Source organism: Eumetopias jubatus, unplaced genomic scaffold, assembly GCF_037043125.1.
Source record: "Eumetopias jubatus isolate StellerSeaLion01/CBP00866 unplaced genomic scaffold, mEumJub1_p1.0 scaffold_10, whole genome shotgun sequence".
In the NCBI taxonomy this organism is placed as follows: domain Eukaryota; kingdom Metazoa; phylum Chordata; class Mammalia; order Carnivora; family Otariidae; genus Eumetopias; species Eumetopias jubatus.
The window spans coordinates 103,433,683-103,708,275 of record NW_028274816.1 but is presented as its reverse complement, the minus strand read 5'-3'; the positions used below and the strand labels follow the sequence as shown (position 1 = coordinate 103,708,275).

Here is a 274,593-nt window from a genome sequence, read left to right as displayed (position 1 = left end):
GGCCTCCCAAAATCTCCTGGCTCTGCATACTGCTTGAATAGGGGGAGAAGTAAGGAGGAAAGTAGGGAGGAAACTGAGGTTAAGGTTATCAAAACTAAGGAGAGTCTAAGAAACTGTCATAGCCAAGAGGGCTGAAGGAGACATAATTATTAAATGTAACTTGGCATCCCGGATGTCATCCTGGAACCGAAGAAGAACATTGGGTGAAAACTAAGGAATATGAATAAAGCATAGACATTAGTCAATAATGACATATCAATATTCGTTCATTAGTTGTAAAAAATACCATACTAATGTAAGAGGCTAATAAAAGGAGAAATTGGCTATGGCATATGTGGGGACCCCCCACTATCTTCAAATCTTTTCCTGTAAATCTAAAACTGTTCTTTTTTTTTTTAAGTTTATTAAAAACAATATGATGTCTTGGGGCGCCTGGGTGGCTCAGTCGTTAAGCGTCTGCCTTCATGAAGCTCAGGTCATGATCCCAGGGTTCTGGGATCAAGCCCCACATCAGGCTCCCTGCTCCGTGGGAAGTCAGCTTCTCCCTCTCCCACTCTCCCTGCTTGTGTTCCCTCTCTCGCTGTGTCTCTCTCTGCCAAATAAATAAATAAAATCTTTAAAAACAAAACAAAACAAAAAAAACAATATGATGTCTTGCTTATCCTATGGAACCTAATCATGCATAATTATATTCAGGGCTTTAGACATTAGCTCTCTTTTCCCCCTTCAGTGAGAAGCTCAGGGGAAGCAAATGCTATTCACCTCTGGCTTCAATGTCTGAGCCTTCTCTACATACAGCCCTTATCCCTGCCCTGTCCTGGGGACAGATCGTCCCTAACATCTATAACCTAGGACAAGAGTAAACATGGAGGCCCCAGCCAGTGTTCTGCCACCCCCTACTTTCAGCTCCCCCATCCCATACCCTAAGTCTGATATCCCAGTCCATGAGGCCAAGTTCCATCCATATTCCCCAGCAACCATTATTTGGCCACCCTTTCACTGGCAAAATCAGTCATTAGGGGGATGAATCTGGGAGCGCAGTGCGCTCAGGCTCTGGAAGTAAACTTGTTGGCCCTTGGGGCAGAGAATAACAGGATCCTGGGTATGGGAGCAAAATCACAACAGGGAGACAAGGACCCCTGTTCTGAGGGGTAGAGTGCAGCTGAAGGAGGGCCAGATCACAATCCTCTAAGGTCATTACTGCCTCTGACCTTTCTCCCTGCCCGTGCACCCATACACACCGCCTCCATTCTGCTCCCCTTTGTGCCTACCCAAGTGACACCACTGGGAAATAGCATTTCTGCAAAACAGCTGCCAAATATGTGGAGCCAAAGCTTCCAAAGCAGGAAGGAGGGAGAACCCAGACTCCTCACGCTTAACTTCCAAACTGCCCCCGGCCCCACTTGAGGCTACCACAAACCCCACAGTCACTCACATTTGAGACGACCACAAACTCTGCTCCTCTGAAGCCTTACATGAACCTGGCCTCCCTTCTTCTCCCAGGCCCCAACTCCACCTTTGCCTGCTCCCTCCGCTCATTCCTTTCTGGTTACAGCAGCCCAGGGCCCCCCACCTTGAGCCACTCCTGGATTCTATAGCTCCTTTCCCATCCCTCAGAGCCCAGACTGCCCCTCTTAGAGAGAAGCTGTCAACTTTGTGACTGCTCCTGACTGAGTTAGTGGGTGTTGGGTACATTTGGGAGAATATCTGGGCCCTGAGGATAATGATATTCTGAGCTTAAACCATCCCTCTCTGGCAGGAAGCCTGGCAGATCTCTGGGGGATGGAGGGGTGCCTCCTTCCCACTTCACAGTGGCAGGGAGGCAGCTTTTGTAGTCAGGCCATCTGCCTTCCCTGTCCCCCCACCTCTCACCAGCAGCTCCTTTTCTAGGTTTGGCAGAGTTCCCCCAAGGACTGGACTCCTAAGGGACTGTGAGGACTCCCTTAGCTCTGGACATGGGCCATCTTCAATTTCTCTACTTTGACTGTCCTGCCTCTCTGGTCTGTCAACATCAGAGAGAGCCTTTCCATACACCACCTCTTCCCTCCACACCACATTAGCTTCCTAGGACCCACCTGCTTCCTGGCTGGATCCTCTCTCCCCAAGGATGGGACTCTCTGAAAAGCTTCCTGTGGGTAAGAGAAGAGATACCAACATCCCCTCTGGAAAGGAAACCCTCCCTCCACGCAGCCCCTCTCAAAAACCCTTCTTAGCCCCACTTTCTTTTGCTGTCAATTTCTTCCCCCTCAGCGCTGATAAAGGCTGAGCTCCCACCTCTGCTCCCTTAGTTCCAAGCCCCAACCTCTTCATCTTGTTGGCCAGTCTGGCGGGGGAGGGGTCCGCCTGGCAAAATGAGGCAGATGGAAGCCACCCAGGTGGAGTGACATGGCAACATTGGAGCCATGGCAGAGAGGGAGCTGGTAGGCCAGAGTGGGGGGCTTGGAGCTGGGTAAGAGGCCACAGGGGAATAGGGCTTTGTGGTACCCAAAGGGATGGGGACATTCCTTATCTAGGCTAGAAAGAAGTGTAAGGAAAAGTGGCAAGAGTCTAGACCCAGAAACATTGAAATACTTGGTAAGCGTACAAGGCACAAAGGGTTTCAGCATCCCTTCTCTCCACAGGGAAACTGAGTCATTCGCCTCCCCTAGCTGGAATATTTTCTTTAGAAGCTTGCCTGGGTCCCCCCACTCTGGGGAGTTAATTGGCAGCAGGTGCACGGAGAAAGAAAGACTTGTTCCCACACACTCATACACAGCTGGTTCCAAACCAGTTCCCTTCCCCGACCAGTCCCACATCCAAATCCCCACTTTCTATCTCTCTGGGGGAGAGAAGGAGGGGGGAGAAGCCTACAAGGTGGACCCACCTCAGGACAGTTCCTGGATCTCCCACAGTTCCCTGTGTCTGCCTTCCCACTGCCCCATGGAGGTCCAGAGAGAGACCAGCCGGGAAGATGAAAAGCAGAATTTGAACTAATCATTGGAGTTTTCCTCTCTGGACCCGAAGTTTCCTCTCCAACACCCTGAAGGATGCCTTCCCTCCCTACTCTGCCTACTCCCAGCTCACAGAAGAGACGTCCTGTGATCCTGAGGCCCGGGCAATAATGGGAAAGGAAGCCCGCCTGCCATTTCCTTTGCACCACCCCTCCCTCCAGGCCCTGAGAACCACTCTATACTCTTGGCCTCCACACCAGCTTGTCCCATCTCCTTTCACTGGAGGGGGGAGGGCTGCAGTACGGTAAGGTTCAAACTCTATGGTAAAGGACACCGTGCTCCTAGCTCTCCTCCCCTCTCTCCTGGCAAAGGCAGGATGAGGGGGCTCTATGCAAGAGTATGAAACCAAAAGCTGGAAAATTTAGGGGGTCCAATATCTGGCACATATTAAATGCTTTAAAAAAAAGTATCAAAAGAATGAATAAAAGTAGAAGAACCCCTAAAAGGCAACCCAGAGAAGGTGTCAGCTTCTTTTTCCACTTCTTCCCTCAGCTACCAAGAGCAAGGCTCAGCCAGGCCTGAGTCCCTTCCCAGGCCCTCTGCTTTGTGACCCATACCCAGGGCACCTGATGGGACAAAGATGATTGGGAGGTGGACATTAAGTGGACCCTTTACCCTTAGCAGGTCAATTGTTGGTGAATTTCCCGGTCTCTCATCTCTGCCAACCACCTGATCCCCAACTCCCATAAACTGCCCCCCCCTTTCTTTTCTCCATTTCCACTACCTTTTCTTGATTGAAAGATCACTAAGGGGGAGAAACACCTGAGGATTAGGTTCTCTTAGCTGCTTTCCCCTGCTGTCCTTCCAGAACTCCCCAATAAGTGGGGCTGTGTCTGCAGAGTCAAGGGGTATCTGCTGGACACCTCATCACTTGCTGACATCACCCAGAGCCCAGGAACTCCAGAGGGGGGAGGGGTGGGATTACTGAGGCCCAGGCCACGGAGGTGTTCCAGGGCAGGCTGGTAGAGGGCCCATCCCCTGTTTCCACTCTCACCGCGCCCCCCTCCCCGCCCCAACTGCTTGTGGCTTCTTGGCAGGGGTGGAGGATGCTGTGTGGGGTCTTGGCTTCCAGGCTTTTGGGGAAGCTCTTCAGAAAGATATCTGGATCCCCTGGTTTCTAGGGATGGGACCCTGAGAAATCTTGGGGTGCTTCCTAGCAACAGTCTGGGAAGGAAGGAAGGAGGAAGGGAGAGAGGGCGGGGCCCAGGCATAGCTGCTCCGATGGGAGCCCAGAGAACAGGCTGTTCCTGCTGCCTCCTTGGCAACCAAAATCTGAGAGGGAGGGGGCCATCAGGCAGATCCCCTTGGAGGGTCTCTATCCATCCTTACTTGTGCCCCACCACCCCCTGCTCTCCTCAGGGATTCAGCCTTGAAGCAGAGGTGGGGGGGATGGGAGGAAACAGCCTGAGTGGGGGTTTCCTGGCAAAGAGACGACAGAAGCTGGGGCTGAAATGACTCTGAGAGAAGCTAGAAGCTTCAAGAAATGGGGGTAGGCAGGATGAGTGGGGTGGAAAGGGGGCTGATGCAACACCAGGCAGGGGCTCTAAGCCCAGACCTAGGCTGGATCCCCACATCTGGCGGGATGCCTGCTTTGGAGGCCGTGTGCCCTTCACTTTGCCCTTGCCCACGTCTATTACCAGCCCATATTGGGAGCCACGGAAGAGAGGTAAGGAAAAGATGGGAATGGTAAACTCTTACCTTTGAGTTCAAGGTGCCCCACTCTGCCCCTGGTGGGGGGTTGGGGAGGTAGATCAGGAGGCACCTCATTTTCTATGGCTTTGGGTCTAGGATTTCAAAAAGTCTCCCTTACCAAATATCCTTAGGGCCTTTCGTCAGAGAAACGTGGAGGAAGCCAGAATGGAAGGGAGACAAAACCATAGCACTTTTGTGTTCCCGCTCTGGACTCTGTCACCCTGTCCAAATCCAGATTAGTGCTAGACTTCCCCATGGCCTCCTTGTTCTGCCTGATGGATGCAGAGTATAAATGTAGCTCATCTCATAAATGTATCCCATGCATAGGGCTTCTATCTCAACTCCTTGGGCAGCTCAATCCCAAGAGACTATGTCCATACAAGGTAGAGCATGCACTCTAAGCACTGCACATCACAGCCTTGCTCCCTTGGGTTTCAGCCAAACATGATCACCGAGGACGTGGCATTGACTGGCAGACAGCCAGCCTCAGTGCACATCGCACTGCACACTGCCCTGACTCTGCACGATGCAGCCTCCCACCCCACACTGCCACTGTTGCATGTCCACTGCAAGCCCAGGCTGAACCCACAGGTTCACTTACTGCATGCTGACTCTGCACACTGCAGCCTCAATTCTCCAGTGCAGCCGCCACTGTGCACTGCAGGCTTCCTTCTCCCCCTGCATACCCCTCATCACCACCCACTCTGCATCCCTCATGTTTCATCCCAGCTGCCCTTGTTATCCCCATGATTCCCAGGGGTCCCAAGAGAGGCACCCTCCCCTCCACTATGCATTGCAGACCCCAATAATGCTCCACCCCCCACCCCAAGAGAAGTGGCTCCAATAGAGCTGAGGATGCAAGAGCCTGAGACTGACATGAACAAGGGCAGCCCTACTCAGATAGACTTAGAACCCCACACATAGCCAAGTGATTCTGCCTAGTATAAACCGGGCAGTTGGTAGAGCAGTTCCCCTTAACACACACACACACACACACACACACACACACACACACACACACACACCCCTCCCCAAGAGCAGACTGTGGAGACAGGGCCCCGCCCTGGGAGCCAAGGAAAGGCTGTGGCCCCCGCTGGTAAAACTGGGCTAATGACAGTGGGGGAACCGGCGGGGCCGGGGCGGGGGGGGGGGGGTGCGGGAGCTGGGGTAATTAGGGCTCTGCCTGGCGCTGGGAGATCCCGAGATGAAAGGGGCTCTGGCGTCACTGAGATGGTTTTATGTCCATGAATGCAGGTGTGTGTGTGTGTACATGGGGGGGTGGGGCTGGCATGGCCTCTCCTTTGGGGAAGGAGATCCATTTTTATGCAGCCTGCCCTCCTCCTTAGATTGGCCCCGGTACCATTTGGATTTCGGTGGGGGCAAACCCAGGAGGAAATATCACCACTGTGGAGTGAGAGTTGAGGAGGTAGGGCAAGCCTTGCCCTCTCCCCAGCTCACCAAGGGGACCAGATTGTTGAGGAAATACCTGGTGACGGTGAATAGAAAGCCTATATTGGAAGAGGGTGACATTTGAAAGAGGAGGCAGCGGATCTGGTAATAACGTTAAAAACGAGAGGGAAAGGGAGGTAATAGCGAGTAAACCTTCCAAAAGGATTAAAAACGTGGGATGATTGAGGTAAAAAGGACCTCAGGGGTCACTTGCCCAACCCTCACATTTTAAGGTTGAGGAAGCTCTGTCCCCGAGAGCGGTGGTGATTTGCTCAAGGTCACACAGTGAGTTACTGGCAGAGAAGGGCCCCGAACCCAGATACAAATTCTAAAGCTCCTTAGGGTCTGGTATTTTGACTTTCTCGCCAACTTATTAGGTGCAGGCGGCCCATCGATACTCCCTTCTCCATCCCCCTGGTGCAAACCCCAAAACCTCAGATCCTTCCAGCAAGCCAAGGCTATTTTTTAAAATATGTCACCGAGCACCACTCCCGCCGGCGGCGCCTGGAGTGGGGCGGGCGAGCGCGAGCGGGGCGGGGGCAGAGGCGGCCGAGGGGCGGCCGGGCGGCTGGCCGGGGTCCCGGGGCGCGGCGGGGGGCGGGGGCCGGGGGCCGGGGGGCGGGGGCCGCCGGCGGCGGCGGCGGCGGCGGCGGCGAGGCGGCCTGCAGGGAGCAGCCGCGAGCCGGCCGGGCGCGCCGAGCCCGAGCCCCAGCCGGAGCGGGGCGGGGGAGGGAGGAGCCAAGAGCGGCCGCCGCCTCTGCCGGAGGAGCCGCGGGGCCGCCACACTCGCCCCCCGCCCCCCCCCCCGCGCTCGCTCGCACTCACACCCGGGCGCTGGAGGCGGGCGGCCCGGGCCCCACCGGCCCCCCATGGACGCCCCCGGCACGGGGCGCTGAGACCCCCGCGTCGCTGCCCAGCCCTGTCCAGCGCGCCACGCCGAGGTAAGGGGGAGGGAGCGAGGGGGCATTAATATGCAAATGCCTCGCGATTGATTATGCAAAGCCGTGGGGCTCTAGGGCCAGCTCCCTGGCGGGCTGGGGGCGCCCGGGGGTACCCGCTGCCAGCCTCAGCCTTCCCCGGCGCCCCGGTCACCCTGTCACAGTCCGGGAGCTCGCAACTTACGCCCTGGGGAAGGGAGGTGTTGCTGGGAGGTCGGTGGGCCCCGGGGTTCGCCGGCAGAGATGGCGTCCAGGCCTCCCCCTCGAGGGCCCGCCCGGCCTCTGTCCGGCCCGTCTGCTGCGCACTCCCGGGCCCGGCCCTGCTGCCGGCCGCCGGAGCTCCCCCGCCCGCCGCGGTTTGTTTACGGTGCGCCGGAGGCCTGCCCCCCCCGCACCCCCCCAGCCTCCGAGGCTGAGGCTGAGGCCGAAGCCGAGGCCCAGTGGCCTTTGCAAAGCCGCCTCCAGCTGCGGAGGGCTGTAAGAGTGGAGTGGGGGGTGGGCTTGCACAGGCCCCGGGAGCGGGAAGTCTCCCCCCCCACCACCATTCCACCCGCCTCCCCAATTGAGCATGGCTCTCTGGTTGCAACACTCCTAATTGCAAAAACGCAGCTTGGAGGAGAGGGAGTGTGTGTGTGTAGGGGGGAGTGTATGTGAGGGTCCCTAGATGATCTGGAGAGTTGCAAGCTAGTGCGGTTGGGGAAGAGAGAGAGGAAGGGACCTGTGTGGTGTGCCCCCCCCCACCCTTGTTTCCCTCCTCTTGCAACGTGTCTCTGTTGCCCCTTCTGTGCCTGGGGCCCTCCCTTGTCCGGTGTGAAAGAAAGGCCTGGGGCCGGGGGCAGGGATGATAGGGCCAATGGAGAGAGCCACACTTTACAGGGGTGGAGGTCGCAGAAGAAAAGCCAGTGGGATAGGAGCCTGCCCCTCAATGCTGGCTCTGGCCCCAGGAAGGGGAAGGGATGAAGGGGGCTGTTGTCCCCGACGAGGGACGGGAAGCAAATGTGACATGCAGACACAGAGATATGCCCACACAGACAGCCACATGCATGCACACCCAGGGACACCCAGGCAGACTCAAGGACAGGAGCTGCTGGACACACCCACATGGGGACAAGGGAAGAGGCAGGCTGCCGCTGCACCGGGGAGCTCAAAGAGGTGGGACACACCCACGGGAGACCAAGAGCAAGGAGACCGATCCATGCACATACCCACGCACAGGGTCACAGGGAGATGCTGTCACACACAGGGGCAAGGAGGAGTCGCTGTCACCCACACAGAAAAAGTCACTATCATCGAACGCATGCATGAACACAGAGCAATTGCACACAGCCGCACATTACAAAAGACCCTGTCACTCACAGGCACACACGTGCTAGCATGAGCCCAGTCACACAGGCATCATTCCCTGCCTTGACAGTGACTGTCACTCAGTCAAACGCAAACGCAGTTACACATCAACACATGTATACACAACTTAGCAACAAGTATTTTCCTGGACTCTTACTGAGGATCTCTAAGGTTCTGTGTACAACAAAACCTCTACTCCAAGGAAAAGCAAATTCGTCTCTGTGAAAAGACTTTCCTGCATAATGGTGCAAGACATGCATTCATGATAATATTCTCAGTCTCTGTCGCTTGTCATCTCCCCCCTCCCCCTGCCCCACTCAATGGTGAGCTCCTTGAGACCTGGGAGAATCACTCCCAAGAGCTCTGGATCCTACCCAGAGCCTAGCACAGGAAGTGCTCTGTAAATACTTGTTAATTGATTGCCTGGGAACTCCAGACACAGGTGTACTCATTTGCACACAGTCCCAGGGACTCAGGTGCAGAAGGCATTCACAAGGCTCGGGTCCACACAGTCACAGGTCCACGTGGACAGCTGTGTCCAGACACCCCCAGACATGCACACTGTAGCTGTGCAGTCAGGCGCACCCCTAGATGCACACACAGTTGTAGATTTTTTTCCCTCAAGCTTCCTCCTGTCTTCCTCTAGGCTCAGCTTTTTTTTTTTTTTGAGGGACAGAGAAACAAGAGCAAAGAGAGCAGGGGCAGGGGGGTTCCAGAGGGCCGAGCCATGGGGCTGAAACAATGTCCAATGACTTCCAGCAGCTGAGATTATCCTAGCTGCTGTGGGGGGGGGGGCGGGGAGGAGTTGGGGAGAGCCAGCTCCTAGGGAGCGGTCCCTCTCTCTACCTTGAAAGCAAACGCGGGATCTAGCTGCTCCTGCCAGGGTCGTTTGTCTGAGCCTTTCCTGGGGCCTTTGACTTGCCCCCGCCCCCTCCCAGAGGAGTTCCTGTCTCCCACCAAGAGTCTGGCCCCTTGTCCCACCTCTGCCCTCCTGTCTAAACTTGGAAGCCTTCCTTAGGAGGCCGTATGCTGGTGAGTGTCTGGGTGAGTGATGTGTATTTTTGACTTGGAATTTCTCTCTAACGCTGTCTCCCTTTTGCTCTGTCTTGCTGTGTCTGATTCTCCCTCTCCTCGTTTATCTGACAGTCTGGAACTCTCACCCGGGTCGCCGTCCCTGTCTACCCCTGCTCTTGTCTCTGCCACAGCCTCCTTTCTCAGAGCTGGGAACTGGCAGTGATGAGCTTCATACTTTTCCAGTTGTTAAGACTCAAACCCCGCCCCTTGCCCCGCCTGCCCTGCCTCTGGGGTCAGCAAGAGGTTGGGGTGGGGGGGGTTGGGGGGCTCAGCTGGCTGCTCAGGACATCCTGCGCTTCCTCAGCGTTGCAGCTGCAGCAGCAAGTTTTGGGGGCTGAGAGTCGGGGGAAGGGACGGGGGTCAGCTAGAGCTCACGCTGACCTCTTAGGCTGGCACGCTCAGCCAGGGCACACCAGCTGGGTGGAAGCCCCGGGTCTACAGGCTATAGCCCGCTAGCTGCTAAGTGAGCCAGCCAGGAGGCTCCCCACCACACTGACCCACTGGAAAATTGTCACCCCCCATGGGCAGTGGCAGGAGTTGGCAGGGCCCGACTGAGCAGGGTCAGTGGCACTGCTCACAATGCCTTTCTCCACACCCCTGGCAGCTGAGATCCACCTCGGAGATGCCCAACAGCTGTGCCCTCTGCCCAGCCTCAGAGCTTGGTTCTGAAGGTACAGCTGCCCAGATTAGGTGGGGGGCTGAGTGAGGCCCTGTCTCATGAACGTAGGCTCCAGCCTGGAGTGGGAATTTGAGCCAGGGGGTAGTGGGGCAGGGGCCCCAGAGCCCAGGGGGGCACCAAGCATTTCTGGCCATGCTCCCCTCCAGCCATGACCTATTTGAATGAGGAGACACTGGTAGTGATTCTACCCTAGAAAATCCATAGGCTGCTACAGAAGGGGAAATCGAGGCCCAGTCACAGGGGAGACATAGCTGGATCAAAGAACAAGGTATGGTTCCTTTAGCCGATAGTAGACTCTCATGGGTAAGAGGAGGGATTTTTTTTTCTTTCTTTTTTTGGAGCTGGAGTGTCTGGGTTTGAATCCCAGCTCTGCCACTTGCTGGTTGTATAACCTTGGGCAATCAATTTAACCTCTCCCATGCCTTGTCGGTAAATTGAGGATGAGAATACTTATCTCGTTCAGTTTTTTGAGGATTCGAGGAACTAGAATATATTAAATGCTTTTAAAAGTGCCTGGTGTGTAAGAAGCACCGTATGTGTTAGCTGTTACAATGAGGAAGCCTGTGGGTCTGGGGTCCCCTGGATTTCTTGGAGAAGCTGGGTGAAGAAGTGGATCTCCAGATGTCACAGGAATGGGCTGGGGGTTGGGGAGGACGGTGGGTCCCTAAGCTCCAGCCTCCTCACCCTTGCTGTCACATCTCTCTCCCCACGAGTTTTTGCAGTCTGAAGCCCCTCTGCCTCTTGCATGGAGAGTGTACGGCACCCTACCTGTCCACTAGGGATGCAGCATCCCAGCCACCTACCAGTCACCCAGGACCCAGTGCTGGCTGGTAGATACCCGATTCCCCATCCCTGCACCAAGGGGGCATTAGTGTGAAGAGTAAGGACCAGTGGGTGGGTGTGGCACCTTGAGGGCCAGAGCCTGTCCTGGGTTGCCTCTCTTCCCCTGTGAGTCCGGTGATAAGACTTCTCTCTCCCCCAAATCCCTTTTCATCAGCCCCTCCCCTTCAAAATGCAGCAAGGACAGTGGAGGATAGTGGTGGGCCACTGGGGAGCCTCTGGGGTGGGAAGCGAATCTTAACTCAAGTTCTCACGGTTGCAAAGGGGACTTGTGCCTCTTGGGGAGGAAGGCAAGTATGCCTATATTGGAAAGAGCGCTGGCTGGGAGCTGGAGGCTGGGTTTGTGCCATTCACTGGTTGCTGACTTTGGCCTGGATTTTCCTCATCTGGAGACAATGATGCCCACCTCACTCCCACTGGAGGGTAAATAACATAATGTGGCCTGACCCCTGTGTTCAATCTGGGTCGCATCCTCGCTTCATAAGCAATGCCTGTGGATTCTCCTGTTCTTCTGGGGCCTGGCATGCTCCAGGGTGGGGATCCACATGCCCCCCCCCCCCGGAACCAGAGACAGTTCCCAATCTCTCACAGAGGCATCTGGGGCTGGTGTGTGCTGATGCGGGGGGGGGGGGCGGGGGGGGCGGGGGGCGCGCGTCATATGGTTTTCAGGCATAGGGGGTGTTGTCTGCCCTCCTCCCTGGCAGGCCAAGGTCGGGGTAACAAAGGGGACCTCCTTCTAGTATGCCTATGTATGAGGTGGTCCAGAGGGAGGGGTCAGAAGTTCTCTGGGTACACAAGGAAAGCAAGGTGGAACTTACTGGTGCCCAGGAAATGCTAACCTTGCTCCCTTGCTCCCCTGCTCTGAGGATGAGCGCTTAGTCTGGGGACTAGGGACTGGGGTTAAAGGTTAGGGCCAAAGGCATAGCCTCGCCCCCCCACCCCCCAGCAGTGGCAAAGAGCAGCCCCAGCCCACCTCCCCTTCTTCCTCCTGTCTTCCTCTTGTAAGGAAGAGACGAGTTCTTGGCTCCGAGAGCCTGAGCTGTCTGTTTCATTTTCTCTTTTACCCGGGCGCGTGGGCGGGGGAAAGGGAGCGCGGAGCCGAGGCTATGGGCTATTGGTGGCTATCGGAGTTTTTGTACACATCAGTGAGTGGGTGTGTTGTGCGCGCATCCATGTGTGCGTGTTTTATGCATGTGTGGGCTGGGGAGGGCTCTGAATATCTGCTGGAACCGGGCACCCGGAGCCTGCGGCTCTGCGCATGCGCGCTGTGTGTGTCTGCACGTGTCCGTGTGTGTGCCGGAGACTCAGCTGCATTCACTTGCTCGCGCGCGCTCTCTCTCACTCTCTCCTGTGTCTTTCGCGCGCGCAAACACACGTACACACATGTACACACACACAATTTTCAATCTCTCTCTCCCCATTCCCTCCCTCCCCCCTCCTCCTTCTCTAGCACTCGCCACGCGCTGTCTCTCTCTCTCCCCCTCCCTGCCTCTTTCCCTCTCCCTCCCTCTTTCCCTCTCCCTCCCTCCCTCTCTCTCCTTCCTCCCCGCCCCCTCCCTCTGCCTCTGCCAGTTCTGCTTGGGTGGGGGCTAACTCCCGCGTCCCTGGGGTGCTTGGGAGAACATCCCTGCCTTTCTCTTTGCCTCCACCATTCCCTTCCCTCCTGGACTGTGCTCCCCAGGGCTTGCAGACAGCTCCTCTCTGTGGCCTCCTGGGTAGAAGGGAGTGGGGAAGGGAGGACCCCAAGCCCTGTGCCCATGGTGCCATCTGCAGCGAGTGCCTTGGCCCCGTGACATTCATGCCTCCAGCATTCAGCTGCCCTAGCTCCCAGCTCCGATTACCCTACCCGGCTGGCTGCTGGGGGGAGGGTGGGGAAAATGTGCCATGCCCAGCTTGGGGGTGCTCCTAGCTGCCTTCTTGGCTACTTGGATCTCTCGCTTCCATTCCTGAGGGGGAACTGGGGCAGAGGCAAGAAGTTCTGTGGGTTGGCAGGGAAGGGGCTGAGTTCTTGAACGTGGGTGTGAGCTTGGGGGAATGGAGTTGACCTCTGGACCTGGACACCCACCTTGATGCCTGACTGGAGCTGGCCTGGGGTGGGAAGAGGGAGAGGAGAGCAACAGGTGGTTAAGGTTATGGGGGGGGTGAGGGATGCATAGTCTTTCCAGTCTTTGATGTTAATACTGGGCATCTGGCCCAAGTCAAGGCTGCTGTTTATGTCTTTCTGTCTCTGATCTGCAGGGGGGAGTTTCCTGTTATATTCTTTGGGGGGAGAGGATCTTTTGTTTAAGTAACCATTCGCCCCCTGTCATATCCCCCACCCCCATCTTCCATTCTCTAGCCTCCAGGGCCCCTTGGTGAGCTAGGAGATCAGACTTAAGGCCCGATGCCCTTAAGCTCCAGAATCACATCTCACGGGGCCCCCGGTGAGAGCCCACCAAGGAGTACTGCCTCCCTCTTCACCTCCCTCCTGCTTGCCAAGCTGGTGCCTGCGTCTGTGTATTCCTCTGCCATCTCATACCTGCCAAATAGTACCTTCCTTCCCGCCTTCACTCCCTTCTTTCCTGGCACTAGAATAATAGTGAGTTGGGTGGGGCTGGCCTATTCAGTCCATACCTGAGAATAGAACAGGGTGACCTGGGAAAGGAGAAAGAGGTCCTGGCCCTGAGTGGAACCTACCCCTTCGCACAGGGGAGGGCGGGGGGCTGTGTTCTGCTGCAGCCTTCGCTCTCCCCAGACTCCCAGGGCCTGTTGGTGTTTGTGGCTGCCCGTGCGAGCCCACGTTGGCACCGGTGGTGGTTTGCACACAGATGCCTGTGTTTGCCTGTGCATGCCCCTGTGTATATTTGGGCTACAGTGGCCACCCAGGCCCCTTAGCATCACCCTTCTTGGCGCCCGTGGTGTGGAGTCAGGGCCTCAGTGCCAGGTTATTGGGGGGGGGAGTATCTCCCCCACCCCTAGCATCAGGCAAAGGGGAAGGGGAAAGGGAGGCGTGAACCTACCCACAGCACTATTAATAGCCCACATGCCAGGCCACCAAGAACCAGCTGTCACCGTGGAAACCATTTCTACTCCCCCCCTCCCCCAGCCTCCATGGGGTGGGACTTAGGCGGGGCAGGAAGCACCCCCCACCCATCTTTCTTTGTTACCTTGCTCTCTTTGTCTCCCCTCTCCTTCATTTGTCTCTCCTCCCTTCCTCACCCCTTCTGTCCCCCATCCCCCATCTCATCGCTGCCTTTCCCTCTACTTCGTTGTCATCCTAGCTCTACCCCCATCCCTGCCCATCTCTTTGTTCTTGCCCCTCCCCTTCCTCCATCATCCCTTTTGCCCCTCTCCTCCTCCTCCTCTTTCTCCACTTTTCTCAGCCCCCTCTATCCGTGTGTGTCTTTTCCTCTGTGGTTGGCAAGGAGGAGGGCTGGGCTTTCTTTAGAGCATTAAGGACAAAGTCCAGGGGCCCCAGACAGATGAGGCGAAAGCCCAGAGCAGACACTCGGAGGAGTAGTGTGTGTAGGATTTGGGGCTAGATTCTGGGGGCAGAGAGTCCCCTTGGGCCTGCAGGACTGCGGAATGGGGCAGTCCAGCAGTGGGAACCTGGCGTGGTGCCCGCGGATGCCGCATTGGCCTCCTGTCTCTGTCCCCCCATTGCAGAAGCACTTAAGCTTAATGAAATGCTTCCCCCTCCGTGGGCACCTTGCCCATACTGCCACCCAACAGCTCTTATCTGACAAAGAAGGAGTGGGTGGCCGGCCCACCCGACAGGTGGGTCTTGCCATCCGGCTGTCCAGTCTAGTCTCAGAACCCCCCAGCTCCACCTCCCCTTCTTCAGGCTGAGCCTCCACCTCTGCGGGGCAGGTGCCAGGAAGGAGCTTGGGGAATTAAGCTGGACTCCAGGAAGAGGGGAGAAATGCTGCCCTTCAGGGTGGACATCCCTACATCACCCCCCCCTTCCCCACTGCCCTTTTCCTGCCCACAGCTAACACAGGCTCACAGGGCCTATGCCTCCCTGCATGCTGGGCCTTCTGCTTGCTCTGGGTTGCCTCAGAGGCCCAGGTATGTCCCTAGAGACCAGGGGTCCCCAGGGGTTGGTTCTCCAGGCTCTTGCTTGGTGCCACGTGAGGGTGCCCTGAGCACGAGGGCAGCACCTTGCTCCTCTGCCCATTGCCAGGGGTCAGTGCGGCCTGGTTGCACCGATGGGCACCGGGGCGCCATTCAGCTCGGCACAGAGGTGGGGCAGAGAGGGAGCTCACCCCTCCCCATAGCAGGCACGTGCAAGCCCTTGGCAGTGCCCAGACACATTTGGAGTTAAGGCCGGGGAGGGGGAAGGGAAAATAAACATGGTGGCTTAGGTTGGCGCTCCCCCAGGTGTGCCCTGTAGCAACTGGCAGTGGCAGAGGTGCGGGAGGAGGGGGTCCTCCAGGGCGATGGCCCCGAGGCAGGAGCTGCCCAGGCCATGTGGCTGCCGCTGGTGTTCCCCGCCCGGCCTGGCCCCCACCGGTCAGTACCCATGCCCTACACCCTAGCCCTCTTTGCCTGCCCCCAGGGCCTGCTCCCCAGGGCTGCCCCTCTCTCAGCATGCCCACTCCTGTGCTTGCCTCCTCCCATCCCTGGGGGCGCTCGGGCCTCCGGCTGGCGAGTGGATTTTTCCAGCTTCTGTAAACAAGTGGTGGCAGCATGCCAGGTGGGCAGGAGACAGGCGGGGGCTGCACCGCAGCCAGGGTGTGCCAAGCACCGAGGCACAGCCTCAGGGGGGGAGACAGGGAGACACCGAGACCCAGAGAGAGCGAGGCATTCAGATGCAGACGGACAGACCAAAGGAAGCCTCGCTGGGCACAGATAGAAGTGGAAACAGAGGCAACAGAAAATGGCCCGCTATTGTCCAGCCCAGCCCCCACGACTTCCCTGGCCCCCTACCCCTCAGTGCTCTGGCTAAGAGCGGCAGGCCCCAGTGCCCAGTCCCTGGGCATCCCCACCCACTCCTTCTCCTCCCCTACCTCCACCCCTTAGGGCTGGCTACGCCATTATAAATTTATAACAGGAATTTCTTCACAAGCCAAGAAAAACTTGACCTACTTTCTTGACGGCTCCCTGGGCTAAGGCTCCCTGCTCATTGCCCCCCCACCAAACCCCAGTCTCCTGTCCAGCCCCCGGTGCCCAGTCCTAGTCTAAGGGGGTAGCAGAGGCACCAGGGGCCACCTTTCTGCGCTCCTGCCACGTTCCTCATGTGGGGGGCTCGCCTGGGCGCAGAGGCCCTGTCCTGTCGCCCTGCCCTGCCCAATGACCTGACTTATCTCTGTTTCCCCTCCCACCCTGGCTCCTTATCAGTTCCCGGGGGTGGGGCGGGGGGCCCAGGGGTGAGGTCTCTGGTATAGCAGCCACGTGACGGAGGCTGCGTGTGGGGAACTGCACCCTTTGTCCCCCTCTCCCAAGCTCACACCAGCCGGTGTGTGCAGACAGTACGCCTCTGGTCTGTAGCCTGTGGTCAGAGGGGCAGTATAGATGGGAGGGTAGGCCCAGGCTGGCCCTGCGCTGGACCCCAGCTAGTGGACGGATGCTAACATTTGAGGCAGGCTGTGAGGCGCCACTCCCTGAGCCACCTGCTTGCTAGCTGTGTGGATGGGAGTGAGTGAGCCAGCTGTCGGAGCATGCACCTTCATCTGTAGAGTTCTGGTGCCCACTTCAGAGGGGCACATATTATCCATTCAGATGGCCTGGTAGTTTCCTTTTCCATCTCCCTTGCTGTCCTTGTGGGTGGCAGCCCAGCTAAACCAACTGGGAAGTCTGGTCCTCAAGACTGGGAAGTGTGATTTGGGACCTTGTACAGGAAGTTCTGAAGTCCTGGGCGGGGGTGGGGGGGGTGGTCGTGGCTGGGATTGGGGAGTCATAATTCGGTCAGCAGCAGAGGGGAGGTCAGCTCCCCACTGTTTTCAGCACCTCTCTCCATGAAGGCACTTAGGTGGGCATTCCCGATCCCTGCGTGCTGCCTCCACGCCCCACCCTTCCTTCTCAGGTACCCCCCACGCCTGGGCTGAAAACTGCTCATCTTGGGTCCCCTCTTGCCCTATAATACCGATACGTCTTACAAAAACTCAGCTAGAGGGGTGGTAACAATAGCCAACGATTAATGGACGCTTATCAAGGGCCAGACCCTTAACTGAATGTCAGGCTTGAGACGTGGTATATGATTGCCTTCATTCTTTTCCTCCATACCTTTCCAAGTTAGGACGTGTATCTCCAGTGTTGCCTGCTGCACCTATTGATCTGACAGGTTGTCCTGGTCCCCTCTCTGTGCTTCCTCCCCATGCCCACCACCATCTTGTGATGAGCCCCTAAGAGCCCAAAATGTTGCCACCAAAGGAATCCTTCTACCCACTTCCACCATGGCGCTGCCTTATCCCTGCCTCTCTCCTCTCTTTGCAGGGACTTCTGGACGGGACAAGACTCTAAAGCTACTCCCCCAGTCCAAGACACCCCCCACCTCGGACCCAGCTTGCCCTCAGCCCTACCACCTGCCACTCCCTGGCCCCTCTCACCGCCCGCCCCCCTCTTGGGGCACAGGGCATGGTGTGACAGGCCAAGTGCTGAGGCAGGCACCATGGGTGCTGTGCCCTAGGGCCTGGGTGGCAGGGGGTGGGTGGCCTGTGGGTGTGCCGGGGGGGCCGTTGTGCCCACCCCAGTCTCTTGGCGTGCTGGAGGGCATCCTGGATGGAATTGAAGTGAATGGAACAGAAGCCAAGCAAGGTGGAGTGTGGGTCAGACCCAGAGGAGAACAGGTAATGGGTCTAGCAGCCAGGACGTTCCAGTTCCTGGGCAACAGGCATGTTTATCACCGGCCTGGGCAAACGAGAGCTGAGCTTGGGCCTTTTAAGCACCTCTGGAGGGATGGGCATGAGACCAGCAAGCCTGCTGTCTACCTTTGCCCAGGAGATGAGGTCATGGCCACATGTGGCAGGGAATTAGGCACCTGGTTTGAGAGGTGTCCATTTCTGAGCGGGAAGGTAATGCAGAGCAATGACAGGTGGCAGGCACGTGGCTCCTCGACAGTGCTGGGGAATCTCACATGCCCTCCCATTGTCCCTCCGCTGCCCTCACCTGAGCATGTGCAATGCAAACAGCCTTGCCGCTTTCCCGCTCTCCCTACCAGACTCGTGTGTGGTCCAGAAACCATGGTGCGTGGGACATGACATTTCAGGGCACATGCGCCAGTGACTGTTGGTCCCAGCCCATGCTTATATTTGGAACCTATTGGGAGCCCCACAAGCTCTTCCTTGTTCATGGGCAAGAGCGGGCACTGCCGTGGGGCTCCTCCCAGGAAGTGGAAGTGAATGCCAACTCTGAAGGGTTTACTCACACGTGAAGGAGGAATCAGCCCTGCACACACAACTAGGGATGCGTTACCTGTGATCTGCATGGCTCTTGAGGAGCCCAGAGGGTCTCCGCTTCTCCCATCGGCCCCAAGTGGCACAGAGCTCTGTCCCAGTTGGCATGAAGCCCCAAGAGCTGGGTACAGCCTGTGCCTATGGCCAGGGAGAGGGTGGGGGTGGGGGTGCTCTGGGGAGGAGTGTGGCCGTTGCCTTGGAGACCAGATCTTGAGCCAAGAGGCCAGAGGCTTGGCCAGGCAAAGCCTTGGGGCCCAAGTCTAGGTCCCCGGAGGGATGGAGGAGGTGGATGAAGCTGGCAATTCGGTGGGACACCCCAGGTATCCCTCCCCAAAGCCTCACCCCAGGGGAGCTCTGAAAAAGATCTGGCCTGTCACTGCAGGGCTCTCACTTGCAGCCTCTGTACCTCCCTGCTCAGACTTCTGTGAGTCTGGGCGAGTCTGCTCCTCTAATTCACAGAAAAACAGGAATGCAGGTTCCTGGTCCCCCAGCGCTGCATCCCCTCCCCCCATCCTTCTCCCCTCCCCCCATGTCCCTGCGCCACCTTGTGGCTGTCCCTGGGACTGCACTCAGAGGCTGTGAGGCGTCATCGTTGAAAACCGCCAGCTCAACTGGAGGGTTAGACTGGGCCTGGAGTTCTCCCATACCCACTCCTGCTGGGTGCAGGAGGGAACTCTGAGTCTCCAGTGGTTGTAGAAATCAGACAGGGGTAATCCCCAGGGGGCCCGGAACATAGACTCGTCTGTGTGACCCTGGCCAAGGTCACTGTGTCAGTGTGTTGGGCCCTGCATCAGGCTCCAGGGGGGCGGAGCCCTGCAACATGCCACTCGCAGGGTGGGTGTGGGAGGTTATACAATCCGTGCATGCATGTAGAGGCTTATGTAACCTGTGTGTGCTGAGGTTATGTAACATGTATGGGCAGAGACTGGTGACATATATGTGTAGTGGCTGAGGGTTGCTAATACCTTGCATGGAGGAGCTCAGCGTGCTTGTCCTGGCTCTGACTCCCCGGCGAGGCGTCGCCAGGCACAAGTGGACCTTCGGTTTGTTGCTCTGCTAAATGGAGGCCATGAACAGGGTGACGCTGGAAGTCTCTTCTTACTGTCATATTCCAGGTTCTAGGTTCTAGTCGCTCAGCACTGTGTGTTTTCAATCACTGTGGTTATTCACCATGTGAGCATGACCTGGAAATCAGGCAACACATTCACTGGGGGGAGGGGGTGGTATTATTAGGTATCTGTCCAGAGGGTTGTGTAACGCATGGGCATATCTAGAGGTCAGATAATGCATTTGAGAATGCCCTGAAAATTTCATGGGTATATAGATCCTGGTGCTTATTTACTATGCTTAGGTTTACACTGAAGGCTGCATAGTTGTTCAGATGCGCTGGTCTTATGTTATGTATATGTGTGTGTTCTAAAGGTTATATAGCTCTAAGCATGTCCTAAAAATTCTTTCTGCATAAGTGTCATGTTATTAAAGGCTTAACCATGTGGATATCTTATAGATTATTGGTGTTTAAGGTTCTATAATGTGCACGTGCGTGCATGTGTGTGTGTGTGTGTGTGTGTATGTGTGTGTTTGGGCTCTAGAACATGGCTGTGTCCCAGCCAAGCCCTGTATCTCTCTCCCCAAAGCTTGTAGATAGCTGGACCCATCTCAGTGTTGTCAGCTGACCTAGGCGTGGAGGTAGAATGAGGACACAAGATGGAGGGAGTCGGGCCCGGGGGATTATATAAACCTATTGGATGAGAAGGGGGCTGCCCAAAGACTGGTCTGTGATTCTGCCCACTTTGCCCCCATGCAGTGCCAGGTCACCAGATGGAAAGCGAAAAAGAAAGAACGGCCAATGTTCCCTGAAAACCAGCATGTCAGGTGAGCCTGGCTGTGTGTGCCCTGCTTCCCCACCCTCAACCCCGCCAAACCAGCCCAGGGCTCTTTCGGGGCCTGGGCATGGACCAGCAGCTCCTGTGTCCCTTGGGGAGAGCCTCCTAGAGGGCTTGGGACGGACTTGTCTGGAGGTGAGAGGGGTGATAAGGGCATGCCCCAGCCTTTGAGGATGGATTAGGTCAAGAAGGGCCTCTTCCCTTCTCCAATAACCCCCTTGCCTGAGCCCAACCCCCCTGTGCCCCTGGATCAGGGTCTGGGCTAAAGGGCCAGGGGACTGTATTCCCCTGAGACAAGCTGCTGACAGGTGCTTCTCCTCCTGCATCCCCCGCCCCTCAGATGCAGCAAGAGAAAATCCCCAAATGGGCAGTCGGAAGAACTGGGATTCTCCATATTCTTAGGGAAGGGGATGGACAAGGTGACCTCTGATGTGTCTCCAGGATTCTGCTTGGACACAAAACCCTGTCAAGGAGGCTGGGCTAGGGGATGGGCCAGGAAGGAAAAGTTGGGGGATGAAAAAGTGTAGGAGCCTCTCTGCTGGGGGCCCAAACCATGCCTGCCTGCCTGCCTCCCTTCCTCCCTCCCTCCCAGGGTATATCCCTAGTTACCTGGACAAAGACGAGCAGTGTGTCGTGTGTGGGGACAAGGCAACCGGTTATCACTACCGCTGCATCACTTGTGAGGGCTGCAAGGTATGGACCAGCCAGCTCCTGCCCCTCCCCCACCACCTGAGCCCCCATCTCACCCGCTTTAAGGCCCTCAGCACCTGGCAAGGACAGCCCTATAAACACGCCACCTAAAGCCCACCTGTTGCACCACCATTGCTCTCTCTCATCCATTTGTTCATTCACAGTCTCTGCTCTGCCACTCATACGTACGATGCCTAATTTCTCTGGGCCTCAGTTTCTTCATCTATAAAATGGGGATAATCCTGCTACCTACTTCAGAGAGCTGTTGGGAGAATTAAATGAGCTAATTCATACAGAGTATTTAAAACAGTGCCAGGCACGTCAGAAGCGCTCAGTAAACCCCAGCTTTTGTCCATCCATTTGGTGGATCAGGTATGAGGGATGTAGCACATGCCCTGCCCTCCAGCTACTCACAGCCTACCAGAGAGAGGCACACTAGAAACAAACACTGTGTTTCAAAATGTGGCCTGGGGGCCACCCTCAGTACGAGCTCAGTGCAGAGCCCCGGGCCCCATCCCACCCTACTCAATCAGAACTTTTCGTGGTGAAGCCTTTGTGGACTCTGCCTTGAAACAGGTACCCCAGTTGCTTCTCCTTGTACCTAGAAGGGAGAGAACCAGTGCTTGGGGGGGGGGGCATGGTAGGGCCCAGAGCGGGAGGATGCCGGGGTGCCCCTGGGCAGAAGGGACAAGGTCATAGGCTTGGGGGACCTTAGTTAGATCTCATTTGCTCATTTTAACCTGCAAGGGTTTTCCAGGGTCATCACCTCGTGAAAATGTAAGACTTGCCAAGAAACAAAAGTATTTAAAACTGTGTTAAGGCTTCAAGTTGCTCTCTCTCTTAGTATCAACCAAGCCAAGAGCCCCAGGGACTTAGGGTCCCATAGCAGGGTTCCTGGAGGCATTTGCAAGCAGTGTCCCTCCAGGACAGCCGAGTCCCAGAGAAGCATCCCAGAAAGCCAGAAATGCCTTGGTCCCCACCCTTCCAGAGTCTGATGTTGTAGGTCTAGAGTGAGACCCAGGAATTGGTATTTTTCCTAAGTGCATTCGATGATTTCCATGCACCGCAGGATCTGTGAACTCAGGCCTTGTGTCCCATAGCTCAGGTCCAGTTCTGGCTCTCCTGCCCATTTAGCTAAGATGACTGTGGGCAGATTGCTTAATCTCTCCAAACTTCAGATTCCTAGTCTCAAAATGGGTTCTTGCCTCTTGGGGTTGGCACAGCATCAAATTCGATGATGCACCCCCCCCCAAAATAAATAAGGCTTATAAGTGCCTCATAGTGAGCGTTCAGCACATATTAGCTCTTGGTATTGTTACTGCCATCTTGATTCTTGAGGTTTTACCTTTAAAGCAAAGACAAAACCCGATACATAGAAGTAAACAGTTTCTCTTAAAGCTACTAGAAGTGTCCATATACAATGCCTTTTCTTGATTTTTTTAACCCCCCCCCCCATTTCAAGAATTCCACCTGCATGAGCAGCAAGCAGCATGTATAAGGGTGGTTTGGGGGGCAGGGGTCAGTTTTATTTTCCGAGTTGTTTAGCAAGATGGAAAATGAGGTATCCGTTGGACTTCCAAAGCTGCTATTCCTTCAGGCGTCATAGCACCTGACATCATCCCAGGCTCATGTCTCTGTACTGTGGTCCCCATTCTCACCCCTGCCACCGCCACCACCCACATGCCCCTGCCCCTTCACAGCCTAGGAGCTGAGGACATGTATTTCTAAGGTCCTTTGGCCCAGCCAAGTGACCCTGGGCTTGCTGGTGTCAGGAGGATGCCAGGTCCCCTCACTAACCCCCCACGCCCCAGTGAACTGCATGGTCGCTTAGGGAAGGGGAGGTCATGATCCACTCCATGCTCCAATCTCCCTCCACCCCAGGGCTTCTTTCGCCGCACAATCCAGAAGAACCTCCATCCCACCTACTCCTGCAAATATGACAGCTGTTGTGTCATCGACAAGATCACCCGCAACCAGTGCCAGCTATGTCGCTTCAAGAAGTGCATCGCCGTGGGCATGGCCATGGACTGTAAGGGGATTGGGGGGTGGCGCCAAGCGGCCGTGGCTGGGCGGGGAGGAAGGGGGTTCAGGTATGACTGCTTCCTGCCAGGGGATCCTCAGGGCCCACAGCGCAGAGTGACAATCCAGGTCAGGCTGATGGTGTAGTGAGTGTTCAGGATCTTGGTCCCTGCTGCCCTTATCCCTGGGGAAAAGGAAGCAGGATCCCTCCATGATCCCTACTTCCTCCCGGTGCCTACCTGCCTTTCAGCAGGCCGGGGCCTTAGAGTTTCCAGGTAGAAAGAAGTCCTGAGGACCCCGGCCTAGCACAGTGTTCTTGACTACAAGAGAAGGCATACCACTTCTGGGGGAGAGAGGGCTTCTTGCATCGGCTAGGGACCAGGTAGCAGGGTCTTCTAGTAACCACTGCCATCGTCACCCTTTAGACCAGGACGTGATAATTGTCTGGATCAGCTCAAATTGGAGTTGATGTGGTCCCAGCTGATTATCATGATCCAGGTTGTGCCACCCAACTTCCAGGTGATTTGGGAAGTCACTTAACCTTTCCGGCCCTCAGTTTCCCAACCTGCACATTGGGAAGAGTAGTTTCTGAGCAGGTTGTGGAGAGTGGCAGGCAAAGGGCGTCATGTCTCTCTGCTGTTGACAGTGGTTCTAGATGACTCGAAGCGGGTGGCCAAGCGAAAGCTGATTGAGCAGAACCGGGAGCGGCGACGGAAGGAGGAAATGATCCGATCACTGCAGCAGCGACCAGAGCCTACTCCCGAAGAGTGGGACCTGATCCATGTTGCCACAGAGGCCCATCGCAGCACGAATGCCCAGGGCAGCCACTGGAAGCAGAGGCGGAAATTCCTGGTAAGGAGGGAGGGGGCTCGCGGAGGGCGACAGCCAAGTGCCCAGGAGGGAGAATGAGCTCAGAGCCTTGCCTCCTTCAGGAAGCCTTCTTAGTTTAATCTGATCCGAACCTAATGCTCTCTGCAACTTGGCGATCCTGAGTCATGCACGTGTGTGTGGGTTGCTGCTGTCAGAGCCCTGCCTGTTCCATCCGATTGGGGGCCCCAGGAGGACAGGGCCTGGCCTTCCTCATTGAATTTCCAGAGAGCAGGGGCAACCTCTCCCTTTTTTCCTGCCCACAGTGACTGGGAGGAGAAGGTGAGGACACAGTTATGTAACAGCATTTGGGGGTACCTGATGGGTGCCAGGCATTGTGTTAGGCCCTGGCAAAACTGAGTGCTAAGTGAACGGCCGGCTAGGGAAGAGATGGACAGTTGGTTGTATGTGGCGGGTGAAGGCAAGAGAACTGGCGTCTGGTTCCTGGGGGGAGTGTGCCAGTGGGTGGAACAGTATACTGCCAAGAGCACGGGCTCCAAGACCAAGCACATGTGGGTATTAATGGTCAGGAGTTAGACTGCCTGGGTTCTGATCCTGGTTCTACCACTTACGAGTCGTGTGACCTAGGGCTTATTACTTAGCTGCCCTATGCCTCAGTTTCCTCATCTGTCAAATGGTGGTAAGTAGAACATCCTCCTCATAAGGTTAAATGAGATATATAAAACCTGTTGCCTCGTGCCTAGCTGCATATTAAATATTCAATAAACCTAGCTTCTATTATTATGATATTACTTCTACTACTGTTATGATCATTGTTATTATTAGCCGACTTGTCACTCTGGCTCTGATCTATTCTCTGCCCCAAGGTGAATGAGAAGCCTTAGGCCCAGGGCACAGCAGTCCCCTGGAACTGGCGGCCCCTTCTCCCCATCCTGCCTTGGAGCTCCCCCTGGTGGGCAGGGAGCCTCAGTGAGAGGTGGAAAGGGGTCTGCAGCCCCAGCTGACCCCTGTCTCTTCCCTTAGCCGGATGACATCGGCCAGTCACCCATCGTCTCTATGCCGGATGGAGACAAGGTCGACCTAGAGGCCTTCAGCGAGTTTACCAAGATCATCACCCCGGCCATCACCCGTGTGGTGGACTTTGCCAAAAAACTGCCCATGTTCTCCGAGGTGAGTGGCAGATGGGAAGAGGCATGGCGTCACACTGGAGGGGAACTGGTCCTGCTCCCTGGGTCACCCAGTGTCAGCACATGCTCATCTGAGGTTCTCTGGACAGGCAGCAATCCCTGTAGATCAACACATAGCGAACACACACGCACACACAGCTAGCCAGTGCCTAAGGAACCAAGAGGCTCCAAGTGTCCAGCCTCCCCAACCCCCACCTGCCCCTTTCCCCCGACATCTACATAGCCATCCTGGCTCCAGCAACTTGAACGTTCTCATTTTCAAGAACACTAACTCTGGGCACAGGCTGTCTTACTAGCTGTGTGTCCTTGGCCATGTTACCCAACTGCGTACCTCACTTTCGCCCTCTGCAGTCGGGCTGGAGATAATGATGGGAGCTAACTCATAGGCATAATTGTGAGGTTTAATGACGAAGGGCATGCCCGCGGCCCAGAGCAAGGTTAGCTGTTCAGAGTACACCTTACTGGCTGAGGCCGGTGGGGACCTCACAGCTCCCAAAGCACAACCCCAGGAGACACTCGCGGGGAGGGAGGGACGTGCTGAATGTCCCTGTGGCCCTGCCACTCCGCAGCTGCCTTGCGAAGACCAGATCATCCTCCTGAAGGGGTGCTGCATGGAGATCATGTCCCTGCGGGCGGCTGTCCGCTATGACCCCGAGAGCGACACCCTGACGCTGAGCGGGGAGATGGCCGTCAAGCGGGAGCAGCTCAAGAATGGCGGCCTAGGCGTAGTCTCGGACGCCATCTTTGAACTGGGCAAGTCACTCTCTGCCTTTAACCTGGATGATACGGAAGTGGCTCTGCTGCAGGCTGTGCTGCTAATGTCAACAGGTACCTGCCTCCTGGCTGGGAGGGCTCAGTAGCTTCCAGGGCCCTGGAGCTCGGCTGGGCCCTGGGCCCGTCACTCTCCTCTTCCCTGAATGCTAAGGTCTGTCTCTGTCCCCCAAGCTTACTCTGTCACTGGGCCCATTCTCTGTCCCCTCCTTGACACCCATCCCCTCCTTGGTTCTGACGTCCGGGCCCATCTGTTGCCTCCCCATGCCGCCTCTGCTCCTTGTCCCATCTTCACCCCATTCTTTCTCTCGGCTCCCCCATCCGCTGTCCGTTGCCCACACTTGCCTTTGTTCCCCCACCCCCCAGGTACCTTCTGTCCCCCATCCCTCCTCTGTCCTCAGTCCCTTCTCCCTGCCCCTCATCCCCTCTGCTCCACTTCCCACCAACCCTCCTCTTTGCCCCTAGTCCTGCCCTGTCTCCAGGTTTCCCCTCTCTTCCCCCCTCTCCGTCCCTCTGTCTTCTTTCTTCGTTATCGCTCCAAACCCCCAGCGCCTCAGCCTCCTCCTGAGCCCTAGCTCTTGCTCGTGGACGAGCACTGCCCTGTGTTTCTCTCCCCCTCCCCACCTTAGTCTCTCTGCCTCCGTCTCCCTCCACTCGCTCACCCTCATGCCGCTTCTCCCCTGCAGACCGCTCGGGCCTGCTGTGTGTGGACAAGATCGAGAAGAGTCAGGAGGCGTACCTGCTGGCGTTCGAGCACTACGTCAACCACCGCAAACACAACATTCCGCACTTCTGGCCCAAGCTGCTGATGAAGGTGACTGACCTCCGCATGATCGGGGCCTGCCACGCCAGCCGCTTCCTCCACATGAAAGTCGAGTGCCCCACCGAACTGTTCCCCCCACTCTTCCTCGAGGTCTTTGAGGATCAGGAAGTCTAAAGCCTCAGGCGGCCAGAGGGTGTGCGGAGCTGGTGGGGAGGAGCCTGGAGAGAAGGGGCAGAGCTGGGGGCTGAGGGAGGCCCCCCACCCCTCTTCTCTCCTTCCTCTCGTCCTCGGATAGATTCAGCTCCCCCACACACCCCTGCACTGCCCGTCCCTCCTCAGAACCTCCAGCCCTGGGACAGGGCAAACACATGAACTTGCTATGAAAAGGACAGTGTGGGAGGCTGGGGGACCGTGTCCTGCAGTTCGCAGGACCCCATCCTCTACGAAGGTAGGGGAAGGGAGGGAGACCTAAGAGGGGACAAGCCATCTTGACCGTAGGGGATGGAGGAATGTGGGGTGGGGGGAAGATGCCCTCAACTCAGCCCCTACACACACACACACACACACACACACACACACGAGAGAGCCCCCCTGCCCAGTTCCTTGACCGAAGTTCCCCCTCCAGGCTAAGAGCCTCTCTGCTCCCCCAGATGCCTGGGTGCAAAGAAAGGCTTGGCTTGGCTCCTCCCCCCCTGGAGGTTAAAAATTAGTCATTCTAACTGCACTTTGGAAACCAGGCAAGGGGAGAAGATAAATGAAGAAAAACTAGACAGAGAGAAAAAGAAAAAAAAAGAGTGAGCGACTGAGAGAGAGAGAGAGATGATATTAAGTTATTAACCGAGGCTGGCCCCCTACCACCCCTAAGCACTTTGAGAGCTGCCCCTCCTCCCCCCAAATCAGAGAGAACTGCCCCCCATACCAGGTCCCCGAGGGTAGGGCTGCCGATCAGAGCTGTGAGTTAACACAACAGGGTCCTGGCCATCCCTCCTTGCCTTGCCCCTTCCTCTGTGCCCCTTCGGCACCCCCCCCCCCGCCCAGTGCTCCCTCTGCTCTCTGCCACTCGTGCCCGCTGAGTTCCATCTACCTCTCACGCTGGATGCCAGCTGGCCCCTCACCAGCCTGCCCCGCTGCCCACACAGCTCCCCTCTCAAGTGCCCAGCCCCAGGGGCCTCTCCCTGCCCCCCCACTCCTTCCACACCTTGGCACCCACACAGGAAAAACTGTGGCTCCAACTTCTGCCCTCCTCACATCTGCAGTATTAGCTACAATCCAGATGCTGCTGCGCTGGGGGAGGGGGCGGGGGGGCGGTATGCGTGAGCTTCTCCCAGAGCCTCCACCCCCTTAGGACCCTGTCCCCCTCTGTCTTCTGGGCTCTCTCTAACCTCTGCCCTCTTCCCCACTCCCACTCAATGCACTAACCCAGATTCGGGGCAGGCAGGCACCAGAATGGGGGTGCCTAGACAAATGGCACTTAGTTGGGGCCCCAGGGGCGGGGGCGGTTGGTGCTCCTTTTTTCTTTGAAGCTCTTTAGGCCAGCCGCCCCTCTGCCCCTAGGACCCCTTTCCCCTCTTCTTTTCTCTAATTCAGGGACTTTGGCTTGAGCCACCTCCCACCCTCCTGGTGAGGAGTGCTCTGTTGGTCTGCACTTGGGTGAGCTGCCCTCCTCCCCTTCCTACTGGCTACTGCCCGCTGCCCACTCCACAGGGGAGAGAGGGAGGGAGGAGGTAGCCCTCCCATGGGTGGGGGGAGGAGGGTGGGGAGGGACAGAGCAGACCAGAGGGCCCTGGGCTCAGGGCTGCTTGTCGGCAGGGATGGATGGGTGGACCTAGATGCCCCCGGAAGCCATGGGGAATGGGGCAGGGGCAGGGGGAGGGGTGCCAGGGCTTCCTGCGCTTTGCACTATAGGGGCAAAAATGTCTTAAGCTGTGGGGAACCTGCCATCCCACCCTGACCCTCAGCCTGCCACAGCCCCCTACACACACACACACACGCACGCACGCACGCACGCACGGGAAGGCAATGCTATGCTGCCCAATAGGGCATGTCCTTCCCCCACTGTCCAGGTGTTCTGACGGGGGTGGAGGGCCTGGAAGAACATCTGCGGTCTCCTGTGCATGTGCCTGCCCTGCCCCCCTTGGGCTCGTGGGCTGCCCTTGCTGTCTTTGTCTGTCTCTATCCTCTCTCTCTCCTGGGGTACTGATTCCTGTATTACTCCAGTCCCATGGGTAAGCCCTCTCGTACCCTCCTTTGGGGGTGCACCACCCCTGGGGGCCCAGTGGAATTCCTGACCTGTCTGCTGTCTCCCCCACCCTTCCATCCCCACCTCAGCTCCCCCCCGCCCCCCCGCCCCATCCCCATTCTCAGCCATGGACATGGTGGAGAAAAGGCCTTGAAGGGGCTTGGCCTCTTACAGGCACTTGGGAATCCCTCCCCCCTCCCCTCCCCCAATCATATGAGCTGTGATCCCCTACTCCTCCCCCCATCTCTGACCCCTCCCCCCCCACTTTAGGTGATGGGGGGTGTGTGTGTGCGTTTCTCTGCGTGAATGTGTGAGCAAGTACACGTGGTGGGGCAGGGGCCGGGGGACTCAGGAGCACCACGCACCTGCTCTAGAGAGGCAGCTGTCCCAGTCCCTGCTTTGGAAGTGGGGGACAGGGCCCTCTCCTGGGGGCCATTGGTGCTAATGTGGGGGATGGCCTTGACGTGGGTGCTTAGCATGCCTCTCCCAGTATTGGCCCGGGGCACTAGGGCAGGCGGGGCGGGGCAGCAGGTGCAGTATTGGTGGGAGGAGGGACTGCTGGGAAGGGGCCAGGCCAGGACAAGGGGGTGCCAGAGCCATGACCACTCCCCCGTGCCCGCCACCCCGCCTCTCCATCTCAGTGTCCCCCCCATCACTCAGAACACACATACCTCATCCAGCCTCCTCCCTGCTCAGCCTTGGGGAGGGTGGGGGTGGAGGAGCCCCTACCCCTTCCCCTGGTGGCGGGTCTACAGGGCTGGGAGAGGGCAGGGCGTGTGACACAGACACCGTCCATAAGGGGGACAGTAATTCCTGCCCCAGGAACTCCTGGGTGGGGGGAGGGGGCACTTCCCTGGAGGCGCTACTGAATGTATGAGAAGCTGGTGCTGGGGTGGGGGGAGGGGGGTCGTGGCCAGAAACAGGGAAGGAGGTAGGTCCCCTTTCCCCAGGGAGGGGGGAGGGGGGCCGGTAGGGGTGACTTGGGGGGCTCCTACTCCTGCCCCACGTTGACAATCAGTATGTCTGTTACGTGCGATTTTTCACCCCGTTGTGTTTTGGGTCAGGATTTTAAAGAAAGATATTTTTATGGTAATTGTTGCTCGTCTATTTTACTATATATTTATGTAATAAATATATGATGAAAATAACCCCCTTGGGCACCCCCCTTAGACTTGTGTGCTGTTTCCCTGTATCCTCCCATCTGCTGGCAGAGTACCCACCCCACCAACTGACCAGATGGAGAGGTGTGCCCCAGGCTTGGCAATATTTCCACCCAGCCCCCCAAACGAGCACACACCACAGAAGCCAGCTCAGCTGTGAACTATTGGATTTGAGACAGGAATAGAACAAATCGGGGGGCTAGAGAATAAGGTGGGGGGGAGGGAAGAGTGATTTAAATAGGGGAGGCCGGGAGGGAGGGTCAGTGATGGGGGGGAGGGAGGCAGTTATTTACAAGAAGGCTCGGGGGGACCAGAGGCTCATCTTGGAATATTTTATAACAATATAAATAAGATTCTGGTTTGCTTTTCCTTTTCGTCTCGTAAAGGAGAGAGAAGTGCAGAGTTCGATTCTGTACAAGGGGGCAGCGGCAGAAGGCCGGCCGGGCGGGTCACTGGGCGTCCACCCGGAAGGACAGCAGCTTCTCGGAATGCATGTTGTTCAGGGTCCGCAGGTCCGGCAGCTTGAGCAGCAGCTTGGTGAAGCGGGAAGTCTCCGAGGGCCGGTTCTTCAGCACCAGAGCCCGAAGAGCCCGCAGCAGCGTCTCCTGGAGCTGCTCCACCGAAGCGGAATTCTCCATGCCCGAGCGGTCTGTGGGGAAGACGACAGCAGTGAGGCAGGCTCCCTGAGCTCCTCTGAGGAGGAACCGGAGGAGGTCTCCGAGGAGGTCCCCGAGGAGGTCCCCGAGGAGGAGGAGGAGGACGCGGCCGCTGCCGGCACCGCTGCTGGTGCACCCTCTCCCTGACGCCCCTCAGAGGGCCCACGGAGGGGGGGGAGAAGGAGGAGGAAGGGAATGCAACTCCTCCCCCCAGGCCTCTGCCCCGAGAGCAGGAGGTGGCTGAAAGCTGGGAGCGCAGGCTCAGCGGGGCTGGTCACCTCCCAGCCCACGAGGCCACTCTCCTTCCCTGAACGGGCCAAACGCATCCAGGCTCCCTTGCTTTTTGCTCTGTAGTTCCCTCTGCCCGGGATGCCCTTCCCCCTCTCTGCCTGGCAATATCTTACTTGTCCTGTGAGGCCCCACTCAAGTGTCACCTCTTTCCCCAGCTCCCCCAGGCAGAAATAGTTGTCTGTGCTTCCAAAGCCCTTGGTTCATGCTTCTACTGTGACACTGATCTCACTGTTTTATAATTAGTCGGGCATGAGTCTGTCTCCCCAGCTAGACTGTGTCTGAATCATGTCTGTATCCCCAGTGCCCGGTGCAGGGCCTGGCATAGAGTAGGTACTCCATAAAAGGTGTGTTGAATTGAACTGCGTCCGCCTCCTCCCCCGGGGTCAGGCTCAAGCGAGAGCTTGACCTACCTGCAGAGACAAGCACCACCGCGGTGAAGAGGCCCAGCTCCTCCTCGGTAAGCGCCAGGGAGTTGAGCTTCTCGCTGAAGTCAAACATGGCATTGAGCAGGTCCCCCATGCCCATGGCTCCGAGTTCCTGCAGGCTGTAGGTGGTGCGGCTCAGGAACATCACTGTCTGGTCCTTCACGTTGAACAGCGATGCAAAGCGCACCATCAACACCTAAGCGGGGGGTGGGGGGGACAAGGACTGTCATCCTCGGGTGGGGTGGGGGGCGCACTTGCCCAATTGCCCCTGAAGTTTTCCAGAGGGTTTAACTGGTGCTGCCTTAGGTTTCTCAGGAAAGAGTGGGGGTAGTTTCTGAATGGGCAGTGGGGCGGGGAGTCTTAGCTTTGTCACTCCCCGTGACCTTGGGCAAGGTCACAAAAGTTCACCCAAGTGAATTTGCTCATGCCTGGAAGGGGGCAGCAATGTGCCCGAAGATGTTATTTTAAGGTAACGGGATGTGATTAGACCCCAGCTGAGATGACAGGAGACCCAGCCATCCCAAGACAGGATAGTGAGGGATTCTGCCCCCTCCTTCAGCAGTCAGAGTCTGCCAGGACAGAGATACCAGGGTTCCAAAGCCTTTCAGAGCCCCTGCCTATCCCAGACACCAAGTCTTTCCACCGGATCCTTCCCAAGGTCAAGAGCAGGGAGCACAAAGGGTCACTCACCTCAAAGGTGCCAGCCTTAAGCAACGTGACCTGGTCGTGCTGAGAAAGATCACAGAAGCCAGGGATGTGCTTGGCAAACTCTACCACCTCCCGCACAGCGGGTGTGAAGCTCATGGAGAAATCCTCCCAGATCTCTTGCACGGTTCTTCCACTGCGTCCGTGTGGGTACATGTTCATGGGACATGCCTGGAGAAGGAAGGGGTTTGGGGAAGGGAATATCAACCAGGGCTGGCTCAGATGGGTTCCCCCAGCAGGGCTGGACCCCAGCTTCTGCCTGGGTTAGGGGCTGTGGCCCCGGAGGATGGCTCTTTTAGGTAAAGTAGCAATCAGGTGCCAAGGTGGAGATCAGGGATTCGCAGGCAGAGCCCTTACTGCAGGGCTGAGCATCCTCCCCTAGCAAGAGGATATTCCTGCATTAGCATCCAGGCACACTCAGCTGCCTTCTGCTAAATCCAGTCTCCCAGGCCCCCTGCCCACCTCACCCCCAGTGCCCTCACCAGCAGAACGTTCTTGGAGTTGCCCTGCCGTGGACTGTTGGCAGGTGCTTCGCCTTCTGGGGCTGGGTACCCGTGGGTGGGGCAGAGACGGTGCCCGTTGCTGTTAGGTTGCTGGCAGCTGTGGTGGGCAGGGCCAGGGGGCCAGGCGGGAGGGTAGGAGGAGGAAGCCTGGCGTAAACCATTCAGGGCCTCGTTATGACGCTGGGCAGCCATGACGTTGTCGTTGGGGACAGGAGGGCAGCCCTGACTCTCCCAGCAGTGTGGCGTGGTGGCCGGAGGGCTGCCAGATGCATGGTTGGCATTGAAGTTGCCAGGTGAGGTGCCCAGCTTGTCATGGGCATAGGTGAAGATTTCTCGGTGGGCCCGGGCCACCTGGGATATCACATCCTCCACCGTGGGCTCAGGACTTGGGGATCGAGGAGGCGTCAGCTGTTGTGGGAATTGGGAGAAGCCCACCAAAGGTGAGGGGGCTGGAGCGGGAGGTGGTGAGGGGCCCATGGGGCCTGGGGCTGGGTGCTGGGCGGGCGAGGTTTCCAACGGGCACTGGCTGCTCAACTGGTTGTTGGCCAGGTTCATGGCGCTCTGCATCTCGGCAAGCATCCGCTGCTTCTCTCGTTTGGGGATGCGCCCAAAGCGCACAGCTGTGACAGGATGAGAGCAGCGTCAGGAAGTTCTCATACACACTCACGTGCTTCTCTTCCTTCCTCCTGAAAGGGCAAGGCCCTCAAGGCTTGGGGTTCCACATCAAAACCAGAACCAGGGCCACGCCCACTGAGGGGGGTTTTCCAAGTAGGGAAGGAGCTAATAGGAAAGAAGTGTGTTTACCCGAGAGGATGAAAGATGGGCATCCCCGACGCAAAGGAGCCTCAGGGTATGACGTGTCTTTGTTGGGACATTTTAAAGGGAGGGATTAACTCACGAACTTTGGGTCGGGGGGCGTGCTGGGGATGCTTGTGGGGCAACGGTGCCACCTTACCATCTCGAGACATGCCCACGGAGAGACACTTCTTGAAGCGACACTGCTGGCAGCGATTGCGATTGATGCGGACAATGGAGCAATTTTCGTTTTTCAGACACCTTTTGTACTGGATGTTCTGCTGGATGCTCCGACGGAAAAAGCCCTGGAAGGACAGGGGGCAGCTAGTGAGCATCTCTGTCCAGGCCAGGCCTGCGTGTCCGGAGGGGTGAGGTCCTGTGCCTCCGCCCTTACCCCCACCCTGCCTCACCTTGCAGCCTTCACAGGCATGCACACCATAGTGGAAGCCCGAGGCTACATCCCCGCACACTTTACACAGGAGCACCATGCCATTCAGCTCTGTGGGAAGAGAGAGGCAGCGGGTGAGCAGGAGGGCTGTCTGAGCAGCCAGAGATGGGCTGGACAGTGCTTGGTGCAACTCTAGGAGAAATCCCTGAGGCCGAGGAAGGCCCCACGAATAAGTGTCACGGGAACGCCAAGTCCCAACCTAGGCCTGGCCGCTTTTCCCCAGATCAGCTGGAAATTTACGCACTGGTGATGTTGCTGGTGCTCTTGCTGGGGGACACTCGGCTGCTATCTTCCAGGGCCACTTGTAGACCCCCTGGGGGGCTCCCATTATAGAAGGAGGAGGAGGACGATGATGAGGAAGATGAAGAAGGGGAGCCATCATCACTTAAGCTGGGTGGAATGCTCCCAAAGGAGCGAGCTGGGTCCTGGGTGAGGGAGCCCGTGGGTGACGGTGGGAAGTAGGCAGGGCAGCCTTGAGTCAGGGACTGGAAGCTGCCATTTGAGCTGTCGCTGTAGAGAGACTCAGGGCTGGTGCGGCTTGGGGAGGAGCCGCTGGAGCCAATGTAGGTGATGACACCACCTGGCAGGAGAACACAAGGGAAGGGGGTGTCAGCCGCCACATATCTTTGGTCCCAGGGCACCACTCTGCTCATCCCCCCCAAACACTGCTCGATGCTCAGAAGTTAACCATGTGGAACCCTGAATCTTGGGAGTCCCAGGAAGAGCAGCAGTGAGCAACTCCCCAACTCATACCAGACATGACATGGCCAACCAACACCCCAAGACCCTTTGCAGGGCACATTCAGCTTCTGCCTTGGGTGTGAGGTGCCTCCCTAAAGGCAGGATCTCTGCAGGCATCTCACATATGTACCCCCCACACCCCTGCCCCGGATGCCTTCCCTGGGAATACGGACTGCAGCTAATGATTGAGTTGTCAGTGGCAGACCTGAGGATGGGATGAGCCTTTGAGACCCATTCAGAATGCCCAGTTTCTCCTACCCCCCCCCCCAAAAATATCCAACTGCCAATGTTAACACTAAGACCATTCCAGGGATGAGACTATGGAGGGCCAGCTAGCCAACATTGAGGAGAGTAGAGGTCTTAACAAGAGTAAGCCAATCACATTCCCCCAAAACTGGAAGACATGTTCTCCCAAGATACTGAAGGTACTGAACCTGCCCAGGCTGGTTCCCCTGGCCTCCAAGAGCAAGAGTCAGAGCAGATTCTCCCTCCAAGTCCAGGAAAGACTTAGCAGTGCACATTGCAGGAGGTGAACACGAAAAAAAAAATTGTCCAGCCTAAGGCTTTGGAAATTCCCTTCTAGATCTCTCAGCCTGGTGACAACGACCTTGGCTCTCTAGCCATTCAGGGACTTCGGCCCTCTGGTTACATTTCCAACCACATGGCTGTGTTCCCATGGTATTAGGAGGAGAAAAGGTGACCTGCCTGCCACACCTTTGCCAAGCACCTAGCTTGGCCTGCCACAGGCGGGGTGGGAGAAGGGAGGATCCTAGGACACGTGTGAGCCGACACAAGCCATGTCACCGTGTATCCAGAGGCACCTGTCTTGCTCACCCACTGACACACACTGAGCTGGGCAGGGCAACCTTAAAATAGCTCAAGGTTGGTCAGGGTGAACCCAGTTCCCAGTAAAATAGTTGCACAACAGATCAGCTCCTACAGTTTTAGGGTTCAGGTGGAAGGGGAAATGGGATATTATTTGGTGGTAAATGAACCTGACCTAATTCCCCCCTCCCTCAAAAGGGAGTAAGACCTTCATCCAAAGATAATCAGAACCTGGAAGTGAAGGGCATGCCCAAAAGAGTCTAGTTCTAGATTTAGATCTATCACAACCAACTTGATTTGTGACCTAGAGGAAATTAACTCCCCTCCCTGGGTGTCAGTTTTCCTTTCTGTAAAGAGGAAATAAAAGGTGAAAGCTTATGAATCTGGGATGTAGCTGTTCTGGGGAAGTCCTTCGTGACAAACTGCTGCTTGCTTGGTGGGGGTGGGGAGTAAGACAGTGTTTGCAGGACTAAGGAAACAGATGCTCCAGGAACAGAAAGAATTTGGAATGCGGCGAAACTGAGTCTAAAGGCAGTAAAGTAAAGTGAATAAAAAAGAAAAGAACGAGGAGAAGGGTGGCTAGATGTGAGGTACCATTGAGGAGTGTAAACATGAGGCCACGAGAGGTCACGGATGGCTCTATCTTACTCTGCTTCAGTGACGGGGAGAAGGGGGGGCCCCAGGCAGGCGGACAGGAAAAGGAGGCAGGCGGGGGCGGTGAGTCAGCCCGGCTTCACCCAGATCTTGGCGGGGCGGGGCGGGAGCCGGGGCCCTCAGCCGGCCTCACGTCCCCACTCCACGTGTGCCTCCTGCACGTGGCTCCCCAACGAGGAACCCCGGAACTCGAGGCCCCGCCCTCTCCGCTTCCCGTCAATCGGGAGCAGCAGCCCCGCCCCCGTCCCGCCCCTCCCGAGCCTCCGGGTCCTGGGCTGGGCCCCAAACGCCAGCCGGGCCGGGGCAACTGAGGGGAGGAGAGAAGGGAACACGCGTTGCCGGGGCGACCCGGGGGGGCGGAGCTCATTATGTAACGGGGCCGGAAGGGAACGACCAATGGGGTGGCGGCCACGGCTTCTGCTGAATGAAAACAAACGCAGCACGTGGGCCCGACTCCGCAGCCATGTGAGCCCTCCGGGCCTCCCGGTCGCTCTGGGTGTCCTCCCTGGGGCAGGGCACCACTCTGCTGGCTCCTCAAGTGCCGCTCCCTGCTGTCACTGAGGATTCCCCAGTGAGATCCGACCCATTCCCCCCAGTCCCTCCCGCCTGGAGCCCCTATCGCCCCACTGCTTCTCAGGTTCCCTTGAGCTTGCAGGAACAAGGGGGAGGAGGAAGAGAGGAAGGAGAGGGGTCCTCTTTTCGAGAAAGCCAGGCATGCCACAGCTGCAGCGAGGGGGGAGGGGGAGGTAGGGGCGTTTGGGGCTCTGCTCCAAAGCTCCCAGTCCCTCAAAACTGCATCTTACCACCCGTACCCGCTCTCCATTACCTCTTGCCCGGAATCCGAGTCTTTCAGGCTAAAAGGAGCTTTGGGACTCTGAGAGGTGGTGGTGGGGCGCTTCCGGGCGCATTCCCAGGACGAACAACTCGCTCTTGAAATCCCAGCCTATGGTCCCCATTATGCTAGCAAATTCCCGGGCCGAGGGAGTCCCCAGTCCCTTACAAAGTTCCTCTTGTTCTAAGGCATATATGGAAGTGAGGAGACAGTGACAAATAACGCTGATAGTAAAGGAACCCCGGTACCTGTGTTATTGTTGGAGTCGAGGGTCGTCATGTCTTCACCGGCTGAGAGCGGTCATTCAAACTGGACCTTGACACAGACTGGAGGTTGCAATTGCCGCTGTCGCCCCCTGGGCAGTGACTGAGGGCGGGGAATGGACCCCGCGGATCACAACCAGGATCCGAGGCACCCTGCAGCAAGGTCTCGGGGTGGCCGGACTGCAGCCCTGCAGAAGGGTAGGACGCAGAGGCAACGGAGGTCTGCTTTGCATGGGAAGAGCAGAGTGTGGGGGAGGGGGGAATCAGCCTGCTGTAGTTCTGGCTGGAAGGTAGCAAGGAGAGTCGGGTCTCTGCAGTGCACGGGGTGCCACTGCCTGACGGCTTCACAACGCTGCCGGGTAGCGAATCTGGAGCTCCCGGTGCAAAGGTCCCAGAGGGAGCGAGGATGCAGTCAGGAATTAAGTAGGTGATGGGCAGAAAGGGGGCACCCAGGCGCAAAGAAGCGAGACGTGTGCCCTGCTACGCTCCCTCGGCAGCAATATTTCACTCTGCCAATCTCAGCCGCCTTTTGCCCCAGCCTTTTTCCCTGGGACAGAGGGCTCTGCGCAGGCGCCAGCAACCCAGGGTTCCCGGGCCGCACGCGGCACTGGAGCAGGTACCATGTGATCCCAGGGAGCGCCTCGTGCCCCAGTGACACACTTTTCCAGCAGCAGGCACGTTGAGCTCCGTGCGCCTGCGTAACGCTAAGCCTGTCGGGATTTGTAGTCCACTGGCAAAGTGGGCGGACTGCGTTTATTTCCCCCTTTCTGCCTTGCAAAAGCCTTGCTGGGGCCGGGGAGGAGCTAAGAGCCGAACGGGGTGGGGTGCACTGAAAAGTCAGGGTGGCGTGTTTGGAAAGCCTGTATGGCAGAGGCATGTGAATTCCTGGGGAGGGACTGGCCAGCTTGGCTGCTCCCTGGGAGATCAAAGCTAACAGACTCTTTCTGCAAACCTTGCAAACGTGAGGGCTTCACGTGATTGCAGCACTGACCTCGCCTTGAGGTTCCTGGTGACACAGGGAGAGATGACAAGTAGGGGAGGGAGATATCCCCAGAGTCAGGAACTTAAGCTGAGTTTCTGCTGCAGGGCCAAGTCCTGAGACCAAAAGGAAATGTGACCCCTTTTCCCTTCTAGTCTCCTTAGAGAGAACACCCCTAGGGAAAGGAGTTGTTGCCAGGGGGGGGTGAGGTTGTCCCTAGGGACTCCCTGTTTGCTTGTATGACACCACCCCACTCATTTGAGGTGACTTTGGGGTGAGTCATTTCCCTTTGTCTGGGAAATAAAAAAGACCAGGGAGGGGAACTTCATGGTGAAAGTGCTTTGAGGTCCTAAAGTAATGGGGCCGAAGGTAAGGCAGGGGTCTGGGGGCAGAGTGACACACCATCCGCCCACCACCAATGCTTGAGTGCAGCATGTAGATCCCACAGAATGGAACTCAGAAGATCACCCTAACCCTTGCCCCCTCAGTATCCTTTCCTTGGTAAGAAGAAAATGAGGCCTAGAAGAAGTGGGTGGCCCAAGGTCAGACATTCATTCCTAGTTCCCTCCGCCCACCCTAAACAGCAGGGAGATGGGCAGACATGCAAGGGAAACACTGACCAGGGGTTAGAAACAGCCAGCATCTCCCTTCAGAGCAGCAATTACCCCACTGGTGGAAATGGGTCTCTCCTGCTCGAGGACTTGGGACTGTGGGGAGAGATGGGGCCTCTTCTTCAAGCAGCCAGATGAGCCTGAGCCACCTGCTGCTTCCTGCTAATTCCTCCTTGTCCCAGCCCTTCTAGGGAGGTTTTTGTTTTCCTGCACAGGAAGCCCTTCCCCACTTGTTCACAGACAGCTCCTGGAGCAGCACTGAGGGATGCCTGGAAACATGACAGTCACCAGAGAGGTGGAAAAAAGGAGGAGTGTGAGCACCAAGGAAGGAGGAACCTGGGTAGTGAGGAAGCGCGCGAACCAAGAGAGGACAGTGAGGTTGACGAGAGGAGGTGACTGAGTTGCTGGCTTGACCACTGACCCTCTGACTCCCAGGAGATGTGCTCCCTCAAATGGGCTCCTTAGAATAGTCGGGACTTCAGCTTTATGCCCCCGCCCCCAAGGAAAAACGGGAGAGAGAAGACAGTGGGCTCTTCCCTGGCCTGTCCTGGGCCTCTGGCCCAGAGCTGGGAAGCTGTAGCCCAGCGAGCGTGGGAGGGCCTGGGAGGGGCTAGGGCAAACAAGGAAAGAGGCTTTTCAGGAAAACTTGGTTCTGACCTCAGCCTTCTCCCCTCCCCCTCCTGCTGGGCTCTGGAGGGAGTGCTGGGAGGTGAGCTGCTGGGTCCGGTACTGCATGCTCTCTGTGCTCTTCCTGGCTCTTCCTCATGGCCAGGGCCAGGGCTCAGGTATCTGCCAGGGCTGGATTCAAGATCAGGGCCCTTGGCGTGACCTCTAGTGCCCCACCTGCCCCAGCACCCGCACCAGCACACTCCCGTTAGCCGTCCTGGACCCTCCCTGAGGCCCACAGCTCTGTTCATTGCTCATGATTCTGTCCAGCCCCTGTTCTACTTGTTGCTCTTTTTCCCTATAGGGAAAGGGCCAAGGGTCAAGAATCTCTCCCTGAGTTTGCAGCTAGGGAGAGGGAAGAGGAAGCAAAGGCAGGGAGAGCTGAAATTCAGTCAGCCTAACTCTTGGCAAGGAGCTGGGTTGTTTTGCAGTCTGAGTGAGGTATGAAGGCGGAGGCTGGGAGGGAGGAAGCAAAGGGGAGGGGGTTACCTCTGCTCCCTCCTTCCCCTGTAGCACTTCTTATAGGGCCCCCCCTTTTTTTCCCTGACAAAGAAGTAACTTTGGGATCTTCCTTCTACAATTGGAGGGAAGGATACAGAAGAATGAAGAGGCAGGACTCTTTCTTGGCTCCAGAAGCTTCTAGTCTATCCACCCTATTCCTTATGCTACCAGCAGCTACTGGCAGAAGGACAGAGACCTATGGGACCCAGAGCCACCAAAGGGAGGGGGAAAAGGCTGAGTAGTCTGGCCTTTGGGGACCTGGACTGGAATCTAGCTTTGGCCTCTCTTTGACCTCAACCTTGACCTTAAGACAACAGGTGCAATTCAACACAGCCTCCCACCTCTCCTGACAGCTGGACATTCCAGTTCACTTCTACACACACACACACACACACACACACACACTCTGTTCCCCCTATAGCCAAATTCAGCCTAAGAAGGAACTGGATTCAGCTTAGAACTGTGTGGAATGGATGCATATCCAAGACCTGGCACAGCAAGACACAGCCCAGGCTCCATGTTGCACACACTTCTACTCAGATTCCTCAGAGTCTGAGGACTGACCTCACTATTGTGGGACAGGGTTGGATCGTGTGTGTGTGTGTGTGTGTGTGTGTGTGTGTTTGTGTGTGTGTGTTTCCAAATATGTCTTTAAATTCTCCTGGATTTCTTTGGACAGCACAGATAAAGCAGGGGAAGGAAAGGGATTAAGAGCTCTAAATTCTAGTCAGAGTATGCATATGATCGTAAGAGTGAGAGACTGCATGTGTGAGGGTGTGTAAAAGGTATGAGTGTGCACAGATGTGTGTGTTTGATCCAGGATCTAAGCTCCTTGCCAGTGTGTTGTTCTGGGTAACAGGGCAATGCCCTGGGCAAATCCTGGGTGGCCTAAATCTTGGGCTGACTGCTTGACTGACTGACTGACTGACTGAGGGTGGGTCCTTGCTGGAAACCAGGTCAGGCTTCAGTAGGTGCCTTCTCTTCCCCCTCCTTTCTCACCAAGCAAATCATTGCCCAGGGGAGTAACCTCCCTGCCCAGGTGATGCAAACCTGGGTCAGAAACCCTGGGGATGCTCCAGAATCAGGGAAGCAGCCCTGTGTCTGGGAGAGACTCATGCCTTGCCCTCTTAGATTCTTCTCCTGTTCTCTAAAGGGCCAGCTGGCTTTCCTTCACTCACCCAAAGTGTTGATGTCTTGGGGAGAATTTCAAGAACATACCACAGGAGGGCCCAAGTCTGAGCTGATTTGTTCTTTGGGGGAGCTGGAGAAAGAGACGGTGAAGCATAGTCTAGGGCTGAGTTCCACAGACGTGTTTTTTGCCTCAGATTCTATTCCTACTTCACTACTCCTTTCTCCAAGGAAAGGAAATAATAAGCATGTATTAAGTACCAACTGTATGCCAGGCTCTGGGCTAAGTGGTTTACATATATTATCTAATTTAATATCCATAACAATTCTATGCTGCAGGTCTCATTCTTCTTTTAGAGGTAGGGAACCTGAGACTTTGAGATGTTTGTTAGCTTGCCCAGGACGCAGCAGAGGCTGGGAGGTTTGTCTGGAAGCTGTCCTTGAAGCGAAGCACTGAAGATTGAGAAGACATCACATCAAAAAGCGGTGGAGTCAGTGGAGATTTTGGAGGGGCTAAAGCTCCCCCGGCTATCTCTTGGGACTACCGCTGTCAACATCACAGTGAAAACAGGAGTGTTGGGAATCCGACCCCAGGTCTGAGGGTACAGCTATTTCCACTAGCAAGACTGCCCATCTTGGGCGCCTGGGTGGCTCAGTTGTTGGGCGTCTACCTTCGGCTCAGGTCATGGTCCCAGGGTCCTGGGATCGAGCCCCGCATCGGGCTCCCTGCTCTGCGGGAACCCTGCTTCTCTCTCTCTCCCACTCCCCCTGCTTGTGTTCCCTCTCTTGCTGTGTCTCCCTCTGTCAAATAAATAAATAAAATCTTAAAAAAAAAAAAAAAGACTGCCCATCTTGGAGAAAATGATCACTTTGACTGAAACACCAAAACCTCTGAGCGACTAGCTCGTCCTGGTGTTTCCTAAACAATAATGCTGCTTGGAAGGGTGGCACATCAACAAGAAGAGAGAAATCTAAAGCACCCCTGCCCCTGTCCCCACAAGTACCTCACCTTCCCAGGCCCATGTTTCCTCTTCCTTACCCTCTGCTCCCTCCCTCCCACATTCCCCTTGTGCGGTCAGAAAGGGAGCCGGGGGCCAGGAGAGGGTGCAACAAACGCATAGCAAACTCATGTCCGCAGAGACCCCTCCAGAGGTGGCAGCAGGCATCTGAACACTCTTCTCCCCCTCTGACTTTGGGATCCACAGCTGGTGACAAGGGGAGGGGGCAGGTAGGTCAGGGACCTTTAAAGCACCATGGTGCTTCCTTGAGGGGATGTATTAACGGACTGGTTTCTATGACTTCACATGGTGACAGATGGTAGCTAGGCTTATTGTGGTGAGCGTTTTGTAAGGTATGTAAATGTTGAATCACTATGTTGTAAAAAATAATAATAAATGAAATAAAAATGTTTAATTAAAAAAATGAAAAAGAACGGATTCGTTCAATGAGAGTGGGGAAGGCCCCTAAAGTTGTGTATGAAGCCCTAAGGAAACAACATCCTACCTCCCCCATGTACCTGCGTGAGCAATGTGCACCTCTAAGTACAGCCCTTCTAAAGCCATCCATCATCCTAGGCCAACGCTTCTTCAGCAGATGCTTTGGGGAACCAGAAAGAGGGTCCCCCTTTTAGAGGCCAGGATCCCACTCATGTCACAGGATCCAGGAGGTGCATGGACTGTCCTTGGCAGTGGAAGACTAAGTCTCAGATCACCCTCTTTCTGGCGTGGGGTTCCCCCCCCCGGGTTGGGGGGTGGCTGGCATCCAGCACATGCTATGCTAAGGCCATTCTGTCCAACCTCTGCTATGCTGCTGCTGGAGCCTACTGGTGGTTTTGTCTTCCAGGCCTGGCAAAGGCCTGTTGTCTGTCCTTGAGCCTCTGTAGGACTGAGATGCAGGGGAGTGTGCGTGGGGAGTGAAGGGGTACCTGTGGTGCCTGCCTCTGTTTCCACCTCTTACCACAAGCTCTAGATCAAATCCTCTCCTTATCCCCATTCCTTGGGCCTCTGCAGATCTCCTTGTGGTTGCCTGGGGAGGCCAGAGGCTCATGACAGTCCTCGTGAGCAGGACGGACCTCGGAGGAACTATGGCCTGCGCAGACATTAGGGGCCGCGTGTGTCGCTTCTGGGAGGCTTACATAAACACTGGCTGGGATGGGGAGGGAAAGGAGGGGTGCAATGGGCTGCCCAGGAAAAAAAGCATCCCCCGCCCCTCCGAGCTCAGCCCGCATGGAAAGAAGGAAAGAAGCTCATTTCTCCCTCCTCCCATCCCTCTCCCCTGGTCTGCAGCTGTGAGTTGGGCCGGAAACACTGCAGTATCTTGGGGGAGGGGGGGCAGGAGAAGGAGAGAGAGAGAGGATGCGACTTCGACTTCGCAAATTTGGGATCCCCCCCTTCTTCTAAATTGGGGGGGTAAAGGGGGAGAAGCAATTTGCCAAAGAGATTTTCAATGCCACAGGAAGGAGCTTTGGCTCATTAGAATGCACAGTTTGCACCCTGAAAAAAAAATCTGTGCTGGTTGCAAAAATGCAGACGTGTGTAGGGGCCCAGCGGAGATTAAAAAAAAAAAAAAAAGCGCTAGCTCTGCAATGCAGGATCTGCGAAGTTTTGGTGCGATGAGGAAATGTGGGTCGTGCTCATTTCGTTTGCTTGTTCCTGCTAACCTACTGTCCGCCTGACTCCAGCACGGTCTCACATCCCAGCAAGAGGCACTGCTGCTCAGAAACGGGGTCAGGGGCGGGGTGGGGGGTGGGGGGGAGATGGCCTGAGCAGAGGGCTGCAGTGGGGGTCTGGGGTTCGAGTGCTGAGAGATGGACTCCATGGGTCCGGGAGGGCCAGGTGGATGGGAGGGGACACTTCCATGAGGCATGGAGGCTGAGCTTGCCTTTCACACTAACGTTTGTTCTCCAGCTGGATGGGGGTTAGTGTGAAGTTCCTCCAGATCCCCCCACCCCACCCTCAGCCCCTCCTTATCCCCAATTGGCAGATGGACTTTCCTTTTCCTGTCCCACAGACCACTGCTGCAGAAACAACCCTGGCTTCTTATCCCTGACCCCACAAATCCCTGAACTCTCCTTGTTCTAATCCCGGAATGGGCACTTGCTGCGTCTCTGTGCGGCATCCTCCTTTCTAGAAAGAGGGGACCAGGCAGCCTGATTTGGGGAGCTCCAGGCTGACGTTGACACATCAACTCCAGTCCAGCGCTAGGGGCAGCCACCCTGTGCTCTTGGCCTGGGGAGGCCCTTTGTTCATATGGGGCCTATAAACGCCCCTGGGTTGCCTGGGAGGAGACTATGCCTGGGAAAACCATGTTTCTTTCCTGCGTATTTGCTCCCCCAGTGGTTCAGGAAAGACAAAAGGAGACAGAAGCAGGATAAAGAGCCTGGGGATAAGGAGAAGGGAGCCTAGTGCCCTTTTGCTCCTTCCCCATCTTCCCTCCTGTTTCTCTGGCCCGGGGAGGCCGGGGCCGAGCGTGTTTGCGCCGGGCCGCGGCTCACGCGGGCTGCCCGGGGTCACATGGCCTGGGCATGTGCAGCCTGCTCCATTTCTACCACAACAACTCGCTCATAAACAGCCCGGCTGCTGCGGCGGTGGTGGCGGAGACATGTGCAAGCGAGGGGGTGGGGCACGTGGCCCTGCCCGAGCCAAGGGAAGGCTCTCCGCTCCGCACCGCCTCTCCCCTCCCCACGCTGCCGCTGCCTCGCCACAGGAAATTCCTAGTGCTCCTTTGCTGCTGCTGCAAAACATGTTTTTGGGAAGTGACTTTCAACAAGGATGGAGTCCGTGGGCTATTTTAAATGACATAGAAGAGATCATCAGTCCGTCCCCGACTTCTGCGGCCCTTGTCCTATCTTAGATCCCTATCCACGTTGGGGGTGGAGGGCTGAGCAGGGGTCGTGTTTCCAATTCTCACCTGTTTCTTCCTCTTAAAGTATGTAATATTGGAACCAATCAGGTTCCCATGGCGAGCATTAGGGTAAGGGGCTGTGCTTCCCTAACACCGTGGTTCTTGGGATGCACTGGTGGCCCCAGGATTAGAGGGGGGTCAACATCACCTGGGCACCTGTTAGACAAACTGTCAGGTCCCAGCCCAGGCCTGCTGAATCAGAAACTCTGGCAGTAGAGGCCAGCCCTGCAGGGGATTCAGATGCATGCTGAGGTGAGCATGCTGCTCTGAGGTGTTGTTCCCTAGCAATCAGTCCTGCAGGGGCCAACCCAAGATCTGGGGAATGCCCACTTTCCCCTTTTGTGCTTTTTCAGCTAGGTTTAGCCAGAGAGCACAACGAGATTCGGTTTGACTCCGTGTAAAAAGCATTTATCAAGTGCCTACTGTGTGCAAGGATTCTGGAAATGAGAGCAGACAAGTAGTGGGAGGATGAGTGAGATCAGAAAAGGGAGCGGAAGGTACTGGGGAAGAATAAAGGAAGTGAGGGCTAGGGTCGTAATTATTTATCCTTTCTCCATCTTACTTACTTTTCATCCTGTAACTGAGACTCCTATTAGAACAGTTGATTGTGGGGGCGCCTGAGTGGCTCAGTCAGTTAAGCATCTGCCTTCAGCTCAGGTCATGATCCCATGGTCCTGGGATGGAGCCCTGCATTGGGCTCCCTGCTCAGCGGGGAGCCTGCTTCTCCCTCTCCTCCTGGCTTGTGCTGTCTCTCGTTATCTCTGTCTCTCTCTCTCAAAAAAAAAAAAAAAAGAAAAAAAAATCTTAAAAAAAAAACACCCAACCAGTTAATTGTGGCTTAAATTGTTTGGAGGCTGGAGGTAGAAACTGCTCCCTTGTCTATTTTTGCTGACCATGGGAACCCCAAGCTAGTTAAAGCCATAGGTCCCTGACTCCCCATGCATAACTAAGAGAATATGAACACCACGCAGATAAGTGCACACACGCACACACCCTCCTTGGGATCTCAGAGACAGGGGTAGGGAGAGCCAAGAAAAGGAATGAGGTCCCAGAGGGTTGGAAGTACCCCAGGCAAAATGAGTTTAACAGATAACAAGCAGGAAAAGTCTTTCAATGGGGGAGGGTGGGGACAACTCTGGCCTACTCTAGCTTCCTGAGCCCCAGAAACTGTGACCAGAGGAAGCAGAGGGTCTCTAAGGCGAATCACAAAGGCTCCTGAGGATGAAACCTGAGCCTGGAAAGCAAAGCGACTGGGGGAATGGACATCAGATCAGAAGGGTTCTCTTCCACAGGCAAACAGAGCAAGCGTGAGGCATTGGGGGGGTGGGGGGGCAGAGATGAGACCCATGCTCAGCCTCTCTCCTCTGGCCTTTTCTCTTCCATCACACATAGCCTCTCAGGAGCAGAGATCCCATTACTGTCTCAAGCGTGACCAGTTGATTCCTGGCCTCTCCCTGCTTCATTTTTTTGAGGAATATGCTTTCTTCTGGTTCTCACAGAGCCCTTTCTCTCACTTCTCTCTGCAAGGGTTCCTCTCTGTGCCTGAAAGGCTCTGGACTCAAGGAGCAGACAGCCCTGCAGGCTCAGCTGCATTGACCTACATTGGCTCTCCCCTAGGCCCTGGGTGTGGGGGCTGAGGTTTCAAGATAGGAACTTGGGAATCTGGCACAGGTCTGCAGATGACGTCAGGGAGAGAGGCTGCAAAAGTGGCACGGAGGGACCACAGGCAGGGGGTACTGCAAGACTGAGTTCTCACTTTGTCATTTGTGGACAATATCAGAAGCTAGTCCAAACCTCAAATACACAAACATTTCTGAGCAGTGACCCCTTGGATGGGAGCCAGAAGTCTCTGTCAGGCCTGGTCTCTAGTCACTAGATTTGGAAGTGGTTTCTGCCTGCTCCCCATTCTTGCTGAACCCACCCCAGTCTGCAGGGACTGGAAAGATTTCCTTGGTTTGATGTGGGCCAGTGAGTTCAGATTTCGACTGATCTATTTCGGGGATATGAAGGCTGAATAGAGGTGGTCAGATATGCAGAAATCCGCTCCCAAGCTTTACTATATAGAGACCCAAGTACTTCCTTAGATCTGAGGCTTTGAGAAGGATCCAGAAGAAGCCCTACAACTGAATTACCATTTACAAACCCCTTACCTCAGGACCCTGGCAACTGAACCTCTCTTTCCAGCTACAGGCTTCTGCAACAGGAAGGCAGGCTCTGAAAGGGGTGTTTTCCCTCTCTCTCACTATAAGCCACAGTATTTAGGATGCCCACTGCCTCCAGATTGTGGATGTTTTGCCCTGGCAAGGAAATGCTATTGTGGGGGTAGGAAATTAGGTGGTGGTGACAGAGAATGATAGATGAGCCTTTTACTTAGGGGGGAGAGAGCGCGCGCCCGCGCGAGCTCATGAGGGGGACAGCATGCAGGCAGTGCAGGGATGGATGGCTCTCCTCTCCAAAGGCTTCCCCTCCGCCAAGCCCCACCCCCAAAGCCCAGGAAGTCCACAGCCTGGCACCCAGCCAGGGTGAGAACATTCCTCAGGACTCTGACAGGCTGGGGGTTGGAGGTGGGGGGGATGGTGGTGGTGCTCCCACCCTGAGTTTGGGGAGGGGGGAAGGAAACACGCGGGGGAGGAAATGACCACAGAGAAGAGGGTGAGGGTAAGCGATGGGAGCTAGTTCCCAGCGCCACAGGTTCCTTTTAGACAGAAGGGTTGAGGCTGGATGCCTTCCCAACGGCCACGTGAAGGGTCTGCAGCTTCAGAGCAAATGACCTCCAGGTCACCTCTCTGCTCAGGGTTGTCACTGACGTCTCACACTGCTGGGAGATTCTCTCTTCCTCCCTTACTCTAATGGAGCTGTGGTTGAGCTCGGGAGCCCCGGAGTGGCGAAACTCTGGTACTGCAGCTGGGCTGGGGGAGGAGCCCAACGGGTCTCCCACTGTCTCTCCACCAGGGCCCCTCCCTTTTCCTCCATAGGCCCGGGATTCTGGAAATAGCACCTGGTAATAGGAGCGCTGACAGATTCTGAGTTATAGGAGAGCAAGTGTCCCTAATCTTTGATGTTCTAGCTTACTCGCTTTTCGGATGTTTCCCTTGAAAATAGGGGCCCTTGGACTCCTCCCATTCCCTTCCACACATGCCCCTGGAGAGCAGCTACTTGGTTATAATAAGGCCCCCCTCTTTGGGCCCCAGGACCTGTAGCTCTTGGACTACTATTCATGACCTCTATGACTTTGAGGGACAAACGGCCCTGTGAGAATTCTGATTTTAAATTTACCCTTCCTTCTCTAAACACTGCATGATATAACTCTTTCTCCTAGTCAGCACCCAACCACATGCCTTCCATCACCCCAATTCCCTGTCCAATCTCTCAACATCACGTCTCATGTGGGGGAAAGGAGTGGGGAGGAATGGACAAAGCTAGGTCAGAATTTTTTCCAAGGAAAACCGGTTCCCTGTTTGGTTTCATTTGACCCATATTCTAGCTTTTCCTGGTTAGTCCTCTTGTTCCATGCATCAAGCCTTCCCACTGGACTAATTTTGCTGTCCTGCCCACCCCTCCCTCCAACATGATCCCCTGTGCTCTCCTCATCCAGGGCAGATGTTCTTAACATTGAGAGAAGAGACTCTGCTTTGGAAATAATTTATGTCAGCTCTCGAGGAATACCTGCCCATAGAGAGAGAACTGCTTCCAGTGTTGTTTGGGGAAGGGGATGTGGTGAAGGAGGCAAGAAGTGGAACACTCAGTCTAAGAGAGGCCATGTTCCCATTATCTAGACGGTAATTCAAGAACTTTTGGTGCTTGTCTGGTATCTAAGGACTTCAGAGAGCTCTGCCAACAACAATGAAGAACTCTAGGGGAAATGGGAGTTGGGGTAGAGGTAACCAACTGTGCAGTGAGGGATTAAACCTTCACCCAACTCCACCCCCAACGTCGTTTTCTTTGATGATATCCCTTCTCGTGAATTTGCCTCATCTTTTAAATTGTGTGATCCTTACTGTTACTAACCGGGGAGCTATAAGGCATGAAATCATTTTAAGTAGACACAGCCACGTTCCCACATTGCACTGCACACCTCAATCAACTTTCCTCTCCTCCCAGGCTGCTGCCCTACATTCACCCTGAAGGGGGCACTTTTGTTCAGTCGTTGGTGCCAGAGGAAAGGGAGCCCCAGGAAGGAAACATAACAATTGGTCACGTGTTGGGGGGGAGGTTCTCGCAGGGGGTGCTGGGACAGGGAAGGGAGGTCCACGTGGAGTGGGCGGAGTCGGCTGAAAGTTTTGGCGGGGCTGGCAATGGGAGAAAAATACCCAAATTTGAGTTGTGATTTTATTAAAAAAAAAAAAAAATGCAGCAGAGCGGGTGTGTCCCGCTCTTGGAGAGGCCCCTGCAGAGGGGAAAAAAGAAGCAGCACACGAACCTCCTGCTCGCGGAGGCCAGGAACGCAGGGCAGGGTTTCTGCCAGAAAGAGCTCTGAGCCGTATCGGGCTTCGGAGCCGGAGCCGGAAACCTCCGTGGCTCCATGCTTTTTCCCCATTCCCCATCCTCCCGGAGAAAGGAAAGGTGGCCTCTCCCCCTTGGTCTCATTTCAGGGCCATGTGGGGCTGGGCTAATGCCAGCCACGCAACCCCAGTCTTTATTTATCTTTACAAGAGCCTCAGGAAGCCGCCCAGATGAATCCTCTCTCCTTGGGGAGAAGCCAAAACAAGCCTCTTTTACTACCTCATTCTGCCCCACAGTTAGCAGGGAAAACACAGTTTCATACAGTCTTGAGATGGAAGGGGCCTTAAAGATGATCTTCAGTTTTCTTTTTGGTCTAGGAAAACCAAGACCCAGACAGGTAAAAGGGCTTACTCTTTGCACACCATAGGCACTCCCTTCAAAGAATGTAGGTCGTAGAAATGGAATTCGCCATCCTAGTCCTCCTAAATCATAAAGTAGTGGTAGTGTTGGCTTTAACTCCATCCATACCCTTAGCCAGAGGGCAAAGGGGAATGGTCATTATCCCATTAAGGATAAAATAGGCAGAGGACTATTTAGGGACTTGATTTATGGGTCCTAAGGTTTTCCTAGGTGCCCTCACAGGGAGCCCCTCCACTTTCTCCCTCTAGGTCTTTACTCTTTGTTATCCGGGGCCCTTATGTGTCTTAGTTCAGAGATTACCACAGTTTAAAAACCTAATGGTTTGGAATCAAGAATTCTCTTCCCTCCTTAGGAGAGCTTTTCCCAGGGCTTTTTCTGGTGGTTTATCTACCTCGTCCTGTGACTTGAGATCAAGATCAGACCTCCAAATCCAAAAATTCCAGCCTTTTGGCTTTGGGAGAGAAAAGCATGTTTACTTAGTCTGGAGTAGTGAAATCTTAGACTTTGGATTTCAGAGCTGTAAAGTTTCCAGAAAAAAAAAAATGTGGGGGACTGATGTAGAATTGCCAGCATTCTATTTTGCCAAGTAAGGACATTAAAAAACTACTACCACCGATTGCTATTTACTATCACCATCATTTTACAAAAGAAAGTAAATTTTAACACACACAAAATAGGAAGCATATAATCTCAGAATAAATAAATATTCTAAGCCACACCCTGTATTGATTTACATGGGTACCATATAGTGTTCTTTGTTGTTGTTGTAGATTGGTTCTAGTTTGATCTATTGGTCAGACCAGTGGGAGTAGCGAACTGCAGCCTGAGTGCCAAATCCAGCCCAATGCCTCTTTTTGTATTTGCCACAAGCTAAGAATAAGCTAAATTAAAAAAAAAAAAATTCTTTTTTTATCTTTTTAAGTAAGCTCTATGTCCAAGGCGGGGTTTGAACTCATGACCCCGAGATCAAGAGTCACACGCTCTACTGACTGAGCCGGCCAGGTGCCCCTAAACTAAGAATATTTAAATAGTTGAAAAATGTAGGGGTGCCTGGGTGGCTCAGCCATTGAGCGTCTGCCTTTGGCTCAGGTCATGGTCCCAGAGTCCCGGGATCAAGCCCCACATCGGGCTCCCTGCTCGGGAGGAAGCCTGCTTCTCCCTCTCCCACTCCCCCTGCTTGTGTTCCCTCTCTCGCTGTGTCTCTCTCTGTCAAATAAATAAATAAAATCTTAAAAAAATAGTTGAAAAATCTAAAACATATCATGACACATGAAAATTTTATGAAATTCAAATTTCAGTGTCTCTAAATAAAATTCTATGGAATGGTGGAACTATGATTGCTGCTTGCAATCTCATGCTAGAGCCCTTGTTTCGAACCATTGTGTCTCCGTCTTTCCCTCTAGATCTCCACAGCCCTGGCACCTTAGATTAACACTCATCAAGGAACACCTGGGTGGCTCAGTCAGTTAAGCGTCTCTTGCTCTCAGCTCAGGTCTTGATCTCAGAGTCGTGAGTTCAAGCCCCAAGTTGGGCTCCACGCTGGGTATGGAGCCTACTTAAAAAACAAAACAAAACACTCATCATAAGCCACTTTCATTTATATATTGTCTTTTTTTTACTTTTTTAAAAAAGATTTTATTTATTTGAGAGAGAGAGTGGGAGAGGGAGAGCACATGAGGGGGGGGAGGGTCAGAGGGAGAAGCAGACTCCCCGCCGAGCAGGGAGCCCGATGCGGGACTTGATCCTGGGACTCCAGGATCATGACCTGAGCCGAAGGCAGTCGCCTAACTGACTGAGCCACCCAGGCGCCCCTATTTATATATTGTCTTGCACTACAATAGCAGCGTTTAATAATGCAAGAGACACAATGGCTGTCAAAGCCTAAAATATTTACTGTCCGGCCCTTTAAGAATAGATTGGCCAAAGGGCACCTGGCTGGCCCAGGAGATGGAGCAAGGAACTCTGGACTTCTCAGGGTTGTGAGTTCAAGTCCCATGTTGGGTGTAGAGATTACTTAAAATAAAAATCAAGGGGCACTTGGATGGCACAGTTGGTTTGAGTGTCCCAACTCTTCGTTTTGGCTCATGTCGTGATCTTGCGGTTGTGAAATGGAGCCCCATGTTGGGCTCCATGCTCAGCATGGAAGTATGCTTGAGATTCTCTCTCCCTCTGCCCCCCCCCATAAATAAATGAATCTTTAAAAAAAAAAAGTCTAAAAAAATAGGTTGGCCAACTCTGGAAACTTTTCAAACTCAGCGGTATCAGAATCACCTGGAGGGCTTGTTAAAACACAGACTGCTGGGGCACCTGGGTGGCTCAGTCGGTTAAGTGTCTGCCTTTGGCTCAGGTCATGTTCCCGGGGTCCTGGGATCAAGCCCTGCATTAGGCTCCCTGCTGAGCAGGTGCACCAATAAATAAAAATCTTTAAAAAAAAAAAGATGATATTCAGTAAAGAACTGAATTATCAGGGGCACCTGGGTGGCTCAGTCATTAAGCGTCTGCCTTTGGCCCGGGTCATGATCTCAGAGTTCTGTGATGGAGCCCCGCATTGGGCTCCCCGCTCAGTGGGAAGCTTGCTTCTCCCTCTCCTACTCCGCCTGCTTGTGTTCCCTCTCTTGCTGTCTCTCTCTGTCAAATAAATAAAATCTTTAAAAGAAAGAACTGAATATCACTAGAGAGGAGGGCATGTGAATATTGCAAAGAGTGATCCAAGTAAAGGGAATAGCAAGTGAAAGGACCTGAGCAGACACACACCAGGTGTGTTTGAAGGACAGCAAAGAGGCAAGTGCGGCAGGAGGGTAGTGAATAAGGGGGAGAATAGCAAAGTCAGAGAGCAGTACCAGGGGGCCAGATCCTATAGGCTATAATGATGATTTTGTTTTTCCTCCAGGTAAGATGGGAAGCCAGGAGAGGGTTTTGAGCAGATAAAGAACATGATCTCACTCATATCTTATCAGTATCACCAAGGCTGCTATGTTGAGAACAGACTTAAGTGGGGGAAGGCAAAGGTTGAAACTGAGAGACTAATTACAAGGTTACAGCAATAAAAAAGTGCAATAGGACTATATGACTTAGACCAAGGTGGAAGTTGTGGAGGTGTGTGAAGGTGTGGGATTCTGGATATATAATTTGAAGGGCAATGGGATTGGAAATTGACTGGATATGGGGTGGGGGGGGGGAGGCTGTAGAAGTAGAATTTGGGTGAGGGAAATTCAGGAGTGCAATTTTAAAGATTTATTTATTTGAGAGAGCGAGAATGAGAGAGAGTACATGAGAGGGGGCAGGGTCAGCGGGAGAAGCAGGCTCCTTGCTGAGCAAGGAGCCCGATGTGGGACTCGATCCCGGGACTCCAGGATCATGACCTGAGCCGAAGGCAGTCGCTTAACCAACTGAGCCACCCAGGTGCCCCACAGGAGTGCAATTTTAGATCTAAGTTTGAAATACCGATTAGACATCCAGGTGGTATGTCTCCTAGGCAAGTGGCTATACAATTTTGGAATTAGGGGATGACTCCAGGAAGAAAATGTAAATTTGGAAGTTGTCAGTGTAGAGATGGTATTGAAAGTCTTGACACTGAAAGAGACCACCATATTCCATGTGCCTCCCACTGCCCCCTTTATTGGTATCCCTAACCCCAATACTTCCCTTGCAGATCTTAGGCCATACAGTCTGGTAGAAGAGGGCTGGGGTACTCTTGGCTTCTTAACACATTCACACCCACTAGTTTAAAATTTCCAGGGGGCTATGCTTTGGGCCCACAAGGCCAAGACACAGTTTTAGTCAGAGGTTTTCACATTAGGCCAAAGAATGTTAGTCATCTCCATCTTCATATGGATTGAAAAAAATACACTTCAACAGAAAAGAAAAACAATTAAAACTTTAAAAGTTTTTCCAGGAGGAACTGAGGACTTGTTGGCTGAAGTTGCATGGAAATCGAGACACACACACACATACAATGAACATTGAGAGATTGGAAGAAGTGCTCCGCATAAGAGAATACCCCAAAGTATTCCTATTCCCAATAAAGATAAAAATCTCTGGGGCGCCTGGCTGAATATGGCAGAGGCGCAGGTGACTCTTGATCTCGGGGTCGTGAGTTCGAGCCCCACGGTGGATGTAGATTATTAAAAACTAAATAAACTTTTTAAATAAATGATAAAAATCTCTTCCTAGGTTTTCTTTTTGCTGCGACCCTTCCTGAACCTCCAGGAGATGCTAGAAGTGACTTAAGAAGGCTGGGGAGATAGCCGTTGGGAAATAACTGTTGGTAGTTGGCAATACTTCATTCCAGGGAGGTTGTGGCAAGAACTCCCTAGGCAGCAGACATCATGGATTTTCCTCCCTCTGGGAACCAGAGGTCCCTCCGTTTCTGGTCTGGATCCCTCAGAGACAAAGAACTTCATTCTCTCCCAGACCAGAGTGGGGCTGCTGGGGAGGGGAGCGGGTGGAGGGGTTAGAATTCTACCCCCAGGAAACACCCACAGGCTCAGACAGGAGCCCGAATCCTGACTCTGGTCCAGGAGGCTTGCGGGGCTGCGGGGGCAGCGGGGCCCCTCCGGCGAGGGCCGGGCGGGCTGCCAAGGTGCCGGGGGAAGGGGCCGCCCAGCGCAGGCCGGGTACGTGGAGCGCTCGGTCCACTGCCCCGAAGGGAGCGTCTGCCTCCTGAAGCCCCCGGTCCTCCTCTCCGCTCCATTCTCTCGCGCTCCTTTTTCCCGGCGAGCCTCCGCATTCCCCATCTGCCCGTCGCCGCCCTCGCCCTTTCTTCCCTCCTCCTGACCCTCCCCCGGCTCGCCCCTCCCTCGGCAGCCCACCTTCGCCCCGCTCCTCCGCGGGCTTCTCGGTCCTTGCCCCTCATCCCCGGCCTCCCCTCGCCGGCCCCCAGTGCCCAGGGCCCCCGCGGCCCCCTCCCTGCCCCCCTCGAGGCGGCGGCGGCCCCTTTCACAATAGCGCGGCCCGCCTCCCTCCTCTCGGCTCCGGGTTCGCTCCCGCCCGCTCCCCGCCCGGCGCATGCGCCCTCCGGTCAGCGGCGGCTGCGGCGGTGGCGGCTGCGAGCGGCTCCGTTTTTTTAAAGGGAAACGCTGAGGCGCCGGGGGTGACTGTGGGGGAGGGGGACCCCGAGCCGCGGAGACCCCCAGGGGAGGCGACAGACCCCCTCCCGGAGTAGGAGGGCTTTGGGCGGACCCATCCCTCCCACCCCCTCCTGAGGAGGAGCGGGGGGAAAATGGAGGCTCGGGGCGGCTGAGGCGAGCTCCGGGGCGGGGGGCCGGGGCGGGGAAGGGGGGGTGTGGGGTGGGGAGACGAGGCGGGCCCGGCCGGGCCAGGGGGGGCCGAAGCGAGCTCCGGGGATGAGCTCGGGGGCGGCTGGGTGCGAGCTCCTGCCTCTGAGGCGAAGGCGGCGGCGGCGGCAGCAGAGGCGGCGGCGAGGCCCCCATGGGCCGGCGGCGGGCCTCAGCCGCGGCCTCCACTTCTCCGCACGCCGGCGGGATGGCGCCCGGGCCCCGGAGGAGCCGCGCTAGCCGAGGCCTGCTGCCGCGCTGCTGAGGCGAGCCCGCCAAACTCCCCTCCCCCTCCTCCGTCCTCGACCCCCCACACCTCGCCCCTTCCCCACCCCCTCCTCCGTCTCGGTCCCCGGCGCTGCTCCGGACCACTATGACCATGAGATCCGCAGTGTTCAAGGCGGCCGCGGCCCCTGCCGGCGGCAACCCTGAGCAGCGACTGGACTACGAGCGGGCTGCGGCGCTGGGCGGGCCCGAGGACGAGCCCGGGGCGGCCGAAGCCCACTTCCTCCCCCGGCACCGTAAGCTCAAGGAGCCGGGGCCCCCGCTGGCCTCCTCCCAGGGCGGGAGCCCCGCGCCCTCCCCGGCCGGCTGTGGCGGCAAGGGCCGGGGCTTGTTACTCCCGGCCGGGGCGGCCCCCGGGCAGCAGGAAGAGAGCTGGGGCGGCTCGGTGCCCTTGCCCTGTCCGCCCCCGGCCACCAAACAAGCCGGCATTGGGGGGGAGCCAGCGGCCGCGGGAGCCGGCTGCAGTCCCCGACCCAAGTATCAGGCGGTGCTGCCCATTCAGACGGGCTCTCTCGTGGCGGCGGCCAAAGAGCCTACGCCCTGGGCTGGGGACAAGGGTGGGGCGGCTCCCCCAGCTGCCACCGCCTCGGACCCGGCGGGACCCCCACCACTACCTCTGCCGGGGCCGCCACCCCTCGCGCCCACCGCCGCCGCCGGGACCCTGGCGGCCAGCGAGGGCAGATGGAAGAGTATGAGGAAGAGCCCTCTCGGGGGTGGCGGCGGCTCGGGAGCCTCCAGTCAGGCCGCCTGCCTCAAACAGATCCTTCTGCTGCAATTGGACCTCATCGAACAGCAGCAGCAGCAGCTGCAGGCCAAGGAAAAGGAGATCGAGGAGCTGAAGTCAGAGAGAGACACGGTACGGGAGGGGTTAATCTGCGTTCGGGACGACGAGCGAGTTGTGCGCATGCTCGGGGGAAGGGGGCTGTAGGAGGTTAAGGTATCCCTTGGTTAGGGGTAAGGAGGTTGGCCACCAGCGAAGGAGTATCTTAAGTGTCGGGTCCTTGGGAACCAGGCTCACAGACACGTTGGGTCGGAGGGAAGGGTTAAAGGGCAACCTCCCAGTGGGAGGGGGAGGGGAGGCTTCAGGTGCCAAAGGGTTAATTTAAAATGACAGCCTCAGACTTGTGGGAAAGACGTGGAGAGTGGGAAAAGACCTCATTTGTGAAGGGTTGAAAATGCAAAGGTGGGATGCATATGTGGTGGCTTTCTGGAAGGGGTTAAATGAAGGAGATTGTGCGTTAGAAATGCATTCTTAGAGGAGAGGGACAGAGCAGCTGTTGCACTGCTGTAGCATCTTTAGATGGGAGGGCAGTAGGCCTTTTAATTGGCAGAGAGGTAGAGGTGATTCACAGTGGGATCCTGTTTTAGTTTTCTTAAATGATATGAAGAGAATCACTGCCTTTGATTTCAGACAGTTTTGAATAAGAATCTTAGTTATAAAACATGACCCACTGACCAGCTCCCTTGCATAAACATAGTGTGGAGGGGCTGGTAGATTTTAAGGCGTCAGGGGAAAGGAAGTTTGTTAAATGTATTAAGTAGACCCCCTCCCCAGAAAATCCCAATTTTTAGAATCTTAAGATAGTAGGGCAGTAATTTATTATTTATTTTTACTCCTGAGGAGCGTGACTATATAGGCTTGTTTTCACTGCAGCAGTAGTCAAGAGCACCTTATGCGTTAAAACATATTCTTTCAGATATCAGGAAAGCTGTATGTGTGTGTGGTGGGGGGGGTATTACTGTGCTAGCATACCTTACAGCTGCCTAAAAATAAACATGGTTTCTACAATTGTGTTCAGGCTGCAGCAGTCTCTCTCTCTCTCTGGCGTTGTGTGCGCCAAGGGCTGAGCAAGGGAGCAGAGGGCTATTCATTTTGTTTGCTTTACAAATGAATCGCATCAGGCATCGGCTGTTTTATTGGAGAATGCATTCTGCAAGGTGGAATGGGAGCTGGGGCAGGTCTCATCAGAATATCTCATGGTGTTGATTTGTGGAAGTTACTCAACATGGAGGTGGCACTGCTCAGCTACTGTACTGCAGTCTAGGGGTGTGATGGTACTGTAATTACAACACATCATATCCTTACATGGCGGGAGGGCGGGAAGAGAAGGACCAGTGAAGGAGAAGAAATCAAGGAAATGTCACCCACAAACCATGGTTAAGTAATGTTAAGGCTGTGAATCAAAACAGAAGATGAGAGTATGGCTGACCGGGGGGCTCTCTGCTGATTTGGAGGTTTCTGCTCATTTCCTGAGGTAATGGCCCCTTTGCAGACTTTCCTAGGCAGGAAAAGTGGGGTGAGTTAAGGATAGAGTATCAGTCTGAACTTGGCATTCACTGTTTTTGTTGTGTATTGCAGTCTTAGCATTGCTTAAGCTTGTTTCTCTTATTCCAGTTGTTTGGCCTCTACTGAAATCTCTGCGGCTAAGTAGATAGACTAAAGACAACATTAATATTGCTGTCTACCCAAATAAAGTTCTTACTATAGTGTTTTAAGTAGCATAGTTGGCACCTTTTTTCAGACCATTCTAATGTGAAGTTTTCAATGATAATAGACGTCCATTTTTTGTTTGATTATGTAGTTCTCCTTTAATTAAAGTTAAAAGACTTTGGTTTAATTAATATTTAGATAAATGGGTAGATTTTTTTCCCTGTAATCTCAAATGCAAAGAAATGTGCATATTTCATGATCAGTGGGATTATGGGTACTGGTTACTATTAAAATTCTTCCAGATTGAGTGTTCATTGTTTAAATGCCCTGCACACCCCTTTCAAATAACACTGCAATCCCTCGTGGCACTGTGACTGTGAGCGTTTAATTCCTTCTCAATATACCGTTTGGACTTTGCCCTTGTGTATAGCATTTTGGAGTGAAAGTAGAGAGAACAGGATTTGGAGAAACTTAGGGCCTCCTAAAAGAACCTAAGGTTAATTCTGGAAACTCCCAAACTGACTTGGAGCCACATGGTTAGCAGTAGAGAGACCATGCCATTTGAAAGGCATGCTGTGGCCCCTCCCAGAGAAGAGGATCTTCTTTCAAAAGAATGGACTACAAATTCCCCCATACCCCTCCTCAACTAGGTTAGCCCTAAAATTAAGCAGAGTACCTTGTCTTCTCTATTGCATTTAAGGAAAACTATTCCAATTCATGCCTATCTATTAAAAATAAGTTGAATTGCTATGACCCATGGAAAGAGGCAGAAGACCATACTGATGCCTAAAGGGGGCTTAGTACCTGGGTGTAATTTTTTGTGTTTTAAGTCTGCATTTTGGCACTCTCTCTTTTAGCTCCTTGCTCGGATTGAACGTATGGAAAGGCGGATGCAGCTGGTAAAGAAGGATAACGAGAAAGAAAGGCACAAGCTGTTTCAGGGCTATGAAACTGAAGAGAGAGAGGAAACGGAGCTATCCGAGAAAATTAAACTGGAGTGCCAGCCGGAGCTTTCCGAGACATCCCAGACTCTGCCTCCCAAGCCTTTCTCTTGTGGGCGGAGTGGAAAGGGACACAAAAGGTGTGCTGATAACTTTGTTACACTGTCTGGACATGATGAGGATATGTGTTTCCAGTGACTGAGAGTAGGGGATTGGGATTTATGAATTGGTTTTAATACAACCATATCCTGAATTATAAGGTCTTCCATGCTGAGAAACTATCTTGAAACATTCTTGCAGGCTATAAAAATCTGTTAGGAACATTTTGGTCACAGTAGTAATTACAGAATGTGGAGTACATCATAAAGAGAATGGGCAACAAATGTGACAGCTGAGTTTCTTAAAACTATAGCAGTTCACTTCAAGTTAGGAAGTGTTAAATTCCTTCATTGCGTTAGGTAGTAGTGGACAAAGAAGTAAGGTCTGACTATCCTTGGACCCAAAGAGATGTCAGTCTAGCTGTGAAGGTGGCATACATTTTGCAAACTTGGAATTCAGTGGCAATAAAATATGAGAGTAGACAACAGTGATATAAACTAAATTTTGTAAGATTCAGAGACATTAAAGATTATTCTGAGGTAGAATAGTGAAACTTTAAGGAGGAGATGGATCTTGAAAAAGAAGTATAGAATTTAGGTTGGTAAAACGGAAGAGAAGTGGCATTCTAGGAATAGTGGTGGGGGGGGAGGAGATTGGTGGGAGAAAGCCAGCAGATAGCAAGAAAAAAGAAATAGAGATTGTAATTAACATGGTATAGTATTGGGGGAAGAAATAAGAGACTGGTCTCTGGTTGACAGGAATGAAATAGGCCACAGATTGGCACCTAATGTTGGCTAAAGGGTCTTGAATAAAATAGGAACCTTTTTAGATTTAGTGGGCAATAAGATGCAATTAGAGGTTCTTAAGCATGTAAACTCATTTGTTCAACAAACACTTACCTGAGGGCCTGTTCTAAATACTGGTAAGCATGAGGCTGTTCCTGCTCATGACTGCCAACTGAATCAGATGTTTAGATCTTTAGATCCCTGAACTTGTTTGTTCTCTTGCCCCCAAATGTAATCAAATCAGATTTTATTCAAGAGTCAATACATTTTATAATGTTTTCTTCCCTATCTAATAGGAAATCCCCATTTGGAAGTACAGAAAGAAAGATTCCTGTTAAAAAGCTGGCTCCTGAATTTTCAAAAGTCAAAACAAAAACTCCTAAGCACTCTCCCATTAAAGAGGAACCCTGTGGTTCCTTATCTGAAACTGTTTGTAAACGTGAATTGAGGAGCCAAGAAACTCCAGAAAAGCCCCGGTCTTCAGTGGACACCCCGCCAAGACTCTCCACTCCCCAGAAGGGACCCAGCACCCATCCCAAGGAGAAAGCCTTCTCAAGTGAGATAGAAGATTTGCCGTACCTTTCCACCACAGAAATGTATTTGTGTCGTTGGCACCAGCCTCCCCCATCACCGTTACCATTACGGGAATCCTCTCCAAAGAAGGAGGAGACTGTAGCAAGTAAGGCATAGAGAACACTTGCTCTTATACCCTAGTGGTGGCGGTCAAGCTAACAAGTGTGAAAATGCCTTTGGCATTTTTAAAAAAGTGCAATCAATAAAGCAGAGTTCTGTCAAGAATGAGTAAGTTAACAGCCAGAGACAGACACTGTGCAGGCATTGCAAATAGATGGAATTACAGCAAAATGTGCTCAATGTATTTGCCTGCTTACAACACTGGGAGATGTGTTTGCCAGTAAGTTGCTCATCACAAGAGCACCAGACTCGGGGGTGTAATCTCCGGCAACTTGCATGCCCTCTGAAAGAAGGGTTTTCTGTGCTGTGAAATGCATAGAACTTATACTTTGCCATGCACGACTGTTCCTGCAATTGATATTGTGTGAAACCTGGGAGGGTGGTCTTTGGGTGTTCTCAGGGGCCAATGGTAATTTTTGGGTTGGGGAGCCAGCTTGGGGTGGGGAATTTCACCTGGGCCTCCGCTCTTTAACTATATAAACATTTATCTGTATCTCTATGTCCCGGTCTGGGGGGCAGGAGGAATCTGCCAAAGACCAACAGTCTTACTTTATCTTACTATACTTCACAAAGGTTCTAAATGTGAAGAGTTTACTTGGATTGCAGTAGCCCATTGGTTGTTCATATATTTAAATAAAATGGTCTACAAACTATTTTTCAAACAATAAGGACTATCTTGGGATATCTGAGCTGCTTGGGGAGGGTGTGGGGTGCGGGACCTTGGTCTTCATTCCCTTTTTTTTCTTTATGGCTTCCACACAGAAATGCTACCCTATCTCCTACATCAACCAGTAACTGCAATGTGCCTTCAATTGTGTAATGTTAGTCTGTGACAGTCACTGCGGGCGCTCCGGGGTGATGGTGGGGGAAGTCTTCTTGAAGAGAGCCACAGCCCCAAGTTTCTACCACTGTGTCTTGCTGTAGCAGGGATGGGGATGGGAATCCATTCCAATAAGACAAGAGCATTCTCCAGGCTTTGTTTGGCTGTTCTGGTGACAAAATTAAGTGGGGAAGATAGATTACTCTTCTTAACTATCTAAAATTCATTAGGCCTCACACTTGAGTACATGAGCTAGACCAGGATCCTGATCTAGGTTCAGGTTTTTTTGTTGGTTCAGTCAGTTGAACAGGTTCATCCTTAATGGTTAACCTTCTTGCTGCCATGGCAATGCTGTGTAACAACTTAAGAGAAACTGTGAAGCAACTTCCCATCCGGGATTGGGAAATGGCTTGGTCCAGAGCTGTTCTGTTTGACTGGCTGTTTTGAAAACCCTCTCTACCCTAGTACAGAAAATTCCAAACACCTCTGAGATTGTGGGCATAGCAGTACAGAAAGAGTCCGACTGGGGGGAATCCCAGCCCTTTGAGGAGCCTGAGTTGTGAATAAACGTGTGAATCCTTATTCTTGATGCCCCTATCTCAAGAGGAAGCTCAATGGCTTGTTCTAAGGAAGCCAAAGTCTTTGTGCATGTTGTTCAGGCTGGACCAGCAAGGTAGTTTGTTTGGAGGGAGGAGGGAGCTGTTTTAAGAAGACTACATATGTAAGTTTTGAGAACACTGATCTTTTATTTGAAAAATAGGGTCAACTTTTACTCACCTGCCATGTTCTGAGTTTAAGGTTTGATATCCTTGGCCATCAACTGTTGCAGGGAAACCACCCTAAATAATGAAGAAAAGAAGTCGTCTCAGTGTAAAAAAAAAAGTGGTGGGCTTATTTTCTTTTCTTTTGTCTGTTGTTCCCTCTTCCCCTCCCCCAGAGAGAAATTCTCAAAAGAACAACTCAAAAAAACCAAAATGGCTTCCTAGTGAGAACTTCAGTGATGATCCTTTCCTCCATTTTGGGTATGGGCTTTTTTTCTTTTTACACTGAGATGATTCTTCTTTCCTGCATTATTTAGGGTGTCTGATGCCATCAAGTGTTGCAGGAGAAACTTCAGTCTTGGCTGGTGAGTAGAATAGGAATTGTGCTGGCTGGGCCTGGGGTGGGGGGTCGGTGGGATGGTGGATGGTTGGGGAGCTACATTCCCCATCAGCTGGATGTGGGAGAGTGAGATTCCTTGGTGTATGATTACACTATAGACTTCAAAATGACTACACATTTCAGTTGTTTTTCAGGAACTGCAATAGCATCAATTATATGAATTGTCAGGTATTGGCTTAGGGTTTTTTGTGATCCTGTGTTTGGCAGACTGCAATGGCATTTTAGGTTCTTTTATACCATAGCGAGGACACTGAATATGGCTTCAGGTGAGGCCATAGAATGGATTCCTATCACTTGGTAACTTTGTCCTATCTGGGGAGAGACCTCTTGTCCTAGTGAATAGTAGGAGGGTTGTGTGACTTTGGATTTAAGGGTGGTTCCACCCCTCCTCCCTTTCTTTTTCTTTCTTTTTTTTTTTTCAGTTCCTTCTTGGAGGGACCACTCAGTAGAGCCTCTAAGGGACCCAAATCCTTCAGACCTTTTGGAGGTAGGTACCCAAGACCTGTCAGCAGAGGGGAGTGGAGGTTTAACTTCAATGTGTCCTAGTAACAGGATGGATAGGTTAAGTAACCCTTAAAGCCAGAAGGAAACTTTTTTTTTTTTAAGATTTTATTTATTTATTTGAGAGAGAGAGAGAGAGAATGAGAGATAGAGAGCACGAGAGGGAAGAGGGAGAAGCAGACTCCCCGCTGAGCAGGGAGCCCGACGCGGGACTCGATCCCGGGACCCCAGGATCATGACCCGAGCCGAAGGCCGTCGCTTAACTGACTGAGCCACCCAGGCGCCCCAAGCCAGAAGGAAACTTGAGCAATTCTCTAGCCCAGCTCTTTTGTTTATATAGAAGAGAAGACTGAGGTTCAGAGTGACTAAATGGTTTATTAAAAAATAAATAGCTAGGGAGTGTTCGAAACAAAATGAAATTTCATGCTAAGTAGAAAAGTTAGAATGTGCCACTCAGCAACAAAATTACATATTCCAAACTTATTTGACTCTTAAAACTCAGACCCTTGCAAAGCATGGAGGGTAGTAGGGAGGGTTTATGGCGGTCTCAAGGGTTGTTTCAGTTTGACATGATTTTCATCTTGGAAAGTTGAGGAAATAATTTCAAAGTTTGTACAGTCTACAAGGGTGGGTGTGGGGAGAAGAATATGTGTTTTGTTGATTCTGTTACTGGGAGGTTCCCATGACATCCATAGAACTCACAGACTCAGGTGGGACCTGCAGGGAAAAGATTTCACATTCCTGGAAGCTGGAAATGAGTTCGCATATACATGTGTCACGTGGTGATAAATAGTTTATCAGCTGCTGTTCTTTACACAGAACCTGGATGACAGTGTGTTTTCAAAGCGGCATGCAAAACTGGAGCTCGATGAGAAGAGAAGGAAAAGGTGAGGCGAGAGATACACATCCTGGAACAGCTGAGCCCTAGGACCCTAACCTCTCTCATTCATGCTGTGAAAAGCTCTGGAGCCCTTAACACTCTTAAATTACTGCCATCCCAATTGGTTGAGTATCTTAGTTTGAAGTGGTAGTTGTTATAAGTAAAGATGTTTGGCTTCTTTTTCTTTGTGTATGCCTTTCCTCAGTTCCACTCTCTGTGGAACATCAACACGTGATTTGGACTGCTAGACCTAAAGAGCTCTTTCCTGACCAGGCAGACAGTTCACTTTACCACCCCCCACCCTCCCCACCCCATTAAGAAGAGTCAGCACAGGTCTCCCTAGTGTCTGGACTGTGTTAGCTGCTTTTATAGAGCAAGTTTTCAGTAATATTGGGTTTGTTTCTTTGTTTTGTTTTGTCTGGTTTGTTTTTCCCAGATGGGATATTCAGAGGATCAGGGAACAAAGAATTTTACAACGACTGCAGCTCAGAATGTATAAAAAGAAAGGAATTCAGGAATCTGAGCCTGAGGTTACCTCATTTTTCCCTGAGCCAGATGACGGTAAGTTTTGTCTATCTAAGAAAGTAGATTTTTCAAAGAAGGAAAAGGGTGCAAGGCTCCAGGGTACAACTTGCTCTGAATGAATGAACAGCATTTTGGAGCAGGTGTAGTTGCTAGACATTTCTCCTCTATGTCACTAACAAGGTCCCATTTGGCTTTCTCCCATAGTTGAAAGTTTGATGATTACCCCCTTCTTGCCTGTTGTAGCATTTGGACGACCATTACCCAAATTAACTCCACAGTAAGTATAAAGGTTCCCCCCGCCCCCTTCTCAGGTAGCCTGCACTTTACCTCCTTTTTAGACTTCATGAAGGCCTAGATAATAAGGTGGAACAGGTGGCTTAGGGATAGCCATGGCTTTTTGACAGAAGTGAGGCTATCTGGGCAACTAGCATTGGAGTGATAAAATAATTAGAAGGATTGCTTTTTGAGTTAGAAAGAGATTATTTAGTCACTTTAATAGCACACTGTTTCTCTGGCTTTGAGACAGGAAAGACATTCTAAATTTGGAACTTGAGAATCAGGGTTAGGAGTGGTGAGGGGCATAGTATCTCTTTTAGAGTTAATCTTTTGTCCACACTGAATCCCTTCTAGTCTTCCAAGTTGATTTCCTTACCTTTTTTTTGCCAGGAATTTTGAGCTGCCCTGGTTGGATGAGCGTAGCCGATGCAGGTTGGAGATCCAGAAGAAGCAAACACCTCACCGGACGTGTAGGAAATAGCTGAGCTGGCAAGAACCTTCTGTCTTCAGATAGTTGTAGCACGCCATTTTCCAGAGAATGGCAGAGACCTGTATGTGTGACCTATGTCCTCATGTATGTTATCATTCGCTGATAATGCCCTTCCATACTCCCTTGATCTTGTTTTGTTTTCATCACTCTGATTTCGCAAAAACTCTCATTGGCCTAATTGTGAATTATGGAGGGTGGCTGGGATTTCTTTTCCCTTTTTGGGGAAATGAGCTCTCAAGCTAAATCTATAGGATGGCAGATCCAGAAGCCTCAGGGGTCTGCTTCTCTACATTTGCCTACGTTAAAGGGGTAAAAGGGCTCTCTTCGTTAGACTTGTGGAAGATGAAGCAACCCCTGCCTGTAGAACCGTGCCTGCATGGCACGCTTCTCGCCCTGGTATACCCTTTCCTTAGAGTTTGAGTATAGTGGCGTTTACCCTAAAACAAAACAAACAAAAAAACCTCACCATGAGCTTAAGGACCAGATGAGGAATAAAAAGTGAAGTGATGAAGCAAGTCATCTTCACAGGGTAGAAAAGAGATTGAAAAGTTGGCAGATAAATGTCTGAAAAGACAGTTGTTCTCTTAAAACTGTGATACAGCCATGTGGGAAGGAATTTGTGCTGTGATTATTTTCTTAGTTAATGGATAACTGAATTTCTTCCTCCATTCCTCAAGAAATAAAATCCTTAGAAAAGAGAATGGGGATGGTTAGTTTTGGACGAGTTATGACTCTAAACAAAAGCAATTGACATTTGAGAATGGCATGCCAGAACCTGTATAGATGTCCTTGTGTCACATCACTTCTCAAGTATTCCTTAGTTGGGCTTTATTCTTTTAGCTGAGCTCTCGGTGGTGGGATAGGTTTAGGGAGGGTGGGGGGTATATGTGGAAATATGTGCTTCCTTTGGTTGGCAAATGTCTACATCTTGAAACAAACAGGTGTACCTAATGAGCTTCTCCATTCACTTTGTAAAAAATAGATTTGTATGTGTATCATCTTGGTCCCCCTTTCCCCCCATTTTGTTAAAAAATTTCAGGACAGCACTCCAGGCCACTTTGGTCTCAGTGTAAGATCCCTGTAACTATCTGGAAGGAAAATAGAGCCAAGACCTCTGGTCTTAAATATATAGGAATTGCCTTTCTTTAGTCTTCATGACTATTGTGTGAAAACAAGTAGGGGTCTAATCTCCTAGAAGGTAGGGGCTTTTATCCTTGAAGAGAATATGTCCCCAGATTATTAGCACTTTTAGAGGAGAAGCCAAGGTATGTAGGGTGTGTGGCCGGCCCATCAATGGAGCATGAGAGAATGGGGATACATCCATTGTGGGAAGAAAAGAAAAGTTCCTCAGGGGCCTCCCACTGCTAAAGATTTTTGTAACATGTTGATCTGTGCTCCCTGGGTTTGACTTTTAAAGGAATTATTCCGGCAGCACATGTAGTATTCTTGGATGATCTTGCTGCTTTTATTTCTCCGTGTGTGTGTGTGTGTGTGTGTGTGTGTGTGTGTGTGTGTGTGTGTGGCTATGGGTTTTCATTTGTAACTCCCATCTGCTTAGGAGAGTGGGCTCTCCACAAGGGAACCTGCTGTGAACTTCATTGCAGCAAGAGTGTAGAGAGAAATAGGACTTATTCCACTAGGGGCTCTCATCTCACACCTTAAGGGGAGGAAGGAGATTTCTAGAAAAACTGGGCCAGATTTTCTTTGTTCTCCATCATTTTAATATGACAAGCTGTTTGGCTTTCCTACTCTGACCTGTGTTATGTTCCTTTATAATGTGCCCAAGAAGAAAAAAGACCGATCAGTGTCTTTTTACGTTGTTCCTTGATTCCTCTGTTTCTTTTTGATTTTCAGCATTTGTCGGATTCCTAATTTGGATATGGGTTAGCAAATATAACCTCTGTGTTTGTGCCCTGCCCAGGGGACTCCCCAGATTCTGAACTTGAGCTAGACTAAGAGGAATCCATGAGGTGCTATCTGGCCAGACTTTAAGTGGATTCTATTTCCTTGGTTCTCCCTCTTACCTAGGACTGCTCATTTTATTGTCCCGTCTTCTAGATCAGTTCTCCTTTGATTTGGATGTGTTGAGGTTTGTTGAGGAGGTTGGAGAGTAGATTAGCAAAATTCCAAGAGCGAAATTACAGTGTGTTAGAGTGTGGGGGGAAAATTAAGTCTTATTTTTTCCCTACATGGGATACAACACTGTGAAATTCAATCTTCAACAAAGGCCCTGCAATTCTCCTAAAACATAGTTCTTTGTTTCTTTCTTTAACAAAGTTTAAGCTAGTGTTAATAAATTAAAAAGAGAAATTGCTTGTCTGTCCACTTCAGCTTTGTTTTATGCCCATTTCATATTGTTGTCTGTGTTGTAATTCATACTTTTGATACCATTTCTGATGTGTAAAATTGGTTGTCTTGTAAATATCTTATAAAGAGTTCAATTGTAAATAAACTATTGTGGCTGTTAATTTTTGAACTTCTGCTTCAATTTATTAGACTTATTGGGAAGCATGAAACAGTTCTGCTGTAGATGTTAAAAGATTAGAAAAAGAAATCCATTTTCACAAAATAGAGAAATATACCATTTTCTCAATTTTGTGTATGAGCACAACGTATGTTTTTCATCCCTCTTTGTTCTGTGTTCTCCCTTACACATGAGGTAAGTGGCAACTTTAAAAACAAAATCCTAGGATAGGATACTTGGTGCCTGCTGTCTAGATGAGTAAAACCTCATAGCTGAAAAGACCTTAGAGGTCATCTGGTCTGACCCCTAATACATGATTTCCCCTTGACAACATTCCAGACAAATGAAGTCCAGCTTCTGCTTCAACGCTTCATTTTTTTCTATGCATTTTCCCCTAAATGTTAGAAAATCCTTCTTCACTGATAAAATCTAACTTCTTGTAACTCCAACCCATTGGTTCTTGGTTTGCCTTCCAGGGTGATGAAAAAAGATCAAGTCTTCCTGTTTCTCACTGTCTCTTGAATAGTTAGATTGCTGTGGCTATCTCAAATCTTCTCTTCATGGTAAACATTCAGAGAGCTTACACTTGTTCCTCAAAAGCGAGGATTTTGAGTTTTTCAGTTCCTTCTGAGTGAACAAGTTGCTCACGTTCATTTAAAAATTGAACCCAGACCAAACAGCTGAAAGGTAGAGTGGCAGATTATCACTTTCCTTATTTAGACACTTAAGTTGGCAGCTTCATTTGCATCAATTTACCTTCTGATAGAAAAGATCCTCCAGATCTTTCTAACACTTATTAAATCATACATCCTCCATTTTGAACTCAGGCATCTGGATTTTGGAAATGGATTTACCAAAGTTGTCAAATTTGGCCACTTGTTTAACCAGGTGAGATCTTTTTGGATCCTGAATCTATCTATGAAGGCATTCAGAATGCCTTCTAGTTTCGTGTTGTCTATAAATTTGGTCAACATCAGATCTTTAGCCATATAACTTGTAAAAATACTACACAGGACAGAATCCTGTGCAATCCTGTCCTGTGCCATGCAATAGTGACCTTTCTCTGTTTGATATATATTATTAATGTGCACTCCTGTGGGTACACTAAAAGCTTATGCATTTTGAATGTACATATTATGGTCCAAAGAGAATATACTTTTTTTTTAATAGCTGACAAGGCTTTTGACAGTCTTGCCAAAATCAAAGCATTCCCCTAATCTACCTGTCTGGTAACCCTTAAGAAGGAAATCATGTCAGGCTATTGAACCGCTAGTTCCTATGATCATCTTTTTTAAAATCGGTTCCAAAATCTTGGTTAAGTCTATAGCTTCATACCACCCTGCGCTTTGGGAGAAGTGATAGCTGGAGTGGGAAGATACAAGAAGAGGACATGAGAAAACAGAAAACATGGTAGTGCTGCAACACTTAAGTCCTCGAGCTTCACTGCAGACAACTGATTGCTCCTTCATCTTTAGTTTCAAATGGGCTGCTGTGGCAAATCTGATGCAGCACAACAGCTTTAGAGGTTTACCTTGACTCGTGATTTTACCAAGCAAACGAACGCAGTAAAATGATCGGCTTCAAACGTAGGTAGAAACGGAAATAGAAAACTATGAAACAGCCCCAATGCCGCAGTGAAGCTGTGACAGGTGGGCGCCTTCCACTCGGAAGGCCCAAGATGGCTGGGCGAGGAACCGGAGGCGGCAGCCTGAGCTCAGCTCCCCTCGCCGGGGGCCCACCCCAGGGAAGACAGGGGTCGCGGCACGCCCCCCGCACGTCACCGATTACGTAATCCCGCTCGCCGGCAAACGTGCCGCAGGGCGGCCGCCCCACCCCTAACCCCTCCCCCTGAAAAGCGCGGCGGCCAGTGTCGCACGTGAAGCATGCTGGGACTAGCTCTCGAGACTCCCGGCAGCCCCTGCGACGGGCGCGGTACGTAAGGAGCTGGCCGTTGGCGGCCGTTCTCCGTAAGATGGCGGATCGGCGGCGGCAGCGCGCTTCGCAGGACACGGAGGACGAAGAGTCTGGTGCTTCGGGCTCAGACAGCGGCGGCTCCCCGGCGCGGGGCGGCGGGAGCTGCAGCGGTAGCGCTGGAGGCGGTGGCAGTGGCTCTCTGCCTTCCCAGCGCGGAGGCCGAGCTGGGGCCCTTCATCTGCGGCGGGTGGAGAGCGGGGGGGCTAAGAGCGCTGAGGAGTCGGAATGTGTGAGTGCGCGCGGGTGGGGCGGGCCCGGGGGCGGGGTGTAGGTGGTGAGGGGAGGCTGGGAGTTGATGGTAGCTGCTGGGGCATAGCGTGTTAGAGAAGAGAGCCATCACGGTGCAGTGTGCATCCGGAGCGCCAAGGGAGGAGGAGGTGTTAGGGGTTTCTGGGAGAAGGGCAGAGGCGCTGCACGTGAAAAGCGGATGTTTATTCAGAAATTGGGGCTGGAAGTGAAGAGACCGGACCTCCCTTGGTCACTACTTGTTAAAGATGTACCTTTCCTCATCTTCCTGTTCACCCATTTCGTGTTGAGTCTTTAACTCCCCGCCCTTTGGAAATCACGGAACTAACCCATGTCCTCTTTCCTTCAGGAGAGTGAAGATGGCATCGAGGGCGATGGTGAGTAGCATCGTGACAAGTTTTTTGACTGTAAACTCAGATCACCTATTTCCGCCAATTGACATTCTCTCAGACTGTTCAGGATTTGGGAGAGGGTGCCACAAAGTGGCTCTTTGTAGCAGAGTGCCTACAAGCTTACGTTTTAGCAGTATGATCTTGGGCAGATCACTCTTTGATCCTGTTTCTCATTTGTAAATACGGACTATAATTTTACCTCTCTGATAGGTTGATGTCAGAATTGAATGAGAGTCTTAGTTTGACTTAAAAAGCAATCAGGAAATATATTTATAATAATTTATGTTGATTTTTTTCTTTACATATTTCTGTTTTCTTTCAGCTGTTCTGTCGGATTATGAAAGTGCAGAAGACTCTGAAGTGAGTGTGATAGGTTCTTTTTTTCTATGGCTATAGGTTGGAAATTTTTAAATGTATTTTAAAAACATGGACACACCTGTGGTTCAAAAGTACTATGACCTCCTTGTTATTTCTCTTGTGCATTCTTCATTTATGCTTTTCAGAAACTGTTATAAAAGGTCTTGTTTACTTAGAGTGAGGGAAGTTTGGTGCATGCCTTTTCAGGTTTCATATGTTAACGCGGTTAGTAGTTGGCTTTTCACCCTGTCCGAAGAAAATAAGGTTCTAAATAGGAGAATGAGAACATCCTGAAGCCCTTCACAGGATGACAGTTCTTTTCATGCTGCCTAGGGAATGAAACCAGCTAGTTGGATATTTTTTTCAAGTGTATTTGAAAACCTTAAAAGGGCAGGATTTCGAGTGGTTTATATCAGAAACATCCCTCAGTTTATAGGAAGTTTTCTCCCTCTTAAATTCAGGAGAAAATTTGCATAAGCCAAGCTTTTGTGACCTTACTTGTTTTGATTGGATGAACTACTAGAGATGCTGTGTGAATGGCTGTTTGTTTCCTGGGGTTGTTGAATATTAAGTCCTGAGTTCTGGAATTTGGGTCATGGGGTTATGGACAGGAGGAATTGGATTATGGATCAAAGGTTCATTCTATAAATTTTATAGAACTGTTGCTACATAATTAGATTTCTATTAAGTCCTAGAGATGTAATAGCGAACACTACTAAAATTTCTGTTTTTAGGAATGATTTAGGAAGTCAGATAAACATGCAGACAGTCATAGGATATGGTGACAACTGCTAGGGATAGGGTTAAGTAGGATATTAATGGCTGAGTACTAAATCCATCCTAGGCAATCAGGAAAGAATAAGTTGGTGTTAGGCCATGTTTTAGGCAGAGGGAACAACTGCTGCGAAAGTCCAGACACAGGAGAGAAGACTGATTATTTGGAAACTTGCAAGTAGTTTGGTGTGGCTGGAACATTGTTGGGACAGGATGGGTATCAGAAATAAAGGCAAATCGGGGCGCCTGGGTGGCTCAATTGGTTAAGCAACTGCCTTCGGCTCAGGTCATGATCCTGGAGTCCCAGGATCGAGTCCCACATCGGGCTCCCTGCTCGGCAAGGAGTCTGCTTCTCCCTCTGACCCTCTTCCCTCTTGTGCTCTCTATCTCTCATTCTCTCTCTCTCAAATAAATAAATAAAATCTTTAAAAAAAAAAAAAAAAGAAAGAAAGAAAGGCAAATCAATGAACAGGGGCCAGATCATGAAGGGCTTTACTTGTTCCTTGTCTTCATTATGTACCTGCTGTGTGCCAGGAGTTGTACTAGGCACTGGAATAAAAGACAGACATGGTTCTGCCCTCCTGGAATTTACATTTTGGGGGAAAACAGACAAGTAATTACGGTAATGTTTGGTAAGTGTCACACTATCAGAAGCATAGGGTGTTTCGGGAGCACATGGCAGGGGCAGCCAACTAACTGTTTGGAAATGCTTAGAGGATGAGATGTTAAAATAGAGACTTCAAGGGTGAGTGGGAGTGAGCCAGGCAGAGTATTCTAAGCAGAGGAAACACTGTCTGGGAAGAAGGTCTTGAAGGGATGGACTGTATGACAGGTTGGAGGATATGAAAAGTTTAGTGTGACTCTTGCTAAGTGATGAGTCTGAGTCCAAATCTTAAAATACCTTGTGAACCCTATTAAAATGCATTTGGATTTTATTCTAAGAAAGTGAGAAAGCGTAACAGGGTTTTAAACAAGTGTATGATATGGATTAGACTTAAATTTTAAAGATTTGTCAGATCCAAAGAACACCTGCATCAGAAAATCCATTTGGCCAGTTCTGTTGAAATAAGATCTTGCAGAGGGAGGGAAGACTCAGACATTTATATGTTAACAAGATCCCAGATTGATGTTTATGCACAGTAAAATTTGAGAATTATTATTTTATAACAGTTACTTTGTCTGCAATGATAGTTGATCTGAGGGGAGCAAGACTGGAGGCAGGAAAGCTAGTTAAAGCTATTATGGAAGCCGAGGCAAGCAGTAAGTGTGGCCTGGAGTGGAGTAGTAGCAGTGAAAGTAGAAGTGGACAAAATTGAAAGTTATTTAGGTTATGGAATTCACAGAATGTGGTGATTAATGAGATGCCTTATTTTCTCTGAAGTCAGTGATGAACTTATCTACAAAAAGCAAAAGGGAGGTAAGTTGGGGGGTGAGGAATGTTTGCAGTCGTCACTAGAGAATGGAAACCCTGGAAAGACTGTCAGGCAGTATGGAGTGTTCAGTGAGGTTTGGTGATTGTGAATTTATACTAAGATGCTTCTGTATATAAATGAATTTGGATGTTATCCTAATAACGAAAGAAGGCTACTGAAGGCTTAAGTATGGAAGATGAAGCAAGACTTGGGACAGGGAGAGCTGTTAAGAGGTTGTTAGGATAAGCCAAGGAACATGATGGTGTCCTAAAGAAGAGACCCGGCAGTGGGACTCTGATTTGAGAGATGTTTAGGTGGTACTACCAGAACTTCTTGATTGATTGAATCTGGAATGTGAATTAAGGAGTCAAAAGGATGCCCAAGTTGATGAATGATGTTATTCACCAAGAACGGGACACAGGAGATTTCAGGAAGGACACTGGTGGGTTAAGTTTTGGTTGTTTTGAAATTGAGGGACTTGTGGGACTTTGAAATGGCAATATATAGTATATATTGTCTGAAAATTAAGAAGGTCTGGTTCTGCTCTGTCCAATACAGTGGTCATCAGCTAGATGTGGCTATTTAGTTAAACTTAAAACTTGAGTTCTTTCAATTGCAAAGCCACATTTTAAGTACTCAGTAGCCATGTTTGGCTAGTGGTTGCTGTATGGGACAGCAGTAGTCCAGATTAGAGAAAAAGGCCTGATGTCCTGACTTTCATAGTAATGCATTACTTGCTTGCATTTTTCTTGGTTACTAACTATATACCTATACACTACAGTTCAGTCTTGCCTGTTAAAATTTGATCTGTCTCTTAGTCTGCAGGTTAGTGTTTTATCCCTTTCTTTTCCATACAGTTTATCTTTTGAAAAGATTTTGATGATTGCTTGCTCACTCATGGTACAACTCATCCTGCTCCCTCTGTCCTTTGTATTTCCTGCAAATAATTGGTATTTCCAGATCCATGGAAAGACAACATGAACCAAAGATTTTACCTTGAACAAAACTGATAATCACTTAGTTTCTTTCCCTTTTGGTCACTTGCTGTTTTTGTCTAGATATTCCCAGTATATATTTTTTTAGGTCCAGGGGAGGAAACTGCTGTTCTCTTTTTCATTTTGTTTTCCTTATGAAATAGGAGGAAAGACACTGAGTAGGGAGGTTAGTGGAGGGAGGATCAGGGGAGGAATTGTCAGACTAAAGGAGGTTTAAGTAGTTGAGGTTGGAGGTGGCACCAATGCGTGAAGTTGTGTGATTTTTTTTTTTTTTAAACCCCTTCATTGATGATTAATAGTCTGGTTGTACACCTAGAAAAAGCAGACATTTGAGTTGATCTAGTCCTGGGCACAGGGGAGTGGCAAGGGACTTGGTGATTGGAATCTAGTAGTGATCGAAATAATGGGCCATGGAGGCTAAAGAGAGGAAAGTGTGGAAAAAGACTGATAGGGAGAAGGTGAAGGGTCAAAGCAGTGGATATCTTAAGTTGGAGATGAGAGGAGGAGAGGGTAAGTGAATAAGTAAGAATAGGAGTAAAAGGCAGGGGTTTTTTTGTTTTGTTTTTTTGTCTGTTTTAAAGTAAACTCTAGGGGCGCGCCTGGGTGGCTCAGGTCATGATCCCAGGGTCCTGGGATCGAGTTCTGCATCAGGCCCCCTGCTTCTTGGGAGGCTGCTTTTCCCTCTGCCTCTATCTCTGTCTCTCATGAATAAATAAATAAAGTCTTTAAAAAAAAAAAATACTTTAAAGTAAACTCTAGGGACACCTGGTGGTTCAGTTGGTTAAACGTCTGCCTGTGGCTCAGGTCATGATCTCTGGGCTCCTGAGTTGGTCCCTGCTCAGTAGGGAGCCTGCTTCTCCCTCTCCCTCTGCTCCTCCCCCTACTTGTGCTCTCTTGCTCTCTCTTTGTCAAATAAATAAATGAAATCTTTGAAAAATAATAAAAAAATAAATTCTACTCTCCCAATGTGGGCCTCAGACTCAGTGACCCCAAGATCAGTCAAGAGTCGCATGCTCTACGGGCTGAGGCAGCCAGGTGCCCCTAGGTAGGTTTTTTATTTTTTTTTTATTTTTATTTTTTTAATATTTTATTTATTTATTTGAGAGAGAGAATGAGATAGAGAGAGCACATGAGAGGGGGGAGGGTCAGAGGGAGAAGCAGACTCCCTGCCGAGCAGGGAGCCCGATGCGGGACTCGATCCCGGGACTCCAGGATCACGACCCGAGCCGAAGGCAGTCGCCCAACCAACTGAGCCACCCAGGCGCCCTAGGTAGGTTTTTTAGAAAACAGCTTTATTGAGGGGGCACCTGGGTGGCTCAGTCATTAAGCGTCTGCCTTCGGCTCAGGTCATGATCCCAGGGTCCTGGGATTGAGCCCCGCATTGGGCTCCCTGCTCAGCCGGGAGCCTGCTTCTCCCTCTCTCACTCCCCCTGCTTGTGCTCTCTCTCTCTCTCGCTGTGTCTCTCTTTGTCAAATAAATAAAAATCTTAAAAAAAAAACAAAAAACAGCTTTTTTGAGACATGATTTACAAACCATACAATTTATTTAAAATGTACAATTCTGTGGTTTTTGTGTATACACAGATATATGCAACTATTACCACGATTAGTTTCAGAACATTTTCATCACCTTGAAAAGAAACCTTGTACCCTTTAGCTGTTACTCCCCCTGCCCCCCAGTTCCTCCATTCTTATACCCTGGTCCCTAAGCAATCACACATCTACTTTTTGTGTCTAAGAATTTTCCTATCCTGGCCTTTCATATGAATGGAATCATATATGGACTTTTGTGACTGGCTTTTTTCACTTAGCATTACGTTTCCACAGTTTTTATCCCTGTTGTACCATGTATCAGTACTTGATTCCTTTTTATGGCTGAGTAACATTCCATTATATGGGTATACCACATTTTGTTTATCTGTTCATTCACTGATGGATATTTGGGTTTCTGTTTTTTGTATTATGAATAATGTTGCTATAAACATTAGTGTACAACTTTTTGTGTGGATATATGTTTTCGTTTCTCTTGGCTGTGTACCTAGGAATGGAGTTGCTAAGTCATATGGTAACTGTGTTTTTTTCTTCTTAATCTTTTTTTCCCCCCAAAGATTACTTTTTATTTATTTATTTGGGAGAGTGAGCGAGCAAGCATGAGCAGGGGAGGGGCAGAGGGAGAAGGACAAGCAGACTTCCCACCAAGCGGGGAGCCTGAAGTGGGACCTGATCCCAGGATCACTATCTGAGCTGAAGTGGGATGCCTAATCCACTGCACTACCCAGGTGCCCCATGGTAACTATGTTTAATCCTCTGAGGAACTGCCCAACTGTTTTCCAAAGCAGCTGCACCATTTTACATTCCCAACAGCAATATATGGAATTTCTTTATGTACTTGCCAGCATGTAATTGTCTTGCCTTGACTTTTTGATTCTAGCCATCCTAGTAGGTGTGAAATGGTGCCGCATTTTGAATTTGCATTTCCCTGACGGCTAATGATGTTGAGCATTTTTCCTTGTACTTTTTGGCCATTTGTGTATCTTCCTTGGAAAAAATGCCTAGTCAGATACTTTGTCCATTTTTTAATTGGGTTGTCTTTTTATTGAGTTGTAAGAATTCTTTATAAAATATTGAAGATACAAGTTCCTTATCGGATATGATTTGCAAATCTTTTTTTCCCCATTCTGTGGGTTTTCTTTTTACTTTCTTGATGGTGTCAGGTTTCAATTTTGATAAAGTCCAGTATATCTGGTTTTTCTTTTTGCTCCTGCTTTTGATATCCTATCTAAGAAGGCTTTGCTGAGTGTGTGCCAAAACCAGAGTCTTGAAGATTAACTCCTGTGTTTTCTTACAAGAGTTCTATAGTTTTCGGGTGCCTGGGTAGCTCAGTTGGTTAAGTGGTTAAGTGGCAGGGCCCTGGGATCGAGCCCCGTGTCGGGGAGCCTGCTTCTCCCTCTCCCTCCGCCTGCTGCTCCCCCTGCTTGTGCTCTCTGTCAGGTAAATAAATAAAGTCTTTAAAAAAGAGAGAGTCCTATAGTTTTAACTCTTGAATTTAGGTTTTTGATCCATTTTGAGTTAAAAAAATTTTTTAAGAATTTATTCATTTGAGGGGCGCCTGGGTGGCTCAGTCGTTAAGCATCTGCTTTCAGCTCAGGTCATGATCCCAGGGTCCTGGGATGGAGCCCTGCATCAGGCTCCCTGCTCAGTGGGAAGCCTACTTCTCCCCCTCCCTCTGCCCCTCATCCCTGCTTGTGTTCTCTCTCTTGCTCGCTCTCCTCTCTTTTAAATAAATAAATAAAATCTTAAAAAAAAAAAAAGGCTATGGGTAAAGGCTTAATCCTTACAGTGTGGATGTGGTCTCCCTCAAATTGAAAGTTTCACAACAGTATTGCCTCTCCGGGAATCCTCACCCAGAACACAGAGGCTGAAACACCTGGATGCTGAGCAGGGAAGAGGAGTTAATTGGCTTGTCTGGGCGGGTTGGGTAGACCTCACTCTGTTTGAAGAAAGGACAGAAACTTAGAGCTCAGGAGCTTCTTGTTGCATCAGGAATCTCACAGTGGGACTCTTTGATCACATTCCTGACATTAGCCTGGGGCTGGAGTTATAAGAGGTCAAGTGTCAGACTCAGTTAGGAGAATAAGACCAGTGTGCACAGTATCTACCAGGTGGCAGAGGGGTATCGGCACCCTGACCTGTTAACCCGACAATGGGAACTAACCCAACTTTCTTTGAACCCATTTCTTGGTCTTCAGGTGTCTGAACCTACTACCCTCCCCTAGCCTATAGCTCTGCCCCCTGAGGTCCAAATCCTGAGAGAATTGTGAGAGAATATTCTAAAGCCAGCCCAGCATGAGCTTTAGTTACTCCTTTTCCCTGCCTAGAACTAGCCACACTTCTGTTACCTGACCCTTTCTGGTGGCCCCTACTCAGAAGATAGCCTAAGGACGGTCCTCTGTAAGAATAGACCCAGCAGTTTGTCACAAGCAGGATTATCTAATCTTGATGCGGCCGAGAGGGAAGACATAGTAGAGAGGCAAGAGAGCACGTGGGCTTGGTTTTCATTTCTTTTTTTTTTGAAGATTTTATTTATTTGACAGAGACACAGCGAGAGCAGGAACACAAGCAGGGGGAGTGGGAGAGGGAGAAGCAGGCTTCCCGCGAAGCAGGGAGCCCGATGCGGGGCTCGATCCCAGGGCCCTGGGATCATGACCCGAGCTGAAGGCAGACGCCCAACGACTGAGCCACCCAGGTGCCCCTTGGTTTTCATTTCTAAATTATATAATTCTGGAAAGAGTTGTTGGCTAAGGGGATCTCATGCTACAGAAAATTGAGTATTTGTATCATAGATATAAAAGATGTAAGCCACTACTTCCCAGTTTGAGGGTTGAGAAATCATAGTGTTGGGGTGCCCGGGTGGCTCAGTCATTAAGCGTCTGCCTTCGGCTCAGGTCATGATCCCAGGGTCCTGGGATCGAGCCCCACATCGGGCTCTCTGCTCAGCCTGCTTCTCCCTCTCCCACTCCCCCTGCTTATGTTCCCTCTCTCTCTGTGTCTCTCTCTCTGTCAAATAAATAAATAAAATCTTAAAAAAAAAAAGTGTTATTACAAAGAGTTTGCAAGTTCGCTAGTTCAGCTCTTATTATTTATGAACTAAATCTACATCTCCCATCTTTATGCAGTACTGTTTTTGAAAATAAAAATTAATACAATGTAAATTCATTTTGAAGTATTATTGAACATATAGTAGTTGTTGGTCATACATTTTTTTTAAGATTTTATTTATTTGAGAGAGAGAGAATGAGAGATAGCACGAGAGGGAAGAGGGTCAGAGGGAGAAACAGACTCCCTGCTGAGCAGGGAGCCCGATGTGAGACTCGATCCCGGGACTCCAGGATCATGACCTGAGCCGAAGGCAGTCGCTTAACCAACTGAGCCACCCAGGCGCCCGGTCATACATTTTTTCAGTCAGTGGATATTATACTGAGCTGTTGTCTAATGGAGATCCATGAAAATTTTAGAGCCTAAAAGAGATCCACATAATTAATCTAAAAAGTTAAAAATCTGCTCTAAGCCATTTTGAGATGAGAGAATTCATAACTTGAGTTAGAGTGTAGTTTTTAGGCCCTGCATGTTTAGGAAACAATCCATGAAGATGGAGAGAAATTATCAACAAAGATTAGTCGTTTTCTGTATGCTAGGCAGTTTCAAGCCTCCCTTTCATATCTCCTGGGCTCCTTCCCTAGAGGCTACCACCGTTAACATTTCCTTGCATGTCTTCCTGGAAAACTTACATGGATCTATATAAATGTATGTATGTATATTTGTTTTATTATGGGTTTTTTTAAGTGCCCCATCCTCTAGAGATTTTAATAAGAGTATTGATATGTTTGCTTTTAATTCTTACATTATAGTAAAAGTTCATTAGAAAATGTTTACCTAAAGAATGGGAAAAAATGCACCATTTCCAACTGATAGAGTAACTTTTTTCAGGGTGAGGAAGGGGAATACAGTGAAGAGGAAAACTCCAAAGTAGAGCTGAAATCAGAAGCCAATGATGCTGCTAATTCTTCAGCAAAAGAAGAGAAGGGAGAAGAAAAGCCTGACACCAAAGGCACTGTGACTGGAGAGAGGCAGAGTGGAGATGGACAGGTCAGTGTCCACCAAAGGCCTCCATTTTGGGGGTCAGATTAAGGGCTCTTAACCTTGGAGAGAATAAGGAGCCTTTTATCTGTCCTCTAGGAGAGCACAGAACCTGTGGAGAACAAAGTGGGGAAAAAGGGCCCTAAGCATTTGGATGATGATGAAGATCGGAAGAACCCAGCCTACATACCCCGGAAAGGGCTCTTCTTTGAGCATGATCTTCGAGGGCAGACACAGGAGGAGGAAGTCAGGTAACAGCCTCTTGTTGCTGCTATTTAGAACGTATTTAGTGCTTACTAAAGGCTAGGTGCTTTGCTGATTTACTGCTCACAGTACTTTAAGGTTATTATGATTATCCCTTTTGTACAAATGAGGAAAGTGAAGCTTAGAATATTTGGTAACTCTTGGTGGAGGAGCTGGGATTCGGACGCATACTTCCATTGCCTTCCTTAGTCTGAGGCTCAAGCCTCTGGGACATGAAGTACTTGTGTAAACTGCCTTACAGGCGAGAGATGTTTCCAAGGTGCCGGGTAGTTTGAAGTAAAGTCTTTTCCTCATTTCTGTGCCCTTTCTGTTTGAGCCCAGCAGGCCCTGAGATGCTGTGATTCACTCTTGGTTTTGTATGATCTGTCTGGGAAGATGGGGAGACCAGTGAAGTTCCTACTGTTTCTCTGCCCATCCCTCTTTTTTTTTCGTGAACATCTTTACTTGGCAGAGTCTTCCAATCTAAGACACTTTTCCCTGGTTTTATCCAGACCCAAGGGGCGTCAGCGAAAGCTATGGAAGGATGAGGGTCGCTGGGAGCATGACAAGTTCCGGGAAGATGAACAAGCTCCAAAGTCCCGACAGGAGCTCATTGCTCTTTATGGCTATGACATCCGCTCAGCTCACAATCCTGATGACATCAAACCCCGAAGAATCCGGAAACCCAGGTGAGAAAATTTTGGAGTTGACACTGTTATATTTGTAGAAAGAACTCTGCTTTTTAAAAATGCCATTCCAGCCTGTAATTCAGTGGATGAGGTATATGGGAAGTCTCCCTGACCCTCAGTTTATATCTCTAGTGGTCTCCTTTGTTATTTCTTTTCTTAAGACTTTTGCCATTCCATTTATTCAGGTTTGGGAGTCCTCCACAAAGAGATCCAAACTGGATTATTGAGCGGCCAAACAAGTCCCATCGCCACCAGGGTCCTGGGGGCACCCTACCGCCACGGACATTTATCAACAGGAATGCTGCAGGGACTGGCCGAATGTCTGCTCCCAGGAATTATTCTCGATCTGGGGGCTTCAAGGAAGGTCGTGCTGGTTTTAGGCCTGTGGAGGCTGGTGGGCAGCACGGTGGCCGTTGTGGTGAGACTGTTAAACATGAAAGCAGTTACCGATCACGGCGCCTAGAGCAGACTCCTGTGAGGGACCCATCTCCAGAAGCTGATGCTCAAGTGCTCGGCAGTCCTGAGAAGGAGGAGGCGGCCTCAGAGATACCAGCTGCTGCTCCCGACACTGCACCACCGGCCCCTGACAGGCCTGTTGAGAAGAAATCCTACTCCCGGGCAAGAAGAACCAGAATCAAAGCTGGAGATGCAGTCAAGGTTGCAGAGGAGGTGCCCCCTCCACCTGAAGGGCTGAACCCAGCACCTCAAGTCCCAGAAACGACCCCTCCTCCACCTGCTAAGACTGGAAACTGGGAGGCTCCAGTGGATTCTACTACAAGTGGACTTGAGCAAGATGTGGCACAACTAAATATAGCAGAACAGAATTGGAGTCCAGGGCAGCCTTCATTCCTGCAACCACGTGAGCTTCGGGGTAGGTACCTTAGGGTTAGTGACTAGCTTTTTTCCCTGTGCATCATTGGGTTTGTGGGCATGGGATTTAGGTCTCAGGGATATGGGGTGTGACAAATATCTTTGTTTTCATTAACTGAAAGAAGTGGATGGATTCATAGGTATATTCATCCGGAGACCTCAGAGAAGTTTTATCTGTTACCCAAGACTACCCCTACTACTTTGCCTACTATTACCTGACTAGTCATCAGTATGGAGCTCCTGCATGCATAATCTTTTACCCATTCTCTGTAGGAAAAGTTGAAAGCAGGTGGGCAGTGTTCTTATTATATGAACTAATGGTTAAATGTTTGAAGGCGGAAACTTACTCACTTGAATTTGGATGAGAATTTAGTCTATTTGAAAGGAAAGCCTAATTTCCTTAATGTGGAGGTAGGCTGCCCAGTAGAACTTTCTATAGTATAAGCTTTTGAATACTTGTAATGTGGCCAGAGTACTGAGGGACTGAACTTTTAATTTTAATTAATTGAAATTTAAATAACCACTTGTGGCTACTGGATATCATGTTGGACAGCATAGTTCTAGAAACTAGGACCTGTCTACCACCGCTCTTGCCCATCCGTCTTTGTCTCCCTCCAGTCAGGTAAATCAAAGGATCTTTTCCTTAGTTTCCGAAATCTGTTTTGAACTTAAAGATTGGAAATCCTCATTTGGACTGGGAGTTTCAGCATCCTTCTTTGGTGTGCATGATTTTTGAATACCAAAAACCAGTGTAGCCTAAACTGGACTTGGAGTTGATCTTTGGATGGAGGAGTATACCCTTCTACTGGTATCTTATTACCATTGGAAGACAGTCTCTAAAATATCCTTTTTTTTTTTTTTTTTTTTTGTCCTGAGACATTTTCAGCCAGAGGGGAGTATCTTCCCAAACTTCAGCCTAGAACTCTGTGGCCAGGAATAATCAGGCAGATTCACAGAATGTCCAGTTGTCCAGAAACTTTAAGGCTGAGATTTTTCAGTATGTTTTATAATGCTGATTATAACCTCCCATGGATTCTGTACAGAAAGTATTTGGCGGGAAAATTGCATTTTCTCATTGAAGTCTTTTTTTTTTTCTTCATATTCAAAGACTTTTGTGTTAAGGTTGCAGAAAATGGGGGCAAATTTCCAAATGCTGGTATTGACAGGAAACAGAGATAGTTTAAAAGGAATTTTGTCAGTTTAAAAGAAGGCGGCAGTTTCCTGTGTTGGATTCTTAAACTTGTCATTTTCTTGATGTTCTCTTTAGTCCCACTCATATCTATCTGCTATGTAGCCGTGACTTTTTTTGCTGTATCACAGGTATGCCCAACCACATACACATGGGAGCAGGACCTCCACCTCAGTTTAACCGGATGGAAGAAATGGTACAGAAAGGGAAAGGGAGTAGTGGGGGAGGGGCCTGCATGCAACAGCTGTTCATTGCTTAAACTAAGATAAGGTCTTGGGAGTCAGTGTTCCATTGATTTACCCATATTTCTTTTAATTTCGCTCTCCAGAAAGGGTAGCAAGGCCTAGGTTCAGATCTTGATGTTTCTCATTGGTTTTTCTAATTCATTTTGCAAATACTCTTTTCTTTCTTTTTTTTTCTTTTCTTTTTTCTTTCTTTCTTTCTTTCTGTCTGTCTTTCTGTCTTTCTTTGAGAAAGAGTGCAGGGCAGGGAGGGCAGTGGCTCAGAGGGGGAGGGAGAAAGAGAACCTAAGCAGTTCTCCACGCTCAGCTCAGCGGGGAGCCGGACACGGGACTCTAATCTCATGACCTTGAGATCATGACCTGAGCCAAAATCAAGAGTTGGATGCTTAACTGACTGAGTCCAGGCGCCCCTACTCTTTTTTTTTTCCTCACTTTTTTTTAAGTAATCTCTACACCCATGTGGGGCTCAAACTCACAACCCCAAGATGAAGAGTTGCATGCTTTTATGACTGAGCCAGTCAGGCACCCCTCATTTTGCAAATACTGTTTAACATGTGCCATGTACCAAGTGTGTGTTTTGCAGCACCTAAAGTAGGGTGGGACTTGATATGAGAGTCAGCCCTCTGGCAGTCTTTTTGCTCAGACCTCTTTATTTCAGGGTGTCCAGGGTGGGCGAGCCAAACGCTATTCATCTCAGCGGCAAAGACCTGTGCCAGAGCCCCCTGCTCCTCCTGTGCACATCAGTATCATGGAGGGACATTACTATGATCCACGTGAGTTTTCTCTTATTATTGGGGCACCTTTCTCGGCAGCGTGAAGTGAACTAAGAGACCAGCCTCTTGCCTCCTGGATTTCCCTTCCTACTTCTCACAGTGGTTATCAAACATTGTCTGGTTGCTGTTTTCTTCACATGGAAAATTGAGAGCATCTTTTTTTTTTTTTTCAAGATTTTATTTATTTATTTGACAGAGACACAGCGAGAGCAGGAACACAGGCAGGGGGAGTGGGGGAGGGAGAAGCAGGCCTCCCGCTGAGCAGGGAGCCCGATGCGGGGCTCGACCCCAGGACCCTGGGATCATGACCTGAGCCGAAGGCAGACGCTTAACGACTGAGCTACCCAGGCGCCCCGAGAGCATCTTTTAAAGGGTTTGGGGGACAATAAGAGTGAGGGTTTATGAGAGTCCCAATGTGATATCTTACAGTGCAGTTCCAGGGACCAATCTATACCCATGGTGACAGCCCTGCCCCACTGCCTCCTCAGGGCATGATTGTGCAGCCAGAAATGCACCTTCCCCACCCAGGTAAGCCTTGCACCTCTGCTTATATGCTTCCAGTACGTGATGATATGTGTTGGGGGCTTCACAGACTCCATCCTCCTGAGCTCTGTGCTGCTTGCTCACAAGGCTAGCCACTCTGGCAGCTTGGGCAACAAACTCCTCTTGGGTCCATCCTGAGGACTTCCATCTTGAGTCTGTGCTGAGCAGGGCAGCCAGGCCATCCCATGGAAATGGTGCCATCCTCTATTTCAGTTTTTGTTTTCCTCTTCCTGTCCAGGTTTACATCCCCACCAGACACCGGCACCTCTGCCCAATCCGGGCCTCTATCCCCCACCAGTGTCCATGTCTCCAGGCCAGCCACCACCTCAGCAGTTGCTTGCCCCTACTTACTTTTCTGCTCCAGGCGTCATGAACTTTGGTAATCCCAGTTACCCTTATGCTCCAGGGGCACTGCCTCCCCCACCGCCGCCTCATCTGTATCCTAATACGCAGGTGAGATGGCTAATGAGCAGATTTTTCTAGGTACGCATCCTTTAAATCAGACAAGGATGTGGTATGGGGAGAATGCTTAAGGAATTTGAGAGAACATTTCAATGCCACTGATTTTGTATGTGGCACCAGGATGCCTCTTGGTGGTCAGGAGCTGGAAATGCAGCTTATGTAATGCCCATCATCTATTTATTCTCTTCTGTTTCTTTTTTCTTTTTTAAAGATTTTATTTATTTGAGGGAGAGAGAGAGCGTGCAAGTGTAAGCAGGGGGGAGGGGCAGAGGGAGAAGCAGGCTCACAGGACTTGATCCCAGGCCCCCGGGATCATGACCTGAGCCAAAAGCACATGCTTAACAGACTGAGCCATTCAGGCGCCCTCTTCTGTTTCTTTAATGATGTTTCATTCAGGTGTTTTGGTATGTCTTAGGTGGCAGTCTCTGCCGTTTGTTCAGTTGAATAAAGAAGCTGTATTATCCTTACCCCTCCCTGTACTGCTTAACTCCCAACAGGTTGAAACTATCTTGTATGTGAAGTGTCACCACTGAGCTCAGCCTCTTTCATTTTTCAGTTGATGGTAGGAATTAGAGAAAGCTAAGTAGTACTTTGAAGAAGTAGAAACCAGAACATAATCAGGATATAGTAAGGCAGAAATGAATAATCACTTATTTTAAAGGGGGGCAGCTTAGAGATTTATAAAATTCCTCACTACTTTTATTTTTGTGCCCGAATAATGTTCATCATAGTTTAGGTGAATGTATCCCTAACTTTTTCTTCTGCCTTATTGGGGTCCCAGGCCCCATCACAGGTATATGGAGGAGTGACCTACTATAACCCCGCCCAGCAGCAGGTGCAGCCAAAGCCCTCCCCACCCCGGAGGACTCCCCAGCCAGTCACCATCAAGCCCCCACCACCTGAGGTATGAGAGCTGCTTCCAACATCACTGGGCTTTCCTTTCCCCTAGAAGATTTCTCTCCTTTTCTGGGTGTGTCTCCATGGTTGGTTGGTTGGTTGTTTTTGTTTTAAATATTTTTTATTTATTTATTTGAGAGAGAGAGAATGAGACAGAGAGCATGAGAGGGAGGAGGGTCAGAGGGAGAAGCAGACTCCCTGCTGAGCAGGGAGCCCGATGCGGGACTCGATCCTGGAACTCCAGGATCATGACCTGAGCCGAAGGCAGTCTCTTAACCAACTGAGCCACCCAGGTGCCCCTGTTGGTTGGTTGTTTTAATGACTGGTAACAAATTCTAACTTTGTTATTTCAGGTTGTAAGCAGGGGTTCCAGTTAATAGGAGTTTCTAAAAAATTTAAATCAAACATATAAAAGTAAGTATATAATGTACTACGATTCTTATAAATTCTTAAAACTAATGCTCATGCTTACTTGCTTAACAATCCCCTAATTAGTGCTTTAAGCTGTAATCATGAGGTATCTTATGGAGAGGCTTACAGGAGTCTCAAAATTTGCCAGATGCTTTGTTTTGGGAATGCACTGAGCAGGGTTGAAGCAGAAACCATTGTTAACTTGGCAGAATTTCATTTGGGAAGCTGCAAGGAAAAAATGCAGGACGGTTTTGTTTTTGTTTTGTTTTGTTTTGTTTTTAAGGAAAGGAGAAATCTAAATTTGAGGTATTTGCAGCAGAGCCAATTTTAAAGGTCATGGACAAAGACCATGGGGGTTTTGTTGTTGTTTTGTTAGGGACTTTATTTTAAAACACATTATTTAGAAATGTGGCTTTTTGAAAACAGCTTGTAAATGCCCAGAAGGTCCACTAATGCTTTGCTGATTCTTCCCTTTTCCCCACCACTGTCAGAGAACCCAGGAAAGAAGAGAAATACAACTGGCTGTTTACTACCAGGAAGGCTTCAAAGATACAGGGTGGCTCCTACCGGCAAGCAGCTGAATGAGAAGGACCCCTGCCTTCCTCTGAGGACAGGCTCTGTTGGAGAAAGGGACAAACAAGTGGACTCCTCCCATCTCCACTCTTTACTTGAGTTGGCTTTGCTCAGAAGAGCAGAGATCCAGTCAGCTCAGGCTTCTGGGTCTGCATCCAGAAGCCCCTGTCTTTTACTCTTCTTCACTTTTTCCTGGGAAATTCAAATGTCTTCTCCCAGGGAAGCTCCTTCCTGTTTGTTTTGTTTCCTAAGATGTTCGTTTTTAAAGCCTGGCTTGCTATTCTTAAATTAATATTCTTTTAGTTTCTTTCTTTGTCTAGGCAGAGAGAGAAATCATTCTTCTGATTTTCTAGCTCCTCTGGTTTCCCTTGTGGATTTTCCCTGCATCCCAGATAATTGAAATTTTACCAGCCAGTTTTCCCCCACCAAGCCTGCAAAGAGGTGGCCTTTCATTTTTGGCTGGCCTTTGTTATTATATACTTGGATTCTCTTAATTCCTCTAACCCTGTGGAAGCAGAGCTGTCCACAGAGTGTCTCATTGCGGAGAAAAACTCAAAGTGTGTGGTAGGAGCCCTTCTTGACTTCGGTTTTCAGGAATCTGAGCCTCCATCAGTCCCTGTACTGTGGTAGGCATCAGTCCTCTACTTGAGGGCAAAGTCTTTTACAGTGGGGAGAGGTGGCAAACCAGATGCTTTTGTAAGAAAGGGAAAGTGGAGTAAGCCTTTGCACCTTAGGGGTCTGTATTCACATAGTCCTCAGGGCTCAGTCTTTGAGGTAAGTGGAATTAGAGGGCCCTGCTTATCTGCTTTCCATCCTCCCTACCACGCCCCCTTCCCAGTTGCTGTGGACCAATGCATCTCTCTAGAGGCAGATACTGTCCAGCAAGCGGTCTGTCTTGTACTTTGCAGTTGCTCTTCTCCATGTCTTTCCTGCTACAAGTGTTTTAGATGTTACTATCCGATTTTCCCCAAGTTCTGCTCCTGTCCCTGCAAACTGAAGAAACCACATCTGGGCTTCTGGCCTAAGGAAACCAGTCACTTTCGGGGCAAGGGCTCCTCCCTCTTTTCCTCCCTATCCACAGCGCTGAACCACTCCCCTGCTGCCTCTGCAGAAGAGATTCCTATTGCTGCAGCACTTGTGTCTGCCAGGAGTAACTTGGCCACTGTCCCTGTCCTACAGAACCTAAGGGAGATGGTGGTGGCTGTGTCTCCCCAAATAATGTCACTGTTTCCTACCTTCTCTCTAGCAGCTGATCTAACCACTCTTGAGTCACAGGTGTAGGGTGGGGAGTGGGGAGAGGCACTCAAGCTGTAAACTCCAAGGAGGAAATAACTAAGAGATTCTTCCAGGGGTGGCTGGTGGTTGTGCCTTTGTAGGCTGTCCCCTTTGCCTTAAACCTGAAGATGTCTCCTCAAGCCTGTGGGCAGCATGCCCAGATTCCCAGACCTTAAGACACTGTGACAGTTGTCTCTGTTGGTCCACTGTGTTTCTTTGCAAGAATTTCTCCATGTGTGTTGTTGTTGTTTGTTACTATTTTAAAGGGTGCACATTTGTGATCAGCATTGTGACTTGGAGATAATAAAATTTAGGCTGTAAACTTGGCTCCTTTGCCAGTGTTTTGCATGAGTCTTGATTGGGTGGGATAGGAGAGGACTTGCTCATTCCCCAGAGCCACAGTCACAACTCAAGCCAACTCAAGACTTGTGAAATGGAAGCCCTGAGAGGTGAGGAGCCCACAGGTGTGTGTGTGTACTCCCCATTGGTTATCTCATCCTAATGCCATTGCCACATAGACCCAGGATACCATGCAGTCCCTTGGATTGGAAGTGTCAGGGACAGAAAAACTAATGAAATGGAGCTATCCTTGTCGCCTTTGTTAGTGTTTGGCAAGTGAGTTTTCCAGTGTAATGTGCCCCATGTCAGTACAACTGTACCAGGTCCTAGAAGAGGGGGAGGCACAGGTGGTTAGCTTTCTTCTTGAAAAGTAAAGACACGCTGGCACTAAAGTACCGAGAACACAGCCTAAGAGGAAGGCTTCTCTCAATCTTCGTCAAGGTTAAGAGGAGCAATTGAGACCATCAGCTGTGGCTTATGCTGCCAGTTACCAAGGCCACTGGGCCCTTGATGTGCACAGGTCATTTCCTAGCTTTGTTTTCTTCCAGATCCTGAGTGGGGTGGAAGTTTACTACAGAGGTTGATCTGGTGTGGGGGAACAATTGAACTGAATGTGGAGCTGGTGGCATCTGTTCTTGGGTACCACAAATCCTTGTATACTGGGGGCATGGACATCTTAGTATACCTTAAAATAGTTGGGACTCCCCCTACATCCCTTGCTGCGGCTTGAGCTTGCAGACCATGACTCTTTTAACCCCTATCCCTAATTCCTCTTCATGTCCATTTGCTTTCCTCCTCCCCCACAGGGTGATGGGTAACTATGAGCCTGATCTCCTGGGGTCATGCAAAGAATGCCAGCCAGTCTTGGGGGTAGGTTACTGGCAGGAGGAATGGCTGTTAAGATGCTTCCCCCTCACCCCTGCCTCTTGCTTCCCTGGTCCTGCAGTTAGATCCCATTGCTCTCTGTTGCCCTGGTAACGAGCTCTGCGAGAAGAAACTCAAGCTCAGCAAAGCTCCCAGGTTGTCTGCCCTACCAGTCCGCCTCTTGGTGGGCAGAAAGGGAGTACAAAGGGCAGACAGATCAGCCTTAGGTAGCCTTGCCCCATCCCCTTCTAGGGGCTGGGCTCAAAGTTGTTTTGCCACCATCTCACAGTTGTTACTGATACCACTCTTGATAATTCTTACATGCCGCCCCTCCTCCTCTGTGGGGTCAACGCACAGGCCTACTACCTTGTGGGTGATCCAGAACAGTAAGAACTTCAAATCCTGAAGTTGTCTGCCAGCATTGGCAGCCCACTTGGGTTGGGTTGTCCCTCTGGGGCAGTGATCTCAACCCTGGCTATTTGAATCACTTGGGGACCTTTTACGTGTCATCCTTGTGCAGGGACCAAGCTAATCTCTATATAGTTCCAATTTTAGTATATGTGCTGCTGAAGTGAGCACCACTTGGGGATCTTTTAAAAAATACCAGAAACCTTGGCCTTGCCTCCAAAGATTTAATTGGTTTAGAGTATGGCCTAGGCATCAGTATTTTTGAGAAGTTCCCCTGGATTCCAGTGTGCACTTGGGGCAAGAACCACTGTTCTAGGAGGGCCATGACTCAGTGCTAGCTTTCCTTCCTGATTCAAGTCCTTGAACTTAGTCTCTGTCCAGTATCCTTGAGTAGTTGCAGGGGTGCTGGGGTCTTACTCCCCAGGTTTTCAGTTTCCAGAAGTGTCCCTGCCTCTTTTATTTCCAGCCCCCACACCCTCCACACTCCCCAGTTCTTCCCCCTTCGTAACCGTAACCGACAATCCCAAATCCTGCCCAGAGAGGAGGTTACCAAGGCAACCAGCTTAATCTGGTAACTGTGGCATGTGCTGGGAGTGGAGCCCTCTCCTCTTATTTGGTTCACAAAATGCCTGGGGAGCTCCTAGCCACTCCAGCCAGTTTCTCCTCTTAACCCCAGGAACAGTGGGGTGTCCAATAAAGGGAGCCCAGCAAGCTGATACTTGGATCTCTATTCCAGCTTCTTAGCCAAAACTCTCTCCCTTTTACTGTTCCCTTTCCAAATCCACAGATGGGTGTGCAAAGCTTTATTTCTGTGAACACATGCTCTAGCACACAGGACCAGATATGCACACACAGTGACGTGTGTAGTACACACCCTGTTCAATTCAACCACTACTCCCAGCCTTTAGCATTCTTGTCCCTGCCTGGTCCCTGCACAGTAAACAGGGGTGGGGCATTGTCCAAGGAGCTTCAATCCCTCTGGGACCTGGTGGCACTCCCCCACCTTGTTACTTTAACCTTGATGTGTTTACACTGAGTGTGTCTCTACACCCACCTCCTCCTTCTGGGGCAGTGTATCCTTAGGGACAGAATGCAAATTGGCACCACTTTCCCTACTTCATGGCCATGTCAGCTCCGGAGGAGCTCTCCATGCTTAATGATGTTGGATGGCAGTTCTAGAGCTTGTTACTCATCTCCGTGGCCCTGCTGTCTCCTGCTGCCAGCTGGGCTCAGGTGCCCTTATACTCCTCATCTCCACCCCCCCCCCCCCCGGGCCTCCTCTCTCTTCTCCTCACCCCAGCTAGACCTGCCACAACCTGCTGCTCCCTGCCTGGATCCTACCTGCCTGCCGGTACCTGCCTCTCACAAGCCAGGCCCTTACCACCTATTGTGCCCTACCAGAAAGGGCAGATGGGCACCGCCCCCAGTGCCAATGCCAATCCACCCCAGGCCTTTCCAGCTTTTCTTATGGAAGGAAAGTAAAGGCCACAAATATGGCAACAGACCATACTGTCGGGGTTGAGAATAATGGACACCCAATCAGCAATCTTTGTAGGCCTCACCTGAGTACAGGTAAGCCCAAGTTGTGCAGGCCACACACCTGCTCTACTTCTTTGAAATGACACTTAAGAGCCCCCAAACCAGGAATCACTCTCCATTGGTAAATCAGCCCATCACCTTTGCCCTTAATTTCTGCATCTGCCCTGACGCCAATCCCATTCAGCCGCTTACTATTCCCCCCTCCCCAGGCCAGCCCCAGCGCCCAAGTTCAAGCCTCGCTTGGCCCAGGGGGCGTGTCCAGAAAGGGCAGGGGCGGGGACTGGGCGGAGACTGGAGGAGGGGGCGCGGTCTCAGTTCTGCCACCTTCCCCCGGGCCAGGAGCGCCGCCGCCGCCGCCGCCGCCGCCGCCGCCGCCGCCGCCGCCGCCGCCGCCGCCGCCGCCGCCGCCGCCGCCGCCGCCGCCGCCGCCGCCGCCGCCGCCGCCGCCGCCGCCGCGTCCTCTCTCAGCCTTGCGCTCCGCCCGCTGTCTCTGCCGCCGCGTCCTCTCTCAGCCTTGCGCTCCGCCCGCTGTCTCTGCCGCCGCAGCCCGGCCCAGGAGCGCAGAGCCCGGGGCACTGGCCCCGCAGCCTACCCGCCCTCCGGGCCGCGTGCCGGCTGCAGCCGACATGGGGGGTCACTAAGAGCGAGCACTCTTTCCCTCTGGCACCTCCCCAGGCCACTGGCCACTGGACTCCGGCCAGCGAGCCTCGGGCACCTCTGGCCCCCAGTCGGGCGCCTGGCACAGCCCTCCGCTCTGCCTCTCAGGCTCTGAGCATCGTGTCCCCGCCCCCCCCGCCCGCGCCTGGGACACCTGGGTCCCCCGGCGGCCCCGAGGAGAGGGGCGGGGGGGGGCATGAAGCCGTTGGAGAAATTTTTGAAGAAGCAGACGTCGCAGCTGGCGGGGCGAACGGTGGCGGGAGGTCCCGGCGGGGGTCCGGGAAGCTGCGGCGGGCCTGGCGGGGGCGGGGGACCTGGCGGGGGCGGCGGTCCAACCGGAGGACTGCGGCCGCTGCAGCGGCGTCAGAGCGTGTCTCGCCTGCTGCTCCCCGCTTTCCTCCGGGAGCCCCCCGCCGAGCCGGGGCTGGAGCCACCCCCTGAAGAGGAAGGGGGAGAGCCGGCGGGGGTCGCGGAGGAGCTCGGCAGCGGGGGGCCCTGTTGGCTACAGCTCGAGGAGGTGCCGGGGCCCGGGCCGCTCGGGGGAGGGGGACCCCTGCGCTCCCCTTCCTCGTACTCCTCTGACGAGCTGTCCCCGGGCGAGCCCCTGACCTCCCCGCCCTGGGCCCCCCTGGGCGCCCCCGAGCGGCCGGAGCATCTTCTGAACCGGGTGCTGGAGCGGCTCGCCGGAGGGGCCACCAGGGACAGCGCCGCCTCAGGTATGGCTCATCCATCCCGGAGTAGGGGGTTGCTACCTGGTTCCTCTTCCTTGCCCTTGGACAGTGGGGGTGGCGCTATGCCGGGAGCCTCCGTGTGGGGTTGAGCGGTCAGCTGAAGTGGGGCAGCGGCCTAGGAGAGGAACAGACCCTTATGCGGAAGGGAAGCGGCAGTGCCACCTTCCTCCCTGTAGCAGCCTCACCCACAGAGAAGCCGAACCTCTTTCCTTAAGCCACCCTTCCTTTCTCCTGGACATTTTACCCACAGATTCTCATGGGTCCCTGATGTTGACTACCTCCTTCTGTGGCCCCAAATTAAGGCCTGACACACTAAGATGCGCTCCACCCCCCCACCCCCACCCCAAGAGGTGCTTTCTAAGACCTGAAAGACCTTCTAGGAGTCCCTGATTCTGTCTAGAAGCCCCACAGCACAGGGCTGGCTGGCCCACTCAGTGGGGCAGTGCCAGACAGGCTCAGGGCCCAAGCTGCCTTTTGGGCTCAGGCAAAGGGATGCATTGTCCTTAGCAGCTTGGGGGGAAGGAGGTGTCCTAATTGGGGGTTGGCTCAGAAGGTGTTTGTTGGGGGAGAGGTGGCTGGGCAGACAGACATCAGGACCCTGCAGCATCCTGGGGGGGGGGGTGGTTCTGAGCCTCTCCGACTCCTGCCCTTCCCAAGACAGGCCTCAACACACGGTCTCTTTAAAAAATAATAGCCACACCCTGAGAAGCTTATTCCCTAAATGATGATGCTATTTCACCACTCCCCACCAGCACCCCTACTAAGAGGACTTTGAGGAAACTGAGGCCCCAAACTGCTGGTTGGTGGTGGAGGTAGAAGACCGATGGGTCTTTAGGTCTGCCTCTCAGCATTTCACTAAGCCCAGCAGGGTCTGAGGATGGGAGCCCTGGCTGAGGGTCTAAAGATGAGGGTTTCACACTTTGCTCTTAGACCTTTGCGGGGAGCCTGGACCTAGGCTTGTGGAATAGGACACTGCTCCACTAGATTTTTCTCAAGACCTGGGTCCTCTCCTTGGCTCAGTTGTCGTTGCCCTGGGGAGCTGACACCTTTTGGATTTAATTAGAAAAATATCAGACACACACAGCTCTCCTAACCATAACTTCCCGCCTACACCACACACCCTGTGTCTCTATGACACATTCCCTGGGGAGGCTGTGCATTGGACCAGAGCCTGGCTTGGAAGAGACAGACGCCAAACTGTAGCCCCCATAGCAGCATCTTCCCCACTCTGCCCCATGTTCCTCTTCCTTTGCTCTGGCTTGGCTCTCCCATGAGATAGATAGGAAGAACGTTGGGCATCCCTATTCCTTGTCGCCATCTTTGGAGCCAGGGGTCACGGTTGGGGTTCTCAGACTCACTTTATGAACATAGCAGGGTAGAGAGGCAAAGAGGAAAAGGGAGAATCTGTCTTTCCCCTTCCACAGGGACCTGGTGCCACACACTCTGCCTGGTCTCTCGTGGGGAAGGACTCTTAAATTTGTTGTCACCCTAGTACCTGGGCTGACAAGCTAGATGTCCAGAGTAACTGCTTTGGGGAACCTCAAACTAGTCCCAGGGTAAATGAGAATCACCTTAACCTGCCACTCTGATATTCTCCAACATAACCAATGTTCTCAAGCCATCTTGGCTTCCTCCCACAGTGTGTAGGAGGGGGACTTACAGAAGTTATCCTCAAACCAGTCAAAGGCTCGCAAACACCTAAGCAGCCCTATCTAACCTCTGTGCTCAACCCTGACACGCAGCTTGCCTCAGGCATATTGAGAAAAGAACAAAGACTCAGCAGTCTGGGTTTCTACTCCAGCTCCAGGCAAGTCCCTCCTGACTCTGGGCCTCAGTTTCTCATTTGTGAAGTGCAACAGTTGAAGTAGAGGATCTGGTGTTGGTTCTCCTCCTCTACCTTCATGACTAGAAACAGAGGCTAGGGGATGGTGAGCCAAGGGACGTCAGAAGCCTTGGTTTTGTCCTGGGGCAGTGCCTGGGGACCTGGCCCTAACCTGTCCTGGTGAGGACACCTGGCTCCCTCCCTGCGCCCTGCCTGTCTCTGTGTGCCAGGCTGCCCTGCCCCACCCCAGGGCTGGCTGCAAGTCAGGGCGACCTTGTACCTGGCTGACTGGCTGAGCCAGGCCCAGATGGGGGAGTGGAGGGGAAAAGGGTGGTGAGAGCCACTCCCCTCCACCCTTCCCTCATTAACCCTTCCATCTCTGGGCATCCAGAGGACACAGGGCTTCTATTTAAAGGCTTTTGGGATCAAAGAGATGGTAGTCACTCCCTCTCCTTTTTAATGGGGCTGATTCTCACCTGCCCAGTTGGAACTCAGAGCTGTTAGGTAGGGAGTAGGGAGGGGAGGAGGGATACAGAGACAGACAGACAGACAGACACACACACACACACACACACACACACACACACACCACTGACCCTAACCTTTGTGTTTACAAGTTCTTTGTCTAGAGACACTTCTGTGGTTGACCTCTTTTTTGGGGCAGATCTCAAGCTTGGTGTATTATCTGACCAGCTTCCCACATGCATTGAAGAGTAGTGGGCGTGGCCATCAAAGGGCGCCCCCTCCTTCCCTCCAGCTGCTTTGGCAGCTGCCAACCCCACCCCCGCAGCGGCTGCCCAGAACCTTCACACGTGTGTGTGTGTGTGTGTGTGTGTGTGTGCGCGCGCGCGCACGCGCGTGCTGCTGTGCAAGCATGACGGGGCAGGTGGCTGGGGCTCCAGCCTGGCTAAGGAAAACTCACTCTAGGAGGCAAGGGCGGGTGGTAGTGAGTGTCCAGTCGGGTCCTGGGAGTGCCCGCCTGACATCAGTGGCGCCAATTGATCTCTACAGATATCCTGCTGGATGACATCGTCCTCACCCATTCTCTCTTCCTCCCCACGGAGAAATTTCTGCAGGAGCTACACCAGTAATATCCTTTTATGGAGCTTGCAATAGGGGAGGTCAGGAGGAGGCCACTCCCCCTACCCCACATGTGATATCAGGGCCTGGGCGCTTCCCTAGGAAACACACCTGGGTTTCAATTCCAGGGGTTTTACTCACCAGCTGTGTGACCTTGGGCAGACCACCTAACCTCCTGGGGCCTCAGTTTCCTCTTCTGTAAAAAGGGGGTAAATATCACCTGCGCTGCCTACCTATGGGGCTGCTGTGGAGATCCATCTGATAGTTGATGGGGAAGTGCTCTGGAGACTGCAGAGCCCTGTACAAATGTAAGGTGTTATTATTCTATTAAGAGAGCCTCTCTCCCCACTGAATTGTTGCTCTAAACATCTGGTTGCCCAGTGGGTTATTATAGGGTCTGATGTAAACATCAGGTCATGGCTCTGCTTCGGTGGGGTCTGCTAGAGACAGGCCACTGGCCGGGCTATTCGTTGGGTCTCATGTAAGCAGAGGGCCTCACACTGAGTTATTTTAGGATCTAATTGTACATGTCAGGCCACTGAGTAGAATACCGTAGGCTCTCTTAGAAACACCAGGCCTTACACTGAGGTATGGTCAGGTTTGTGGTAAGCATCATTGGCCTTTATCAGCTCCAGGTTATGAGCTGGTCAGAGGTCGGGTGGGTCCAGGCAGGCTCTCTCCAGGTGAAATTCAAACAGGCAGGATGTGGTCAGATGGACGTGGTCAAGTGGGTGCCATCCCTACCTACTCTGAGCAAAAGCCCAGGCTGGGGCATGAAGGGGTCTTGGCTCCAGGGACCCCTCGACCTCTCTTCTCCCTGGCCCCAGACCTAGAGAATATTTGGGAGGGTTTAGCTACCCACTGCTTCTCATCTCCCTTCCCAGTTTCCTCAGGTCTGCCCGCCCAGGGCTTTTTCTTAACTAAGGGGTCAGTTTTGTTTGGGCAGGAGGCATGGAGGGCCCTGAGGGGCTGGGCCGGAAGCAGGCCTGTCTAGCCATGCTCCTTCATTTCCTGGACACCTACCAGGGGCTGCTGCAGGAGGAAGAGGGGGCCGGCCACATCATCAAGGTGGGCCTGGGAAGAGAAGGCGGGTGAGCAGGCTATTAGCTCTGGAAGGGGGCTCCTTTGAAGGAGCCATACTCCTCAAGCTGGGTACCTGCAAGAGAAGATGCCAGTGGACCTCTCAGTTTATATGGTTCCTCTATGTTCAAAGACACGGAGACCCTGCCCCAGCCCTTGCCGATAGCAAAGTTTGGGATGAGACCCCTGCCTTTATCTTCTCTCTCCTCTGCTCCCCAGGATCTGTACCTGCTGATCATGAAGGATGAGTCCCTTTACCAGGACCTCCGAGAGGACACATTGAGGCTGCACCAGCTTGTGGAAACAGTGGAGCTAAAGTGAGGGGAATGGGCTGGGGGAGGGATGGACAGAAGTCCCCCGTGTTCCTCTATCACGGGAACTGCCTCTGGCCTTTTGACTCCAATGTGGTTTTATTTCAGCCCCGTCCTCTTGCTAGAGGGTAGCACAGAGCATGGCCTCCAGTCGCTTTCTTGTCCATTCTCTCATCCATTTCTTTGTTAATCCAGTGGTGTACTGGCACATATTTAACAACCAGCATTTCGGGGGGAAAAAGAAAAGCCCCTATTTGTAGCTTTTGCTGATTCCCATGGTGTGAATTCTCTCACTGGCTGATTTCCAGCTACCGACATGACATCACTGAATGTGAAGTTGCGAAGAAATGTGCAGTAGCAGGCCATTATGTAGTATTTTCACCCCACAAATCCAAGAGAGGTAAATAACATCAAGAGCATAGATAATAGCAAAATATAGTAAAACAGGATACTACCTTTTGTGGTAATAATTTGGCTAGAAGTTTATAAAACATTTTTTTTTATTAATGGCTGTATAAAAACCCATAGGCAGAATCGCACCAAATTTCACAATCTGCTCTCATGAGCCAATGTGAGCCAGCTTCAGGACTCCACTGCATCTGTCCATCCGTCCATCCATCCCTCTGACCATTTCAGTCTCTCTCCACTCCATTCCCACCACCACGACCCTCGTTTAGGCCTCATTAGCTCTCACCTGGATTATTGCCACAGCCTCCTGCCCAGGGCTTCAGCTCATGGTCTTGCGTCCTCTCCCTTCTTATGCTGACACCAGAGAGATCTTTCCAGTTTGACGACATCATGCTCCCATTTCAAAAACATCCAGGGCTCCTTACTGCCCACAAGACAAAATTGTAACACCCTTGCACAGCATTCAGTGCCCCTGCCTTTCTGCTGATGCTTCCCGCCTCATCTCCCACATCCCCCAGCCCCCACGACACTCCCTATACACCCCACCATTCCCTGAACTCCTGGGCATTCCCAACCCCAAATTCCTGCCGTCCTTTACATGGTTCACCCAAGAGGGACCACTCTGTACCGCTTCTCTTTCTGTTGTCCTTCAGTGCTCCAGTCAAATACCATCTTCCCAATGAAAGATCCCCCTCCCTCATGCCAACAGAACTCTCCTTGTACCTTTGTTAGATCACCTAACACCTCCTGTCTCGTGTTAGAAGTAGCTGTATACACGTCTTTCTCCCTCCCAGGCTGTGAAGTCCTTGTTGGCAAAATTAAGGAAACAGCGGATGACCTACACCTACCATGTGCCAAGTAGTGTGCTAGGTCTGGAGGGTGGAAAAAAAAATCCAGGAAGAACTAAGCCTAGCCCTCAAAAGCTCTCAGTCTTGCAGAAGAGATAAGATATGCACATAAACAAATATTAGGCCGGTGTCCTACAGCAGTTGATGCCCAAAAGTGACCTTTCCTGGTGTGTGGGGTGGATCAGAGAATTCATGGAAGATGTAGCATATGATCTGGGTCACTCGAACAGTTGTCCCATGCTGGTCATTGTCTCCCTTCTGACCTCCTTCACCACTTTCTGAACCTGGTGCTGGTGCATCCTTGACTCGGTTCTGATAATCCCTTGCTTGATGTTGCCTGCTTGGCACTCCATATGCATGACAGAACTTCCTGACGCCCAGCTCTGTCCATGCCAGGATCCCAGAGGAAAGCCAGCCACCCAGCAAGCAAGTGAAGCCACTCTTCCGTCACTTCCGCCGCATCGACTCCTGTCTGCAGACCCGAGTGGCCTTCCGGGGCTCTGATGAGAGTGAGTATGGGCATCAAGATGGGCAGAGCTTCCAGAGCGGCTCAGAGGGCCCTTGGGGGCCTCTGGGTTTTAGGGCACCTTAGGTGGAGTCTCCTGGTGTAGTAGAACCTGTCCTTTCGACAGCCTGTTTCTCAGAAGCCAGCCGATTGAAGGTTAGGGGTGAGATGGGCTGGGAAACAGACGTGAGCTGGAGGGGTCTGTGTCAGTGCTGTCATTCTGCCTTCTAATTCAAAGCCACCTTCCTGTCTCTGCCCAGTCTTCTGCCGGGTCTACATGCCTGACCACTCTTACGTGACCATCCGCAGCCGCCTCTCGGCGTCTGTGCAGGACATCCTGGGCTCTGTGACAGAGAAATTGCAGTACTCGGAGGAGCCTGCGGGGCGTGAGGACTCCCTCATCCTGGTAGCTGTGGCTTCCTCCGGAGGTGAGGCTCGGGAAGAGCTGGGCAGGGGGGTGGGCAGGAGAGGAGAAACTCACAAGCCCAGTGCTCTGGAGCAGGGGTAAAGACGAATTGTAGGCCCCGGCTACCCGAAGTGTGGTCCTGGGACCAGCCACATGAGCATCACCTACCTGGGAGCTTATTAAAACTGCAGTACCTCACACCCTACTCCAGACCCACCGATTCAGAATGAGCATTTTAACAAGATTCCCAGGCAATTCTTATGCATATTAAAGTTTGGAAAGCACTGGTCCAAGACACTTGGATTCGGATCCAGGTGATTGTCTCTTCCTTACCTTGGGATCTGGTTCTTTAACCTCCCAGAGCATCTGAGGATGCTACGTTTTTGAGGCTAAAAAAACACAGGGTGGGCCTCCAACCCCTGTGGGAAGGCAGAAATCCTGCCATGTGGCCAGAGCTCTATCTTCCTCTGAGGCAAGAAAAAAAGTTCCAGTGCCATCGGGATGATAGAATGAGAGAAGAGCTGTGGAAGAATGTTGGGGGTAAAAAGGAGGTTATGAATGCAAGAAAAATCGTGATCTGAAAAATTTCAGATAAATATGGCATAAATTGGTGATAACATAACACAAGTCCCATTAGTCTAGAACATGTCTGTGCAGGGGTAGGAGTTTCCAGACGGGATGGCGACAGTGGCTGGGGGTTGTGAGGGTGCAGGTGGCTGGGGCTGAGGCAGAGCAGCTCATTCTCCTGCAGAGAAGGTCCTTCTCCAGCCCACTGAAGACTGTGTCTTCACCACGCTGGGCATCAACAGCCACCTGTTTGCCTGCACGCGGGACAGCTTAGAGGCCCTGGTAAGAACCCCGTGGCAAGGCCTTGGCTGGGAGCCAGGGCCCAGAGGGGTTGTGGGCAGAACCTGACAATCCCAGAGTGGAGTCCAGCCCCTATGCCCCTGCCTGCCACCAGATGCCCCTCCCTGAGGAAATCCAGGTCTCCCCTGGAGACACAGAGATCCACCGAGTGGAGCCCGAGGACGTTGCCAACCACCTTACTGCCTTCCACTGGGAGCTCTTCCGATGTGTGCACGAGGTGGGGATTGTGGCTGGTGCTGGGCCGGGGGCCTGGAGGGAGAATTGTGCCAACGTGGGGGGCCTGGAGACGGGCACCGCATGCAGCTGAACTTGGGGTTAGAAGGCTGGCTGGCAGGGTGCCCTTGGGCAATTCCCTAACTCACCCCCGACCCTCTGAGCCTTAGGTCCCCCATCTGAAAAAAAAAAAGAGCAAAGAGAGAGACCCCCTTAGTAAGGTGGGTCTTACATAGGACCTGATTCATGGTTAGTACTTTCAAACCATTCTCTATTAAAGAAAGAAAATAAGGCAGTCACAATAATGTCTATCAGGTGGTTCAAGGACCTGGCACCTAGTAAGTGCTCTGTAAATAGTAGAGTATGATTAATGTTGCTCCCCTCCCCCCAATCTCTGTTGCAACCTGTCTTGGCCCCGTTTTTTTCCTATTTGCCCCTCCTCCCGCGCCCGCCCTCCGGCCCTTCCCTCCACCGCTGGCGCCGCCACCTACCCACCTCTGATGTCCCCACGCGCCCGCGCCGCCACGCCACCGTGGGTGCAGCTGGAATTCGTGGACTACGTGTTCCACGGGGAGCGCGGCCGCCGGGAGACGGCCAACCTGGAGCTGCTGCTGCAGCGGTGCAGCGAGGTCACGCACTGGGTGGCCACCGAGGTGCTGCTCTGCGAGGCCCCGGGCAAGCGCGCGCAGCTGCTCAAGAAGTTCCTCAAGATCGCGGCCATGTGAGTGCGGCCGGGCGGCGAAGGGGGAGTGCGGAGCCTCCCCCCCATCCCCAGGCGCTCACTGACCCTACCTCGCACCCCCCGCAGCTGCAAGCAGAACCAAGACCTGCTGTCCTTCTACGCCGTGGTCATGGGGCTGGACAACGCCGCCGTCAGCCGCCTGCGCCTCACCTGGGAGGTGATGACACGGCTGCCCTTTCCTCTCCTCCCGCCTGTGCTGGCCCGGCTGTGGAGCGCGGGGCGGGGGTCTTGGCCTCCCGGGTGCACCCCAGTGCGGTCTCCGGCGGCCGCTGCGGGCCGGTCCGCCACCTTTGTGCCGGGCGGAAGGAGGCGCCCTCTTCTGGCAGATCCAGCCCCCGGGGCACGCAGCTTGGCTAATGGACCCTGTGTCTGTGCAAAATCGTAAAGAGCCTGAATCCCCGCTGGAGTGGGGGCAGGCAGCCCAGACCAGGTCGCAGACTTGGATACTGGATTTCAGCCAGCACTCAGTGAGGCCCCTCGTGCATGGCGTAAGCCTAAGCAGAAGCTCGAATTCCCCAGAATAATTCGTTCCCCTGGGCTGCTTCCAGCTCCCCAGACCGCACCAAGGGCTGACTCTATTTCCCCACCCACCAGCTTGCCAGCCCCCTGCAAGACAGCCAGGCCCCTTCCCCCTCTGACACGTGGGGATTAGCCAGAGCTGCCGTGAAACCCAAGGAGCTCCACTTTAACATTCCTTCTCCTTCCTTCAAACTCTCTGCAGAAGCTGCCAGGGAAATTCAAGAACTTGTTCCGCAAATTTGAGAACCTGACAGTGAGTGGGTTCAGCTCTTTATCTGCCCCTGGACTTGTACCCCAGAGGCCCTCTGTTCCCATTAGCCTGCTTCCTCAAGCTTCCCTGCAAGGTTTTTAGTGCCTGAGACTGTCCCCAGCCCATGCTGGGAGGGGAGGGGTGGGAGGATTGTTGTCCTCTTTTTCCTTGGAGAAGGGAGAACAGTCAAGCCCCTCCCCACCTCACCCCCAGCCGGACACCCATACATGTCCCTCTCTGATCAGAGATGGATCTCGGGCAGGGGGATGAGGGAAGAGTAGGGGACATCTTTAAGGTGCACTGGGACTATCTGCCCCTTTACCTCTCTTCCGTGGAATGCCAGGACCCCTGCAGGAACCACAAAAGCTACCGAGAAGTGATCTCCAAGATGAAACCTCCTGTGATTCCCTTCGTGCCTCTGATCCTCAAAGGTGAGAGTCACTCCTGTGCCCTTCTAACCACACTCTCTGTGTCGCAGTTCTGGCTCTCAACCCCTGGCACTCAGCTCTGAGTGCCCACCTGGACAGGAGCCCCCTAGTGAGGGGCTGTGGGGGAGGGGAAGGGCCCATTGGACCTCCTCTCTTCTTCCTCACATGGGCTTCTCCTCTATCCCCTAGACTTGACTTTCCTGCACGAGGGGAGTAAGACCCTTGTCGATGGTTTGGTGAACATTGAGAAGCTGGTGAGTACCACTGCCGACCCTGGCCTGGGCACGGGGGCTGGCATTCTTCCCCTCTCCTGGCAGTGCCCTAAAGACAGCAGCCTTCCTCCTTGGTGCCCAGCTTGCCTGACAGACTCCTGACTGTCCCTGGTGGCATTGCTGTGGCAACCCGCCCACGGAGAGGCAAAGCTGACAGGCAGCTGGGGGGGGGGGCGGTGGGGGGCACAACTCCACCTCTCCTCATGCCCATTACACCCCTCCTTTGGTTCTTCAGACACCCTCCAGAATTAGACCCTGGAGGGAGCAGGGTCAAACCAGCAGAGTTGGAGAACGGAGCAAGGGGAGCATTAGAGGGGGGAGCATCTTTCTGTACCCTTTTTAGGGCTCATTCCTTGTCATCTCCCAGCATTCAGTGGCTGAAAAAGTGAGGACAATCCGCAAATACCGGAGCCGGCCCCTTTGTGAGTACCCGGGATTCTGAGAGTTTCACAGGTAGAACTCTGCCTGAGTGAGAGGCTTCTGGGAGGAGTCCCTGCTCGGTTCTTCGTTTTCTTAAACTTGTCAGCTCTCCACCCTCTCCTTGGCCTCCCCGGGGGCCCTCCTGCCCAGCACCTGTCCCAATCCACACCCCTCTCCTCTGGCTGGTATGCACGGTAGAGCGAGAAGGGATGCTGGGAGCCTGAATGCTTCTCTCGTCACACCCCCAGGCCTGGATATGGAGGCATCCCCCCATCACCTGCAGACCAAGGCCTATGTGCGCCAGTTCCAGGTCATCGACAACCAGAACCTCCTCTTTGAGCTCTCCTACAAGCTGGAGGCTAATAGTCAGTGAGAACAGAGGTTCTGGTCAGTGCCCCACCACGGTCCTCGGGCACCTGGCACTCAAGCACTTTGCACGATGTCCCAACTCACCCCTGACATCTTTCCGCTGGAGCAACTTCCTGCCCCTCAGGAAAGAGTCAGATGGACTTACCCCTGGACCCATAAGCCTGTTCATCCTGCTGAAGTCCTGTCCGCCTTGCTCTTTCCAGCCGAAACCGTACTCTGCTGGTTCCTGCCCTTGCAGGGAAGGGGGGCAGAATGCTCCTTCCTCTGTCCCCTCCTATCAAGGTCCAGTCCAGAGATGGAGTTTCCAACCTCCTCCCGAGCAGGCAGGAAAGCTGCCCACCCTCCTGTCTCACAGAGCGGAATCGTGGGAGGGATTGGCGGCCTTCCTTTCCGCCCCTGTCCAGCCTCTCCCTGGTCAGGGCTGGGACCCCTGGATGTACTGCCCTGGAATATTATATCGCCCCTGTGTCTGTGTGCGTGTGTGTGCACCTGTCCCCTTTAAGAAGCAGGAGTGCATCCGGTAATTGAGGGAGGGTGTTGTGTGTAGAGGGGTCCATCTGTTTGGTGCTACCCTGGTCTACTCTGCCCTGCGGTGGTGTGGGGTGCTTTCACCACCCCCATCACTCCCTGCTCAGCTCCTTTTGCTGCCCTGCATGCCCAAGCCTGTGGGTGAAGCTCTTCGTGGGGCAGGGGGCAACCTGTCAGCCCTTGGGAGCCCCCACGCAGGCCTCCCCAAGGTCTCTGGGTGGGCTCCAATGAGAGGGTAAAAGATGCTCAGGGAAACACAGGCCTAAGCTCCCTACAGGACGCTCCCTCTGCGTTGCGGGGTGGGATGTGGCGGTACCAGGAGTTGGAGGTGTCTGGGGCCCACCCTCCTGCTTTGGGGGTGTCTCCTGCTAGGAATGGAGCTGTCATCCCCCTTCTGGCTCCTCTGTGGGACACCAACCACATGGTCTCTAGCCTTCCCGCCTGTCTTGACTGCCCCTCGGTCCTCCCCATCAGAGCTGGGGTGGGGCGGATCCCTGTACCCAGAAGTGAGAGGGGAGGCAATGGCCAAACCTGTCAAGGCGGAACTGGACGGTGGTGATGCCTTTAATACCTCTCTGTCTCCCCACCGTCTCCCACACGGGCCTCCAGGGTCGAGGGGCGCAGGGCTCCTGGCAGCTACCGGGTGAGGTTTCCTGGCACAGCCTCACCCACCTTTCTGGCACCCCCTCTTTCCCTTCTGAAGAGGAAGCGGCGGCAACAGTGAAAGCCCCTGCTGTTCCTGTTCCGAGGGTGTACATATTTTTTACCAAAAGCTCTGGAATTGTACATTTATTTTTTAAAACTCCAAGAGGGGAAGAGCCTTGTATCATATGTAAACATTGTATCATAGGTTATGTTGTACAGTCCCTTTTCTACAGTGGTCCTTCTGGTTCCTGCCACAGAAAAGATGTGTATGGGCTCCCCACCCCCAGCCGCACATACACAGGCACCATGTCGCCTCCTCCATCCCCTACAGACAGTGACCAGAGCCCGCGCCCCTCCCCCCGCCCCTCTTCCTCCCTGCCCCGGCCCACGTGCACTCCTCTCCCTGTGGCCACCCTTCCTCCCTCCCCGCTCAGCAGCCTGCTCACGCAGCTCCCACAGCCCTTCTCAAGCCCTGGGGTCCGCCGCCGCCCGCCCCTAGCCTTGATGCCGGCCCCGCCGCTCCCCAGCTTTGCCAGAGTGAACCGCGTGTCCCGGACAGGCTCGGGTGTCTGCAGAAACCCCTGGGGGTGAGAAAAAGCTGATAAAGTCTATGAATCAAGCTGCTTGCTGTTCTCCATTCTGTTCCTCTGAGGTTGGGGGCAGGGGGTGAGGGAGGGAAGAGGGGACCCCCCCTCAGTGCACTGGGCCCCTCAGCAGGGCTGTTCTGGAATAACTGAGAATGTGGATGAGAGGGAAAGGTGCCAACCTCATGAGACTTGTCACACAGTGTCTGGCCTGGGTGGCTCAGTCGGTTAAGTGTCTGCCTTCAGCTCAGGTCATGATCCCAGGGTCCTGGGATCAAGCCCCGCATTGGGCTCCCTGCTCAGCAGGAAGCCGGCTTCTCCCTCTGCCCCTCCCCCCACTCTTGCTCTCTGTCTCTCTGTCTCTCTCTCTCTGACAAATAAGTAAATAAAATCTTTTTTAAAAAATAAAAAAATAAAAACAGTGGCAATACCAGTATCAGTGAGGAAGTGAAGCAACTGGAACCTTTATATGCCATTGGCGGGAGCATACATTGGTACAGCCACTTTGGAAACCTGCTTGGCAGTGTCTACCAAAACTAAATGTACACCTGACCTATGACCCAGAATTTCCATTCCCAAGAGTAATCAGTGCTGCGTCTACTGAAAGACATGGACAGCAGTGATCACAACAGTTTCATTAACGACAATGAACTGGAGAAAGCCCAGCTGTCCTTCAACAGGTGAATGGATAAATCAAGTGTGCTATCTTCTTGTAATGGAATACTACATAGCAAAAACAAAGAACAAACAACTACCCGCACGAATGAATCTCAGACATAATATTGAGTAAAAAAAAACACAAAAAACAAAAACCCAGACACACAAAGACTACAAATTGTAGGATTCTGTTTAAGAGAAGTTCAAGAGCAGGCAAAATTAATCTATGGGGATAAAGTAAAAATAGGGGTTTCTTGATGGGCAGGGGAGAGTATTGACTGGGAAGGGGCATGAAGAAGCCCTCTGTAGTGATAAAAATGTTCTATATCTTGACCTGAGTGTGTGTGTGTGTGTGTGTGTGTGTGTGTGTGTGTGTGTGTGGTGTGCTCACTGAATTGTGAGATTATACATTTCACTGTAGGTATATCTCAACTAAAACAATTCAGATCATAACACTTCTGTTTCCAATAACACATTAAAAATCAAAGTCCTCCCTCTCTGACCCCCTCTCCTACCCCATCTCCTCTCACTCACCCCTCCAACAGTCACATTGACTGCTTTACCGTTCCCAAACTCCTCTAACACCCATTCCTGTCTCAGGGAATCACCTTTGCTCTCTCCTGAGCCTTCCCTGACCACGCTGACCCCATCTCACCCACCCCTCCCTCTCTGTCCCCTACCCCCCTGTATTGTCTTCAAGGTACTCATCACCCCCGACATCATATATACTTCTCTGTTTTTTCTTCGTGCCTCTGTTCCTACAAGAATGTTAGGTCTCAGCTCCATGGATGTCTTGTTCGCTATCCAGAGCCTAGAACAGTACCTGGCACAGAGAAGGCATTCAATACATACTTGCTGAATGAATAAATTAGGTTGGTTGAAATAGGAGCTGTAAGTCCAGACAAGACACAAGCTGACAAGCCCTCTAGGAATTGAGCCAAAGAGATTCACTACTGGTCTGGGGATAGGAGGTGGGGGACAGTAAAAGAAAGCTTCTTGAAAGAGATGACCCAGGACTTAAAGCAGGTTTCATGGCCAAAGTGTGGAAGTGGGAAGTCAGGGATGAGGCACTGGGAGACACTGCTCAGCACTGGGAGCCGCCCCTGCCCTGTGGACTGTTCATGAGGGGAGCCAGATGTGGGGGGGCTGGACAGGTTCTGCCCTCCTCAAAGGGTGCTGGTCCCACTCTGGAGGACTCCATGCCCTGGGGCAGGATCATAGCGGTCGTTCCTTTCTGTCCCTGCTCCTCTACCCCTGGGAGGGCAGGGAAAGTGGTATGGGTTATTCCCCTTAGCCCCATCTTGGCCATCTTCAGACCCATCAGTCCTCTGCTCCCTTTCAGGGGTGATGATGAGAATTGACATTTGGAAGGGTGTCCTTTACCACCCACTATGCTTGGCTTTACGTGCGTTCTCTCGTTTAGTCCTCTCAACAAAGAGGTTGACTCTATCAGTCTCACTTTCCAGATGAGAACTGAGGTCACGAGGAATTTCTCATCAGATGCACAGAGAGGCCAAGTCTCATAGCTAGCAAGAATTTGAACCCAGTTATTCTGACTCCAGAGCCCACAGTTTAAGGTCTGCACAATCCCCACAAGCTTGAATAACTAAGAAATGTCCAGCTTGCACTCACCAGACTGCAGTGGTCACCTGACTATAGTTGGGGGGGCGTGGGGAGACTATCCTTTCTTGTCCCTTCCTGCACTCCGCCTGAGTTCTGCCTCCCTGTGTGGAGAGTGGCCAAGACACGAGACGTGGTCAAAGGCTCTGTGGGCTGTGTGGGGAGAGGACGAACTTACTTAGTACCATTGCACATCCTAGGCTGCTCTAGCAATGAACAAAAGGGTGCAAATGATTTGGAGTGGTCAGAGGACAAGCATAGTAAAATGCCCTCCTGATAAGGCGGATAGAGAGCAGAGGGGAGAATTTAAGCAGTGCCCTTTGAATCCACTAGGTGTCACCACTAAGATTACTTGCTTTCTCTTCACACTTGGGGATAGAGGAGGGTAGAGTATTTCTTGGGGGAATACTGAATCTCTCTTATTGAATCCCCATGGCATGAGTCAGAAGGTTGACCATCCCTGACTTGCCATTTGTATCTTTCACTCTCCTCTTTCTTTTTTTTTAATTTTATTTATTTATTTGACACGGAGAGAGAGTGCACAAGTAGGCAGAGCCATAGACAGAGGGCGAGGGAGGAAGCTCCCCAGCTGAGCAGGGAGCCCGATGTGGGGCTCCATCCCAGGACTCCGAGATCATGACCTGAGCCGAAGGCAGACGCTTAACGACTGAGCCACCCAGGCGCCCCTCAACTCCCCATTTTAAAAAAACACTTTCCTTGATCCTACATGCCTGTTCCAGCTACTGTCCCCTCTCTCACTTCCAGTTCAGGGCCAACTTCTGGATTGTCTCCACGTCGTCTCCCATTCATTCTTTTTTTATTTTGTCTTGTTTCCCCAACTTTTTCATCATAAATCAACTCAAACACAGAAAAATTTAAAGATTAGTACAGTGAATATCCTTAAAGCCTTCTAGATTCTATAATTACCATTTTGCTAAATTTGGTTTTGTTGACTCTTTCCCTCTTTTACTCCCCTTTCTCTCTTTACACACACACACACTTTTTCTTTTGTTAAGCTATTCGAAAGTAAGTTGCAAACTATCATTTCACTCCTAAAAACCTCAGCGAGAATATCCTAAGAGTAAGAACAATTTCCTGCATATCCACCACAGCATTATCACACCTAAGAAAGCCAGTAATAATTCTACAATATCACGTCTCTATTTGATTTTCCCAAGTTGTCTCAAAAATATCTTTTTATTTATTTTTTAAAGATTTTATTTATTTGACAGAGAGAGACACAGCCAGAGAGGGAACACAAGCAGGGGGAGTCGGGGAGGGAGAAGCAGGCTGCCGAGCAGGGAGCCCGATGTGGGGCTCGATCCCAGGACCCTGGGATCATGACCCAAGCCTAAGGCAGATGCTTAACGACTGAGCCACCCAGGTGCCCCTCAAAAATATCTTTTTTAAAACTTAAAAGAAGAGGGGCACCTGGCTGGCTTAGTCAGTAGAGCATATGACTCTTGCTCTTGATCTTGAGGTCTTGAGTTCAAGCCCTACATCGGGGCTAGAGATTACTTTTAAAAAATTACACCTTAAAAAAGAAAGAAAGAAAGAAAAGAAATCCTGATCCAGTCAGGGCCTATGCACTACATTGGGTTCTTCTATCTCTTTTGTCTCTTTTAATCTAGAATAGCTCCTTTGCTTTTCTTTTTTTCCAACAACATTGACTTATCGAAGTCTAGGAGAAATGTCTTGTAAAATTGTCCCAAATTCTTGACTTGTCTGATTGTTTCCCCATGTTCTTGTTCACTTGTACTTTCATCCCCTCAAATGTAATTTACATTTTTCTAATAGTCACACTTAAAAAGCAAGAAGAAACAGACGAATTAATTTCAATAATACATTCTATTTAACTCAACATATACAAAACAATATTATTTCAACATATAATCGATAATAAAAACACTAATGAGATCTTTTACTTTTTTTGTGGTAAGTCTGAAACCTGGCGTTCATTTTATACTTGCAGCAGATGTCAATTTGGACTAGTCACATTGTAATTGTTCAATAGCTACATGTGGTTAGTGGCTCCCTAATTGGACCGCATAGTTCATCCTAAGGGTTTTCTGGACCTTAAATATTTTAGAGGAGAATATAGGTGATGCTGTTAATAACATTATACCAGGCTGTAAATAATGCCAGTTTGGATCACATTAGTTATGGCTGAGTTTGTCAAGGAGGGATTAACAGATCTCACCATGAACAAGATACATTTTTTTTCTCTCTTTGTTGTTAGTATGTGGTGATTTTTGCATGTTGCAAATATCCTGTTTATTCCAATCATTCATTCCTGTATTTTAAATGTATGTGTAACTTCTCAATCGTGCAAAAAATTTAAAGACTAATATAATGAACACCCATATCTCCACCATCTAGCTTAAGAGATAAAGCCGTACCCTGCCGCTGAGGCCCCTGATGCCTGTCCCCAATCACATCCCCTTCCTTTCTCCCCAGAGACAACCGCTTTCCTGAGTGTGGTATCATTTCCATGTGTTTCCATAAACGTTTACTGTGTACATAGACATCTCAAAACAATATAGTTTTTGCGTTCTGGGGAGTCACAATTTTATTGAGAGATACTTCATAAACACTATTTAAAGTGTACAGTTCAATGGCTTTGAGCATAACCACAGAGTTGTGTGACCATCGCCACAGTCAAATTTAGAACATGTTCATCACCTCAAAAAGAAATTGTACAAGAGTGTTCATAGCAGCATTATTTGTAATAGCCAAAAAGAGGAAACAACTCAGTGTCCACCAACTGATGACTGGATAAACTGGAATGTGGTATATCCATAAAATGAAGTGTTATTTGGCCAGAAAAAAGGAATGAAGTGCTGATCCATGCTCCAACATGGACGCACCTTGAAAACATTATGCTAAGTAGAAGAAGCCAGGCACAAAGGTCCACATGTTGTATGAGTCCTATTTATAGGAAATGTCCAGCATGGGCAAAGCCACAGAGATGGACAGTGGATTAGTGGTTGCAAGGGGACAGAGAGTGGATTAGTGATTACCAGGAGATGGGAGGAAGACAGAATTGGGAGAGGCTATTAATGGGTATAGGGTTTCTTTTTGGGGTGATGAAAATGTGCTGGAATTAGTGGTGATGGTTGCACAAAATACTAAAACCTGCTCAACTGTCCACTTTAAAGTGAGTAACATGGTTTCCAGTTATGTGAACTTTATCTGCTTGACTTGTACACACATCCTTGCGATCTCTGCCTCTGTCTTCACATGGTGTTCTCCCCTGTGTGTGTCTGAGTCCTCTCCTCTACTTGTAAGGACACCAGTCATTGGATTTATGGCCCACCCTAATCCACTTCACCTCATTTTGATCCACTTGATTTCAATTTAACTAATTTTATCTGCAAAGACCTATTTCCAAATAAGGTCAACTTCTGAGGCTCCAGGTGAGCGTGAATTTGTTGGGGGCTGGGGGACACTGTTCAATCCACTTCAAGATCCTTTACCCATGGCTTAATTGGGTTATTTGTCTTTTTATTATTGAGTTTTAAGAGTTTTTAATATTCACATGTTTTAAAACTTTATATAAATACTGTCCTCCCAGGTATAATGTTCAGCAACTTTCCCCTCTCAACATTATGCCTGTGAGATTCACCCAGGTCAATAGGTGTAGTTCTCTCTTTTTAAAAAATATTTTATTTACTATTTATTTATTTATTTATTTAAGAGAGACAGAGATAGCCAGAGAGAGCACGAGTGGGAAGGAGGGGGAGAAGCAGACTCCCCACTGAGCAGGGAGCCCGATGCGGGGCTTGATCCCAGGGCCCTGGAATCATGACCTGAGCCAAAGGCAGACGCTTAACGGACTGAGCCACCCAAGTGCCCCCAATAGGCGTAATTCTGAAAAAACAAAAACCAAAACCGTAACTCCAGTCTGTTTGGTTTTGTTGCTTTTTCATTCTTCAACCAACTGCATCTGGTGTCCGCCCTCAGGACTCACTGAAACTGTTCTTGTCAAGGTCACTGACTCCCATGTTACCATACTTATCTAACTGTTCTTTCGCTGGCATTTGACATTTTTGACCACTCTTCCTTCCCGAGCACTTATCACCACTTCCAAGACACCATGCTCTCGGGATTTCCCTCCGTCCTGTTTATCTCCGTCTCCCTTGTAAGCCTTCTCCCTCAGCTTGGTCCTTGCATGTGGGGTGCCTTGGCTCTTCTCTTCTCACTCTACAACTGGGCTTAGAGTTCATCCATTTCATTCTGTTTAGGGAACTATCGCTGCCTAACCAACTATTCTAAACTTAGTGGCTTATAACTTCTCATGATCCTCCAGGTTGATGGGGGCTCGGCTGGACAGTTCTGCTGTCTTACTTGGGGTGTCTCATGTGGCTGCAGTCAGAAGGTCACCGGAGCTGGAACATCCAAGATGGCTGGTTTGCTTGTCTCACACTCTGGTGGCAATGACTGGAATGCTGGGATGGCTAGACCTCTCTTTCTCCATGTCAAAGTTTCTCTCTCCAGATGATATCTGCAGCAGAGTAGCTGATTTCTCACATGAGAGATTAGGGGGTCCCAAAAGCAAGAGTAGAAGCTGCTGCATCTTCTTAAAGCTTAGTCCTGGACCTGGTACAGCATGACTTCTGCTGCATTAGAGGTTGTCACAGGTCAGCCCAGATTCAATGAATACAAGGAGTCCTGGGTTGGTAGGGGCCATCTTTGGAGAGGAGCTACCACAGTTTAGGAGTCCTAAATTGCTAGGATTGCTCTTCTAAGTTCCAGACCCAAACATGTGGTGACCTACTGGACCTCTCCTTCCTCCCTCCTCACCAGCCTCCTCAGGCTCATTCACAGCCCTGGCCTCTCTAAGCTAAGCAGCTAAGTGTTAGTACCACATGCACACAGGAGTTTAGCCAGAAACTTGGGAGTCATCTTTGGCTCCTCCCTGTCCTTGGCCCTCACATTCCATTTCTTAAATATCTCTGGAATTACTTCTCTCCATCTCTACTGCTCAGACCTAATAATGATCATGACTAAGATTCGTGGGTGCTTTCCAAGTGTGTACACACTTTGGGCACATTCCATCCAGTCTTCTCTCCATTTCATAGATGAGAAGCCTGAGGGTGATAGAGGTTGCATAACTTCCTCAAAGTCTCACCCATTTAGTAGTGGGGAGAACTGAAACTTGAGCCTTTTGGCTCTGGAGACAGGCAGCCTTGCCTCCAAAGCCTTTGTGTCCAGCTGGTGCCCAGCTGCCACTCAGCACAGGCAACCATCATCTTTCACTTAGGTGTCCACAGCAGCCCCCCAACAGGTGTTTCTGCCTTCAGTCTGGCCCCATCTAATCTATCCTCCATCCTGCAGTCAGAAGGATTTTTCTAGAAGGCAAAAGGTGTCATGGCACTTCTCTGCTTCAACCTTTCAATGATTTCCCTCTCACCCAGAAGATAAAATCTAACTTTTCACAACAGATAATAAAGTGCTTCATAAATTGGCTCCTGTCAACTTGATAGTGTGCCTTGGGGCAGTGATTTTCCACAGGGGCATTTTGGAAATTTGTGGAGGCTTTTTTGTTTATCACGATAAGGATGTGCTATAGGTATTTGGTAAGCAGGGGTCAGGGATGTTAGAGTGCTGCAATGCAAGGAACGGATCCACACAACCAAGAATTATCTGGGGTTCCACGTGGCTTTCAATGTCCGATCGGACATTCCATGTGAAAAATCCATGTATTAAAAAAACCTATCTAATGGGGCGCCTGGGTGGCTCAGTCATTAAGCCTCTGCCTTTGGCTCAGGTCATGATCCCGGGGTCCTGGGATCGAGCCCTGCATCGGGCTCCCTGCTCAGCGGGAAGCCTGCTTCTCCCTCTCCCACTCCCCCTGCTTATGTTCCTGCTCTCGCTGAGTCTCTCTCTGTCAAATAAATAAAATCTTATTTTAAAAAACCTATCTAAGCCTATAATCTATTTCTCCATTAACCCTATACCCAAGGGAGGAGGAGACAGGCTTATTTCTGGTTCACCCTTACCAGAAATAGACCCTCGTATTTCTTTGGGGGGTCCCATCTTTATGAAGGAGAATCTTTTGTTAAAATTCCCCTGTTGAGGAGGATCTGAGGTGTTTCCTTTTCCATGAGACACTGACAAAAGCTCAGGTTCACCTAGTCAGGCAAATGTCCTCGGAGCAAAAACCTGCCTCAGTGTTCTACTCACCTCTTTCTAGAAACCCTGCCTTTGTTTACTTCGTTTTGCCAATATTCCTCACTTTTTCATCATTATTCTTTTGTTGTTTTTTGGGAGGTCTCCCAGGTACTTGGCCTGTCATATTATCAAGAAGGGAAAGTACAAGCATGGAATATTTTTGCACAAACTTAATATAACCTCTCTTTTTTATGACTACACTACTGTGTTGTTTTGTGTTGTTCAGAACTTTACCAAGAGTCTTTCACCATTTTGGGAAATCACGTCACAAATGACAATGCAGGATCACTTGGTATGGGCATTAACAGCAGACTCTGGAGACAGGTCTGCTATTTTACAGGTATGTGATTTTGGGCAGGATGGTTAACCATACTGTGTCTCAATTTCTTCATTTGTAAAATGGGGGTATTAAAGCTACCTCAGAAAGTCATTGTGAAGATTAAATGAGTTATGACATGTGAAGTTATGCCAATGTTACATGGTAACATGATGTTAATTAAATGTCAGATGTTATGATGACTTCTTTGACCTAATTTCTCATAAGTTTGCCTTTCTCATAAGTTCTAGCTCGAGCTCCAGCACATCAAAATGCTTTCAGTTTTTGGAATGTGCCATGATTCTTCTTGTTTTGCACATACCTTCCCTCTACTCTGGAATGCTTTTCTTTCTCTTCTGCCCCTGCCCAATTCTTATTATCCCATCAGGCCTCACTTAGATGTCACTTTCTTCATGAAGCCCACACCTAGTTCTCCAGGTGAGATGTCCCTGTATTCCACCCCAGTGGCTGCTTTTATCATAGAGTGATGTTACAGAGAATGGGGGAAGCTTACGTTAGCTACAGTGGGCAGGGAATGCCTCTGAGGAGGGACATTTGAATGAAGACTTGAAAAATGAGGAAGGGGCAGAGTAGAGCCAGTACAAAGGCCTTGAGGAGCCACTTGGTGCACTGTAGTGATAGAAAGCAGATCCACACAGTATATGGTGAGCAAGGAGGAGACAGAAAGGACATGAGGTTGAAGAACTGGGAGTTTGGGTCTACCATCTCCCTGACCCAATCACCCCACCTTTAGACATGCAGAACTACATACCTGAAAATCTTTACCTTTGCACCCACTGATCCCTATGCCTGGAATGTGTTCCCTGCCTTCTCTGATCGGTAATAAAATTCTACTCATCCCTCAAGTTCAAAACCACTTACAAAACCTTCTCCCATTCTTCAGCAGGAGTTAATCACTCCCTGTCTGACCTCTCACAGCACATATGTCCCCATGGCCCTAATTACATGGTGACTTGTATCTCAGCTAGCTGTTTACATGCCAGTCTGCCCACCACACAGTGAGTGCCCTGAGAAGGGAGGCTCTTAGTCACCTCTGTAACCATCTGATGGTGCCTAGCCCAGTGCCTAGCCCTCAGCAAATTCTCAATGAACGCTGTGACACTGACTAGTGGGTGCTGCCCAGCACTATTCATGGCAGAACAGAAGGAAAACAAAAATTAAACAACTTATGGTTTATCGCGTATTCCCATTCGTTGATTTGAGCCCTCCAACAACCCTATGAAACAGTCGAGACAGGCACTATTAGCCCCATTTTACAGATAGGGTAGCTGAAGCCCAAGGGCACACAGCTAGTGAGTAGTGAGAACTAAATCCCAATCCTGTCCCCTTACTTTGGATTCAACTCAAGGAAGGGTGAAAGACGCAAAGAGCATTTTGAGGATATAGGCAATGGGGTTAGCTATAGTGGAAAAGAACTCTTTTGAGTGGACTAGGGACAGATCCTTACTCAGCTGGGAAGGAGTCAATAGCAGCCCCACCAGGGAGGGCACAGGATTCCTCTCCCGAACCCAAGCAGCTGGAGGAATCCGTAGCACCATCCTCCAGCCTTGGAAACTAGGGAACCCCCACGGCCCGCGAAAGAGACGGGTGTTTGGGTCAGGTAGCTAAGATGATGTTAAGAATGACATGTTAGCAAGGGCCTGCCTCTCTGTTGCCATGACAACAGGAGCTTGACTACTGGGCCTTGCAAGGTTGACTGAGGCATGTCCTTCGCTGACTCGAAATTAGAGAAGGACATTTATAGGGTGGATGTGTGCGCGCGCGTGGCAAAATGAAGACGGAAAAGGTATATTCAAGACTCTAGCTCAATCATTTTCCGCCTCGGCAACACGTTACGTACACCTGCGCAATTTTATTTTTTTTTAAAGATTTTATTCATTTATTTGACAGAGAGAGTGGGAGAACACAAGCAGGAGGAGCGGCAGAGGGAGAGGGAGAAGCAGGCTCCCCGCTGAGCAGGGAGCCCGACGCGGGGCGAAGGCAGGCGCTTAACGACTGAGCCCCCCAGGTGCCCCTCACCGGCGCAATTTTAAAAGCCTCGATGCCTAGGCCATACCCCAAACCAATTAAATCAGAATCTCTAGGCTTCGCTATCTACTTAAGTCTTCGCGGACGACTCCAATTGCAGCCAAAGTTGCAAACCCTGCTTTCAAAGGAAGGCGGAAGTCTCGCGACCTTCCCAAGATGGCAGCTACCCTACGGCTTCCGCCTTTATGTGCGCCGGCAGGGGGCGGGCTTTCCAGGAGCGCATGCGTGTAGTTCTCTTCGCTCCCTGTTCCCTCCTCCTCTTTCCCCCGCCTCCATTTTGTTCGCGGACGCTGGGGACGGTGGGAGCAGATCCATTTCCGGGTTGGCAAAAGGGGCGGCGGCGGCGAGAAAGGGCGCTTGCCGGGGAGCGAGCAGGACGGGACGAAGCCAGAGCGGAGGTGGGGGAGGATTCGCTCCCGGGGCTGCTGCGGCCAGGTCGGAAAGAGGCAGAAGAGGCTGGGTACGTCGCTGAGATGATCTGCAGACCTGAGTGGGAGAGCCGGGGGAGGGGGGAATTGGGGCGGGGCTTGAAGAGAGAGAGGGGATATGGGGGGAGGGGCCTGAGGGAGAGAGGGGTCCTGGGGGCGGGGTTTGGGGGGGAATGGAACGGGGGCTGGATCTGAAGAGCCTGGAGTGGGGCGATGGGAATCTAAGTGGGGAGGAGTGGTCGGGAATTGGTGTAGGGCGAGCACTGACTGAAAATGGGAAGGAAGGTTATTGAGAGACAGGAAATAAGGGATCCTGAAGGGTTGGGTAAGGTGAGTAAGACGGTAACTCGGAGTGAGGGACAAGTAACCGTGCGCAAAAAGGGAGGTGGGGAGGGAGGACCTGTTGTGAACAGGTAATTAACAGGATGCTCTGAGTGAGGAGGCCACTGTTGACGTTTTGGGGATTGAGTTGAGTGAAAACCAATGGCTCAGAGGATGATTCGGGAAATTGCTTACACTTGAGGGAATCAGAATTGAGGTGCTCATGGGAGCAACCTAGAGTTGAGGGTTCAGTTTGGAGTGGTGTGAAGTGAGGGAAGATGGAAATCTTAAAGTCGTAGACGTGGGCAGTGTGTGGTGTTGAGTTACTGATCAAGAAAGAAAATTCTTGGCCACCTGGGTGGCTCAGTTGGTCAAGCGACTGCCTTCAGCTCCGGTCATGATCCTGGAGTCCCGGGATCGAGTCCCACATCGGGCTCCCTGCTCAGCAGGGAGTCTGCTTCTCCCTCTGACCCTACCCTCTTTCATGCTCTCTCTCTCTCTCATTCTCTCTCTCTCTCTCTCAAATAAATAAATAAAAATCTTAAAAAAGAAAAAATTCTTAGAACACTGGGTGAGGAGCTGGAAGAAGCTGGTGTGTACTGGAATTCATATTTTTAAAGGGATTTGAATAATCTGCTTTGGACTCCCCCCCCTCCCCAGGATCCACCTCCTTTTTCATGGTGTTTTTGCCTTACTCTTTTCTCGATGACTTCCTGAATGTTTTTACTGACTTTTTTCTCCTCTTACAAACCAAAAGAGAACCTCAGGGAATAAGGACTCTTCTAGCATACCTATGGATTTACTAAGTAACTTTGAGGCAAGTCATTAAAGTGTCTCATTTTTTTTTTTCCCCTTTGAAGGACAGGTTTGGTTCCTCTCTGCCTCTAAAAGATTGTGTTAACTAAATGGGACCTTTAAAGTGGTTGCAAAGAAGCCATCTCTGAGAACATGATTGAGGTATTGATATTTAGAAGATGTGTGTTTCTTAGTTTCTTCTCAGTCTTGCTGCATATGTTCTGCCAGGGAATAGTTGATTTTGATTTGATACATGTCCAGTTTTTTAACTTTTCTCAAAGCCAACTTTTAGTAGCCCCAAATTTCATATTATTGTGTTACATTGTATTGACTACCATCCAGATGGAGATAGGGAAGTTAGAGCTGGGGCTGAATGAGGTTGATTGATGAAGAATGTGAGAGAATTCACTGTTATTTTACTTTTGACAAACACTGACTTTCCTCATGAGCTCTGAGAATTCACTGAAAAATAGTATGCTAGACAGTTGAGTCTTTTGCTTTGGCCCAGGCACGTTGGCCTCATTGCCAGGTGGTGGGGAAGCAGTGTGCTTGTGGACAGTTTTAGTTGCTTTATTGTTAATATATTGAAATCTTGACTATTCCAACTTTTTCTTTGGGCATAATATTCTAAACACTTTGCCCATAGGTGAACTTACTTAATTTAGCTTAGAAGAAGTGTTCCTGAAAGTTTTGGCATTTCTCAGTTCTGACGTGGATTTGCTTAGGAGGGGGCAGTTTCCAATTCTGCCTCATACTTGATATCAGAATAGTGTTTACTTCAGTTGGTACTGATTAGTTATGTGATGTCAGCACAAAGGTGAAATGCAGGGGAAGGTGGAAGGTGGTAAGAACAGTGGAATTTTCAGGTTTCATTAATGGCTTTTAAGAAGGGAAGAGTGAAGTCCTGTTCCTATGGAGAAATTTGTCAGATGTTCTTTCTTGACCTCTTTGGGAGCGTAACCTAGTGTACTTGAGTCTGTTTTTCTGTTGCTCTGAAGTGATTCTGAAAATCATGGGCCGCTGGTTCAGGCTGTTTCAACACACCCTAGTCTTCCTCCTAGCCCCAGTAAGAGCAGGAGGAGCTTCAGGCTATAAAGTATATACCATACACTTACTTGGGCATAAAAACCTGCGTAATATTTTGCTGTTATTTCAATCACAGGATCTCTTTTTGGTTTGTTTTTCAGAGGGTTTGGAAATAAGTTATGGGGGCTCAGAGGTCTGGGCAGGCTTTTGGTATAGCCTGCTTTAACATATGATTTTCCATTTTTCCTATCCTGTCACGTTTTTCCAGTGCTTTATTTGAGCCAGTCCTAGGTGGAAAATGGCAAATTACACATTTCCCCCTCCTTTTTAGTCTCTGGTGGACCTGTTGTCTGTGTCACAGTTTGATATCCCCAAAGTGAAAGGATTCTTTACTGCTTCAAATGGGGAGGGTGACAGAAGCTGAGCCGCGTTTTCTGGGCCAGAGAATGGATTCTGTCAGAGCAAAGAATAGTTGCAGAGACACAAACTGGGACCTTAAGCTGTGACTAACATTTTGGCAACATGCTTCCCTTTGCCAAATAACTTCTTTTCTTCTCGAGTGTGATTGTTGATCTCCTTCCCAAAGTAGGCTCTTGTTGCTACTGTTCTCCACACAACTCCCGAGCAGAAGTTGGCAGAGTTCCGGTTGATGGACTGTCTGTTGAGGGATATGCCCCGGATTAGAGTAAATGGGGTGTTCCATGTCAAAATGAGGTTCATTGGCAGATCCTGAGAGCTGCTCTGCAAGGAAATAGAGGCAGTACTCTTTTCTGAATGTTCTTGCACTCCTTTATGCTTTTTCTAAATTCAAACCTGTTTCTTATTCATCTGCTGATTAAATGCAGAATCATTGCCTCTGCCTAGCTTTCAAAGTCCAGGGCGCTGAGGAAAAGAGAGAGAAAGAATTTCCCACATTTTTTTGTTCCACTCTCACTCCCAAGTCTTTTAGCCTAGGGAGCCACAGGCTAAACTCACGAGCACTTCTTGGTATTATTATAGAGGGGTATTTTATTTTATTTTTTATTTTTAGAGTGCACGAGTGGGGAGGGGCAGAGGGAGAGAGAATGTTAAACAGCCTCCACACTGAGCACCGAGCCCGATGTGGGGGGCTCAATCTCATAACCTTGAGATTATGACCTGAGCCAAAATCAAGAGTCGAACACTTAACTGGCTGAGCCGTCCAGGTGCCCTATAGAGAGTGCTATTTTAAAATGCTGAATAGAACTTACGGAGAGGGGTGCCTGGGTGGCTCAGTCGGGTTGAGTGTCCAACTCTTGATCTCAGGGTTGTGAGTTTGAGCCTTGCGTTGGGGTCTGCGCTGGGTGTGGAGCCTACTTTAAAAAAAAACTTTATGGAGAAAAACAGTACTAGTAGGGAAAACAGGTGATTAATTTGCTAGGGTCTGTGTCAGTCTTAGATCTCTTAAGATTTTGGCTTAACATGCAGAAAGAGCATTTGGAGGCAAGTAAGTTATCAAGTTTGAGAGCCAGGAATTGGCTTCTAACTTGCCGTATAACATGGCAAAGTTATAACAATTTAGAATGGCTATACTGAGTACTTGGTTCTACTTAGTAAGTGCCTTTTCAGTGTGTTCTACTTAGTAAATACCCTTTTGTTTTTTAGGGGATAATTGGTTGAAGATAACTTTGTCTCCAGTAGGTCTTGGGATGGATTATGAAGATCATTTCTTGCAGTCAATGGCAGTGGCCCTTGTAACATTGGAGATAACTCCAAAACAAATTGTCTGTCTCGTGGCCCTGGATATAGCTTCTTCCTGCCATCATTAGCCCACACTATTCTGTTCCCCATATGCAGGTTTGGGAAACTAACAGGTTCAGATTTAGAGGTTTTGACTCTGATCCAGGGCTTTGATTGTGGTAACAAACAGGATTATTTGGAGTTGTGTTTAATCTTGTCTCAGATATTTCTTTACTGAAGAATGTCTTGAAGTTTGGCAGATCTGTATATCTAAGGAATGTATATTGATTTCCGTGTCACCTTTCTTACTGGTTTTCAAAAAAATTTTTTAGTTTTTTGAACTTTGTGGATTCAGATTAAGCTCCATTTAGATTTTGAGGCTCTCTGGTGAAAATAATTTGTTCTTAGTCAGTATTTATAATATTTCTTCAGTACAAATTCGTTGACCTACTTTCTAAGCATATAAAAATGCTGAATTCAGTAATCTCTTTTTTCTCCCAATAATCACTTCTTTTTTTTAAGATTTTACTTGTTTGACAGAGAGACACAGTGAGAGAAGGAACACAAGCAGGGGGAGTGGGAGAGGGAGAAGCAGCCTTCCCGCTGAGCAGGGAGCCTGATGCAGGGCTCAATCCCAGGACCCTGGGATCATGACTCGAGCCGAGGGCAGATGCTGAACGACTGAGCCCCCCAGATGCCCCCCCCAATAATCCCTTCTGACCATGAAAACATTCTCCATATGTCCAAATTGGGACCGTTAGTTGCAAAAAAAGGTGGAAATTTTCTTCTAAAGAAGTATAATCTAGTATGGGACAGGCTATCTGAGATTTGTGGATAAGTGAGTTTTCCTTCCGTCCACTTCTGCCTCCCAGTGCTCAGCTAGCAGTCAGGATCACAAAGTCGTTTAACCTCCATCACTGTCTTAGAAATAAGGATAGGACTGTCTTTAGCAAAATTTATTTATTTATTTATTGTTTAAGAAGCTTAATCTTATTTTTAGTAATCTCTACACCCAGCGTGGGCTCGAACTCACAACCCTGCGATCAAGAGTTGCACACCCTTCCAACTGAGCAGCCAAGTGCCCCTGGCAAATTTTATTTTTTAAGTAGATAATACATTCCCATGGTTCAAAATTTGAAAATTAAAGAAGAATGTACACTGAATAGTCTGTCTTTTCTGCTTGTGTATTCATCAGTCCAGTTTATCCTCCCTGGGGCAGCTGATGTGTTCAGTTTCTTAAGATCCTTTCCAGAGATGACATAAACATATAAAGTGTGTGTGTGTGTGTGTCTGTGTATGTATCTTGCTTTTTCTTGTAAACAAATGTAGCACGCTGTTAGTACTATCAGGGGGAGTGGGAGAGGTGAGAAGCAGGCTTCCCGCTGAGCAGGGAGCCCGATGCAGGGCTCGATCCCAGGACCCCAGGATCATGACCTGAGCCGAAGGCAGATGCTTAACTACTGAGCCACCCAGGCGCCCCAGTAGTATCTGCATTTTTAAAAACTTATTTTGGCAGTCATTCCATATAAGCAGTAAGGAGATTTTGGCACCTGCCTTATACTGGTAGACATTTTAAATATTTCCAGTCTTATGCTATTACCAATTATGCTCCAGTGAATAACCATATAAATTTGGCTCTTAGCATGCGTGACTGTATCTGTAGGGTAAATTATAAGTAGAATTGCCAAAGCTGATGTGTTTTTAGCCCTGTTGCTCATTTATTTGCCAAGAACTTTTGAGCTCCTACTGTGTGACAAGCACTGTGCTTCATCAGTGAACAGAACTGACTCAGCTCTTGCACTCATGCAGCTGTATGGTCTGGTGGGTAAGACATCCGTTAAACAATAATAAATTACTGCTGCTGTAAATCCTGTGGAAACAGCTAATGGGAAGCCTAACCAGGTTGATTGAGAAACAGTGCAAAGAGGGAATGTCCTTAAGGAATTGACTTTTAAGGCTGAAACCTAAAGGATGAGGGGCAGACCAAAGAGTGTTGCAGATGGAGAGAATGGCGTAGGTGAAGGTCCTGAGGAGGGAAAGAACATGGCTGTTTTGAAGAATTGAAGGAAGTAAGTTCCAGTGTGTCTGGAGCTTGAGGAGTGAGAAGCAGAGAGGTAGGAGGTAAGGCTTCAGGGATGGGAGGTCTCCAAAAAAAACCACATAAGTAACAGTGGATTTTGAGCCCAGTCTTTACAGGAGAGATTTTTTTAAAATTAACATATAATGTAGTATTGGTTTCAGGGGTACAGGCCTGTGGTTCATCAGTCTTAACACATAGCACTCACCACAACATCCCCTCCCCAATGTCCATCACCCAGCCACTCCATCCCCCCACTCCCCTCCCCTCCAGCAGCCCTCAGTTTGTTTCCTGAAATTAAGAATCTCTTATGGTTTGTAGGAGAGATTTTTTTTTTGTCAGTTTTTTTCACAGATATTAATTTACTAGTGTTGATGCTGAAATCATCTGTGTCGTAAAGAAATCTGATGCTTGTACAATGGAACATGTTTTCTGTAAGAACCTTTTTGGGGTGGCTGAGTGATGGACACTGGGAGGCGCATGTGCTATGGTGAGCGCTGTGAATTGTGTAAGACTGATGAATCACAGACCTGTACCCCTGAAACAATGTATGTTAATTTTTAAAAAATGGAGAAAAAAAAACTTTTTTGGATAAAGGCTTTTCTTTTAGTCTTGATTTCTCTTAGGTCCAGCAAGCACCCAGTCTTGTCAGATTATGGGGGATGATGAGATGGTTAGTTTCCCACACCTGCTATTTAGGAACAGAAAACCTATTTACTTCTTGAGAATATTGACTGTTTTTTGTAAGCCTCATAGGGCCAGAGAGAGAGCACAGATGTTCACATTATGAACTGGTGAATATAATACTCTGTCGTACCCATTATCTAGGCCGTATGTCTTAACATGACGCATAACTCTTGTTGGACGTACAAATGAATCAGTAGCCCAAGGGGTCATTATAACTCTGAATATATGAAAGCATTTTTAACTGCAAGTGTATTGACTTCTGTTCAGAAATCACAGTACTCTTGCTCAAAGCCCAGACGGTCCTGTTTGATTTAGTACCTTTCCTGTGTAATTGGATGAGCTTGCCCTGTTTTCATAACTTAAAGTAGAATCTTGGTTTAGCAGCCCAACACTAGCGAGCAAGGAATGAAAATGTGCAAATTTTTCTAGCATTTCAGCAAGAAGCGTCTGTGTATCTGATGGCTTAAGGGCATTAGAGCGGGAGAAGAGACTCCTCAACAATGAAAGTGACAGCTTTGTTATTAGATTATCTGTGGTGAGTTGGGACTTAATATATTATCTTTGAAATGAGGCGTGACACCTCTCTCCATGTGAAGTCTGGATCAACATTTTATGGAGCATCTGTTTAAGTTTTCTTTCAGGCCTTTTCTAATGGAGACTGTCATCACTGGATTTGCCTTCTGACTGTTCTCTGTATAGGCTTTTTCACTTGTCTGTCTGGGGCGTGTGGAATGAAGGCTGGCACATGGAAGCTGAGGCCTGGTCACATGAGACATGGCTACCCTACAGTGAGAAGAGCCGTTTTTTGTCATCAGTGACTAGGTTTCAGCCTCCCTTGTAAGCAGCCTTTTAATCTAATTAAGTTTCTTTAAAACAGTTTCTTGGAACTTCTAGAGATATTTTGACCACAGATGTTGGTTGTTTTTGTTTTTCAGTTAATTGTGTTAAATCGAAAACAAAACCTAAAAAAGGAGCTAAGGTAATTGATTTTAAGATCTGTCCTTCTGTTTTTGTGCCTACTTTTGAAATTAATTTTGGTCATGATTTCTTTTTTTAAGATTTTTATTTATTATTTGACAAAGAGAGGCACAGCGAGAAAGGGAACACAAGCAAAGGGAGTGGGAGAGGGAGAAGCAGGCCTCCTGCAGAGCAGGGAGCCCGATGCGGGGCTGGATCCCAGGACCCTTGGGATCATGACCTGAGCCGAAGGCAGACGCTTAATGACTGAGCCACCCAGGTGCCCCTTGGTCATGATTTCTTATAGTGGCCTGGAAGTTCCTCACATATCTGACATGTGGTAAACTCTGCGGTGGTGAACATTTTTAGGTGACAACCAGGCTGTGGCAGAGATTGAGGTCACATTAGGCAGCCTGCTTTCATTAGAGTTGAATCTGAGATGCAGGTTCTAGAATTAAGCATAATGGCCTTTTAATTATTTTGGTTGGTTTGGGATTTTCTGCTGTTCTTAATTACATTGGTAACAGATCCATTACAGACCTTATGTTTTGAAATTTTGGTCAGTCTGAAGTTTGGTTTTGCTTATACAATGTTAGGATTTTTTGGTTTTTAGTAATTAAATGTTTGGATTTTTTAATTTTCATAGTAAGAATACATAATTTAAACATTCAATAGTACTAGAAGACTTACAATTAAAAGAACAGCTGCTCCATCTTTCCTTAACTGTCCTCAGTCACTTTTAATACTTCAGTGGTTTTTTTCCTGATGCATATTATTTCCATATTTTTACATAGTATGCTTATAGTATGCTTATACAGTATGCTTATACTGTTATTTCTTGTTTTTTCCAGTCTTAGATATTATCTGTTGAATTTCTGCTATGGAAGATGATTTTGCATTTTTTTGAAGATTTTTTTAAAAGATCACGTATTTATTTTATATATAGCAAGAAAGCGTGCACACACATGTGCAAGCGGAGTGGGGTGGGGGGAAGGGCAGAGGGACAGTGGGAGAAGCAGACTACCCACCGAGCGTGGAGCTCAACACAGGGCTTGATCCCACGACCCCTGAAATCATGACCCAAACTGAAATCAAGAGTGGGATGCCTGACTGAGCCACCCAGGTGCCCCAAAGATTTATTTTTATTTTTATTTTTAAGTAATCTCTACACCCAATGTGAGGCTCAGACTTAACCCTGAGATCGAGAGTCACATGCTCTACCAACTGAGCCAGCCAGGTGCCTCTGATTTTGCATTCTTATACTGCTAGCTACCCTCAACCCTTCCTGCTATCCTTTTTTTTTAAGATTTATTTATTTATTTTGAGAGAGTGAGAATGAGAGAGAGAGAGAGCACATGAGAGGGGGGAGGGTTAGAGGGAGAAGCAGACTCCCCGCCGAGCAGGGAGCCCGATGCGGGACTCGATCCCGGGACTCCAGGATCATGACCTGAGCCGAAGGCAGTCGCTTAACCAACTGAGCCACCCAGGCGCCCCCCTGCCTGCTATCCTAATACAGTTTTGATTAAATCAATATTTTGTATGTTTTTATATGTCAGGGTTCAATCAGAAAAACAAACCATTCTTGATATTTCAAAGAGGATATTAGATGCTTACAAAATCAGTGGAAGGTCATGGGAATGCCACCTTGCAGGGATTCCAAAGAAACTGCTACTATTAATAATCTTTGCTATCTTAAACACCAAAGCAGGCAATTTGTAGAATATTGGAAACTTGCAAAACCACATGACTGGGGCGTCTGGGTGGCTCAGTTGGTTAAGCGACTGCCTTCGGCTCAGGTCATGATCCTGGAGTCCCGGGATCGAGTCCCACATCAGGCTCCCTGCTCAGCGGGGAGTCTGCTTCTCCCTCTGACCCTCTGCCCTCTCGTGCTCTCTCTCTCTCATTCTCTCTCTCTCAAATAAATAAAATCTTTAAAAAAAACCAAAACAAACCACATGTCTGTCATCTGTTAGAGGCCACACACCTGCTTATTGCTATTAGAAGAGCAATAATGGCACATACCTTCCTTACATCTTCTAGGTCTTGAATGAATGACTCTGTACTGATGGAAGTTAAACCACAAGCCCGGGGCGCCTGGGTGGCTCAGTCGTTAAGCATCTGCCTTCGGCTCAGGTCATGATCCCAGGGTCCTGGAATCGAGCCCCGCATAGGGCGCCCCGCTCGGCAGGAAGCCTGCTTCTCCCTCTCCCATTCCCCCTGCTTATGTTCCCTCTCTCGCTGTGTCTCTCTCTGTCAAATAAATAAATAAAATCTTTAAAAAAACAAAACAAAACAAAACCACAACCCCATTGAAAGAGCATTCTGGGCAATGTAGTTCCCAGGTTTTCAGTCTCCCCTTCTGTCCACCATGAGCCAGAAAGAGGGTAGAGGTAAATATAGCCTAAAGAAGAAAAATTGACGTCCAATATAATGACTGTCTGTACTGTGATTATACTGTATTTCCTTACACATTTTCCCTTTAAATATAATAATCACCATTCTTTTTCTTTTTTTCTTCCTTCCTTCTGCTTGATTTATTGAGTATCAATCGCTGATTCATCCCTAAACTCTGGCAAAGTATAAATCTCTTTTCAGTACAAATACTTTAGTGGACCCTCTTTTGGAGTCTTTATGAAAAAGGGTTCCATTGGAGGGGGTGCATTTTGGGGGGCCTTGCATGTTTCTGCCCACACCCTGGTTGGAAGTTTGACTAGATATAAAATGTTATATTGGAGATGGCATTTCTTTGGAAATTTTAAGCCTCGTTTTGTGGTCTAACTTAATAGTAGTATTGTGAAGTTTGATGTTACTCTGATTCTGGATTCTTGTATGGAATTTGTTGTTGTTGTTTTTTTAAGATTTTATTTATTTGACAGAGACACAGCAAGAGAGGGAACACAAACAGGGGGACTGGGAGAGGGAGAAGCAGGCTTCCTGCCGAACAGGGAGCCTGATGCGGGGCTCTATCCCAGGATCATGACCTCAGCCGAAGGCAGATGCTTAACAACTGAGCCACCCAGGCACCCCTGGAATTTATTTTTTCTTTGAAAGATTTTAAGGTGTTGTCTTTACCCCAGGTATTCTGAAATACAATGATATGTGACTGTGTACCTTTGTGTGACTATTCTAAAATTCATCATGTTTGGCATTCAGTGAGCCTTTTCAGTCTGAAGTGTATTTCGATCTGTCCTGGGAAATTTTCTTTTATTATATTTTTGATAATGTATTCTTTGATAGTTCTTTCCTTTGTCTTTCTGGGAACCCCTGTTATCCAGATGGTGAAATTCCTACACTGGTCCTCTTAATTTTTTTTTTCCTCTTGATTTTGTCTTTTTTTTCTCATTCAGTTTTCAGATATTCTGAGTTTTTTCTTCCAGCTCTTCTATTGTACTTTTAGTATTTGCTATTGATGTTCTAAATTTCCAGGAGCTCTTTTTGTTCTCAGAATTTATATATAAGTATTTTTACACGTTGTTAGGAATTCAGTTTTGTTTACTTTGATTCCTGTCTTTTCTGTTAGAGATTTTCTTCAAATATCTGGTAATTTTTGGCTGTCTGTTTACTTTTGAGAATGAGGCACTTACAAGCTCTGAGTGTGGAGCCCTGGCTCATTAAGTGGTAGGCATTCACCGTAGATTGTATTGGCAGCTGGTCATTTTCCTTGGAGAGGACTCCTGTAGTCTCCTGCTAGAGAAAGACAAGCCCAGCAGCAGGTGTTTTGGAGCCAAGTGGGGGAACAGAGCTGGGGAAGGAAAGAGGTCTCATCGTTGAGTAGATAGAGGTTCACTTGATCTCCCTATTTTCAGTATGGTACTCCTGCCCTAGGCTGTAACTGCTTACTTGGTTCAGAGGCCCTCTGCCTGGCAGCACGGGCAAGGGAAAGAGGGGATCTCTTTCTTACATAGACTTTCAATCAGTTCTCCTGTTCTAGCCCCTCTGACCCCCCGTTGTTCAGAGGTGCCTTCAGTTTCTGAGCTTTTTCTGAGTTTTCTGTGGTGGGAATTTACTTTCTGCTGCAAGCGTTTAACTTTTTCCTTTCTGCAAGGTTACTTGTCACTAGTGCATGTGCCTTCCAGCTTCCAAAATTTTGTTGACATCTTTCTGCTGTTGCATCGTTTTCCATTTACTTTGTTTTTTAAGGCTTATGCCTTTAAAAACATCCCTTTGCTGTCATTTTAATGGCGTTTCATGAGGGAACACTGATAAATGCCCTCCACACATTTATGTTTAACCAGCATATTCATCAGCTTTTCCTTGCTGCTCTCCATTCAGTCACAATAGTGTTGGTGTAATTGAGTACTAATACTCCTTCAGAACACTGTTTTTCAGACTTCCCTAAGACCGAGAATTACTTAAGGTGCTTGTTGAATATATAGATCTCTTTGCTGGAAGATTTCTGATTTTTTTTTTTTAAGATTTTATTTATTTATTTGACAGAGACACAGCGAGAGAGGGAGCACAAGCAGGGGGAGTGGGAGAGGGAGAAGCAGGCTTTCCGCTGAGCAGGGAGCCCGATGCGGGGCTCGAGCCCAGGACCCTGGGATCATGACCTGAGCCGAAGACAGACACTTAACGATTGAGTCACCCAGCACCCCAGATTGCTGATTTTAGTAGGTCTAGATTAGGACCCAGGCATGCATGCGTGTGTGTGTGTGTTTAAGATTTTATTTATTTATTTGACAGAGACACAGTGAGAGAGGGAACACAAGCAGGGGGAGTGGGAGAGGGAGAAGCAGGTTTCCCGCCGAGCAGGGAGCCCGATGCGGGGCTCAATCCCAGGACCCTGGGATCATGACGCGAGCTGAAGGCAGACGCTTAACGATTGAGCCACCCAGGCGCCCCATGCGTGTGTGTTTTAAACAGATACCCTAAGATGGGTTTTATCTTCAGGCAAGTTTGGAAACTGTTTTAGAAGGGTCTTCTAAACCTTTATTACTCCCAAGTCTCTGAGGCAAACTCCTCCGGCTCCACCTAATACTGCTTTTGTATTCAGACTGTGTTTTAGTCTGTCCGGCATTGGTTTGGATTTCTAAATTAGAGCGTGTGTCCTTCATCTGGTTAACTCCTCTCTTCTCTGGTGAAAAGCTGACTGATGTTAATAACTTTGGCCTTGTGTGACTCCCATTTTTTTTTAGCCAGCACTTCTAGACTCATTGCTTGGTTGCTTGGTTCCTGGCCTGTGTGGGTGGGGAGGAAGTATTAGTTATGAACATTGAGCTACTCTCTGCATCATTTCACTGTCTAAATCCAAGAATCTGTTAAATTTTTTTTGAAGTGTAAAATTGACTCAGGCTTTGAAAACAGATGTACTAATTATCTGCCTTGGATTTATGCAGCATCATTTTTGGAGATATTAAAAGCTGTGATTTGAAGTTTGTTTTTAACTTTGATAATATGAAAAGGCACATTCTCTTCTCCTTCTTGTATTATGGATCCCTAAGGCCCAGAAAAGAAAAATGGCTGTACCTTTTACTACCAGTCTGTAAGGCATCTGGAAATGAGGTGTTTGCAGCTGCTCCTTGGTTGCTGTGAATTGCTTGGCAGTCATGAACCAAATAGTGCATGTCTTACAGTGTTGTAGAGGCCAAGTGTAGGATCCTAGTTCTTAGTTCTTGGAAATCTTGTGGCTGTTACTAGCCAAAAAATCCCCAAGGAAGTCATGCTGGCTCTGACATGGAGCTGATTTACATTCTAAGATGAACAGCTCCATAGAAACAGCAAGTTCCTGTGAAACAGTTTTGGTGAGTGAAGTCACGAAAACAGTGTGAAATCTAAAGTATTACTGTCTCACAGATTATTGATCACTGGCTGTGTTATGAATCACTACTTTGAACTGTTACTGATTCTGAAACTGATTTACTGCAGTTGACTATTTCTGTACACCTTCCCCCACTTTTCCAATACTTTAGTGTTTTCACGTTAACAGGATTTTCTCTTTGCTTTGAGGGGTGTAGTAGGGGCCGATGATGTTTGGTGAGGCCACTCCCTAATCTCTGTTTAGGATGATTTTCAGACATTTAATTTACAGTTTCTCTTGCATTAATTAATCTCTAGCCATCTTTTTTTATGAAGCCATTCTTTGCAGCTGTGGTTATTTATTTGAACATAAGAATAGACTTCTCATTGATTTGTCATCATTTTAGATAAGAGGACTTGGCTCCTGAGTATGTGGGAATAACCCATGGTATCTAATATTTACTACATCAAGTAGTCTGTGACTAAGTAGACTTCTGAGTTTATGTTTTTAGGGCTTTATTTAATTAATTTATTTGTTTATTTTTAATTTATTTATTTGACAGAGACAGAGAGCACAAGCAGGGGGAGCAGCAGAGGGAGAGGGAGAAGCAGGCATCCTGCTGAGCAGGGAGCCCGATTCGAGGGTGGATCCCAGGACGCTGGGATAATGACCTGAGCCAAAGGCAGACACTTAACCGACTGAGCCACCCAGGCACCCTATTTATTTATTTTAAAGATTTTATTTATTTACTTGAGAAAGAGAGCACAGAGGGAGAAGGAGAAGCAGACCCCCACTGAGCAGGGAGCCCAATGTGGGGCTTGATCCCAGGATTCTGGGATCATGACCTGAGCCAAAGGCAGACACTTAACTAACTGAGCCACCCAGGTGTCCCTGTTTCTAGGGATTTTAAACAAATCTAGGAAAAGAGGAGTGTCACAGGAGGAAAAGCTGCATCGTTGGGATGTATACTTAACGTTTCTTATTAGAGAAATTATATTGAAAGGATTTCATCATACAGTTACATATCTTTATTCTACGTCTTTCCTTTTCTCTTTCAGGCTTGTGTGCTGCTTGTAACAGTGAAAGATCATTGATGTGGAGAGTAAAACATTCAGGTTTAGTTGTAGAAGTTGTAGGATTTTCAGTTTAAATATTCATGGTGCATATGTGATTTTTTTTTTTATTACTTGTTTTGGATCAATCAGATTTGCTGCATAGTTGAATTTCCATGATGGAAAATGCCTGCAGTTGGAAAAATGATTTTTTTCCCCTTCGTGGAGTAACCTTGGAGTTTTAATTAATTCCGTCTCTGTGCATGACAGAAATATGTTTCACCAGAGGTTTGACTGAATTGAATTTCAAGGGGAAGGTAGCACGTTCTGCATTGAGAGAAGAGGGCTGTGGATTATTTTTAAAACTATATAAAGCTGTTTTTGCATGGGTTGGGGGAAGGGTGATAAGGTATCTGTAACATGAAAGTTATTCTAGTCTGTTTCTTTTTATTTAGAGAAACCAAAGTGCTTTAGTGGAAGCCCTCCACCATATTCTGTCCTAGAACACATAAAGGCGTGTTCATAAGTCTGTGTTGACATCAGTTCCCACGTAATTATAGGAACCTGTTTGGCTCCTGCTGTTTGTCAGTCTCCTGGAGTGGCACGTGAATACTCTTAGGTAGCTCCTGGCACTTGTCCCATGTTGGGGTTCTTCGGTTTGGGAACTGGATGCCATTGTGTTTACCGTGGTAGTGAACTCCTACCTTGCCATGCTGTACTGCTTTTCAGGAGCAAAACTGAAGGGCAGGTGGACAGGCAGACATTATCATCAGGTGATTTTTAACCCTGGAAGGCTTCCAGTTAGTATCTGGGTCCCTAGCTGTGCTTAAACCAAGCGGTCAAGTACAGTCTGTGGGGTTAATGAGATAACTGATTGAACTTGTTTACTTTGGGTGTGGAACTGTTAGTTGGTTTAAACTCCTTTGGTACAGACATATTGGACAGAGAAGGATACTACTTTTAAGGGGTTTGGAGAATGGCCTGTAAGGTCTCCCACTCTTGTCTGTAATCTGTTCTAGCTACCCTGGCTTTCTCACTCGTTCTCTCACCAGGTCATGCTCCTTCCCATCTCGGGCTTTTTACTTGCTGTTTTTTAATTCTTCTTGGAGTGCTCTTCCCCCAGATGTTCATAGGGGTTGCTCTGCTCATGGAGAGACTTCTTTGTGGAGAGCCAGCCCCCCTCCCTGCAACCCTATCTAAGAGAACATTCCTCCATACTCCTACTTTCACCCTTCATGATTTTTTTTTCATTCTTTTTATCAGTAACTGAGATAGGAGATTTTATTTGTTTTCTTGTTTATCTCTTCCACTAGAATGTAAGCCCCAGGATTGTAGAAACTTGTTCAGCCTCTAGAACTGGGTTTATCAACCTCAGCATTATTGACATTTTGGACTAGATAATTCTTTGTTGCGGGGGGGCTGTCCTAGGAATTATAGAATGTTTTCTATCCACTAGAGGCCAGTAACACCCCCTAGTCATGATAATCAAAAATGTCTCTAGACATTGCCGAATGTCTCCTGGGAGACAGAATCATTCCCCTCAGGACCATTGTTACACAACAATGCTTTGGCACCTAGTGGGTGCTTAAGAAATATTTATTGAATGGATTAAGTGATGGGTGCTCAATAAATATTCACTGGATGATAAATTCATGAATGAATGAATTCAGCAAGTTAAAAACGTTTGGAGCACTAAACCAAGCACATATCCTCCTTGTTTCTTCCTTTTCTTTTTCTTTTTTTAGATTTTATTTATTTGTCAGAGAGAACACATGCTTGCACAAGCAGGGGGAGCAGCAGGCAGAGGGAGAGGGAGAAGCAGGCTTCCCCGTTGAGCAAAGAACCTGATGTGGGGATTGATCCCAGGACGCTGGGATCATGACCTGAGCCTAAGGCAGACACTTAACCGACTGAGCCATCCAGGCGCCCCTCATTTTGAACTTGTTTGATGTGAATGTTTCTAGGGTTTGTTGTGTGGTTATGAACATTTGATTCATTAATGGGTTTTAATGTCTGTGCTTGGAAAGTCTTGCCACCCCACCTACTTGGATTATTGAACCCACATTAGGCAAGGCTGTGGTTCCTTCTGGCTGGGATTAAAGTACATCAAACACAAACCCCATTTTGCATGGTGACTTTCTTTGTTCCAAAGCAACTGATTTTCTCTTTCTGCCAAACATTTATGTTCCATCTCTGATACTATTAGATTTATTTTGATTTGAACTGTTGAATCAGAATTCCATTGAGGGGTATGTCTAGAATCTTTCCTCCTGAAGACACAACTCTTTTCTTTAGATTATCTGGAGACAAGATTAGGCAGAGTTATTGGTCTTTCAGAGAGGATCTTGAAATGTCTCTTTCATCTGTCTCTCTGTTTCTTTAAATTTATTTATTTATTTGAGAGAGGGAGCGCACCAGTGGGGGAGAAGGGGGGAGAGGGAGAAGCAGACTGGAGAGGGAGAAGCAGATTCCCCACTGAGTGGGGAGCCCGATGTGGGCCTCCATCCCAGGACCCTGGAATCACAACCTGAGCCAAAGGCAGACATTTAACTAACTGAGCCAGCCAGGTGCCCCTTCTCTGTTTCTATATATTGGGGAGAGGTTTAATAGGATATTAAAGACTTGAACATGGGGGCACCTGGCTGGCTTAGCTGGTGGAGCCCGCAACTCTTGATCTCGGGGTTGTGAGTTCGAGCCCCACATTGGGTGTAGAGATTACTTAAAAATAAAATCTTAAAAAATAAAAAATTGAACATGTATTTAAGAAAGGAGAGAGGGGTGCCTGGGTGGCTCAGTCAGTTAAGCATCTGTTTTCCGCTCAGGTCATGATCCCAGTGTCTTTTGATTGAGCCCCACATTGGGCTCTCTGCTCAGCAGGGAGTTTCCTTCTCCCTTTCCCCCTCCCCCGACTCATGCTTGCTCTCTCTCCTTTCCTGAAATAAGTAAATAAAATCTTTAAGAAGAAAAAGAGGGGGTGCCTAGCTGGCTCAGTCGGTAGAGCATGTGACTCGATCTCTGGGTCATGAGTTTGAGCCCCATGTTGGGCATAGAGAGTACTTAAAAAAAAAAAGAAAAGAATTTTCTTGACATCCCAAATTCATATTCATATAACTGATTCCTGTAAGGTAAAACTAAGGCCCTTGAGACTTTGCTGAGGGAGGAAGCCTACTTTTTAAGGTCAGTTTTTTTTTTCTCCCCTATGGGATTTTTTTGGGTACTTCAGTACAAAAACTGTAATTTACTTGGTAATCAAAGCTGAGATAAAAGGAAAATGCTGTTACCTAAGGTCTCTTAGCATGAAAGTAGATAGCATTTAGATTTAGAATTAAAATTTTTTTTCTTTTAAAAATAACTTGCAATTGAAACTTGAGTTTTATAATAGCAGAATGCCATTTGAATAAAGGCCCCAAATGGTAGTGGTAACTAGAATACTTTTGAGATAATTTTAAATATATGAGAAAAGCAGCAACTAAATTGAATTCTTCATTTATCAAATGTGAAAGGTCAGCGTCTTTGTACTTGGGAAGTCTCCTGCTCTTAAAATGTAGGAATACATATTTGGAATGAAATGTTAGGAAATTGAATGGAAAAATAGGTTTTGTCTTTTGAGGAATAGAAGAGACTGCTTTTTAAAAGTGCATTGCTTGAGTTTCATGAAGACTTATCTCTGAATTCTTTGATAAATTTGACATCAGGAAATTTGAAATAATGCTCTCTGATCTTGATTTCAAAGAAACTGACTCCTGAGGATGTGAAAAGCTTATTCTATCATGGTTTCTAAGGTAGAAGGGCTTAAGAAGGGAATGAGAATTGGTGTGTTGCTAAGCTGGAGGCAGCCTCACAATATTTCTGAAAATCAAGGACTCTGAAGAACACAGATGGTGAGGTTCGTAGTTCTAATTTAAAAGATCAGAAAGGAAAGACTTAAAATTTTGTAAAGAACCCTTTTTTTTCTTCTTAGGTTTAATCTCAGGAATGTTACTTTTTTTTTTAAGAGATTTTATTTATTTATTTGACAGAGAGGGAACACAAGCAGGGGGAGTGGAAGAGGGAGAAGCAGGCTTCCTGCCGACGTGGGGCTCGATCCCAGGACCCCGGGATCACAACCTGAGCCGAAGGCAGACGCCTAATGACTGAGCCAAAGGCAGACGCCTAATGACTGAGCCACCCAGGAGCCCCAGGAATGTTACTTTTTAAAAAATTGCAGTAACAGTACTTCCAGAAGGACTGAACTTGTCCTTTGATTAAAAGTAGTTGGTCCAGGGGCACCTGGGTGGCTCAGATGGTTAAGCGTCTGCCTTAGGCTCAGGTCATGATCTCAGGGTCCTAGGATCGAGCCCCACATTGGGCTCCCTGCTTGGCGGGGACCCTGCTTCTCCCTCTCCCTCTACTGTTCTCCCTGCTTGTGCTCTCTCACTCTCTCTGTCAAATAAATAAATAAAATTAAAAAAAAAAAAAAGTAGTTGGTCGGGGCACCTGGGTGGCTCAGTCACTGGGGCGTCTGCCTTTGGCTCAGGTCATGATCTCCAGGTCCTGGGATCAAGTCCCACATCGGGCTCCCTGCTCAGTGGGGAGTCTGCTTCTCCCTTTCCGTCTGCCTCTCCCCTCCACTTGTGCTCTCTCTCTCAAATGAATAATGAATAAATACAATCTTTTTTTTTTTAAATTTTATTTATTTGACAGAGAGGGAACACAAGCAGGGGGAGTGGAGGAGGGAGAAGCAGGCTTCCTGCTGAGCAGGGAGCCCGATGCAGGGCTTGATCCCAGGACCCTGGGACCATGACCTGAGCCGAAGGCAGACACTTACGACTGAGCCACCCAGGCGCCCCTAAATAAAATCTTTTTATAAAAATAAATAAAAGTAGTTGGTCACTAAAATTTGTCATTCTGTGGGGCACCTGGGTGGCTCAGTTGGTTATGTGTCTGACTCTTGATAGCCAGCTAAGGTCTTGATCTCAGGGTTGTGAGTTCAAGCCCTGCATTGGGCTCCATGCAGGGCATGGAGCCTACTTAAAAAAAATTGTCATTCTGTTATAAAACTTTATGAAGGGTTTTTGGTTCACTTGTTTTTAACTAAAAGTAGTTCTTAGAGCAGACCCTCTGCTTCGGTTTAGTGATTGTATCAATATTAAATTAGTTTGAATAAAGCTTTTGGGGGTTTTCAGGGGAAGGAATGTTGTATTAACATAAATTTACTTAAGTTGGGCTGCTCTTGGGAAACATAGAGCTGTTTGTATTTTATTAATAAAATAGAAATTTGGGGTGGGTTGAATTTTCATTTGGGGAAAATAGTAGGAAATTGCTACACCAAACCAGTTTCCATCGCAAATGTTTTTTGGGGTGATTAGTGAAATAGCAGGGGATCAGAAGATCTAGATTTGAGTCCTAAATCTGCAGTTTACTCTAGAATGATCTTGGGCAGTTGCCCTTAGAGCAGTTGCCCTTAGATCAGTCTTTTCTCTCTAGTGTGCATGCATGCGATTGCACCCACTCCTGGAGCTTGAATGTCCTCGCCTGTAGAATGGGAAGCAGTGATATTCGACCATAGTGTATCATTGCATACTCATTGTCAATAATAGGAGCACGTCACTCATGCAGTCTTTGTGGAGGCAGAAGAAAGGTTGAGAAGCACTGCTGATTGTCAGCACAAAAGCCTGTCTCTTGATGAAGGTGATTTTTTTTTTTTTTTTTTTTAGTGGATCTATTTTGAAATTGGAGTTTGAATTGAGCCTATTTTAAGAAGGCATCTGTGGGCGCCTGGGTGGCTCAGATGGTTAAGCATCTGCCTTCGGCTCAGGTCATGATCCCGGGGTCCTGGGATCGAGTCCCGCATCGGGCTCCCTGCTCAGCGGGAAGCCTGCTTCTCCCTCTGCCTCTCTTTCTCTCTCTCTGTCTCTGTCTCTCATGAATAAATAAATTTAAAAAAATTCTTAAAAAAAAAAGGCATCTGTAACTGTGTATTATATTAGTGGTCTTTTCCAGTGGATTGCTTTAAAAAAAAGATGTGCCTTGCTAGAGAATTACTGTTTTGCCTTACAAACGGTGCTCACTGTTAGGCATAAGGTTGTTCCTTTAAGTGATTCTTACTTTGTAGCATGTAGGTTGGATTACCCGTGGATATGAAAAGAATTAGGGACTTGTCTTAGTCTCTTTTCCCGATCATTCTAGGAGACCGTTTTGGCAATGGCAAAGGTAGGTAGAACTGGAAACTCAGGAAAGGCAGGAACTGAGGTGACTGGAATTAGTTGAAAATATTTGTTTCTGAATAGATTATTATTATTTCCTATTGTTTTCTGCTAGCTTTTTATTTTTTATTTATTTTTAAAGATTTTATTTGAGGGGTGCCTGAGTGGCTCAGTCATTAAGCATCTGCCTTCAGCTCCAGTCGTGATCCCAGGGTCCTGGGAGCTCCCTGCTCCACGGGAAGCCTGCTTCTCCCTCTCCCGCTCCCTCTGTTTGTGTTCCCTCTTCCGCTGTGTCTCTCTCTGTCAAATAAATAAAATAAAATAAAAATATTTTATTTGGGAGAGAGAGGGAGCTCATGAGTAGTGGAGAAGGGGGAGAGGGAGAGGGACAAGCAGACTCCCCACTGAGTGTGGAACCCGACGCAGGTCTCGATCCCAGGACCCTGAGATCATGACCGGAGCCGAAGTCAGATGCTTGATCCACTGAGCTACCCAGGTGCCCCTCTGCTAGCTTTTTAAAAAAATGCTTTGGGGGGAACTGTCAGAGCAAACCCAGAGAATTCAAACAGAAGAAAGTATTTTTCTCTATATCTTCCTTTTATTTTAAATTTGCATGTCCCCTCCATTATAGATGGATCATGAGGATTTACTGTTTTGATCAATTTTTATTTATTTTTTAAGATTTTATTTATTTGAGGGGCGCCTGGGTGGCTCAGTCATTAAGCATCTGCCTTCGGCTCAGGTCATGATCCCAGGGTCCTGGGATCGAGCCCCGCATCAGGCTTCCTGATCAGCGGGAGGCCTGCTTCTCCCTCTCCCACTCCCCCTGCTTGTGTTCCCTCTCTCTCTGTGTCTCTCTCTGTCAAATAAATAAAATCTTAAAAAAAAAAAAGATTTTATTTATTTGAGAGAGAGAGAGAAAGACCATGAGGTGTGGGGCAACAGGAGAGGGAGAAGCAGGGCTCAGTCCCAGGACCCTGAGATCATGACCTGAGTTGAAGGCAGATGCTTAACCAACTCAGCCACCCACGTGCCCCAATTTTGATCAGTTTTTAAAGTCTGGTATGTTAGATCCCTGGCAAAGAAGAACTAGACTTAGCTTTGAAACCAGACATCAGAAGGTGTTTTCCCTTGAAGGATGGTCAGCTGCTCAATTCTTTTTTTTTTTCTTAAAGATTTTATTTATTTATTTGAGAGAGAGAGAATGAGAGACAGAGAGCACGAGAGGGAAGAGGGTCAGAGGGAGAAGCAGACTCCCTGCCGAGCAGGGAGCCCGATGTGGGACTCGATCCCGGGACTCCAGGATCATGACCTGAGCCGAAGGCAGTCGCTTAACCAACTGAGCCACCCAGGTGCCCTGGCTGCTCAATTCTTGAAGTGAGTTCAGACACCATTCCCCATGGGAACCATCTAGCCTAAGTCTAGTTGTCCAAAGTCTACTGTCCAGTTCTTTGTGATTGGAGCAAAAAGCTCTGTTGGGCATCCAGCCTGTAGTGGCATTGTTGGAAGGGTTAAGATTATGAAGACCTTCACAGTCGTGTTTCTGATCAAATTCTACCCACCTCTAAAGGTTCTTGGTTTTTAGAACCTTTGGAATATTTGCTCTTTTCTTTCATCATTGAGAAAGTGTTTAAATGGTTTTGAGAGCATTGAGGGAAATGTTTAAGTGGTTACTCCTTTAATCACAGAGAAATTTTGATCACCTGTGTAAAGAGTTCAGAACCAAACTTCCTCAGTGGATTGCTATGCTGGTTTGATCTTTTAGGCTTGGCTTGGTACACATGGTCTCTCATCTGTGCTAGGGGCTACCTGTGAGATTTCCTGTGTCCTAATCTCATTAATCACCCTGCTTGGAAGCAGTTCTTCCCTGGATTAATTTTTGAAGTTGATTACCCTGTCTTGAACCTTTCTTGTCATCTGTAAGTTGTACTCCCAGTGATAATGTTATTTTCACTTTGATTTGGCGGGGGAACAAGAAGTGGGATTTCCTTGGAACAGCTTTTTTGGGTGAATTATTGTTCTTGAGTTTTAGTTTTACTTTTGCCCCCCCCCCCCACTTTAATGTCTTAGGGCAAGACAGTTCCCTGGTTTGTCTCATTTGTAAAGTGCAGATCACTTACAGACTGTAACAGGAGGACAGCTGTATAGTTTTTTTTTGTGACCTGATAAGTAGCTAAATTCTCACATGGTATTTATGCTCTGATCAGATTCCAAGGATGTGACTATACTGGGAGTCGGTAAACTATGGCCCACGAATCAGATCTGGTCCATAGTCTGTTTTAATAATGCCCATGAACAAAAACTAATGATGTAATGTATGGTGATTAACATAACAATAAAAATTTAAAGAAATAAAAAAGAAAGCCCTCCCCCAAATAATGTCCATGAACCATGAATGGTTTTTACATTTTTAAAACGTAAAAATGTAGGGTTTTGTTTTTTTTTTAATTTTTATTTATCTGACAGAGAGAGACACAGCGAGAGAGGGAACACAAGCAGGGGGAGTGGGAGAGGGAGAAGCAGCCTTCCCGCAGAGCAGGGAGCCCGACGTGGGGCTCAATCCCAGGACCCTGGGATCGTGACCCGAGCCGAAGGCAGACGCTTAATGACTGAGCCACCCAGGCACCCCTAAAAATGTAGTTTAAAAATGTAAAAATCAAGAGGATGAGAAGACAGGCCACACACTGGGAGAAAATATTTGCAAAAGACACATCTGATAAAGGACTGTTATCCAAAACAGACAAAGAATTCTTAAAACTCAACAATCAGAAAACAACCATATTGAAAACTGTGCAAAAGACCTAAACAGACACCTCACTGAAGAAAATATACAGATGGGAAGTAAGCACATGAAAAGAAGTTCAACTTCATATGTCATCAGAGAATTGAAAAATTAAAACAGTGAGATTGCACTACTACAGACCTATTAGAATGGCCAAAATCTAAAACACTGAAAGCACCAAATGCTGACAAAGATGTGCAGCAGCAGGAACTCTCCTTCATTGCTGGTGGGAATGCAAAATGGTACAACCACTCTGAAGACAGTTTGGCAGTTTATTATACAATGTAACTCTTTACCATAGGATCTGGCAATCACAGTCATGGTATTTACTCAAATGAGCCAAAATTTATGTCCCCACAAAAACCTGCACAAGAATATTTATAACCGCTTTATTTATAATTAGTTAAACTTGGAAGCAACCAAGATGTCTTTCAGTAGGTGAATGGATAAACAAACTGTTGTACATCCAAACAATGGAATATTATTCAGCACTAAAAAGAAAAGAGCTATATCAAGTCATGAAAAGACATGGAGGAAACTTAATGAGTATTACTAATTGAAAGAAGCCAATCTGAAAAAGACTACATATTATATGATTCCAACTGTATGACATTCTGGAAAAGACAAAACTATGGAAACAGTAAAAAGGACCAGTGGTTGGGGGAAAGGAGGGATAAATAGGCAGACACAGATTTTTAGGGCAGTGAAACTATTCTGTATGATGCTACAATGTGTGTAGTTGTCATTATATATTTGTCCAAATATATAAAATACAGGTTGCCAATATCTAATCAACTTTATTTTAAAGGAGATATTTCAAAAATATAAAGGTTATCAAAAAGTTGAATATTTATAGTTACATCATGGGCTGTTATTAACAGTATAGAGCATAGAATATGTAAGACTTTGAATAGGAACTCTACGAAGTATAATAAACAGCAAGGCTACATGTCACTGTTTTGCCACTCTACAACGGCAACTGTACAATGTCTGTGACCTGGAGAGTCTTTCTTTTTTCTGTATCCAGAAACCACCAGGGGTAGCAACTTGGCCTCCTGCACAGGCCACTCACTGCTCCACCTCTGTTCACAGGTACTGGGTACAGTCTGAGATTTTTTTAGTTGAGCGAAGTTTAATCTTTCTGAACACATAGGACATGGGCTTTCAGTATTTAACATGATCTTAAATTCTGGGTGCCTGGGTGGCTCAGTTGTTAAGCGTCTGCCTTCAGCGCAAGTCATGATCCCAGCGTCCTGGGATTCAGCCCCGCATCAGGATCCCTGCTTGGCGGGAAGCCTGCTACTCCCTCTCCCACTCCCCCTGCTTGTGTTCCCTCTCTCGCTGTGTCTCTCTCTGTCAAGTAAATAAAACCTTCAAAAAAAAAAAATCTTAAATTCTGAGTATAGAGCAGGGAAGTCGCAATGTGGACACAGTTCAATCATCCTTCAACATGTGTTGATCTGTTGCAATGCAATATGGGATGTTATTTTTGCATCCAGGACAGAGGACTTCACACTCTGGGAGAAGAAATTCACAGAATGGACACAGGGTTGTGGCCTCTTCTGTCTCAGATGTATCAGGTCTCCTGACCATGGCCTTGATCTTTTTGTATTTGGCATCTATTTTGTTGTGGTACTCAGGCCTCATCAACATGGCTGCAAAGCTGAAAGCAGAGTTCTTGAGGCCTGCTCGGTGTCACTCGATCACCATGAACGTCAGGATTGGCACAATGTGTGACGGAAACTTGCTGATGTTGTTGGCCACCGGAATAAGCATACGTGCCCCTTTCATATGATCTCCATTTTTAACATGAATCTTCACTAGTATAGAAGATGCTGAATCATATGTGCAGAATCATGAGGTTGGTGGCCATCTTAGAGGGAATTTTGATCTTCTGGGATTTAAGTTCTGCATACATGCTAAAGAGAAGGTCGTGAGCATTCTGATAGTTTACGGCAGACTGCTGTTCTCTGGCAATGATGATGGCGGTCCGGGCAGTCTCTCGGTATTGCTTCAGGGCCATGTACAAGTGGAACAGGTACTTGGCATCCTTAGGCATGCCATCACTCTCTCCCATCAGGTGGTCTATCGGCAGACTGGTCAGCAGTTCATCTTTTGCCTGACCAACAGTTTCAGTTGCCATTTCTATTGCCGCATTATCTTCTGCACTCGGACATTTGAGGAAATGTTTAAGTGCTTGTGAATATTGGCCACACAGCAAGAAGAATTTTCCAGCCTGAAAATGTCTTTTTTCTCCTTTAAAATATAAGGTGATGCTTTGATAGTCTTCATTAGTAGTATCTTCAGAACCAATAATGTCTGCATAGATTTCCATTTTGCTGTGCTGCTGAGCCAGTGTGAAAGCTTATTACATATGGACATAACAAGAAACTGGATGGCAGACCCGTAGTCACCCAACCTGTAGAAAAAACCTGGCTGCCATTCTGTCGCCATCCAGAGACTGGGTCTCTCTGACTTTGGGTGGTAATGAGGTATTGATAGTATCAAATGTCCAACTGCAGGATGTAGATAGTGGGGGAGGCTGTGTGTGTGTGGGGGGGTGTGGGTGGAGGAGAAACAGGAGTATATGGGTACTCTACTTTTCTGCTCAGTGTTGCTGTGAACCTGAAACTGCTCTAAAAAATAAAGCTTATTTAAAAAATGTCAAAATAAAACAAAGAATAAAATGTGACAGAGACCGTATGTGGCCTGTAAAGCCTAAAATATTAATTAATTTTTTTTTTAGGGGAAGGGAGAGGGGCAGAGGGAAAGAACCTTAAGCAGGCTCCACACCCAGCGCAGAGCCTAATGCAGGGCTCGATCTCATGACCCTGAGATCATGACCTGAGCCAAAATCCAGAGTCAGACTGAGCCCCCCAGGTGCCCCAGTATTAATATTTATTATCTGGCCTTTTACAAAAAAAGTTTACCAAGCCCTGGACTCTATCACAGAGGAACTAGGGGATGAGGTGCTTAGTTTCTCTCTCATGTCATGCCCAGTCCCCTAATTCTCCTGGGTACTCAGTGTCTCTGATGGCAGAGTTGTTGTTCTCATTGAATTTCCATTTCATTGCAGGTATATGAGTGACCTAAAGCTGCAAATTAAAACGGAGAGAAAGCAGTGCCAACTGCAAGCAGGGCAAGGATGCCAATTCCTCCACCCCCTCCACCGCCCCCTGGTCCTCCTCCACCGCCCACTTCTAATCAGGTAGGTAATCTTTCCACCTGGGTCTCTCAGAACCTTCACGGATACTTAGGGCTTCCTGGTGTAAGGCATATTCTACTCAAAGATATGTGGTGTAGAAGGATAGAGAGTAGCTAAGTGAAGTCTGCCTTCATTGACTAGTTCTGATTTCTGAGCGATCCTCTTAGCACTATAATGGCTTATCTTGTTTTCTTCTCCTGGTTCAGTCTAAATGGAGATTTGGACAGGTCACATCACAGTAGGAACTTGTCTTTTGCCCTTAAAACCATTTGTTCTATAAAGGTCAGTACAGCCTTTCTCTGGCATCATTGAGGAAGGGGATGGCAACTCCTAGTGGTTGTTTCTTGCTACTATTCTTCTCCTCCTCTTCTACTCCAGACAGTTCCTCCTAAAGCCCAAGTCCATCAAGTCTGTCAGCCCACCAAAAAAGAAAATTTCTGGAAAATACTATTAAGAAGACTTAAAGGTTTGATAACGGGAGGACAAAAAGCAGTGTGGTTTCTGAAGCAAGTAGGCAACCGCTTTTACTATATGTGGATTGTGATACCTGGTGTCACATGAGAAAGAAGCAACCTGGGTGCTCTGTCTCGTTTTTTTTAAGTTTTTATTTTTATTTTATTTTATTGTTAAATTTTTAAACGGTATTTATTTATTTATTTATTTTGAGAGAGAGAGAGTAGGGAGGGGGCAGAAGGAGAGAGAGAGAATCTCAAGCAGACTCCACGGTGAGCACAGAGCCCGACACGGGGCTCGATCTCACGACCCTGAAGATCATGTCCTGAGCCAAACTCAAGAGTTGGACAGTTAACTGACTGAGCCACCCAGGTGCCCCTTAAGATTTTATTTTTAAGTAATCTCTACATCGAACTCATAGGCCTGAGATCAAGAGTTGCATGCTCTACTGACTGAGCCAGCCAGGCGCCCTGCTTTATTCAATTTTGTGAAATTTAGAAGCAAAAGGAACTTAGGGAATGAATACCTTGGGGGGGGGGGTGGTTATATAACAGATGAGAAATAGTGCCCTAAAGTGTCGGTGTATGTGTGTGTTAGGTATTTAACAGATGAGAAGTACTGCCTTAAAGAGGAAAAGTGATTTGCGTAGCTAATTTATTTTAGAACTAGGACTAGAGTTAGGTCTGCCAACTTGGTTTTTTCCGTAAGTTCTTGTTTTTAGACATTTTGTTTGAGGATATGTATGAACCCCCTTTCTGGATGAAATTTTACATGGAACTCTAATAAGTGAAGTAGATAAAAGCAGAGCTGCTCTGGTTATAGTGAGATGCAAGGACCCAGAATATATCCTTGGATCTCTATAACCTCTTGGATTACTGCCCTGCATCGTGCTTAGTCATTTACTCAATAACCTTTTGTTGGGGGTTTACTGAGTTTCAGAGATTGGCTAGGCATACGACTTAGAAAATCCAGGTAATTTTACTTTATGCTTCTGTATTGCTTGAGTCTTTCCCAACAAGCTGTATTTATATAATTAAAAGAAAGAGAGGGAAAACATGCAGGTAAGAAAAAGAAGCAAATAAAAATAATCTGTAATATCATCAACCAGAAATGAGACAACTTCTGCCTTCGAAGGCTCCCAGCACAATGGGCGAGATAGACAAGTCAACAGGGAAATTCCACGCTTTGCAGAGATAAATGCGGCCACAAAGAAGCATGCCTCACATACTGGCTGGAAGGAGTGGAGGCAGTCAGAGAAAGCTTCTAGCCAGGAGGTGATACTTGAGCAGAGTTTTAAAAGATGAGTAGTGTTTAGCCAGAAAGAGAAGAGGGAGGGCAGGCACTTGGTATTGAGGAAGTAGAATGAAAGGGTGCTGATTTGTGGGAAAGCATACCCAGGATTGGATCATGACTTGAGGGGCCTGGTGGGAGATGAAACCAGAGGCAAAGGCAGAGGGTTTTGGCTTTTTCTCCGGGCAGTGATGGGGAGGTAGTGTGTTGTCAGCAGCAGGAGTCACCTGACTGGGCCTGTGTCAGAAAGGTCATCCTTCATAGTGTGGACAGTGGCTTGGGGTTGAGACTGGAGACAGGGAAGTCAAGACTTGGAGATAGAAGCCTATTACAGTTGAAAATCTTAGAGTTTGCACTAAAGCCATAAGGATGGAAGACGACGAGAGACACTTAGTAAAATCTTACTGAGTTGGTGACTGATGCAAGGAAGAGGAAGGAGGTTGGAACAACTCTAGTTTGGGGGATTGAATGATGGTGCCATTTACAAAGCGAGGTTTGTGGAGGAGGATGTGAACTCAATTTTAGATATGTTGAGTAATGTTTTAATAATTTTCTCTTTACAAAAGTAATACATTCAAGAAATTTATGAACCATGGCTGGGGCGCCTGGCTGGCTCATTTGGTAGAGCATGGAACTTTTGATCTCAGAGTTGTGAGTTTGAGTCCCAGGGCGTAGAATTTACTTAAAAAAAAAAAAAGATTTATGAACTGTGGGTAAGGATAAAGGAGCAATTATCTGTAATCCAGCCATTCATAATAGTTTTGTGTACGTCCTTTCCCTCCTTCCTTCCTTTTATCTCCTACTTTTTCTTTTTAAAGATTTTATTTATTTATTTGAGAGAGAGAGAATGAGAGATAGCACGAGAGGGAAGAGGGTCAGAGGGAGAAGCAGACTCCCTGCTGAGCAGGGAGCCGGATGTGGGACTCGATCCCGGGACTCCAGGATCATGACCTGAGCCGAAGGCAGTCGCTTAACCAACCGAGCCACCCAGGCGCCCCTATCTCCTACTTTTTTAAAGGAGGCTGTGCTGTATGTACCTAGTGATTTTTTTCCTTTTTCTCCCTCCCCCACGCTGCTATGCGTACTGAGTTCTAATCTGCTCTTACTCATTAATACATGGTGAATGGCTTTTTACATCATTAAATGGTTAGGGATATCAGTAAAACATTTTTTTACTGTACTAAAAATGTGGCAAAAATTAGAGAATGCCAATAAAAATAGAAAATATTAAGCTGTTAATAATTAATCTTTGTTAACATTTTATATGTTTTACATATTTATTATAGAAAAACTAGAAAATTCAAATAAATATAAAGAATTATTACCCCAAATTAACTTTTGTTGATATTAGTGTATATATCCTTCTGGAAATATTCGGTATGTATGTGCCTTTTTTTCTTTCAATACAACTACTTATTGAGCACCAGGCACTGTGCTTAGCCCTTGAGAAGTGTTGTTCTTTCATTTAATTTTCAAAACTACCCTGTGAGATAGGTTCTACTGTTATTCCTATTCTGTAGAAGAGAATATTAATCTTGTTAAGTGTTTTGTTTTATAATATTCTTTACTTGATTGTGTCAAACATTTGCTGTCTAAAGATACCTCCAACATCTTTAAGAGCTTAACTGGCATTCCCTTCTATGCTTATGCCATCAGTGTTCCTTTTGATTGAACTTTTAGATTATTTTCAGTTTTATGCTATTAATAACATCTTTATGTACTTCTCTAGTTGTTTTCTTAAAGTTAATTTATAGGTAGAATTCTTGTGTAGACTATTTTTTTGTTTTTTTTAAGGTTTTTTTTTTTTTAAGATTTTATTTATTTATTTGACAGAGAGAGACACAGTAATAGAGGGAACAGAAGCAGGGGGAGTGGGAGAGGGAGAAGCAGGCTTCGCGCCTGAGCAGGGAGCTCGATGTGGGGCTCGATCCCAGGACCCTGGGATCCTGACCTGAGCCGAAGGCAGACACTGAACAACTGAGCCACCCAGGCGCCCCTTGTGTAGACTTTTTAAAGGTGTTTAATACAAGGGGTGCTTGGGTGGATCAGTCGGTTAAGTGTCTGTCTCTTGATTTCGGCTCAGGTCATGATCTCAGGGTGGTGAGATCCAGCGCTCTGTCGGGCTCTGCATTTGGTGTGGAGCCTGCTTAAGATTCTTTCTCTCCCTATCTCTTTGCCCCTCCCCACCGTCTCTCAAAAAGAAAGAAGAAAAAAGGTAGGGGGGAAAAAGGTGTTTGATACATAAACTGGAAAGATCATACTAATTTACCTTCCTCTGGATAATACAAATGAGTACCTATTCCTCTCAATCCTTACGACCACCATAAGACAGTTACGTTTTCTACGCATTTTTTTGAGCATCCTCCGTGTGCCAGGCACTGTACGACAGTGAGCAGTAGACCCTGCCTTCATGAAGCTAGCAGTCTCCTGTTAAATTTTAACTTCTACCAGTTTCATTGGTAAATAATGATACTTTGTTTTAGCCTGCATTTAAAATTTTTTTTCCATATTTGCTGGCTCCAGGATTTCTTTTACACAGTGTTTATATCCTTTGCTTATTATCCTGTTGATTTATAAGTCATCTTTATGTTAATGTTGCATAGAGTTAGGATACTACCTTTGTGTGTCACAGATGATTTTTTTCCTTCCATTCTATCATCTGCTTATTATATTCCTAAGTAAATAATTTATAATAAACAAGTCTTCTAGTCTTTCCTTGTATTTTAGTTGTCATGTCCTTCCCCTTACCTATTTTTTTCATATAGTACTCTTTTTTTTTACATTTACATTTTATAACTCAACTAGAATTTGTCTGAGTAAGCTATAAGGTAGGGATTTAACTTGATTGTTTTTTTCTCCAAACTTAACCAGTTATTATTAGTAGCTTATATTTAATAATCTGTGCTTTCTGCACTGCTGAAATACACTTTTATTATTTCTTTTCCTTCTTTTTAAGATTTTTTATTCATTTAAAAGAGAGAGGAAGAGAACTAGTGAGAGCATGGGCAGAGGGGAGGGTCGGAGGGAGAGGGAGGAGCAGACTCCCCGCCGAGCAGGGAGCCTGACATGGGGCTCGATCCCAGGACCCTGGGATCGTGACCTGAGCCAAAGGCAGATACTTAACTGACTGAGCCACCCAGGCGCCCCCACTTTTATTATTTCTTATATAGACGTAGATTTGTTTATGGACTTTCCTGTTTTGTTCCATTTATCTGGCTGTCTGTCCCTGTGCTCCTGGTCCTAGCTTTTGGTGGTACTAGTCCCATTTTCTTAGTTTTTTTCCTATACTTAATCTTCCAGATGGGATTTTAGAATAATTTTTTAATGGTTTCCAAAAAATTCCACTGTGTGGTTAATTTAAAAAGCTCTACATTTAAAAATTGTGTAAGGAACATGGTATGATGTGTTGCATTTTAGGTGTATGTGGGATATTCATTTGAAGATGTCCTGTGGACATTGGCACATATGGGTGTGAAGCTCAGGGCCAGGAGTGGCGATGAGATACAAAGATTTGAGATACTTGGGCTTTTCAGTGGTATTCAGACCCTGTGACCAGGTGAGCTTGCTCAGGGAGATTCAGATGGAGGCTGAGGACTCTGAAATGGCATTTAAGAGGTAGGTGGAGGGTGAAGAACTCAAAAAGAAATAGGATGTTGGAAGAGACCATAAGGTAAGTGGGAAAGGCATGGGCTTTGACATAATCAGACCAGCTCTGCATTTACTAACCATGTGACATTAACTTTTCTAAACCTTCATTTCCTCATCCTTGGAAAGGGAATAATATGGTCTATTTTATTTTATGTTACTTTATTTTTAAAAGATTTTATTGACTCATTTATTTGAGAGAGAGAGTTTGTGCACGTGAGCAGGGGGAAGAGCAGAGGGAGAGGGACAAGCAGACTCTGCACTGAGCATGGAGCATGCCACGGGGCTTGATCTCATGACCCCAAGATCATGACCTGAGCTGGAACCAAGACTCGGACATCTAAGCAACTGAGCCACCCAGGTGCCCCAATATGGTCTATTTTATAACATTGTTTAGAATATAAAGTGATAAGGGGGCGCCTGGATGGCTCAGTCGTTAAGCGTCTGCCTTCGGCTCAGGTCATGATCCCAGGGTCCTGGGATCGAGCCCCGCATCAGGCTCCCTGCTCTGCGGGAAGCCTGCTTCTCCCTCTCCCACTCCCCCTGCTTGTGTTTCTGCTGTCGCTGTCTCTCTGTCAAATAAATAAATAATCTTAAAAAAAAAAAAAGAATATAAAGTAATAGGGACGCAACAAGATCTGTTAGTTGAGGTACGATACGCATTTTAGAATCAACTGTCTGGGTTGGGATCCTTGCTTTACTATTTATTTGGGTGCATAGCCTCAGGAAACTATTCAACTATTCGCACTTTCCAAATGGGTTATGATAATAATATTTATTTCCATAAAAATATTTCAAGATTTAAATGAGATAATGGAAGTAACATGCTTAGCCTGAGGCATAGCAGGGACGCAGTCAGTGTTTGCCTTTATACATGTAAAGCTTCTAACACACAAGCCCAGCACACAGGTACTCAGTATTACTTAAGGCCTTTTTTTTTTAAGGAGAGAGAGAGTGGGGGGGGTTGGGGGGAGGGAGAGAGAAAAATCACAAGCAGGCTCTACGCGCAGGGCCTGACGCAGGGCTTGATCTCATGACCCCAAGATCATGACCTGAGCTGAAATCAAAAGTTGGACACTTAACTGACTGAGCCACCCAGACACCCCAGATAAGGCCTCCTTTTGGGAGCTTCTGAATAGGAGGGGGAGCTGCACCCTTCACAAAAGGCACAACAGAAGAAGGACTAAGAAGAATGAGAGCGCACATTGGTACGGATATTTGGTGCAGGATCTGATTAGGCTAGAGGGGCATTAATGAAATCCAGCTTGGCTTAAGGTATTTATCCCAAGCTCCTGGTAAAGGGAAATATTTAGGATGGATAGTTATATTTTCCCCTCCTCCTCTAGGCACATACAGAGCAGCCCAAGCTGAGTAGAGATGAGCAGCGGAATCGAGGTGCCCTCTTACAGGACATCTGCAAAGGGACCAAACTGAAGAAGGTGACCAACATTAATGATCGGAGTGCTCCCATCCTTGAGAGTGAGTCTAATCTTCATTTCCTAGTGAGCCACCAGGATCCCAGGATTGACTTGGAGACTTGGCTGTTGTTTTTATTGTTGGGAAAATTTTGTCCTTTAGGAGAGTTTTCTTTGAATTGAGTGGGAAAATTTTGAGTGGGAAAATTTTGTCCTTTAGGAGAGTTTTCTTTGAATGTTCTTTGGCTGTCTTCACATCTTTTTATTTGAATACCTTAGAAGTTTCTTTTTGACCTTTGGGAATTATTCTCTGGGGAAAGACTCTCATCTCCTACGGTAACTAATGCTCTCTTTAGGGCACATCCTTGGCTGTTCTCTGAGGAGACCGTCATGTCACTAAAAACCGCTAAGCTGAAGCTAGTGAAGATTTTATAATTGCCACAAGTGTCCATTCTGATAGGCTTCTGGAGAGTTTGCTCACACCTGGATCCCTAAGTCCCTGGCCCCCTTACCATATGGGACTTGGAGAAGAGAGCCCAGAGAACTCTGCTGAAAGTGTCTTGATCCTGGTTTTCTCTTTGACTTTCCTAAGTAAGGGAAGTTTGGCTTCTTGTTCCTTTTGTTCTTTCTCTTTCATCACAGTGAAGAGTTTCATCTCTACCTGAAGGTGTGGAGGTGAGAGGCCTAGCCTTTTTTTTTTTTTTTAAATGCAAAAGCAGGGTCACTTTGTTTGCAAATTAAAGCCCAAATAGAGGAGGGGTTTCTCCTCAGGATTGACTTGCTCACCAGCTCCCAGCATGTGAAGTGAAAACCCTAATGGTATGCTTTCCAGAACCGAAAGGAAGCAGTGGTGCTTATGGCTCTGGAGCAGCTGCCCTGCAGCCCAAGGGAGGTCTCTTCCAAGGGGGAGTGCCGAAGCTCCGACCTGTGGGCGCCAAGGACGTTTCAGGTACCTGAGCAGTACTTTCTTAGGATATTTCCCAAGTGCATTAATTTCTGACTAGTCCCAAGTGGGTCATCTAGGGTTCAGGTGTGTGGTAGAGGTGGGAGGAAAGAGAAGTGGGAGCAGGGGAGGAGTTACAGAGCAGAATAAAGCCAAAGCAGAGGGATTAAGTAAAAATGTGTTCAACTTGTATCAGCAGTATTTATCAGTGGGCCCTGAACCTGAAACCAGATTAAAATCCAGAACTATACAGGCATTTAACCTGCTACCATGCAGGTTACACTAAGGAGGCTGGGGGAAGTAGAGATACTGACTAACATGTATCTAGCTCTGTTGATCGAATGCTACCTGGTGTATTTGTAGAGAACCTAGCTGGTAAGCCAGCCCTACAAGTCCCCAGTTCTCGAGCTGCTGCCCCAAGGCCACCGGTGTCTACAGCCAGTGGGCGCCCTCAAGATGATACAGACAGCAGCCGAGCCTCACTCCCAGAACTGCCCCGGATGCAGAGACCCTCGCTACCGGACCTCTCTCGGCCTAACACCACCAGCAGTACAGGCATGAAGCACAGCTCCTCTGCCCCTCCTCCGCCACCCCCAGGGCGGCGTGCCAACGCACCCCCTGCACCTCTGCCTATGCACAGCAGCAAAGCCCCTGCCTACAACAGAGAGAAACCCTTGCCGCCCACACCTGGACAAAGGCTGCACCCTGGTCGGGAGGGACCTCCTGCTCCACCCCCAGTGAAACCACCTCCTTCCCCTGGGAATATCAGAACGGGACCAAGTGGCCAGTCTCTGGCTCCTCCTCCTCCGCCTTACCGCCAGCCTCCTGGGGTCCCCAATGGACCCTCCAGTCCCACTAATGAGTCAGCCCCTGAGCTGCCACAGAGACACAATTCTTTGCATAGGAAGACACCGGGGCCTGTCAGAGGCCTAGCGCCTCCTCCACCCACCTCAGCCTCCCCGTCGCTACAGAGTAATAGACCACCTCCCCCAGCCCGGGACCCTCCCAGTCGGGGAGCAGGTAAGTGCCTGGAAGCACCTTTCCTTCTATCAGATGGAGAATTGAGTTTCTCTTCTCACCCTTTTCTCCAAAGCTCTCCTTCGGCGATTGAAGAGAAAAAGAATTCACTTACTCATTCAGCAGGTTTACTGAGTGCTTTTTTGTGTGTAAGGCTCTGTTTTTAGCGAAACAACAATCAATAGAAAAGAGAAGATTCCTGTTCTCTGTGGACGGTCACACAAATAAATTAGTAAAAAAAAAAATTTAAAAAAATATATACATACATATATACATATAAAGATAGTATGTAGATGCTTTAGAGAAATACAAAGCAGAGAAGGGAAATAGGATATACTGAGGGGGAGGGTGGTGGTGATACTTTTTATTGCAGAGGTGGGGTGAGTGTAGGGTTAGGGAAGGCCTTACAGATAAAGTAACAGTCTGGCAAAGACCTGAAGAGAGTGATGGCGTAAGCTAAGCAGTTACCTGGGAGAACAGCTATTGCAGGCATTGGGAACAGGAAATACAAAGGCCCTGAGACTGGGGACAGCAGGGAGGCCATTGTGGCAGGACTGGAATGAATGAGGGGGGAAGAGTGGCAGGACGTGGAGGTCAGGAAGCTAGATTTCCCCAGGAGAACGCTGTAGGACTTTGTCAAGACTGGGATTTACTCGGTGAAATGCTGAGAGCCCCTGGAGGGCATTGGAACAGAGGAGAAACGTTGCTTTAGCTTTTATTTTTTATTATTTATTTTTTAAAGATTATCTATTTATTTGACAGCGAGAAAGGGAACATAAGCAGGGGGAGTGGGAGAGGGAGAAGCAGGCCTCCCCCTGAGCAGGGAGCCGGATGTGGGGCTCGATCCCAGGACCCTGAGATCATGAGGGATCATGACCTGAGCCAAAGGCAGATGCCCAATGACTGAGCCACCCAGGCGCCCCTGCTTTAGCTTTTAAAAGGATGACAAACTCGGGGTGCCTGGGTGGCTCAGTTGGTTAAGCTTCTGCCTTCGGCTCGGGTCATGATCCAAGGGTCCTGGGATCGAGCCCCGCATCGGGCTCCCTGCTTCTCCCTCTCCTTCTGCTGCTCCCCCTGCTTGTACTCTCTCTGTCAAATAAATAAAATCTTAAAGTAAAATAAAATGAATGACAAACTCCTGTGTTGAAAACAGACTGCAGGGGACAGAGGTGGCAAGGGAGACCACTTAGGAGGCTGTTGCAGTAAACCAGGCAGGTAGGTAGGACCGCAGCAGGTTTGGGGGAAGAAGACAGGTGTTCACTTTTAAACAAGTCAAGTTTGACATGCCTATTAGCCAAACACCAGTTCATTGTTGTTTTCTCTTGGATGTCTGTCAGACTCTGAAGTTGAGGGGAAAGATCTGGGTTAGAGAAATTTGAATGATACTGAGAACCACATGCTGGGTGAGCTTACCTAGGGAGTCAGTCTAGATAGAGAAGAGGTTGAGGCCTTTATAGTAGAGGTCAGAGAGATGGGGAGTAGCAAGCTGAGGAAGCTAAGAAAGAGCCCCCAGTGAGGAAGAAAACGAGGATGCCGGAAGGATGCCAAGATGGAATGATTAGCGGTGTCCAGGACTAAAAACTGAGAATGACATTGGTCTTAGCAACATGGAGTCCTTTGGGGGGACTCCCAAACAACATAATATCCTTTTGGTAGTTTCAGTGGAGTGGTGGAGGATGAGGGTGAAAGTCTAAGACGTGTTTGGGAACTTGGGGATAGGAGGAGAGGAACTGGAGATAGCAATGTAGAAATCTCTCAGTCTGCTTAAAGGGGAGTGGGGGTGGGGGTGCAGATAAATGGAATGGTTGCTGGAGGAGAATGTGAGATTGAGGGTTGGGACCCTTCCTCTCCAGGATGAGAGATATTTCAGCATCTGTTTGTAGACTGATGAAATGAAACAGTAGAAAGGGGGGAAATTGCCTGAGTAATGTTCCCTAGAAGGCTAAAAGGAATGGAATCTGATCCATAGGTAAGGGGTTGACCTTAGATAAGAACACAGTTCTTCCATGGTAACAGGAGGGAAGGTGGAGTGCATAGTCATAGATGTAAGTGGGTAGCATGTGCAAAGTTTCTTCTTCTTCTTTATTTAAGATTTTATTCATCTGAGAGAGAGAAAGAACAAGTAGGGGGAAGGGCAGAGGGAGAAGCAGGCTCCCTGCTCAGCAGGGAGCCAGGACACGGGATCCCAGGACTCTGGGATCATCACCTGAACCAAAGGCACATGCTTAACCGACTGAGCCACCCAGGTGCCCCTTCTGGTTTGTTTCTTATTGGTGAAATAGAAAGCAAGGACATCTGCTGTGAATGAGGGGAGGGAAGGAGAGAGAGGGGCATGAAGTGGTCCTCTGGGACCGTGGGAGAGTGAAGGGGGTGGGGAAGTGTGCTGGGCTAAGCAGCAGCATGAAAGGCCAACTCAGGATTAGGAGCCATACACTCAAAGTGAGGTTGGCACAGTGTGTGTTCAGCTGTGTGTTTGCACGTGCTGAGTAGTGGCAGCATGGTGTTTAACCAAGGGTAGCTTTTTCAGGCATGTGGGGCACTAAGGGAGAGTGGGGCAGGGAAGCTTAAGGGTGTAGGTCCGGGAGTGATTTTAACAGTGGACCATGAGCCTAAACTGGATGAAGAGGGGATTAAGGAGCTCTAGAAAAAGAAGAAGAGGTTGTGTAGTCCTTTTACAAAATAGCATGACTGAAAGTAGTTAGGGAGACCATGAAGCTCTCTGGGACCTTCTTAGACCCAGGAATTTTGGCTCCAGTGTCCTCTTTCATCATTGGACTTTGAGCCACATTGTCCACAAGTGGCTTTTGAGCTTTTAAACAGTCCTTGCAGGTTTGGGTCATTGATTAAGAAATTAAGTCATCAGGAAGCACGTATTGAAAGCCCTGTAACCTGTGCTGCTGCTTGGTGATGTACGTAGAGATCTGTATTCTGGGAGCTGGCAGTCCCCATACGGCAGTCGTACGGTAACCTGGTACATTCCTGACCCCGTGTCTCCCTGGCTTTAGCCATAAGAATCCTAGTCCTAAGGTGGCCTTTGATTTTACAAAGTTAAGGTTAAAAATTATTTTTTAACTTAGGGATTTTTTTTTTTAAGATTTTATTTATTCATTTGTCAGAGAGAGCAGCAGGCAGAGGGAGAAGCAGGCTCCCTGCTGAGGAAGGAGCCCGATGCCAGACTTGATCCCAGGACCCCGGGATCATGACCTGAACTGAAGGCAGATGCTTTTTTTTTTTTTTTTTTTTTTAAGATTTTTATTTATTTGTTTGACAGAGACACAGCGAGAACAGGAACACAAGCGGGGGGAGTGGGAGAGGGAGAAACAGGCTTCCCGCCGAGCAGGGAGCCCGATGTGGGGCTTGATCCCAGGACCCCGGGATCATGACCCAAGCTGAAGGCAGACGCTCAACCAACTGAGCCACCCAGGCGTCCCAGGGATTTTTTTTTTTTTTAAAGACTCTTTAGCAAAGCAGAGCCCATATCTTTCTAATCCTCTCCAGGAATAGAAGCGGGGAAAAATATAATTTCTGTGGGTTTAACTGAGTAGTTTTATTTTTTTTAATTTAATTTATTTTTTTGAACTGAACTGTAGGCCTAATGTGGGTCTTGAACTCAAGACCCCGAGATCAAGAGTCACATGCTCTACCGACATAAGCCAGCCATGCATCCTGAATTGAGTAGTTTTAAATGTCTGCAGACTTCTTACTTCCCACTTCGCTGTTCTTTCTTTGTGGTTTCTTCAGAAAAATGTGTTATGAGTCTTGTTCTTCTGTCCCTCAGCTATCACCAACTTTGAGACCTGATGGAGGCCTTGGCCAGCTTTCCATCTCTGACCAGAGCAGCAGTTCTTAGAGTGATAACACAGAGAAAATTGAGCTATTTTAGTCAGAGATCTTGTGAGTATTGGCTCTCTTTGTTGTGTGACATTGGGCAGATAGCTCTGATTCTGAGTTGTTGTTTTTTTAAGATTTTGTTTATTTTTTGAAAAAGAGCGAGAAAGGGAACACAAGCAGGGGGAGTGGGAGAGGGAGAAGCAGGCTTCCCGCCGAGCAGGGAGCCCGATGTGGGGCTCGATCCCAGGACCCTGGGATCATGACCCGAGCCGAAGGCAGACACTTAACAACTGAGCCACGCAGGCGCCCTTGATTCTGAGTTTGTTTCCTCACGTGTTCATAGTACCTTCAGGGTTGGTTGTAAATAAAAGTATATATGAAAGTTCTTTGTAAACTGTAGTATGCTGATAACTGTTAATGGTTTTATGCAAGGGTTTCTAGGTAGTTCATGGATTTATCTCTATTATTAAATCATAAGACAATATTACCTGATAATATACTTTTGTTTCTATATGAATTATTTACATTTGAAAAAGTATGGAGTCTTTTGTCTTCCCAGGGTGCTCAGGGACCAATTTTATTGGTCCATAGGGTTTCTGAATTTTTTCTTTGCAGAGTAAAAAACACTATTTTTAAGGGAATTTTTAAATTTTGTTCATTTGTTTATTTTTTGCTTTCCTCAAAATTGGGTTTTTCTAGGTTTACAAAAGGGGATCTCCCACCCCAAAGTTTCTTCTACAAACGGCTTCTTTCTTACGGTCCTTGGGTTCCAGCTCTGTCACTTGAAAGGGTCCTAAAATTGTATGTGACAAAGAGCCCAGAAACTACTGGAGATGGCAGAACCTGGTTGGGATGACCGTCCCTGAGGGAGGGCAGGCTGCTCTTGGTCCTGCTCTGTTTGGCCAGTCTGGGTCGGCTCTAATCACTACCACCTGCCCGATGTCTGGCTGGGGTCCTTTTGAGCCTAGCTAACCCTGCCTGTCTTACACTCTCTGACCCTCCCCTGGAGTAGATGCAGACTCTTAGGGCCCTCAGAAATCTGGGTTTTAGGGAAATATTTTGAAGGTGACCTGAAAGAGCTTTGGTTTGGGCAGATTTGGGATGAAATCAAGGTTCAGACATCTGCTAGGTGGTGTTAAGGAGGCTTCTCTTTAGTTATTGCTTCGAGTAGCCCCTGTCCATACTTAAATCTTGAAAAGAGTGAAGGAGACATTCAGAGTGCATCTTAGGGGAAGCAAAAACTAACATTTACTGGGCCTGCAGTGCTGGACCCCTTGTCTACATAAATCATCCCATTACTGCTTCTTTCTTAACTGCAGTCACTCTACAGAAATTCCAACAGTAATTCAGGAGGAATAAGAAGATAATACTCTTGGGCGCCTGGCTGGCTGAATCGGTAGGAGCATGCGACTCTTGATCTCAGGGTCATGCATTCAAGCCCCTCGATGGGTGTAGAGTGTACTTAAAAAGATGATGATGATACACCCTTTAATCACTAAACCAGTGTTGTCTGTTAAGCTGAGTAGTCTCTCCACATATTATTTAGGAAACAACTATTTATTGGACATGGCGTTGGTACCAGAAGATAAACTTCCATCTCAGTGGGTTATACATTTTGGGGGTAGTTAATAAAGTACTTGGGGTAGTTAAGTAAAGCAGTGTGGGCATAGTGGAAAGAGCAGATGTGTGCTGAGTCTATTAAATTTGTGACCTCGGACAAACAGCCTGAGTCCCAATTTCCTCATTGTGAAATGGGGATTAATACCACATACTTTGCAGGAGTGGTGGAAGAATTTTTAAAGTGTAATGCCTATAAAGTACCTGGGACAGTGCCTGGAATATAACAGAAGCCAAATAAATGGTAGTTGCTCTTTTTGTTAGTTAATGAAAAGAATAGAACAACATAATACAAACATCTTACTTAGAACCTATTCCAGTGATGTTGCCATGTCTTCAGATGTGTTTTTGATGTTACCTTCTACTTGGTGGCACTTTTTTTTTTTTTTTAAGATTTCATTTTATTTGAGAGAGTGAGTGAGCTAGAGAGAGAGCGCACAAGCAGGGGCAGAGGGAGAGGGAGCAGCAGACTCCCCACTGAGCAGGGAGCCCGATGCAGGGCTCGATCCCAGGACTCTGGGATCATAAGCTGAACCGAAGGCAGACACTTAACCAACTGAGCCACCCAGGCACCCCACATTTTTGTCTTTTAAGAGTGAATTTGATTTTTGAAAAGAGACGTAGGTATGAATATTTTTATTGATGGTTGTGCAACCTCAGAAATGAGATACGAGGGACACCTGGGTGGCTCAGTCAGTTGACCATCTGATTCTTGGTTTCGCTCAGGTCATGATCTTGGAGTCGTGAGATCAAGCCCCACGTTGGGCTCTGCGCTCAGCACAGAGTCTGCTTGTCCCTCTCCCTCTGCTCCTCCCCTAAGCTTGCACACATGCGTGCATGCACTCTTTGTAAAATAGAGAGATAAAATCGTTTTAAAAAAATGAGATACGAATATCATATAATATTTACAGATCTGCTTGGTTAGAAACTGGGTTTGGAGACAATTCCCAAAGAGGCATTCCCAGTTTTTCTGAGCAAGGAGCCTATCATTGGAGATATGCAACTTGTGCAGATGAACCTACTATACATATTTTGAGAATCACTCATTCTAGTCTGTACTATAAAGTGCTAGAGTAAGTGACACAGCCTATAAATGCTATGGGAGAACAAAGAAGAAGAGGATTCAAATAGAGTGCATTGCTTTGGGAAAGCCTGTAGAAGATGGGGCTTGAGTTGAATCTTAGAGGTAGGGTTTGGTAGTAAGGGAAGATGGATCGTGTTTCTGCGTCTTTTGGGGGAGTCACATGAGCAAAGCATATGTGGTTTGGTTTAGTCAGCACATGTTGATTGCATACCTACTGTGTGCTGTACATTTGGCTGAGCTTGGGAACTCAGATGAACGGACACTACCCTGACTTAGTGTGCTGGGGAAGAGCACATAAAATGAAAAATTACAATACAAGATGTAGTAGAGAAATACAGAGGCGACAGTGGGAGTCTCAGCCTAGAAATCAAGCAAGGAAGGAGGAGAAGGTGAAATCAGGCTGCCTGGCCTGGTAAGTTGCTTGGTAAGAAAGAAGGCGCCTGGGTGGCTCAGTCGTTAGGTGTCTGCCTTTGGCTCGGGTCGTGGTCCTGGGGTCCTGGGATCGAGCCCTGTCTCAGGCTCCCTGCTCCGCGGGAAGCCTGCTTCTCCCTCTCCCACTCCCCCTGCTTGTGTTCCCTCTCTCACTTTGTCTCTGTCAAATAAATAAATAGAATCTTTAAAAAAAAAAAAGGATGATGGGGTGAGACCCAGTTGGGGTTGAAGCTAAGGATTTGAAACTTCATGATAGAGGAAATGCAAAGCCCTTGGAAAAGTTTGAGCAAGTATTTTGGAGGCGATTAGTGAGTTGGTATGCAGAATGGATTGGAATGGTAAGAGATGAGAAGCAAGGAGAACGTTTGGGAAGCTTTTTGCAGTAGAACAGGCTAAATATGAGAAAGCCTTGAATTAGGATTGTGGAGGAAGTCATGGAAAGGCAGGGAAAAGATCATCAAAAGTAGGCAGAGTTCTTGACTGACTGACTTGTCACAGGAAATGAAAAGGGTCACACATTTATTCCGGACTTTGAGATCTGAAAGAATGGTCCCGCTTTTAAATAGAGGTTGAATCTGATACCCAACATGCTGCCTGGAGGCTCCCAGAGCCTGGCTCTTTGGGAAGGCACCAAGGCATTCTTAGAGCTCGTCTCTCAAATTCCCCCACCCCTCACTGTCTCTGTATCCCAACCTAACTGCTTTGGATTTTGCTTGCAGCTCCTCCACCCCCACCACCCATGATCCGAAATGGTGCCAGGGATGCTCCCCCTCCCCCCCCACCGTACCGAATGCATGGGTCAGAACCCCTGAGCCGAGGAAAGCCCCCACCTCCGCCCTCAAGGACGCCAGCTGGACCACCCCCTCCTCCTCCACCACCCCTGAGGAATGGCCACAGAGATTCTATTACCACTGTCCGATCTTTCTTGGGTGAGTAACTAGGTGTTTTAGTCTCATAGTTCCTGTGGTGACTTCACTAATTCCAGTGGCCACTCTAGAGCGGGAATGGTCACTGGGTATCCTTTGTTCACAACAGTTCTTCTCCTGACTTTCCCTCAGATTTCTGGGCCCCCTCCATTGACATCCCTTGTGTTATATGAATTCTAGGTATGATTGCTTTAGAAGAGATTGAAGTAAAGTCAGGTGTTGTGCTAATAACTCCAAAGCTATACTCTCTTGCTCCCCAGGGATCCTTTGTAGTTACCTTTTAGGTCAGAGACTTTATCCTTTTCAGGATTATTTAGACAGGAATGATGTATCTTCCTAGGAAGGAGAGGGCCTTTTCTGGACCTTTAAAAAACAACAACAAAAACAACCCATGGTACACAACATTAATAAGACAGAGCCACTACCTAGCTGTGTTACTTTGAGGAAGTTACTTCACTTCTCTGGGACTCACTTCCCTCATCTGTGAAATGAGGAGGTTGATGAGATCAGAAGTGTATCAGATTTAACTTTTTCAAGGTTATAAATGAGTCTTAGGCCCCACCTAAGAGATTCTGATTCGTTGGGCCTAGGATGGAGCCCCAAGCAAAGGTTGTCTGTAGGGTTTCCTCAGACCCTCTGTTAAGGACCCTGGAAAGATCTGTACAGTCTCCTTCAACCCTAACATTCTAGGTTCTTGAATGGTTGCCTCTTCTCTGCACCCAGTCTAGTCTGTTCCTTACTGGGGGACCAGGGTTTTTGGAATGTGTTTGAGCCACACCGATCGAAAATCTGAGCCATCTAGAGGGGCCCACAGAAAGTGGGAGCGGAGGCCAAGAGATGGCTGTCCTGACTCTATTGTATAGAGTTAAATGAGGGTAACCTGGGCCAGAGAGGAATTATCTAGTCAGATCTCTCACTAGCTGGTGACAGAAATTCCCATTTTAGGTTAATGTCTACCAATCTGTGGATTCAGTTCAGTTGGTTTCCCATGGTGACAGTCTCTAAGATGACTGTGAACTGAAACAGAACTGTATTTCCTTCTCCCATGCAAACAGCTAAGATTTGAAGAACTAAAAGACTCATTCCTTAATGTAAAGAGCCTCTGAGCGTATCCTCTGTGTGTGCAAGGTACATAGAAAAATGCTGTTGCTGGCCTCAGGAACCTTGGTTTAGTGGGCCAGGCGGGCCCTAGTGGTCCATCAGAATTCGAGGGAGATTAGCAAGGGGGTGGGGGGCTCAGAAGTGCTACAGAATATGTGGGAGCACAAGGAAGGGTGATATGACTTAATATTCTGTTCCTTTCCCAGATGATTTTGAGTCAAAGTATTCTTTCCATCCAGTAGAAGACTTTCCTGCTCCAGAAGAATATAAACACTTTCAGAGAATATATCCCAGCAAAACAAACCGAGGTGAGAAGAGTAGTCAATGAAAGTTTTTCCATAATTCCACTGAAAGTAGAATTGGTGTGTTTTTCTTAGATTAAAATTTGCTTCTCATCTGCATTTTCTAATAAAACAAGGAAACAACAAAACCAGTCCCTAAATTTTGAAGGTTAGCTTAAACAGCCTGTCATTTCAGGAAGGTTTGGGTTACTTAGTGTTTGGTGCTTGACCTTATGTATGTGGTTTTTATTTTTATATTTTTCAGCTGCCCGTGGAGCTCCACCTCTGCCACCCATTCTCAGGTGAAGCCTGGCTTGGTCCTGTTCCTCAGGAAAAGGATGGACCCTCTCTTCTGCTCAGATGGTCCCTTCCACTCCCCTGAAACCTGCATGAGAGCTCCTGATGTGTTTCTCCAGTGCAACCCATCTCTAGACACCAAGCGTCCTCCCGACTCACCTCCATCTATGCATCTCGTCTCTAGACTTGGTGATTGGACTCTTTATATTGACAGTAGGGTCTCAAACCCTGAATCCATGCCTCCTCTCGCAAGCCCTGCTAGCCAGATGAGGAAAAAGTTTCCATGTCTCCTGCTTTCCTCTTGGGGAAAGGTGCCTTGTTGTGATGAATGAACTCATTGTTGGGGCAGGGTGGAGAATTGTACTCCTACTTTCTCCTACCCACTGTGGGGGAAGCGTGGCGGGTATATTATGTTTCCTCATTTAGGAGACTGGCATGGCCAGGACTTCTGAGGGGTGGGCATTTTTAGTGAAACAGGAAAGGAATTTGCAGAGAAGTGATCTGTTTTAAAGGTCAAGTTTGAAGAAAGGGCAAAGAAATGGGTCTGCTTTCTTTTTAAGGGTATTTTGTTTTTGCTCTCACCCCACCCCATGCCACCACCCCAGGGAGAAGTTGGATATTATAAATACTAAATACTAATCAGTTGAACTAAACATCTAATAAAAAGAGAGGGTGAAATAAACGGGATCCTTTTAGAGCTAGTCAGTTTCTCTGCAGCAAAGGGACCAGGAGCCATTTGTGTCCTCTGGGATTCCCTGCCCATTTGCCTGTTTCCTCAGGGTGCCGAGGCTGAGGGCTGTTATTCCTCTCTGCACTGCCCATCCCCTCAAAAGAAAAGTCACTTTGATTCATTACAGATTCACGAACTCCAAAACCCTGCAGTGGGAGATGGAAAGATTGGGCATTGGCCTTGACACCTCTGAAGTCTTTTCTAACTGGCCCTGACGGCCTTCTCAGAGACTTTAGCCCCTGATGGGTGCCCAGGATGACAAGGGAAGGGTGAAGCACCTTGTGGAAGGGATCAACTCTGTGGGCTTTGAAGGACTTTAAGGCCTGTTTGTTCCAAAGTTCACAGCCCATCTGACTGAGCAGGTACTTCCATTCCTTTCTCCACTACTCTTGCCTTCACAAGACTGCAGGGGTTAACACAGAATAGAGAAGGGTGAAGAAGCTTATGGGGACGGTCAAAGATTCCTCTGTGCCAGGAAGCACAAAGACTTTGGTGAGGTGTGCCTCAGTTCAGTTGATCTTCCTTGGCAGCCAGCAATATGTTTCTTCGTCTTCCAGGTCCTAGTTCAAGGGCACAGAGGAAATAGAGGGTCCTAGTCTAGGTAGGAACTGAGCTTGGATGGTGGGACGGGACTTCACCATTCTCCAACAGCAGGATGGAGCTCCTGGGCTCTACACGTGGGATGGTTTGGTTTGCTACAACTCTTGCCAAGTGCAGAGACTGCTCAAGGTTTGGAATGAGAGCAGGGAAGGAGCCAAGGCTATTCCTTGAAATGGATGGGGAAAGTAAAAAATTTTCACCAGGTACATCACAGGCTTAAATCACCTCCGGGACCTCTCCAATCTGTTGGATCACAGACTCAGGATCTGTGTATGGTGCCCAGAGAAACCCAAGTCTTCCCGTGCCAGATGGGAGAGCTCTCGGCTTGGGTTCTTTGTACAGGGTCTGCTATCCTTTGCCATCCCCTGGACTGTATCAACTCTTGGGACAAACCATGATGAGGTCTGTCACCATACCTTTTCTAATCATTCTCTTTATCGTTTTTATTTTCAAATCTGTTAGCAGTTATCTCTCAGCAGTATCCCCAGCATTCTGAAACCCATAGTGCTGAGACAGGGCACGCACGAGTGGAGGGAAAAAGAGAGAATACAAGAGTTAACCCTGCAGCAGAGTTCCAGGGGAGATGCTGACCAGTTACTGAACTTGGACTGTGAAGTCTTCCCATTTGTTTTTGAAATGGGAGTTGATGCCTTTTGTACAATGTTATCAAAGTGTATTCTTCCCCCCCCTTTTACGCAAACATAAAGCATCAAAATAAGAATCACAAGTAAAAGCCAAACCCTAGCTTTTCATTGGGGCTGATATCTTCCTCTTCTGTGACCTGCTGCCCCTCATATTTCCCAGCATTTGGACTGTGTCACATGGGTATTGATTGTATTGTCATTTTCTTGGCCTCATGAGAAAAGGCCTGGGCCTGGATCTAATCAGACGGATTTTCTTCTTGAGAGCATGGTGATGGCACAGTACCTATTTAAATGTCTTTGCCTTATACATTATTTGGTCCCTCTGTTAATAACAGATTTATTATCATGTATATTTACTATTGAAGAATGGGAATGTGATCCTCATAGTTATTGATCTATTTTGTATGTTGTAAAAAGCTTGTAATATAGATTTAAGGTGGGCTGGCTGCAAGAGCACTAAAACTTCTCACCTTTTAAACTGCTCTTTTTATCTGCTTGTGGGAATGTCGTCTCCAGTGGAAGATTGGGTGGTCTCATGTTGAGACTCTTGCCCAGTCCCATTAACCCCCTTATTCCCTCCCAGAAGGAAGAGACGTTGCCCAACTAAGCATCAGGAAGCTGTGTTATAAGCCCTTGTGTGGGTTTGGTTTTATGATGTTTTTCTCTAGTGGGAAAAACTTAATTGTTTCTTTCCACCCTTTCTGGGAAGCAGAGCAGTGGCTTCCAGATTTTTAAATGAGCTAGATGCCCCTCTTCCCCCCTCTTCTTTGGTCACCAAACTTGGATCAAATCACTTTGATATTCCAGGTGTGGTTTTTCTGTTGTGAGGATTTCCTTCAGCTGCAGAGCCCCATCATCCTCACAGTCGGGCTCCCAGAGGAGGGCGCTTAGGGCTACCCAGCCTGATGGATGTGAGGCTGCTTGTCTCCAGAAATGCATCCCAGCCCTCCCAACTGGCCAAGGCAAGGAGACTAGCCACTGGCCATTGCACTGGGGGCATCCCCTCACCTCACAGCTTCCCAACTTGAAATCCAGATTTACCTCCAGGGAGAGGTGAGAAAAAATTGTAAATAGACTTGCTACAGAGCAACTCAGGGTTGGGGTGTGTTTTAATTCTCCTGATCACTTGAAATAATCTGTAGGCTGAGTGCTTATGGGAGTGGGGGAAAAATGTGACTCCAGGGTCCTTTCCTTCTGCAAAGCTCTGGGGGTGGAGTATAGGGCATCTGAGGCCCTTTGATGGCACTACACTGAGCTGTCTGTCCTTCTGGAAACCCAACCTAAAATCAACTGTAAATCCAATTCTTCACATTCCAGTTGTAGCTTTTCTTTCCCTACTGAATCTCAGTCCCTGGCAATGTGGTCAAAGTGGCTTTCTGTAAGCCACCCTAATTTAGGGAATGGAAGGCATTACAACTCTGCCTTCAAGACTCATCTCTTAAAAGCAAAATGAAACAAAACTACAGCCACCTTCAAAACACATACAAAAAGAAGGATAACTTGTAACTGAAGGAAGGATTTGGTTCCATTCAACTCCACGGTCATTGTGCCTTTACTTGTGTTAGATTTCTGTGCTTTCTTCCTCTCTCTCTTTGAAGCAATTAAAATCTTCCTTGATAACTGTTTCCTTCTTTCTACTCTTGTTTCTAACAACTTAGTGGGTTTCCTCTCTAATTGTCTTAAATCTCATTCCACTGGTGGCAGAGGGGCCAAGCCTTCTTTTCTTATGTCTAACCTTTGTCCTTTCCCACGGACCAGCATGGAAGTCCTAGTCAACACTGAATAAAAGACTAGAGTGACGTGTGCAGAGTGTGTGTGTGTGTGTGTGTGTGTGTGTGTGTGTGTGTGTGTGTGTGTCCATCTTTGCATGTGGATCAGTTTATTTTCTTTTAAAAATAATTTATTGTATGATTTATTTTGGAGTTATATTCCAATTGCAGTGCTCCCTCCCAATAAGCAGTGATTCCTCTCCCCCCCCACCCCTCTACAATGTATAATCTGGTCTCAGGTTGGATTCTTTGGTACATTTCTTTCTTCTGGATGCCGTGCAGTTTAATTAAACCTTGCTTAAAAAGAAAAACCAAAACCTGACAACTGTGTACTCTTGTCTGGAACACCGCCTCCAGTGGTGGCATAGGGAGGGGAGAATATCTGTTGCTTCTGGTGAGTGTAGTGGTTTGACTCTAGAACCTCTAAGAAGGTAGCTACACTGACTTGGGCAGAAGCATCTGCAGCTTCCCAGGGGTCTTCCCTCCTCCCTTCCGGCTGTGTTTTGAATATCATAGTTCTCATTAACCATGCTCACCTGGGTGACTCTGGTAGTTTTGGTCATTTATGTTTGCCACCTACCTTCCCGATGCCCATGATTTCAGGGGACCCAGGAGACGCTCTGGCCTTGTGTCCTCTCCTCACATCTCTTAGGATTCTTTTCTACCTGTGTTGCATGGCAGATTGTCCCACTGAGGTATGGGAGAAAAGGTGGGGGCAGCGCAGACAGACTGTGTTTATTTTTATTGTGGGTGTTGGCTTTTTTTCTTTTCCGCTTTTTAAGTTGCAATCTTGGCTGGCTTTCTTGAACTTTGACTTGGGGTGTAAAAACTGAGCCAGACATTCTCTGCTTACTGTGGTCAGCTGACATAATCATAACTAAGATTTAATGAGCTCACCTTGCACTTTCATCACTAGGAAAGGTCTTGAAATTATTTCCCATACTGATTCATAATGGGTGTGTGTATGAATCACTTTCACATAATTTAGATATAAAAACCTATGAGAGGGAGGGGGGAAAGGCCTCCTTTCATTTCATCCATACTTGCCAGACTGGCTGAATCCCTGATTATTGTTATTAATCTGATTAATAAACTACCTATTTATTGATTTAATTGTTCCTCCTGTGACTTTAGCCCTCAAATGGAGCTTGCCTGAATGACCCTCAACTTCCTAAACCTGTAAGGTTTCTCTCTCCTATTGGGGTGCTATTGCTAGTTTGTGTGTGTGTGCGTGCGTGCATGCGCACACACAAGAGGGATATTGGAACAGGTCCTTCCAGGGTGATTTGATTCCTTCCCTCATGATACTGTGTATCAGTTAGCAGGTGATAAGGACACTACTCTCATTATTACTGAGACACAGCTGCTTACTGTGTTCCTGTTTTAAGTATTTCCTGCCCCAGCACAACCACAAACTGACTCTGAAGCTGCAAGGATGCTGCCTGTCTCTGACTTCCTATTACTCCGCAGACAGAGGTAAGACAACCAAAATGTCAACCTCAGGATCCTGACCACCCCAGAGGATAACTACAGAGAAACGCTTCACATCTGACATCACTGGAGCCCAGTCTGGATTGCTTTTACACGTAATTGAATTCATTTTCCACTCCTAGGTTTAGGGGTATGAGATCTAAAGGACTATGTGCTCTCCAGCCACAAAATGTTCATGAAAAATGTGGAAATTCATTTGGCAGGGATGTCCTCTCCATTCTTGCAGCAGGCATTTATTGCATCCTTTACTCTGTGCCAGGCACCTGCAATATGAAGATGAATAGGACTGGTCTTTGCCTCCAAGGAGCTCAGAGTCTAGTAGAACACTTCAGGGCGGCTACCAAGAGAAACCTATGTAGGTTATTAGAAGGCTTTATGGCAGTTAGCCTGGGAAGGCGGATGGTGTGTGGCCTTCCAGACAGAGGAGAGAGCAAGGACAGAGGCCCAGAAGCAAGACACAGTCTGGTGGCATGTGCAGTGTGTTCCTGTAGTATCAGAAAGGGAGAGCATCATGTAGGTAACCTGATAGAAACCTTTCAATCCGGACCTTCTGTGATTCTCTGCCTGCTTCCACAGTGGTCATCTAATCTTGTGGGCTTACCCTGGACCAGTGCTTTTCTTCCTGGTGAGTGTTTTCATAGGCTCCAGGATGAATACTAAGTACTCATTGCTTCCTGGGCTCCCTCTAGCCCACTGTAACCGAGGGAGGTTTTCACCACTATCCCTTAAAGCTGGCTGGACACACGTTACCACTTCAAGTTATGAAGGATGTTTTTTAGGTGCCCAGATTATCAAAATACATGAACAGTGAAGATTGCTTCCTGGGTTCTGTTGCTCTATTAAGAGATCAGAAATGCCATTTGGTTGAAAAGCCTCCATTCTATGGGAACACTTTTCCCATTCACAGCAGCTAATCTCTGTTGTAGTTTTCAGCTCCTAGAGAGCCTTCCCAAAATGTGCTCCCTCACCATCTCTTCCTATTTATTTTTAAAACTTTATCTAAGTGATCTCTATACCCTGCATGAGGCTTGAACTCACAACCCTGAAATCAAGAGTCACATGCTCTTCTGACTGAGCCAGCCGGGAGCCCCCATCTCTTCCTATATAGAAGTGTACAGAAGGCTTCCTATTTAGGACCTGCATCTAATATTTCCTCCTCCTATGTTTAAGTGGTCAAGTGTTGGAGCTCCTGTCAGACTTCCTGAGTTCAAATGCCAGTTCTTCCACTTACTGGTTGTGTGACCTGGGGCAAATTTAACCCCCCTATTTCAGTTTCCTCATTTGCAAAATGAAAATACCAACTTCATGCAGTGCTTGTGAGAATTAATAAGGTGGTATAGGTAAAATACTTGAGCTCAGTGCCTGGCATTACTTGAACACTCAGTATTTGCTCTTACCTCCTGTATGAACTAACCACAATTAACTGGCAATTGTAATAGTGTTATTTTCCTATTTCTCAGCTTCATTGTTCTATTTCATTTGAAACTGGCGGATGAAAGTTAAATGCTTGCCATCACCTAGAATTGGGTTTTGGCCTTCAAGGGAACCTGAGGCTTGGCTAGGTTATTAGCTTTGGAGGCTGGCCTGTAAATTACTGCTCTAATTTATATTTTTCATTAAAAGCTCAGCTTGCCTCTTCTTCTATAGTGGTCTTCCCTGGCCCTGAAACCCTAGTGTTTAGCCATAAAACAAGGTTTTAAAATTAAGAGGCCATAATTCTCTCAACTCCCCACAATGTGTGGATTAATGGAATTAATGATAAGAAGGTGCACAGAATATTATTTTTAACAAAAGCAAAGACCTGACCCTATTACCTTTGAAACACAAATCAGGGAGATACTGTGATGAAGTGTAGTGTATTTCTTTATGTATGTGTAGAACTTGACAAAAAAACACTGGGTGTCAGGAAATCTGGGTCCTAGGCTCTTCACTGCCACCAAGATGCTATGACCTCTAATTAACCCTCCACACGTTGGCTTTGTGAGTTTTGCAGGGTTGAACATGAGGTAAATAAGTGCCTAGTATTCTGCCTGGCACCCAGAACCGCCCCCCAAATGATAGATGTTACGTAGTAGCTCACTGAACATGTATCCCATTAGGGTAATGAAAATGGATACATTTGGCCGCCAGAAGGGGCAACCACATCTCTGCACCTTTCCCGTGGAAAGAAGGGCGTGGAAACAGAGTCGCGTGAGCTAAGACTACAACTCCCGCTGCCCTTTGCGGCAAGCCTGGTTCGCCTTACCCAGAATCGCTCCCTCCGCAACCTTGCGTCTTTCCGCGGAGGCCCCGGATGTAGAAGCCCTCTTAGTTCAGTGGGCGTGGCTTTACAATGGCTCGGAGACCTGGGGCTCTCTTATTGGTTGTGGTTCTTCCGACCGGATTGGACGCGAAGGAGGGGGCGTTGGCCAAGGCGCGCGGTGCTCTAGCGACAGCCAATCAGAAACCTGGTCGGCCTTTGGCGGGAGGCGGTAAAGCAGAGGCTTTGCAGATTTGGCGCGAGCGCGGCTGGGCTTTACTGACGCTGGTGTGTGGTTTATTCGGTAGCTTGACCTGAAGAATCCCTGAAGCCGTGTGCGAGACACGTGAGGAAGAGCCGGTACTGAGGTGACTCAGCCTTGTGAGGTGGAGAGCAGAGGCTTGCCCTGGGTCTGGGAGGCTGCGGAGTTGGGAGAAAGGCTATGGCAAGGGCCGCTGCCTCCCTTGGGGCCCGAGGTGAAGTGAGGGGAGAAGAGCTCAGATCGCCGGAGGTCTGAGGTCGGGGTAAGGGCAAGGAGTAGGCTGGCAGTCGTGCGTGGAATAAAGGGGCTGAATGTTGTAGGAGGGAGATGTTCCGGGGTGGGGTTGAGAGGGTGTGGGGTGGGGACCGAGTGCCGGGCGGAGGGAAGACTAAACGTGGCAGGCTGCTGCGCCAAGCTAGTGATAAAGACACACCCCGTGCCTGGAGTGAGGGAATTAGCAGTACTGTAGAAATCTGTTAAGATAAACTTACTGCATCACTCAAGTGGTTAAGAACTTGAGTTCTGGAGCCAGAATGCCTGGTTTGCTATGACTTTGGGCCTCTGTACCTCTGAGTTTTCTCATCTGTAAAATAAGGATAATAAGAGTGCTGACCTCCAGGGTAGTTGTAAAACTTAAATGAGTCAGTGCCTAAGGGGCGCCGGGGCTGGCTCAGTCGGTAGAGCGTGCCACTCATGAACTGGGGTGGGGGTGGGGGTGGGGGTGGGGGTGGGGGTGTCGTGAGTTCGAGCCCCAGGTAGGGTGTAGAGATTCCTTAAAAAAAAAAAAAAAGAATAAAATAAAAGTAAAATGCTTATAACAACAGTCTTACACATAGTAGGTAGACAATAAGTGTTTGTTATTATTGCTCAGATTTGGCTGTGAAGCAGAACTGAATGCTAAAATATTGTTATAATTTACTTATGAAATGTTGATCATTGGTATAAATTCCATGTTAGCTATTTTTACTTCATTCTTAGCTATTGACTGGCTGTCCTGTTCTTTTTTTTTTTTTTGCACCCAGCCGTGTTGCCATCATGCCTCAAACCCGATCCCAGTCACAGGCTACAATCAGTTTTCCAAAAAAGAAGCTGTCTCGGACATTGGACAAAGCTAAAAACTCTGCTGACACCAAACTAGAACTGACCTGTGTCCAGGCCACCCACCGTTCTAATGTAAAAATTCTGCCTCTCAGCCCCAGAAAACGTCTGGGTAAGCTATCCATTGAATATAAGTACAACTTTTTGGCTGGTAGCTGTTGACCTCTCTTTTCTCAATAATAAGATGCCTAGTCCTTTGAAGAAGCTTCCTAAGTTCAGTTAAAACCACTTTGTTCACTTTGGTTATTTTCAGAATGATTGCTGTGTTCATTTACTGAACTTCAGAGTTAAGCCACTTGTTGAGATCACTTTCTGAACTGCTTCACAGTTTTGGTGTTCAATTCCTTAATTTTGAACTTAGTTCTGTCAGTATTGTAAGTGACTTTGCAGTTAGCTACCTAGTATTTTGAAGCTTTCACCTCATTAGTGGTGAAATTAAGAGAAGCAGGTGATATTCTTGTTTTAGAACACTGGTTTTAGATCATTTGTTTTTGTTTTTAAAGATTTTATTTATTTATTGTTATCAGAGAGAGAGAGAGAGAGAGAACAAGCACAAGCAGGGGTGAGGGGCAGAGGGAGAAGCAGACTCTGGGAGCCCAATGGGGACTCAGTCCCAGGACCCTGGGATCATGACCTGAGCTGAAGGCAGACGCTTAACCAACTGAGCCACCCAGGCGCCCAGATCATTTGCTTTTAATGAAGGGTGATGTGGCAGTATCTGAAGACATTTTTGATTGTCACAACTGAGGGAGTGCTACTGGCATAGTGGATAAAGGCCAGGGATCCTGCTGAACATTTTACAATGCACAGGACAGCCCCCAATAAGAATTATTTGGTCCAAGATTTCAATGATGCCAAGATTGAGAAACACGGTTTTAGAACAATCTTAGAATTTTCATCTCACTAGACCATTTTGCTTTCTACCAAATAGTTGTAAGATTCAGTGGTGCCATCTGGTGGCCAATATTTGCTTCTTGATGAGAGGCATTCTATTTTGGTGGTTTTGACTATAGAAATTTGCCTCTTGGGGGACCTGGGTGGCTCAGTCGCTTAAGAGTCTGTCTTAGGCTCCAGTCATTATCCTGGGGTCCTGGGATCAAGCCCCACGTGGGGCTCCCTGCTCAGCTGGGAGCCTGCTTCTCCCTCTTTCTCTGCCTCACCCCCTTGTTTATGTTCTTTCTCTCAAATAAATAAATAAAATCTTAAAAAAAAAAGAAAGAAAGAAAGAAAGAAATTTGCCTCTTTCTGGGAAAAGCAGAGATCTTTGCAAGTCCTTTTACTGTCCACTACAACGAATGACCATGTTTTGATTTTAATATATTTCAGGTGATGACAATCTGTGTAACACTCCCCATTTACCACCCTGTTCTCCACCAAAGCAAGGCAAGAAAGAGAATGGCCCCCCTTGCTCACGTTCACGTAAGGGGCGCAGATTGGTATTTGACAATCAGCTGACAATTAAGTCTCCTAGCCAAAGAGAACAAGCCAGAGCTCCCCAAAACAAAATCCATTCCTCAGTTCGAAAAGGTCAAGAGATCACAACAAATTCTGAGCAGAGATGTCCACTGGAGAAAGAATCTGCATGTGTGAGACTGTTCAAGCAAGAAGGTTCGTTCTTACATGGCAACCGTTAATGTAGCCTTGAAAACAAGGCTGGTGACTCCAAATGAAACCCAGTGGATCTTCTCAGTCACCTCTGTTGTATCTAATTGTCCTTTCACATCTGACACAGGCACTTGCTACCAGCAAGCAAAGCTGGTCCTGAATACAGCTGTCCCGGATCGGCTGCCTGCCAGGGAAAAGGAGATGAATGTCATCAGGAATTTCCTGAGGGAGCACATCTGTGGGAAAAAAGCTGGAAGCCTTTATCTTTCTGGTGCTCCTGGAACTGGAAAAACAGCCTGCTTAAGCCGAATTCTGCAAGACCTCAAGGTACACTAAGAGTCTGAAATATGATGCTCTTGCTAAAATGACACTTGGTTATTAAGGGTTAAGAAAGGTAGACTTGCTTAGGGGATTGAAGTCTCCCCTCAAATAAGATGTTTTTAGTTTCATTGTCTAAATCTTTCCAAATGAAAGTAGAGCTTATTCTCTTATATGCTCTTAATTACCCAAAGACACTTCAGGTTCCATCAAACCTTTATCTGAGGGCAAAATATCTCTCATGTTTGCATTTTTCTAGAAGGAACTGAAAGGCTTTAAAACTATCATGCTGAACTGCATGTCCTTGAGGAGTGCCCAGGCTGTATTCCCAGCTATTGCTCAGGAGATTTGTCAGGAAGAAGTATCCAGGCCAGCTGGGAAGGACATGATGAAGAAACTGGAAAACCATATGACTGCAGAGAAGGGCCCCATGATGTAAGTACTGCTCTGCTGCATGTTGTTCCGTGAAAATCTGCAAGGTCTGCTGCCCACAAACTCACATTCTCGTCTCTTGAATTTATCAGTTTGTACAAGAAAAGAACATTTCCTATATTTGCTGTACAAGAGATAGTTACATATGCTTAAAGGGAAAGAAGAGAGGAAAAATACACCTTCTAATTTTAAATTGGAAAAAATGTTCTTAAACTAATTGATTGAAAAACCTTTATGTTACTTTTGTGTGATGGTAGGGGTATCAGTGTAACCGTGACTGGAGAGAGGACAGATTATGACCTTGAAACTGGTGGCAGCTGTAGGAATGTGACCTGGAGTCAGTCCAGATCTAACAGATGGGAAAGTTAAGAAGGTGAACATGGATACTAATTGTTTCTCTTTATACGTAGTGTGTTGGTGCTGGACGAGGTGGATCAGTTGGACAGCAAAGGGCAGGATGTATTGTACACACTGTTCGAATGGCCATGGCTAAGCAATTCTCGATTGGTGCTGATTGGTTAGTGCTCAGTTGCTAATGTTACAGGATGGGTCTAAAGAATTCTTTTTTTAATCATCTGTTCATCTTACTTATCCCCTATTTTATCTTAAGCCAGCTTTCTGCTTTTTTATCAAAATGAACAAATTACTATAAAGTAATAGTAGTTTTAATCTAAAATCAACTTTGTTAAGTCTGAATAGAAATGACATAATACTTCATTTCAGAGACAGTTGATTTTTGGAGTATCTGGTCTTGCTTATCAGTGAACAATTCTAAACCTAACTTGAAAAGAGCATTCTAAAATGACTTTGTACATCTTACCTAATAAATGTGGGGGTGGGGCTGGGATGGCAAATAGGAAGCAAGAGTTAGAATGCTGGATTATAACTGGAAATTGTATTCAGCTTTCAGAGGGTTTAGTTTACTTTTGAGATGATTTGACTGTGATGATTGGTAGTATTTATCTGCTCCTCAGGTATTGCTAATACCCTGGATCTCACGGACAGAGTTCTACCGAGGCTTCAAGCTAGAGAAAAATGTAAGCCTCAGCTGTTGAACTTCCCACCTTATACCAAAAATCAGATAGCCACTATCTTGCAGGATCGGCTTGATCTGGTAAGTGCCACCCATTGTACCACATTATGTGTCCCTTGGATCACCTCTGGTGGGGAAACCTAACAGTCCTTCTAAAATATTTTTGCTTAGAGGGGTGCCTGGGTGTCTCAGTCAGTTGAACATCTGACTCTTTTTTTTTTTTTTAAGATTTTATTTATTTGAGAGAGAGAGAGAAAGCCCAAGAGGGGGTAGGGTCAGAGGGAGAAGCAGACTCCCTGCCGAGTAGGGAGCCAGATGCTGAACTCGATCCTGGGACTCTGGGATCATGACCTGAGCCGAAGGCAGTCGCTTAACCAACTGAGCCACCCAGGCACCCGAGCATCTGCCTCTTGATCTCAGCTCAGGTCTTGATTTTAGGGTTCTGAGTTCATGCACCACTTTGGGCTTCACACTGGGCATAGAGAGTACTTTTTTTAAAAAATTATTTATTTATTTATTTATTTTTTGCTTAGATTGCTTTCCTCAGCAGGGAGTTCTTGTGGGCCATCGTGAGAGCATTTTTATATGAATTTCCACCCAAGGCTCCATTTATTGGATGCCTCAGTGTTGGAATAAAAATAAGAGAGGAGGGGCACCTGGGTGGCTCAGTCACTTAAGCATCCCACTCGATTTCAGCTCAGGTCTTGATCTCAGAGTTATGAGTTCAAGCCCCATAGTGGGCTCCACGATGGGCAGAGAGCCTACTGTTAAAAGGGGAGGGGTGGCACCTGGGTGGCTCAGTCAGTTAAGCCTCTGACTCTTGATTTCGGCTCAGGTCACCATCTCAGGTTCTTTTCTTTAAGTTTATTTTTAGTAATCTTTACACCCAATTTGGGGCTCAAGCTCACAACCCCAGGATCAAGAATCGCATGGTCTTCCGACTGCACCAGCCAGGCACCCCTCAATACTATTATAATGGCCTATAAAAATAGGGCCTGTGAAAAATCTTTCTTTTGAAAATAACCAAAGAAATTTTATTTTAGTTTAGCTTTGCTAATTTCTGATTGCCTTTTTCCCCCATTCATGAGCCTCTACCACATGCCTACAAAATATTTAAATGTGTGAAATTTCCATTTATTTATGAGCAGAAAAGGCATCTCTTGGACCCTAAGGGGAGGCCAGTCAAATTTAAACTTAATGTGAAAATATTTATGTCTGGGACCTAAATTACAGAGAAGGAGAATCTTATAGTTCATGCTGTCGTCTCCTATGTCTTGTCCAAAGGTATCTAGAGCTCAGGTTCTGGACAATGCTGCAATTCAGTTCTGTGCCCGAAAAGTCTCTGCTCTTTCAGGAGATGTTCGAAAAGCGCTAGATGTTTGCAGGTGAGTTATGGCACTGTTGGCTGCTTTTATTAAAAAAAGAAATGCATGTAACTCAAGTGAATGTGGCTTAAGAGGCTGTATTCTGCCACTTTTTACACTTGGAAAGGGGGACTTGTTTCTCAGTGGGGAGCTCTGCATTTCCACCGTGTTAATGTCTGAAACATTATCAGTCCATTACCTACAGAGGGAGGAACAAATGAGATGTTGCTGGCACTCCCTGTGGTGATTATAGATTGGTTAATTACATTTGTATTAAAAAAGACTCCAGTTTACTTTTCCATTAGCTGGTCTCAAGCAGGTTTATTTATGGACCTGAACCATCTTTGCCTTTAGACTTTTTTTCCTTCCTTTGCTTTTGTGAGCACCCCTTCCTCCGGTTGGTGGTCTCCCACACTTGTACTCCAGACCTCTCTCTCCCTTCCCATCCTCTGCCCCTCCTGCTGGGGAAAGCCTCTGTGCTGACTGATGAAATTTCTTCCTTCCCAGTAGGGACACTGGGTCCATTAAAATGATACTTGCTGTGCTGGCCCTCTGGTCCAACCTCCCCCTACTGACATGCAAAAGATCCAGGTCTGGCTTATGGCCTCCTGTGGGCAAAGTGCTTTGGAGACAGCAGTGGGAGAGTAAGCTCTTCCTATTGCTAGATGGCATCCTGGATTTGAAAGTTTCCCCTAGTCAGCAAACTACTTGAGTAAAGACTGCAGCTATGAGCAATAGTCATGTAGGCTGGTGTGGTTTAGCCTACACATAACATATGTATATAGAACTGAGGACTCCCCTTTTAGGTCCAGTGTGTATGGGTGGTACTGGCTCTCTGTAGGCAGTCACCCACCCACATAGCCTCTCTGCTATCCATGACATTTTTTCCTCCTTCAAAATGTTATTATTGGCTTAATGTATGATGACCTACTTGGCATCTATAAGAGGAAACCATATCGTGTTGAAAGTTTCTCAGATTCCCTGGCCCATGAATTATTTCAAGCTAACTAAATCCCCTTTAGCTGAGACATAACCCAGTTTTGTTTGGGGTCTTTAAAATTATAAAACATGTGTCTGTTTTTGAGCTCGGTGGTTTGGTGTGGTGTTTGGTTTGGCTCAGCCTAAATTAATTTTAGAAATTTTTTTTTATAGGAGAGCTATTGAAATTGTAGAGTCGGATGTCAAAAGCCAGACTGTCCTCAAACCGCTGTCTGAATGTAAGTAGTTTATCTCTTTCCTGTCTTCCTTTATAACTGGAAGCTTAACTTTTCTGAGGAAAGAGGTAGAAAGATGAAATGAGCATAGTTAAATCCATACTTACCCTTTTCTGTATGTCTGTGTTTTTTGTCAATTTCATCTACTTTACTTCAATCTGGCCTGTCTGTGCTATAGTCCATGCATTGCTGGAAACAACTTCCCCAGGGTGTTACATAAAAGGCTGGATCATAGTAAGTTTTCTTTCTAAGCTCTAGAAATGAAAATAGTGGATGGTAAGCCTTGATCAGCTTCTCTCTGGGTTCTTCTGTGGAGTTAACTTTAGGTCTTGATATAGGTGAGAGGAAAGTAAATAAGAGTCAGACAGTGAAAAAATCCAGTTCAACTTGGGATATCTCAAGCCTTTAGACAAATCTAGGAGGGTGGAGGTACAAAGATGATATTGCTACAGTAGGCTGTTAGAAAAATGACAAAATTATTTTCCTTTCCGTTAGCCTTGTTCTCTTAGTCATGGCAGATGTAAAATGGCCATGAACTACATATCTTGTCAGTATTTAATATCCAGTGTTAATCTTTAGAAACAGGACAGTCTGATTTGATTGTTTCTTTCCTCTTTCACTCCTGCACTGGTTGAGATTATCAAAATTGTTTCTAGCGCTACAGTTCCACAGAAAACAGTTCCTTCCTTCCTTCCTTCCTTCCTTCCTTCCTTCCTTCCTTCCTTCCTTCCTTCCTTCCTTCCTTCCTCCTTCCTCCTTCCTTCCTTCCTTCCTTCCTCCTTCCTTCCTTCCTTCCTTCCTTCCTTCCTTCCCTCTCTATCAATTTGTTGAAAGAAAATTAATAAAAATATTTCAGAAGTAGGGGTGCCTGGGTGGCTCAGTCGTTAAGCGTCTACCTTCGGCTCAGGTCATGGTCCCAGGGTCCTGGGATCAAGCCCCACATCGGGCCCCCTGCTCGGTGGGAAGCCTGCTTCTCCCTCTCCCACTCCCCCTGCTAGTGTTCCTTCTCTCGCTGTGTCTCTCTCTGTCAAATAAATAAATAAAATCTTTAAAAAAAAAAATCATGTAAAAATATTTCAGAAGTAGCCAAACTGCTTAGGCTGACAGTAGGTCATATATACCAATGCATAGATTAGATACTGGTTTCTCTTTAACTTTTCAGATTATTCCTTTTTCTCCTACCAATGACATTTAGGTTTGTCAGTGTCCCTGTGAGCACCTCTGGCACACACATAGCTAAAGGAGTTTGTAAGTTTCTGGCATAAGTTATTAGACTAACCTAATTCCTGTCTTTTGACCTCTGGTATGTGTGATTAGTTTTTGATGGTTCTGGAAAGCTATATGGAGGCTGACTTCAATTAAATATAAGAAGGCACTTTTTTTTTTTTTTTTTAAGAGAAGGGGAGAGAGGGAGTCCTTAAGTGGGGAGGGGCAGAGGAAGAGAGAGAGAGAGAGAAAAGCTCAAGCAGGCTCCACACTGCAGGGCTCAATCTCATGACCCTGAGCCAAAATCAAGAGTCAACACTTAACTGACTGAGCCCCCACCAGGCACCCCAGGATGGCACTTTCTAATAAATAGCACTAACTGGGCTTCTATAACACATAGGTGGGTTCATTAGCTTTGAAGATGTTCAAACAAAAGCTGGATAGATGATCACTAGTTGGGATTGTTTTGGGTAGGGAGCAAGAAGAGAACTCCCAAATTCCTTCCAACTTTAAGATTCTACTACTTGATCAGTGATGTCTAGTTTTCCCGCTACCGTTAGTTCTTTGCAGCATCCTGGTTATGGTCATAAAATAGAAGCAGATTGCTTTGGGGCAACTGCACATGGTCTAAGGAAGTAATTTAGGCAAAGGTGGTTACAGAGCAAATCCCTCCTCTGTCTTGCAATTCATGCATCTCCAAACAGTGAGGCCATAGTCCTAGGCATCTTGTTGGCAGTTCCCCAACCTCCGGCCTCTGAGATGGTGCTATCTGCTAAAATATCCAATTACATTTTCTCAAGTGTTGCTCTATTGTGGATGACTTAGGCAAGTGAACCTAACCTCAAGGGTCATTTGGGGAAGCTGTCTAGAGGACTTATGTAGGATTCACTTTACTGTCCACATTTAGCCACTCATTTGAAAGTATTAGGTAATTCTTACAACTTTTTTTCCTTTCTTAATTACTAGGCACAATCATCTTTGCTTCATGGTTCTGTACTTTTTCATCTTCAAGATACTGAGAATTTCCAAGGCAGAATACAGTAGTCCTCTGTCTAGTCCTTATTCTTTCATGAGGTGGATTTTGTCTCTCTGACATTAAATTGCATTCTACATGACATAATAGCCCACCATTCTGCACAGAAAAAGGATAACCCTATTTTCCAAGTCATCACCTTTCTGAAGGTAGCACCATCTCTCATCCTTTGGCTTCTAGTTACAGTTGGAACCTGCTTTGCCACCACATGACTGCACTTGAATTTCCTTCAGCTAAAACTTAGTATCCTCTGTCTCAATATACACAATATTTAAAAAATCTAATGAAGCCTGATTTATTTACTTTTTAGGCAAATCACCCTCTGAGTCACTGGTTCCCAAGCGGGTTGGTCTTATTCACATATCCCAAGTCATCTCAGAAGTTGATGGTAACAGAATGACTTTGAGCAAAGAAGGAGCACAAGATTTCTTCCCTCTTCAGCAGAAGATCTTGGTCTGCTCTTTGCTGCTCTTGACCCGGCAGCTGAAAATCAAAGAGGTCACTCTGGGGAAGGTGAGTTGAGAATCTCAGCAGATGGAACTGTGGTGGAGATGAGACTGCTTTGCAGAGCAGATACTGTCCAAAGGGCCTGTTATTATGCTCCAGCTGATAGGAATTAAAAGTGGGTTTTATTTTTATTTATTTATTTAAAGATTTTATTTACTTATTTGACAGAGACAGCGAGAGAGGGAACACAGCAGGGGGAGTGGGAGAGGGAGAAGCAGGCTTCCCGCCGAGCAGGGAGCCTGATGCGGGGCTCGATCCCAGGACCCTGGGATCATGACCTGAGCCAAAGGCAGATGCTTAACAACTGAGCCACCCAGGTGCCCCTAAAAGTGGGTTTTTAACAGTAAGAATAAATACTGGTCCCATATAAAAGGCAACTGATTTTATTTCCCTTAGGTTGTGGTTGGGAATTTCCCATTCATCTCCTCCCCTTCGTTTCTCCCTCTCCCTAAGAAATATATAAAGCTCCTCTCCTGCCTTACAGTAGAGGTTTTGACAATATCTACAGAATGCCTGTTCAAGGATTTTATTGAAAAGAGGGAAAATTGTGGTATTTAGATAACTTTTACAAATGCAAAAATTCACATTTTTAAAAAAGACTATAAGGTGACAAGAGATAGAACTTTTAAACAACTTTTGTGTTCTCCCTTGTTCCTCCCAGTTATACGAAGCCTATAGTAACGTCTGTCGCAAACAGCAGGTGGCAGCTGTGGACCAGTCAGAGTGTTTGTCACTTTCAGGGCTCCTGGAGGCCAGGGGCATTTTAGGATTAAAGAAAAACAAGGAAACCCGTTTCACAAAGGTACAATTAACTGTTTCTTTGTGATAATGCTTTTAATTGTCCTGTTTTGGAGAGCTTATCTTTTCTTGCTAAAGTAAAGATTTAAATATGACCACAGTTAGGTAAACAATTTGTTTTTTGTTAGGTAGAGTTTAAGATCTGTGAGGATGGGACTGTGGTATGAATGAGGTATTTTCTGCAGGCCATTGAAAAAGCAGTGTTTAACTTGCTTGCCTCTTGGGACAGAAGTTCAACATGGTAGAAGTTTGTAATAAAAACTTGGCTTTTGTGAGTTCTCCACATGAAAAGTCCTTTTCTCTTCTTTCCAGGTGTCTTTGAAGATTGAAGAGAAGGAAGTAGAGCATGCTCTAAAAGACAAAGCTTTAATTGGAAATATCTTAGCTACTGGATTGCCTTAAATTCTTTTCTTTTATACTAATATGCTACCCGAAAGTATCCAGCTGGCGTTTAGAGAGCTCTGGAGTCTTCATTTTAGTACTTTATCCATTCAGGTCTGAAAACAAATATGACTTTTTTTTTTTTTTTTTTAATTTTATCTTAAGTAATCTACACCCAACATGGGGCTCGAACGAAAGTTGCATGCTCTTCTGACTGAGCCAGCCAGGTGCCCCTAAATATGACCTTTTTTAATGTGAAACTGATAAATTTTAATCTATAGATTGATGAATATTAACACAATAATAATTTTGGGTCTTATTTTTATGCATTAAAAATCACCAAGTAGACTATTTTAATTATATCCACTACCTCCACCTCTTGTGTCTCTAACCAGTATGCTTGTATTACAGTATACAGGATTTATATGGTGGAATGTGCCTGTATTTACCTCTTAGTTTCTTCAAATATTGGTGTATTTTAAAGAACTTTGGGGCTAGAGTAAGAAGAATGAAAAACGATGTTCCAGGAAAATAAGCACGTCTACGTGGAGATCTGGAGACACTTTGATCAAAGAATTTCTTTCTTTTGGGGGTATACTGTGTTCACTTTGCACATACTTCCACATTGTGACATTTTAAAGACTCATTAAGTTTCTTGGGCACTCCCAAGGTTGTGGGGGTGGTAAAAGGAATGTAACCGTACGGATTGTGAATATATTTATTTCCTAGTTGCATTCTTTGTCTTTTTAAGCACGCACATTTCAAGAGAGCTCAAACTTTCAGCAAACAATGTGAATATTTCACCCCAAACTGTCCCACAGTCTTAGCTGCCTGCAGATGAAGCCACTTGTTTCCAGATGCCTTCATTTGGGGTTGGATTTTCATCTAAAACCTCAGATTTTTCCAGTCTTATTAGATAAATTAACCCATATGGCTACTCAAGTCTCCCCTTTTCTGGGTTTGGTTTCCAGTGGCATTCAGTGGTAATTTGTGGCGGGGACACCAGAGGGCACCATTATAACACTGACTGCCTTGAAAATTCAGGCCGTGGGGCTGGGGTAGTTTTGAGGGAAGGGGGAGAAAACTTAAGTTTGATCCTTTGGGGAGATGGCTTTACTTATATAACTCAGGCAGATGCTTGGAATGCAAACCATGTGCGATAGGAATGGTCTGAGAGCCAGTGACCAAGTCTGTGCTGCTCCCTGAGCTCTTTGGCCTCTCTGACATGACTTGAGTTTAGGAACTTGATATTGTACAAATGATCTGTCGGCCGCTGTTTCATTCATGCTGCCCACTGTATCCTTGCAATGTGATCTGGGCCGCAGCAGATGGTATGGCCTAGAAGGACACACACAGAGAGAGCCCTCTGAAATGAACACCACCCGCCAGTGGGTGTGGCAGAGCAGTCTGCAGAGGAGTCTGAATGTCATTCTTGCCCTCTCACCTTGACTAGAGCACTCACTCCCTCTGAGGGTCACTTGTGAGTGGAAAACACAGTTCCATACCTAGGAGCCCGAGAGTGTCTGGGGCTACAAGGGTTAACAAGCATAATTGCAAAGACTGTCCGAAGGCTGATGGAAAGCAGAGACTGAATGGGATTGAGAACAGATGCGGGGCTTGATTTAAATTACATTTTATTGGATGCTGCAGCCTTAAGAGACGTGACTGCTTTACAGTTTGTTTCCACACTGTGGGCAGCTGCTGTCTCTTCTGTGTCCACAGTAGGATCCTGCCCAGAAAGGAGCGGCCTCCCCACCTCATTGTGTTTGAGGCTTGGCGCCTTCCTCTTAACTGTAGGGCTTGAGTCAGGAACATGGCTTAACTCGCAGTGGGGCTGCTATGTATCCTCCGTGGCTCGGAGCCAAGATCGCATTTGCAGATTCAAAAGGGCCAAATTTCTTTCCCCTCTACCTCTTTTCTCCCCCTTTCCCCTGGTATTTGGAAATAGGGTTTTCTCTGTACTGGGTTGTTAGTTCCCTTTCCTTCAGTTCTCCCCCACTGTCAATTTCTAGGTCATTTCTGCTCTTAAGACTTCAGCAATTGGAGCAGGGTTGGTTCTGTCAGTGATGCGTGAAGCAGACTTAGAGTCCCTGCTTGGCTTCCGCTGCCCTTGTGGGAGCAAAAGCTGATGTATGTTTGTCAGTGAAGTCTTAAGTGTAATTCAGATACCCAGGGAGCAGACTGAGAAGAGGAAGAAAAGTCCTTTTCTTGCTGGCTTTTCTCACTGAAGCTCAGAGCTATGGGAAGGTAGTGGGATTTTTAGAGGGATGGGCTGGGCTTGTGGTTACTAGTTTCTGCCAGGATCGTAGCCTGTTTCACATGGAGTAGAGGCGAAGATGCTGACCCACATTCTTCCTCTTGAAGGTGGTAGGGTGTGTGTCGATATCCTGATCTATTTTTCTTCAAAGAAGCAGATGAAGCTTCCATAGAATGTTGGTACTGCCATGGAAAGAACATAGACCAATAAAATTTTGGTGTGAATTTCAACCCCAGAGCTGCCACTGACATTTCTGGCTCAGTGAAGACTTGCCTGTGGCTAGATAACTAACTGGGAAGAGTGTGTGAGGTCCAGGCTTCCCAGAGATCAAAAATGTTGGCAGAGCTCTGTTTGCCACCCCCCACCCCACCCATTCCATTGCTCCCTGCCTTTATTAAGTGCCTTTTAAGATCTACCAATGAGGGGCGCCTGGGTGGCTCAGTCGTTTGGCGTCTGCCTTCGGCTCAGGTCATGATCCCAGGGTGCCGGGATCGAGCCCTGCATCGGGCTCCCTGCTCCGTGCGAAGCCTGCTTCTCCCTCTCCCACTCCCCCTGCTTGTGTTCCCTCTCCCTGTGTCTCTCTGTCAAATAAATAAAATCTTAAAAAAAAAAAATCTACCAATGAGACCTGGAAGGGAGGATGGAGGAGATATATCTTGGGGATTTTCAAAAATATCTATTGAGAGGTGTTGCCTTGACTACCGACGGAGACTGAAAGAAAGAGCCAAGTTTGAGATGTTACTTACATCTGTGTCTGTCCCCAGCACTTAGGACAGTGTCCGGTACCTGGTAGGTATTCAGTAAACGATTGTTGAATGAACGGACAAATGAACCGAGGAAGGTGCTGCTTTCCCCTCCAACTCCAGGCCAGTTCTCTTCTGGAGGTACACGTTGCTGGTGTTTCCGCACGGAGGTGGAGTGGGCCCCTGTAAAGGAAGGGTGCTCCATCCTACAAGATGTGTCTTGACACATTTTGGAGCGTTTATTGGCCTCACAGATGCGTACCCATCGCTCCTTCTGATGTAGTGGCATTTTGCTTGAGGCAACTTCCGTGTTGCTCCCAGGCAGCCTTGGGTTTGGGGACAGAGTCCTAGTCCTACCTCTGGGCTGGGAAGATGGGGGCCCTAGAGATTGGCCAGAAGCTGTACCTCTCAGAAAGGGATCGGGGAGGAACACACCTTTGGTGCCCACTTTTTAACTCTTGAGGAAAGTTGTGATCTCGGGTTCCTCCTGAAAATGTAAGGTGCCTTCTAATACATTCTCTTGTAAAGCTGCAAACAGCACAGGTCTCCCTCTTCTCGGAAGTGCATTCTGTAGGGGGAGAAGGTGTGCCCTCTGGCCTCCCTTGATTTTCAACCCCAGCCCCAAGGCACTGGCAGTAGAAGCTAATTGGGTGCAAGGGGCCTGGGTAGAGGCTGTCTGAAGACTGGCGAAAGGAGAGAGCCAGCTCCTTTTTAAAAAAGCTCTAATTGAGTTCTGAATCAGCCTCCGTCTCTTTGATCCCTCCTCTGTTTCCCACACTGCCTGAAAGAGCTAGATCAGCACTTTATAACAAGGGTGCGCCTGCTCCCCGCACCGCCCCCCTCTCCCGACGCTCCGCTGCCGCCATCCACTGCTTGTCTCCTTCAGTTAAGATAATGAAGATGCTGAGAGATAAAATGTGTATTTAATAAGGGTGGGGGTAGGGAGGCGGAAAGGGGCAGCCAGGGCCTTCCCTAGTTTGGGGCCTAGCCAAGACTCAGGCTGAAAGCAAAGCTGGAGTAAGACTTGGCCCCAGGGTGTGGGGGTTTCTGGGCCTCAATCCAGCTGACTTCACTGCCTGCTGTTTGCCCTAAATTCCCCCACCTCCACCCTCTCACCCCCACACTCCTTCCTTTCCTCTCTCCTTGCTCCCGATGGGGAAAGGGAATCTTGCTTCTACTTTATTTTCAGCTGGTGACTTGGCCTTTGGTGCGGTGCCCCCCACCCCCACCCCCGAGTCAGCTGCAAGGTCGGGCTAGGGCAGCCCCCTCTAGCCTAGGCCTGTAGAAGCCATGGGTTCACGGTGGGGGGTGAAAAAAAAGCTAGAGTTAATGAAGACCAGCTGCTAGTCTGGGTTCTGCCTGCAGTTAGCTGGAGGCCAGCCTTTGGTGGTGGTTGGAGGTACTGGGGTGCGTGACCTCCATCCCTGGGCACCAGGATATCCTGTGGCAGCTGAGGCTTGTGCTCCTCTCTGAGCTCGGTTTTATCCTTAGTTTGTAAGAGAGTAGTCTGTTTCCCTGTTGCCCTACTCCTCCCCTCTCCAAATAACACTCGGCCCTTATTGGGCTTTATAACTGTAGTGGCGGCCCAGCTGAGATCTGAGGCTCTCCAAGTTCTTTTGTAAACACTCATTAACTGCCTGGGAAGAACCAAGAGCCCTGGTTAACAGCTGGGAGGGAACTGAGGCAAGTTAGGGAGAAAGGCTTGACCTGAGCTCACCCCATGGACTCCACCCTGGGGCCTCCATCCTTCTATCTGGCTCCTTTCCTCAGTTCTTCCTGAAAGACAGAGAAAGGGGTAGATGCAACACGGCTGCCCTCTCCCCTTCTAGAAAGAGGTAGATGCAACACCACTGCCCTCTCCCCTTCTAGGCCATGCTTTCTTCCTGCCCTCAAATCAGTCTCTGACTTCTCCCGGCCCTTCACCCCGTGACACTTTCCCTGCTCTGCTGCTGGAGATCTGTGCAACTCTCCTTACAAAATATTCTCACTACAGCCCTCTGCAGACCTCCCATCCATCTTTCCCTGGCTCACCAGACCCAAACCCCAGTGCCTCCTTTTGAGCTGCTGAGAAGATCGTCTATCCTAAACTGGGTCTGTAACCTTGAAGTTGATCTAATTGCGCTAAGAGGCCCCTCCACCCCCTGTATTTATCCCAAATGGTACCTGGGAAAACATTCTCTTTCTTTACCGTATTCATTCTGGTAAAGTTTCAGGATCCTATTCAGGACTGGGTAGCCGCACTAGGGCCCTGGGTTCTACATCTCGTTCTTCCACTGACAATTGCCCTTTCTGGTGATGGGTGTAACTCAAAGTCCCCCAGCTCCACCTGCTCACACTCTCATCTGTTTGTGCATGTCTGCTCATTTCCGACACACTCTCAGGCCCCCGCCAGGGTATGAAACTATACAAGTATCCAACTGCCATCCATGTCTCACCGCCCTATTACCATGTTATTTGCTGGAGGTGGGGGGGGGGGGATCGCCGCCTTCCTCCCCTGAGTGACCTCCTAGGTATTTAGGAATAGTGAGGAGGGATCTGGAGACTGTGCTATGTCTATGAGGGGGAGGATAGGAGTGAGCATCTGTCCAAAACGAATGCCTCTATCCCCAAGTTCTCAATGGCCAGGTGGCTTAGCCGGAGTGATAAGGAAGGAAATCTTAAGCCCCATCTTCAGCACCAAAGCCCAAATCATCCGCTGGGGACGGGCAGGAAGAAATGTCCTTTTCCTCAGGTCGAATATTATCCTATCCTCGGCTAAAGTCATCTCTGTGCTGTGTATTTGAGACTGAGGACTGTTCCGGTCCCCAGCCCATGACTCAGACCTCCGGCTTTCTCCCAGTGAGTTCCTTCTGCCCCATCAGTCAGCTCTGTACCCGCTGACCCAGTCAGGGATGGTGGAAGAGGGCGGGGAGAGCCTACTCCTAGGAGAGTGGGCTTTAGGACCCAACGGGAACCCGTGCCTCTTGCAGCAGCCTAACCCAGAAGCTGGGGGAAATCCTGAATCGAGCTGAGAGGGCTTCCCCGGTTCTCCTGGGAACCCCATCGCCCCCCTGCCAGCACGCACCTGAGCAGGTAGGACCGCGCACACCCCTCCCCAATTCCCCCTCGGCCGCCTTCCGCCGGGCTTCCCCGCAGCTGATCTGGTCGTTTCCCTCTCGCCAGTTCAGGCTTTCCCCATCCCTCCTCCCCCACCGCTCACTGTGGTCCTGGGAGGTGGGGGCCTGGGAACAGTGGGGTGTCTGAGAGCTCCGAGCCCCCGTGCCCCACAGCGCCCTTCCTGCACTCCCCCCAGGCACTGCCGGATCTCAGGCTAAGAATGGAAAGTGGGGGGAAGGTCTGCCCAGGCCCCACGCCCTTGCACCCTCCCTTGCAGTATTGCTTAATGCCCCTTCCCCCACCTCCCCTCGGCGGGTGGAATTGGCAGTGCGGGCCGAAAGCGGAGCGAGCGGGAGAGGGACCCGAGCCTCCCTGGGGGATTTCTCTCGGGCTTCCTCCCGGCCTCCCAGCCCCAAGAGCTTGGGACTTCTGCAGCCCCCCAGCTCCCTACTCACCTTGTAGGGGACCTAATACCCCTTTCCAGGCTCCTCTCACACTTGGGTGGCTAAAGGCTTTGCCGGAGGGCAGTGGAGGTTGTGAGTGGTTTTTGGTGACCTGTTCCTCTAGGGAAAGTTCTTTCAGCTTAGAGCCCCCATCCCTGCCAAGACCTCAGCACCTATTGCAAAGACCCGCCCCCCCCCCCCGCGCGCGCGCGCGCGCGCGTGTGTGTGTGTGTGTGTGGTGTGGACCATGTGGTTTTAAGATCTATAAGCTTTGGATAAAGGTGGCTGTGTGCATTGAAGGGGAGAGGTCCCAGAGTGTGGCCCAGGCCAGAACAGGCTCAGCCCAGATGGCTGGGGAAGGGGGTGTGGACCAGATCTGGGAGGCCACCCAGCCATGCCAGCTCCCTGGGTTCCTTGGCTTTCAGAGCCTCAGACTCCTGGTGTTGTCCCTGAAGCTTCTGCCCTCCTGCAGGCTCTCTGGGAAAAGGCTGAACAGTACCTACTGTTTACAGTGGCTGATTTTTCCTTCCAGTTGGGGGCTGAAAAAGCCTGCTCTCTGAAGATCTAGGGCATCTCATTCTGGTTTAGTGGGTTTGCAGGAGGGGAGTAGGGCTTGTCTGAGTAACTGTGTGAATGTGTGTATTGCCTCTGAACGTAACTGGGGAAGAGAGTGATAGGAAAGACTGGTCACGCTTTTGGGGAACCCCTCTAGCTCTCTGTGTGGTGGAGTGGGCGGCATGTCCCCATCTGGTAACTGTCGAGGTGTGGGGTGTGCTTTGCATCGCTCCATGACTCCCCAGGTCCCCTAAGGGTTGGTTTTGCAGGAAAGGGTGGATAATGGAGCGACTTCAGACTTAATTCTGCTCTTGACCCAGGAAGCAGAGATTCTGAGTGTGAGTGGTTATGTGCATTTATACTGAAGGCTCAGTCTTTCTTTTCTTTTTCTTTTTCGCTTTTCTTTCTTTTTCTTTCTTTCTTTCTTTCTTTCTTTCTTTCTTTCTTTCTTTCTTTCTTTCTTTCTTTCTTTCTTTCTTTCTTTCTTTCTTTTTTTCTTTTCTTTTTCTTTCTTTCCTTCCTTCTTTCTTTCTTCATTGTTGTTTTGGTGAGACAGGAAAATAATTTATTTCAGTGAGGCCAACAACCAGGAAGACAGCAGACTTAGTTTCTTCATTTGTAAAAATGGCTATCAGTAGCAATCCCCACTTGCCTGATAGGGACACCTCCATAAAGACCCCATAAGACAATGTATCAGACAGACCAGTGCAAATGGTAGTTATGCTGGGGGGGGAGGAGTAGGGGTTCTAGGACGGGATTCTCTTCCTAAATCTAGGTCAGTCTCTCTGCCTTGGCTTTCCTTCCCCCCATCCTTGCCCATCTGTGGGATGGCAGAACCAGGCAGGCCATTGTCCCCAGGGCTGCGGAATTACCCTAATGCCGGTGGTAGCTGTCGCCAGAGAGCCTGTGGTCAGAGGACAGACCTCTCCACCAGGCTTTTCTTCCTCTGGGGCTCCACACCTTCTCCCACTGAGCCCTGTCTCCCCCGTCCTTCTGCCCAGTGGCCTCCTTGTCCGGCTCACTGGGCAGGGGCCCTAATCGGATTGGACAGCTGAGATCTGTGTGACGGCTGAGAGCAGGCGGGAGGGAAGCCAGTGGGAGGACGGTATGAGGGCTGCCCCTGGCACTGTCCAGGCCTCCCAGGCACCACCTTGGGCCCGCGGACTCCAGGTTTGGCTTGGCCCCAGGGAAGGGGTGCCAGAGGACGCAAGGAATGAAGATTAGGGGAGGGGGAAACCCCAGGACCTCTTTGATCTTTGGTGGCCTTAATGTCGCTATCTCTGACTGTGACCTGGAGGAGAGGACAGCAGGTGAGAACCAGGCTTGCCCTGCCCCCTCCCCCGTCCCCATGGCCCCACTTTCTTCTCTCTTCTTGTTGGGAGATGGGTTCACTTTCCCCATCCAGCCCCTTTGGCCAGTTCCCCCCTTACGGGTCACATCTGGGAGCTGCTGGGGGCACCGTGTGCCTGCTTCACTGTGGGCTGTTTCCTCCCCTCCAAGGTATTTCTCTCACTCACTGTCTGGGCTGGGCGCCAGGACTCCTGGGTTTCCCGCCTGCCTCCTGGTGCAGGGCTGCCCTGCAGGCCTCCAGAGAGTCGCTAAGCTGGTTTCCTTCCTTCTGTGGGGGAGGGCCTTCTCCCTGGGCTGGGAGGCGTCAAGAATCCCAGGTGGGATAGGGGTGGGGGCGCCACAGCCCCTGGCACCACAGCGCCCCGGCTCCTCCCTCCTCGCCTCTGACTCAGCTTGGGGGCAGCACACGTCCTGCCTGGGAGGCATGGCCTGTTCTCGCCTCCAGGCTTCCATCTCTACATATGGACAGACAAGATCTTCTCTTCTTTTTAGCTTTTTTTCCCCATGGTATCTGGGGGTGGCCATTGAAACCCCTGTGTCTGTACCCACACATTTTGGGGAACAGGGGATTAGCCTCATTGAGGCTGGGGCACTATTTTGTCTTCTCTCCAGCTGGGCCAGGATGAAGGAAACCAGCACAAACTTCCCCATGCCAATTCCTTCTGCCCTCAAAAGACCAGTCAGTGGAGCCAGGCCCTGCCCTCTCAGTGCCCACAATGTGGTTGGCACTGATTTGTCAGAAATTGGGAAGGTTTCCCTCTAGACTGCTTGCCTCCTCTCTCCTCCTCTTGGAGGGCAAGGACAGCTCTAGGATTGTAGGCACTTATGGGCAGGCCTCCCCCTAGGGAAGGGGTGTGGGATGCCCCTGAGATGGCCAAGTTGGCAGGAGCCCCAGGCTGGAGTGCTGGACTTGGTTTGGAGCTGGGAGTTTGTGGGGGAGAGCAGGACACGGGCCTCCCTGCCCCCCTCATTTCCTGCTCTTTGGGCAGCTGTGGGCGAGAAAGGCTGCAGGGACTATTTTTAGTTGGTCTGTCCCCTGGCAGGAGGGACGTGCAGAAAAGCACGGGGCAGCAGAGGGACTGGCCAAGGTGAGGGTGAGCAGGCAGGCGGAGGAGTGAGGAAGAGCCAGAGGGGCAGCAGACCAGGCAGAGAGGCTTGCTGGGCTGGGGCAGGGCCTTGCAGAGATGGTCCTGACCCAGGTAGATGGGCCAGGCCAGGCGGAGGAATCCTGGGGAGCCCTCAGGGCTCTCTGTCCTACTAGACTTAGAACCGGAAGGGGCTTTAGAGACCTCCTCGACAGTCCCTCCCCATTACAGAGGGGCAAACAGGCCTAGAGAGGGGGATGTCTCTTGCCCTAGGACACTCAACCAGTCCTCGGGCTGCACTGGGCCCCAGCCCAGACCCCTTGCGCCGATTTTCTCCTGTAGGTGTCCCTCATGGCACCTGGTTATGCCTCCCTCCCCTACTGGTCTGTTTCCCTCTCTGCCTGTTTATGCAGGGTCTCTGGTAAACCCCAGCTTGGTTTGTTTATAAATCTCCACCGTGTGGAGAGAGCCTGTGTCCGGCTGGAAGGAGGTCAAGGGTTGGGGTTTGTTTCAGTGGCCTGTGGCCACTGGTGTGAATCGAGGCGCTGGGCATCTTTCAACAGGCTCACAGGCTGATGAGCCTGGGCTTGGAGACACCTTAGGGAAGGGGCATCCGGTCTTCTTCCATCTTAGAGACCCAGAGAGGGCCTGGATTTGTCCACAGTCCTGGGGTGAGTTGAGGACAGACCAAGCACTAGGATGTAGTTTTGCAGGCTCTCCAGAGCCCCCATCCTGCCCTGCCTGGGCCCTTCTGGTTGTTTGCCAGTGCCCCCAACGAAGGAGGGGAGCAGGCCGAAGAGTGGGTAAACTACCACAGGCTTCCAGTCAGAAGTCAGAAGTGAAGCCTCCTCCGAGGCTTGGGGGCAGGGGCAGCTGGTTGAACTTCAGGAGGAGAAAGTTCAGTGGAGAATTATGGTCCCTCAGAATTAGTGTCCTGCCTCGGCCTCATCGCCAGGGCCGCCATGTTGCACACTGACTATGCTGGGAGTGGCGCCCCCTGGAGTTGTTCAGGGCCCTGCTTATGGAGCCGGAGGTGGTGCTTCTGTCCCCCACCTTCTTTCTTCCAATCAGCTGCAGATGCAGCTGGAAGGAGGTGTTCCAGGTAGGCTTGGGCCCAACATGCCCCCACCACCTCCTGCCACTCGGGCGTCTCCCAGTCCTCTGTTGCCCACACCCTCCCCACCAAGCCCAGCGCAGTGGGCCACAGATTGCGGTGCAGGAGCCCCTCCCCCCCCTCCACACGGTCTCTGTCCCTGGGGGGCTGATTTATCATGCCCCCCCTCCATCAGGCCTGCTGCACTGTGTGAGAAATCAATAGCACAAATGGATTGAGGTTGTTCAGCCTGTCGACTCCCCTTGGGCCCCCCCCCACCTCTCCCGGGACTTGGCGAGTTACTCAGTCCCTTTCCAGCTCCACGTACCCGGAGATCTACACACCTAGTGGTTGTGGGTTGTGGCTGGGGCACCGAGCGCAGGAATGACTCTTTCTGTCCATCTCTCTCTCTGTCCCTCTCATTCTCTCTTTCTCTCCTAGACTGGGCTGCCTTAGCATGACAAATACTCTTGAACATTTATTTTCTAGCTTGGGTGGAGTGGGGGTGGAGGGGCTTAAAGGGCAGTAGGCTGCCAGCCAGAGGTGGGGGGAAGCAGGTGGGTGAGGGGTGAGGGAGACTGTGCCCAGGGAGGACTAGCTGGGGAGGGATTGGGTGACAGCCCACCGCATCAGCCTCTGGTAACCCAATCCCCGCACCCCCCCCATTCCCCTCCGGTTCAACAGCTTCAGCAGCTGCTGGCTGAAGCAGGGCTGGCAGAAATGTGTGTGAGTGTGCATGTGTGTGCGCTGGGGGTGGAGAAGGGCTGTGGGGGCAGGAGGTGCTGCCAGGACATGTTAAAGGAGCCGCACAGCCTGGGTACAACTTGGGTGGCGGGAGGAGGTGGGGCTGGTGGGAGAGTGGGTGGTGAATGATGGGCAGGGGGCAGGCCGCAGGGGGGCAGGGCAGCCTAGGGGTCTCACAAAACTTGTCTGCACTGGAACAGGGCCTGGTGAGCTGGGGGTGGGCCGTGATGGGGGGGAGGGCAGGGGCGGGCACAGCCACGGCTTGCCCTGGGACACCTGTTCTTCGCCAGGGGGCGCATGTAACCATGGAGGATGCAGCCTGCCCCTGTCCCCAATCCCTGGGCTGTGCCTGCTGGGCATCACAGTCTTGGTGACTAAGTCACTTCTGTCCTGGGGCTGGCAAGGTGCCAGGCTCAGCTCTTCTCGGTAGGTGAGTCACTGCCCTGGCATCTCCCCCGGATGCAGCTGAGTCACCCGGCCATGCCTGCTGGGCAGGTGGGCACCATGCTTGGGGTGGGGTTGGGGGGGGCATGTGTGTAGCCCCCGGTGTCTTCTCTGATCTGTCTCTGGCATGTCCTGGTGCCGCCCACAACCCTGCAGTGCTCGCACAAGGATGGTGTTTGTCCCATGTGCTCTCTGGAGGGGGTGAAGGACGACACAGGAGGCAGCAGGGTACTGTGTGGAGATGTTTGATTCGGAGCCGAGTGGGGGCGGTTGAGGAGAGGACTGTGGGTCAGAATCTTAGCTCTGCCACTGGCAAGCTGGTGACCTTGGGCAAGGCAATTTCCTTTCTGCACCTCAGTCTCCTCATCTGCACAATGGCAGCAGGATCCCTGCCCCAGATGACCCTTCAGGACTGTGTTAATCAGATGGAGTGGGGCAGGAGTGTGCTTGCGGGAGGAGCTCCCCTTGGGATGAGGGGGCTGGAGGGCAGCCAGGGAAGGAAAGAAGAGTCAGTGGCTGGGCAGGTTCCAGCAGACATCTCCCACCCCGCCTGCATCCAGGTGGTCATGCTTTCCATCCTCTCCTCACACTACCAGGGGTGCTCTTCTTTAGGAGTTCCTCAGAGGCTGTGAGAGGGAGGCCTTGTTTTGCTGGAAGTGTGGGCCTTCCTGGGGGGCGGTCTCAGGGCTATTTTGTATCTCCTTTGGCTGCTGGGCGCTCTCTAGGGTTTCCTCTAGTTTGGAGAGGCAGCTCTGTCTTGGGAAAAACAGTGGCTAGGTCTCCTTCCCCAGCCCATTGCCCCCTGTGTGTGGGAGGGGTAGGGCAGGCCCCAAGAAGGAGTGTCTTTCTTAGAGAGTGAGGAGCCCCTGGGCCTGCGTTCTCGGTCTGTTCGCCTCCTGCTGCCTCCTGCACTTTTCCCCCCTTCTGTGTGAGGGTCCCTGCAGGTTGGGGGTGGGGACCCTGCTGTGGGAGTTCAGCTGCTGCAGACTGAAGACTCCTGGCCTCCCACCTGGGGACCTCTCCTGTTTCCTGGAGTCAAGCCTGGGTAGGGCTAGACACTGGACAGGCAGGACTGGGTGCCCTGAGCCGTGGCGGGGGGTGGGGGGGGTGGGAGGGGGAGGTGCCCCAAAGGCCTGTGGGCTGTGTGCTTATTCTTATGGGTGTCTGAGTGTATGGCCCCCTGTGGGGAATGGATATGTGGGTGCATGAATTTCTTCCTTCATCTGCACATGGGCCTATTGCTATGTCTGTTCAGGAGTGTGCCCCACACTCTGCCCCGTGACCTTGGTGGTGCACAAATGCATCTTATATGAGCTTGTTCGGTTCTACTCAAGAATGTGGATACACGTGTGCCCTGCGTGTGCATGTGGGGGTGCACACATGTGTGCTCTGAAGGTGCACATGGGTGTGCATATATGGGTGTCCTGCGTGTGCGTTTACACCTCTGAATCTCGGTGTGCACGGGTGTACGTGACTCTGTGCGCTGGTGGGTATATGTGAAGGCCGCCCTTCACGGGAGGCAGTGTACCTGTGTTTATGCATACTTGCGTTTTTGTGTTCATGGTCCTTCCCCTCTAGTCTTAGCTGGAAGGGATACTGGTAGAATCTGGGGCAGGAAGAGCCTGCGCGGGCTAGGGGTGGCTGGCGCTGAGCCCCCTCCCAGGCTGGTCTCCCCCCCCCCCCCGGTGACGCCCCCTGCTGCTGGTTAGGCTCAGGCTGGAAGGCGGGGGGGGGCGCTGGGGGGGAAGGGGTTAAGCGTCGGCGTCCACATCTGGGAGCCATTGGCGCATTCCTGCCCGCTGAGCGCATGTTTGCGGATGGATCTGGACGGGACAGGACGGGAGGGGCTGGGCGGGCGGTTCGCACCGGTGGACGGAAATCCAGACGGGAGCGAGAGACAGCCGGGCCTGGAGGGCGGGCAGGGGCTTGGAGAAGCGCTGCCCGGGCACCCTTCCCCGGTGCCGGACCTCAGAGCAGAGCGTCCCGTCGACCCGGCGTGTCCTCCCTTACCAAGGCTGGGGGGACTAAAGCTGGAGGCAGGCAATCAGATACCTCAGTTCTCCCCCAAGCCATGCAGCCAGTGCGATGGCGAACAGAACCCCGAGTCCGCTCCCGATCTCCGACCTCCGGTTCCTAGTCTGTACAGTGGGGGCCCCGTCAGGCCGGTGGCTTTGAGAGCTCTGCCAGCCGGGTCAGCCTGAGAGTCTCCTCACTGGGGTGGAGGCCTGGGAGTGTGACACTTCCCCTTCCAGTGGGAAGTCCTGTGGGGGCACTTGTGGCCACTTCTCTGACCGTGGAAGGGGGAGTTGTCCCTTCGTGATTCTTTCATCCCCCAGTAGGCTGCTAGAGGTGGGGACGTGATCCCTCCAAACGGAGCGGCAAGCTGGGAGGCTGCCTGTGGCTGTGTTGGGGACTGGGGTCTCTGCAGATGGAGAGTGATTCAGATCCTGCCCCCCGCCCCCCAACCAGAACGTGAACTTTCTTGGCTCCTCCAGCCTGGGCCAGAAGAGAGAGAAGCTGGAGCCAGAGTCCTCTGATATGGAGGGGTGCTCCTGAGCGCCCCCTGCTAGCCTCTTGGAAGCTCCAAGGGCCACTGCCCTTTCGGGGGAAGGGTACTTGGCGGGGAGATGCTTGGGGATTGGGTTGGGACCGAGTTCCTGCGACAGCTGGAGAAGTGTTTGGGGAAAGAGGAGAGCAGTTATTACTCGAGGGAGGTCTACCTACTCTTGCACTTCCTTTTTTGCAGATGAGAAAATTAAGATTCACAGAAAGGAAGCGACTTATTCAAGGTCGCACAGCTCTCAGTTCCAATCGATCCCTGGAGGATTATAACTATGGGAGTCAGGGTCTTGATAGCCGGGGCCAGAGTCACTGTATTCAGTTCCATATTATGCCCTCTTCCCGGTTTAGGTGTGGGGCGTGTGTGTGCTGTGTGCTGTGTGTGTGTGATCCGTGCCCCTGCGAGGGTGGGTGTGTGTGGTTGGGGGCAAGGGATTACGACACCACACACTGCTGTACTTTCTGTACGGAGCCCTCTTTCCGTTCTTTCTGCAGAACTTCTCCTTGCTCTGAATCTCTCCTTTTGGGGCAGAGGGAGGGAATTCTCCCAGATTCCCACGGTCCAGCCTTCTGCTAGGCACGTCTCCTTTAAGACTCGCCCTTCCCTGGGCCTGTTACGGAGGGGGGGGGTGGGCGTGATCCTGTGGGCCCGCCCCTGGCTGGTGATAGGTCAGTGGGCGGGCGGAGGCGGGCCTGGGGGGGAGAGGGCCTCCCCTCCTGCTCCGTACCCTCCGCCCCCGCCCCCCCCCAGTCTGGGGCTCCGGGTAAAGTTTCAGCCTCCGCACGTGACTCGCCATGGCCGCTGCCTTCGCCCCGCGCCCCTGAGCCGCGGCCCCCCAGACGGCTCCTCTCCCGGGACCCCGTACCCCTGACGCTTAGCAGCACCGTCGTCAGGGCAGACGCCGAGCCCGCGGGCGCCCTGGACGGATTGCTTCCTCCCGCTGTGAGGTAACCTCTGCCCCGGGGATTTTGGAGAGCCCCCTGTTCCCGCGGGCTTCGGAGCCCTGTGGCCTGCCCCTGATAGGAGCTGCAGGCGGGGGACCCGGTGCCGGGCGGGTTCCGACGGGAACCTGGGGCTTCCTGGGCTTCCTACCCCGCTGCCGCCGAGCTCAGGGTGGGGGAGCCCGGTCTGTGTGTCTGTCTGCGCCCGAGTGTTCGCGCGCAGCCGTGGGGCATCTGGGGCCGTCTGCCGCGCGTGTCCCCGGCGCCCGAGCTGTGGCAGAACCGCCGCTGGGAACTCCCACTCCCTCTCGCTTTTCTCTTCAAAAACAAACAAAACAAAAAGACTTTCAAACCCGTTTGGGGAGAGATCGGATGCCCAACGGACTAGCCCCCTCCTTTCGCTCCTGTTATCTGAGCTGCCCTGTGGTTTGGGGGGAATCAGCCCGGAGGCCCACCCCCACCGGAGCAGCCGGCTGGGGGGCGGGGCCCGCTCAGCTGGTGTCCCCCGTGGAGTGAGGGGAGCCGACTGAATTGGGTGCGGGAGTCAGTGCAGTCAGGGGAGGCAGGTCTCTGGGTCTGGTGCTACCATGGGGTTGTGCAAGCTTTTGGGGATGAGGGGAGGGCGGAATGGACTGGTTGTCTTTGCTCTGCTGAGGGTGTCTGGGACCTGGTGCCACCCACGAGGAGGGGAAGCTGCTAGCCAGATGTGTATGTGGAAGGGGGGGCGCTGGAAAAATCAGCTTGGCTGTGCCCCCCCCTCTTCTCTGGGCACTGCCCTATTGTCAGGCTGCTCAGTGGGAAGGGGGGCAGGCCACCAGTGTGCTAGGCTGGGGATGGGGACCAACTCCTATGGAAATCAGACAGGAAAAGCCCGGCAGCCTTTGGGAGAGATTTCTCTGCCTCTGTCCATTCTCTCTTGGATAGGATGCCCATGTGCTGGCATGGTGGGGCACCCTCCACACTCACCTGGTGCCATCTCCCTCCTCTTTAACCAGATTGCCTTCTGTCTGCGGGCTATGTGCACTTGTATGTATTTATATGTTCTTAGAGGGACTTGTTCCTGAGAACACTCCCCCACTCCCCCACCCTCTGCTGCTAACTCCCCCTCACTTTTGCTCCTGACCACCATCCCTCCTCCACTTCCCTGGGTGGGAGATTCAGGGATGTCTCTTGTCCCCTTCCCTGGCTGCAGTGGTCATAGGGCAGGGTCGTTCTAGGGAAGTTATTCAGTAAGGATGCCAGGTCTTGCTACAAAAGTGGGCTCAAGCCCCAAACTCTCCTCCAGGGCCTTGTGCTTGATGGGGAGGCTGGGACGGGGAAGCCCCAGATTGGAGTGGAGGTGGCTTGGCACCCTGGGGCTTCCCCCCGTGGGGGGTGGAGATGAGTCTGGGGGAAGAACAAGAAAAAGAGTATTTGGAGCTGGAGGAAGTTGGGGAGGGGGGTCAGTGAGTTTGTGGCTATGAAAGATTTTAGTGCACTGGGAGGGGCTAGGACGTCAGTTCGCTTGGGAGTCTGGGCCATGTTGGTCCTGAGATGGAGTGGTCGCTAGGGTCAGACTGCAGTAGGCCCTTGGGAACTGAGGATCTTAGCTTTGGACTTTGAGGGTGTGAGCGAACATGCATGCAATGGTCAAGGCAGGAATTTCCCCACCGGACTGGCGAGGGCAGTGCAGATGAAGTAGCAGTTTTGAGAAGACCCTGGGCTTAGAATGGCTTAATCAAGGCCATTTCCTTCTGTAACCCCTAAATCTCCATCCTTTGACCCTAAATGCCCCTGCTACCATTCTGGGACACTTCTCTGGTCCACCTCCTACTCCCAACCATGTGGCAGCCTGGCAGGAAGCTAGCTGTGGGCAGCCCCATCCTGATCACCCCTGTGCCTCCCCCGCTGGGCACAGTCACCCACATGTGCCATGACGTGGTTCCTGCCACCCCCGTCTGGTGTGGGGGGAGAGGACACCGTCTGAGTGGCCCTTCAAGTCTGTTTTCGGGGCATTGACCCAGACCTTAATTAATTAGCTCCCCTTCCCTAAATCCTTTGGTCTTAGAAGCTGGCTCTGCTCTTTGGAACCTTTCCCCCCAACCCACTTCTTGCTCAGACTCTAGGTTTTTTAGTGGGGTAGTTCTCAGAACTGTGCGACATGAGGGTGGAGCCTGCTCCAAAGTGTAGAACCTCAGTGCCCAGTTCCCTGTCCTTTGGGCAGCACGGGCTGCGGCAGGGCAGGGCCGGACCTGGGCTGGGCTGAGGGGTAGGTGTGTTTGGGCCTTTCTGGAGGTCTGTTTAGGAGTGGTGTCTGAGATGTAGGGTGGTGGGCATTTGGGGAAGGTAATCCTATCCCTGTGACGAATGAACGTGGTAATCTCCACTTTCCCAGTGCCCCACGCCCCTTTCTGGTGGCAGTGGTTCTGGGAGTGTGGGAAGCTGGCAGGGTCCCTGGCAAGACGACCAGGGTTGTCTTGACTTACTGGGTTTTGGGAAATGAGTGTGGCAGCTGATACCCCAGCTCCCAGGGCTTTGGCTGCGCATCCCCTCTGCTGCTGCTGTCTTTCTTCCCTCTGTTCCCCTCTCCAGGCTCGCTGCTGTCTAGAGCCCACACGGTTTGTAGGGGGATGGAGGGTGGGGGCGAGTGCCTGGATCTCCGTGTGTGTCCAGGGAGTGTTCTGGGGATTGGCAGGATTGCCTGAGAGTGTCTGGGTGTCCCTGCAGGGTGGGCGGTGTGCGGGGACCAGGCCCAGAGTGTGAGAATGTGTCAGCGTCGGTGTGTCTGTCCCCCGTCTGGCTCGGGTGTGGGTGTCTCTTGCTCGTCTGGATCATGCCTCCGCTCCAGTCCCCCCCCCCCCCCCCAGCTGGGACCGCCTGCTTGCTCTCCCTCTCTTTCTGCAACTGGAGCCTCCCTTGCCTGTTCCTGGAATTTGGAGAGGAGGAAAAGCAGGCAGACAGACCTCCCACACTCTAGCCCGCCCGCCTGGCATCATGGGGAGATGAACTAGGTGCTGGAGAACGCAGGTTTCCCTGTCTTCTCCAGACCCACTGAGCCAGGTCATACAGAAGGGCCTTGAGCTGTCTGTCCCTGCCTCCACCTGCCGGGCAGTGATGCCTCCTTCTTCTACCCAGCATCCTGCCTGCCTGGCCCCTGCTGGGACCTCCAGGCACCACTGTCAGCCCTGGGGAGCCGGTGGGGGATTAGACTGCTGCCAGCCTGGCCAGCACCTGTTGCCAGCCCCCAGCCCTGTAACTGGAGCCGGCCATGGAGGGGGCTACAAATGACAGGTGGAATTTCTGCAACCAGGCAACCCCCCCCACCAACCCTCTGGATATGCTTTTCCCTTCCGGCCGGCCGGAATAAGGAAAGCCTGCTCCCCAAGTGTCAACCTGATCTAATGGATGATATCCCAATCCTGCCTGTGGGGGCAGGGCCAGAGAGATGGGCAAAGGAATGAGTTTATTGCTGTTTGCCCAGTGACCCCCCCCCCCCCACTGGCTGCAGAGCTGGGCTGGCCTTGTTTAACTTAACTGAGCTCTGCTGCTCTGGGAGGGCTGGGGGGCATGGGGGTTGTGGATGGGGGTGGTTCTCTGTTAATGTTTTAATTGCATAAAAACTGGGAGCTCAGCTCCCGACCAGTGAGGAGTCTGGGTCTGGCTGGCCGCCTGGTTTGGGCTAAATATAGTCTGGGACATCTGCAGAGAAGGGGAGGGGGGTGGAGGGAGGTTCCATTCCCCCCACCTTCCGCCAAGGTGCCCTCGTCTGGGCGGGCACCTTGGAGCAGGGAGGGGGGATTCCTCAGCACAAAAGGCAGGGGAGAGGCGGCGGGGGCTGGGTACAGTTGGGATCTTGCCTGTCTGGCCGCCAGTAGCTGCCTGAGATGAACCCGGAGGCTCAGGACAGGGCTGGAGTGGGGCACACGGGCTGGATCCAGTGGCTCTGCTCCCCTCCCCCCAGAGCTGCTTGAGGTCAGGCAGTCTCTGCGTGTCACTGCACCCGGCCCGTGTGTCACTGTGACCCACTCGCTGTGTGCTTCTGTGTACACACCTACCTAGGAGTGGCTCCCTCCTGGCCCCTCCCCCCGGAGCCTCTGTCCCCTGGGTCCTACCGCAGATCCCCAGCCCTCCTTCCTTCTGTCCCTCGGCCCACGGTGAAACCTCCAGCCCAGGAATCGAGACTTGAGAAGGGGAAGCTGCGGTGGGGAGTTCTCTGATCTCTAGTCACGGCAGGAAGTGGAGGGGAGGGGGAGCCAGGGGGAGAACCGTGAGTGGCAGGCTGGGAGGGAGGGCACGTCAGCCCTGCAACCCACCTCGCACACTGCACACTGCGGTAGGGGGTGGCCTCCCTCCCGGCTGGCCCCCTCCCCTCCAGCTCCGTGTGGGGGAAGCTTAGGGGACAGCTGATTCTCCAGGGGCTGCTAACAATCATTATCAACCCCCCCCACTGAAAAAAATGGCTTCCTGTCACGTGCCTGTCACTTCCTGTCCCACTGTGGTTCCTGGGATGTTTGTTGTTGGTTGCCATGGAGATGGCTGCCCTGGGCACTACCCTGGTTCTTGGGAGGGAGCTGCTCCTCCCCCCAGACCCACAGTTGTGGGGGGGACTTGAGGGGCCTGCCTTGGGGGCTATTTCAGGCTGAGTGTGTGTGGTCTCTGATGCCCCAGATCCCCCAGGGCCCCCCAGACTTCTGTCTGTGGGAGGGAGTCATAGCCACCTACTTAGACCGAATGTTGGGGAGAGTGTGACCGCGTCTGGCTGTGCTTGACTGTGGCTGGCTGTGAGTCCGACTGATTGTGCACATGCTGTCCCCTCCAGCCTGGGTCGTGCTGCCTTAAAGATGGATCACAGAGGTTCGAGGAACCTCTCTCTGCTCCCTATCTCCGTTTACCTTTGGGACCTTCTCCCATCTTGTGTTCTCACGGAAACTGCCTTCCTCAGGGAGCTTCTGTGATTTCTTGGGGTACAGGCTGGAGGGGGAAGGGGCTCTGGGCAGGTTGTGTGTGTGTTTTCAGGGGTGGGGAGATGGCGGTCTGCAGACCATCCTCACCCCTGCACATGGCCTGTACTAGCTTCTCTCTGGGCGTGCGGGCCGTGTGCTTTAAGGGGAAGGCCGTAAGACTTTGTGACCCATTCTTCCCACCCCCTCGTGGGCTTCCCTCTTCAGCCAGGGATGGAGAGGAGAAGAGATTCCCCCTAGTTCTAACCCCCAACTGGTAGGCTGGTGTAGAGGAGGAAATTCCTGGGGGGGGGTCGCTGGGTGGGGGGTATGTGGGGTGGGGTACAGTCTGACTCAAGGCCTGGTCTGGGGTCAGAGCCAAAAGGATATCCTGAGGCAGGACGGGGGGGCGCGTTTCCAGCTTCCCTGCAGTCTGGGTCCCCAGGGAGGGGTGTTGGGAGGGGACTGGTAGTACCCTGTCCTGCTGACTGTCGTGGGATTCAGAATCTGGCAGTCTCGGCTGTCGGGCAGAGCTGAGGGGATGGGCGGGGGGATTGCAGACACACGCACACACGCACGCACACGCACACGCACACCCACACCCTTGCTCTGTGCTCCCTGCATGGTGGATGGGCAGACGAGTGGTGAGGGGGCAGTTGCCAAGGTGAGGGTGGGGAAAGCCCCGTGCCAGGCTGGGTCTAAGGACGGTGGTTTCCAAGCTGGGGGGGTCCCCTCTGTCTGTGCCCCTTTGGTCCCCCCCAGACAGAGGTGCCTTTGTTTGGTCCACACACTCCTGTGGTCTGGCTGTGGCTTCAGCAGGCTCATCTCTTCCTCTTCCTGTTTTCTTCCTTCCCGGTAGGTTGCTCCCTCTCCTTGAGGCCTGGGTTGCCCCCTGCCCTTTCACCTACTCTCTGCTCTGAAAGAAGACCCAGTGGGTTCTGGGTGGCCCCTCAGCCACCCTGAGCCTCGGAGTTCCTGAGCACGGCTCCCAGGGAGCTCTGGGATGCAGTCCCTGGGGACGCGGAGTTGGAGGCACCACCATGCCCTCAGAGACTAGCATTTCCTCCCCCCAGAACCTGTTCTGTCCCGGGCTTGGGCTTTTCCAGTTGCCTTTTCTGCTTGGTATTCAGTTGCTGCTGAGCCGGTGGCATGTGCAGGTCAGGTGGCCCTGTGTAGCTGGGGCAGAACCTTGGGCCAGGCAGGGCGCTGAGTGAGGAGACATCAGACACACTCTTCTGGGGCTGAGTGCTGCATCTGGAGGCAGTTGGGCAGTGGCAGCATCCCGAGGAAGATGCTGGACTTGAGCCTTCCCCAAACCCCGTCTGAGGATGTGCTCAAGGCCTGCACAGGTTTGGGGCAGGTTTTCAAACAAGTCCTAGTTCCAGTGAGGCAGGCCTGGGGTCCCAAGGGTCTGGTGGAGAAGAGGTGCCCTGCACCTGTTCTAGCAGAGTCCAGGTGATCCTACTCAGGCCCTCTTGGGCTGCTGATCTCTTTCCAAGTGGGGCTGGCCTTGCTGGCCCCCTGCAGCTGGGACCCTGGTGAGCAAAAGGTAAACAGAGGACCAGAGTGGCCAGATTGTGGGCTTTTGGGGGACGAGAGGGCTCAAAGCCTTGGCCAGAGGAACCTTTGGAAAAGGGAAAGAGGGAATAGTGGTCATCACTGCTCCCCAAACCTTGCTGAAGATCTGAAGAACTTGGAGGAGGGGAGAACTGTGGCTGTGTGTGTGTGTGTGTGTGTGTGTTTTCCTGGAAAGTTTATAAATAGTTCCAGCCCACTGTTCTGGTTTGAAATCTGCCCCGTCCCGCCCTGCCCTGCCCTGCCAGCTACTGGTAGGGTGGGGGGTCCAAAGGGGTAGGTCTTTGTTTTCAACCAGGGCTCACGTTCTGTGTCCCCTTGCCCCCCACCCAAGTTGAGCTGAGCTTTGGGTGTCATTGCCTATGATTCATTGACTTTCTAGAATGCTTAGGAAAGCCCCTGTTTCCCCTTCTTTTAAGCACCCCAGTCATGATCGCCCTGTGTCAGCCCCTCCGGGACTGCCTGACTTCTGTTCCTTGGGAGCCACGGTTGGAGGGGAAGCCTGGAGAGCTGAGAGGAAGGAGTGAATGAAGGAGGGAGGCTGGGCCAGCGGGATCTGGGGACCCCTGGCTCCTCTTCTCTGGGGATAGGAAAGGAAATAGTCTTTCTCTTCCCCTCCTCCCCTCCCCAAATCCAAAGGTTTCCCTTTTTTGGTTTGTGAAATGAAAGAAGGGAATTTAGGAAAGTGTTGTGGTTGGGCCTCCACCCACACCCGAATATCCCTCACCCACATCCCTCTCCTCAGTCTGGGGGGAAGCAGACCCTGGAAAATGGGTAATTCTCTATCCGGGGCCTGTCCACAGATGCTAGCCCTGGCTGGGGAGCGGGGAGAGCAGACACGTGGCCCCGGGAGGCACGGGCGGGGGGAGGGGCGTGGGGACAGGGGCCCAGTTGCCCAGCACCTCCTGTGTGCCCAGCGCTGTGCTACGGTGCTTTCCAGACTTGTCTGTCTGAAATCACACCCCCAGTTGTTGCGGGGGGCAGCTCACAAGTGAGTAAACAGATGCTTCGAGAGGTTAAGTGACATGTGTAAGGTCACCCAGAGTGGCAGAGCTGAGATTTGACCCTTCAAACTTCTTGTTCTTTCTACCACCTTCATGGCTCAGCCAGCTCTTATCTTCTTCTCTGGGGGTGTGAGTCTGGGGAGGTAAGGACTGGGCAGGTGGGGACGCCTGACAGCAGGGAAGGTATCCTGGCACCTTTTGGGAGTGAGGGATGCCGCCGTGGGCAGGGTGTGTGGCTGGTGGCCGGCACTCCAGCCCCCACCCCCTTCTACTGCGCCCAGGCGAGGCTCAGCGTATTGGAGGCGTGGGCCTGTGGTTTTCTCTCCCTCGAGGGAGGGTACCCATGGGCAGTGAAGCTGGCGGGCACGGGGTGGAGGTTGGATGTGGGTAGTTTGTTTTCCTTTTCTTTGGTGCTGGTTTTGATTCTCTGACCATTCTTCTCTCCCCTGGGTGCAGGGAAATGGGCCCCAGGTGCCTCCCCAAGGGTCATGGCTCCAGAGGGATGAGGCAGGGCCTGTGTTCTTTGCCCCTGCCCCATCATCCCTGCCCTCGCCCATCCCTGTTCCCTGACCAGCTTGGCTCTTGGCCCATTTCTGTGACCTTTACCTCCTCCCATGGCTCAAGGCCCTCCCCGGGGAGCTGAGTAACTCTGCACCAGAGTTTGCAGGCTGACCTGGGTTAGGGATAGTGAGGCTCTGATGGGGTTGGGGAGGCCTTTCAGTCTCTCCCTGGCATGTGGATTTGGTGGTGGTGGTGGAGGGTTTGAATCTTGGTCCAATGCCTAACTCCTCACGGGCAGAGTTGAGGCATTAAGGTGGCTATATTTCTCTCTCCTCTGGGGGCAAGGGTGGGAGGCAGAGGGACTGACTGAATCCACCTTCCACCCCTAAAAGCTGGGTCAGGATGCCTGGGGCCTGGAGTGAATGGCTTTCTGGGCCTCAGCCTCCTGGGCCTTTCCTCAGGGAGGCAGGCCCCTGTATGGACGTGAACCCACCTGAGTATTTGTCAGCGGGTGCACCTGAGTGTGTGGGTTGGGGGCTGGGCCCCCAGGGAGGCAGGTACAAAGGCCAGCCTGGCTGTGGGAGGGCCAGGGAATGTACGGTTTGGGAAACTGTGGGGCCGTGGTTGTGTGTCTGCGGGGAGCTGTGTCCTGGGGCCGTGCACACAAGCCCCAGGACATATTCATTTTGTGAGCCCAGGTGTGGAGCGATGGTATCTCCAGGTTCCCTCTCCTCACGTGCGTGCCCGCACACACACAGGCTGGGGCACACAAGCATGCTCTTGCCCACCCGGACGCGCTTTCCATAGACCTACGTGTGTGAGTCTCTGCGAGAGAGAGAGAGAGAGAGAGAGAGAGAGAGAGAGAGAGAGAGAGAGAGTCTGTGTATGTGTGTGTGTGTGTGTGTCTGTCTGTCAGCGCTGATGAGGCTCAGCCAACCCCTCCTTCCCTTGCCTGGCTCCCTCAGCTCGAGAGTTCCCGTTGTGTGGGGCCCCACAGGGGTGTGGGGGGCTGGGGTGGCAGCTGGCCCAATGGGTGGGGCCCCTGTTCCTCTGACGTCAGCCTTCTCAGCCTGGGAGGGAATCAGCAGGGGCCTGGGGAGGGAAGGGGGCACCTCATTCAGGAGTAAGGAGAGAGGCCTTATGGTTGTCATAATTAGTACCAGTAAAAATCATGGTCATTAACAAGGTCCAGATTTCACTCCTGGGGGAGCTGCCCCCTCCCTAGCAAGTACCTGTCCCCACCTCCCCCTCCCTCAGCCTGGCCCAGCTGGGCGCAAAAGTCCTGGCCTTGTCCACAGTGGCCTTGGCAGGAACTCCTCCACCCCAGGCATGGTGCCTGGCCAAATGCTGGCTGTATGCATATACCCTGGACTCTAGGTTGGAGCCTGGAGCCTGGTGCTTAGGACCTGGTACGGCCTGAGCTGGGGAGGGGGAGGGGGAGGATTAGGGGTTGGACATGGAGGCAGTGCTTAGTTTGGGTCTTCAGGGCCCTGTTTTTTCCTTTTTTCTCTTTCCTTTTCCCTTCCTTTCTTCTTTTTTTATATTTATTTTTTATTTTTAAGTAAACTCTACCCCCAACATGGGGCTGAAACTCACGACCCTGACATCAAGAGCTACATGCTCTACTGATGGAGCCAGCCAGGCATCCATCCCTCCTTTCTTCTTCTTCTTCTTCTTTTTTTAATTTATTTATTCATGAGAGAGAGAGAGAGAGGCAGAGGCAGAGGGAGAAGCAGGCTCCCCGCCGAGCAGGGAGCCCGATGCGGGACTCGATCCCAGGATCCTGGGATCGTGACCTGAGCCGAGGGCAGACGCTTAACCATCTGAGCCACCTAGGCGCCCCTCTCCTTTCTTCTTTTTAACAGCTTTATTGAGATGTAATTCAAATACCATAAAATTCACTCATTAAAGTGTACAATTCAGTGGTTTTCGTATACTCACAGCCTGTGTGGTTGTCCCCACAATCCATTTTAGAAAATTGTCAGCACCCCAAAAAGAGCCCCCATAGCTATCAGCAGTCACCTCCCATTTCCCTCAGACCCACCTCCTAGCCCCTGGTAACCGCAGCCTACTCTCTGTCTTTATAGATTTGCCTACTCTGGACATTTCATATAAATGGAATCATCAGTATGTGGCCTTCTAGAACTAGCATAAGGTTTTTAGGGTGTACCCATGCTGTAGTCATATATATCAGTACTTCATTCCTTTCTATGACAGAATAAGCTTCCATACGGCTGCACAACATTCTGTTTATCCATTAGTTGATCGACATTTGGGTTGGTTCTACTTGTTGGCCATTATGAGTAAAAACTGGTGTGAACATTCGTGTACAAGCTTTTGTGTGAACTTGTTTTCATATCTCGTGGGTACTAGGAAGGGAACAGGCTGGATCATAGGGTAACTGTTTAACTTTTTGAGGAACTGCCACACTGTTGCCCAAAACAGTTGGCCTATTTTATATTCCCTCTAGCCATGGACGAGGGTCCCAATTTCTCCACATCCTCACCAACACTTGTTAGTAGTCTTTTGGATTACAGCCACCTTAGTGGATATGAATTGGTATCTCATTGTGGTTTTAAATGGCTGTGTTTCTTTTTGTCTGTCTCTCTGTTTTGGTCTTTCATATAGGTTTTTCACATATATATAATACCGTATATATGTCATGTATATGTGATTATGTATTCATATATAAATATATCCATGCACTTGTGTTTGTGTATGGATATCCTATACCCCAAGTGGATTTGATTTGAAGCGTTCTCTTGTGGATGCTTCTCTTTCTCTCTCTCTCTCTTTGCTTCACTGCTGCCTGTCTCACTGTGTCCTGGGATCTCTGGGTTCATCTCTTGTCTCTCTCTGCCCCATGGTGTTATCAGTACATGTCCTCTGGTCCCAGCTGTTCAAACAGAGTATGGATCTGTGTTCACACTATTGGAGGGGGGGGGCATCTGGTCCTTCATCTTGTGCCCATCTCCCACCCCATCCAGGGATGTGGCTTCTGCAGACAGAGGGTGTGGGTGAACTTCTTTTTTCTTTTTAAAGATTTTTATTTATTTATTTGAGAGAGAGAGAGAGAGACAGAGAGAGCACAAGCAGGGGGAGGGGCAGAGGAAGAAGCAGGCTCCCCGATGAGCAGGGAGCCTGACGTGGGGCTCGATCCCAGGACCCTGAGATCATGACCTGAGCCCAAGGCAGACGCTTAACCGACTGAGCCCCCCAGGCGCCCCTGTGTGGGTGAACTTTGAGTTCATCAGTCCCCCCTACCCCTTTATTCCCTGGGGGTAAGGGGCTTCCACCCTGGGCGGTCCCTGCCCTCCTGACGCCCTGCCCACCGGTGGCCCATCATGCTAATAAGCATCGGAGGTGACACCCAGGAGTCCTGGGTTCCCATTTCCCCATTTGTGTGTATGGCAGCGGACCTCCTCCCTGGGCCTGTGGGACAAACCCATCTGGGGTGCTTGGGCTTGGATTTTGGGGGGAAGTGGTGTAAGAAGGGCCCCCTGGCCTAGGAGTCATTTTTCTGAGAAGTGCCAATGCTTTAGGGAAGCGGCTTTTCCTCCCCCTCCCTTCTCCTCCCCTCAAGCACACGGTTCTTTGCATCTTGACCTCAGGTAACCCACACTGTGGGGAGGAGGGCCAGCGGCCTGCCTCTGCTACAAGGATCCTCTGGGGTGGCAGACCCTGACCTTTCCCCTCAGGACTATGGGTGAGAGGCCCTTTGTGGCTCTGGGCCCTCTCCTTGTCTCCCCAGCCGGGCTGTGCTAGCCTGCCACCCCCAGCAGTGTCTGGGCCCTGCTCCCAGGCTGTCTCTGCCAGCCAGGCACAGTGCCAGCTGTCTGCTCAGCCGGGTGCCACGGGAAAATCTCCGGCCGCCCAGGTTGGGGAGCTCCACGGGGAATGCCCGTGTACCCGCTCCTTGGTGACCACTCACCTGTCTTTTCTTTTTCTGCAGTGCCACAGGACATGGCGCCCCCAGCCGCCTAGCCAGGGCCCATCTAGGAGAGGCATCCTCTTCGGTGTCCTGAAGGCCAGCTCTGGACCTGCCCAGAAAAGTGACAGATTACAGAACTGCTTGACCAAAGGACCAGCTCTTGGGACGTCCCCCCAACCCACCCGGCCCCCAGCTAGAGTGGGGGATCCAGGAGTGTGAGATTAGCCTGTGGCCTTGGACAGCAGCTCCGGGACAGAAGGGGGGGTGGGCTGACCACCCAAACCCCCTCTGGGCCCAGGCCCCATGCCCCGAGGAGGGGCAGCCTGAAGCCCACCAGAGCCTCCTGCCAGACTGCCTGCTTACCCTTCTGACTGTGGCTGCTTGGCATGGCCAGCAACAGCAGCTCCTGCCCAACACCTGGGGGAGGGCACCTCAATGGGTACCCGGTGCCCCCCTATGCCTTCTTCTTCCCGCCTATGCTGGGTGGACTCTCACCGCCAGGCGCTCTGACCACTCTTCAGCACCAGCTTCCAGTTAGCGGCTATAGCACGCCATCCCCAGCCAGTAAGTGGGGTGGCGGGAGGCTCAGTGGGAGGGGACTGTGGAGGGCGGCAGGCCTCGGGGCTTGGCCTCTGGGCACATCTGTTCCTCTGCAGGCCACATCTTCTCCAGATGAGGAGGACCATCGTGTGTGTGTGTGTGTGTGTGTGTGTGTGTGTGTGTGTGTGTGTGTGTGTTGGGGGGGGTGTCAAGGATGTCAAGGGCTTGTAGTCTGATCACAGTGGTCACGTTTGACGTCGGGGGCGGCAGAGGGAGAGCTGTTCCTCAGGGCTCCTGGTGTCCTGCGCTGTGCTGTGGAGGGCCTTATAAATAGCTCCAAGGGCTGGACACAGAGGCCGGAGGCCGGTAAACAAACCTCTCAACATTTGGTGGAAATGGCAACTCTAGTGAGGGTGGCACCCGACCTCTGCCCCACCCCAACCAGTGCCTCTGAGGGAAAGGGCTTGAAGGAGCAGCCTGCCAGGCTGGCTGGAGACCCCCGCTCCCCTCCCCCTGCCAACTCCTCCCACAGTTGCCTGGTGGCTGGGGCCGGTGGCCCAGGAGGGGGCGCTGGGCCTGGACTCCGGCTGTGTGCGCCTGCATGCTCTTGGCAGGGCCCGTGTTTTCTCTGGGACTCCACCCTCTGCCACGGGGGTCGCCTGTTGGCTGGATGGGGGTCTCAGTACCCTTCCCTGGCTGGCCGAGCCAGGTAGTGGGAGGCGGCAGCAGCTATGGCCAGCTGGCAGAGTCCAGGCCTCGGGCCTGCCAGGCCGCTTACAGTAACTCTGGCCCCCAGGGCCCAGCTGGGCACCAGGCCAGGGCTGGGGGGGGGGGTGGTGCGCAGGGGAGGAGGGAGCCGGGGCCTGGCCTGGGGCGGGAGGGGTTGGAAGCCGCAGAATGGGCCACGGCCGGCCGGCTGGCCGGTCAGCTGCTGACCTGGGAAACGTGGCCCACCTCTCCTGGCAGGCAGGGATGAACGCCCTGCCCCGGGCACCCACTGCCCCTCCCACGGCCGCTGGCTGGCTGCCTGGCACCACTGCCCTGAGCGCCCAGCCGGGCTGGGTCAGTGTCCCCTTCCCGGTGTGGGGGCAGCACTCTCTCCCCGGAGCCAGGGAGTCTCTTTGTCCCTGGGGCAGGCCCTGGCTGGGCGCCTCGCTGCCCGCACTGGCCGTCCGCCCACCACCACCCCCGCTTCCTGGACCTCCTCCTCTGGCTCCGCCACGGCCCCTCCCTCCCCGGCCCCACCGGCTGCTGGGGGGCTCGGCGTCTGTGCTCCTGTAGGCTCCCCCTCTCTATGGCCTGGGACCAGGGGCAGGCAGGTACCGCGTTTCCACTGCCATGCCATCCACACTCCATCTTCTGTTTCCTCACACAGCAGTGGCGGATAGTGCAGTGACCAGGGAGTCAGGGCCCTCCGATTCTGGCCTAGTCTTCCAGTCTGTGCTAGGTGACCAGGGAGGCCAGGCGCTGGGTTCAGAGTTGCTGGGGAATGGGTGGGCATGTCTGTGGTTCCTTGTGTCTACAGGGACTGGAATTCGTATTCTTGGTGGGGGCCGGGGGGGGGGGCGGTCACTGGAGCATCTACTTCCTGCCAGGGTGGGATTTTTAGGGAGGGAGAAGTCGGGGGCTTATAACCTGGTACCTGTGGATAAGTTGTCCTTCCCCAGGTGATGGGAACAGAGCCCCCGGCACTGCTCAGAGTTGGAGGGGCCCAGGGCCTGGCCTGGGTTCTTGCCCACCCCGTGTCAGACGAGCAAATGCCATGCCCTCCTCTAAATGTTGCAAGCTTCTTCCTCTTTCTTAGAGGTGGGGAGGGTTTCCGGGTCCCCCACTTCCCACCCTGGTAACCTTTTCTCCCCAGGGTGGGGTGCCCACATTTCGGGCAAGTGGAGTCTTCTCTGGCTTTCCCCACCCAGGTTAGGCAATGCCCCTTTCCTGCCCTCTCCCTCTGTGAGCATGTGGGTTTCCCTACCCCTCCCCTCCTCCTAGTAAACAACTTCTCTTCCTACCCAGACCCCCAGCTTCTGAGCTTCTCCCTGACCTTCTTCTCCGTGACCAGAGGTGTAGCCATGGGCCTCAGGGAGCCAGGCATCTCCTTCCTCGTGCAGGGCTGGGTGGCCTGGTGACCCAAGCTCCTCAGTCCTGGGTAACAAAGCATGACAGATCAAAATTCACATGTGTTAGAGATGGAGGCAGCCTCATTACCCTGCTTTCCCTGCCTTGGGGCTGGTGCCAGGGGTCAGGCAGTTCCTAGGAGAGGGAGACCTTGGTGGCTCCCATTCCTGCAAGGAGCAATGGTTACCCTCTTTGTAGGAAACCTCCCAGATGAGGCTCTTTCCTCCCACTTCCCACCAACAGAGGTGTTTGGATAATCCCCCGTCCCTTTCCCCTCCCTCTTCCCACGTGAGGAGGAGGCTGGACCTTGCGTGTCCCTTTCAGAGATGTGGGTGGCCTGTGGAATGACAGGTCCAGGTCACCGTGGGGAGGGGTGGGTATTTGTCCTACTCCAGTCAGGGAGCCAGAGTGGGAAGTCCGAGGGATGGTACAGGATTCCCTCCCCACCTCCCCACAGCCCCTGGGGCTTGATCTCTGAGGACTGGTATTTACTATGGAGGGTTGGGATTCTGTGTACATTGTGAGGAGGGTCAGGGTTGTGTGTGTTTTAGGGTTGTGGGGGGGGTCAAGGCTGAGTGTGTGTTGGGAATGGGGTTAATGGTTTGTATGTATGGGGTGAGAAGGTCAGAGGGTTGAGTGTGTTTTGGGAGAATCAAATCCAAAGCCAGGAGGGGGTGTCCGTTTGTCTGTTGCTGGAGGGGGCGGTGACTTAGGGCATAGAGTCTTCAAAGGGGAGAGGACTGTGGATTGTGCTATGTGTTTGGGGAGGTCAGGGTCTCTCTCTCTTATCGCTAGTCTAGGCTAGAGGGGAAACTGCCCTGCCTTTTTGGTTGCTTACTCCCGGAATTCCAAGCAGGCTGTGTAGGAGGCCAGGGTAGCTGGAGTTCGGGCTTTGCCACTTACTTCATAGGATGACCTCTCTGAGCGCGTTTCCTGGTCTCTCAAACAGGGATATTACCAGAACCTCCCTCAAAGGCTGAGATTAGGCAAGATCACCGACGTATCACCGACCTAATGCCCTCAGCTCTGCCCCTTGCTTGTTGCATCCTTCCTGTCTCGTGTGGTACCCCTTCCCACAGTGAAAAGGGACCAGGGCCCCTTCTAGGTAGGAGTGGGAGAGAACGGGATGCTAACATCTGTGGAGCACCTACTGTGTGCCCCGACTTTATCTCTGTTTTACAGACATTAATCCCTAAGATGCTGGGAGAGGGTCAGTATCCCTGTTGCACATGAGACAACAGGGTGGGCGGAGGTGAAGCTCACTGGGTTAAGTGAACGGTAAAGCGGACCTGTTTTCCACCATCCAGATAGGCAGCTGCAGGAGGGTATTGTGGGGGGCACTCCTGGGTGGGGGGAGCTTTGGGGGTTGCAGTGCCAATGTTGAAACCCCCTCCCCCATAGCTGAGGCCCACTCCTGCCCGAGGACCTCCTGCCTTCTCCCAGTAGGGGGCGCGGGGGAAGGCAGCCAAGCCACGCCCCCTCCTCTGTGTTTTGGATCCTGGAGGCTGGAGGGAAAGAGCGCTGAGAGGCCTGGGCCAGATCTCCATCCTGCCCTGGAAATTGCGGATACAATCTGTTCACACCCATCCCCACCCACGAATCAGCCCGCTGCAGCCCACAGGAGTTTGTAGAGCTCAGGAGCCCTCCCCCCCACCCAGACACTATAGGAACAGAGTGTAAAAGCCACAGTTCTTATTATTTTGTTTCAATATGTAGGGTGGGGGCAGGGAAGTTGGAAGCAATCAGTAGATGTGACGGAGATGGGAGCCCCTTTCTGTCCACATATCAGTGGCGTGTGTGCCTGGAGCTTGGGGAGACCCTCCCTTCCTCTCCTCTGCCACTCTCTTCCTTTCATCTCTGTCCTCCATCCCTCCCTTCTCTTCACTCTTTCCCTGGACAATAAGAGGGACAACTCCGGGAGAGAGGGTACTGCCAGCAGTGCCTTTCCTGGGGTCTAAAGATGCAGAGTCATCCAAGCTACTGCTGGATGGGATTTTGAGTGAAGATGGGGCCCCTCACCTTTTATCTGGTAGCACTGATGATGCCGGCTTCCCTCGGGCAGGACTCAGGGAAGGAAGCCTGTCCTCTTGGCTGAGACTTGGGTCCACCCCATGCCACAGCCCGTGTGCCCGTGGGGATGTGTCAGTGCAGGCCAGGACTACCCTTTAGGGGGTAGCATCTGTGGAAAGAGGAAGTGTTTCCCTTCTCCAAATCACTCTGGGGCGGTGCCCACACTACCTCTTTCCTCCTCCTCCTCCATGGAGTCAGGCACAGCCAGTGGAGCTGGGTCTCCCAGGGTAGACTGGCTAGATCAGCCTTGGCTAGGTCAGCAATAGAGGCCCTCCCCTCCCCAGTTTGATTTCTGGGTTGCCGGGAACCTCTCTCCGCCCACAGACCAAGGCACCACGGGCAGAAGTCCTAAAAAAGGACAGCTGTTCCTGTGCAGCCTTGGGCAGGTCACCCGTCCTCCCTCTGAGTCTGTATCCTCCCCTTTAAAGCAAGACTGTTATTGTGTTCCCGGCTGGATGAGTTGCTCTGAGGCCACGGTGACCTGCTGGCTGGTGATCAGAGCCTGAATGAGCTTCAAGTGCCCTGCAAGAGCAGTGATGACGAGGCGGGTGGAGCCGGGCATCCTTGTCTTGTGGGATGGCCATGCTGTACTGGGACCCAATGTCTGTCTGGCTCCGGGCCTCCTGATTTCCTGTTTGTCATGCCCTCCAGATGGGGTTGGGGACGGGAGGGGGCCTGGCACAAGTGGGGGCCAGTTCAGTTCAGCCCACACCTGCCGAGGGCCTGCAAAGCACACAGCCCTGGAGGAGCCGTGGGGAATGTGACAAAGGAGCAGCAGAGGAGGACGGGGCCTCGGGCCTGCAGGCAGCTGCCCCTGGAGTTCTCCCTCAGCCCACAGAGCCTTCCTTTCCCCCCCCTCTTCTCTCACTGCCCCGGGACACTGCTGTTGCCCAGAACAGGTATCTGCCCCTTCTCCAGCTCCAGAAATCCTATCCACCCTTTCAGGAACATCCTGAATGCCGCCTCTTCTCAGAAACCTTCACAGCCGTTCCCCCTTCCTCACGACACCCTTGCACCTTTGAATGCCTGCGGGTCCTTATTTTTTTTTTTTTCTTCCAACACTCATCTCTCTACCACGAAGTGACTTCTTCCCACCTAGCTCCTGCCGTGAGCTGTAATCATTTGGGAGATCTTTTCCACAGTTACCGGGTCTTTGATGGAGACTCCCTTAGTACCTTGCAGCAGTGAACACAGAGCCTCGCACGTACCTGGTACCCAGGCGCTAGGTCATTTAGGAGGAAAGATACCAAGGGCTGTGGCAGCAGGCTGCCCTCTTCCCTGGCACTCACCCGCTGCCAGGGCTTGCATATATGTGCTCCAGACCCCAGCGTTCTGTCTGCAGCCCAGACTACACTCAGGGGAGACCTCCCGTGGGAGTCCCACAGCCACCTGTCCACCAGGCCAGTAGACGTCAGTGCTTTGCAGTCTTGGGAACTTTGCTTCTGCACAAGCCACACGCCGGAGTCCTCTTTGCTGCCTCCCCCAGCCCTGTGTACTGCCTGGACCATTGCGGCAGCTACTCACTGGTCTCTCTTGCCCTCCTACAAGCCATTCTTCACACAGCTGCTCCAAAGATCTTATACCACTGTAAATCAGATCTTGCTTCTCCTCCACTTGGAAGCTTTCTGTGGCTTCTCCTTGCATTGAAGATAAAATCCCAAAGTCATTTGAGGCCAACAAGCCCACCTGGCCTGGCCTGAGCCTGCCTCTCTAGCCTGGTCTTGTGTCTGTTTGCCTCTTGAATTTTAAGCTCCCACTAACCTAGTCTTCTGTCAGTACCTTGAATGAACCCCCCCCATCTCTAACCCCAGGACCTTTGCACAGGTTCTTTCCTTTACTGGGACCACATTCCTTCCTACTTTTTGCCTGACTTATCTAAACTTCTACTCTTTCTTTAGGTCTCTGCCTTGAGGTCCTCCCTGACTCTTCAACCTAAAATAGGTACCTACACCAATTCTCCTTCAAAGCATATTATAGTTGTTTCATAATACCAGTTACCTCAGTTTGCAATTACATTTCTATATATATTTACGATGATATGCTTAATGGCTGTTGCTCCATAAGGTCTGCAAGAACAGGCTTACCAAGGTATCCACATAGGAGGTACTCAGAAAATACTTTTTCTTGTCAGCCTGGCATGGTGGGAATATGCGCTTGGCAGCAGAAAGTTCAAATACTCACTCTACCCCTTATTAGCAATGTGAACTTGGGACAACCCACCTAGCTTTGCAGAGACCTCAGTTTCTTTATCTGTAAGTAGGAATAATGCCCACTTATCTCTTGGGAGTTGCTCGAGGATTAACTGACAACATAGGTTAAGAACCTGGCTTCTAGAGGAATATACTTGGGAAGCATGTCAATTTCTATCCCCTTTTAGAGTGAGGGAGCTCTGCTGCAGGGTCAGTGGGAGTAACAGGATACCCTCTCCTCTAGGGACATCCCCCTCCTTCATGGGCCTTCCCACCCTAGGCCTTTCCTCCACTGAAACAGGCATCCCGAGGGCTTCCGGGAGGAAGTGGTCCGCTGGAAGGCACCAGCCCCTCCTCTTAGCTCTCCCGGGCGGGACTGCCTGGTGGGGGGCCGATCCTGGTTGCGCGGCTGGGAGACACCCTGGGCGGGGCTTTGCTCGCCGGAAGCACGCAGAGCTTGGGGAGGAGAGCCCCCTCTGCACGCGTTTGTGCCAAAGCATATCCGCGCTGCGGCGTCGGGTTCGGGCGGGCGGGCGGCCGGAGACACACATGATGTCACAGACAATGACACAAGCCGGGTGTTTCATCCTCAGCGCCTGAGCTGCACAATGTCACACCCTGGACGCCCGGCACGCCGCGTTCGTGGCGCAAACACTTGGCCCCGCGCACCCTGGCCCTTCGCCTCCTGCGGCCACTCTCCGCGTCTCCCGGGGTGCTCGCCCGGCCGGGGAGGGCCGGGGGCCGGCGGGCGAGCCCCGTGGGCGGGCTGGCGAGCGGGTGATGTCACGGGCATTGGTGGGTGGGTCACCCGGAGGTGAGGCGCCGCCAGGCGAGTTCAGCGAGAGTTCAGCCGCATTGCATTAGGCAAATGAGGCCCGGGCCGGGTGGGGGGTGTGTTGGGGGAGGACACCGGGACCACCTCCTCCTCCCCGCCCCATCACCTCCTCCACCAGCGCCGGGCCGGGGACTGACCAAACCAAGGGGGAGGCTGGGAGCCGGAACTGGGATGGGGGAGACGCCCGCCCCTCTTCCGTCCCTGCCTCCGAGCGCAGCCTCCACCTCTCCGCGTACTCCTCCTCTGGAGCCTTTCCCCCGTGCGTCCCCCCTTCTCTTCTCCCCCTTCCCAGGCTCCCCCCACTCGCCCGCCACAGCCCGCCTCTCTCTATCAGTTCTCTGCGTTTCGCCCGCCGCAGCCGGAGCCGCCGGGCAAGGGTTAAGTCAGGGGCGGTGCCTGGACTGGACGGGGCGGAGGGAAGGGGGTGGAGCCGCCGGGGAGGGGGCGCGCAGGCTTGGGGCCGGGGGGGGGGGGGCAGCGGCGCGCACCTCGGAGACCGAGTGTCTGCCGGACGCCCTGGGCCTGGCGGAGGCGGAGCCGCGCGGGGTCCCCATCCCCACCCGGAATCCTCTCTCGGGAGAAGCCCGGGAGCCCCGGCGGGGAGGAGGAAGTGCTCGGCGCGCCCCCCCACCCCCCCGCCCCGCGCCGATCCCGCCCCCGGCTGGCGCACTTGGGGAGCCGCGGGACTCTGCCTCGGACAGCATGCGACTCGAGACGGGAGCCCCCTCGAGGTGGAGCCGCTGAGTTCCCGGGCCTCGGCCGGGCGTTCCCGGGGGGGCGGGAACCGAGGGACCCCCCCGCCCCCCCACAACCTCCCCGCTGTTCACCTGGGACTGGTGGAGCGGCCGGCCGACTTTGACACGGGACTTCGGGCGACGGGCGGCCCCCGGCTCGGGTTGCCAGTCGCGGCTGGGCGGGTGGGGGGGACGTGCCCCTCGCCCCCAGCTGCTCCCCGCGGATGGCGCCGCCGGCTGAGTGAGGGAGGCGGCGCGTAGGACTTCCCCGCCCGGACCTCTTGTCTTCGCGGGGAAGATGTACGAGAGTGTGGAAGTGGGGGGCCTCACCCCCACCCCCAATCCCTTCCTTGTGGTGGATTTTTATAACCAGAACCGGGCCTGTTTGCTCCCGGAGAAGGTGCTCCCCGCCCCTGGTCCCTACTCCACCCCGCTCCGGACTCCGCTTTGGAATGGCTCAAACCACTGTAGGTACCGGCCTCCCCTCTCCCGTTGTAGGAGCTGGGGCTGGGGGTGGGCGGTAGGGCTTCCACTCCCACGGGGGATGCGGGCCTGGGGCGTGGGGGGGGGGCTTGTCTGTACTCTTCGCTTTCCCGTCTCTCTTGCTGAAACTCGGGTGCCTTTGCTGGACAATTGGGCTCTTCCCGAGTAGCCCTGGACGCTCTTTCTCTTACATCAGGGCTGAGGAACTTTGGGGGTTTCTCCCTTCAGGAAACGTTTGTTCAGCTGTCCTGCTACTTCCGCAGGGCAAGTGAAGCCCCTTGCCCCGTTTATATTTTCTTGCTTGGAATCCAGGCGCTTCACAGCAGAGTGGTCCTTTCTCCCACCCTGGAGGGTGGGGTAAAGATCTTATCTGTGGGCTTATCTGCTCTGAGGAGGAGGGGCCTCCTTCCCAGATCCCACCCGTCAAAGCCTGGGGGAGAGCCCCCTCCTGTGCAGCAGCTGCTGCCCCCGCTTTGCCCTTGTGTCATTAGAGTCGGTGTCAGGGGACCACTCGGTGTCTTTAGTGTTGGCAGTGGGGTGTGGCAGGAAGGGGCAACTTCATCTGACAGCCGTCTGCCATCCTAACCATCCCTTACATATTGGGGAGGGGCACCTGTCCACAGGAGGGTTGTTCTGGCCCTGGACACTTGGCTGGCATCTTTGAGGTTTCTGTCCCAGGAATGGGGGGTGGGGGGAAGAGGCTGCCCTGGTGGGAAGAATATCCCTCCTCCTGATCCTAATCTGGTTGTTCTCTGGGGCATGAGTTGTTTTTTTGTTTGTTTGTTTGTTTTTTTTGTGGGTCTGGGGCTGCTCTGGAAATGAGTGATGCATCCCCTGCCAATCCAGCTGTGTCCTTTTGTTACCCTGTTTACACTTAGGGATAGGGGCAGGCACTGGGTTGTCCCTAAGAGGGGCACTGATGAGAACCCTGAAGTCCTGGCAGCCTGCTCACCTTCCTGCTCTCCTGCATCTGGGTTCGGGCTCCTCTGGAGGGGCTCTGTGCACCCACGGGAGCTGTGGGCGCCTGGGGTGCACACCTGGGCATGTTCGAACCCAGCTGTGAGATAGTGTACCTGGCTGGGAGGGAGCCGGTGCTAGGGGGCTATTGTTACCTGGTCGGGTTTCTTCCCTTTCCCTGCTGGGACTCCACTCTTCCCTGGAGCTTCGCCCTCCCCACCGGCTGCCTCCCTCCTGCCTGCCAGGGAGGAGGGGGCGGAATGGGTCCCTGGAGGCCTGGCAGATTGGAGAAGGTTGAAGGGCAACCCCCAGCCCCTTTGCTCTAGGAAGAGGGAGACCTGAAGTGGAAAGACACCCCACCTCTGCCCCTACCAGAGCCACCTCACCCCCAGCCTTTCCTATTCTCCTGCCCCCTGACCTTTGCCTCTGGAGCGAAGCGGGGGGTGGGAGGCAAGGGGGTGGGGGTGTGAGTGTCAGCTGACTTTAGCCAAACGGGAGAGGTAAGAGGTGTGATACTGGGACCCTTCTTCCCACCTTCCAGACCTGGAGGAAGGTGTTTCTCCCCAGTGGGATCATTGGGGCACAGCTGCCATGGTCACCCCTGTCACCATGTTGGCCGCCTTTGCCAGAGGACTGGGGGGAATCTGGGATCAGAGGCTTTGGGCTCCAACCCCATCTCTTCCTTCATTCTATGGGGGCAGCTCAGCTTTCCCTGGCCCCAAACTGGTCAGGGAGGAGGAGCATGCAGTCCAACAGGCCTTGGGTTTGGTGAGGCTGGTGATGGGGAAGTGGAAGCCTGTTTCCCACACTGTCTCTGGGCTTGGCCAGAGCTAGAAATCTGGGCTCCCCTGCTCCCCTAGTCGCTGTGTAGGTGTGTGTATATGTCACTGGGTGCCAGTGGGCTCAGCCCCAAAGCTGTGGGCTGGGAGTGGTGGGTGTGGGAGTTGTTCTGAGGGACAGGAAAGACCTGGAGGCTGCTGGGGGGTGGGGATGACTTGACCCTGTCTAGTACAGGGGGTCACCACCACTGCCTTGGGAGGAACCCCCTGGTGTATGTGGAGGTCCTGTGGTGACAGGAGGCCTCCAGCCCCCTCACCGGAATCCTCCTCCGTGCCCCCCCCCCCCCCCCCCCCCCCCCCCCCGCCGCACCAAAGGTGGGAAGAGACTGCAGGCTGGCCCGGGAAGGAGACGCTTTCTATCCTGCAGGGCCCTGGGAACCTTGCCTCCTTCCCCAGAGCCCCCGTTGGGGGGCACTGGAGGACAGGGGGTACACAGGATGTGGCTCCCCATCTGTCCCCCACCAGTCTCACTGCTCACGCCTCCACCCGCTCCCAGACGTCCAAGAATGTGAAGCACGTGGATGCCCGTGGTGGGGGGGAGGGGGAGAGATGCTTATCGGGGCGCTGGGCTAGGGGCCTCCTTCCGCCGCTACACCCAGAGCTACCCCACCTTCCCCCCTGGGCGGGGTGTGGGGGGAGGAAGGGGTGGGACGGGGGACCCTGCACCCCCTCCCCAGCCCTCCCCGGGGGCTGCGAGGGGAGCTGCGGAGGAGCGCGCGCGCGCGCGCCAGCTGGATTGGGAGGGGAGCCGCTGGCCGGGGGCCCGGCTGATTTCCTGCTGATCTCCTCCAGGAAACCGGCCCCTTGTGCGAGGCTGCGAACGGCTCTGGGGCGTGGGGAAACCGGAGCGCTGTGCCCCCTAACCCCCTGCCCGCCAGAGGGCCGGGGGAGGGGAGCCTGGCAGCGCTGGCGGGAGGGGACGCCTGGCTTCCTGGGCTGGTTCCAGCCCTCGGCGGGGCGCTGGGACTGGGAGTCGATTAGGTGTGGTGCTTCTGCAGCCGCCTCCTTCTGCAGGAAGAGGAGAGATTTGTGGGCTGGGGCCTCTCTGGGAGGGAGGTGAGCGGGGAGGGGCTGGGCCCTGACAGTCCTAACCCCCCAGAGGTTGGGTGTGCAGAGTTAAGGCTGAGTGCCAGCTCCTGCAGAGGCCACAGGGGTCCCCGAGTGCCCTGGGCTTCCGAAGCCCAGGCTGCTGGCTGGAGGCCTGGGGAGGTGGGGACTGGGCCAGGGCTCTGGGTTCAAAGGGCACAGTGCAAAACCTTTGGGCTGTTACCTGGGTGACAGGTGGGGATGTGCTGGGGGTAGGGGAGTAGGGCTTACTAGAGCCTCAGAGGCAGCCAGCTGCAGTGGGGTGGGCCCAAAATGTAGCTCCCACCTCAGCTCATCTCCCCCATCCTGCCGCAAAACAATTTTAAAAAGCACATTCTTTAAGTTTTATAAACACTCTCTGGACTTTGCCTTAGCTCCAAATTTCTTTCTTTCTTTCTTTTTTTTATTGATCCCATTGTATTTCTTTTAAAGATTTTATTTATTTGTTTGACAGTGAGAGAGGGAACACAAGCAGGGGGAGTGGGAGAGGGAGAAGCAGGTGGGGCTCCATCCCAGCACCTGAGCTTAAGGGGGACTCAACGACTGAGCCCCCCAGGCGCCCCTTAGCTCCAAAGTTCTATGGGTTATTGCCCCTTTAGTCAGTGTCTGGCCTTAGAGCTGTCTGTCCCTGGTCCTGGTAATCCTGTGTGTCTCCCCATGCCCTCCCCTCCCTCTGCCCCATGCTGTACCCCAAAGCTCCCGCTGTCCCATTTTAGAGGTGGGGCGGGCATTGGAGGGGTGGGCCCAGGGCAAAGGGCGGATGGGGAGGGGAGGGGAGGTCAGTGCCTTCATCCTGTGCTTATTGGATTCTAGGCCGTGGTCCCCCCACACCCCCTTGTCCTTGACCCCCCCCCCCCAGCAGTCTGGATTGTCTATTGTTACTCCTTTTACGTCTTGGAAAAAGTTAGCACAACAAAGGGCTCCTTTGTGGCTCACCCCTCTGCCTCCTGGCCTCACCCAGGCCCCCCAACCCCAACCCCCCCCCCAGCAGCTGTTCTCAGGCCTCTCGCCTGTCCGATTTGCTTGTCTGGCCTCAGGGAGGGTGAGGTGGCGGCGGGGGGGGGGGGGGGTGGGGGTGGGGGGAAGCCAGGCCAGGGCAGTTTAGAGTTGGGGTGAGAAGCAGAGGGCCAGGGGAGGTCAGTGAAGAGGCTGTAGACTGGTGGGGGTCCGGGTATCCAGTATTCCTTTGCTGCAGGCTGGTCTCTGGGCAGGGACAGGGGCACAGGGCCACAGCGGTGCTGGTCAGCCAGGCTGACCAGGGAAGTGGTGCTCGGGCCCCACTGAGAGCCAGGAAGGCCCTGCCAAGGTTGTTGGCCTGGTTCCCTGTCATCACTGCCTGGCAATTCCTGTGTGTCTGCAGGTAAGGGGGAGGGGGGTCATATGCAGCCAGCCCCCCATGTCCAGCTGCTTTTCTCTGTGCCTGCACTTGGGGGCCATATGATTCATGGCTTATGAGGTGCTTGGACCAGGAGCTCTGGGACTCTCTGAATTCCAGAACCTTGTGTGCTGGAGTTTGGGGTGAGAATAGGTAGGATTCTGGGGTAGGGGAGGAGGCTGGGATCTTCCTACCCAGGGAGACATCCTTGCCCCTCCTTGGCCCTGGACAAGTAGACTTTGGCAAAGGCCTCTGGAGGATGCCGGGTGGTACCTTGGGAATTTGGGATTGCCTCGGCCATAGTTCTCATCCAGCATGATACACCCCCAGCGGCCCAGGCTTTGGGCACAGACAGCCCCCACCCAACCCAGCTCTGTTCTGCCTGGGGTGATGGGCAGTGGGCCAGGCAGTGGGGAGGATTTGGCCAGTGGGGGCTGCCCCTGTTGGCTGGGTCACCCCCCCCCCCCCGCCCTCTTGGAGCTGAATAACAGGAGGGGAGGGGGGTAGTAACCCGGACATAGTATTGAGGGCAGACAGACAGAGCATTGATAGGAACAGACCCCCCTTTGTCATGCTGCTTCCCCCCCAGACAGGGGGCACCCAGAGCAGTGGGCTTCCGGGGCTCAGAGGGACTCCTCTCCCTGTCTCCCGGGGTCCCCCTGCTTATCTCGGGGGAATCCCCACCTGCTCTGCTCCAACGTTTGCGCGCCCTGCCTTGGGTCCCTAGCCAGGGGATTGTTTAGGTGGAGGAGGGGCTGTGGCTACTGGTGGGGTGGGTGAAGGAGGGAGCGGAAGCAGAGGGGGTGGGGGAGTGGCCGCTTTGAATATCCTGTTGACCCCAGTTTCCTCTGCCCCCAGCCTGTGTCCTCTTCTCTCCCTCCTTACCAGGCCTTAACTCCTTCCTAACTTGGGGGAGATGGGGCCAGGCTGCCCTGTGGGGCCAGGGCTTGAGAGCCAGGCTGACTCTTGCCCCCACCCCCCAAGGATAGTCCTGTCCACAATGCAAATCTGATGGTTTATCCTCTGATCTTTCTGGTTTTGAAGGTGGGGTCCTGGGGGAGTAGGCAGGAGTGATGGGGTGCTGGAAGCTTCATGGGCAGCTCATTGTCCAAGTCTGGCTGAGGAGTCCCAGCTTTCCTGAGACTGTCCCTGCCCCAGACTGAGAGTCCTGGTAGCAGTGGTGAGGCTGGGAGAGGCTGGGCGGGGGGGTTGGGGGGGAGTTCTTGAAGCAGGGTGGGCACGGGATTAGGGATGGCAACCTGGGTCTCTAACCGCCCCTCCCCTCTTCTCTCTCTAGCCATTGAGACCCAGAGCAGCAGTTCCGAAGAGATAGTGCCCAGTCCTCCCTCGCCACCCCCCCTCCCCCGCATCTACAAGCCTTGCTTTGTCTGTCAAGACAAATCCTCAGGCTACCACTATGGGGTCAGCGCCTGTGAGGGCTGCAAGGTGAGTTGAGGGTTCACTGGGAAGGACAGCCCTGATTAGATAAATGGGGTGCCCCCCCTGCCTCGTCCTGGAGTATGCCATTGGTGGGGGGGGTGTCTCGGAAACTGCCGCTCTTGCTTCCTTCCCCACAGAAGGTGGCAGAGCCTTGGAGGAGAGGAAGCCTGCAGTAGATGATCAGGGACCCCCAAACTGGAGGTCCCCCTCCCGCCTGAGCCCCTCTCCCCATCTCCATCCTCTAGCAGGCAGGGCATACCCCCCCCCACCCCCGCTCGGCTCCTGCTTGCCGCCCATGCTGTCACAGTGAGCTGGCTGCCAACTGGCTCTTGGCCAGGGACCCAGGAGGCCTGCCCCCGATGGCCCTGCCTCAGCCTCACCACAGCAGCCTGGCAGAGGCAGTGAGGAGCCGGCGCCCTGCCTTGGCCTCTCCTTCAGGCACCCAGGCTGTGGGATCCCCAGGGTCTGACTGGCTTTCCCCGTGCCCGTGTTAGGCTTCAGGGGACAGATGTGGCTGCCACCTTCCCAGCAGCTGTGGGCCTGCCTTCTTCCCTTCTCCCAGTGCCCGAGCCTCTGTATAGGTGTCTTCCCCAGGGATTGGGGCGCAGAAGCTGCTCGGCTTTGAGGCTTGAGGCACCGGGCTGCCCCTCAGCATGGAGTGGCTCTCCCCAGGTGTGGGGCAGAGAGCAAGGCAAAGCACAAGGCTTTGGGCTCGGTGTGTCTGTCTGTCCTGTCTGGTGGTTCCCAGTTTGTTTGGTTTGCTTGTCTCTGTGTGTAGACCCTGACCAGCCCGGATCGGCTGGTGATCATGCACCTCTGCCGGGGTGGTGAGCATGTGTCTTGCCGCCTTGCTCCTGACCGTGTGTGCATCTCCACCTCCCTGGCCAGCCTGTGTATGGCCTTCTCTGGCCTCTTCTTCCTGTGCCCCAAGCCCGGGGCTGTGGGTTCCAGAGCCCTGCCTCTCCCATCGAGTCCTGTCTGCCCCTTTTCCTGACTCACTTAGCAGCCCTGAGGTCCTTTTTGCCGGGAGGGAGGAAGCCAGAACTGTGGGGATAGCTTGTGGGAAGACCACCGCCCACCTGCCGTGTTGAGGCAGGCCCTGGGATTCTTCTGGGGCGGGGGGGGGGGGTATCCTTGTAGGTGGACTGTTTTCTTCACCTTGTCAGGCCCGCCCAGGTAGGTGATGGCCAAAGGCTTGGGGCAGCGGCTGGCCTGGCCCTCTGTCCTCACCACGGGTGTGGCTGAGCCGACTCCTTTTCCTCCATACCCAGGGCTTCTTCCGGCGCAGCATCCAGAAGAACATGGTGTACACGTGTCACCGGGACAAGAACTGCATCATCAACAAGGTGACCCGGAACCGTTGCCAGTACTGCCGGCTGCAGAAGTGCTTCGAAGTGGGCATGTCCAAGGAGTGTGAGTGCGCCGGGCCGGGCCCCTACGCGCTCCCCAAAGGCCAGGGGCGTGGGCACGTGTGCGCGGTGCGCCTGGCTGGGAGCGTGCGTGCCCACTGCATGGTGTGCGTGCTTGTGGCTAAGGATGGTTTGTGTACAGCTGCGAGGACCTGTCTGTCTGTCCCCGCGGCTAGCCAGCTGTGCGTCCGTGTGTGGGCCGCCGTTCGTGTTGGCAAGTGGTTGGCCGTGTGTGTCTGCTTCCAGGCCCTGCTTGGCTTTGGGGCGGGGCTCAGGGCCTACCTGAGGGCCTCCGGGTTGTGCCTCTTAGTGGAGGGTTTGCGCTGGGGGGTGCTGGTTGGTATTTGTGTGTGTGGGGGGGGGCGGCCGGTTGGTATTTGTGTGTGGGGGGGCGGGGTGTGTGGCAGGCACAGGGATCTAAAAGCCATTGTCTGGTGAAGCCAGGGCCCTAGAGTTGGAAGGGAGAATTGGGACTTCTCAGATCCCAGAGGAACTGGGGGTTTCCAGTTTGGGCTCAGCTGAGGCCCGACGGACGGAGGGAGGGAGGGCAGGCTGCACAGGGAGACCCTCTTGTGTTGAATCATGGGTGTTGCTGTGGTGACCGGTGATTGATGATGTCAGAGATAAATGACGCTGACAGACGCCTCCTTGTCTGCGTGGCCGTTGCCATGGAGCCTGAGCCTTGGGGGATGGGGTGGGGGAGGGGGGCTGCAGGACCCCCTAGCCCTTTGTGGGGAGGACAGTGGAAGAGGGTAGTGGGGAGGGGATGTGGGGGGCACGTGGAGCCCCACATGGGAGCAGAGGGGCCCTGCAGCAAGCAACTCGCCACCTCCTGCCACAGGAGGCGGAGGACGTGGGGTCTGGTGCCCAGGAAGTGCTGTTGAGTGGGTGACAACTTGGGACCCTTCCCTTCAGGGCCCAGCACCGCTCCTCCTGCGGCTTCTGCCACCTTCCACCCCCAGAGCGTTTCAGTGCCGAGGACCAGGGTGGGGACCCCCCTCCCCCCCTACCAACTCCCCCTTTCCCTCCCTCCTCCTCTCCGGCTGCTCAGTGCCCCGAGCTGAGCAGCTGCCAGTTCAATAGAATTAAAGCTTCCGAATGATAAACGTCTTGTCACAGCTGCAATTTTCTCTTCCCAAATTATCCCCCCCACTCTCCCTCTCCCTCTCCCTCCTCTCCCTTGCACTTTATTGAATTTGCAGAATCGACATGAGTGATCTCCAAATTATGCCAGTTCCCCCCCCCCAGCCGCTGCCCCCTCCCTGGCCCCCCCCCCCTTCCTCCAGCTTCAGCAGCCGCCACCGCTGGTCTTGTGAGTGATTGCGTGTCTGGGATAATCGGCTGGTAACGACCCCATCGCTTCTTTAAAGCTGAGTGGTGTGTGCGGCTCAGCGCCCCTGGTGATTTGTCAGCTCCCCCAGCTAATGGGCCGAGAGATTCTGCCTCCCGGGCCCCCCACTTTCAGGCTGGGGAGCTGCTCGGAGCCAGTCCCAGGGACCCCCAGGGAGGCTGCTGCCCAGGAGGGCTGGGGGCCAGTGGAGGCAGGAGCCGGCCGAGGGAATGGGGGCAGGGGAGGCAGAGCACAGGGGTGGGACCCTCTGCACACTTGCTTTCAGCCCTGGACCCCCCCCCCCCGGGTACGCCTGGAGTGTGGGCCCGCAAAGACGCGTGGGGTACAGGGGCCACGGGCCGGCCAAGGGGTGTGCGTGTGTGTGCGATGGTCACGTGCCGGGGCCGGACTTGGCATGGGGTTCAGGTGGGCATGGATGGGTGGGCCGTGCGTGGACACCTTACCTGCCTGTGCACTCGTATGTGCGCATTCACACGTGCGCTCCCGCGTGCGCATCGCTGTGTGTGTGCGTGAGGCCCGGCCGGGTGACTTCCTTGGCAGCCGCAGCAGCGGCTCTGTCTGGTGGGAGGAACTCGGGCAGGGATGGGCCGCTGCCCGCACCTGCTGTAACCCTGGCCTCTGCCCTCCACAGCTGTGAGGAATGACAGAAACAAGAAGAAGAAGGAGGCGCCCAAGCCCGAGTGCTCCGAGAGCTACACGCTGACGCCCGAGGTGGGGGAGCTCATCGAGAAGGTGCGCAAAGCGCACCAGGAAACCTTCCCTGCCCTCTGTCAGCTGGGCAAATACACTACGGTATGGTTTCCCCCAGCCTGGCAGGGCGGGGTGCCCCCAGTGCCACGGGGCCCATCCTGCCCCTCCTCACCCCTGCCCGGGCTTCTGTGTCCTTTCCCCTCTTCTCCCTCCTCCTCCTGCTTCCTGATCGCGGAGCTCTCAGGAAGTGAAGCGGGTGGAGGGCAGGCCCGTGGGGGCGGCAGAGCCAGGCCGAGAAGGGGCACACGAGGAGAGGGCCCTCACTCTCCCCCATCCTCCCAGAACAACAGCTCAGAGCAACGTGTCTCTCTGGACATTGACCTCTGGGACAAGTTCAGTGAACTCTCCACCAAGTGCATCATTAAGACTGTGGAGTTCGCCAAGCAACTGCCCGGCTTCACCACCCTCACCATTGCTGACCAGATCACCCTCCTCAAGGCTGCCTGCCTGGACATCCTGGTGAGGGTCTGCACCCTGCCCACCCGGGCACTGCCCCTGAGTCCTTGGAGGAGGTCCTGCTATTCAGATAGCCACCTTCCCCAAACACACATCTGGAATCGATCTGTTCAAATGCCCCCCACCCAAGTGCCCACCCTTCCCTTCCCCCACGTGACCACCTGTTCCCATAGCCCCTCAGCATCTGGATGTCCACTGCTTCACCCGTTCACCCACACACGCGTCCATCCATGCTCACCCCATCTTTCCCTTGAAACTTCCACCCTACCACCCATCTGCCCATCTCTTCCATCTAATAAAGATTCACCCAGGACCCTGTGTGGCCAGGCCTTGAGCTGGGTGTCAGGAAACAGAGGTGAACACGACACCAGCCCCTCTCTTGAGAACCTTCTGTGTGTGGAGGCAGCAGATATGTAAACAGAGGTTACCAAACCTTGCTGAGTGCTGGCTGGAGATGGGGATGGGCTGTCCCTTCTCTGCAGGAGAGAGCCACAGCTGCGGGCCCCCAGGGCAGGCGTCCCAGAGGAGGGAGCACGCCGGGTTGTATAGAAGGGGCACGTGAGAGGGCCCTAACTTGGGGACAGGGTGTGACAGGCCCAAGGGTGTGAGACCAGCTGGATTCAGGGGACTGCCGGGCATTTGGTGGAGCAGAGGGTAGCCAGGCTAGAGGCAGGATGTGCGTGCTGGGAACTGTCAAAGTCAAGGCTGGGAGGACTCTGCTCCTTGACTTCCCTAATGGGCTCAGCCCACCTGTCCCTTCTTGGCCACTTCCAGGGTGGGGAACCTGAGAGGTGACAAGGCTGCAGCTTCCTGGTAGGGGTGGGGCGGGAGGAGCAGGGTGTGGCATTTCTGGGTAGTCCCCTGTTCCCATGCCCCAGATGCAAGAGTTTCAGCCCTGGATCAGGGTTTGAAATGGTTGGAGCTGATACACATTCATGGAGTTCTGCTGTGTACCCAGTCCTGGAGACTGGAGACCCAAATCCGCTCTGGTCCTTGCCTTCTGCAAATTCTAGTTTCCCCTTAGATTCTCTTCGTGGAGACCGGATGATCTAGATCTGCACTGTACGGTAGTGGCTTGTTGTGTGTGGCCCTTTAAATTTAAATGAATTAAGATTAAATTTAGTTCAGTTCCTCAGCTGCACTAACCACATTTCAGGGGCCCAGTGGCTACGTTGGCTGGTGGCTACTATTTGCGTGGGGGCAGACCTAGAACATTTCCATCATTGCAGAAGGTTCTATCAGACAGCACTGGTTTGGCCGCCTGCCCAGTGGTCCTGTGGGGATGCTGGTACTGGAAGTGCTGGGGAGATGGTTCCAGTCCCTGAACTCGTGCATCCTCTGCTCCCAGATCCTGCGGATCTGCACGCGGTACACGCCCGAGCAGGACACAATGACCTTCTCCGATGGGCTGACCCTCAACCGGACCCAGATGCACAATGCCGGCTTCGGCCCCCTCACGGACCTGGTCTTTGCCTTCGCCAACCAGCTGCTGCCCCTGGAGATGGATGACGCTGAGACTGGTCTTCTCAGTGCCATCTGTCTCATCTGTGGAGGTGGGCAGGGGGCCTGGGGCTGGGGAGCCAGGCCCAGGGTGGTGGGGCGGCCCCCGGAGTCTCTTCCAGGGAGAAGCCCAGGGTCAGATCAGAAGGGGGCCTCTGTGTCACGCCCCCTCAGAGGGGTGAACGGAGAACGCAGAGGGGCGGGGTCTGGTCTGTGGCCACACAGCAAGGGAGAAGGGGCGGACGCCTGATGTCTGCTTCCCTGTTGATGGGTTGTGCCCCTTCCGGGGGGCTTAAGAGTGAGGGCTTGAGGGTCAGACCACCCAGGTTCAAATCCTGGCCAGCTTGTGACCTCTTGAGCAGGTTGTTGAACTTCATTGAGTCCCTGTTTCTTTAAAATGGGGCAGTAAGGGTCTCCACCTCATAAAATTGATGGGGGGGATTAAGAGGTAATAAAGAAGGCACAGTTTGCCTACAGTAAGGCCCAGTAGATGTTGGCCGCTGTTGTTATTTGATGAAGAGTTTCGACATATTGTGCTCGTGTCTATAGTAACGGGCGGGAGTGAGACCTACCCGGGCATCCTCCCTTTGCCTGAGGATGGCACTGCCTGTGTTCATGGGCCCCATCCCTATGAATTGGGCTGTCAGAGAGGGCCCCGGACGACCCCACCCCAGTTCCTCTCTGCTCACATTTAAGAGCCTCTTAGGGCCTTTCTCAACAGCCCACAGACCGCAAGCCCTGCCCTGTATGGGGAGGTCCCAGGAGCAGAGACGCTCAGGCTGTGGCCTGGGCCAGCGCGCCCCCCAGTGACTGAGGCTGGGAGCGCGGCTGTGTTCCTTGCTAGCCCTGGGCAGAGCTGCTCAGGGGGCATCTGCTTCCTCAGACCGGCAGGACCTGGAGCAGCCAGACAGGGTGGACATGCTTCAGGAGCCGCTGCTGGAGGCGCTGAAGGTCTATGTGCGGAAACGGAGACCCAGCCGCCCTCACATGTTCCCCAAGATGCTGATGAAGATCACAGACCTGCGAAGCATCAGTGCTAAGGGTGAGGCTCGTGCCCTGTGTGTATGCCAGAGCCGGACCCCAACACCTGGCCCAGGACCCCCTGCCCGTGCCCAGAGTCAGGCCCCCCACGTGGGAGTCAGCACCCCACTCCACATCTTCGTGCCCAAGACGATGCCCCACTCATCTGGACTTCCCCGTGCCCAGGTGACCTCCTGCGTGGGAGCTCTGAGGGGGCATTGTCACCTTTGCGTGCTAGTTGAGGGCATGGCTCTGTAGCCAGACCGTGTGGGTGTGTGTTGAGCAGCGCTGCGCCTCAGTTTCCCACCTGAGGAACGGGGATCATGATGGTGTTTACAGAGCTGTGTTTGCGGCGTCAGGAGGAGAATCTGTAACACACGGCACGTAGGAAGGGCCCCGGGTCCACCCCAGGCAGTCTGACCCCCGAGCCTGGGTTTGCAACCACTGCTGCCCCTAGACTTGGGGGCCTAAGAGAGCTGGCTTATGTCAGAGAACTGCGCCCCGAGTTCGGTCCGTGGTGGATGCCGATACGGGTAGAACTGGTCCTTCCAACCTGCACCCTCCCTCCTGGAGCTTTGTGAGGCTGGGGGCCCATGTGTTGATCTCTGCTATTCCTTTCCGGCAGGGGCTGAGCGGGTGATCACGCTGAAGATGGAGATCCCGGGCTCCATGCCACCTCTCATCCAGGAAATGCTGGAGAACTCCGAGGGCCTGGACACTCTGAGCGGACAGCCAGGGGGCGGGGGGCGGGATGGGGGCGGCCTGGCCCCCCCACCTGGCAGCTGCAGCCCCAGCCTCAGCCCCAGCTCAAACAGAAGCAGCCCGGCCACCCACTCCCCGTGACTGCCCGTGCCCCGTGGACACAACCCTCACCCCACGCCCTGGCTTTTCTCTGCCTTTCTACCAACCATGCGACCCCCACCAGCCCTGCCCCCCCCACCTGTCCTCCCTTTCCTCGGAGACAGGAGGGAGGAGGCGGCGACTCTTCAGAGGGAGGCCCGGGCAGCATGGACTGCCTGCTCCTGCAGCCTGGGCTGACGTCAGGGGCAAGGTCGTGAACTGAGTGAGGACCCCTGGTCCTGGGCCTCAGGATGGAGCCTGGGGGCCTTGCGTTCATCAAGACAGCCCTCTGCCCCCCTCGCCACATCTTCATCACCAGCAAATGCCAGGACCTGGCTCCCCCGTACTCAGAACCCGCAAGCCATTGCCCCCCGGTCGGGAAACCCCCCTGCCTCGGTTGGTGACAGAGGGGGTGGGCCAGGGGTGGGGGGGTTCCCCCTGTACATACCCTGCCGTACCAACCCCCAGGTATTAATTCTCGCTGGTTTTGTTTTTATTTTAAATTTTTTTTGGTTTTGATTTTTTTAATAAGAATTTTCATTTTAAGCACATTTATACTGAAGGAATCTGTGCTGTGTATTGGGGGGAGCTGGATCCAGAGCTGGAGGGGGGTGGGTCTTGGGGGAGGGGAGCGGCTCACAAGGGGCTCCCGCACTCTCCATGTCCCTGCACCCCCTAGCCCTCCTCCCCAGCCTTTTTCTCCTCAGTTTTCTCTTTAAAACTGTGAAGTACTAACTTTCCGAGGTCTGTCCTCCCCTTCTCCCTCTGCCTAACCACTGGGCATGGACAGTTTCAGGCAGCCCCCAGGAGGAGGGGGCCCACCATGAAAGGGCAGGGGGCAAAGCAAGGGGGGAGCCCTCAGAACATATTCGTGTGTATTTCTCAGCCCTGTGGACTTGGCAGAGCTGCCTCTCCCATCATCTAAGCCCTCCAGCCCCCACTGTGAAGGGGCTGGCCAAGGAGTTCAAGCTGCCCCTGTCCCCCAGCCTCACAGCCACCAGCACTGCCCACAGGGCCCCCAGACACACACGCACGCGCACACACACACACACACACGCGCGCGCGCACACACACACACACACACAGCGGACCGATGGGCCAACAGACACACTTGGCCTGAGTTCCTCTGTTTCCCTGGCCTGCCCCCCGCTCCCCACCACATCCCCATGCCCCCTCCTTGCCCCGCAGGACGGGCCTACAGGGGGTTCCCTCCCCTCATCCCCTGCACCCCCAGGCTGGGGGAGCTGGTTCTGCCCTGCCCTCCTTGCCCCGGGGTTGGGGTCTCATCCCCCCAGAGCCCGCTGGTGCACCTGTTACTGTTGGACTTTCCACTGAGATCTACTGGATAAAGAATAAAGTTCTATTTATTCTACACATGCCTCAGAGCCTCACTGCCTCGCTGCCTTCTCCCACTGTGTGGGCAGGGAGCTGGAGATGGGGGAGCGGCTAGGAGCAGCTAGGAGCACCGGGACTATGCTGCCTTCGGGGCCTGCGCTGCCTTCGGGGCCTGCCTTGCGGCGCTGGGGTCTTTGGTGGAACAAGATAGGCCTGCCCTTGGGAGGCCCTCTGTCTAGGGGTCTACATAGCCCGTGTCAGGGAGCTCCAGGCTGGAGGTGGGGAGGGGAGAGGAGAAACTGTTCCCACCTTCGGGGAGTCCCCAGTCTGAGGGAGGAAGCCAGCCCCAGCTCTCTGGGAATCTTGGTCTGAGGGGGGAAGCCTGCCTCTGCCTTCAGAGAGTCCTGAGCCCTTGGAAGCCAGAGCTTGGGTCTGGGGGTCACTAAGTGGCAGAGGAGTTCTATTCCGGACTTGACCTTCAGGAGTGGCAGTTGGCATGCGTACCCAGGTCAGGAGCCCTTGGCAACCTAACAAGAACGTAGGATTGGGATGGCCTTAGAAAGCCAGCCCATCCGTCCCTGTGCGTCCAAGAAGGACTGTCTTGCCCTCCCCTGCCAAGCCCTAAAGTCACTCTGTGGGCAGGAGGCAGAGAAGACAGCTTGCAAGGGAACTTGGTTGCTCCTGGTTGAGAGGATCAAGTGTGGCAGGCCTGTAGTGGCATCAAAGACCAATTCTCTCCACTCTTCACACTACACATCAAGGCCCAGAGAGGGCAGTGCCCTTGCCCAGGGGCACACAGCAAATTCATTGCAGATGGGGGCCCAGTACTCAGGGTTCCCACCTCTCAGCCAGAGGTCTTTCCTGGAACCCTGATGCCCCCAAAGAAGCGTCAAGCACTGAGGTGTGAGGGCTCCAGGGAGATGGCAGTGAAGGCTGTGTCTGGGGTGGGTTCTCAGGGCGCCTGGGCGGGAAGAGATTTCCCAGGCAGGAAGAGCTCCTTCCGCAGGGGCCTGCCTGCCATTTCTATTTCAGCCACCAGGTGGCGGCAGCTCCTCACTTATCTCGCCGTCTGGGCAGCCAGAGTGTGCGCGGGGACAGAGGTTCTCGTCCTCCAGCAATTTTTTTCTAACATTTTCTTTATGTATCTGACAGAAATTTAACATAACACACCTACCCACGTGCTTTACAAAAATCACTCTTCTATCACACTGTGGCGTAGCTGTAGCTGAAGGGAAAGGTCTATGAATTTCAGTGTGTTAAGGCAGATAGGATATCGTCCTAATATATTGGCATTTAAAAGAAGTAAGGTTGAGGGGCGCCTGGGTGGCTCAGTTGGTTGAGCCACTGCCTTCGGCTCAGGTCATGATCCTGGAGTCCTGGGATCGAGTCCCACAGCGGGCTCCCTGCTCAGCAGGGAGCCTGCTTCTCCCTCTGACCCTCCCCCCTCTCATGCTCTCTCTCCCTCTCATTCTCTTTCTCAAATAAATAAATAAAATCTTAAAAAAAAAAAAAGAAGTAAGGTTGGAAGCCATTCTCTACAAGAAGCCCAGGAAACTTAAGGAATATGGGTGAATGTTGAAATAAAAGCTGACAATGTATAATAAAACCATGTCCCCCCCAAAAAAATCCACAAACCCCTAATATTTTACATGTAGAACAGAATCAGGTATTTTTTTTAAGATTTTTTTTTAAATTTATTCATTCGAGACACAGAGATACAGAGAGAGAGAACATGAGCAGGGGGAGAAGCAGAGGGAGGGGGAGAAGCAGAGGGAGGAGGAGAAGCAGGCTCCCCGCTAAGCAGGGAACATGATGCAGGGCTTGCTGGATCCCAGGACCCTGGCTGGTATCATGACCTGAGCCGAAGGCAGACGCTTAACCATCTGAGCCACCCAGGCGCCCCCCCACCCGCTTTTTTAAAATAAGCTCTGCAGGGGCGCCTGGGTGGCTCAGTTGGTTAAGCAACTGCCTTCGGCTCAGGTCATGATCCTGGAGTCCCCGGATCGGGTCCCGCATCGGGCTCCCTGCTCAGTGAGGAGCCTGCTTCTCCCTCTGACCCTCCCTCCTCTCATGTACTCTCTCTCTCTCTCATTCTCGCTCTCTCAAATAAATAAATGAATCTTTAAAAAAAAAAAAATAAGCTCTGCAACCATCTTGGAGCTCGAACTCACGACCCCAAGATCAAGAGTCACATGCTCCTCCGACTGAGCCACGGGCGCCCCCACGCGTGATAATTCTGTATTGCAAGAGGGCATCTTGGCATTTCTAGCTTCTACCTACCAAATGCCAAGAGGGTCAACCTCATTGTGGCAACTAGAGCAGTCGCCCCGAATTTAGAGTGCCCCCTCACCCCAGGGTAGTACCCTTGACCCTGGGGCTTGAGGTTGCCCTCTGAGGCTCACAGTTCATTGTTGATGAGCAGTTTTTTGGCCCAGGGATTCTTTGTTGGGGTTGGGGGGGGCTGTCCTGTGCATTGTAGGGTGTTTAGCAGCATCCCTGGTCTCTGCCCACTGGATGCTAGTTGCACCTTCCCCCCAGCTATGACAACGTGATATGTCTGCAGACATTGCCAAGTGTCCCTGGAGGGCAGAACTGCCCAGTTGAGAACCCCGCTGTGGAGTCTGATCACTGAGGTCTGACATGTGTTTTGCAAAGGGTCCGGTCCCCTCCTCCACAGGAGAAACTGACCCAAGGACGGTGACTGGGGTACAAGCTGGGGAAGGCAGTGACTAAGTCTTGGGTCTATGGGAGCACAGGGCATTTAACCAGGCCTGGGGCAAGTTTCAGATGGCTTCCTGGAAGAGGTGCTCCCTCCCAGCTGAAGGTCTAAGGGAAAGAGTTAGCCAGACGTGATAAACAGAGGTGATAAATAGCTTCATGTGATCAGAAACTGTCACCAGCTCTGTGCTTTAACCATTTTGGTTGGAATGCTGGAAGAAGTAAGTTGGAGAGGCTGGGATAGGCTCAGGCCAGGGCTGGTTCAGGAGCTGGACTTGACCCTGAGGGCAACGGGAGTGAAGGATTTCAAGCCAGCCAGTGAGCTGTTCAGACTGGAATTGTAGGGAGCAGAGCAGAAGCTGTGGGAGCACTCGAGGCCACCGGGGACAGGGCTGACCCTGGGCAGCCCCCAAAGGGTGAGAGCGGATAAGGGGAGGAAATGCTTAGGTGGCAAAATGGGAGGACCAGGTGATTGACAGGACATGGGAGGCGGGCAGAAGAGAGGCTTTGGCAGTAGAGGGTGGGGGTGGCCTGGATGGATGGAGACAGCAGCACGGAGATGGGAAACTAAGGCAGTTGGGGTTGCATTTGAGGTGCTGGTGACCCTCCCTCCTATCCCTTACTCCACTCCAGCCACACGGGCCTCCTTGCTGGCCTCAAACAACCCTCAACGTATTCCTGCCTCAGGGCCTTTGCACTTGTCATTCCCATCACCCAGAATGCTCTTCCTGGAGCCAGCTTCATAGCTAGCTCTTTGCTACTCTCTGTTCCAGTGTCACTCCCCACGGATAGTAACTGTCTTGCCTTACTTTGAGCGGTACCTGGCAGTATATTCTATTGCCTGCTTTCCCACCAGAATGTAAACTTTATGAAGGCAGGTTTTATTCACCACTGGAGCCCAACATCTGGATCTGCTCTGTTCAATACAGCAGTCACTAGCCACATGTGGTGACTGAGTCTTAAAAATGTGGCTGGTTCTGGGCGCTGGGTGGCTCAGTAGGTTGAGCATCTGCCTTTGGCTCAGGTCATGATCCCGGGGTTCTGGGATCGAGTCCCATGGCGGGCTCCCTGCTTAGTGGGGAGCCTGCTTCTCCCTCTCCTCCCTGCGCATGCTCTCTGTCACTCTCTCTATCTCAATATCTCAAATAGGTAAACAAAATCATTAAAAAAATGTGGCTGATCCAAATTGAGATGTGCTCTAAGCATAAAATACACACCAGATTTTTTTAATATATATTTTTCAAGATTTTGTTTATTTATTTGACAAGAGAGACACAACGAGAGAGGGAACACAAGCAGGGGAAGCGGGAGAGGGAGAAGCAGGCTTCCCGCAGAACAGGGAAGGCGCCCCAACACACACCAGATTTCAAATACTTAGTACAAAGACAAAATAAGTATCTCCTTAATACTTTTTTTTTTTAATATCGATGATGTGTTGAAATAACATTTTGGATACAATGGGTTAAAGAAAATGTTATTAAAATTAATTTCATCTGTTTCCTTCTACTTTTTTTTTTTAAGATCTTTATTTATTTATTTGACACAGGGAGAAAGACAGCGAGAGAGGGAACACAAGCAGGGGGAGTGGGAGAGGGAGAAGCAGGCTTCCCGCCTGAGCAGGGAGCCCGATGCGGGGCTCAATCCCAGGACCCTGGGATCATGACCTGAGCTGAAGGCAGACGCCCAATGACTGAGCCACCCAGGCATCCCTGTTTCCTTTTATTTTTTAATGTGGTTACTGGAAAATTTAAAATTACACATGTGGCTCACATCCTATTTCTATTGAACAGCGCTGATCTTGAACATTGCCTGGCATATAGTATGTGCTCAACAAATATTCCTTGAATGAATACATCTGGAAAACAGCTGGATATCCACTTCTGAGTTTGTTGGAGGCCCAGGCTTTGCACACATAGCTGACCATCATCAGAGAAATGTTGCACACCACGAGTGTGGATAAGCCCTTATCACCTCCTCTGTGCCAGTGTGGAGGGGCGAGCAATGCCATCCAGCAGGCAAGCTATGCCTGGGGAGGCATGGGTGCCACGGGGCGTCTAGTTCCGCCTTGGGGGTGGGTGCTGTGAGGGACGGCATCTATTTCTTCCCAAATGAGACCAAAAGGTAGGTAGGTATTAGCTAGGGTGGGGAGGGGCTGCTGCAGAGAGGCAGGCTCCTCCAGGCCAAGAAACAGCATGTTCAAACATCTGGAAGGAGATGGGGCACTGTGCCTGGCAGGAAAAGAAAACTCAGTATGGTTTGGAGCACAGAAACCGCAGGAAGCCCAGGCCATGGGGCTGGGGCAGGACTGGCCAGGGCGGGACTTCAGAAGCCTCATTCGGGTGCTGGACTTACCCCTATGACAGGGAGCCCCAGAGGGCATAAGCGGGAGGACTAGGAGAAAATCAGGCAGGGTGGGTGGTGGTGGCCTGCTCAGCAGGGTTGGATAAAGCCCAGGGCAGCGTCAGATGGTGGCCCCTGGATGTCACTTAGGTCCTGGGTGATCTTCAGGAGAGCAGCCCCACTGGGGTGGCAAGGGAAGAAGACAGATAGGGGCGGAGAAGGGGCAGGAAGGGGACAAGAGGAAGCCACGTAGGTTGCTCTTTGTTTGCCCCCAGGAGGGAAGATGGCTGCAAGGAAATGCAGGGCTGGGGGCACGTTTTGGGGCAGATTTCTTTCAAGGATGGAAGGAACTTGGCCGTGTGTATGGACTTGGGGAACAGCCGCAGGGTGAGGGAGCGAAGCTAGGACAGAGTCCTGCCTTCTGACCCTACTGCCCACCCCCACTCTACTTCCAACAAAAGGGACCGCTTGGCCACCCTGCCCAGGCCACACAGTCGAGGGTGTGGATGGTGCCCACAAGCCCTTCCACAGGGAGTCCTGCCCAGGGTGAAGGGGCACCTCTCTCCTCCCTGTGTGGGCTCCATTAAGCGGGGAGAGCTTCCTACAATACCCCTGCAGGTAAGGGGGGAGCCATTGCGCCTGTTGCTGGCACCTTATCAGATCTCTCTCTCTCTCTCTCCCCCATGGAGTCACCCAGGGCATACAGATGCATGCACATACAGAACCCACACAGGGCATACGCATGCACATACAGCGAGCCCACATAGGATGCACCTGCGCGTACACACATGCACACACACAGCTCACACTATACATACGTGTACATGTGTGCACACACATAGGGAGCCCGCACCCGGGCCACACTTCAGTCTGAACGAGGAGAGGCCCGCGCGCGGGAAGCTGGTATCGCGATGACTTTTTTCTGAGCACCACCCGAACCTCCACTTTCCTCTCCGCTAGGCCCTCCTGTGCCCTTTCTCTCAGTCCCGGGCCTCCTTCCCCGCCACCTGGATCGGGGAGGGCATCCGGACCCGCCTCCGTTCATCCCCCGGCCCCTCACCAGCTCAACCGAGAGCACCCGGGAAGTGCTCGGGCAGGCTCGTGGGGCCAGTTCTCGCGGAAGCACCCTCCGCCCGCCTCTAGATGGCCAGGTCCAGGCGGACGGTGGCCAGGGACGCCTTGCTGCGGCCGCTGCCGCCCTCGCTGTCGCCGGCGGGGGCCGCGTGCGCGTAGGCGGGCGGGCCGCAGGGGTCCGGGCGCCGGGGCCGCGAGGGCGGGACCGGGGGCGGCGGGCGCAGCTGCCGCGCCTCCTCGCGCGCGCGGTGGCGGCGGCCGTCGCGCTCGGCCCCCTGGCGACAGCGCCGGGCGCGCGGGCGGCCCTTCCAGAGCAGGTGGCCCAGCTCGGCCACGCTGAGCAGCGCCGAGAGCAGCCCCACGGCGAAGTAGAAGAGCACGAAGACGGTCTTCTCGGTGGGCCGGCTCACGAAGCAGTCCACGGTGTGCGGGCAGGGCGGGCCGGCGCACGCGAAGTGCGGGGCCACGCGGAAGCCGTAGAGCAGCGCCTGGCCCGCCAGGAAGGCCAGCTCGGCCAGCAGGCGCAGCGCCACGCTCAGCAGGTAGCAGCGCCGGCGCGGGGGCGGCCCGGGCCCGGCGTCCGCGCCGCCCGCCTCCTTGCCGGCCCGGTGCACCGAGTAGATGACGAAGAGCACGGGGGGCGCCGAGAGCAGCAGGATGTGGAAGAGCCAGAAGCGGTAGTGGGAGACGGGGAAGGCGCGGTCGTAGCAGGTCTGGCGGCAGCCCGGCTGCAGCGTGTTGCACACGAACTCCTCCTGCTCGTCCTCGAACACGGCGCCGCCCACCGTGGCCAGCACCAGGATGCGGAAGATCAGCATGACCACCAGCCACAGGCGGCCCACGAGCGGCGACTGCAGCTGCACGGCGTCCAGCAGCGAGCCCAGGAACGCCCACTCGCCCATGGCGCTGCGGACGCGGGGGCGTCAGAGGCCGACCCCATCAGCGTCCCCCCACTCCCCCCCCCCCGCCGCCCCAGCCCATGGGATGAGGTCAGCTGGCCCTCCTCTAACTTTGGGGCGAGGCAGGGGCTCAGTGAGGCCTGGGTTTAGCTGGGATTTTGTGGGAACTCGGGAGTCGGGGGTGAGGTGGGGGTCAGGAGGGGTTAGGAGATTCTCCACTGTGGGTGCCCTTCTCCTTGGGACCAACAGGTGCGGGGGAGGAGCCCCACCGTCGTGCTCTAGCTCTAGACCCCCATGGGCCTGCTTGGTTGGACCGCTGGCTCCTCCAGAGTCCAGATCTGTAAGGAGTGAACTTGGACATCAGGAGGGGCAGCCGCCCCCCGCATTGTAGAAGCAGAAACCCAGGGGTGCCCTTATGTGCTCCAGGATGCTTTCCATGGGCAACCATGGTGCCTCCAACCCAGGACTCCAGACCCAACTTGGTACCCCTGGGAGAGCTGGGAGCCAGTAGACCCAGAGGGACCTCACCTCCTTTCTCTGCCCACCATTTCTCTTGCCCTTCTTATTGCAGTGAAGTCCTCTCAGAATTGGGGGGTGGACGCAAAAGTAGTCCCACTTCCTTAACTCTCTCCTTTGTTCCAGGTGTCCGCTGCCATCCCACCGCAGAGTGGTGGGAATACGGGCCCAGCCCTCTCCCATCTCCTCCCTGGTGTCCCTCAGCTTCCAGGCTCCCACATCGCCTGAGAACCTCCCCCAACACACACACACACACACACACACACACACACACACACACACACACACATGGGTCCCACGGGTCCCACAGCCCCCTGGCGCCCCCCAGACCCTCACCTGACCCCACTCACCCTGGAGCTGGAGCTGAGGTGTTAGAGCCGAGGGAGGGATCCTGGGAGATGGCTGGGACTTGTTCCTCCTAGACCGGCTTTCATGTTCCCTTTTGGATTTGGCCAGGACAGATGACAGGACAGAATCGCTGAGAGGGGCTTGCTCTCCCCCTTCTCTTAAAGGGACAGGGTGGCCCTGTCGGCTGGCTCCACCCTTGGGAACAGACACAGGGCCATGCCCCTTGCTGGGCTTTGCCAGCCCTCCCTTTCTCCCTAACCCACTCCTACCCCCATCCCACTGCGGTGTCTCCTTTTGGGAATGGGGGAGGGGGTTAACCAGAACCAACCGCTTTTGAGGGGGGAGGTTATGGAAGCCCATGGAACAGATTCCCTCAAACTGGAAGGCCTAGATCCACTATCAACTGACTGCCACCTTTGAGGCTGGAGAGAGGTTTGGGGCTGAGTTGGGGGCAGCAGCTCTGTCACTAATCGCCTTGGACAAGCCACTGAGCAATTCTGGGCCAGTCTCCTGGCTTGTCAACTGAGGATGCTGAGCCATCTGACCCCCAAGTTTCCTTCCAGCTCTATGTCTTAAAGCAAAGATCCCAGTCATATTATGGAGAACAAAGAAAACCTGTGCCCAGAAAAGAAAAATCCCATATGGAAACCATTAAGGCATCAAGAGTGGTCAGCATTGGTGGTTAAATAAAAGCTTTTTCTTTCTTTCTGCTTTTCTATAATTTCCAGATTTATTATAATAAGCATGTTATTTTATAATGGGAAAAATAGACTTCTAGGAGGCTCTGAATCACATCCTATGACTCTAGGTGGCAGGAGAAGCTGTCCCTTAGGGGAAGAGTTAGGATGACTCATGATGACCTGAGTGGCCAGGGAGGGGACACCCCCAGGTTGAGACATTTTGTTCATCCCCTCTAGGCCTTTCTAGGAATCCACCCAACACACACACCATTCCCCTCCACCTGTGCACCTGCTCTCTACCAGGCCTGGCGCTGAGCCCGTCACACAAATTAGCACATTTAATCCTCTTGATGACCCTGGCAGGAGGGAAGATGAAACTCGGAGGGTCTCAGCCACTTGCCTACAGTCACACAGCATGTAAATAGCTGGTCCCTGTCTCATGCCTGGCTTGACTGGCTGGGAGCCCACGCACTTGAGCCCATCATGGAACTGCTCTCTCTCTAGCCTGCTTGGGTTTCCCAGGGCCTGACAATTCCCAGGGCTTTTGTTGGGTCTGGTGGGCCAGACACTGGAAGTGGACCATGCCTGCCCGGCTCTGAGTGGGGAGGTCAAGACTCTCCTCCTCCACGACATTTCCTCTTCCCTTCAGCCAGGGGGCCTGTATAATTTTCCATGTGTTGACAGGGACCCCCTGACCTGATTTCAGGAAGGGGTGGGAAACGAGCCCTTCACCCATACTGGCTCAGGGGCCCAGCCCAGCCTGGAAAAACCCTAGGTTAATGATGGTTGTGCCGGCGAACCCTGCCCACCGTCATGCAGAGTTCCCTTGGGAGTGGGCCTGGGTGGGGAGACACTGCCTTGGACAAAGTCCAAAGGAAAGCATGTGCTGGGGCCCCACATTCCAAAAACAGGATATGGGGTGGGGGCATGGCTGACTTTCCCAACCCTGACCTCTGCCTGCTCCTGGCAAAGTTGCTCCCTGACCCCCGAACCCCAGCCCCAGCTATGGGGGCTCAGGGACACACCTCATCTCCCCTGACTGTCCAGGATTGGTCCCTGCCCTGTCCTCACGGCCCCTGCTGGGTCAGGCCACCGGCCTAGCTTGGAAAAACCCCATCAGACTGCCTGTTGGGAGTGGAAAATGGCAGAGGTGGTGGGCTCGGGTGGGGCAGGAGCATGGTCTCGCTGTGCTGTCCCCAGCCCCTGATGCCACAGGGCCAGACACAGGAGACTGTACAATCTCTGGGAGCTAACCTCCTTCCCAGATAGCGCTGTCCAGCCTGAGAGGAGGTGTCACTGATGCTGCCCAGGGCTGGTGACACATGGCCCCATTCTTGGCCATACTTAAGATCTGGAGCTGGGCTGAAAGGCGCATCCTACACAGGGTCACGGTCAATCTCTGCCCCAGACACTTCACCCTAGCCGGTGGGACTGTGGAGCCAATTCCCATTCTGTCACACATGGACACACACACGCCGCTGCTGCATGGTTGTACCCAGTAAGTGACATCATCAAGACACGATTGTATTTTCTCTTCCCTGTGCCCCTCTAACAATTTTTAGTCTTTATAGAAATGTTGCCTTTTAGTGAGGCCTTCCCTAGCAGCCCTCACTGGAATTAACCCCCTACTTCCCATCCCCTTTCTCAGCTTTGTTTCCTTTGCACTGATCACTACATAACATACTCGGTATTTTTTTATTTTGATTTTTTATCCTGTGTGGCACCCGTCTCCTCCATTAGCATGTCGGCTCCATGAGGGCAGGGCCTCTGGTGCTCTGTTCACTGTCCTGGGTCACCACCTACAACAGTTCCTGGCACCTGGTCTATGCTCAGAAAGTATTTGTCAGGTGGATGAATGAAGTGGGGTGGGAGGGCTGCAGAGGGTGCGGATCAGCTGTGCCCCAAGACCATGAGAACGCTGGTGGGTCGCCTGCCTCAGTTGCTCGCTCTGATCTCGTCTAAAGCTTGTGATCACTTAAGTGGAGGATTTGGTCCGAGATCAGTAATCAGAATGTCTAGTCCTGGGTAGAAATGAAAACCCCAAAACGGGTTAATGGTACAATTCCTCCCTCACCTTTCTTCCCCCTCAGCCTGGGTGGGAACGGTGCAGGCCTCCGAGGGTGGGTGCGTTGGATTCCGGTTACCCTGCCGCACCTCTCTACCACCCCCCACCCCTTCTGCTGCATAGTGTCTGACCCTTCAAACCCTTTCCGGGCCTGAAAATCCTCCGGACAGGCGACCTTCTGTTCACAAGTGGTCCCCGCTCCTCTCTTCTCCCCCGGCCTTCAGTCTGCGGCTCCGAATACACCCCTCCGGCTCTGCCTCCTCACCCACGGGGACCCGCTAACACGCTACCTCCTCCCTTGGCTCTATAATTATTTAAGATTAGGTTCGGCTGTAACAGCAAAAGAGCAAGAACAGTGGCTTAAACAAGAGAGAAGCTTGTTTCCCTCTCATTTGAAAGCAGGAGGCCGGTGGGCTGTTCAGCGGTGGCGGGGCAGCTCTATGCTCCAAAGTCCTTAGGGGTGCAGGCTTCTCCCCACCCCTCCCTGGGTGTGGCCCACGTTCTCCGCGATCCTGTCCGCCGCACTCCAGGCAGCGCATGGATGAAGGGATGAAGGCGGGAGAAACTAAGTGCAGGGATGTCTCTCAGAAAGTCCCGGAAGCTGCCACGTGACCGACTGCTCACATATCATTGGCCAGGATGACCTTCCGCAAGGAAGGCTGGGAAATGTAGTCTTTTTTTAAAAAACCCCAGGTGGCCTTGCACGCAAGAAAGGGGAATTTCACCCTCACGGTCACAGATCTGCTTCTGTTATTAGCCCTCTCCGCTGAGGTGGGGATTCAGAGAAACTCGGTTCCCTCAAGTCTGCCCCCGCCAGCTAAATAGTTCTATTCAGGTTCTCAGCGGTTTGGATGATGCCCACCCACGTAGGTGGTGATCTTTACTCAGTCTACTGATTCAAATGCTAATTTCTTCTGGAGACGACACCCCAGGAGACATCCCTAAGAGACACCCCTATTTGGACATCCCTTAATGAAGTCAAGTTGATACATACAATTAACCTTCACAAGTTCCTCAGATTTGCAATGGTGCTGCACCTGAGTGAAAGACACCTGAGACTCATTCCTGGAGTGGTTCAAGTTCAGCGTCATATCAGAACTGGAACCCACATATTACTTTTATAACCTGGAAAAATTATGGTTCTTTTCATTTGGAAGGTAGACATGTAACATTTACTATTTTTGTAAACTACAGGAAGATGCAAAAAAGAAAAAAATCACCCAAATCTCATTCTCCAAAGAAAAGCAGATGACATTTTGCAGCAACTTACAGTTGGCCTTTCAGGTTTTTTTTTTTTTTTTAAGATTTTGTTTATTTATTTGACAGACACAGCCTCTTTTGGAGAGGCTTTTTTTTATTATTATTCTGATGTTGCTTTTATTTTTAAAATCTGGTTAAGAATATATATATTTTTAAAGATTTTATTTATTTTGAGAGAGAGAGAGAATGAGAGAGAGCACATGAGAGGGGGGAAGGTCAGAGGAAGAAGCAGACTTCCTGCCGAGCAGGGAGCCTGATGCGGGACTCGATCCAGGGACTCCAGGATCACGACCTGAGCTGAAGGCAGTCGCTCAACCAACTGAGCCACCCAGGCGCCCAAGAATATATTTTTAACATTTTTACATTGAGAACATTATAAGTGTCTGACAGTTCAGCCTGAGCTGGGCGGTTTTTAAGGCTCTAGCTTCGTGGTGCCCTTGAGCGTTGAAGCACCTTTGTTTCTGCCTGGACTCATGGCCTGCAGGGCCGGGTCCCCCAGGTCAAGGGTAGCTGGAGCCAGCTCACTTTAGTTTCTTTTCTTTTTTTTTTTTAAGATTTTATTCATTTATTCATGAGAGACAGAGAGAAGAGAGAGAGGCAGAGGGAGAAGCAGGCTCCCAAGGAGCAGGGAACCCGATGCGGGACTCGATTCCAGGACCCTGGGATCACGACCTGAGCTGAAGGCAGACGCTCAACCATCTGACCCACCCAGGCGCCCTCACTTTAGTTTCTGACGGACCACACAAGACCATGCAGCTTAGGTTTAACAACAAACTAATTTAAACAAACTAATTTAAATAAACATTCTAGGAGTTTTGAAGACCCTAATCGCCTTTCCACTCCCTCAGCACTGTATCTGTAGTTCAGCAAGATCCTTAATGGATTTGTAAGTACAAGTTTGAAAATTCCTGGTTTACATTTGAGCCTCACAGTCTAAAAGTTAACTTTTTAAAATTTATTATTTTTAGAGATTTTATTTATTTGAGAGTGAGCAAGGTAGAGAGCACAAGCAGGGGGAGGAGCAGAGGGAGAGGGAGAAGCAGACTCCCCACTGAGCAGAGAGCCTGATGCCAGGCTAGATCCCAGGACCCAGGCATCATGACCTGAGCTGAAGGCAGATGCTTAACAGACTGAGCCACCCAGGCGCCCCTAGTTAGCTTTTTATTGCAGTATTTATACACAATAAACTGCACCATTTTATAATATAATTCAATGAGTTTTGATACATTATACAGGATAATTTTTGTATCTTTTTCTCCCTGCTACCCAACAGGACTTTCCTGTTGTTAAATGTTCTGGGAAAATATGACTTTTAATGGCTCTGTAATACATGGTAAGGGTGTACCAGTTTAACCAGTTCTTCCACTGTAGGACACTTATTCTGTTCCCAGTTTTTCACCAGTGTGAATAATGCTACAATGAATGCTTTTGGACACAAACTTTTTGTTTTTTGGACTTCAGAATAATTTTCCAAAAGTGGAATTACTGAAGAAAGAGACACTGGGCAGGTCAGAACAGATATCCATCATTCTAGGAGCCAAAGTTAATTAAAAAATTTTTGTCTTTGGGTTTTAGGAAAAAATGGCCAGAAATCACTTAAAAAAATTCCCTTTCAGGAGGAACAGTGGGCTGCAATATGTTTTAAAAGAAAAGCCTGAGTATGCTTATTGTATTATCAATGGATGTGTTTGAATTCCTTATTTTCTCGATAACTATTCTTTTGTAACTCTAATTGGTGTAATACGTATTTATCTAAGCAATGTTTCATGTGTAGGAAATAACTATTCTATAAAGGGTCTAAATGTACATAACCGGGTTTATTAGCACTAGAATTTTTATCTTCTAGAATGTTAATTGGTTTAAGGAACGAAGTCAAGAGATGTATTCATTTGGAGTCTTAGTTAGCAAGTGCTTTACTGATCAGGAGCAAACTTCTATTTTTTTTTTAAAGATTTTATTTATTTGACAGAGAGAGACACAGCGAGAGAGAGAACACAAGCAGGGGGAGTGGGAGAGGGAGAAGCAGGCTTCCCGCCGAGCAGGGAGCCCGATGTGGAGCTCGATCCCAGGACCCTGGGATCATGACCTGAGCGGAAGGCAGACGCTTAAGCACTGAGCCACCCAGGCGCCCCAAACTTCTACTTTTAAAAAATAAATGTTTTGGAGTTTTTTCTTTCTAAAGAGGGTTTATATGCTTTCCTTCGATCAACAAATGAGTACTCACCAGACAGGGACTTCACCTCTGATTTGTAACCTTCTTTCATGTCAGTCAATAATGTATATGATCATTCTTAAGGAGTACCTTGTATTCCTCATTGTACCAAATTTGTTTAAACTGTTTTATCCGAGGTCTCTTGTTGTTGGACATTTAGGTTATTTTCAATTTTATTAGAGGCTTCAATAAGCATCTTTGCATGTGGCTTTTCTTGAGATAATTGTAGATTTTTTAAAAAAAGATTTTATTTATTTGACAGAGAGAGAGAGAGGGACAGCGAGAGAGGGAACACAAGCAGGGGGAGTGGGAGAGGGAGAAGCAGGCTTCCCGCTGAGCAGGGAGCCCCATGTGGGGCTCGATCCCAGGACCCTGGGATCATGACCTGAGCTGAAGGCAGTCGCCTAACCAACTGAGCCACCCAGGCGCCCCTGAGATAATTGTAGATTTACATGTAATTTTTTTCCAAGATTTTATTTGAGAGAGAGAGAGACAGAGAGAGAGAGAGAGAAAGAGCATGAGCTGGGGAGAGGCAGATGGAGAGGAAGAGGCAGACTCCCCGCCAAGCACTGGAGCCCCACGAGGGGCTTGATCCCAGGACTGTGGGATCACGATCTGAGCCAGGAAGGCAGACGCTCAACCGAGCCACCCAGGCACCCCTTACGTGTAGTTTTGAGAAACAAGAGATCCCTTGTATACTTTGCCCCACTCTCCCCTAATGGTAGCATTTTGCAAAATTATGTGAATAGGATATTGAGATTTCCTGTTTCTGTGCGTTTATGTGACTTTTTATACATGTCCCAATTCTTACCTTTAAAATTTTTTTGAGAGAGAGGGAGAGAATGTGGGGGTGCAGAGAGAGAGAATCTTAAGCAGGCTCCACACCCAGTGCAGAGTCTGACGTGGGGCTCAATCTCAGGACCTGAGGTAAAATTAAGAGTCAGTCGCTTAACCAGCTGAACCACCCAGGCACCTCATGTCCCAATTTTTCTCTTGAACTACATTTCTTAAAGTGAGAATTGCTAGGACAGAGTTTGACCTTTTGGCCCAGATTCTGATTCAAGGACTCATTTTTCCAGATCTTTGTCAACCCCTGGGGCTAGGTTTAGGATATCCCTCTGAAACTCAAATTACTTTTCTTTTGGTACATTTTTAAATGGTTTTGTTTTTGACATTTAAATAAAGTCTGTTTGAACTTAAACTTTGGTATAAGATGTGAGGAAGGGATTGGATTTATCTAACATTTCTAAATGATTGGCCAGTTGCCCTAACGTCATTTACTGAGATCATCAAGTAGTTGTCCTGATTATCAAAATAGTCATTAAAGGGATCATTAAAAAACCAAAACAAAACCACGCATATTTGAAACTACTTGCTCATGGGGGGGCAAGGCCTTCTCAGTGTGAAGGAGATGAATAACTTTGTACCCATGTATAAAAACCCAGGGAAAAACCTGATTGGCCTTGATTAGGTCAGGATGCTTATCTCTTAGACCTATTACTATGGCCAGGGGCTGTTAGGTAGGTACATCAGCAAATGATCAGAATTTCCCTTCCCTCAAAGGGAAGTAAAAATGGATATATTTTAGAGTAAGGAAAAGGGTATACTGCAAGGGGGAAAAAGGGTAATCAATGGGTTGCAATGTTTAGAACATTTTATTAAAGTAAAAAATTGTTGAAATTAAGTGAAATAGAAAAACATAGTAAATATTTACAAAAACATTGAAAACACCACTCAACTCACACACATGTAAAAATGCAGAAATATCTTAAAAAGTTTGTAAGTTGAATATTATGGAGATTTCTCAAAATGGATATAACCGCTCACTGCTGAGTATGGATGGCATTGATATAAGATCTTTGAGTGAATGTTGTCCCTGACTTTTTTGCAATCCAATCCTCCCTAGAAATTTGATCTTTGGGAGATTCGAACTTGGAGACAGCCCGAGGGGACAAGTCAAGAATTGAGATAGTCACAACACTAATTTCCTTCACCCTATTGACTGTGTTGAGGTTATACAGAGACAGCCACGCTATTTTTCTTCAGCCTCTGCTAATATTCAGAAGGATATGGAGAATATGAGCAATTTCTCATTGCTTGAGCAAAAATTCAGCACATAAAAGGCTGAGTGGGGAGTATTTGTACTAGAACTATAAAGTTCTATCTGATGGAAAATTACCTATAAAACTAAGGTAAAACAGAATTAATCATGCTCTATCTCTTATTTACTGAAAGTATGAAAAGAGGCAGAGTAGACATTTCTAACAATTTTAGCTTAATGAGTGGTCAAGAAACTATGTTATGCTGAAGTGACCACACAACTATCTCCAGAGTCCAGAAGAACTTAAAATCAGATTCTAAAGACAAAAGAAAAGACACTCCAAACATGGACAAAGCAGAGAAGAAAACAATGCCCACAGTGGTCACTACTTAGACAGTATTATAAAACGGTAATAGATACTTCTGCTCTACACACTTTGATGGTTCTGGATTAAAACTACCTTCCCCAAACAAAATTCAGAGGGGAGGATATTAAGGGACTCAGGTAACTCTAAAACCAGTCTTAGGCTCAATAAGACCATTACTTAAAAATTATCACATTTTAGAACAGATCATCTTCATCCGATTCTTCGAGGTACTTTATAGGTTTCTTTGCCCGTCCAGATTTGGCCCGAGGAGCCACAGCTGAGTCTAAGTCCAGATGGAAGTCCTCACTCTCCCCCTTGGATTTCTACAAAAGGAAGTCCAAGTAATTTGCACAATGTTAGTCTGACAGCAACATTTCACTGTAAAAAATATATCAACAGACTACAATTCAATGAGTTTCCCTCCTTCTAATAAGTAGTAAGAAATAGATCTAAGGCAATTCTCATTGACTAAGTGGCATATATATATATATATATGTATATAGGACTCGATCCCAGGACCCTGGGATCATGACCTGAGCGGAAGGCAGACGCTTAACTGACTGAGCCACCCAGGCGTCTCATAAGTGGCATGTTTTTATTTCTTTTTAATTTTATTTATTTATTTGTTTACTTTTAAAAGATTTTATTTATTTATTTGACAGAGACAGCGAGAGAGGGAACACAAGCAGGGGGAGTACGAGAGGGAGAAGCAGGCTTCCCACGGAGCAGGGAGCCCGATGCGGGGCTCGATCCCAGGACCCTGGGATCATGACCTGAGCTGAAGGCAGAAGCTTAACTGACGACTGAGCCACCCAGGCGCCCCAAGTGGCATGTCTTTACATATAACTTTGTTACAACTAGTAAAAGCTAAATGGATTATGAGATTTACATTTCTTTCCTTTTTTTTTCTTTTTTTTAAAGATTTTATTTCTTTGAGAGAGAGAGAGAAAGAGAGCATGAGACAGGGTGGGAAGGGAGGGGCAGAGGGAGAAGCAGACTCCCCAACGAGCAGGGAGTCTGACGCAGGGCTCGATCCCAGGACCCTGAGATCAGGACCTGACCTGAAGGCAGACATTTAACCATCTGAGCCACCCAGATGTCCCCACATTTATTTTCTTAAAAATGTGTCAGATTATTAAGAGCAAATCTTGGTTATGTATTTTAAAACACCTACAGCAAAAGGACTGGCTAGGATAAATACCTTGTTTGTGACTGTTTTAGAAATCATTTTCTCAAAATTAGAGTCGGAATCATCAGAAGTGGATGGCTTCCTTTTGCGGCGAATTTTGGTTTTGGGGGGATCAGGCTTTTGAGGTACATCAGAATTCAAGCCTGGATCCTTTTTGGTTCCTTTTGGTGGAGCCCTTTTTTTGGCACCTGTACTGGAGGTGGAAGACTGACCTGCAAGTCAACACAGGGATTCATCATGTGTCCACTCTTAGATGAATTTTTCTCACTGTGAACTTTCTTTAGCAAGCTGTTGATTGCTTCTATTTAATACAGGAAAAAATCTAATAGAGCTGAAAATACATTAGAGAATCAAAGTATTCTTAAGCATCTAACTTTTTTATAGGTTTATGTTTTACATTAAACTTTTGTACTGTTTATAAACCCTGTCCCTGTCATAGAAATGAGCTAGATAATGCCTTGCATTTTGAGAAATATGCTGATTTTAAACCTTTTGACCACCAATTTTGATTATAAAGATCAAAATATTTGCTTCCGTTTGGAAAAGGCTTAATTCCACTATTAATAGTAACTTTTGAGAGTTAAAAAATTGAAATTGACTTGTGGCAGCCAGCTACTTAATCCTAGTATTAACCCATCTCAAAGATTGAAGCTCACTTTTTGCTGCTGTCTTCTTCACTGCCACCTTCTTTTTAGGAACAGGGTTTAGGATTTCAGTGTCAGCTGAGAAGTCAGCAGCAGGAGAACCTGTAGGAAGTGGTACACTGTCCTTGGCATCATCAGCATCAAGGTCCATTACTTCAAATGGGAAGGAAAAGAGTACATATAAACAACACATAAAAATCTGTTTCCTGCTCTAAATCCCCATTTAAACACCAAGTCCGTGACTCTTCTAGAATATTTAAAACATACTCTTATAACTTTGATCAAATTTCTGGATTCTTCATCAGCAGTTAATTTTTTGTACCTCTAGTACCCAGCACAGTAAACAGCAAGCACATGATGACTTTCAGTATATTAAGTGTAGAACCCCTTTCTGTGCAAAACTAACTCTAATTAACAACAGCAATGTAATGCTAATAAGAACTCACATTTATCTTCCAAAGCAAGACTTAGATAAGGTAGTCAGATTAGAACCCAGCTGGACCCGATTGTCCCAGTAAAGCAGACATCTCACTACTTTTACTTGAATACATACCTGACGTGGCACTTTTCTGCAGCTTCAGTTCTTTGGTAGTATGTCTAGAATAAAAAAACCAAAAAACACCCTGACAACCAATTCTAAATGTGTCAAGTAACAAAGACTGTATCATTGACTACTGGCAACAATCATGATTAAAATCCACATTAGAGAAGATACTTACTTTGGGGAAACTTTGGTCTTAAGTGGACTAACATCTGATGATGGGACAAAATCCTCATCTTGAGTTTTTTCATCAAAATCTGAGAAATCATCATCTGAATCCAAATCCACTGTGAATTTGGTTTTTGCTATAAAAAACATACATAGACAAAGAATAAAAGAGGGTAACAGAAATATTTAATCCACAGATTGATATAACATTTCAGGAAGATTTAAGCTTTAGTTTAATCTCCTAAAAGATGCTTTTGTTTTTTCAAAAACTTAATAATAACTGCTCTAAGATATAACAATTTCCGGGATTAATGCCTCGAAATACACTGGTCACTCAGATCTTCCAACACATTCGGCACTTTTCCTTACTTGCTGCTCTCCGTGGCTCTATCTCTCGTGGAGGGATATCAAAGTTACTTTCGTTACTGCTCATATCTGATTCTGAATCAGACCAGGGGTTTCTCTTCTTTCCTTTTTTGATTGGTTTAAATGGCAATGTAGTTTGCTTCTTTGTCTTGGTACCTAGAAGCGAGATAGGAATTAACCACCTTTACATGTTCTTTGACTCACTTTTCTCCATCTATCATCCATCTGTCTTTCAAATATTTATTGAGCTCTGTGCTAGTATTGAGAATACAGTGGTGAACAGAAACAAACAGTCCCTCTTCCTGTGGAGTTTATAGCTTGGTCATCTAATCCCATAAATAAGTTGTTGTCGCCTCTACAATGTACATGCACCCACACTGATCTCACCTTTCAGTCCCTACAATGGCTAGTATATACTGCTTTAATTTCTGTTCTTTTTAAATTTTTATTTATTTATTTATTTATTTATTTATTTATTTATTTGACAGAGAGAAAGCACAAGCAGGGGGAGCGGGAGAGGGAGAAGCAGGCTCCCCACTGAGCAGGGAGCCCGATGCGGCACCTGATCCCAGAACCCTGGGATCATGACCTGAGCCGAAGGCAGACGCTTCACCGACTGAGCCACCCAGGCACCCTTAATTTCTGTTCTTCATAAACCTCTTGAAGGTAAAATGCCATGCTCTCTCACTTCTTGTGCCCACACATTATTTGAGAGTAATCAAACTCATGGGAACATGAAGGCTCAAAATACTCAACTGATTCACTGGTTTTATATGCTAAAAGATCACTAGCTAGGTTTAAAGTTAAAGGTGTGGTGCATTAGAAGGTCAATCTATAATTTTGCACAGTATGGCATACTTTTATTATTTCTTTATTTAATACTAAGATGCTTCTATTTATTTTATTCATCTTTGTATCCCCCACAGAACTGAGCACACATTATCTATTAAAAGTAGATACTCAAGGTTAGACTTATAGATCAATCAATGGAATATAGTGGAGAATCCATAAATAAACTCATATTTATGGCCAATTGATTTTTGACAAGGGTGAAGACAATGTAATAGGGAAAGAAGGTTTTCAATATGGTGCTGGGACAACAGGATATCCACATGGAAAAGAATGAAGTTGGACTCCTTCCTTATGCCACACACAAAAATTAATTCAAAATGGATCACAGATCTATAAGAGCTAAAACTAAAACTCTTAAAGAAAACATAGGGTAAATCTTCATGACCTTGGATTTGGAAAAAGATTAGACATGATACCAAAAGCACAAGCAACAAAAGGAAAAAAAAAAGATAAATTAGACTTCATCACAATTAAAAACTTGTGGTTCAGGGGCGCCTGGGTGGCTCAGTCATTAAGCGTCTGCCTTTGGCTCAGGTCATGATCTCAGGGTCCTGGGATCGAGCCCTGATGCCCTGCATCGGGCTCCCTGCTCGGCGGGAGGCCTGCCTCTCCCTCTCGCACTCCCCCTGCTTGTGTTCCCTCTGTTGCTGTGTCTCTGTCAAATAAATAAATAAAATCTTTAAAAAAAGAAACAAGGGGTCCTTAGGTGGCTCAGTCGTTAAGCGTCTGCCTTCGTCTCAGGTCATGATCCCAGGGTCCTGGGATCGGGCCCCGCATCGGGTTCCCCACTCCACGGGAAGCCTGCTTCTCTCCCTCTCCCTCTGCCCCAACTTGTGTTCCTGCTCCCATTGTCTCTCTGTCAAGTAAATAAAATCTTAAAAATAAAATAAAATTAAATTAAAAAACCCCAAAACAAAACAAACTTGTGGTTCAAAGGACACTATCAAGAAAATAAAGAGATAATCTATAGGAGAAGATATTTGAGAATCATATATCTGATAAGGGACTGGCATCGCGAATACATAAAGTAATCTGGGGCACCTGGGTGGCTCAGTTGGTTAAGCCTTCAACTCTTGGTTTTGGCTCAGGTCATGATCCCAAGGTCATGAGACTGAGCCCTGTGTGGGGCTCTGCGCTCAAGGTGGAGTCTACTTCAGATTCTCTCTTTCCTTTTCCCTCTGTTCCTCTCCCACTTACGTACCTGTGCTCTCTCTCTCTACATAAAATAAAAATCTAAAAAAAAAAAAAAAAGAATACATAAAGAAATCTTACAACTAACTCAACAACAAAAGATAAATAACCTAATTAAAAAAATGGGCAAAGGGTCTGAATAGACATTTTTCCAAAGAAATATAAATGGCCAATAAGCACATGAGAAGATACTCAACATCATTAGCCAATAGGGAAATGCAAACCAAAACCACGAGATACCACTTCATATCCACTAGGATGGCTAGAAAGAAAAAAAGTGACAAGGAATTAACTGTGCTGGTGAGGATATGGAGAATTGGAACCCTCACACATTGAGTGTAAAATGGGGCAGCTGCTCTGAAAAACAGTGTGACAGTTCCTCAAAAGGCTAAACATAGAAAAAAATCCTATGACCCAGCACAATTCCACTCCTAGGTATCTACCCAAAAGAAATAAAAACATTAAGTCCATATAAAAACTTGTATACAAATATTTATAGCAGTGTTTACAAAAGCCAAAAAGTGGAAACAAGCCAAATACCTATCAACTGATAAACAAATAAATAAAATGTGGTATATCCATACTATGAAAAACTATTTGGCAATAAAAAAGAATGAACTATTGATACATGTCACTACATAGATGACCCTTGAAAACATTATGCTAAGCGAAAAATACCAGGGACATAAGACCAGATATATGATTTCATTCATATGAAATGTCCAGAATAAGTAAATCTAGAGACAGAAAGTAGATTAATGGTTGCCTAGGAGGAGGGGAAATTGGTAGGAAATGGGGAGTGACCATCAAGGGGCAGAGTATTTGTTTTGGGGGCAAAAAATGGTTTTAAAACTGTTGAGTATACTAAAATGATTGAATGGTACAATTTATTTATTTAAAAAATATTTTATTTACTTATTTGAGAGAGAAAGAGAGAGAGAACAAGCAGGGGGAGTTGCAGAGAGGGAGAAGCAGGCTCCCCGCTGAGCAGGGAACCCGACATGGGGCTTGATCCCAGGACCCGACCCTGGGATCATGACCTGAGCCAAAGGCAGACGCTTAATTTACTGAGCCACCCAGGTGCCAATGGTATACTTTAAATTAATGAACTTGGTATGTGAATATCTTATTAAAAAAAGTAGATACTCAGTAAGGGTATAATCAAGTGGTTAGTAGAATTCTTAATTCTATTTAATTTATTGAGTGCTACTTATATCCCAGGCATAGTGTTCAACTTTAAGGATAATACAAACATGACTAAGATGTGCTCACTATTCTCAAATAGCTTTATATATTAATATATATATTAGAGTCTTATAATTGGCTAGAAAGTGGAATTTAATAAACTGAGTGTGTTTTCTTTAGATCCCACTAAGGAATTCAAATTGCCATATTAACAAACTATTTCAAAATGATCTCTTCTAAAATAAATCATATCCAAGGACTGTATCAGGGAGGTTCAAGTAAACTTTAGACATAGCCTCCCATCATGTTACTCACTAAGGACTTACTAAACATCTATGCGGAATGTACTAGGTAACAGACACAATTTAATCTCAACTCTATACCATTTTACTTAAAATATTTTAATACCTGGTTCTCTTTTCTGTTTTTTCTCCAACCTTTGTTTCAGACCTTCTAGTTCGATACTGTCTTCTGGAGGGCTCCCTTCAGTGTTTTCATTCTAAAAGACAGCAAGACAAAGATGGTCAAGTTCTGCTAACTTATTATCTGGAATAATGTAAGGTCAAATATACAAATATATATCTGGTCAAAGAGTGATTTTTTTCTTTAAATTTTGGTTAAGAGCTCTGAATAAAGGTATGGGTATGACTTTTTCAAGATACTTAAACATTAAAAAAAAATATCAGGCTCACAGGAAAGCAAAGTTATGATTAGATATAGGATTCTCTAACCCTAACTGCAAACTATGGGATTAGAAATTTTATATCATTTGTTCAATTTTAAGCCAAAATAAGTTTTAAGTATTTATGTATAACTTTTCAAGAGTAGTACCTTAATTTTCTTTTTAATTTTCTTTTCTGCCTCTGCTTTCATCTCTACGGTCACTCGGGGGATGACTCTTTTCCCGCACGGAGAAGGCAAAACTTCAGCCATTTGTGTTTTTTTCCCCTTTGCTTTCCCCCCTTTCCCAGGAAGTCCTATTTGTTCTTCTTGTTTTTCCTTTGTTTCAACAGCCTACAAAAGGGGTAAAAGAAAGCAAGTTTATAAGTCAATAAAGACTACAAAATCTAGGCTACTTTATAGGAAAAGAATAAAAGGCCAGTTAAACTGATTTCAATTTGTTACATCTTAAGATAAATTATTTTTCTTTGATTTATGTATGTATGTAATCTCTACACCCAGTGTGGGGTTTGAACTCATGACCTTGAGAGATCAAGAGTTACATGCTCTTCTTACTGAGCCAGCCAGGCACCCCACATCTTAAAATAAATTTGTGATAAAGTGTGCCAAAACTAAGTATGCCATCAGTAATAGTGAAGATATAATTAAGGCCCACTTTGACAAGTGTGGACACCAAAGATTGGGTTCTACTCTTGATTCTACCATTTAAGCTTTCTGAAGATAAAAAGGGGAAACTGTGTTAGGGATAAAATACTTAGATACATATACACATATTTGTAAACTCAAACAAGAAGTGAAAGGATGGGATTCCACTTGTACATCCATACCGAAGTATAATAATATAAAACTGCATGTTAAGCATTTTAGCTTAATTTATAAAATGCTTTTTCTTATCTTAAAATAGTGTTGGAAAACAAAGCATATTAGTGAGATTTAGGTAACAAAGTATCTTCTGAAACTACTGATTAGCTAGCCCTGAAGGTAAACATCTTTGTCCTTTTATTTATTTATTTATTTTTAAAGATTTTATTTATTTATTTGAGAGAAAGAATGAGAGAGAGAAAGCACATGAGTGGGGGGAGGGTCAGAGGGAGAAGCAGACTCCCTGCTGAGCAGGGAGCCCGATGCCGGACTCGATCCCGGGACTCCAGGATCATGACCTGAGCCGAAGGCAGTGGCTTAACCAACTGAGCCACCCAGGCGCCCCCATCTTTGTCCTTTTAGATTAACTTGGGAAACTGTGTTGGTCTTTTTCCATATTTAAGTAAGTATTCTTATTCCATACTTATTCCCACTAAGTCAGGAATCAACTCCTACCCTTTCCTCTCTTTGTCCAAAAACTTCTAGGCAGTATGCTTCTGGCCATCATTTACTTTATTCTAACAATCTGTTCTTTCATGTGTTATTTTGGAATGTTTCCTTATGCCTCTTGTATTCTTTCTATTGCTAATTGTGAAATTTCTTTTTTTAAAGATTTTATTTGAGAGCGAGAAAGAGAATGAGCACTAGTGGGGGAGGGGCAAGCAGGCTCCCCGCTGGGCAGGGAGCCGGACCCGGGGGTTGATCCCAGGACCCTGGGATCACAACCTGAGCTGAAGGCGAATGCTTAACTGACTGTGCTACCCAGGTGCCCCCAATTGTGAAATTTCTTGACAAAGAGGTATATTGCTAGAGTGTACTATTTCATTAATAAAAACTCTAACATTGGCAATTATAAACTACACACCTCCAGCTCTTCAATAAAAGCAGCCAAGTCTTCTTTCCACAAATCTGATGGACTCTTTTTCTTTAATGTTTCTAGCTCTTGCTCCTTTATAAGATAGTCAGAAAATTAAGAGTTAATTTACAGGCATAAATAGCACACAATTTTCATGAAGCAGTTTTTCTTTCACCATCTGAATAACTGAGTAATATGTTACCCTCCACCAACAACTCACTTTTTCATTTCTCAGCTTGCACAGTTCATCCTTCTTCTCCTTGGTGAGATACCAAAGAGGCATATCAAGAAGGTAGTTGAAGGTTGGTCCAGAATCTCTTACAGAGTCACTCTTTTCAGCTTCATTTTCATTGTCACTCTCTTCATTCTCTTCTTCATCTGGTACCTAGAGGAGAAATTAAAATGTAGCTTTAACAGGAAATATGAAACAGAGACATTAGATTATACATAGTCTTTAATAACATAGAAAATGCTAACTGAGAAATTACCTTTAGCTGGGCTTCTTTCCAAGCCTTCACGGGATCTGAATCATATCCCCTCTGAATCAGAACTTTAATTAATTCTTTCTTAGGCTTGTTTTCTATTAAAAAATGTAAACAGAGATAATGGTTTTGAGCAATATTTTAGGAAAGGAATAGGTTTTACCATATTAATTCAAAAGATCAAAACTAAAAATTAGGGGCGCCTGGGTGGCTCAGTTGTTGGGCGTCTGCCTTCGGCTCAGGTCATGATCCCAGGGTCCTGGGATCGCCCCCCGAGTCGGGCTCCCTGCTCCATGGGAAGCCTGCTTCTCCCTCTCCCACTCTCCCTGCTTGTGTTCCTGCTCTCGCTATCTCTCTCTCTGTCAAATAAATACATAAAAAATCTTAAAAAAAAAATAAACAAACTAAAAATTAAACTGTTTTTGTCTTGCATAAATCTGTACATCCTGGTTTAGAGAGAAGTCTTTTTTCCTAAACCACTGATAAATGTAAATTACCACAAGTGGGACAGTCAAATCACATTATGAAATTATTGACCTAATTACAATCTTAAAAGAACAGAAGACAATCAAACCTTTATTTCTGATAAGTCTCTACCTCAATTATACTCTTTTTAGAATTTTAACATTTGATTGGCAAGATTTCAGTGCCACCAACCCAACCATTGATTGGGTTGCAACATGCAGATGTTGCACCCATTCCCTTTTTCTTTTTTCTTTTTTTTTTAAAGATTTTATTTATTTATTTGAGAGAGAGAATGAGAGATAGCACGAGAGGGAAGAGGGTCAGAGGGAGAAGCAGACTCCCTGCTGAGCAGGGAGCCCGATGTGGGACTCGATCCCGGGACTCCAGGATCATGACCTGAGCCGAAGGCAGTCGCTTAACCAACTGAGCCACCCAGGCGCCCCCATTCCCTTTTTCTACAGTACCTTTCTTCCAATGACTACTGCAGTCAATTTATTACACTTTGAGGGATATTGAGTTATTAGCTACAAGATATTTCAGAATGAATTTCTGAGTACCATCTTTTATCAATTAACTTGATACAGATTACATGTTTAGGCCCTCTACATTTTATACTCAAGAAGACTGCATAGTGCCATTATTCCTTAAATTCCTGTCAACAAGACACAACTTTTACTTTCTGTTCTTTGAAGCATGTCCATTATCACTCATTTTAGCTTTGCCTTAAGCAATAATTCTATGAAATTAAGGGGCGGCCATGCTAGTGTCATTAGTTTTAAAAATATTCACAAAATTGAACATGTAACTATTAAGTTAAACATTTTTGTGTACGACCAGAAAATTATTCTGTGATCACCCGGAACTCGTGTTGCCATGTTTTGGGATTTGCTACTATAATCCATAAGTTAGTTGCCTAGCTTTCCTAGTTAGCTCTGGCCAGGGTTGAGCTATTTTTTTTTTTTTTTTTTAACTTCCTTACAACCCAGCTTTTATCAAAACTGTTTCCTTTCTGGTCACTTAAACCCTGACTTAGTTGCTTCTAGAATGTCTTAAAAAAAATTCCAAGACATGACTCTTTCAGTCTTCAGTACACAATTTAGTTGTAATATAAGCCATTTATAATCTTCCTTCTCGCTTTTTTCTCCCCTCTCAGACTTAACATCTCTTCTCTTGATCACTTTACACAGGTTACCTTTCTATCTCTGTTCTCTGTCTAAATGTCAACTAAATCTTGATTTATCAAGATGTTCAATCTAAGAAAAGCTATCTTTTCCAAACTGTAAATGACTAGGTATTTAAAAAAAATTCTTGTGGGACGCCTGGGTGGCTCAGTTGGTTGGGCGACTGCCTTCGGCTCGGGTCGTGATCCTGGAGTCCCGGGATCGAGTCCCGCATCGGGCTCCGTGCTCGGCAGGGAGTCTGCTTCTCCCTCTGACCCTCCCCCCTCTCATGTACTCTCTCTCTCTCTCTCTCATTCTCTCTCTCAAATAAATAAATAAAATCTTAAAAAAAAAAAAATTCTTGTAAGCCATCAAAAGGAATGAGATCTTGCCATTTGCAACGACGTGGATGGAACTGGAGGGTGTTATGCTGAGTGAAATAAGTCAGTCAGAGAAAGACATGTATCATATGACCTCACTGATATGAGGAATTCTTAATCTCAGGAAACAAACTGAGGGTTGCTGGAGTGGTGGGGGGTGGGAGGGATGGGGTGGCTGGGTGATAGACACTGGGGAGGGTATGTGCTATGGCGAGTGCTGTGAATTGTGCAAGACTGTTGAATCACAGATCTGTACCTCTGAAACAAATAATGCAATATATGTTAAGGAAAAAAAAAAGAAGAAGATAGCAGGAGGGGAAGAATGAAGGGGGGGAAATCGGAGGGGGAGATGAACCATGAGAGACGATGGACTCTGAAAAACAAACTGAGGGTTCTAGAGGGGAGGGGGTGGGGGGATGCGTTGGCCTGGTGATGGGTATTAAAGAGGGCACATTCTGCGTGGAGCACTGGGTGTTATGCACAAACAATGAATCATGGAACACTACATCCAAAACTAATGATGTAATGTATGGTGATTAACATAACAATAAAAATTAAAAAAAATAAAAAATAAAAGAAATGCTTGTATAAGTGACCAGCTGAACTAAATGAGTTTGCCCTCCCTCCCCACCATTACTCTCTTCCAAAATGTTTAAAGTTTGGCATAACTGTAGTTTTAGTACAGACAGTTATTAATCCAAAAACATACCAATGATTATTTTGCCATCTATTTTCTCTAAGATAAAGCGAGCCTGATTGTTCAGTTTAGCAGATTCAGCACCAAGCATTCCTAGAAGCCATTCTTTTCTTAATCCATAGTATTTAAGCCTGAGTTCAAAGAAGTCTCTTAGAATATCCAACACTGTGTCGTATTTCTTTAAACATCCTACGTGGTCAAAAAGCACCTAGGAAAGAAAAACAAGATTATAAAGCCAAGAACAGATACATTGGCTAAACTTTAATGGTTTTAGAGAAAAGACTTTATTCTTCAAAAATATAAAAGTATTCTAGGATTTCCTTTTAAAATTGATATTAAACTTTAATATAAATTGAAACATGGGTACCTCTCATAAAATAAGACATACCATGGAGTTGCATGTGAGACTAGTTTGGAGTTTGAATACTTTGTGTAGTCCCACTCTCTCTGCCTCTGCCAGTTTCTCTTCAGTCATTTTCACAACAAACTTCACAGTAGTGTCTGTATGGTATTCCCTATAATCTGTTATGAGAGGTGGTGTCTTCTCAGTTCCGTTCAACATAGGTTCTAGAACCTGTTCTTTATATGTCTAAAGAAAGATATAATCCTTTTGTAAGTGTCTAAAATACAGGCTTAGGAGTAGTCAACAAGTAGTAGTAGTACAAACAAAGTGTTTCCCCGATCACAAAAATCAAAGAAGAAATCCACAATTACTTACCTGGGTCCATGTTCTGATAGGAAGCTCTGAGATTTCAATGGTTGTGGAATTAAGAATAGCCACTTCACCACTAATCACATATTGATTTGGAGCCAGCTCTTCAATAGTACCCCTGAAGTTCTTGTAACTTGGAAGCTAAATTGGTATTTTAAAGAAGAATAGGTTTTCTAAATGTGACACTAAAAAATAGAAATCCCAACAGCATTAAACAATAAATCTAATGAACATTAAAGTATGAAATAAATTTTATATGTGTCCTCTTTAACTATATAGTCTACTGAATTGAAACCGGAGAAAAATAAAGGATCCTTATATACACAGAATAGTTACCATCGGCAAAGGTTCTTCTCCATCCATCAAACGCCTGATATTATTTACAACTTCACGAATATCAAAGTTGGGGATTTTGCAGGACCACCCAGTACCGATTCCTTCAGCACCATTTATCAGCACCATGGGTATAATAGGAATGTACCATTCAGGTTCAACACGTTGATTGTCATCATATAAAAACTTCAGTGTGTGATCATCTTTTGGTGGAAATAACAACCGAGCCAAAGGGCTAAAGAAAACAATCAAAGAAACATTATTTTACAAAAATACTGACTTTGATACTTAACTTGTGAAAGGACATGTGTTATCTCATATCTATGCATGAAAATTACTTTGGCTTTACTTGCTGACTAATAGTATTTATTTAACAGTATTTAGCACTTTGTATGTGCCAGGTACTGCAGACATAAAGTCTCTAAGGAGCTCACATTCTACTACAGGGAGACAGACAATGCACATACATTTTGTCAGGTGTGGGGTAAATGCTAAGAAAGAATAGGTAAAAGTGATTGAATGATTGAAGATGCTAAGGAATGGTAACACTTTCTGAAAGGATGACATTAGAGTGAAGAAATTGAGAATGAGCCACCATGTGGTTATCTGGAGAAAGAGTATTGTAAGCAGAGGGACCAGTAAGTAAAAAGCCCTGAAGAGAGAGTATGCTTCGCGTCTTTGAATATAGGCAGAGGCCAGGTGTTTCTGAAAGAGAGACAGTATGAGATGGAGTCAAAAGATATGGGGAGTGGGCACATAGATCATCTAGGTCCTTTAGATTTTACTCTAAATGAAAAATTTGGAAGGTTCTGAACCAGACTGATCTATTTAAAAAAAATTAGTTGGCTGCCATAAGAAAGCAGGATGGTAGACTATATTATAGTACTTTAGATAAATGGGGTGCCTCAGTAAATATTGAGAGGGTAGTCAGCTATGAGATTCAGGGTTGGAGCTGTTGAAACTAGATGGATGGGTAATCATCTATGGATGGGAAGTGAGTGTGGCTAGTGGAAAGAGAACTAACAAAGGAGCTTTGGGGCAGGCCAGTAGTTAGAGGCTGGAACGATGAGAAGGACCCAGTATAGACGACAAATAAGGAAGAAAGCCAACAGTCTGGTATCCTGGAGGACAAATAAAGAAGAGTTTCAAGGAGGATGAAGTGATTAGCTAATGCTGCTGAAAGGTTGAATAAAATGACAGTAGAAAATTGACGATTCATAATGTACTTTCCATAGACTTATAAAGAGTAAAATTTCAACTGTGGTATTTATGAAGAATTAAGCTCTTCTTTACTCTGACCCCAAGTCTACAGCAGGGTTTCTCAACCGGGGCATTATTGATATTTTGGGTCGGATAATCCTTTGTTATGAGGACTATCCCATGCATTGTAGGGTATTTAGCAGTAGCTCTGGTTGCTGCCCACTAGATGTAGCACAGCTCCCCTAGTCATGACAATCAAAAATGTTTCCAGACATTACTACATCTCCTGGGAGATGGGGTGGTGGTGCAAAATCTACCCTGGTTGAGAACCACTGCTCTGTACGATGAAAGTGAAGAAAATATAAGAAATGGAAGTAAAAACATTTAGTTCGGCAAGGAAACAATACTTCTAAGAAATTCAGGCACAGCTATCAAACTAAAATAGAATTTAGACTTTCTGCTTATTGTAAGGAGTAGCAAAATTAAACTTAAGTGAGCTAGTTTTTAAAAAATACTGTAAGCATCTACATCAAAAGTACATTTTCTGATTAACTGATATATTTTTTGTCAACTAAATGTCACATTATTTCAAAATTGGAAATGGCAATTCACTAGAAACTTTTTTAAAAAATTGAATATTTTTTTTATTATGTTCAGTTAGCCAGCATATAGTACATCATTAGTTTTTGATGAACTCACTAGAAATTGAAGTTATACCCACCTGAGCATTGTGAAGATGTATCGAGGACTAGCAGAATCCTTGCCACCATGCAGCCTAGTACCAAACTGACCAATGGGCTGCAAGAGGTTCAGATTATTGCTCCCCACAAAATTCTGAGCCAAATTGATAATGGTCATCATTAGTGACATCTGGGGGTGGAAAAAGATTCATTAATCTGATCTGTAGGCTTCTAATAATATATGTCCATTATTATGACCAAGCCTCACTATAATCCTACAAGGTTTTATGAGATATAGATGTTTATTGACTCTTCCCTGATAATTACATGGCAGATGTACCTAAACTCAAGACTTCTGGCTCCAAGTTCAGGGGTCTTGCCTTCCAATAATTTCATCAAGTCCTATTCAACCTTGAAGGCATAGCTCTTCTCTTCACCTCAGCACAATGAAATATTTCCTCTTTGTGTTATAACACTTTGCTCATTTCTTTCTTTTTTTTTTTAAGATTATTTATTTATTTGTCAGAGAGAGAGAGAGAGAGAGAGAGAGTGCTAGAGAGCACACAAGCAGGCGGGAGCATCAGGCAGAGGGAGAAGCAGGCTCCCTGCTGAGCAAGGAGTCCCATGAGGGACTCAATCCCAGGATACTGGGATCATGACCAGAGCTGAAGGCAGACGCTTAACCGACTAAACAACCCAGGCATCCCGACACTTTGCTCATTTCTATTCTAGCATGCATCACTTTATTCTATAATATGTGTGTGTATGTGTGTGTGTGTGTGTGTGTGTGTTGGCTGGTTAAATTGTGAGTATACCTTGAAGTAAGGAAAATACTTGTCTTTATACACCTGGTGCATGGTAAGCATTCGACAAATGTTTGTTGTGTGAACATTTACTAAATGCCTACTATGTTTTGATTGAAAGCAACAAGCAAGACAATCATTACATTTAAAGCTCTAGAAATCTATAGGCAACCTAGTTCTTTAAAATAAAATGAATGCAAAAAAGCAATTTAATCACAAAATAAAAAAGGAATATATGTTTGTATAAAATCAAACAACTCAGAAATACAAAAAATTGGCAAGTTGTCCTTTTTAATTGACAGATTTAACTAAAGTTAAATCAACAACCTAGAGCATACCCTTCTAGGTATTTTGCTTTAAGTACTGGTCTGGCTCTTTTTCTCCCCACTGACAATGGACTATGGATATTCTTAATGTTGGTATACACAGATTTACTTCAGTTGTATAACTGATTCCAGGCATAGATGTGTCACAATCAACAACAATTTTCCAGTTGATGGACATTTTTAATGTCTAAATTTTAGCATCACAAAGGTATATTAAACATCACTAAATATCTTCAAACATAGATCCTTACAGACTTATGAATCTCCTTACCAGAATATTATTTTTAGAAAGATTTGTTAGGTTAAAGGGTAAGCACATTTATAGTTTGACAGATTTTACCAGACTTCACCAAATTGCCTCTACTATGGATGAACAAGTGTTCATCTCACCAAGTACTCTAAGTGTTTGGAAAATAATTTTGCAGGTATCATTGCTATAATGCTTTCTGGAAACATTATGGATTGTGTGTTTACCTCACCGTGATGATAAGAGGACATCTCAGCCACTGACCCAGCTAACTGGGCAACTTTCACCTCTCGCTTGTCATTCCGTTTGAAACAGGTAAACAAAACCTTTCTTTGACCTGGTTTCAAGCCTTCAAAATGAAAGAAGTACAGATATTAGTATACTCAACCTAACCATTTATGGACATAGATTTCTGTGTACGATAAAAACAGGCTAACATATTGGAACTTACCATCCACCATAGATGGGATAGATCTCTCGTTATCAGAATTTGAGAACAGGATAAGTTCCTTATTTATGAAGTCATTGTATGTCAGATATGTGGTAGTTTGTCCATACAAGTAATCCTGAGGGACCAAAGACAGTTATTACATGATCTAGTTTAAAAAAGATCATTGATCTTAACAATGCTTAACACCAAAAAGAAAGAAATCTTTCAGCATCAATTCTATGATAATTCTTAAGTCCCTCAAAGATAAAGAATTATGTAGAAGTATTTTACAGGTTTTAAAGATAAAGCAAATTTAATTGCTGCACAATTAGGAAAAACTGCATTGCCTTTTTAATTTTTCAGTCCCCATACATTTATGCAGCAGTCTAGATAAGCACATTCATATATAATTATCTATTATTAAATTTTTTACTGAAGCAATTAGTCATTGTGTTATAAGATATATAAGATTTTTTTTTTTTTAGATTGAGAGAGTGAGCGAGCAAGCACGTGAGTGGGGGTGGGGAGAATCCCACGCAGGCTCCCAGCACAGAGCCCCATGTGGGGCTCGATTTCACGACCCTGAGATCACAACCTGAGCCAAAATCAAGAGTTGGACATGCCCGACTGAGCCACCCAGGTGCCCAGATATAAGATTTTTACCTCAGGAAGGCCAAGTAACTTCCGTTGCCTTCTATCCTCCATGAAATGAGTTAACCATTCCTTTCGATCATCTATCTGTTTCTTGCTAAAGGCCTACATATTAGAGATAAAAAAGATGTCACCGGTACGAACAATCTCCCAAAATCTCTTGTATAAAAACTAAACAAAAATAAACTCAGTTTCCTAAAACATATGGTGCCTTTCTCTAGGACATGCTTACTAAAAACATTCAATACTCTATAAAACATTCTTTATATAAAACTTTGTATGTTTCAATTGACTAAAGTAGTGACTTACAAAACTAGAATGTATGTATGAAACAGAACTCAAACTGACCAGGCTGATGGCAGCATCATCTTCAGGACCAGAATATTTGAATTGAATACGATGTCTTTTCATATCTGCAAAGTATTCTTTAGCTTCTTTTGATGTGCTGGTGCCCAAACCTACACAACCAAGAATATCAAGTTACTCCGTATAATCTTGTACAATGGTATATAACAAAACGAGAAGTTCTATATGGGTTTCCTTACAAACCTTTGTAGTACTTGACTTTCCATTTTTTATGATTTGGAGTAGAACTCTTCCATTCTTCAAATTCAGGAAGGCTATAGAATGCCATTTCTTGTTTGTTTTTAGACACCTGTGTAAAGAAGATGTTGCTGTGATTTTGCACACTGCTGAGTCCCCTGTATACCATATAACACTGGGGTTATATGTGTATAAAGCGTTGAGTAAGGGCCTTAAAATATCCATTATGGTAATTTAGAAATTAATATACCTTTACAATGGGAGTGATAAATTCTTCCAGAAAACGATGCCGTAGAAGAGAGGGCCAGTTGTGATGGATAAAATTAATCAGCAGGCCTTTGATATGGGAACCATCTTGGTCCTAGAAATATGTGGAAAGCCAAAACACAAAAGAATTATTTTGAAACTAAAAAAAAAAAAAAAAAAAAAAAATTATGATTGACCTAATGGTAATTTCTCTAAAATTTTTCTATGGGGATTAAAAAAAATAAAAAGGCTATTTCCATCCATTCACTTAACCTGTATATGTAACACACATGTGATGAATAAAGCTCCAAGTTAAGTAATTTCCTTCCACAGCAGGAAATGCAACAATTAAGACATGTTTAATTTAGTGTAACAATCTAAAATATTTGAAAGCAAATCTGACCTGATCTGTCATAATCATTATCTTTCCATAACGAAGAGTCTTCAATGAATCTTCATCTTCATAGTTTTTCTTGTACTGAAGACCCACAATCTTGATGATATTGTTAATTTCGGCATTTTCCATGATCTGAAATGGACATATACCAAAAAAGGTAATGTTTTGTTTATAAATTTGAAAAGAAATAGGAGAGTATATGTTGTTTGGGCTTTCTTGAGCTCCATTATTTTCAGGTATTATTAGCCTATATTTTAGTCAGAAAGATCTGTTAAGATATGCTACAATGTACCCAATTTCTTAAAATAAGAACAATAAACTAAAACTTATTTCATAATGCCCAGTAAAGGGAATGAAATACAAGCATGAAGTCCTGCATTATAAAACTGGATTTAGATTTTAAAGATGGTTCTACCTGTTTATGAGAAGCTTCTCGAACATTGAGTATCTTTCCTCTAAGTGGGAAAACCCCGTATTTGTCTCTCCCAACTACACCAAGGCCAGAAACAGCCAAAGTTTTAGCTGAGTCTCCCTCAGTCAGGATAAGTGTACACTCATTGGAGTTTCGACCCCCTAAAATAAAAATACACAAATTAATACTGGCACATTTAGTTCAACCTCAAATGTACTCAGACGTGCTATCAATAGTTTTGTGCTAAAAACACTGATATTAGAACTAATGTTCATAGTTAAAAAAAAAAAAAAATCCTAGTTTCTTAGACTATTTTTTTTAAAAGACTCTATTTTTAAGTAATCTCCACACCCAACATGGGGCCTGAACTCACAACCCTGAGACCAAGAGTCACATATTCCAATGACTAAGCAAGCCAGGCACCTCTCTTATGCTAATTTCTTTTGACATTTATACTATTGCTGAACATTCATTTGATCATATTATGTTAAAAATATTTGTTAGTGGGTGCCTGGGTGGCTCAGTCGGTTAAGTATTTGCCTTCAGCTCAGGTCATGATCCCAGGGTCCTGGGATTGAGTCCCGCTTTGGGCTCCCTTCCTCCTCTACCCTTTGCCCCTGCTCGTGATAGCTCTCTTTCAAATAAATAAATAAAATCTTAAAAAAAAAATTTGTTAGTGATGGGGTTTAGAACACACTACCCCAAAACAGGGCACTTGGCATATTGAATATTTTAAGCTGAAGGAGTTTGAGAAAATGCTAGAAGCAAGTTCTCTCTGACCTCATTCCCCAACTTTCTACCCTGAAGCAGGTCACGAGACCCTCATGTGAGAAGTGCCCTCCATATACCACAGAGGAAGGGAACATTCTTATCTCTCAGAGTGACACTGAAAATGTGAATGAACAGGCCTCACTGAGCTTCCCCCAGTTTACTATACTTAGTTCATACTCTGCCCTTATATCTTTCTACTCTTCCTCAAACCTGACAAAAACGCTCAGGTTTAACCATTTCTTTGGGTCTTCATTTCCCTATGAAAGCTCCTGTGTCAAGTAAAGTTTATATTAAATAAATTTGTATGTTTTTCATCATTTAACCTGTCTTTGTTAGTTTCATTTTCAGACCCAGACAGGAACTAAGAGGGTTAAGGAAATTTTTTCCTCCCCTACATTAGGTAATAGATCACTACATATTCTTTTTTTTTCTTTATTTTTTTAAAGATTTTATTTATTTATTTATTTGAGAGAGAGAGAGAGAGAGAGAGAGAGAGAAACAGCATGAGAGGGGAGAGGGTCAGAGGGAGAAGCAGGGTCCCCGCTGAGCTGGGAGCCTGATGTGGGACTCAATCCCAGGACTCCGGGATCATGATCTGAGCCGAAGGCAGTTGCTTAACCAACTGAGCCACCCAGGTGCCCTCTTTTTTTCTTTTTTTTAAGGTAGGCTCCACACCCAGCATGGAGCCCAATGCAAGGCCTGAACTCACGACTCAAGATCAAGACCTGAGGTGAGATCATGAGTGAGACGTTTAACCGACTGAGTCACCCAGGCACCCTAGATCACTACAAATTCTTATTTTATACTCTTAATAGTCATCTCAATGTTACCGTAACAGCCAAAAATTAGAAATGATCTAAATGTTCAATAACAGGGAATTGGTTGATTCTTAACCATGTAAAAACATTCTGTTGAATATTACATGTTGAGGGGGAAGTATCCACAGTCTGCTGTTAATGAATAAAACAAATACCTGAACCACAAGATTTAAAGTTTAGAAGCATTATTAAATGTGTACCTGCATCATTGGCATCATCGAGTTTGGGAATTCCCTTGATTCTGTTATGTTTTACAGCTGAACACTTCTTGTTTAATTGGACTTGGGCCTTAAACTTCACCCAGTTTAGTATGCTTTCCACAATACCACAGCCAGTTGCCTGAAAATGAGAAGATTCATGTTAGGGAAGAAGAACCTAGAATACAAATGAGCTCCTATAAAAATAATTCAAAGTTTTAAAGGAGGTAAAAAAAAACAATAATTTTCAGACTGAGAGTATGAGGATGACATGTCTTCCCGTCTTAGGTTATCATAACTGAGGGAACTTGTTCCCTTGAGCTCATTCATTCAGTAAATATTCACTAACTACATATTTACATTGAGCTAGGCACTGAGATCCATGTTGGAGATTTACTGGTTAAAATCCATGTTGGAGATTTAGTGGTTAAAACAAATTGGTCATGGTCCTTGTCCTCATGGACTTTAAGATAACAATAAGGAAGATGGAAATAAAATGAGAAATTCCAAGTGTGATGAGTGTTATGGATAAACGTATGCTACATCTAATAACATATGTCCAGGGAGAAGGGTAGAAAGTAAAGGCTTTCCTGAGGAAATGACATTGAAGATCTAAAGCAGCTAGCTAAGTGAGAAGCATTTCAGGAAGAAGGATTACCAAGTGGAAAAGCTCTAAGGAGGGGGAAGAGTACTAATGCTTGTGAGTAATTTGAAGGCAGTAGGACTGAAGCTTAGACAACACAGGAAAAAGTGGTGCTGAGATGAGGTTGGAGATGGCAGGGTCTTGTAGGCCACATTAAAGAATATGGACTTAAAAACATTTTTCTTTTTTTTAAAGATTTTATTTATTTATTTGGCAGAGAGTGAGAGAGCACAAGCAGGGGAAACAGCAGAGGCAGAAGGAGAAGCAGGCTCCCCACTGAGCAAGGAGCCCTATGTGGGACCCAGTCCCAGGACCCTGGGATCATGACCTGAACTGAAGGCAGATGCTTAACTGCCTGAGCCACCAAGGCACCCAAAACATTTTTTTTTTTTTAATTTTTAAAGATTTATTTGAGAGAGACAGAGAAAGACTGTGTACAGTGGGGAGAGGGGCAAAGGGAGAGGGAGAGAATCCTAAGCAGACTCCCCCATGAGCACAGAGCCCAACATGCAGCTCCAGTGCAGCTCCATCTCACAACCCATGAGATCATGACCTAAGACAAAAATCACAAGTTAGATGCTTAACCACCTGAGCCACCTAGGCGCCCCTGAGTCATTTATTTTTTTTAAAGATTTATTTTTAAGTAATCTCTATACCCAACATGGGGCTCAAACTTACAACCCTGAAATCCACCAACTGAGTCAGCCAGGCGCCCCTGGACTTTTTCCTAGAGTGGAAGTTACCAAAAGACTTCAAAAGAGAATGAAGACAAAAATGTGTGCTTTAAGACAAAAAGATCACTCAAGAGCATTGCAAAGAAAGGACTGAAATGTTATGAACGTTAAGAATTGTTACAGTAATATAGAAGAGATGACTGTGAGAGGCTACTGAGGTATCCAAAAGATGAGTCTTACTGATTGGATTAGAGGAGCCATGGGGGTAAAGAGAAGGCTCCCAGGTTTGTTTATGCAACCTAGTGGTTGGTTGGGGCCTTTTACTAAGACAGGAGATAGTTTTGTTTTTGCGGAGTGGGGAAGCTCCTTGTGTAGAGGTGAGTATGGAGAGAACTAATTCAGTTTTGGATGTGTCGACTGGGAGCCAACTTTAGGCAATGTTAAGTAAGCAGTGAAATGGGCTGAATGGTGATAAGGTAATGGGGAAATACAGGCATATGGATGGTAATTAAGGCTGTAGTAAGTCCAGTGAGGTGAAAGCTATTTCTTTTTTTTTTTTCAAAGATTTTATTTATTTGAGAGAGAGAGAGAGAGAGCATGAGAGAGAAAGATCACGAGCAGTGGGGAAGAGTAGAGGGAGAAGCAGATTCCCTGCTGAGCAGGGAGCCCGATGCGGAACTTGATCCCAGGACCCTGGGATCATGACCTGAGCTGAAGGCAGACTCTTAACCTCCTGAGCCACCCAGGTGCCCCTCATGAAAGCTATTTATTTCCTTTTCAGAGGCAGAAGACATGTAGGATGGATCTTGTTTTTTGCAGAGCAGAGAAGGGCGATAGACAATAAAGCAAGGTGCTTCTATTTATTTCCCTGTAAGTATTTACAACTTTTTTTTTTTAAGATTTTATTTATTTATTTGAGAGAGTGAGCAAGCGAGAGAGAGTGAGTGAGCATCAGCAGGGGAAGAGTAGAGGGAGTGGGAGAAGCAGACCCTCTGCTGAGGGGCTCAATCCCGGGACTCTGGGATCCTGACCTGAGCCGGAGTCAGACGCCCAACCGACTGAACTACCCAGGTGCCCCAGTACTCACAGCTTTGATGAATTTTTCACTTAATTGGCATGTTGATCCAAAGCTCTTGACTTGTAAAGTCATGTTTTCTTTTGTCTGAGAGTCAAAGGTTGGGTTTTCAATTAAGGCATTCACAAAAATCCACATGTGATTTTTCACCTGCAGGAAAAGTTGATATTACATAGCTAAAAACTTATGCTTTATTTATAGCCTTTCTCTTCTTCCTTGACTTTAGAAGAAAACTGTGCTAAAATACCATACCTGATGTGCTTTTACTGCAACACCACCCTTGTTCTTCTTCTTCACAACATCAACAAGTTTAGTCACAATCTGATCAGCTACATAATCAACATGTCTGCCACCCTAATGGGGAAAAATAAATTGTAAAGCTCAGGATCTTCAAAATTATAATAATGATCAAATACAAAAAAAAAAGTAATTTAGCTTTCTTTATGCCAGGGCAGCCAAATATTCAAGTTCATTGTATTTATGAAAAACAGTAACACTTCTATGTAAAGATAAATCATGATTAATACAAAAATAAAATTACCTTGGAAGTAGCAATGCTGTTGACAAAGCTAATTTGCTGAAAGCCTTTTTCACTCATTGTTAAGCATACTTCCCACCTGGGGTTTACTTGTTCGTGGATAATTTTCAATGGATTGCCAGTTTCATCTACCTTATCCTTCAAATACATATCTACATAGCTACGGAATCCTTTTACCTGTACAGGAATTAAAAGTTATGGTATTAGAAAAAAGTTATAAAAAGTATTCAATGATAGACCATGAGGATTTTTCAAAACTAATGAAATGATGTTCACTGATGGGCATAAGAGAATGGTCATTAAAGGGCACAAAAGGATTCATTTAGGAGATTGTTTGAGAAAGACATTTTTTTAGTGAGTTTAAGAGAGCTAAGTAAAAAATGTGGCATACTGTTTTCTTTTCAGGAACGTATCTGAGAAGTGGTTAAAAAAAAAATATATGGGAGGAACAAAAACTCAATTTTGCCTCTGACAATGATCATATCAAGTCCCTCATTGCCCTTAACACCCCGGAAAATGCTTACTGGCAGCTTATTTCCATTGAGAAAGACTTTGACATCTTTCGTGGATCCAGCAATATCATATGCTCTTCTAACCATTAGTGCAACAATATCTTTATCTAGGCTTTGCATTTTAAACTTGGACAAGTCAGGCTGGAAAGTAATACATGTATAATCTTCCCCATTAAAGGGTTTGAGTTCCATCTCACCAGCTCTCCCCATGTTATCCATCCATGTCTGTGGGAGTAAAAAATAGGAAGATAAAAAATTCAAGTCTTTTCACAACAAACTAGAACTAAACACAAATTTATAAGTCCTAAAAAATAACCTAATTGTTCATGAATAGTTTTCCATGATTTAATAGCCTGTAAATTACGTTAAACCAACCACTAATGCTGTTATAAATTGCTAAAGTACAATTTATAATTGAGGCACAAGATACTTATTTATACTTGCCTGTTTGAACATTTTCTTGTATTCTCTACTGGCTGTTTCCACAGTAAATTTGGTACTGAATATGTTACACAATTTGGCCCCATAGCCATTTCGACCGCCTAAGCAAATAAATTTAAAATACTTTGTTATCACTGGAAATGCTGATCAATTATAGAGATTTATTCCAATATTTTTAACTTTTATGCCACAGTCATTTAAAAGATGTGTTTTTTCAGCAACAAATATGTTATTTCCCTCCATACTCTACCTGTTACTTTCTTTTCATCATCATCATAGTTACTAGAAGTTAGGAGCTGTCCAAAGATGAGAGCTGGGACATACATCTTCTCAACTTTGTGTTCAACAACAGGAATACCTTTCCCATTATTCCATATACTAATTAAATTGTTCTCCCTAAGAAAAGAAGAATGAAACTTTTATTGTTAAAACAGAGGGTAAACTAGTGCTTGATATTTTTTATACTTAAATATCATTATTCTTAAAATACAGAAATTCACAAGTCTCAATTTCTTTGACTGTTTTTCATACATATCTTCTGAAATTCAGCATCAACAACCTTTCCCACCATGCTTAGTTCCTGACATTCCTGAAATAGGAGCCAAGAGGAAAAAAAAAAAATAAATCCTTTTCCAACACCTGGGCAGACACTGATAATGTTGAAAAAATATGAAATTTTAAAATGTTAGGATAAACAAAGGGAAATGATTTATGCCCAATGGAAAGGAAAAATTTGGAAATTATTATTTATACCACTTTCTTTTTTGGTTTTTTTTTAAGATCTATTTATTTATTTGAGTGCGAGTGAGTGAACACGTGCACATGAGTGGGATGAGGGGGCGCAGAGGGAGAAGGAAAGAGAATCCTCAAGCAGACTCCTTGGAGGGAGGAGCCCTACTTGGGGCTCGATCCTAGGACCCTGAGATCATGACCTGAGCTGAAATCAAGAATCTGACACTTAACCAACTGAGCCCCCCAGGTGCCCCTATTATACCATTTTTCAGAGTATCATCTATCTGCACTGTCCTAGCTCCCTTAGCTTTCTCACCCAACAAAGCACATTGCAAAATAAACATGAAAGGGAAAAACTACCAATTGTAAACTTCCCTGCTCGCCAAAAAAATGCTAAAAATTTATTTGGACTTATTTCTTAGTTATTTTAAGTTAATTCTCATAAGATAGTACAGTTTAGTTATAACCAGACAAACACTATGGATCTTATTCCAAGTAGTGCTCAGTTTTATCTACAAAAAAGACTAAAACTAGCTCAACATTTCTTTAGACTATGGTATCAAGCGCTTAGGAGCATTCAAGTACATCATTAACACACTTCCCCCAGAGAACCTAAAGCATAGTTTATGTCATAACTGATCAGGCTAATAAAAAGGTGAAACAAGCACCCTGAATACCCACAAAGGGACACCCAGCATTTATAACCAGAAATGTTGGATCCAATTATTCTCTATCACCACCTGCTGGTTTACTATTTGAATAGCATCCTGAGAAAAAGTAAAAGCTCTAGACTCCAGAATACTTAGACTGAACAATTATTGGAGATGCTTACTGAAAAATTTAGGGATGAAGTGTCATAATGTCTGTAATTTATTTTGAAATGACTCAAAAAATATAGATGGAGCAAATATGGCAAAGCATTGATGGATCTAGGTGGTAGGTATCATATTGTTCATTTTAGCATTCTGCTTTTCTGTGCTTTTGCAGAATTTCATTTACTAAAAAGGCCAACGTTAGTATAAATCAAAGTAAATGTAGGGCGCCTGGGTGGCTCAGTTGGTTAAGCGACCGCCTTCAGCTCAGGTCATGATCCTGGAGTCCCGGGATCGAGTCCTGCAAAGGGCTCCCTGCTCAGTGGGAAGTCTGCTTCTCCCTCTGACCCTCCCCCCTCTCATGTTCTCTCTCTCAAATAAATAAATAAATAAATAAATCTTTAAAAAAAAATCAAAGTAAGTGTAACTAACAGTAACAATGAACTAAAACAAAAGACCATGCAAGAGACTTACGGGTCAATTGTGACTCTAATACAAGACATTTTTGGGTCCCTTTGTTTGTTGTCTGCAGCATTGACTGAAAGAAAATACATATTATTAAGAAATTAAATTAAAAAAAAATTAAGATATAGAAAGAAAAAAGTTGTATTAACAAGGCGTGAATTTAACATTTATTCACAGTACTATTTCTAGGAAAAAATTCAACTTGTTAGACTCCAGTAAACTGCCTCACCTTGCCAGCTATTGTTTGAAATGATAGGAGCTCCGGTTATAGAGGGTTTGCTAGAAATGATACTTCTTAGGAAGGATTTGACCAGCAGATCTTTATGTGAAAGAATTTACTCACCTAGGATCTCATCAAAGATTTTGTACAACCCAGGGACAAAGGTGACTTCCCTATAGTTAATGCCAATATCTTCATCGTAAACCCACATTTGCTAGAAATAAGGCAAAGAAATATAGTTACTTTTACCCTATATTTATTCTGTTTTATCATCATTACTGTAAAGTCTTCTGGATTAAATACTACAATATACATATGATAGCTTAGGCCAGTTCCAGTGACATTCAGAGTACATGGAATATATAGAAAATTCACCTGGAAAAGTATACATTTTAACTACTTCGTAACTGCATTTAATTATTTGGTTTTACCTGGGTCACTAATTCCACAGAGCCAATGTAGGTGTCTGGGCGGAGCAAAATATGTTCCAGTTGGGTTTTCTTTTGATAGATTCTTTCAATAGAGAGTCTTTTCTTAGCATCTTCATTTTTCTTTGTTTTGCTGACTTGCATATTTTCATTTACAGGCTAGCAATTTTAGAAAATTGTAGAAAAGGGATATTTAATTGGAGATTTATTAAAAACTATAAACAAAACACCCACCGTAATGATTTACGCATTATGTGTCATCACAATCTTTTACCAGGTATTGGTGGAGTTTACATCATTTTGTACCAACACGGCAATTTAAATTAACTGCAGCTAAGTTCCCAGGTGTCAGTTTGAATAAACATATATTATCTCATGCAAGTGCATGTGACATGGAACTATTTTTCCTTGAATGTTTTAGATGTCATCAATAAAATACACCCACTTCTTTCAGACATTCCACAAATATTTACTGAGTGCCTGCTATGTCCCAGGTACATAACTGATTCTGGTCAGCAGCAGTTTGGGAGCCCATCGATTCAATCCTTTGAATCGTTTTGAACACAGGAAGGACATATTTTGAGCAAGTCGGGCCTGCCGGCTCTTCACTGGGAACATCGTGCCACGCTCTGCACCTTCCAAGGTCAGGGGCATTCAATCCCATTTTCCACCGGATGTAGGAAAGTATCTGACTGTGCTGCTTGAAATCACACGCGGGCCATAATAAAACAGGCCAGTGGAATACTGGCCCTAGAGACAGTAAAACAGAATCCAACAGCCCAAAAGCCAGCCATTGTAGCCAATATTTCACTACTACCACCATAAAGGGGGGCTATCCTCTTCACGATCACTCCGAGCCCAGGAGACCGGGGACGACACGGAACACCGGCTCCCAGCCGGCGGCGATCGTACCACAGCCCAGGAGCCTAACCCTTCGCGGGCAGCCAGAGAGATGCGGGGCAGCGCTGAGCCTCCGCGACCCGCCCCTTCCGCGAGCTGTACCTGCAATGGTGACACCTCCATAGTGACGGTCGTGAAGGGGCTCGAGAACCCTGCAAGCGACTAAACCGGCGGGACCCTCGAGACCACCGCGGAGCAAGCCGCTTCTCCACAGACGCTCGTCGGTTAGAAGACCTCCTCCAGTCGCAATTGAACCTTCCTGTAGCCCGCCCAAACCAGATAAGCCAATCTCTGACTCGCTCTCACCGGCTCCGTCCCGAGGAGCCAATCGTAGCTGGCTTTTTATATTCACCAATGAACGTCTGAGTTGTCCGGGGGCCTGTTTGAACAAACCAATTACGCAAAAGAAGGCGGGACTAGAGGGGTTTCAAAAGGCACCATTCGGAGTCGCCGCGGACAGACTGACAGGAAACCTGGCCAATGAGGAGGGGCTTATTTGTTCTCTCGGTGCCGACAACTTTGAAGAGACTCGCGAAGGCAGCGGGAGGGGGTTTTCTGAGGTGCAGGCTGGGGCAAAAGGAGGGAGGAGAATTCCTCAGGAGCTGCTAACTTAGTTCAGATTCTTGAAATCTATA

General features: G+C 49.5%; 10 protein-coding genes, 1 long non-coding RNA gene and 1 other non-coding gene across 26 annotated transcripts; 7 read left to right on the top strand and 5 right to left on the bottom strand.

Moving 5' to 3' along the window:
• Window positions 1-17,624: 17,624 nt before the first annotated feature.
• THRA (thyroid hormone receptor alpha) lies at window positions 17,625-27,278 on the top strand. Of its 2 annotated transcripts, XM_028089867.2 has the most exons (8): window positions 17,625-17,773; window positions 20,187-20,254; window positions 20,858-20,958; window positions 22,837-22,984; window positions 23,621-23,826; window positions 24,826-24,972; window positions 25,559-25,817; window positions 26,447-27,278. In XM_028089867.2, exons 1-8 carry the CDS (start codon window positions 17,721-17,723, stop codon window positions 26,695-26,697), a joined length of 1,233 nt encoding a protein of 410 aa, XP_027945668.1. In that variant the 5' UTR covers window positions 17,625-17,720; the 3' UTR covers window positions 26,698-27,278. The 2 variants fall into 2 exon arrangements, with proteins under 2 accessions (XP_027945668.1, XP_027945667.1); XM_028089866.2 differs by lacking the exons at window positions 17,625-17,773; window positions 20,187-20,254 and having other exon boundaries at window positions 20,267-20,958.
• A 2,924-nt stretch (window positions 27,279-30,202) lies between these two features.
• Window positions 30,203-37,708, bottom strand: NR1D1 (nuclear receptor subfamily 1 group D member 1). The gene is made up of 8 exons (XM_028089865.2): window positions 37,046-37,708; window positions 33,990-34,325; window positions 33,708-33,796; window positions 33,458-33,602; window positions 32,482-33,122; window positions 31,985-32,170; window positions 31,280-31,490; window positions 30,203-30,571 (listed from the first exon to the last, which is right to left on the bottom strand). The coding sequence occupies exons 1-8, from the start codon at window positions 37,074-37,076 to the stop codon at window positions 30,372-30,374; spliced, it is 1,839 nt and encodes a 612-aa protein (XP_027945666.1). The 5' UTR covers window positions 37,077-37,708; the 3' UTR covers window positions 30,203-30,371.
• A 17,312-nt stretch (window positions 37,709-55,020) lies between these two features.
• On the top strand, window positions 55,021-67,342 carry MSL1 (MSL complex subunit 1). 3 transcript variants are annotated; one of them, XM_028089833.2, is made up of 9 exons: window positions 55,022-56,128; window positions 58,561-58,784; window positions 59,825-60,207; window positions 62,120-62,167; window positions 62,625-62,689; window positions 63,523-63,590; window positions 64,020-64,144; window positions 64,313-64,385; window positions 64,775-67,342. In XM_028089833.2, exons 1-9 carry the CDS (start codon window positions 55,361-55,363, stop codon window positions 64,863-64,865), a joined length of 1,845 nt encoding a protein of 614 aa, XP_027945634.1. In that variant the 5' UTR covers window positions 55,022-55,360; the 3' UTR covers window positions 64,866-67,342. The 3 variants fall into 3 exon arrangements, with proteins under 3 accessions (XP_027945635.1, XP_027945634.1, XP_027945636.1); XM_028089835.2 differs by lacking the exon at window positions 55,022-56,128 and adding an exon at window positions 57,428-57,527; XM_028089834.2 differs by lacking the exon at window positions 62,120-62,167 and having other exon boundaries at window positions 55,021-56,128.
• Window positions 67,343-69,244: 1,902 nt separating this feature from the next.
• On the top strand, window positions 69,245-87,619 carry CASC3 (CASC3 exon junction complex subunit). The gene is made up of 14 exons (XM_028089836.2): window positions 69,245-69,541; window positions 69,908-69,935; window positions 70,273-70,310; window positions 78,976-79,134; window positions 79,225-79,376; window positions 79,881-80,057; window positions 80,243-80,928; window positions 82,248-82,312; window positions 83,017-83,131; window positions 83,561-83,659; window positions 83,913-84,127; window positions 84,918-85,040; window positions 85,387-85,447; window positions 85,936-87,619. Exons 1-13 carry the CDS (start codon window positions 69,311-69,313, stop codon window positions 85,408-85,410), a joined length of 2,112 nt encoding a protein of 703 aa, XP_027945637.1. The 5' UTR covers window positions 69,245-69,310; the 3' UTR covers window positions 85,411-85,447; window positions 85,936-87,619.
• A 1,349-nt stretch (window positions 87,620-88,968) lies between these two features.
• LOC114198516 (U6 spliceosomal RNA) lies at window positions 88,969-89,074 on the bottom strand. Its single transcript, XR_015769386.1, has one exon. It is a non-coding gene; the product is annotated as a U6 spliceosomal RNA (small nuclear RNA).
• A 2,221-nt stretch (window positions 89,075-91,295) lies between these two features.
• On the top strand, window positions 91,296-104,162 carry RAPGEFL1 (Rap guanine nucleotide exchange factor like 1). The gene is made up of 15 exons (XM_088027299.1): window positions 91,296-91,815; window positions 94,664-94,739; window positions 95,659-95,800; window positions 96,032-96,129; window positions 97,776-97,888; window positions 98,145-98,312; window positions 99,042-99,139; window positions 99,252-99,374; window positions 99,913-100,091; window positions 100,179-100,269; window positions 100,834-100,884; window positions 101,225-101,312; window positions 101,499-101,563; window positions 101,949-102,003; window positions 102,250-104,162. Exons 1-15 carry the CDS (start codon window positions 91,296-91,298, stop codon window positions 102,372-102,374), a joined length of 1,992 nt encoding a protein of 663 aa, XP_087883425.1. The 3' UTR covers window positions 102,375-104,162.
• An 11,070-nt stretch (window positions 104,163-115,232) lies between these two features.
• On the top strand, window positions 115,233-165,081 carry WIPF2 (WAS/WASL interacting protein family member 2). Of its 2 annotated transcripts, XR_003607104.2 has the most exons (9): window positions 115,233-115,403; window positions 141,765-141,896; window positions 148,628-148,760; window positions 149,529-149,645; window positions 150,003-150,659; window positions 158,340-158,549; window positions 159,854-159,955; window positions 160,194-160,414; window positions 161,083-165,081. XR_003607104.2 is itself a non-coding variant. In XM_028089930.2 (8 exons), the coding sequence occupies exons 2-8, from the start codon at window positions 141,834-141,836 to the stop codon at window positions 160,232-160,234; spliced, it is 1,323 nt and encodes a 440-aa protein (XP_027945731.1). In that variant the 5' UTR covers window positions 115,233-115,403; window positions 141,765-141,833; the 3' UTR covers window positions 160,235-165,081. The 2 variants fall into 2 exon arrangements, 1 of the variants encoding a protein (XP_027945731.1); XM_028089930.2 differs by having other exon boundaries at window positions 160,194-165,081.
• On the top strand, window positions 160,331-206,283 carry CDC6 (cell division cycle 6). 8 transcript variants are annotated; one of them, XM_088028281.1, is made up of 15 exons: window positions 160,331-160,414; window positions 165,439-165,554; window positions 167,559-168,222; window positions 168,983-169,170; window positions 170,385-170,666; window positions 170,791-170,990; window positions 171,241-171,416; window positions 171,824-171,930; window positions 172,388-172,527; window positions 173,731-173,831; window positions 174,963-175,027; window positions 177,574-177,776; window positions 178,432-178,572; window positions 178,881-179,063; window positions 206,212-206,283. In XM_088028281.1, the coding sequence occupies exons 4-14, from the start codon at window positions 168,996-168,998 to the stop codon at window positions 178,968-178,970; spliced, it is 1,680 nt and encodes a 559-aa protein (XP_087884407.1). In that variant the 5' UTR covers window positions 160,331-160,414; window positions 165,439-165,554; window positions 167,559-168,222; window positions 168,983-168,995; the 3' UTR covers window positions 178,971-179,063; window positions 206,212-206,283. The 8 variants fall into 8 exon arrangements, with proteins under 8 accessions (XP_087884407.1, XP_027945725.1, XP_087884409.1 ...); XM_028089924.2 differs by lacking the exon at window positions 167,559-168,222 and adding an exon at window positions 166,036-166,084; XM_088028283.1 differs by lacking the exon at window positions 167,559-168,222.
• On the bottom strand, window positions 180,567-185,647 carry LOC114198491 (uncharacterized). The gene is made up of 3 exons (XR_003607105.2): window positions 185,501-185,647; window positions 181,953-183,725; window positions 180,567-181,388 (listed from the first exon to the last, which is right to left on the bottom strand). It is a non-coding gene; the product is annotated as an uncharacterized LOC114198491 (long non-coding RNA).
• A 293-nt stretch (window positions 206,284-206,576) lies between the features above and the next one.
• RARA (retinoic acid receptor alpha) lies at window positions 206,577-229,551 on the top strand. Of its 4 annotated transcripts, none has more exons than XM_088028284.1 (9): window positions 215,126-215,140; window positions 220,458-220,593; window positions 220,711-220,859; window positions 222,125-222,266; window positions 224,245-224,405; window positions 224,646-224,822; window positions 226,168-226,372; window positions 227,203-227,361; window positions 227,965-229,551. In XM_088028284.1, exons 4-9 carry the CDS (start codon window positions 222,155-222,157, stop codon window positions 228,180-228,182), a joined length of 1,032 nt encoding a protein of 343 aa, XP_087884410.1. In that variant the 5' UTR covers window positions 215,126-215,140; window positions 220,458-220,593; window positions 220,711-220,859; window positions 222,125-222,154; the 3' UTR covers window positions 228,183-229,551. The 4 variants fall into 4 exon arrangements, with proteins under 4 accessions (XP_027945728.1, XP_027945729.1, XP_087884410.1 ...); XM_028089929.2 differs by lacking the exon at window positions 215,126-215,140 and adding an exon at window positions 219,175-219,398; XM_028089927.2 differs by lacking the exons at window positions 215,126-215,140; window positions 220,458-220,593 and adding an exon at window positions 206,577-206,754.
• Window positions 229,552-233,502: 3,951 nt separating this feature from the next.
• GJD3 (gap junction protein delta 3) lies at window positions 233,503-236,548 on the bottom strand. Its single transcript, XM_028089868.2, has one exon. It carries the CDS (start codon window positions 236,546-236,548, stop codon window positions 235,712-235,714), a length of 837 nt encoding a protein of 278 aa, XP_027945669.1. The 3' UTR covers window positions 233,503-235,711.
• An 8,714-nt stretch (window positions 236,549-245,262) lies between these two features.
• TOP2A (DNA topoisomerase II alpha) lies at window positions 245,263-274,202 on the bottom strand. The gene is made up of 35 exons (XM_028089902.2): window positions 274,061-274,202; window positions 273,062-273,217; window positions 272,754-272,844; window positions 272,420-272,483; window positions 270,652-270,797; window positions 270,405-270,502; window positions 269,973-270,185; window positions 269,452-269,625; window positions 269,163-269,264; window positions 268,923-269,060; window positions 266,522-266,660; window positions 264,736-264,893; window positions 264,327-264,452; window positions 263,928-264,038; window positions 263,684-263,789; window positions 263,483-263,592; window positions 263,147-263,239; window positions 262,505-262,619; window positions 262,281-262,402; window positions 260,719-260,867; window positions 258,801-259,032; window positions 258,471-258,605; window positions 258,141-258,341; window positions 257,765-257,960; window positions 255,057-255,148; window positions 254,789-254,953; window positions 254,578-254,661; window positions 253,002-253,184; window positions 252,579-252,669; window positions 248,946-249,098; window positions 248,587-248,713; window positions 248,421-248,464; window positions 247,880-248,020; window positions 247,236-247,435; window positions 245,263-246,357 (listed from the first exon to the last, which is right to left on the bottom strand). The coding sequence occupies exons 1-35, from the start codon at window positions 274,079-274,081 to the stop codon at window positions 246,229-246,231; spliced, it is 4,605 nt and encodes a 1,534-aa protein (XP_027945703.1). The 5' UTR covers window positions 274,082-274,202; the 3' UTR covers window positions 245,263-246,228.
• Between the last annotated feature and the right edge of the window lie 391 nt (window positions 274,203-274,593).

Excerpts from the sequence above, each read along its gene's own strand:
- THRA (XM_028089866.2), top strand. The coding sequence starts at position 20,695 with ATGTGTCTCCAGGATTCTGCTTGGACACAAAACCCTGTCAAGGAGGCT. Across the intron at positions 24,973-25,558 it reads AACTGCCCATGTTCTCCGAG|CTGCCTTGCGAAGACCAGAT; the intron begins GTGAGTGGCAGA and ends GCCACTCCGCAG. Across the intron at positions 25,818-26,446 it reads TGTGCTGCTAATGTCAACAG|ACCGCTCGGGCCTGCTGTGT; the intron begins GTACCTGCCTCC and ends TCTCCCCTGCAG.
- NR1D1 (XM_028089865.2), bottom strand. The coding sequence starts at position 37,076 with ATGACGACCCTCGACTCCAACAATAACACAG. Across the intron at positions 33,797-33,989 it reads GAGCACCAGCAACATCACCA|AGCTGAATGGCATGGTGCTC; the intron begins GTGCGTAAATTT and ends CTCTTCCCACAG. Across the intron at positions 31,491-31,984 it reads TTAAGGCTGGCACCTTTGAG|GTGTTGATGGTGCGCTTTGC; the intron begins GTGAGTGACCCT and ends CCCCCCGCTTAG.
- MSL1 (XM_028089833.2), top strand. The coding sequence starts at position 55,361 with ATGACCATGAGATCCGCAGTGTTCAAGGCGGCCGCGGCCCCTGCCGGC. Across the intron at positions 56,129-58,560 it reads TGAAGTCAGAGAGAGACACG|CTCCTTGCTCGGATTGAACG; the intron begins GTACGGGAGGGG and ends TCTCTCTTTTAG. Across the intron at positions 62,168-62,624 it reads AGAAACTTCAGTCTTGGCTG|TTCCTTCTTGGAGGGACCAC; the intron begins GTGAGTAGAATA and ends TTTTTTTTTCAG.
- CASC3 (XM_028089836.2), top strand. The coding sequence starts at position 69,311 with ATGGCGGATCGGCGGCGGCAGCGCGCTTCGCAGGACACGGAGGACGAA. Across the intron at positions 80,058-80,242 it reads CGAAGAATCCGGAAACCCAG|GTTTGGGAGTCCTCCACAAA; the intron begins GTGAGAAAATTT and ends CCATTTATTCAG. Across the intron at positions 82,313-83,016 it reads TTAACCGGATGGAAGAAATG|GGTGTCCAGGGTGGGCGAGC; the intron begins GTACAGAAAGGG and ends TCTTTATTTCAG.
- RAPGEFL1 (XM_088027299.1), top strand. The coding sequence starts at position 91,296 with ATGAAGCCGTTGGAGAAATTTTTGAAGAAGCAGACGTCGCAGCTGGCG. Across the intron at positions 100,092-100,178 it reads TTCCTCAAGATCGCGGCCAT|CTGCAAGCAGAACCAAGACC; the intron begins GTGAGTGCGGCC and ends CACCCCCCGCAG. Across the intron at positions 100,270-100,833 it reads GCCTGCGCCTCACCTGGGAG|AAGCTGCCAGGGAAATTCAA; the intron begins GTGATGACACGG and ends AACTCTCTGCAG.
- WIPF2 (XM_028089930.2), top strand. The coding sequence starts at position 141,834 with ATGCCAATTCCTCCACCCCCTCCACCGCCCCCTGGTCCTCCTCCACCG. Across the intron at positions 141,897-148,627 it reads CACCGCCCACTTCTAATCAG|GCACATACAGAGCAGCCCAA; the intron begins GTAGGTAATCTT and ends CTCCTCCTCTAG. Across the intron at positions 159,956-160,193 it reads TCCCAGCAAAACAAACCGAG|CTGCCCGTGGAGCTCCACCT; the intron begins GTGAGAAGAGTA and ends TATATTTTTCAG.
- CDC6 (XM_088028283.1), top strand. The coding sequence starts at position 168,996 with ATGCCTCAAACCCGATCCCAGTCACAGGCTACAATCAGTTTTCCAAAA. Across the intron at positions 171,417-171,823 it reads GCAGAGAAGGGCCCCATGAT|TGTGTTGGTGCTGGACGAGG; the intron begins GTAAGTACTGCT and ends CTTTATACGTAG. Across the intron at positions 172,528-173,730 it reads TGCAGGATCGGCTTGATCTG|GTATCTAGAGCTCAGGTTCT; the intron begins GTAAGTGCCACC and ends TCTTGTCCAAAG.
- RARA (XM_028089927.2), top strand. The coding sequence starts at position 206,577 with ATGGCCAGCAACAGCAGCTCCTGCCCAACACCTGGGGGAGGGCACCTC. Across the intron at positions 222,267-224,244 it reads AGTGGGCATGTCCAAGGAGT|CTGTGAGGAATGACAGAAAC; the intron begins GTGAGTGCGCCG and ends TGCCCTCCACAG. Across the intron at positions 226,373-227,202 it reads CATCTGTCTCATCTGTGGAG|ACCGGCAGGACCTGGAGCAG; the intron begins GTGGGCAGGGGG and ends CTGCTTCCTCAG.
- GJD3 (XM_028089868.2), bottom strand. The coding sequence starts at position 236,548 with ATGGGCGAGTGGGCGTTCCTGGGCTCGCTGCTGGACGCCGTGCAGCTG.
- TOP2A (XM_028089902.2), bottom strand. The coding sequence starts at position 274,081 with ATGGAGGTGTCACCATTGCAG. Across the intron at positions 272,484-272,753 it reads AATCTTTGATGAGATCCTAG|TCAATGCTGCAGACAACAAA; the intron begins GTGAGTAAATTC and ends ATTTTCTTTCAG. Across the intron at positions 257,961-258,140 it reads GTCTCACATGCAACTCCATG|GTGCTTTTTGACCACGTAGG; the intron begins GTATGTCTTATT and ends TTTCTTTCCTAG.